The 279,007-nt window shown below is 45.0% G+C and overlaps 5 protein-coding genes and 1 long non-coding RNA gene across 14 annotated transcripts; 3 read left to right on the top strand and 3 right to left on the bottom strand.

Moving 5' to 3' along the window:
- Positions 1 to 79,049: 79,049 nt before the first annotated feature.
- On the bottom strand, positions 79,050 to 215,347 carry LOC139777677 (uncharacterized). Its single transcript, XR_011719409.1, has 3 exons — positions 214,966 to 215,347; positions 214,612 to 214,826; positions 79,050 to 80,124 (listed from the first exon to the last, which is right to left on the bottom strand). It is a non-coding gene; the product is annotated as an uncharacterized lncRNA (long non-coding RNA).
- Positions 86,581 to 173,627, top strand: Bi (T-box transcription factor bifid). Of its 4 annotated transcripts, none has more exons than XM_071714918.1 (7): positions 86,581 to 88,752; positions 97,606 to 97,921; positions 118,693 to 118,806; positions 120,534 to 120,696; positions 160,944 to 161,090; positions 162,057 to 162,133; positions 167,420 to 173,627. In XM_071714918.1, exons 1-7 carry the CDS (start codon positions 88,014 to 88,016, stop codon positions 168,228 to 168,230), a joined length of 2,367 nt encoding a protein of 788 aa, XP_071571019.1. In that variant the 5' UTR covers positions 86,581 to 88,013; the 3' UTR covers positions 168,231 to 173,627. The 4 variants fall into 4 exon arrangements, with proteins under 4 accessions (XP_071571019.1, XP_071571034.1, XP_071571010.1 ...); XM_071714933.1 differs by lacking the exon at positions 118,693 to 118,806 and adding an exon at positions 118,188 to 118,301 and having other exon boundaries at positions 120,534 to 120,687; XM_071714909.1 differs by lacking the exon at positions 118,693 to 118,806 and adding an exon at positions 118,188 to 118,301 and having other exon boundaries at positions 86,582 to 88,752.
- A 122-nt stretch (positions 215,348 to 215,469) lies between the features above and the next one.
- Positions 215,470 to 261,451, top strand: LOC139777440 (Fanconi anemia group J protein homolog). Of its 6 annotated transcripts, none has more exons than XM_071714898.1 (15): positions 215,470 to 215,821; positions 216,045 to 216,615; positions 216,709 to 216,820; positions 249,939 to 249,974; positions 256,640 to 256,742; positions 256,830 to 256,928; positions 256,990 to 257,083; positions 257,158 to 257,370; positions 257,552 to 257,782; positions 257,948 to 258,259; positions 258,341 to 258,649; positions 258,745 to 259,077; positions 259,174 to 259,370; positions 261,112 to 261,173; positions 261,254 to 261,451. In XM_071714898.1, the coding sequence occupies exons 1-14, from the start codon at positions 215,730 to 215,732 to the stop codon at positions 261,140 to 261,142; spliced, it is 2,733 nt and encodes a 910-aa protein (XP_071570999.1). In that variant the 5' UTR covers positions 215,470 to 215,729; the 3' UTR covers positions 261,143 to 261,173; positions 261,254 to 261,451. The 6 variants fall into 6 exon arrangements, with proteins under 6 accessions (XP_071570999.1, XP_071570991.1, XP_071570968.1 ...); XM_071714867.1 differs by lacking the exons at positions 261,112 to 261,173; positions 261,254 to 261,451 and adding exons at positions 259,438 to 259,483; positions 259,558 to 259,950 and having other exon boundaries at positions 215,471 to 215,719; XM_071714876.1 differs by lacking the exons at positions 261,112 to 261,173; positions 261,254 to 261,451 and adding exons at positions 259,438 to 259,483; positions 259,558 to 259,950 and having other exon boundaries at positions 215,471 to 215,726.
- LOC139777663 (coiled-coil domain-containing protein 86) lies at positions 259,690 to 260,799 on the bottom strand. The gene is made up of 3 exons (XM_071715226.1): positions 260,588 to 260,799; positions 259,958 to 260,162; positions 259,690 to 259,870 (listed from the first exon to the last, which is right to left on the bottom strand). Exons 1-3 carry the CDS (start codon positions 260,749 to 260,751, stop codon positions 259,790 to 259,792), a joined length of 450 nt encoding a protein of 149 aa, XP_071571327.1. The 5' UTR covers positions 260,752 to 260,799; the 3' UTR covers positions 259,690 to 259,789.
- A 217-nt stretch (positions 261,452 to 261,668) lies between the features above and the next one.
- On the top strand, positions 261,669 to 263,867 carry LOC139777603 (protein HGH1 homolog). The gene is made up of 8 exons (XM_071715160.1): positions 261,669 to 261,867; positions 261,929 to 262,046; positions 262,160 to 262,339; positions 262,614 to 262,662; positions 262,735 to 262,968; positions 263,041 to 263,325; positions 263,407 to 263,568; positions 263,650 to 263,867. The coding sequence occupies exons 2-8, from the start codon at positions 261,959 to 261,961 to the stop codon at positions 263,753 to 263,755; spliced, it is 1,104 nt and encodes a 367-aa protein (XP_071571261.1). The 5' UTR covers positions 261,669 to 261,867; positions 261,929 to 261,958; the 3' UTR covers positions 263,756 to 263,867.
- Positions 263,722 to 274,455, bottom strand: LOC139777418 (uncharacterized). The gene is made up of 8 exons (XM_071714840.1): positions 274,153 to 274,455; positions 270,942 to 271,141; positions 270,511 to 270,700; positions 267,798 to 268,114; positions 265,896 to 267,418; positions 265,267 to 265,665; positions 264,695 to 265,077; positions 263,722 to 264,607 (listed from the first exon to the last, which is right to left on the bottom strand). Exons 2-8 carry the CDS (start codon positions 271,052 to 271,054, stop codon positions 264,251 to 264,253), a joined length of 3,282 nt encoding a protein of 1,093 aa, XP_071570941.1. The 5' UTR covers positions 271,055 to 271,141; positions 274,153 to 274,455; the 3' UTR covers positions 263,722 to 264,250.
- Between the last annotated feature and the right edge of the window lie 4,552 nt (positions 274,456 to 279,007).

The raw sequence follows: 279,007 nt of genomic DNA, 5'->3' as shown, positions 1-279,007 counted from the left end.
AGAGAAATATTAATAAAGATTTTATTTTTAAAATATGTACCGCGCTGATGAAACAAGATAGGATTTTGACAGGGCGCGCGCAGGTCGACTTCGTCTCAAAACAAACGTTTTCACTTGAATTGCTGGTCACGAAGAGGAGCGAGCGCTCCTCCGCGCCGCGACATAAATATGCCGGGATTAATACGCGGCGCACAAATCCCAACTACAGCCGTAGTTTATTGTCCGATATGCGTCTGCGGGCCACCGCGTAATAAAACGAGGAGGAGATCGCGTCTCGTTGTTTGGGGTGCTTGCGTGCGCTCGCTCGCTCGCTCGCTCGCGCGCCTATCGCTATCGCCCGACCGGATCGAATGCGTGACAGACTGCGGGCAATATTGCATTCCTATCCGCCTATGAATTTGCTAGGAATCATCCTGTACTCTTCTCTGTACGGTACACCGCCGAGAGGGGACGAGTACCAATTTTCGCGCCGTAGATTATCGGCGCGACCGTGACGAATATCTATCGGCGTGATTTCACGTTTGACGTGCAATTTAGGAAAACGGCTGGTTTTCGGGGCAATTTCTCTCAATATATGTCACTGTCTCTTCGGTAGTTAAATGATGAATCACGGTGAATTACCGAGATAATATATGATATCGTTGTTGTTTATCTGCGTCGTTGCGTACTTCGACAGAGTTTACTTTACAAACGTGAGAAAAAGTTTATCTTTTATTTTTAAAGATAAACTTTTATATATCCCTTGATGGAAATTTTTCCTGTCCACGTGCCTATCCGATTATCCCTCAGTTTGGAGAATACAGCCTAACGTAGCGCCGCGTTACGCTCCGAGATGCTGGTTTCCGTTCTCGAGGCTGTCATCGCGCGAATGGACCTTGATTTACTGCCGGGCCGCACTCACCCACCGTACGTCTGTTCTAATTGCAGGTCCGCGAGCTCGTAAGAAGAATATGCCCCGATCCACACCCCCTGACCTTCCCACCTGCCGTCATCCCACGCGAGGCTCCCGTGAGATATCGAGCACGTACCGCGATGCATCACCCGATCAGGTGTAACGCCTCTTACGTGGACCGTGCTCGCGTAACAAAGACATTTGCCTGCGGAGTAATCGAGGTCGCAGGATCATCGTCGACGCGATAAATCATCGGTATGGAATTGTTGCCGGCTCGAGATTCTCGTGGCAGAAGAAGGTAAGCGAAGAATCTTTTCTATCGCATGTAACGGACAATTAACTGATACTTCGAATAGCGCTCGTATACAGCGGCGAGAAATTATTAAATTGCCGTAATTTTGGGTCGTTTCGCGGCGATCGGAAGCGCCAAGTAGTTTATCGCGTCCGTCTCCCACGCCATCGAAGATATAAAAAAAATAAAGGAGAAACCCTCGCGCGAAACGTGCCCCCATTCGAAACTCCTCGTGCACGCGAGGAGATCGTCCCGTCCCTGGAACCCGGTAGCCCGAGGGCCGCGAGAGGACCCGTCTTGTTCAGTCGCGTTGGCGTGGATATTTGCACGGGGCAAATCTTGGCGCTGACCCGACGATTATGCTGTCGACACTGTTTTCTTCGTCCCTCCCGTCGACTCTTGTCCTTTCTCGTAACCCGTTTCGGCCTCGCGGAGGAAGGACGCGTGCACGAGAGTCTGGGAGTAATCCGAGGACTACCATTGCGCCGCGTGTCCTCCTGGATCCACCACCTTCCGCCTCTCGGTACGTTCGAATCGTTTACACGTACGAGACCGGGGCCAGGTATGGGGTACATGAGTGTATGTGCACGTGTGTGTGTGTACGTGCACGCGAACGAGCATGTATGCGTGCGAGAGATCGCGTAGGTAAGCACGGTCCGCTGGGGGCGTGGCGGCTCCCTGGTGGTCCCTCACTGGCGTGGGTTCTGTGCCTTCCGAAGGGCCCTCGTGCAGGCCCCGATGGCGAGTCTCCTCCGTTAGTGGAACCAACGAGCGCGGACATATTTCGACGTGGATCTGATGCCTCAAGCTTGTAGAAATATCGTCTAGGATTCGCCTAACAATTAAAAGGTGTAAATTTAAATTGGGAAACAATTAATCGAAATTCTAAATTGATAAAAAATTTATCGTGTGAATATTTTTCATCTTTTCTGTATTCATCGCGCACATCAAGTCTCTAATTGTCACATGAAAATAGCTCGAATTATTTGGCATTTCTGGGGTAGATTTTGAATAGTGCGGAATAAGCGAGAGGGAGAATAAGGTCCGGTGCATGTAGATCCATAGAAATTTATATGAAACGGCGGTCTAATAGCTGCCATTACGCTCAATTAGGCGAGCCGGCTCTATTCACGTGGACGAGCGAAATGCGCGTTATTAATACCCCATCGTGATCCGCGGCTCGTAAGTAATCACAGCTCCGGATGGACGCGAAAGGAGATCTCAATCTCCTTCAGAGCATCGCGCCGGGCATGTTGGCTGCGCATGAAACGGTTTCGTTCAGCTTCTGGCATCGTGACTACGCGAAGTCTGAGATATGGTATACAATTACAAAGAGAGAATCGTGGCTTTCCCTGACGTGGAATTGCGCGGCGAGGCATCCGCGACGGTTGCAACGGGTTTTGTAGGTGGATGGAACTTTGATTAGGCTTTCGCGCGCAAGCATTTTAATCCACCAGAGTTCACAGCGACGTATATAATAATAACCTACATTTTATTATCTTACTATTATTTATTATATTACTTATTTATTTTATGCTACATTGCCATTTCGTTTTAAATGAGATTATTTAACATAGACACAAGCAAAGTCAGCTGATATCATGCCAAAACTGACTTAAAAAAATATTTTAATTAGCATAATTTAGTTCGAAATCTTGCATCTCTCTGTGTCTACCAAATTGAGATCTTAGAATTGTAAAACATATACATATCATGATATACCGTGACTTGGCATACGTTACAATAATATTAAATCGTCGATATGGCATAAAAAATCGGATGTATTGGGAAACATAAATTTTCAAAGATTTCTGAAAATGTTGACACAGCGAATGAATACGCCAATGGGCAGGTAACAACCGCGTAACAAGGCTGACTCGCGCTCTCAGCTCTCTCCTCTTCTTCCATCCGTTTCTGCGTCCTTCGTCCTAGCGCGCTCGTAGTGAGGCGCCCGACTCGTCTGGTCACGAACGCCGGACCTCACATCGTCACGGAAAAGACGTTCTCCTTGTTCCGACGGCGTTATTAACCGGGCCGCGATGTTAGGCCAGACAGTAACCGTCACCCGATTGCAGGCAGGATCGACGAGAATGCGCTTATCTCGCTTCGAATGCTCCGCTATTACAGCAAACCGTTATTGTATCGTACTCCGCATCGCGCCATTATCGGTTTCGCATCCTCGCGACAAATCGCGTCCCTATAGCATTCGGCGAAGATCTTTTTAGCATACTGCGAGGATATGAAATATAATAATTCCACGCGATTCTTTCGTTTACATCTTTAATATTGCGCCCATAAATTCCTTTGCGTAAATTACAGAGTTTTATTCAAAATGGGCACACGTGACATGAGATAGAAAAGATTTATTTTTAAATTTTTAGTGATGAATATGACCGTTTGGCTCTCCTGTAACGTTAACTTTGAACTCTCATGTTAGACACGTGAAATGCAGTCAGCATCAAATTTTGTGACAAACACAGAGGTCTTTGTCATGTGTGCGCGCTCTCTTCGCTTTTTATCTCGAGGTTGCGCCTCCGGCGACTCGTTCCGTCGCTTCCGGAGATACGGAAAGTAGACGGGCGCGTTCATAGAAATTAATTTTCGATCGGTCATCCGGCACGTCGCCCGAAGACAGCCGTTTTCGACGGTTTCGACAATTCCGTCGAACGAGCTAATGCCCCGGGGGCGTCGCCGCTCTCTCTATTTTTTCCTTCTTTTTCCTTTTTTTCCCTCCCCGACGAACGTTTCGCTTCCGCGAACGAATCGCCGAGGAACTCGTGGTTAAGCGTTTTACGACGATGGGTCACTGCTCGTGGTCGTGGTTAACAGTCCGATTATCTTGTTTCCGCGGAATTATCGGGAATGCTACCTTAGAAAACGAGGAGGTGGGCCCCCATGGTCGAAGGTATCCCTAAAAATTGCCCCGAATTGCCAGTTGCCAATCGGTGATCTCTCGCTCCTCGCCCGCAATTCGTCGCTCATGGTGCCTTGATTAGGGTTTATTTTCTATTGCATCGCGCGCTGACGCGTCCCACGACTGACGAGGATATATCGTTAGTGATTCGGTTTCCTACGTAACGCGTTTCTTGTCCGCGATTATTATCATTACATCAGCATTTCGCGGTAATGTGCTCTCTCCTTTCTCCTCTATATGGATAAAATTGAAATCGTCTCCAAAGGTGGTCTTATCATTACTTTATGAAAATACTTAATTATCGTCCGGTGCAGAAAAAGGTCTTTTACGTTTTCTTAATTATTAACCGTCGTCACGATCGATCGATCGATCGACCGACAGGCGATTCTGCATCAATTTCCACGCTTCTCGATATTTCGCAAGGACGGCAACCGCGTCGTCGGTTTTCTAGGTCGGTGGGCTGTGCCGCGGGGACCGGCCCAGAAGCCGGCCGGCACGAAACGAGAAGATCCGCGCGACCTGGACGCAAGAGAGAGAGAGAGAGAGAGAGAGAGAGAGAGAGAGAGAGAGAGAGAGAGAGAGAGAGAGAAAGAGAGAAAGATATCGTGTATAAAGGGACGTCGTGGTGGGGAGCGGAAGGCGCCGTGTTAATTTCACTTCGAAAAATCGTAAAATGCAAATGAACGATCCGTGGGCCCGGGGCCCGATTGGCAAATTGCGAGAGAAGGCTACGCTGCGCGCGCGACGGTCGCGCTGGCGCCCAAGGTGGTCGAGTAATTTCGCGTGGCCTCCCCCTTTCCCTGTCCAGAGAGTGAAAAAAAGGAGAAAAGGGAAGTGGGAGAGACGGCGAGAAGAACGAGGAAGAGAAAGAGACAGGAGGCAGGAAGAAAAAAAGGCGCAGAAAAACGAGCAGCTAGAGCTGTAAAGGGGAGGGAGGAAGGGCGCGCGCTTCACCACCGGGCGTGCAGACCATTCAGAAGAGGAGTTTGGCTGCGGGACATAAAAATGTGTTGATTATACGTTGCTGAGCATCCTCGGGCCCATGGTGTCGTTAAGGAAACACACTGGAGACGAGACAGACAGAGAGCGAGAGAAAGAGAGAGAGAGAATGACTTATCCGTGGAATCATTAAACGGCGCAGACACGATCGTCACATCCGAGTGTCATCACCGCGATGACACGACGACAAGCGCGATGTCAAATGATTACGGCGACTACGATTACTATCCTGACGTCAAACATAAAGAGACTTCGAACATTATCTTTTTGATTAATAATGAAGATCGCGAAAGTATGAAAATATCGAAGATTCTATTAGTGATGTTTTCATCTACCCACGCAATTCTCTAAAGGCTTTAGTCACTGATGTCTTTATGAGAAAATTATTATTTAAGTCTTTATTAACGGATTGTTTTATAAAAAAAATAAAGCTATATGATAAAGCTTCAGAATGTTTATTAAATTAGTAATTAAAAGTCAATATTCAATAGCTCTTCTTCGCTGACTGACCCGATGAGATAATTATCGTCGAATTAAGGAGTCAAAGAGTTAATAAGTCGCGAGAAAGAACGGCCATCGATCCATTCACATGAAGAAAGCGACGAATGAAGTAGTCCTGACCGAAGAGTGGCTCGTAAATCGGCCAGAATCGCACAGATCGGCCGTTAATCGGTCGCGGGCTCCAATAAGACTAATGAATCGCGGCGAAGGCAGCCCGCGCGGTGGGCCCTTGGGCCCGGATGTGCCCTCCTGCGATTCGTCTGTCCGCCTGTCCGTCCATCCGTTCACGTACGCATCTCTGTGTGGTGTACGGGAGATTAAAAATAAATAAAAGGCAATAAGTGCGGGGCCCCGTGCGAAACCCGTCATTACGCGAGGCGGGCCCACCTTGTTAGCCCAGTGGGCCCCCATGACCATATCCAGCCACTCTCATTCAGGATCTCTCTCTTCTCTCCCGGAGGAGTCCTGGCGCCTACGCCGTTAAAATTGCCCGAAATTCCCGGAATTCTTACCTCTCGATGTAGTATATGCCCACAACTACTATTACTGTCGTCACTCCCCCGTACCTGCGATCTTCTCTCCGGTGTCTACCATCTCGCTTCTACAAAATAATGGCGCGATCGTAAAAATAGCGTTTGTAGACTTAAGAAAATTAGGGTCGCTTGTTCGCTGATTGACAAAGTTATTTCCTCGAGCGATTATGTCAGAACTTCGCGCGCGAAGCCGTTTTCGCGACATAAGCGTGAACTTATGTCACGCGATTACGCTTTATACTTATTTCCCGTTTGTTATGTTCGTGTTATTCTGAATAGAAATTTCAGTCTTCAGAGTTTATTGCTATTTATTCACTGTACGATTAAAGTTTCACACGTGGCTAACGGAGATATCCTATTTCCGTCTATAAATATACGACGATCTAATCCGTGCCAATAGTCGTCAGTCGTGACGCGAACGGCGCCTTCGATAAGATAATTATTTCGATCATTAATATTCATTAGCGTTCATAAAGGCAATACGGGAGCGAGCCAAAATGTATATCCGGGGTGATTATTTGATTCGGCCGATTCGCATCGAGCTGGCGTGGCGCGCGTTCGTGTTTGTGCATGCGATACGGCGATATCGGCGTGCCAAGTGCCAACTTTCTCGTTTGCCGAGGGAACTTCGCCTCTCTTTCCAAACTCGTGGAAAGCGACGTGTAAGACCCAACCGCATGCCACGAAACAACCGGTATTACGCGTTTGGTATTCTCGGGATCCGAGAGCCAGAATACGAGGTGGACGAGGGGACGGATTATCAGGAGGGGGGGGGGGGGGACGGATGATTCGGTCGTCGACGAGGAACGGTGGTTAGCCGACAGGGAAGTGGCGTAGGAGTCTTGCGCCAGCGCTCGGTAATGCCTAATGGCGGATAATTGGACAAAGCTAGCCGCAAATTGGACCACCGACCGTGGGGTCGCCGGGTCGCCGGGACGCCAATCGTCATCGCCGTTATTTGCATCTGCCAATGCGTCCATAACGTACGTGAGCGGCTCGTCGCGACGTATCCTCCTCTCCGATCTTCGATTCGGTTCGTTATATTGCGCGCGTGATGTAACCACGAGAGACGCGCGATCTCGAGGACCATCGGTGTCGCGGCGCCTAGAAATAGAATTGACCGACTCTCGTTTATTCGGAGTCCGCGTGAGTCCCCGAACGACGGAGTCATGCACGTCGAACGAGCGGTAATTTACGCGTGGATAATATTTTGTTACGATAAGTGACCGTATTAAAAATCTAATACTATATACGCGCAGCATCGAGCGAGGCATGATCTAAGAATAATTTACAGGAATATATTAATTATGAATATGTTCCTCTTCTCGCAGCAGGAAGTAAAAGCTCTCTCTGTCTCTCTCTCTCTCTCTCTCTCTCTCTCTTTCTCCGTTTATTAAACGGGAGATATATACCTACCGCGAATGATACCTATATCATTATTCCTTGCCATATTGATATCAATTTTTTGCCCGTTTCAGCATTCGTATACTGAATCGTATTTATATCTCTCGCGTGCGTGCTCGCACATTTACATCGCGCATTTATCGATCCACTTGTATATTAATTATCCCCCTGAGAACTTTTATCCTACTTTTTACCGTTTTTCATGAAATGATGAAGATGCAGTCGCTAATACGCTCGACTGCTACCGATCCGATCGTAAAATAAGCACGTCAGAATCGGCGCGTCATATATTAATTACCATCGCGATTTCTCCCCGCCAACTCGAAATTTATTAGCGCGGCATTCGTTATTCGCTATCGGAGTTGTTGCCCTGTGCTCGTCGAAGTTTCAATCGGTCGTAAAACCTTCGCAATGTAATTATCAGGAACTCATTTGTCAGTAACAGCTTACGTCCGCATTATTGCATGTTAATGGACTTCGTCGGTGTTCCCTAAAATCAGCGTATCTGAGTAGATAGACTAGCAGTTTTTATTGCCCCTGATCGTGTTTGCCTTTCCATAAGTATCCATTCCCCAAGCGATTCTTTCAGACGCCATTAATTACACGGATTACATCGTATTGCGATCTCAGCCCCGCTTCTTCTTCTATACGATTTCAGGAAGACAGATATTTGGCTTGATTACAAATAATTAAGTGCATCGCGAAAACAAAAAGAAAAAGACGTTTATCCTTCACTTTGTATAGTTCAAATATATCTTTACGATGCGATGCTTCCAAATGAATATATTCTTTTCAATTTATAAAAGATTGATTACTTGTGAAATTTATTCTTGGCTCTTCTGATTGTCGGAGAATGTATATATACAAGGTATTCCACAATTATTGCCCAATATTTTAATAACATATTCTAATGAGTAAATAAAATCGAAAATTATAATAGGAAAATAACAAAGTCGCAATTATTCCTGAATTCTTAATATTCTTTTTCAAATGAAAATTTGAATAATTGATCGATTATTCCATTTAAAAAGAATTATTAAATATAAAAATTAAGTTTACTTTTGTTTTGAAGTTAGAAAATGGAAATTATATAAATTATTATTATCTTGTTACAAATTTTTACATCTCGAAAGAAATAAAAAAGTTATGTTATTTTAATAAATAAATTGTCATATTTTTATAAAGATTTGATTTAATTCTCTCTGTTTATTAAAAAGTAACAAGAAAAATTCTTAATTTAATAAAATAACCACTTGATTCTTTTCGGGATATATAAATTTGGTAAAAGTAATAATTAATTAATTTACGTAAAATATTTTAATTAAGGTAACATGTAATTTCATACTTCAAACAGGCTTTTACATTAAACTTACCGTTACGATAAGTTTATTATCACTCATATCATTCGATCCAGCGACTCGTATATTACTTTGCGTTTTGAAATAGAGGATGGTGGATAAATTATATTTAAAATCGGTGAAAAATGTAAACGCGACGCGAGATAATTTGGAATTTAGCATCGCAATCTAGCAGCGGAAAGCCGAAATATCGATCGTACGTTAATAATTAAATCGAGATGCAAGGAACCGGATATTCAGCGTGAATTTATTTTATTGTGCGTGTTAAATATTTCGTGACGGCAACGAATTAAACAGATATACGGTGCTCGGCTGTTCGTTTTTGCGGCGTACGGCACGCTGTTATATACACGCGGTCACCTTGTTGTCATTCGCGCGACGAGACCCGTACAGGCAGGCAGCGCGCAGCGGCGCGCGAGCCGTTCTATGTTATTATCTCTCGAAACACGATAGCGGCAGGTACTAAGAGACGCAAAACGCAATCGTTCGCTGCGAATACTTAATGATTATTAGCCTGGATATTTGATTAATTCCCTCGACTCTCGTAAACGTTATCAAGCCGACTGGTTATTTAGCGCGGATATTTCGCGTGATTTATTCGCTCGTAGCGGCACTCGAAGCGTCAGAGAAATTGTAATCTTTCGTTTTGTTACAGAATTTGACGAGGCGTTATGGATCTTTGGTGACGCTTGGATTCGAGTGTATCTCGTGTCGCGCTTTAAATTTCCCAGCAATTAAAAAATAATTTGTTAAAACCCTCCGCGTGTGTGAGATCTTCAATCATCGCACTAATTTGCGAGCTGTTGCGAGTAGTTTGTAGCTTCTGCGATTACGTTTTCTCGCGTTATTTGTCTGTCACGATGTGAGAAAATGCGCATCGTGTACGATTAACGTCGGGAGTGCCGCACAAAGTACCGCGCGTTTATCGTATTCTAGCGATTAGCGCGCGCACGATCGTAATTAACGCGAGTGAATGCCGTGAAGGAGAAACGGAAGAACACGAGAGGAGGAGGAGGCCCGGGGAGGCATCAGGCGTCGACGGAGCAACTGTGGGGTGAGTAAATGATTATTGATTATTTATATTTTTATTAATTTTACTTGCTAAACGAATTATTCATATAATTATTTTAAACGTGTAACAATTATTTGTTGAAATATTAATTAATTTGGGATTACTACAATTTGAATATACTTGTGTTTTACAGATCAACGTAGTCTCGACGTCATCACAACTCCGTTACTGCGCATCGTATCGGTGAGTGACAAGTTTTATCTTAATTTGAGGTAATGGATTTTTGTGAAAAGAGAGTACATAAAATATATGAAGATGTGCACATGTATCAAGTTAATACCATGAGATTATTTTAGTTAAATGTAACATTTCACAGATTCATTGCCTTAATGGATGAACTATACCAGATTAGTATTAATATATTTGATTTTATAAATATATATAAAATGTTGAAATATGTAATATTATTTGTCGAAATAATGTATACACATGCGAAGCTCGTAGAATGATAGATAGAGCTCGTTACGTACATCGATGTTCTATCGACATATATATTTTGATATCTCATTATACAATAGAATTCTAATTACGATATACGCTAATCCTTTGAAATTTATATGAGATATTGGCAGGTGTAAATTATAACGAAATACATGTTTAGCAGGTAGAGTGATAACATCATTATTTTTGTAAAGGAGAAATTATTTCTAAATTTGATAAAAATATTAGTATCCTTTATTCAGCTTGCTTTCTACCAAGCACTCTACAGATTATCAGAAAAAAACCACTAAGAGAATATTAATAATGTTACTTGAGGAACTTTCGGTATCAAGTATATTATAATTGATTTTATAATTTTCGAGTTTATTTTATTCAGCTAAATCAGAAAAATAAGGAAAAAATAAAGAATATAACAAGTAAAATTCTAATGACTTTAATATGCAAAGCTTTTATTTATTTTTTCATAGTGCTCGTATTTTAAAAATGATGAAGAAAAAGATATACTTACGTGAAATAAAAATAAATTATAGTATGCATAAAACAATAGAAAAAAATTTTAGTAATAATATTGAAATGTGTTATTTTACTTTCTCTTTTTTCTTTATTTTTCATACTTTTTAAATAATATTTGAAGTTGGCGTTTAGCTTTTATATATTTTCGTACAGGATTAAATATTACCTACATTATATATGTATATATTACTAAAGAATCGTATATTTCTAAGATGCTGTTGTATAAACTGGTACTTGATTTATAATTAAATTTCCAAAAAGAGAGAAATTTTCTGATAAAAACGGGTGGGCCTGTAGATACAACTTAAACTTAAAATAGAATATCACTGATTAAAAAGTATTCCGCGGGGTACTTGCAGTCATTTAATTATTACGCGTTACCTTAAGCGACATCAAACGGATCAAGTGGGTTTGCGAAAAACGTAGTCACTGGCAAGTCGGAGAACATCTTTCAACTGCAAACGGAGTCGGTGCGCGTAGCGGCGATAAGTCTTATAAATAAAAGCGCCGGTAGGTGGCCAAGTGTTTTTCTGGGTTAGCGCGCGTTTCTTCCCTCGACCATGCTTCTTTTTGGTCTTCCTCCTTCTCCTGCTCTTTCGGACACGCGACTTCACTCTTCCCGCGTCCTTCTTCGGTTTTCTCTCCTGAGTGTCCGCGCTGCCACTCGCGCACGGAGATGCTAGGTCGAGATCACCGGCGAGAGTTCCGGGGCTAATTACGATAATGAGGCGGGCTAGAAGATCAGCCGTTCTCGCGGCGAATGCGACGAAGACGCGAGATAAGCGAGGAGATATTCTAGAGAGGGAAAGAGGCGGAGGTTATCGGATAGGCTACGCCAGTGGAAAAAGAGAGTGAAGGAAAGAGAGAGAGAGAGAGAGAGAGAAAGTTGTGTCGGTCGGCTGGCTTAGCACTTTGAGCTCGCCTCGGAAGCCGCCCTCGATCTGATAAGATAAAGCTTCGTGGCTCCACGCTCACCACCTCCCGGTTGCTCTTCGTAGGATGAATGCGCTATCGCGCCTTTTCATTCTTACGCATCCGCGAAGCGAGCAGCGCGACAACGTTAGCTCTGTTTCGTCGGCGACGTGGCCGTCGTACCGATCGCTCGGATAGATACGATGATCTATGTCGCGCGGCTTGCTCGGACGCCTTGCCAGCGAAATCGTCGTCGTCGTATCGTTGCGCTGTTCCGAAATCAGTCTTGGGAGACACGTGCGTTCGTTTTCGCGCGAGCGTCGTCGCTTCCTGGCGTCCGATTATAGCAGCTTCGAAACACCGTTGTCGCGCTAATTATCTTCGTGCCGATCGCGTCGCATTTTCTGGCCCGAAGCGCCGATGGTGGTCGCTATCGCGATTACGATCGACCCGCGACTCTTCTATCTAATAGTAAATTGGTAATCTATTGGTAGAGCGGAGCGCGCGAGCCTACGGTTCTGGTCCGATTTCGACAATGCGCCGAGTTTCATCACGACGAAAGTCGCGATTTCGTAACGCGTCGGTATTATTCAACGAGCGATTGCGGTCGCGCTATTTCACGTCATTAAAAGTTCGTCTCCTTTTCTGGCTGTCTTCCCCCTTAATTGTATCGAGGAGTCGGCGGTATCTCTCGCTACCTTTCGCGGTGATATGTGTCGCAGGTGTCATTGCCGGACGGGACTTTTGTCGGGGGATCGATTGTACAGCAGATTAATGTTCTTGCGTAACCGATCCAAGTATCACGATGCATCCTACCGAGAGGTATTAGGTCAAGTAAAGTAATCTCTTAGCAGTCACGCCAGCAGGAGCTAGGGGGAGTCCCACGCACATACGATGGATATATATCCTGATTGGTTTTCGCTTCTACGATCACTACCCTCCGTCCTCGGAGGAGCTTTCCTGCTGCGCACCCGGGCCTAGCCCATTACCGATATTAACGCTAATTGGAGCTGCTATTGTCGCCAGATTGGTCGAAGTATTTTCCTTTAACGTCTCTCGTGAGCTACATTGATGAGAATCGGGACGATATCCAGCTTTTATTAATGAAGATAGGACTCTTACGTAGGAGTTTATAAGAGGAATGTTTGCCTGTTACATTACAAAGCACCAATAATTATTGATTACTTGAAAATATTATTTATATAATATTATTTTCTCGCGTGGAGATCTGTTCTCTTCTCTTTGTAACTCTGCTTTCGGAGAATCAGAAGTAGGATTTGAGCGAAAACGTGTCATCGGCCAACCGCCAACAGTCGCGAGAGCCAGCAGCGTTGCTGACCCGGGCGCGGGCGTTTCGACATCGTTCGGCCATCTCGGGATGTCAGTCACGATCGAATGACATCCACGATCGAGCTGGTTCTCGTCACCTCTCCTCTGTTCCGTCGATCGGCCGTCGTAGTGTATTCCCGTGGCGTTCGACGAGGGACAAACATTCCCGGTAACGACCTTTCCGAGCTGAAATTCGGGCGGCGTGACGCGTAAACTCGTAAACGAGCGTGTTTAATACCGGTCTCTACGAGACCGCGCGGTCAGTCAGTTGGTGCACGCGCGCGCAGGTAGGTCGGCGCCGGATCAAAGGATCACATCTCTCCTACGCACATCGCGTCGTACGCTGCCACATCGGGCTGCGCCCGGCTTCGTGATGGGCATGGGAACCGATTGCATTACGCCCGGGAACCCGTACCGGAAAAGCGGCGCGCCTCGCGAGATATCGTTTAGCCGCTTTTCGAAAGCTGCTGCGCGGCGATACGGCGATACCCTCGAACGTACGCGTCAAAAGAGCTACTGATTTATGAAGCACCCATCGATCGCGGTTTTCTCCGTCGATCCACGAGTCGCGATTACTTTAGTCTTGAACATTCATTTAAGGATTTGTTAGGGTGTAGTAGACGTAAACGATTTATCGTGTTACAGGGGAACCGATCTTGATCGAGAAAATTATTGCGATGCGTACTATTGTGCAGAGTTATTTTTATGCATCTCTCTATAAGCATCAAGTAGCGTCGAGTAATAACGTAATTCGAGATTGCCGTAATTTTTCTCCGCGCCGTGTATGGTTCGCGTTCGCTCGAACTTGACGATTCCATGACTATTCATGAAACGCTGACGGGGTGGTTGATCCGAGGGATTGATGGACGAGTAGGGGACAATTTCATGTTTGTACGAGGCCGTACATCCGGCGGGTGATCTTGGCAGATCCGGTAGGACAATGCCGGCTCCTTTACTCTGCACCGTCCGCCTCTTCACCTCTTCACCAGGCTCGCAATCCGTAAGCAGCCGCGGTCCGAATGGACCCTGGGGGACAAACAGAAGTATGATCCAACATAAAAGAGTGCCGCCACGTTGTCCTGTCGGGATTTGTCCTCGGTGTGCTCAAATTTGGATTTATGCATGGCAAAGCCTGCTCGTTTGCCACGCATGCAAATTGCTCGATGTGCCGCCATGAACATCATTCCTCGTACGCAAAGAGAATCCTACAGATTGCACATAAGACAAAAAAAAGATGAAATCGAGACAGTAAAGAACGCATCAGACCAAAAATAAAAATTTTGCGAAGGATGATTTTTCTAGCTAGTCGTAAACCTTAGAAAATTATATATATATCCCGATATCCGGCGTCTTTTTAAAAATAAAATGGCTAGCAATGGTTTAGTTTAGAAAAAGAAAAGATTTTGCAGATATTTAATGAAATTTGCACCGAGAGCGAATTTTTTCACGAAAGTATAATAGGATTCTATCGTATCTCTGTATTCACGAGTTTATCCGAATTTTCGGGTTTGCATCTCTTTCAGAGGGAATCGTAGATAGTTTATTGTCAGCTCGATATTCTTTCTTAGCGGTAGCATTCACGTGATCGTGGTACCGATGCGGCGCGGGCTTCCGATATGCCGGGAGGTAAGTGTTTGCACTGGTTAGGGTTGCGTCCGAGGTACGTTTGACGTAGAGATTGGTCAGTTTGGCGGCGCAAAACTAGGTTCGTTAGCTGATTGAGTTAGCCCGCTCTCTCGCGGTCAGCACTGATTAGAACAAACTGACCGGCCTACGCAGCTTGATTGCGGAACAAGGATGGATGGATGGACGTAGCGTTCATTCGCGTACGGTATGTAGAGAGAAAGGTAGAGAGACGAAAGATGACGAGGAGAGAGAGAGAGAGCGAGAGAGAAATGGCGATAGAGGGACGAGAGGAAGAGAGAATCAATGGGATTTGTCGGGTAGTCGTGACCACGACCGGTTGTTTTCGGATTTCGTTCCGCCTATCGCGGTAGCGGAGCGGAGCGGAGCACGAACGATACGATACTCTGCTATCTACGTGAGCGGACTGCCAACGGCGACGCCGTTCGCAATACCGGACTATCGGAGATGGCCGACTTGACTAATTGGCAATACTTCCTCCCGAATGACCATAAACGACGCTCGCCACCGAGCTGTGCCACCGAGGATTAACCGCGAAGATGTAACCCCACTAGAGAGTCGTTATTTCATCGAGGAGCATGATTTGCGGCGAGTATCCGCGGTCTAGTCTGCAGGTGATGTTAGGTAGACAAAACATTGCCAAAGATTCGTCAAAGGCTAATTAAAAGGAAGTTTTTGATATATTTTACTGATTCATTCCATTTCGAATGTGAGCACACGAAAAAAAGACCATTTATTTCGACATATAATGGAAAAAGTTTACGCGATTCTTAAGTTTGAAATATCCAAAACGTGTTAATTAACTATACTTAATGTCTATTAATCAACAATGTCAATCATCTTTTTCTTGCACTAACAATAAGTAAGGAGAATAGATTGTGTTCAGGGTGCGTGTTTCTCGAATTTAACAATTAGCTAGAGGCAAAAGACACGTATAAAGTAAGCATCTTTGTTTTGTAAAAATAGTAAAGAGAGAATGGAATGAGACAGGTCTTTGGCGACCATGTTCCTCGAGAGACAGCCTGGTAGAGGCGAAATAAGAGCTAAAGAGAGAGGAAGAGAGAGTAAGCAAAAGAAAGAGAAAGAGAGAGAGAGAGAGAGAGAGAGAGAGAGAGAATGTCAGAGTAGAGTGCACCCCTCGTTAGGAGACGAGGTGGAAGCTGAGAGGTTCGCCAAAGAGCGATGCACTCGAGACCTGCATCCCCCAACTCGCGATGAAAAAACATGGCCGACAACTCGAGTCAGCCGAAAGGTCTTCCATCGTATCCGTTACCTATCGACTATCTGTCACCGCGCAAGCTCAGCAAAGCTTTGAAAAAATATATAATATATTATAATAATATTCAACTTAATTTTTAAGTTAATGTAGTAGGGTAAATTAATATGTACCAACGTAGTGAAATGATAATATAAAAAAATGCGATAACTTGGTACAAATAATTATTTGATATATGTAGTATGACCGAATTGGAACTCTTCAACGTATTTATTATTACCACAAATCTGTTTGTATTTAATCTTAAATAATTAATCACGAGAGATACGCGCTTATTTGTTAACAATTCGCATATTCGATCTTGCGTCGGCTCTCACAGCCCATTATCTCTTAACTTGTTCTTATTTGTTAAGTATATTAGCAAGCATAATGATCTGGCACTTTTGACTCCCCCTATTATCGAGCAAGAAGCCTCATTGTCGCCGAATTAGCGTTCTCGTCCGCGCCTTTTCTTTTTACGCAGGCGTTTACGAGCGGTCAGTCCCATTATCGTGAGGCCCCATTCAGCTTCGCCTCTGCCACTATTTTCTTTCTCTCTCTTGCGGCGCGCGGGCCTAGTTTTCATTCATCTCCAGTCTGCTGATGGCCTCGCTGACCTCGACGTGGACCCGAGATGAATATTACGTTCGCCGCAATACGCCCTTCATTCGCCCTCCGTCTCGCTCCTTCTCTCACGCGGGGGACCGCTCGCCTTTCATCTCCTTCTCCTTTTTCTCGTCCGCGACCACGAATCTTTTTCTGATTTTTTCTAGGCGCGACAGAAAGAAACGTTCCCAAGAAGATCCGTATCTAAGGGATACGTGCCACGAGGCTAAATCGTTTGACAGCGTCTCGTGTTGCATGTTGCTGCATTTTATTTCCATTCTCGTCGGCCGATGCCCTCTTAAGACATCTTCCGCAGAATTCTTCAAAAGTTCAGCGCGACGCGTAAAATATAGTCCTCTATTGAGAATTACGCGCGCGGCGCATAACTAAAACTCGTTCGTGAAAAATTTAAGAATGCCATTAAGCGAACATGTTTAGACATTACAACTCTATTCGTAGAGTCTCACAATCAGATTAAGAGGCTAAATACTAAGAGGCCAGAGATGGTCGAAATTTCTCCTCACAAGAAAAGAAAAAAGTTTAATGGCAACGCAAATTACTCTTCGCGAATGAGAGTCTCAATTCAATTTGAGGGTATGTCCACATTTCGACGTTCTTTTTGAGTGCAATGCGCGGCGCACAATTTGTTCGCTAAATTCTAAGAAAGGAGCGTCATTCAAACGCGGCAGGAACCGTGGCGCATCTGGAGTACGTGATGCGCTTCTGTAACGTTCGAATCATCGAGAGGAAGGGACAATCGACCGCGACTAAGGAAGCAAAGCGAAACTCCGAATCAGGAGCAAAAAGAAGTACACGATCGTTACGATGCATGGCGTGGAAAATCGCTGTAGCCTGGTGCAGGCGAACGCTGATTAGGGCCGATTATGTTACTACATCATCTTTAATTACGAATAGGAAAAAAATCGAAATGTCTAAGGTATATCTATGAAGCGATGCACTCGATATTATCTCTCCTGCCGATTGCATTCCGACAATTATATCGTAGCGTAATATCTTTATAACCGCGGCGCATGTGTACGTGTGTTTAACAGACGCAATACGTTTCCGCTGTCAGCATCAGATTAGTCATAAACGAGGTTTAGACACCTGAATCGAAAAGAGAGAGTGGCCTGTAGCGAAGTCTGTTGCGAAGGAAGAAGTAAGGAGGAGAAAATGAGGAGGAGGAGGTGGTGGTGGTGGTGGCGGTGGAGAAAGAAGATGAGGAGAACGATGAAAAGAAGAAGAGAGAGAGGAGGAGGTGGGCCCCCGGAGGCGGGGGGGGGGGCAAGAGTATAAACAAGAGACGGTCCCCGGCCACCCAGCTAGCAGCCTCCTCTCGCTCTTCGTCGTTCTTCTGGCCCGACTTCTTCGTTCTCCTCTTCCTCTTTCTTGACCTCCTCTCCCCTCGCCCTCCTTTCCATCTCGCCTCCAAGTACTCCTCCTCCCGCTGGCTGCGCTCGATATTCAAACTAATAAATTAGGAGGCCCTCCGGGGCCGGGCCCGCGTATGAATCATCTAAAACAATGGAATGCAGACTAAGATGGCGCCTCCGAGTCGTCGCTCTCGCTCTCTCCTCCTCTCGTCTCGGATCTCCTCTCGGATCGTCGCTCTCCCTTTCTCTCTTCCTCTTCTCCCGGGGCTCGTGGGATATACAAAACGGCGGTGCAGACTCTCACTGACAGCGCGACGACAGACAGTCCGTCCGTACTTGGTATCGGGAGGTCCTTTTGTCTCCGCCATGACAGTGGTTCTCATCGGCCGGTGGCGGGGCCCGTCCTGTCCCGTCCGCCGCGAGGCCCATAAATCACGCGATCGAGCGTCGCGCCGTGAACCCTTTACAAGGTCCCTCTACGAAGCAGCAGCGTCTTTACCGAGATGCAGACTCCTCTTTTTCCGACATTCGCGACTGGAAGGATAGATAGGAGATTTACTTCGAGCACCGGGGGGACAAGTTCTCCCAGAGGTTTACACGCGAGTGTCTGTCAACCCCGCGAGCAGTTACACGGCGAAACGTAATAGCGTTCCTACCAATTGAGCCGGTGAGATCACAAAAGGACACGACTCGCGTATTTGAAATCTTATAGGTAATAATGTAAAGAGAGATAAATACTTGAAATATTAGCTGAGAGAGAGGGAGAGAGCTAAAAAGTAATTGCTTTAAAAATAAAATACACTCAATGATAATGATAAAAATATTATATTAAATGACGTAACTTTTACAAGTAATCAGAAAGATAAAATTATTTTAGTGGGTCAGCGTGTATTTCGCAAATAGTTTGTATATTATGCAATGTCACATAACATTGCATCGAATACCGAGTACTTGCTTCGAGACAGTTTCTCCCAGGTTAAAATTAATAGATTAATAGGTAGATCGTCCCGTTATTGATGTTATTTCGCAATTATCTAATTAAACACGTAATAGTCATATATGATGATCGACACCGCCTGTTACGGATGAGATCATTCTCGCTGCGATCCATGATTTCGATTACATGCGAAAATGTGTATGTTGATCAAGCCGGCGAAGTAGAACCCGTGTCCTCGTTGCTAACATCGTAGAAAGTGATACGTGGGATGTTGACTGGCGCGCCGCGGCCAGCGGAGAGATAAATCAAACGCAAAAACTATATCGCAGATCGCGGATAACGCGAACCTTTTATGACGGGGCATAATTTATAGTCTTATCCATCGCCAGATGCGTGCAGTGAGATTCTATTTAAAAAAGGGCGAACAAAGAATCGGCAGAATCCTCTATTCCTTTTTTTTTTCTTTAAATTCTATTTTTCAGTTACTTGAAGAAATTCTATTTCACGTAAGACATAGTAACGGCAGTTATTTAATATTTCAATGTTACGTAACATGTAATTGCTGTTTGTGTTACACGACAGATCGGTCGAAGTCGAAGAGCATTAAAGCCGTCCGTCACGTAGACACTCGATTTTCGGTAACGACTGTTAGTCCATCGAGGCAGAACGTGGGTCGATTGTGTTTAGCGCCGATGGTGCGCGGGTGGCGCGCGCGCGCGCGCGCTAAGAGCGGACCAAAAATAAATCATGCCACCCGCGCGGCCGCCGGCGATCATCCCCCTGCGAAGCGTGACCGTGTTGGCCAACAATGACCATTGTCCGGCCGATACGCGGCCACTCGAAATCATCTCCGGTCACAAGTCATTACCTTTTCATTTTAAAGCACCCCCTACCACGTCGGCCGGCTGCTAGCTTTCACGGGAAACGGGAAACGCACGAGGGGAGGGAGGGACGTAACGCACGCCGAAGCGCGCGCGGGGGTGATTTCGCTCGGAATCCGCCGCCGCGTTCGTGCGGCTGACGCCGTTAAATGAACAGACATGCGGATGTATTTTTGTCACGTGCGAGGGAGTAATTAACGCGCCGTTAATCGCGTTCGACGTAAATGCATCGTGCGCGAGCGCGATCATCGTCTCATGATCATAACTCACCAGAGAGAGAGAGAGAGAGAGAGAGGATCGCTATCGTTTAATGAAGCGTCCTAGAAGCCTCCTGGCTGTCGTTTTGATAATTCGCCCTCGTTCGGATCGATCAATTAATTGCGAATCGGTTCTAGTTCGATTCGCGTCACGAAACGTCGCAGTCGCGTCGCATCAGGCTTCTCGCCATCTTAGAATTCGTATTGTGAGGATCTCTAAATAAAATACACAGAAGGTAATAGTTAAAATACAGTTATAAGACAGATTACACTGACATTGCTTTTGCCGAGAGAGGGATACTTTCTAATTACTTCTACGTCCGTTAGAACACTGAAGTCCATTACAAAATTTTCAATTAGTCGTACGTTATTATCGTCATTACGTTCTTTTAATCTACCTGGGGACAATGTTCCGCGTGACGCGGAATTAAAACGCAGAAATCCGCGCCGGCGAAACCGCAGACACCCCGAGATCGAGGAGCGGCGAAAGACGACGACGACGGTTTCACGACGGACGGACGAACAACAGATAACCATAGAAATTATGCGCGGACGCTGCTTAACCGTAACTGCGGTCGATCCGCAACGGCCTTCGTCGCGGCAACATAGTGACCAATTTCACCCGAACCACTGTCATCGCCGCGCACCGGACCATGGCGAATAGTCGCTTCTTTTGCCGCGCGGATGTCGTGAAAATAACTATGCGTGGCCGTACGCCGATTCGAAAGAGCCTGGTGCTTATACGCGATGGCCTCCGCTCCTCGTTGCCCGGTCGCCGGTTGTCGGGACATCGGCAGATACCGACCGTGAAATTCTGGTCTGCGCGATTCTTAACGAACGTCTCCCCATTTCATTTCCCCCGTTCGCCCTTCCTGCCTTCACCTTTCCCTTCGCGTCCTTTTCGTTCGCGGTTCGAGAATTCAATTAGTCCGAGAATTACGTTTAATCGAGGGCATCCGATACGCCTCGCATTATTGAGCTGAAAATCAGTAGGTCTTGAAGCGATGTCCCTCTTTTAATTTTTTTCGTTTTTTATGCGAGCGTTGATGAAATTAGTCGCGTCGAATTTTAGTGAACGCTTGAACGCAGCACGACGTCGTATTTCGCGTTTTATGTTATTTTCTCAGACGGCAAAGAATCGCAAGTTGGATTTCTACGTAACGGATGCAAACACCTCGGCGCGGACGACGCGACGCGAGGCGACGCGACGTTTCCGCAAATCGCGAATCCGCGAAACGATTTCGCTCGTGTCCGCGGCACTTCCTGGCAGCGTCGTCGGCGTCTCCATCCTGTCGCATAATGGGATAGCGGCAGCGGTTGTTTCACGAGTTGTTCACATGCGGAAAACCGTGGAGGAAGGGGCGTGACGGCGCGTCGCGTCGCGTCGCGTCGCATCGCCTCGCCTCGCCTCGCCTCGCGTCGTCCACAAATGACATTATAATCGCCGGGAAGATTTTTCGTCGCGTAGTCGCCAAATGACCGTCGTATACACGCGTATGGATGACGCACACACGTGTAAGCGCATGCACATATATATAGTTGTATAACGAGCGAGGTATAACCTGGCCACGGCCCGTTTAATTCGATATTCCAAGGGGGTGGAGCCACGAAAAAGGCAGCGCGCAGAGAGGAGCTTTTTTTCGAGCCCCGCTAATGAATCGACAATTTACGAGAGTTTCACGGCTCGCTGGAGCTTGTGTGCTTTGGCATGGTCAGGACTATCTCCTTCTTTATCTCTCCCTCCCTCTCTCTCTTTCTCTCCGTGATCTCCGTTTCTCTTTTCCCGCCAACCAGGGCTTTTTTTTTCATCGTAGCCGTTTTCTCCGTTCTCGAGAGAAAGGGGCCAAGGATCTTGGGAAGAAACCCAAAAGAAATTGTCAGTGATCGATGGCCGCGAGGAGGTCACCGAAAAAGAGCGTGATTCTGCGACGAGGAAAAATGCCTGGGAGTCGAAAATTTTCGCTGAAGAGATTTCCACCACGGGGTACACGAGAGACTTCCATTTCACGAGACGCGAGGATGATCGATACGAGAGTGTCAGTGGCACCGGCTAGACGCCTCCATCGTTTTGCGCAGATTGCTCCGGAACTGTCGTCACTCTTCGCGTGGCTTAGGTTCATACTTCATTGCGCTCGTATTTCCTCTTTCCAGCTGTTCTAAATAAAACAATTCGAAGTATCTTTCTGGCGAACAATTGCGGCTGCGTGACGCTTCTTCCGGGTTCGGTATTTTTTTTTCCCTCGAGTGAAGCCATTTGGCTCTCGAATCCGGAAGGCGATGATTTTGGTGCGAAAAATTGTTCGACGATCGCCTCCGGTGGATACCTGAAAGGTGCGTACAATGTCTCGCCATCTGCGACTTCCTCGTCAATAAAAACGGCACCGCAGCGCAACACGCTCGCGTGACGTAATAATAATGGTTCTAGTTTCGTTGCGCAGACAGCCGCGGCACGACAAAAGGCCAGCATGTCGTTTCTGCGGTTTTGCGGGCGCCGAGCAGTCCGTAGACGCGCGCCACGAAATTTTGAGGTTCTCGTGGACGGGGGTGGGGGGGGGGGTAGGGGGGGGAAGAAACGGGCCCTAACTGCGGACCCGTCACTTTAAGCTGTCTCTCACAACATCTGACCTGTTTCGTCGTAAAAGCAAATTAAATGCATCATGAAAATTTTCACGAAAATTATATGGTTGATATTTTGATACTGAGTAAGTAACTATGTTGAAGATTAATTTTACATTAAAAGAACATAATATACGGCACAGATGTGCTCGATTCAATATTGTAAATTACGACACTAATCAAATCGTGTTCTATATGTGAAGGAAGCTGAAATCCAGTATGTAGCGCGTGCATTGAGCATTAAACTACCGTTGCTTCCGGTGGATCCCGACGTTTTTGTCTTTAAATCGTGCACGCTCCAAACATCCGCGTTCGCGCAATTTGACGTCTGCTACACCGGTACCAGATCCGTTTCTCGCTTTTGGATCTTGAGTCATTGGTCGGACGGCCAATATACTCGGCCAGTAAGAATGAATGCCCACTCGATAAACCGGAAGGATACTGCGGTACTTCTTCCGGGAACGTGATTCTTGACGTTGCATATACTCGTAACTGTTGCAACTCGGTCAAATTTCCGGTAAAATGTCATCTCTTCTTTTGAGCATGTGAACCTTCGTGTTTTATCTTAAATTCACATGATCATAAAAATTCAAATCAATAAAACAAAAAACAGCCTCCTAATCATCGTGTCTGCGATCTCGTTAAAAATCGTGCCAAATAAGATTTAATAAAGTATAAAATTTGTTGCTAGAAAATGATACGTGATATTACTTTTTCTTCCCGAAGTATTAAGCGTGCGTAACGAACGGCGCGGGATGGCCGAAAAACACAAGGGTGGAAAGAAAGAATTAATATCTCGCGTCGGAGTGCAAGCCGTGTAATCTTGTCCCGTGACGACGACGGCCGGCTTTTTCGGGTTTTTCCTGTCGGTGAAAAACTTGGAGCCGTGAAATTAAAAATTCATCTACCCCGCGTGGTCTCGCTTAAGGGCGTGCCGCTGTCGTTCGTGAAAAATTGGCGGGCATTTATTTTCTCGTTAAGGACCCATGGAGAGGATTGGAGTCTCCTCGGTGTCCTGCTCGCGTCCCCGTGACCCGATACTATTAATTTCGTCCTGGTTTCGTCCCAACAGGAAGGGGAAAGCGCGGAAAAAAATGCTAATGAAAAGTTCTGTCGTCGCGCAATCTATTTTTGTCGGTCGATTTGAAACTTTCTTTAAACACCTAAAAAGAGCTTTTTTAATATTTATTTGAGAGATTTTATACATTTTGTAAAAGAGATTTGCAAATTTCTTTGCCTTTTTTTGAAATCTTTAATGTGCCTGAAATAAGCGATATAACTATTTAGTGTATATATATAAGAGGAAGTATGTGTGAATTATCTTGATACAAAAATTGTACATTTGTGCAGCAGCATGTCATATCCACTTCCTGTGAGGAAGGCGAGGGTCGGCCGAGACCTAGTTGGTTTCCAACCGATTTTCCAAATTGTAGTACGCAAAGTTAAAGAAGCCGTGCTACCCTGTAATTTTACGCATTTTCTTCGCAAAGGACGAGACTTCGCTCCTCGTCTCACGAACCATAATTATAATAACCGACTAGCGTCTTCCGATGGACACCTTCTCCAAGTATACTCCCGTGTCGGACCTCGTTTGGGTTTCCACCGTTCACGTGCAACGCCGCAGAGAGAACTGCCAAGCCATAATTATATTATCCAGATAATTCCGAAAAAAACGTGCTTTGTGACGCGCTACGCCGAGAAGACACACGATGGATGGACTGTTCGCAGCCTGTTTCTTCTCAGGCTATCGAGCAGAAATATATCGTGGTTCGTCGTATCCTCCTCCTTTTACACCCCGATCGAAGGGTCGCTAGAGGGTCGCGCGACAATTTGTCGCGTAAGCGCGACGCGTTTCTCATGAAGGAGAAGTTTGCGCGAAACCCTATTCACGTGTTCGAAGACAGCTCTCTGAGAAATGGATCTATAATAATGTAAAATACGTTTCTTAGAGAGAGTCCCAGAATTAAGAAAATACAACTCAAGAAACAATATCTAGGAAACTAAATCTATAGTAGCAATTCTTTCTTTTAAACATAAAATTTTGTCATATTTTATGCAGAGAAGAATTTTCCTCAAGACAAAAATAGAGAAAAATGTCTTTCCATCCATTCGCGTTTGAAACGTATTGTCATTCGACGAAAGTGGAATGATCCGTGGATGACATGCGAAAGTGTTTATCTTACACTTGTGCATAAATTTGTGCGTATGTCAATGTTCATATGCCGCGCAGGGTATATTCTAGCCTGCAGGAAGGACTCGCGGCGTCGAAAGGGAGACAGAAGGCGTGCAGGAAACGGGACACATAGCAAAAACATAGGCGCCGGCGCTATGCAGAAACCGTCACCGCCAAAGGGCCCGTTCTCGGTATTATTTTCGGCCATGAGAGAAAGACTCGCGTCCCCCCTGTCCCCCCCTTACTACTCCGAAATCCAAAAGGAATGAACTGAACCGCGTTGTTCGCGCGGGTCTAAGCGTCTTTAGGCGTGCTAGATCTCTGCGACGGCCAGAAATCGCGATCGTCGCGTCTTTGAAATGGCGCCGGTGACGTTACGAAAGAAATTTTCGTGGAAACAGCGCCTGTAGCAAGAAAACTGGTAGGAGCAAAACGCGATGTAACTGCAGCATTATTTTTTATCAGCGATTAAAATGATTTATACCGGCGACACTATCGTAACTGGTTAAAATCTGGTAAGGATTATAGCATGGTCAGGAAATAAGATTTCGTATTTTAGTCTTGTTTCTCACGGATAATAAATCTGAAAAGAGCGATAACATATTAATTTAACGCATCTCGTATACTTTAAATAGAAAATATGTTAAAGAGCTAATCAGAATTCCGTGATATTGTCTACTTTGTTCAATAATTAACACATATCGCAGAACATGGTGTTCTTTTAGGGCAAATTATAGAAAACTTACCGCAGAAGTCAGATTGTGTTGAGTATTTCGCGATACTAGTCCTTCTTCGTTATCCTTGAGAGTCTAATTCGAAATGTTATCAATTTCACCGCCAGGGAAATTAATTAATCTACAGACTACATACTAAGAATGTATTAACACGGAGCAAGTTTGACTAATTTTTCCATTTATATTCTTCCGCGCGCTACTGCATTTTATTATTTCACTTTGTACAGCACGTGCACATTTTAGTGAGCCACTGTTACGTATTTAGTAAGTAAATGAAGGGCATCGCCTTAAATTTATTCGGAAATGTTAGCTTGCAATTCCAGCGGGTTTGTAAACGTCTTTTGCCTCTATTACCATCCGTTTAAATTTAAATTCAATTTAGAAGAGCCTGAGGAAATTGAGTTATAATAATATTTTTTCATGGATGGATTTGGAGTTTAATAATAGTAATTAATTGCTTTATCAATTTTTACAGTTAATTAGGTAATTGTACATATGTACTTATAAGAAGCTGAATATATATTCATGAAACATTAATTTGTGAATATGGTAATAGTAGAAAGCTTTATTTCTATTATAAGGTTTAAACGTAATTTAAATATAAAATAAAACATTGTCCAGTTTCTATGAAAAAATCACGTATCTCTCTCTGCAAATTTATATCCGACTCAGATCCAAGTCTTTCCGTGATTGAAGGATGCAGCGGCAAATCGCGTCACAGCGACAGTGACAATCTCGCGAAAGACAAAGGACGCGAAAGACGCTTGGACCAGCCGAGATGAAAACATAAAATGATTTTCGCCCGGTGATCATTAATTGTCGCGGTTGTCGCGACCTAGAGACACTTTAGTGGACCCGATCGGGCGCTTTTTGTCGATTTCCTGCGCCGCCGCCTGCGAGCCTTCGCGGGCCGCGCGGCGAAGTTAATGCCGGCCATCTTGGCGAACGCGGAGCACAATGGACGATACACGATCCGCGCTCATCTCGTTGTATACGTGCGTGCGTGCATGCGTGCGTCCGTCCGGCTTGCGAGCGCACGTGTGCACGTGCACACACTTTAGATGCCGTCTAATTGATGCCGGGAGAGCGGCCCACACGCACCGAGTCAATCTTCGTTCGGTCGAACGTTTTGCCGCCTCTTCGTACTGCTCCTTTTTTCGGGCCGTCCCCCATCTTTCGTCATCTCATACCTCCGTTCGCGCTCTCGACGGCTCGCACGACTCGCCTCGGTTCGCACGGTATCGGTCGCCTCCTTCCTTCCTGCGTTTTGACCATTCGTTTCCTCTGCGGATTAACGTTATTAATTGCCTTCGCCCTTCGATCGAGATATCGAATGTCGATACGCGGCGGAACGATCGACGACAATCACCTTACCCGGCGAACGTAGATAGAACGGAGCTTTATGCGGTCTCGGCGCGTCCGGAAAAACGCGAATCCGCGGAAAAAGGACGCGCGTTAAAGACGGGGCGAGAAATGCGGTCCTCTGCAGTCGACGTCGATTTTTTCCACCTCCGGAGATATCAGGAGATCTCGGGAGGGTTGATCGTAAATTTGTCCAATTCTTAAAGGAGCAGATCGATGTTTGCGGTGCAACGAAAGTGAGTCCGTAACGTCGTCCTTTTCTTCCTCGTAAGCGCGCTCTTAAATCAACTGTTAATCACGATCGTCTGCCGACGACAGTACGCGGAAAAAGCTCTAGGATCGATACGTCGCATTTCTCGAAGAGGCATGCTCTATTTCCACAAAAATCACACAAGTGTTAAGTTATTAATAATGATAGTATTATTGCGTGAATTATGCGCGTTTCATAAATAATAGAACGTAAATATATTTTCAACGCGTACATGCATCGTGCTTTCTCGAATGCTTCATTTAAATTGCAATTTTTCCGTCATTTTTATGCTCGTGGTAATATTTTCGAACGCGAGTGGTTGCCGTACGACATCGCCCTACGAAATGCGCCGTATATACAGGATTCAGCGGTGTTATCCCGGCGGGACGCGGCGTAGGCATCCTTAGAATTCGGCGGGCGCTGAAAAGCCGCCCGTAAATTCGGCGCGTCGCGGCGTATTCCCGGAAGTCGGAAGCGCGTAAATCCCGAAAACTTCCAATACTCGTCCGGAATTTTCCACGACCAGATCGTTACTTTTACCCTCTCATAAACCTGCCTGAGATCGAAGCACGAAGAAAGCTTTCCGACGCGGCGGTCCCCGGAAAGGACGTAATATTCACAGGCCATTTGCGGCACAATGCCGCACGTTAACGACGACAATGGATACGATAATGAGTGCCTCGGGCCAAGAAACTCCTACCTGCGCCTCCGTAGTTTGTTTCTTTTCGCGAACTGGCGTCGCGCATTTGCTGCGAATTTTCAATCGGTTTTTAAAACTCGTTAAATCCATCATAGCTAGCGGATTCGTGCAGAAAATATGAGAGAACATGTATAGGAATCCTTAAACGACGTTGCCAAAAAATTGAACTAATACTGTCCGATAGAATGTTACCATTACTTTCATATAGAGAGATTTGATGCTTTTGCACTAATCACTTTTAGTTTCAAGCTAATTTTCAGACCATAGTTAAGCATCTAGAAATGTTATTTGTTCGTATTATAAGAATATCCACTTGTGTAAATTTTCTTAATCGAGATATTGCGAGCTCTGTCTCCCAACGGATACGGTCGTCGTGCGCTCATCACCCTCTCCATTTTGCCCGATATCAGGGTTAATAACAGTATTCCGTGGCGAGAAACGGCGGCTAACAAAAGCAGGGAAATAGGCGCAGCGTGTGACGAAGGATATTGAACTCGACGAGCATTCTCCTCGAAGGAAAACCAGGAGGAGGAAGCTCATCGCGGCAGAAGTCGCGGGGGCGTTGTCGGAGGGGGTAAAGGGGACAGAGGCGGGGGACGGAGCGTAAAGAAAGAGGAAAAGCGACAAACGAGTATATGTGGAAGCGGCGAGCGTCACGGGGACAGGTAGAAATGACACGGAACGGCGGAGCGAGCGAGCGAGCGAGCGCGAGCGAGCCATGCGGCGTATGACGGGAAAACAAAAGAAGCCAATAATTTCGGGCAATTTAGGGGCAGCCGCGCGAGACCCGCGAAACAGAGAGAGAGAGAGAGAGAGAGAGGGGGGGGGGAAAGAGGGAGAGGGACAGAGAGACAGAGAGAGAGAGAGAGAGAAGAAGAGAGAGAGACGAGCTCGCGTGACCGAACGAATGAACGACCGGCCGAAGCATCGTTCTACAACAACGCGATGCGACGCATCGCGCGCGCGGTGCAACGCGGCGCGGCCGCCACGCCGCCGCCAACAACCGTGCGACTATCCATCGGCGAACATCCTGGCGGCTCACACCCCGACTCGCCCTCCGCGCGCCTCCTCGCTCTTTTCGCCGCTTCGTTCGGTCACCGACGCGACGTGCCGTCACGACCGCGAGCGCGCGATTACGCAGCCGGCCTATTATAACTATAACATATAACGAATACTCCACTCGATCAGGGGTGCCTGCGACTAACCACACTTTCTCCTAATGACGGACACGACAGCGGAAGCTAAGGGTCGATCACTCCTCTCTCTCTCTCTCTGCCCCGGTTAGTTCGATTTCCCTAATTCGATGGGAAGACGTTCTTTGTATTACAATCGGAGAATTATCGTTTTCCAATTGTCCTAAATTCATATTTAAAGAGAACTGATTGTGATTTTATTTACGGGATTATAAGCTTTCTGCACGTAATCTCCATTTTTTTCTAAATATAAATTTAGAACTGTTTGGAGATAAGCTTTTCAATTGCATAGCAGATTATGTAAGGTCTTATCTCGTCTTACGATCGGTGTTGCATGTATAATTTATTAGAAATCTAGTATACGGCGGTTCAGGTGACTTTTATTCTGGTAGCGTGAAAATGACGTTCTATAGGGGTTTCGCCTGCATGTTTCGCAACGTCTACGAAGGAGTGTACTTATACTTGGCTGCCACCGCGATTTACAGTCCTGTCTCCTTCGATCGCGCAGGCCGGTTCGCGTCGCGGCTACCGGACATTGTGACAACGCGACACTATAATATGCTCGCCGTATATGCCTCTCCCTTTTCCCTGCCTGCCCTCCTGCGAAACTCCTCTCCGTTTCTCGAGTCTCCTCGCATCGCGACTCGGTTTATTCGTTACACACGCTTGGCAATAAGACTACGGGGTACAATATAAACGTATGTAGACACACGCACGAGGTGGAGCGGCGCGAAGCTAATGGTCGACTCGGCCGTTCATGCAGCCACGCTCGGTTTCCGGTGCCGAGCCGGATCGGACACCGAACCGACAGTGTCGATCACGTCATCGCGTAAATTCTAATATTACGAAGACACGCCTGTGAAAACGCGTATAATTGACGTATCCTACGATTTATCTTAAAAATAAAAAATACCTTTAATTTTTTTCATTTTAAAACGTCATTTCGCGCGAAGTATATTATATCTTGTGCTGAATTTATCCTATATATCTTGGATTTGACGTAACTCAATTAAATTTAAAAATTTAATTAAATTTATCTTTCAAATGTAGTTTTTCAAATTCTCATCGCTACGATAAGTAATTGCAAATTTTTGCACAGTGCGTGATTTGGGACTTGCACACAAGACAGTTATTCTCGAGAATGTCGCTGATTGGTGCCTTCCACTGTTAAATATTAAAGGCTGAAATTAAACCAATACCTTGAGATTAAATAACATTTTGTTATTTTTAACTACCATGTGTGTCAAAATTTATTATTTTAACACAAAATTTATTATTTTAATTGCTTTAGTTGAATTAACGACATGTTGAGTAAGAGCAGTGGCGACCTATAAGAATGGTTAAAAATGACTTAAATTGAGTATAATTTGACACTATGAATTTAACAGTGCTCATTCCCCTTCGAGTTACACGCGAGTTATGAAGTTCTCGCTTCGAAGGCAAGCCGCCTTCGTACGTGCTCGATTAACGCATCGGTTAGTAACTTGCGCGCACATACGTAATTTACGCTTATTGCTTCTTATGGCCGTTTTGAAATACGGAGTCCGACTCGTCGTCCGTCCGAATTCGGTGCTAAGGCACTAAGTAAAGTCGATTCGCTCGATCGGGTATCGCTGCACGTCTCGGGGAGAGCACCGTCCGCGACTCCAGATGCCCCAGGGCAATAACTTTAACTCACGTCCGTGCCGAGATGTTAATATCTGAAACCCTACGCTTCGCGCAGCTGACATGCGCGGGTCATGGTGCATTATTATCGGCATTTGCTGCATCCGTATGAAACGGATCTCACATGCCGAGAATCTGTCGAACCTATCTTTAAAATATATTACCATGAGGGAAATTGAATCAAATCAGAAATTTTGCTTTGCCAGTAAACAATTAACAATAAAGATTTTTTACCCGACCCAACTGGCCACCTTTATTAATTATAATCGTCACGACGTTTTGACCATTGGTTTTGGTCCTTCTCAGGAAAACTGAGAAGAAGAAATTTTATTTCACAGCGCGTTACCGTTCAGTTGAACGTTGTACTTGCGTAATCATAGCGATCGAATTCTGTCTGTGACTGTCAATGTAATGTAAGCAAGATGAGCAATAATGTTCTACGGTATATAATTTCACCGTTTGCGTGCACGCACGTGCACGTGCGGCGACCAGCGTAATTATTAATGATCATTGATCGAGAAAAAGAATTTATTCGCTCTTTTTGCTTTATGCCGTCTTAGATCACTATTTTTCTCTACGTTTAAACAAAGAATTAGAGCAATGCTGCAATGTATTAAAATTCGAAGTTATTCATACTTTTGCTTTATAAAATTCATGGTAGGATTTATGCAATATACATCAAGATCCTGACTACCAGAAACTGAAATCAGTACACCCTCGCGTGTCGTGTGCCATACATGCTCGTGCGTGTGCAGGCGTAGGTGCACACGGAAAATCGCGAGGTGGGGGAAATATGCGGGGTGGTCGGTGGCGAAGAAAAAGTTGGAGCAGGCGATATTTGCCGTGCGCGCCATCCGACAGGGGGTAATAAATAATGTTTCATCCTGCGAAGCGCGGCGGGAACGAAGCGCGCACAAGCTCGCGCTTCCGCGTTCGCGTGACGGATCGATTCAATTTGCCGATAGTCAAACCGCTTTCCTATGATACCACGAAGTTAAAGCCCGTTTCGATCGCGGCGGTAAATGCGCCGTAAGCGCGTTAACCCTTTCTCGATCAAATCAATCTCGGCGATGCGATCCGTTCCGCGGAAAGCTGTAATTTTCTTACTCTACCGTGTGTTCTTTTCCGCGTCCCTATTTCTGTACCGCTACCGTTACTCGCAATTATCGTCATAAATCAGATATAGGGAAATGCATCGGATACGGGGTACATCAGACGTAGTCGTATAGTCGTCCTTTTTCTGGCAAATTTGTAGTCGATTTTTCCTCTACAATTCTCAACGGGGGAATATAATCGCGAATTTATTCAGCGTTGAAAATTAAGGGAATTAGGGAAACTAAGTGTACATAGGAGTGAAACGCATTCGCGTAGAAATAATAATCTGTCGCGAACGATCGCTTTTCACGAGGGTCTCTCAGTCGGACTGTGAATTTCCGACGGATCACTATAATTTCGCTTATGGTTAGACTGTCATCTCTGATGGGTGAGCTGTCAGTCTACGCGGAGAAACCCCGTGTACATCTGCGAAACGTATCCGCGTACGGTGTCGACGTTTAATAAATTTCAACGCATCTCGCGTCAAAACGGACGTAAGTAGCGAATGTGGGGCATTTCAAAGATAATTACCATGGCCGTTAACACTTGCAATCTTTCGCAACATGTAAGGTGTATAAGCGAATCGTGTTGATGTGACTTATTTTTAAATCAGCAATACCGTGATTGCAGGTATCGCGGAGTATATAAATAAATAAAACCGAATACATAAGTGAACAATAGTCATGAAAAAGATACAATACAATATTTAATAATACGCTGAGTTTTAATAGAATTAAACACCGAAGTGTTAAAATTAATATCACGAGATATATTTTAATGAGTAAATTTTATATATTTACTCACGACAAATATGAAATTATAATGTTTCGTTATTACCGTGATTTAATGAACCTGACAAAGTATTATATCGATTGTGTTTAAATTATGCGTTAAAATATTATCATATATGTATATCAGACACAATCTTTAAATATTATGAAAAATATCGGAATAAATTTTACAATACAAAGTTATTTTTATTTTTATTTTATACTATATTTAAAAAATGTCTCTTATGCTTACGCGTACATATATTTACTATTTACAACAGATTGTTATATTGCCGAAAAAATAATATCACTGATATATATTGCTATCTATCGGTATTATTTTCTCTTCCGATTACGTTCCACTTTATCGAAATTTCTCCTCGCACCCGGAATTCATCGCAAGGGCGGATATATCCGTTTGGCGTCGAAACCAGTCGCCAATTACGATTGCCATTCGAGAAGCGAGTCGACGGTAGGCAATCGTCGATACGGAAAAAACGCTTTCGGCTGCGTCGGAAATCCATTCCTGCCCGGCAATTAATCCGTGCTTTCCGTGCTTTCGCGACGATTCCGGCCGCGTTCTGTATATTCTTGCGAATCGATGAGCGAGCGCACGAGGGACGCGCACGGTAACCATAATCGGAGACGTGGGTGGCCGCTATGATTCCTTCGGGACTATCTGCCGATCTCAATAGTCGAGTAATTCCACGGTAACTCTCTTTCCTCGGGTCCCTTAACCCCCGCGTGTGGTCCCCTACCCGCCTTCCTTTCCCTCTTCCATCCTACCAACCCCTTCGACGTCTCTCGGCCGAGGCGAGCGAGGCGCATTCTGACACCTACGACTGGCCATGAGACGCGCCACGGCAAAAAGTACTGAAAGAAGCCCGGCGACCGAGCCCGGTTTCCAGTGTCGGTTAGGCCTCCCGTCGGCCTGGAGCCAACCAGAAACCAGAAGAACCACTCTGGTACGCTCACATAGCCACACCTCTGCAACCAGCCTGATTCCTCTTCTCCCTCGAGTGCCTGGTTCCCTCGCCTACCTCTCGCTGCTCCCGTCTCGCTCTCGTGCTCCGGCCGTGCTCCTCCGTCCTTTCTCTCTCGTCTACCGTACCGTGCCAGACTCCGCGAGATTTTTTTGGTGCTCTGCGACCGTCAGATGAGAGCTGGAGCCCTCTGCGGGCTCGTACGGCAAGTTGTCGCTAGCTTCAAAATTCAATTCGATTTCTTCCTCGCCCTTTGCTCCGGCAGAGTTTATTTTTTCGCGATCCGACTCTCCGATTTCGACAATGAAAGCACGTGGTTACGAATCGGATGAGTCTCGAGCATTCGCAAAGGATAGTCCGTAACGTCGACTATCATTTCCTTGTTTCTGGTGCTTAATTTTATGATGTACTTTTGGTATTTTTTTTTTATAGATTCGATTAAACTTAATCGGAACTGTATGAATTGATTCAAAGTAAGTTTGATAGTATTTTAATCTGGTTATTGTAAGACAGAAAATCGCTTTTTATCAGGACTAAGAGGAGTTTATCTTTCCGTCGGCAAACGCTTGAATGTAGATTCGCCATGGATTTCGCAGATCGCGTCTTAAACATATCCAGCATTAGACATTAATTAATGACATACAGCTATTACTTATCTATCTCGTTCGAATTAATTGATTACTACATAATTTTACGAATTTTATATATAATAAAATTCGCAAATATATAGATGCGCAAACTGAAGGTTCCTTTACGCTTTGCATAGGTACGCAAATATTTAATGTACGGCACAATCAGCGACTCAAGAGACTTCGTCTTCTTACGCGGTATACACATCGCAATATTCGACGTATTGAGGACGAATACTAAATTATAACTGAGATTTCGACCGGCGGCGTAGAATTCGCCGCGTCGCGGGCGATTGTCGTTCCTCGAGTACACGGTTTTGTATCAAAGCCCCATTATTGCACAGGTGGTCGTATAGCGGGAGTATTCTAATTAGCAAGCGTTCCAATTATCCACTTCGTGTTTCTCACCGATAATTGCGACTCGTGCCGCGCGCCCGAGAAGCTCGTCACGAATTTCCATTTGCGATTGCGTAACGCGGGGAGGAACGGGATAGGGAAGGGAAGGAGGGACCGTGGGGCCTCGTGAAATCGCGACTATGTGTGATATCAGATGTATGCATTTGTGCCGCGCCATGCTGTACGATACGTAAAGTTGGCCCGGTGCAGAGAGACTATACGTTGCTCGTAACTCTAAGCGCGCGCGCGGTCACGCCGATAAGAGGCGCCGCATGTTTGGCTCGTTCGTACGATTTCTTTGATTCGCGCTCGCAATTAGTTTCGAGTTACTTTAATTGCGAGACCCACCGCGTGCACGTAACGAAGTTACGTCGTGCGAAAAATGAGATACAAACTCGTAAACTATCATTTTTCGTTGTAACGCGATAAGAAATCGCGCGGCTGTTTGCGCGGCGTTACGTGCTTGCTCATTTGTATCTTTAGTAGAATCAAAATGTGCCATTTATATGCATATGTGGCGTGTAGAACATTAACTTTAGTACATTAGTTATCTTTTACGGCGTTGAGATTAAGTAGTACCTGAAAGATAATGAAAGTTACACTTATATCGAGGTATTTTATTTCTTTGCGAAATGAATTTGCAAACTCTTTTTCACCTCTTCTTTACATCCAAAATATGCTTTCGTTTCATCTGTATTTACTGGTCGCATCCCTCTCTTTTTGTTCCCGCCCCTTTTCATCTATACACTTCCAGAAAAATAAATAGCACAGAGGGAGTAGGCGATGCGGTGGTGGAGTCGTATCGCGATGAGGGATGGGGACGGGGGATTGAAGAGAGAGAAATTAATTAGCTCTTGCGTTACCGAAAAAAAAAGAGTTCAAAGGAAATGGCGCAGACTGCGGAGATCTGACTTCCGACAATGCTTTCAAGGGTGTGTGTAATCCCTCCTCCGTTCCTCTCTCTTACTTCGTGTATTATCGTATAACCAACGTATGATCAAAAATAAAATCTACAAAATCGACACTATAATTCAAAATGCAAGAGAAGGAGATTTCCTTTTTATCTATTTCTTTCTCTCTTTACGATATTGGATAGAAATGAGCTCGTGGCTTTTCCGTAAACGTTTGCCAAGTTATTTTACGCTTAAAAAAGTTACCGGTCTCAACTGACATAAATCGTTATCCGCGTAATGATATTTTTCGCTAATATCAAACAAAATAGCGCAAGAGATAATGTACGATAATTAACGCAGCGTAATCAAGTATCTTCACTACTTTACGAGGAGAGTGATGGAAAGAGCAACCGCGCGCGCGCGCGCAAATAAAATACTCCTGCAAACAGCTGCAAATAAAATAGCCCTGCGATCAAACGTTATTGCCGTTGCTGAGGAAAAGCGTTTTCGAGGTAGAGGGATACGTTATCGGCGTTTGTCGCGAGCGTTTACATCGGGGCGGAGTGACTTAACTGACGACAAACGTCCGTTCGTTCTGTGAGTCCATCCGGGGCAGAGACCCGTTGCGTTTACCCTCGGTGGAAGTCGGGACCCGAATATATACCCGATAACTTTTCGCTTCTGAGGGTGGGGTGTGTCTGCGCGCGCGGGTCGAAAGGGGCAAACAAATTGAAATCTGTATCTCTAATCCGATCCACTTTGTCTCCAAATAAGACCAACCAACCCCCTCGCTTTGAGCCGACGACTCGGTGGTGGAGGCTTTAGGCGCGTCTCCCACATTGTCGCGCGTATATGTGTTTTCGTTTGTGTGCGTAGTGTGTGCGCGCGCGTGCATGCTAAGGTACACACAAGCATTCACGAACGCACACATATACCCCTGAGCGCGCGCCCATACACATATACGCACGCGATGTATAAAGGAGAATGGAGGAGTGTACGGGCAAAGTAAACCCTGCAACTAGCTCGGTTGCCGAGGCCAGCTCGAGTTATACGCAGCCAGTTTCATCCCCTTTCGCGTTCCGCGGTGTCATCGTCAGAGGGCGCTGTGGTTGACACAGAATGACACCCTCCCCCAACCAACGGCGCGGCGACGGCGGTATACACAGCCGAGCTACCCCGTAGCGGAATAGTCGTCACCGCCAGGGGCGGACATGTAGAGGAACGAGACGCATCCTAGATGAGAATCTTTCGATCGATCGGACACTCCAAACGACGAGCGCGACTAATTGATTCGCTTGCTTCGCGTCGGGCGAACTTAGGAAACGTATCGTGTTTCGCTTCTCTCCCTTCCGTTGCGGGAGGAAAATTGCTTGGAGAACGTAAAACGCGAATTGCTTAACACGTGAGCACGGAAACGATGTAATTAAGAGTAATAACACTTTCAGCGATTGTAAAGAAAGCAACACTTTTTTTTAAAATATGTGTTTTTTAGACAATATAACATTGAGTAAAATGTTAATTTCAAATATTTGGTCAGGCATATTTATCAAACTTGAAGCCTGACAGATGTAAGAAAACTCTAATCAATTCTGATCAATTTTAATAGTCTTTTACTAATTCTAGTAGTTCCTTTATTTATATATTGTATAACAATTATTTCACGAACATTTTTATATGACTTTTCTATTATTTATTTTTTATTTAAAAAATGTATTTTTTTTATAAAAAATAAATAATAAGAGAAGAATCATAGGCAGTTAATACAAATAAGCTTTGTATGAATTTAAACGCAAAAAGTAATTTAATTTTCACCGTAAAAACTTCAGAAGACGATTTGATTAGAATCATTACCGATTAAACGTTCAGAGAGTCTCAAGAGCCCCCGTAAAGATCGATGAGCGATGAGTTACAGCGTCAGTGTAAAACGCATCTATCTCTTCCGCCCCTTTTTCATCCGAGGCTGTCGCGCCGCGGAGCTACGGCGGCGTCGGCCGAACAAACAAAACAATGTTCTCAATCAGCCACCCTTTCTCGCGCATCGCCGTTTTCTCGACTCTCGCGGATCAACCCCCGCGGTTTGACCCGTTAAATCTCGGCTCGAATTCAGGGGGTGGTCCCCGTAGGGGAGAAGACCGGCGAGAAAGAGAAAAGGAGGAATACGGATGCGGTGTGGCAGCCACTAAATTTTGCGTGGATCAGAGAGAAAGAGAGAAAGAGAGAAAGAGAAGGAGATGTATACGTATCCAACGCGTGCAGCACCGCGCGCGCGGGCAAAGAGGATTTAAATTTTAGATTTTATTTGATTATATTTGAATTTAATTTCGTTACTTGTCCGGAGGGTGGTTCCCGGCCTCGGCAGCAATCTTGGCGATACTCTCGTGCATGCATACGCGCGCACCGGTATATCACTCACGCGCATTGCATCGGTGTATATTTCGTCGCTGAGCGCGCAGTGGGTGGTTTCTTTTTATTACACCCCGCGGAGGAAGACGTCAGGGAGACTTCGGTCGGGTTGCTCGCTACGAACCTGGTAAAGGCGGCTACGTGAGTTCGCGGCGAAGGAACAGCAGTCGCTGCGAGAAGAGGAACACGAAAGAAAGAGAGAGAGAGAGAGAGAGAGAAAGCGAAAGGGAGACAGAGAAAGAGAGAGGAACGGTGAGAGAGGCAGGAAAGTAATTGGAACGGCCAGGCGCACCGTCCCGGAAATTCGGGGTTGATCATAGCGCGTGACACTGCCTTCGGAACTTTTAATCTTCCGACGGAGGACCGGCGACGTATTACTGCCCTCGGAAGGACGATTCGCGTAAAATGAATCCCGTGCTCTCTTCATTCGCCTCGTTTCTGCATCTGTGGACGCTACGCGTGCGTTCGTCTGGATAATTTATCCCCGGCGATGCAAGAACTCTAAAGACCTATTTCGCGGTAATACGCCAAGTCATTTTCTGTCATCTTCCTCCATAGCTTTTTGCATTACGGTTTTCCCCGGTGGTAACGAAGTTTGCGCGTTGCGCCATCGCGACAATTCCGCAAAGATATTATCCGTTACAAGTCGAGCTCTCTTGCGTGGCGCTATCTGAGACTATCAAAAAATAATTGTGAGGAGTTGAAGTCGCGAAATGCAACCGCGAGCCACGCTTTAATAAGTTACAGAACAAGCCCGCGGAGATTTTTGCGTCACGCAGCGTACGCGCGTGTTATTTATTATTTCGACGGCGAGTCGCAACGTTGAGCGATCGTCGTGAATTAAGGACGCGCTTCTTGGTACCACATACCAAGAGCGGCGAGGTATAGTAGCCAGGAGTGGATCCCGCGTCCCGTGTCCCTCCTCTCGCCGCGCGGCGCGATAAGAATGGCGGTACGCAGAGAAAGGATATATAATATAAACTCGGTGAGCGATGCCGCAATTAGCCGAGATGTCTCTCCGCGGTGGCTTCGTGCCCGCCGAGCGCGATGGCTCGAGAATACGCGTCGGCGTGACACCTGGCGAGATGAGCTAAGCGTCTTCTTACGCATCTCGCCGCGAAATCTATTGCATGGAGATTGCGATAACGCGTTATCATTTAGTTCTGGAGTAGATGTCGATTTGTTTATGATGTCTGAGAATGGAGAAGGTTTAAGTTTTTTATTTCGTCGAGTACTCCCGTTCATTCTCATTCTGTAGATTGTTGATTAAAGAAAGGAACTCTGGCGTTCCCTATAATATAGAAAGGCGTTATAGATTGGACGTTAAGGTGGCATATTGTGACAAAATGAAGAATAGCTTTTGATATCAAAGTGGAACACAATTATTTTCCAAAATGCCGCGCGTGCCTTTGATAGTGAATATTTAAGTTACCCCGCCGAACTACTTTCGTAATAAATATCGTGCACAGATCCATAACACCTTAAGTGCACGTAGCGGTCCTTAATTATGATGACAAGGCTGCTGCTAGTGGAAATGCACGCAAAAGGAGATGTAGATGACACGTTAGGATTACAGTCGGCTTGATTAATATACGAGGAACACGTAGGTGCTGCGAGATTATACTCTCAACAATCTACGGAGCACTTTCGAATTAATCACCGTCAAGGCAAATTTGCTACTATAAGTTGCAAACATTGACGTGCCATTTTTATCTCTAATTATCAATTTACAAATTTAAAAGAGGGCGAAATAATATATTGCTTTCGATGAGTTCCAAGAAAATTGAACTTATTTTGCGTGACGTCGAACTTATCACTAATCTGAGCGTTGTGTTAATTAAAATTGAATATGCGGTTGGTACCGTAAGTCGTTTTAGACGGAAAAATAATGACGTTTCAATTGCCATTCTTGCTATTTGTATACAAAGAGATGCACCCGAAGAACAAAGCGTTCGTTGTAGGCGAATAACGTCGACTATCTCGTAGACCGGTTCTATCTCCGGTACCGACCGTCAAACGCCATAAAATTAAATAGACGTAAATCCTCTCGACGAACCTGGCCGGGCGCCAAAATTCGCTGCCAACCTCGCCCGCAATGCCACTTCGCTGTACCACTTGGACACAGTGTAAAGGCGGAATTGGAATTGGCTACGAATTTTCGAACGTTGTTTGTGCTTTTACAACGAAAAGCGTGTTCCGCTGCTTTTAAAATTTTTTTTATAAATCAAGAGACGCATCTAAAAAAAGAAAGAGAACTTCTGTGGTGGAATCAAATAAAATTTAGAGAACTGCAAGGAATGTGCATAATTCCTCCATTCGTGATTTTGCAATTCTGATTTAGAAGCTTTCCGAATAAATCGCCCAATTCCAATCAATTCATAAAAGATTATGACGAAACTATTCGGATTCCTTCCACTCGCAGCAGTTTGTATTCAGCAGATCTCGTCTCTCCCTCCCCCCTTCATCCGCGATGTCTTTCCTAGTGCCTTACCTCGTAAAGGTGGAGGAGACTCGTGGATCGACTCGATTTTTATCTAACCCAATCTTCTTCCTCTACCTCCGCTCCGCTCTTCTCATCCGGCTCGTAGACGCTCGCGGTCTCGCTTCGCAGAGCGTATGCGCGACTTTAATCTATGCTAAATCGAGCTGTGGGGTCTCATCCCGATGCTGATGGCGGTGGTGGGTTCCAAGTCCGGACATGGAAATCCCGTGGCTGGCTTGGAATCAGCGATAATGCAGAGTCATCCTGATCCCGGGCGAATTTAAGCGGTATCCCTGTTAAACGCGTCTCAGCTAAGCGATTCCGTGCGAACCGAACGTTGAAAGTTCGTTGTTCGATATCTTAGCGTTGAACTAATCACAATTAAAAAATTAGCTGACGCCTGATTGGTCGCAGAAAGTTTTTTCCCCGATAACGATTCGTAAAGAAATAGAATATAAGAACTATAGACACTTGAAAGTTGAAAGTGTTGGCCGCAGATTCGGATACTCGAAAGATACGGTAGCGGTTTGAAGTGGATAAAAAGGAGAAAGGGGTGGTAGGTGGGAAAAATAAATGGAAAGAAAAAAGGAAAAGGAGGCACCTTGAGAGTTCTCGTGGAGTATCGAGCTCGGGTGGTAGTAGGCTGGAGGAAGAATCATTCTCGCGGAATCGGGAAGAATTCTCTTCCTTCTCACGACCGGAGATGCTACGAGGTCTTTCTTACGTCGAACGCGGCCTTCGAGTTGCTTCTCACCTACGGCGATGAGATAATTCCGTTTTAATTGAGATTTACGTGGATGACGGAGAAGAATTAAAACGTAAGATAGTCGTCACGAGGATAATCGATCGCTTGTACGGTTGCAGCCGGTGGAATTGAGTTTACGTTAATCTTATCGAACGAAATTTGAGTGTCAACGTTATCGATTTCCTTTTGAATCGATAATTGAACGAATTGTTGTCGTGGCGGGGATCGTAAAAAAAAAAAAACGAAATGGAAACGCGATAACAAATATTATTTTTGCGTGACAATTGCCGCTTTTAATTATTAAAGCGAAAGCCATTGCGTCGACACGTTTCACGATGGGACCACGTAAACCTCATAAAATTTTTTGCTCCATTCCTGCCTCTCTACCTTGCCGAACACGATTTGCGCCCATCAACCTTTTCGAAGGATGACGATCAGATTTTCTGCCTTCGTGATCTGATCGTGGGAAACTCGAGTTTGATTATGAGTCTGAGAGACGACAAGATTAGCGGAAACCAGGATAAGACTTCGCGCGACTAATAAACTGTGAGTATTGCCACTTTACTTCTAACATAACGTTACAAATCTGTATGATAGAAGGAAAAAGGGAAAAAATTGCAGTCTGAGAAAGAGCAACGATTGATGTTATGGTGTCGACAACGTCACGCGACTCGAAAATTGATCGTTGCTATGGTAATCGCTCGAAAGATCATTACTTCGCGTTTCGAGGATAATCTCTGAGATTAGCGATTAGACGCTTAATAATCACCGTGAGTAGCTCGTGAGCCCAACCGAGCACCTGCCGTGCAGGTGCAATCGCGACGAATGACGCCACCTTCCATCCGGATTGAAACCTGTTTTTCTATATGGCAAAAACCCACGGCGAGGAACTCACGAATTGCGCCTATCAACGGATTCCCGGAACACCGTCGTCGTTCCGAAAGTACGCGCGATCGAGATGTTAATGCCGTCGATAGCGTCCCACGTTTTTTCCTCGCGGGATCCACCACGTCGAGATAAGTTGCGACGGATCGAACATTCAGATTTCGAGATGGTCGCGTTTTTGCCGCGATGAGAATTATCGCTTCATTAGTTGCCTGTCGTTCATTAATCTCGAGCAACTGCGGCCGCAGTTGACTGCCAGACGCTACAATAAAACATTTAGGACGAGAATGCACCTCTGGGGCATCTTTAGCGCGAATGCTCGCGCGACTTTCTCAAATTAAGTCAATCGAGCATCGTCGCCGGCTGCTTCTTTCTGATCTTGTTTGATATTGGAACGCGGCCGCATTCGCAAACAAGCAGGACCCCAATCTCTCGCATACGAATCTCTTCATCGTTTCCAAATAAGTCGATTTGTATAGAACGGTGTGCAATTCTCGGATTTTATTCATAACCGATACGACATTTTTCACGGCGAGAATTCCGTGGGACCGACCGGTCTCTACGATGTCGTCGGGTCAGCAGCCATCTTCTGTGGCAGCGAGGATCTAACGGTCGGGGCACACAAGCTAAGCCAGCGTGCAGCAGCGTGCAATGTGCAGCCGCATCGGTCGATCGCACAGGGTGGCGAGCGGCCGCGCCAGGGAACTGACATTTCCCCGCAATAAATTCCACCTGGTTAGGGGGCAAATAACCGATGTAATGCGTATGGTAGGTGCTGTAGGGAATTACGGTGTTTGCGGTTATTGGCGGTCCGGGGCCCTCGAAGGGCAAGAAAAGCCACCACGCGGGATAGAAGCGGGCGCGCGATGGAGAGACGAGGCGAGAGAGGGAATGGGATAGAGGGAAGCACGAGAGAAGAAGGATGAGGAGGAGCTGCCGGCCGGGAGTACTCCCTTCTTTCACGGTGGTCCGCAGCTCCGAGTGGCTCTCCTCGTCTTTATCTCCCGAGAGGGCCCCTCACGGGAGAGAGAGGGGCCCCCGCGGCTAATATCCGACGTAACCCATCCTATTCGGTTTTCGAGCGAGGGCCCCGACGCGTTGCGCGGCTGGCTCACTCCCTTTCTCTCTCTCTTTCTCCCTCTCCCTCCCCCCTCTCTTTCTCTCTTTCTCGCTTTCTCTCCCTCTCTATCCATTTAGCCGCGGTATAATAATATAGACGTCTCGTTAGCCCTCGCACACGAAGAGCGGAGAGAACTAGAATTGGTTTTAGGCGCATGCATGGCTAATGAGGAGGTCCTCCCGTTCCATCGTGGGGGCCAGCTGCCCGCCGCCGACCTTCGGGGCATCTTTTACGCGCGCGCACAGCGCACTCACACACGACTCTCTTTTCATCGATCTTCCGGATTTTCAAAATGCATATCGTTACGGGTCGTTAGAGATGCTGCGCACCACCGACTGATACCGAGGTGCCCCGGAGCGCGGCAGATGGTCGAATATCCTGATAGGGATAATGGGTGAATGGTTGATGCGCTACGACCGAGCGTTTAGATAGCAATTCCGATTGTATAAGCTAATTTCCAGCCAAATAATCCACTTGTAAATTGAAATGATTATTAGCTTAACCACTGGAGGGCCTACGACACGCTGCTGCAGGCCTCGTGGACCTGCAGTGACGCCGATGCCGGGCGCGCGCTTCGCCGGTCTAGGACCGCAATATTTAATTCGTGCTTCATAAATCGAGGGTATTCGTGCGGGACCCGACGTTCGTAAGTCAGAGCCCGTGGACCACCTTGTCGCGGCGCGACAGAGCGTGTGGACCCCGGACGCTCCGTGCGCCACGTTACCCGGTACAATCTACTGCCTCTCTTGTTCTTGCTCTTGTTCTCGCTCATGACCATCACCCATACTGCCCTCCCACCCCCTCCTCGCCTTTCTCCCGTACCCTCCATCTCTTCACGCTCGCGGCGGACCTCGGTGATCTCGCAGCGGGGCTCGACGCCGCGCGGCGCCCCGACGTCTCGTTCCTTCGCGTTCGCATCGGCTTTGACCACGTTTGCTCGCCGCGAAACAGCGCCGAACCTCGCGTAGGCATTCAGACCTTTCCTCGTTACCTGGTCACGGGCACGATTATGATTTGTTGACCTGGACCACCGTGTCGGAGTCGGGCCACCGCGGGGTACGACGCTGGATCTCAGCATTCTCGAGATCTCAGATCGAGGGAATGGAAGCCGCGAACTCTTCCTCTCGTCGGTCTTCGCGGCCGGCGGCAATGCGGAGGGAATGCCTTTTCTCACTCGCAATCGCGGAAACGCGGCACGCGCATGGGAATTAAAATATTCCCTATTTTCGCGTTATGTCGCAGCAAGTGCCTGATCTCATTAACTTTTGAAATAATTCTTTGATTTTAACCTTTAATTCAATTTGTTTAAAACTTGTACGTGATTGATAAAAGTTTGACACTCCTTTCATCTATTTTTATCCCGTTTTTATTTCAGCTAGGAATAAAAAGGTCGTAGAATGCAAATTGCATAAGTGTGCAAAAATTATGTCATCGAATAACTTGTTGCCATAATTTGTATGTAATTGTAGATTTCTTTAAGTAACTTTTTTATATCAAACGACGCTTGCGATTTGAAGCAATATATTAGTATGAATATTTATACTCGGTGAGCATTTGAAATATATGAAGCAAAATTGGTACAAGCGTTACACCTGCGGTAGTCATTTCTATAAGGAATGGGATACAGTAATTATTAATGGACAAACTGCTTTGAAAAATGGATTCGTTATAATTAAAGTGTGTCGCGTGATTTTTTATTTAATCACGCTAGCAGAGTAATCGTCGCACATTCTCAGTCTTCGCAGTAATGTATCGGCGCGTAATAAGCGACGCACAAAGATAATAACCCTAATTAGTAATACGCATTTAATTATAATTGTATACCACACTGAGATTGAGTTTCGCGAATACCTTCGCCGCTGCTGCGAGTCATTCTTATTGCGCGGATATGCCTACGCTATCTCTCGACCTGCGGTAAGAATGATGCTCATCATATGCGTAATTTAATAGTATATCATTTGTACGCTATCATCTTACTTCAGCATAATGTTTCCGATACTCTTCGATATATAGATCCGCTCACTATAGGCAACGCCTACGCAAAATAAGATATAATTAGAGAGAATAGAACAGGCGCTCTCTATCGCGTATCTATCGCGGTGGTATTCGTTAGTTAGACCTATCCGGGACGTTTTATGATTCCCATGACGCGAGAGAGCGGATCTTTCTCCCCCTTACGGCCGTCTCTCGCGCGCCGTCTTCGTTCCCGCCCCGGTTCAGACCGTCGGTTTTAGTGGTCACAGTGGCTACACACCCCGACGATAAACCCGAGAATTCGCCACGCTGGTGCTGGCGACCCGGAGCGGGCTCCCCCAACGTGCGCCAATGGAAAACCGAAGCAGAACCGTCGCGGCATTAACATGAGAACACCGTGACCAATCGATTCGGCACACCATACTCCCTCGGATCTCTTTATTACGCGAAAGTCCTTTTTTGCTCGCCTACGTACGCTCGGCCGTGTGCTGAAAAGGCACGCGGCTCTCGCACCATTGTTGAAGTTACGGACAATGGTCGAAGTAACCGACAATCTATGGGAATTTTATATTGGAAGATGATATAATCTCGGAGGATCTGATATTCCAATTAGTGATTGTAGATTATATAATTTTCCCCGTTTATATTTCATTCTTTGTATCTTTATACCTAACCGTACGCGTTTCGTGAGACCGTAGATTACAGTCGAAGTTTGTAAATGTCACGTTTGAATCGCCGTGGATCTGACACGCGATGATCATTGTCACCGATCGCATCGTCAACGCCGGGAGGGAAAGAAGCAGAACCCCGGGGGGAAGGGGGAGGAGAATGGCGAATCGACCAGGGGAGACGTGCGCGCGCGAGGACATCATGAAGCGGAACCCAAGCGTCGGCCGGAAGTTGCCGGTCACGTGGCTTAGGCAACACGCAATTGTGTCCGGCATAATAAAGCACATCGGCTCTATCTGTCCGTGGAAACGCAACACGCTCTCTCCCAGGGCAATCCAGGAGCCGTCCATTGATTTATGCCCTCCTGACAGATCTGTCGGTCGTTCCCCCCCCTCTCTCTCATCTTCGTATGCGTGTATCGAAACGTGGCTCCCATCGGACGTGGACCAACCCTCTCCCAACTGTCTCGATAGGGGTAGCATCGCGTTAAGAGATCGAACCGGCCGAGAGCGGCTTCTTCCGGATGATAGGAATTATTGGCTTTAGCAGCCGCAACCGGTCTGTGGAAGTGAAGGGGGAATTAAACGTTGCCGGGGGTCAAATACGATGATACACGATGCTAAATGATAACGCCGAACGTGTAAGACATATTTGCATGGAAGAGTAAAATTGTACAGTAGATATATGTTAAGAATAATTCGTGTTCACTCAGGCGAGAGCAATGATGATCAATGATTGGATATCTAATTGGATAAGTTATTATCTAAATTATTATTTTAGGATAATATAATATAAATAGATTAGCAATGAAGGATTTTTAGAGTTAGACTCTAAATCTTACTGCGCTATCGGAAGCCAAATGTCAGAGAGTAAGATTCCAGGTTACATTAAGCGCGAAACTGTCGGCTCTCGTTTTAACGAAAAGGAGCTGTCGCTGAGAAGATTAGTTGCCGGTGTGACGGTGTTTAAATCCGCGGTAGGTTTAGCTCGGGGCGGTAATAAAGCGCGGCCGAGTGTTGCGCGAGCTCTGGAAACGCCGCGCCGCGGCTCTCGTACACCGCGTTGCAGAATTACGAGAAACTTCCTGAGAGATGCTGGTGGTAACGATGTTGCAAATTACCCACGCGAGACGCACGGGAACGCGCGAGCTCAAGGCCGTGCATTAGGCGCTCGATTACGATGGAACTGTTGTAATTGTAACTGTTGTAAATGTTGTAAATGTTGTAATTGAAAAGCTGAAGCATAATGGTATGATTTGACATCGTGTAATGAATATCTACTCTTGGCGAAAAATTGGTAATTTTTATTGTTAACGCTCAATTGATCTCGCCTGACTGAAGTAAACCTATCCAAGCGAATTAAAAAATCACATTACAGCAGTTCTTTATAGATCTACATGGATATAACGCTCCAAATGCACGCTTGATTGAGGTATCTCGAGTTGCAAGTATCCTAAAATGCAAAATCGTTTCTCTTTCAATGTTGCACATTGCTCGTCGACCGCGCGCAAAAGCTGCTCGCGATATTGACAGTTACGCGTTATTTGGACACGCCGGCGTGCGCACACACGTACACGCACGCATCCGGCATTTGCATACCTGATTATACGTCCAGAGTGGATCGAATTGCAGTTCGCACGGCTGGAAGTGAGCCGAGCTGCACTTATATCTTTATACATATACCTGTCGTACACCGTTCGTATTTATGTCGGCCGATATGTCGCGGATAATTCCTCGATGTTTTAACGAGCGAAATTATGAAGCGAGACATTCGCGCACTACCTCCCCTCCTCCCACGGCCGCTCTTCGATCGAACTTTGGTGTAATTATTTCAACGTGCATATAGGGTGTATTATTTATCGACAATGCGAGAGACATTTACACATCGAGTTTTATCGCTCACGCATCACGCGACATAATTTCCACCGCAATATGTACTTTACAAATTGGTTTGACGGCAATAAATTGCAAAGTCGCGTCGCATGATTATCTATCGTTATAAGAATATTTAAATATATAATGTCGTTTTATTGAAGCCTACGCTTTCTCATCTCGCGTATTTTTCGCGCGTACCATGATGTAATGATTGTGCTGTTTCCGAACCGAACGCGGCGAGCGTCCCAAGCAGAATCGGCCGGAATCTCACGGGTGATTGTGCGCAAAAAGGACGAGCGATCTGGCCGTAGGGTCGGAGACAACGACACCCCGTATCGTTATCCCCGGCAGTATTATTTGTTAGCAATTTTCCGAGCTGTCGGCCGGCGCGACGCGCCGACGTGTGCGTATGCTCTCACCCCACGTGTCGGCCCCGCATCTCTCGCGTCTCTTCCGATCTCGACGCGATCGTTATTGCGGTCATTGTCATTGTAATGCCGACGGGAATAATGGATAATGCGAAAGTGGTGCGCGTGCCGGTATAACGCATCCCCAACTCGCAACTCGCCGCCGACTCGTCATAGGCGCCGGCGAGCATTTGATATTACGTCGGAATAAATATCTGACCCGCTGACTTCCAATCCAGCGCGAAATCCTCTGTCTCAATTCTATTTATCAAGTATCCTACATTCGTCGACGAAAGATCTTGTCGAGATTTACTTCTTATCTCTATTCGTTCCTTACTCGATTATGATACGTAATTAAATTCATTTAAATCAGTTGATCCTGGAAACAAGACAGTTGCAAGATTCGTCAGAAACATAGTGATCTTAGAATTACCGACTAATAAAAGATTTCTCGACGAGTACAGAATCAATTTTCTTAGCGCGAAGTACATGATCGGATTACATCATTCGAGAGCAGGATCGGACAATACTATTCCGGAGAATAAGGGAAACAGCGCTGGCGACGGACGGCGAGGAGGAATCAATGTCGCGGGATCAAAGAAAGAAAAGACTGTAAAATTCAGGAAGGAACATTAGGGAGAAAGGGTGGTGTCGGTTCGCCGATCCCCTTGGGTGCTGGCTCGAATTAGGGGTGAGCCAACGGGAAGAGCTGTGTTTATTGACACAGGAAGTGATTGCTGCGCCCATGACGCGAGCGGGTCGAGGGGTAAGGGAATCGCGCAACGGCGCGGCGCCGTGCCCTACGACACGAGGGGCGAAGGGAGCGCCTCGGAAGGTTCGACCCTTGGTTGACGTATTTGCACCGTAATCCCATGATAAATTGCCAAAAGGCCGCGCCGGCACGAGCGGCACGGGATAAGCTCTATTAATTTTGCGTTATAAACTCGACTATCGCGACGACGGTCGCTTGCTCGCTCGCTCGTTCACTCGCGTCCGCTCCCCGCGTTTAACGTGCGTTCGAGCTCGCATTATGGAGACGTAAAGCTTCTTCATCGCGCCGATGCATCCATTTATTGCACGTCCGTCATGAGTCAAGTCGTACGATTTTGTTTAGTCAGCAACGAAAAAGATCCAGAAAAAGGGAATAGGATATAAATGAGAACATAATGCGAGATATTAATTTCGTTATTATTGTATATTTCCTCGATAACATATAGGTACACAGTATTTTGAAATTAATTCGCTAAATTCGTCAACGCATCGATGACAGTTGCGTATATTTTAAGTTCGCGTGTAGTTCCGTCGTAATATTTTATATTTTACGTTTCTAAGTATTTCCCGTGACGGCAACTAGATTGCGAGAGCGATGTTTACGGCGCCGTTAAAATTTTCCTCGCTGCGATCAGCGAAACGTCTCGCGTCCCGCGAGAATATATAAGCGTCTCGACGCTTCGCCTCTCTCGAAGCGCGGTAAATCATCGCGCGAGTTGTAAACCGCGTAGAGGGCACGGAATTAATTGCGCTTGCGCTACTTTCGCTGGGATCCGTACCGCCGCGAGATTTATGCCCTTTCGCGAGAGCCACGGAAAACTGTTAGGAGGAAGTAAAATTTTAGTGCCGACGTAACAGTGCCGATTCTCCGGATTTACGAGCAAGAGCGAGCTCGCCGAGCAACGCGTGTCGCGTCGTTGATCGGAGTACACATGTTGCGAGTGCGTTATCGTTTTGCGCTAATTAAATCCGTCGCCGAGACTTCTGCGAACTCGGTCCCTCGAGTGACGTATCATCTGTCGAGGGAGGGAAGATTAACCGATATTCCAGCACCGCGCGGCGCCGGTATGCGCAGATGAACGAATAGATACGGTATTGATGATCTCACGGTCCCCGAGACGATCTACACCGCGGCAACCGAGCACCGGGTCCACCCGCGTGACGTCGCCCGACGCGCTCTAGCCGACGACCGAGACCGTTTTTAGGCCTGATACATCGACACAATTCCGACGTATCAGATGGCGCAGCGCCTCCTCCCTTATCTGCCTTAATGCCGATTAATTTATCAAGCCCTAGTCGAGATAAGCGAATTGGCTTCGTCCGTTTCAGGTCGTGCGATACCGTCGCGAGACACTCGAAACGATGGTGTTTGCACGGTCAAGAAAAAAAAGAGGGAAAAAGGAGAAAAACGATCGGAGGAACGGAGTGAAATGATTTCGTGTTCGGACACGAAGAAGACATTCGCCAACGCTGTGCTTTGCATTTTGATCGAATAACGACGACCGTGGCACAAGACACGCCGGACATTTGTCATTCGCACCACCGTGATCGCTGATAAGCCCGGGCGAGACGAGATTTAAAAGCCAGACGAGTGGTATTCGGTACACGTTTTAAATTGAGAAACATATGTTAGTCCGTTGCATATAACATATTAACGCGATTTTACATGTAGTGGTATTATAACTTTCTAAGTATATCTTAGCAATTTGTATGCTATGCCTGAATTTAATAATTCTTTTTTTCGGCTCATATACATATATCTGCCATTAATAACACAGTGGTAATAAGATATAAAAACATGTAGTGGTTATAACTTTCGAAGTATATCTTAGCGATTTGTAGACTATGTCTGAACTTAATAATTAATTTTTCGGCTCATATATACACGTATATCTGTCATTAATAGCACTATGATAATGAACAAAAAACGTAAGAGTTTCAAAAAACGGTAACGAACCATCAATTTTTACGTGAATTTTATGACAGTTCTCGTAATTTTACTCACTTCTTGTAACGAATATTGGCGGTTAATATTAAAATGCATTTTCAAGAAAGGGCGTGAGTGTAAAGTGATTTTTATCGTTATCCAAAGCGATTTTTTTCCATTATCCACTCAATATACGTTGCTGAGCGTTTAAATGTTATTGCTACTATTAACGAGACATTGTTCAGTTGTGGCTTTTAAAAGCGAGCGCAGCAATGCACCGTGAACATTGCGGCCGCGTTTCGAGGCGATTTTTGCGTGCCGCTCCGTGGAAATACTGGATAATTATAATTGGCGCGAAAGCACGTAACGTTCGTGTTGTGCCGTCGCGCCGTCATGAATTGGAAGTCGTTGCACGCTACTGTGCGTCCGTGATCGACGACAAAAAGGAATCTTCCCCCTCGCTCGCTTTTACTCCGAACTCCGACCGATTTGTATTAATGAAACCGGAAAAAGTGCATTACGAAAAAATATAAGCGCGAAGGGATCGCTCAAATTAAATTGTATCTCGGAGGAATCAACGATACCTGACGGAAGTTTGTTTGTGGTCGGTGATTTCTCATGTCTCGAGAGCCAATTATCTCACTTTGTAATTAACAAGCCATTCATTTTACATTTTTCGTGCTATTAAAAATGGAAATTTTACAAATGTTAAAATACGTGTACTGTCTCACGTATGCTAAATATTTCTTCAGCTGCGATTTCTTTGATGGACTTGTAATTAAATCGCGAAATTCAATAACATCACGGAGTATTATATTTGTTCCGTCAGATTCAAATTTATTCCCCGGTCGATTACTATTTTTCTTCCTCACTGACTAATACTTCATAATTAACAGGTTTATCGCGATTAACCGCCCTAACGCGATCCCGTTACGTTCCGTGCCGTTTTCGCGTGCATGTCTTTTCACCCGGCATGGCAGATAAGCGATCGCGGGGTTAATAGTGCACGCGCGCGAAACCTATTCCTTTCTCCGCGCGCACAAAAATGCGTCCTTACGACCTCGAGGACACGTCGATTATATATCCCCGGGAGATAATATCCCTGTCGGAGCGTGCTGGATCGAAGGCAGGAATGTAGCAGGCTCGGGGACTTACATCTTTTTCCGCGGTTCGACGCATAAATAAACGCCGTCGGACAGTTTCGGGGCCCGTTTCCAGGGGCCCCCGCCTAGGCGCCGCTCTTTTGTCTTAGCTAATAGAACACGCGTTCCTGCGCGTCCCTTTCGTAAAAATGCCCGAAATGTCCAGTCGTATAATGCTCGCTCGATCGGTCTTTCCTTCTGGATCCCGTTTCCCTTTCTTGTCCGCCCGCCTCTTTCTCTCTCTGTCTCTCTCTCTCTCTCTCTCTCTCTCTCTCTCTCTCTCTCTCTCTCTCTCTCTCTCTCTCTCTCTCTCTCTCTCTCTCTCTCTCTCTCTCTCCCTCTTTCTCTCTTTCTTCCCGCGATATATTGTCTATCTCTTTCCGCTTCGCTGTAACATCCTTCTTCTTTTTTCATCGTTGTCTCTCCTCAGCTTCGTTCCGCCTGCCGATTTCCGCGGTGAGTCGAAGAAATCGTCCGTGATCGCCGGTCGGCTATTAATTGGTCCAAGGCCATTCGAAAAGTGTTTGCGAAAGCGGGACGTTAATTAATTTATGAAAAAGAGACGAGGAGGCGTTGAAAAAAAAATACCCTTTGACTCCCAATGCGCATCCGCGCGATTTTGCAAATTCATCGTCCGTCGCCGAGCGCGAATTCAGATCAACCGCGTCACGCCGGATATGTAAAGAGGATTCATAAACGCGGCGCTATAAACGGGGGGGGGGGAGGGACTTTAAATTGATGAAAAAAATTCGACGCTGCCTCTCTAAAAAGCGAGAACGGTGCCATCGATATTCCATCGATGCCCGGCGAAACGCCGCTCGAAGGTCCAATCGTTAAAAGTCCCCTTTACGACGAATCCTCTTTAATTAGTCACTCTTGAAAGGAACTGACGCCGGCTACATAAGAATCGGAATCCACGGCGGCGTTCACGCGGATTCCCGTCCTTAACGAGAGGAATGCAGCCAGTTAGAGGAGTGTACCTCTTCGTCGAGATTATTAATTTCTGTTCCCGTGGTCGAAACGGCTCTCCCAAGAGGCTACGGAGAGAATTGGATCGACGGCTCTTCTCCCCGAGAGTGCGACGACGAGGAAGATAGCGTTAGGCCGTTACCACAGGATAATGGACGAAAGGCGGAGAGACGGAGAAAGAGAAGGAGAGAGAAGGAGAGACTAGGCTAGGAGGAGAGACAGAGAGGTCGAATAGGGAAAAGAAGAGAGGGCAGAAGTCCGGGGAAAGAGGCGAGGAGAAATCCTGGCGCCACTCTCGGCATACCGTTCACTCGCTTCGTTCGCTTCGGCATGGGCTCGGGACGATCTCTTCTCCCTCGTTCCCTCGCGCGCGCGCGCTCGTTCTCGTCCTGCATTTCGATCCCACACTGATACCGCCGGTCTCATCCGAGTGCGCCTAACTTATTGTCTTATTATTGGACCACCTAGAGAACGAAGCCAACTCGATCGCCGTGCCACGCCGCGACCACTTTTCCCGCCGCCTCGGAATCGACCGTGATTGGCGAGAAAGCCGCGCACGTAGAGCACGTGGAGGTAGGAATGGTGTGTACGTCTTGTCAATCACATCGCCGGCAAGCAAATGAAATGGAACAGTAATATTTAAAATTCTTGTCCACTCGACTCAATCGACGTTGGTAATTCCCCCAACGTAGAGAAAATAAAGTAATGTTACGCGACATTGTCGGACATCTTCGTTTGTGCAATAAACAACGGTCCGGTTCGGTCGACGACGTCCACACCGCGACACCATGTTTTGCGAGTCGGCCGATCGATTCCGGATTCGTCATTCGGCGACCGAACACGGCATGCCGAGGCCAGAATCCTTCACTTTTCGGAGACAGGCCGCGCGCCACGCCGCCGCGACGGTATCGAATCGAAGTCGCGGCGGAGATTCCTCCGAATGCCGGCGTACAACCCGAACGGCCGGGGAATAGTACGGATTCCACGATGTCCTGCCGGAGAGAGAGAGGAGATTCGGTGATTTGCCGGTACGACACGATGGACAAGCACCGGCGCTTGTAACATGGACTTGTAGCCGGAACCCCGACCGCTCGTCGTGCCGATAAACACTTCAGCCAGTGGGACGTCCCGGCTGACAATCGAAGTTACGCTGATGAACCTCGGAGAGGATAGAGGAGGCGATGAGAGAGCACCGACTTGCTCGTCGGCGAAAGAAATGTTCGCGTAACGACGCTGTTTCTCCTCGAAAACTCGCGTAGTGGATCGCAAATATCTTCTGTGGATATCATGGAAGCAGAGTCGAGTACCGACTGGACGTAAGAATGTTAGGGCGACGGACTTGATAACGAGGACTTGAGACAGTGATGCTCGATCAGCGGTGCTCGGCAATAGTTTATTGATGCTTTATTCAGCGAATTAGAGTATGGTACAAGATATTGAAATTTTCTTTCGCGAAGATTTGAAGGGATATAAAAAACGATATATACATATAAAATGTTTTATGTGTGTTTACATTTTTCATATTATTAACAAAATATTAAATATATTAATTCCATCTATACACATATACATGTGGAATTAATAGATTTAATATTTTGTCAAAAATAGAAAAAATATAAACACACAAAACATTTTATATGTATATGAAATTATTCTCAGTGTGGATTTTATATTTCGTGAATAATATGAAAAATATAAACGCATTTGCTACAACAAAATATTGATGTATGACTCATGTTTTGATAAAAGGAATGCGATGTCGTTTACGTAATGTATGATAATAGTGCCATTAGATGTGCTAAGATGTTACACAAAGCACAATCCACAGCTCTATTGTCGACCGGGCGTGCCAATGGTTCGTGTTTATTGGAAATACAAACACCCAAACGGAACAACCAGGCAACAATAGCAGAGGGTCTGACTTGGCCAGGCCAATCATTGACGGCAGGCAACGTCCCCGAGCAGTTGGAGGAAGGTTTGGCGACACGTTAATGAGATTGAAACAAAAGAATCCCTCGGTTCGAAGATAAGCCCCCCGTGGAGCGAAGAAACTCCAGGGGGTTGGTGGCGCCATAAGCTGTCATCACGTGTCAAATGCTTAGCTATGATATCCAGGTAGAATCGGAATTCATCCCCGGTCGACTTCGATCCCAGCTACTCTTTCCCTCGGGATGCATCTCGGCATATCGAAAATTCTTCTCGGCTTTCGACTGTTGCCTTTTCCGAGATTACGTGTTAGATAAATCCTAATGTTTACATACCGTTAAAACTCGTGGTCCCAACCCTTGCCCACAGGGTTATTCCGAATATTAGTTACTTCAACACGAATAATATTATACCGGCAAATGTCATCATGGCATTCGATTTACAATTTCAACAAATTTTCTCTACGAGAACAATCAAATTTCTATATCGAGATTTATTGTTCCAGTAAAACATTTTGTGATAAAAGAAACTCATCACCGATGTCTTGTCCATATGCTTTTATCTACCTAGCATTTCGCCCCGAGAAACAAATGAGATTCGTCAATGAGTCGAGGAGAGAATGGAGTAAATCGACCTCAATAACCGTCGTCCATGAGGTTGATACGCTGGAGGGTGACCAACGGAACGAGCACCGTTAGCGCCAGGGAGAACAAAGATAACAACGCTAACCGCACTACACGAAGGCAACAGAGACGGGCTTTAACGCGGGGTAGGCAGGCGAAGGGGAAATGAAACACGCGTGGCGGCTACGTGTGGTTACGCCTACCCTGAAATCTACGAAAATTACCAAGTCTCCATGGTGGTATCGTGCGTAAGAGCCATCGGACGAACGCATGCGCCGCTTAGGCGATCTGGTTAAGACATCTACTGGGCGTCCCGCGTCTACGGCCCAACTATTGTCCGCCGATCGGCTGTACATGGACCGGTCCGATCGGGACTATAGTTGCCCGGCCATATGGTATGCGCCGGACCACACACGCCGGCGCCGTACCCACACCGAAAGAAAGGGTGAACATACGAGCGGCGGCCGGTGTAAACGTATCTCAAACACCAGCCTACGTGGAAACGATAAATAAACTATAACTAACCGCCCTCCGCGAGCCGGTGACAGGTGAATGGTGAATCCTCTTGTTAGCTCCGAAGAGAAAGAGAAAGACAGAGAGAGAAAGACGGCGGATGGGTAAAGCGTCTATCTCTCTCTTTCTTTCCCGATGGAGCTCTCGGACGCCGTGTTTAGTGGCTGCGCCGTCGTTGCTGTGCCAGCGAGAGAAGTCGCTGGCTTCCTCCTCTTATAACCGCCCTCCGCGTAGTCGGGATATTGCGCTCGAGCGTCAGGATTATCGATGTAAGTAACGGAGAACAAAGCGAGCAGCCTCCTCGCGATCGGCACCGGCGCGATCAATCGGCGCGATCGATCATCGTAGGTTTCACCGTTACGCGGCGGGATGACGGCGTACGTACACGTCCGGCGAGAGAATCGCATCTTCCGACGTCGTGGTATTTTTATTGGACCACCGTGGGGGTCCGTCGTAACATGTTACATCCTACGTTTATTCCAATCTCTATCTCTGTGGAATAATAAATACCATTTATTAAGTGGATAGATGCAGTATTATTCGTAAACGGGACTGTGTCTGTCTATTGTTAAGTAACACGTTATTATTTCGTGAACTCAGCTCCACTTTTGCGTCATGATATGAAGCAGAGCAGGAGTCCGAGCTAAGGAGGGGCTCAAGCATCCCTAGGAAGGCCTAATTTTAAGCAAATTTAGGAACCATTCTTCACGAAATTGGTTAAGCGTGTCGGTCTACCTGGGCCGAACGAACCCCCGCCACGCCTATCCAATATTTCTCGACATTGTCGCGATACCACTCAGGTACGATCAGGTCATTGTCGAGAGGGTCTCTCTGGCCCTCCGTACCAATTGGATTAAATGTATCCATTACTATTGTCGGTTCAAATAGTCCTCCTACGATTCTTATTCGATGCCCGGGGCTTGTTATTCAGATTTCATCAGATGTCACTCATTTTTTTTCTCTGTTGAGCACAATGCCCTTTCCTCAGCCAGATTATCCGCATAACTTTCTAGAGTGGAATTAGGCAATCTCGAACAATCCAGTTCGAATCGTCCGTTTGATTTTCGCCGCTAGGAGAAGACATATAAGCGAAATGCCGAAACGAAGGACATCTTCTTTCTTTTCCGGCCTCTGTTTTCGAACTCGTCCAATTTCCGGCTCGTTGGAGCGCTGCGTTGGACGTTTTCGGTACGTCGAAACAAAACGACGAACCTTCTCTATCTGACCCGGCGCGGCGCTCCGAAATTATTCGGCCTGCCGTCCCCGAAAAGTTCACTGCATGGCCGACGATGGCGAAATAAGGTCTTTGTTAAGGATTGAGAGAAAGTCTGGTGAAAATTCATGCATAGACTCGCAAAGAATGAGAATGATGGGGGGAGGGAAAAGCCTCGCTTTTCCGATTTGCAAAAAATTTGCACTATCGTATTTAATAATTAAATTACACTTTATTGTACGATTAAAATCCTACTAATTTTTATGACTAATTACATTAGTCATGAATTTTATATGATTTTCTTGTGAACAACTTTCACTGTTTAAACTCATCGTTAAAGATAACCGATAGTCTGCGATGCGGTGAATGCTTCTACCGCTTCTCAAGCACATACTTTATCGCGAGGTGCCCTTTGCGCAATATATGTCGGCCGTCAGGCCGATCAGCCATAAAGAAGCACACACGCGTGCGGACGCGGTGGTGCAGCGTAATCATTACGAGCAATGAGAGCGAGCGTGGAGGAGTAAAAGAGAATGAGAGAAAAAGGATGGGAGAGAAAGTCGGAAGAGACGAACGAAGAAAAGAGAAACGGACGAGAGACATCAAAGGGGAATTGCTGCTCGCCGACATCTAGACGACTCGTGGAGAGTAACGTGCGCGTGTGCACGCGGCCGGAGAGGGAAACGTCGCAACATCAGAGAGCGATATTTCGGAGCGGAGGCCACGCGATTACGCGGGTCGAAGATTCGTCTAGTCGGAAAAGCGGCACGACGCTTGGCGTATAATAAAAATAGAAACGCGTAAACCGGCCTTAGGCCGAGGCAGGCGTATTCCGGGGAGTGGGCCCCTTTGTACGTGAGAAATTAGGCCTGAAATGCCGAACAGAAATACTCCGCAACCGAGAGAGGGTATGTATAAATGTCTTTCTTTTCCGCTCGGATCATCCGGTTAAACAGATCCCTTCTCTTAGTCGTGCACGTCGCCTGCTCGCCCGCTCCTCGGAACGTCTCCTTTTCTTCCGTGTTTTTTGTTATCAACCGTCCGCAAAATGGTTTCTAGGACTGTTAGGATCGGGCGCATGCTCCTTGTGTTCTCGCATTAGGTATCCTCCGGCGTACCTCTCCGGTGTAGCGAGGCGTATGAGGATCAGCCGCCTGATCTGGGACCTCGTCGAAAGGATACGACGGTTGGTTGCGAGTCCAGTTACGCGAGTTATCCTTTAATTTGCCTCGGTTGGAATACGTCGGGACGAAGCGCTGCTTCGATAGACGACATTTGATCTTGTAAACTATAAATGTTTACATATGTTTATGTTAAGAACTTTGCAATTCTGTATTTTGCATAAGGTTGCAAACTCACTGAGAAACTTGCAACTTATCTCTCGAAACAATGGATGAAAATGTATATAATATCAAGTTACATAAACAATTATAAATTAAATAATATAAGGGCAAGAAGAGGACGACCTATTTTTCTTTATATATTATAGTACTTTTCTATTGCATAAAGACATACATAGGGAAGAAAAATATGAATGCTCACTCACATAAAAATTGTATCGCCTTCAATATTGAAACTTATAATCCACAACCAGGATTTTTCCAGATTTCTGATAAAATTTCCAATAAAAGATTCCTGCAATAGTATAATGACAACATAACTATTTTATCTCTCGAATTTTTGTGGAATCTCACTTCGAGCTGAATCAAAATAGACGTACATCGCAAACGTACCCCATCATCGCGCAATAGCGATGATTGAAAGAACTATTTGAGAGAGCTAGAGATAGAGATAGAAAAGGAGAGTAATAGGGAAGAGAGAGATAGATAGATATCGCTATTTATTATGCGCTCCAGGATAAATCCTCTTAAGCGCAAAAGCCATAACATACAGAAGTATTACAATTAATTACTAGAAAACTTAATTACATGTGTGTGCGTGCTATGTACACGCGCAGAGAGAGAGAGAGAGAGAGAGAGAGAGAGAGAGAGAGAGAGAGAGAGAGAGAGAGAGAGAGAGAGAGAGAGAGAGAGAGAGAGAGAGAGAGAGAGAGAGAAAGAGAGAGAGAGAGAGAGAGAGAGAGACAGATCCAGAAAGGGTTGCCGATCGGAATCGGCGGGACATAAAGGGGAACTGGGACTCAACACGGGCAGCGAATGAAATGCACGTCTTGTGCTTTTTACGTGGAGCCCGGCCGACGACATCTTCGGCGGGGACCCGAAAAACGAAAGAAGAAAAGAGACAGACGCGACCCAGAAGGACCCAGATAGCGACGGAGGTGGGAGAAGGAGGGCGATACTTTCGAGGGCTGGAACACCCCGAGAGATCCCAGATCGAGTTAAGATAATTGCTCGTTTGTTTAAACATTTGACCGACCGCCCGAGAACAGCCCGCAGCTTTTTGCTCCCTTTTCGCCGCGCTCCGCGACTTGCGCGCGTGTGCACGTAAGTGTGGCACCCACACGCGCGCAACCGACCGTTTCTTCTTTCGCGTTTTGCCTTCTTCCACACTGTTCGCCATGCCTGCGAATTCAGGCCTACAACGCTTATTAGGGAATCAAAAGATGCTAATCTTTTCACTGACACTTTGACTCGCGCGAACAGAGAGATAATAAATATAATTTTTTCATGTCACGTCGCGAGTTTCTTTTTCGCGATGTGTCGTTTTCTTTTTGAAAAGTGTATATTAGCCGTATCTAATGCGATACCATAAAACTTTTCAACGTACTTTCAACGAGATGCAAACACTTTCCGAACGAACCCGTCTCGCTGTTTAAAAGTTGCCGCTGTAGGGGATTACGATGCGATCCAAAATTGTTCGAGTTACGAGTCTTTCACTACGGAAAACGCGTTCGTATATACGAATCCGTAATGAAACGGCTGAGAGTGACAGAAACGTTGATGGGGGGTTGTTTTCGTGCGTCGGAATAAAGTCGGTTGGATGCTTCCGGCGAGCTTTGTGGGTGACACCGTACGTAGCGACTATTCGCGAACTCTCGACGTTGTTACACACCCCGCGTCTTATAATCGATAACAGTAGTTCGTGAAATTAAATGTTATTTTTAAACATTTATTTAACTCATTATTTTTTAAATTAATTAAAATAATTATCAAGCTCTGCAAATTTATCATGTTTCTGGATTTTTTTTAAGATAAAATGGTGCGGAATAATTTTGCTTTGTGCAATTCGTTTTGCTACATAAATCTCAAAGATGCAAAAGACATCTAATTGTCGCTGCCATTTCCCGACGCGGAAATATCGCAATCGGCAAACGAGATAGAAATTGAATGCGATAGCGAATCGGTCGGTCGGCCTTGTGTACCGCTATTTGTCTTTCAATTCTCCGCGAGCGAGCACCGAACGTCGATATTTACCCGCGATACAATGACTTTGGGGTAAGCAGCTATCGACCGACGAAGCGAAGTCGGAGCCGATATTATGTTCCGCGGGATGATATTTCAGGAAAACCGTTGAAACCGTCACGCGATATATTTCAAACGGTATTTATAAACGAAGGAAAATAGATGGTGTGCTTTATCCTCCTAGAAACGTGTCGCGATTGATAGTCGTTATCTCATTGTCGTCAGACGTAGATGCCACTTCGCTCATTAGCACCGGCAAAACGTGACATAGTTAAAGGTCAAGATCGCACCGAGTCGCGTAAGAGCACCGGCGGTCTCCATCAATCCTCGCGATCCTGCGACCTTTTTCGCGCGGAAAAATATCCGGCGTATAAAAAGCGTAGCATGCCGAATTATTACTCCTTCCACGATGTCTCCCTGCCGCGAAAGCCGAGTATCCTCCACGCTCTGATAAGTCCCCCTCTCGACTTACGATCCCGAGTTGTGGTCGCCGCCGGATTCCTCCCTCGCTTCGCCCGCCCGCCCCATGTAACTGCGGCCTCGTTCGCGACATTAAGGGGGTGGGCCCAGGGGGTGATAGATGACGGGAAAGGCGCCTCGGAGGGACGCCTAGCATCTTCCATTCCGAGGATCGGAGAGTGCCACGGTCTGCTCCGACACATATAAACACGAGGGAAAACGCGATGTTTCCACCCCTCAAAGGGAACGTCTTTCTTCATAGACACGCACATGGGCACGCATCGATCTCCAAGCGCGAGGAAAATAGTCTGTACGATCGGGCGAGAGGACGGAGGAGGGAAAAGGAGAAGGAATGGTGGAAAGAGACTAAAGTTCTACCCGACCAATTGCTTAGCAAATATCGCGGACGGTCGTAAATCGGTAGCGCTGCGTGGGTTGACTTTCTCTCCGTGATAATGTCGCCGAGCATTACGTGCTATGAACTATGTTTTTTACATGTTTGCGCAATATTCTGTTTTAATTCCGGGGATAGGTATACCGTCTCCGATGCGAGTCTGGAAGAAGTCTCGATCGCGTCATCGGCGGCAATGCGATTATTTCGAGCTGAGTGATGTCGAGCATCCTAATTTTTCATCGCATACGCACGCGGGGCACGAGAGTTAGACGGGGAACGAGCGATGCGGCGCATAGTTACACGCGCGACCGGTAGTAACACGGTTATGCTCGCGTGTGTATTTTATGCGCCGACCGCGGCGTCGTCACATGCGCGCGAACACAGAGCACAGGCCGGTAGGCGAGCCGCGCGCTTGCCGCGGGATCCCGGGAATGAGAGAGAGACGATCTCTCACATAACTCGACGGCCGATTCAATAACGGCCGTGTCGCCCACAGGACAATGCGCTCGCATCGGTTAGGTGCGCATGGTCTGCTTCTAATGGTGAAGCTAGGCTAGACCCGGCCATGTAACGTATAGCGACGTAACTTCGTACACATTAGAGTACACTCGGCGCACATATTGTATCCGACGTTGTTTCGCCACGCGCGCTATGCCCGCGAGATAGACGCCAGGCGGGCGCGTGTTGATCTAACATCGTATCGGTTACAAGCGCTTTTAAGCTTTAGCTTTCTGCAGAGAGTTTCTCTCCTTTAGATCACTTAAACGTTTGATTGGCAAGCCATCCCGATCGCGGTAAAATATTTCTTTCAAGACACTTTCAAGAAGATCAGAAATTTTTCTCTGGCTCTATTTTCTCGGTGAATCAATGGCATTCTGAATAAATATTTGATTCAATCATTTTACTCCTGAGTGTCATACGTCGATCTTTATCCACATATCCGCGGCAAAATCGACGCGTCACTCGACGTGTGGTATAGCCAACAAAAAAAAAACTTCGTACAAGTTGAAATCTATAGAAGCTATTAAGCTCGGGAGGATGTTAACCTGCGCCCCTCGCAGCGTGCGTACGCGCAAAGGATCTATAACCGCGATCTATAACCGCTCGCGCGACTGCAAAAAAACAAAAAGGGAAAGTACAACTTTACACCGGGAATCTTGAATTTTAAACTTTCCAAATCCACGGAGGAGCTCGTAGTTTCGCGTGTACACAGAGAAACGGTCTATAAAAAGCCCTCCATGCCGCGCACTCGTTCCTTCCAAGGGGAAACTTTTGCCTTCCACGAACCACTGCAACTGGCGGGATTATTAGACAGCTATTTCGAACGCTTTGTAAACAAAATAGCGCGCGCCACCACCGTATCGATTCGCGGTGATGACGACGAACCTATCGTTCGCGGTTTTACGGCATGGGCGCGCTTTCCGCCGCGCGCGCATACTTACTTTAAACGACTATTACGTTTCGACGTTAAAACAAATGTACGGGCGCACCGTAATCGATACTCAACGGCTACTTAAATCCGAACACGAAACCTCGGTCTCCACGGCTCTACCCATGTAAATACGACTACGCGGGTTCGGGATAGCTTTTCACTCGAATGCTATCAAGCGCAGTCACGACAACCCGTATCACGAATGGTTCACCGCAGACAGCCGAGCCATTTACCCGCGAGTATGCCGTCCAGGGATGCTTACCCAAGTATCGTTACTTTATTTTTCGCAGGTAGTTTAACTCGTATTCAGAACGCCTTAACAAAGTTGCGGATTTCCGAAGGACTCGCACTCGAAGCTTTACTTGTCTCATAAATTATAGAAAATAAATTAACGCTGTAATTTATTCTTTTTTATACGACTAATATATCTAGTATCAAACGTGTACGGTGTTGGTTTCTAAGAAAGGGAAGATAGTCTGATAGTATCGGAGGGTATCTCGCTTGCATGCTTGCTGCCGGTTCATTATTACCGTGTCTCACGACGCGGCTAATCGGCCGCGATCGCGAACGTGTCCGCGCGGATTAACGGGGTGCTCGCCTGTCGTTGCGCCCGTTATTGTTTAATACGGCGAGAACGGGAGTGGTATCATAAAGAACTCGAGAGACAGCGCGCCATTACTCGCGTATGAGCGCGGAATGCTCGCCCGTACACGGCTGTAATGCGCCGAGATTGCATTACACAATGTGCTACGGTTACTACGGTCGTATGGCGCGATCCGCGATTCGCGCGCTCCTGCTCGTGCGAGACTATCGCGGATGCAAATTCTTGGTCGATGAAAGTCGAGCACGCGGGAGCCGAGAGATACTTCAACTATCGCTTCCAGCTGTGCCCCGACGGAGGCATTTCAAAGAGACACTCGTTAACGGTCACGCTACTATTGTTTCGCCGATGCAAAGTCAAAGATATTTGTCCAGCGGCGATAGATTCATAAATGGTGGCGCTGATTCATATTGCGATAATTTAATCGTACGCGACAGGAGATGCCTGTGCGAATAATAATATGAAATTATTGAATCTCATGCCGGACTGTATAATACTTGATACTCGTTTGATATAATCGTTTTCTGACATTATCAAAATTTATATCTTAAAATAATTTTTGTGATCGGCAACATGTTGGTAACGACACACGCATCGCCGAACGATTAATCGGTTAAGGCGGCTCGTAAACGCGTGCTATAAAAATTCCGTCTCGCCGTGATAGAGGCAGTTGATGTTTTTGCTTTCGTCTCCCCGTCCCCTATCATCCTCCCGTCCCTCATCCTTGACCGGCAAAGACGGTTCCCGGAAGTCGTACTTCGAAATCGCTTCCACGGAAGATTCTTTCGATCTTGAGGACGAATCCCGCCGAGCGAATCGGGAATTATTCGAAACGACTGGCAGCACGGCACGTAGAAATCACTATGGCGGGGCGATGCAATTTCGCAAGCACGTTGAACGTAGTCGGGGGTTCGTTTTACAATGCGAAGTCTACGGGTTTCAGGATTTCGTCGAATAAATGTCCACCCCCGGACTCCGATACCCGCGAAGAGCGAACATGTCATTTTAATAAATGCAAGTCGAGTGCAAAAGAGAAATGCAGAGAAATAACGTCGGGGAAGTCTCTCGTTGGAATATGCTTAGTATATTTTATCTATGTGCAGCGAATAGGTAGATAGTTCCATGTGTACAAAGCGTACTATTTTTTCTCTCTTTCTTTCTACCATTTTAGTATCTGTATTTTGCAAGACGCAGATTCCGCACGTCGAATTGTTCATCTATCTGCGAAAAATGGATGATAGAATTCGGAACACGGTTCATTTAGCGATCGAAATCGTGTATGAAAATTTCATATTCGGTAGCCACTCCAGCCGGCCACCTTCCGGACGATCACCTTCGCTCAATATCCAGTGTCCAATAAAGCTTTCGTACGTGCCAGGACGCACACCAGCACGTAGAACACTCACACGGGGAAAGGCCTTCTCGAGGTACACGTCGAAATCGCACGAGCCACCCCCGGGATGACCATCCTCCCTTGGGCGCAGCATTTTGGGGCGTCTTTTGGCTGCCGAGCTCTCTCTCGTCTCATGTGCGCGCACACACACGCACGCGCGCGCGCGCGCACCCACACATACACACATACACATATATATTCTTACGTACATAAGGCGGGGTGGAGGTGGGGGTCTGCGAGATGGTGCGACGGTTAGGGGTTGCTGGTGTGTCCAGTCCACTCCAGTGGAGCCCAGGGCAGACCGTTCGATCAATAGAGGGTAGAGGCTACACGCTTCTAGGAGGTGGACACCCTGCTCTCTACCGCCCCTCGCATATGCCATCGACGACGATCGCGCCGTGCCACCTTCCATGCGATACCGCCGCCTTTCGTCGCTCTTGTCTCGCAATTTCCTACCGATACTCTCCTCAAGCGTTCGCGGAGCATCGTTATCTGAAAATTTCGCGCTCGACGATTTCTCAAGAATATCACGGTAGCATATTTTTTTTAAGCGGCGTCTTTTTTGCATCTTGTTAGTAACGTTGTTTGTAGCCTCTCGAAAACCGGGGCAAGACTCGTTATCGTTCCCGGACTTCCCGGACATCGTGTCCAATGTGACGACGACGAAACGCTGCACTTTCGCGGGCGACGTAAATGACAACGGCGACGCGAAGAATCCGCGTTGGCGTATCGGTGCGGAGTCAAGGTCGTTGACCCGCGGCCAATCGAAAATTACGAGGCGCTCCGCTCGCGCGGCTCGTACTCGCCGGGTCTTGATCCAATTATCTCGTGTCCCTTGTCGGGATCAGCGTGCTACGCCATTGGTCTGCGTGGTCCGGACCGCCGGGCCGTTTGTTTTGTAAGTCTAATCGCAGAACGGCTCTCCGGTGGTCCTCCTCGGCTCCATCTACCGCCGCAGCGGTCTCCCTTCACGTCTCCCTTCGTCCCTCCTCCCACTCGGACCCCGGGGCCCCTCGCGTCTCTCTCGCTTCTTCGTCCCTGTGCGACGTCGGTCGGCGCGGCCGCCATTTTATTTTTAAAAAACGACCGCCAAGCGCACTTTCGTTCGTTCGTTCATTCTCGGTGCAACCGAGGGGTTCGATTCTCTTCTGCGTATAGTGGCGCCATGGCCAACGCTCCTAACCGCGCGCGAGGGAGAAAAAAGAAATGGAGAAGGTAGAAGGAGAGAAAGAGAAGAAGGAGAGAAGCCAAGAGCCTCGTAGCTATGCTAGAGAGCCATAAGAATACTATGCTGCAACAAGCCCCGGGAAACTCTATTCACCCTCGCAACAGCACTATCTTCGCCGTAGGAGAGATCTGATGATTCGGCTGATGATTCGTCGGCTGATTGCGCGGAATTAGCGCGCTATCAGACGCCGATGAATACTCGAAAAACCAGAGAGCGACCACATCACTTCCATGACGTTCCATCTGAAATCGATTATCTCTCGCTTCTTATAACACATCGAACATTAAACATTCTTCTATAATATTCCCATTGCTCGCGCAATCGTGGGAACGATATATCTCTTTCATCGAGATGCGCGAGCGATTGCTATAATAACGCGAAAGCCGTAGCCGTAGTAGCGCGAACGTAATCGCCCCGCTGAATTATTCCGGAGCCTTCATTATTTTAGGGAGTATAGTCCGTGTTCCCAAGGTAGAAGCAACCCTGCTAAGGTCGAGACAATTTGCTTTTTTTCTACACCCTCGAAGCGGTCATATACGTGCCTCTAATGACATGGATTACCGTAGGATGATTAGATAATGGACGGATAAAGGTGAAATAATATTTCACTTTCGATTGTTAAGTAGTATTATTCCGAATTTAGCTATCATCGATTTTGTACGTTTAGTCGTCGTAATGTTTTTTGATATTAATTATAAGTAAATTGTTATCTTATCACGATGGCTTTATTAATGACCGGTTATCAATTTTATCGTTGGAAATTAGCAAGGCATCCCTGTTCGCTTCACCGCCACAATTATCCCGATTGACCCTGCTTTTCTCTCTTCCCCCGTACATGAGCAATGGCTCTAATAATTCCGAGAGAACAGTAACTCAGGAAAAGTACGAGCTATCGTGACTGCGTCTCGTAAGAGATAGCACGGAGATTCCTCGGAGTGAAACTTCGCTCGTCCTGTACACCACCTTCTCGCCGCGGTGCTTTTCTCTTCGTATCTTTTCTCGAAGTGTCTGACGAGGTCCCGACCTTTGACCTCGCATTGGCTTCCTCCATCTTCTCGAGGGACGGCACTGAGGTAAAGAACAAGAGATGAAAGTTTCAAGAAGACGCGCGCGCGACGCTAACAAAAGCTGCGAGAATTTTACAGTGGTTCGGCAATCGCTAGGAGAGTAGAAATCGAAAATCGCCATTAATCTTCACGCGGAAGAAGCAACAAAATGAATCGTGTTTTATACATTTGCGACCCGAAGAGCATGAGCGTTTCCATCGTGGAAATTTCCAATCTCAAGGAATACGCGAAGGAAACGGAAAAACGAGACGTGAATGCGCAAGAGAAACGCGAAAGAATATCAGCCACGAACGGCCGTCTTTTCCACAGGGCTGAAGTTCTCCCGAGGGAGTTTCACAGGGCTGAGCCCTCCTATCCTGGCGCCAGGGCCAGGCAGGGCCTGGTAAAAGGGATAAATAAAGCAGCGCGCGCGTGTTCGTGAGGGCGAGTGTGCGTGCGCAGCTGTGGTCAGCGAGTATTAGAGGATTGACCGTAGGTGGCCTAGGGAGAGAGAGAGTGAGAGATAGAAAGAGAGAGAGAGCCAGAGAGAGGGAGGGCCACGAGAGCCATAATGATATTGGTTCTGGATCCGTAATCACTGTTATACGGGAATTAATAATCTCTGCGGTTTTAGTTTCGCGGACAAAGTCACGTGACCACGACCAAACTCATTTCCTCAAAGATGATTGAGACATCCGAATTCTACTAGAGTGAGAGCCTGCGACGGGAACGTTAATGGTGTTTTACGCGAAATATAATACAATACATAACCGTGAGAAACGCACTGTCTTTTAAATCTGTCGTCTACAGTAGTATCAATTTTTTGTTTTAGGAATTCGTAATTAAAAAAACAACGCGACAGCGTCGAGAAACTCCAAGTATTGAATGGCTCACGTCAGTGATATTCGAATTTCTCAAAGTTTCTTAAATATTTTCCACTAGTTCGCATCCGTTTTACATCTTGCAACGTTATCGCGGATAGTTTCCGAGAATCAAATTTCTTTAATATCTCTTTCTTGCGAAATTGTCTAAATAATTTATGCGCATCGCGCTTTTATGTTTTGTGCTTTGTTCGCAAAACAACTTAAAATCGAAGAGCAAGAAAGAATTCCGGGCGTCGAGCGACGAAAAGGGCGCGCTTACCAGAATTCGTAGACCGGCATGAGAACCTGCGGAATGCTTTCACATAAAGACGCAACCCCCATAAGACTTCATCCCCCTTTATACAGAACGTTCTCGCCCCCGAAGGAGCGTTCGTGACGCGCACCCGTGCGCCCGCGTGTGTGCGTATAGGTATAGGTATACGCGGTGGCGTATGGGTTACCCCGGGATCGATGTTTCCTCCTTCATCCCCGGTATCGGGATGTAGTTCGTGCGTAAAAACCAACCCCAAAGATCTTGTCCCCTAGCTCTCCATTCCACTCCGCGTTTTGTCCGCGTTGCTTTTTTCTCTTGGATTCCGTCGCGCGAAAATTTAGAGTCCACGAAATTCGACGGAGAATTCTCGGATATTTTTTATCTCCCCCTGACCTCTCCGCGGTTTCCACAAACTTGCGCCTGACGTTGCGCTTTTTCGAGTTTTACAAGCGGAAGTAGAGAAATAGTGACCTAATTCTCCTTTCTCGTGAACGTGCTAGTACCCTGAGACAAAATTTCCCTGAGACAAAGTGGAAAACGTGATCTCAACTTGTAGCGTAATTTCGATAAACAGCGATAATATTTTTTTTTTAGCGGCCATCAATCATTATCTTGAGGTCCAAGAAGTAAGTAGCCGATTTCGATTGAATCCTCTTCTATTTTAATTTCTATTGCATTTTTATGCGCAGCGTAAAACCGGGACGCGATGTAAAATTAGATCGCGCGATTACTTTTATCCTCTCTCGACTTGATGTTTTGTACATATGGTATTATTCAATGCCGAGATCTCATTGGACCAAGAACTCGGACGGGCGGACGCTCGTCGTCGTTTTGCCGGCCACGAATTCCGCGGAAAACCCTCGGGCGAAACCTCAACAAAAGTTTCACAGTCGAGGAGCCAGCGACAATAGGAAGAGCAGAACACGGGAACGATTTAGCGCTGAATGCGGATGTGACTAATTTTCTGGGTTGTCCACACAACCTACCGTTTAAATCTTCCCCCATCGGCGGCGTCGAGAAAACGTTAGTCGACGCTCCAAGCAGCTCGGTTGCCGTTGCCAAATTAACGGAACTTCTCGTTCTCGTTTATCAGACAAAATGTATAGTAATTTGTGCGAGGTAATCCAATCGTATGTTTGAAAAGAGACAAAAAAAAAAGAAAGAAGCGGGCTTCAACGTAAAATTGGTCAAAGATCGTGTAATTTACACGAATGACGGTAATCCAGGGAGAATATCCGCGTAGAGAGATTAAATCGTGAAGAGAAGTGCATCTGGTTGAATACTTTTTTTTTTGTAACATCTGCTGTTTAATATCAGTGTCAGAGGAAAAATGCCTCGCCGGATGTTGAATGCGAGCGCGAATCTCGCGCTGCACGCCAATTAATGCGGATCTGGTCTAAGGTTAATGAAATTCCCGGTGCCGATTTCCCGTGCTCTTTCCGACATTCTGAATTGCCAGTTCCGTGCTTCTTCCTGCTCTGAGAGTATGCGCGCGGTATAATGATACGGAGGTACACGTCAACGGAGTAAAGCTGAATTAATGACAGACGTCGAAGAAGAGCCGTGGAAACACAGGCTACGGTTTCACAATGGCCGAGGTGCAGGTTATAATGCGAATGGCAGTTATGTATCGCGGTAGGAGTGCCCGGGATAATAAGGGGTTGTTGCCAGTAGCGGTGTTGCATGTGCGGAAAAGGGGGAGAGATTCTACGCGACACTACGCACACGGCCCAGATATGTATTTGCTGCATGAACGTTACTTTCGAAATTTTAAATTACTTTTTGTCGTGATTAATATAACACTTAACAATCTGAAACACAAATGGAGTTTGTTGCAACGATGATAGAAAATATTCTATAAATACGTCTGTCATATAAAAAAATTAATTCTAGTGAGTATTTTAGAAGAAAAACTGATAAATTTTTATTTATATTTATTTTGTTAGTTTTGTCTTTTACATGTCGTAAGTATTCTTTTACAAAAGAGGGAGAAAAAATAAAGGAAATATAAAAAAAAATATGTAAAAGGAAATATAAAGCCACATTTTTTGAAGAATTTGGTAAACTGATATACATGTGCTAAGTTAATTAATTCAGAGCGTGAAAAATTTGCGTTGCGTGCGTGCTCGTGTATTTTAAAAGTAATTACCCCACGAAAATTAAAATGTATTCCAGATTAATCCGACGAAAGCGTGGCGTTGCAGGGGTTTGGAAGTAATCCCGAAGGCGCGTCTGTTTACATTCGGCGAGCGTACTACGTTTGAAGCGGGTAACAAGGGAAATCCTCGGACGTCGGAAAAGTATGTATACGCATATATGCATATACGCGAAATACTCGAAATAAAAGATCACGTGCGTGCACGGTCAAACTATTTTGCCGCGCTGACGTCACGCATTTATTACGCGAAAGTAACAAAAACAGAGAATGAAAATTCTCCAACAATTCGTATTAGTATATCGATCATTGACGGCAATTAACGACAATTTTATTGCGCGAATTCACGGTGTCCCGAGCGTCGAAAACGGATCGCGAATAATTATTTGAATGCGATTGAAATTTCGCGTTTTCCGCGGTGGCGATCGCGAGGAAATGTCGACTGACATCGATTGTACGTCAGAAATTTGATGCGATCCGCGGCGGCTCGCTCCCATCCGGGCATTCCGCGCGTGCCGGGTAATTTATAATTTCCATGAAATATTCACGCGTCGCTCGCGAATACCGGCAAAACCGCGGTACTCGCGGAACTTTGCGAATCTCGCGACTCTGCGAGCGCTGCCGAAAAAAATCGCTCATTCCCGTTGTATCGCGCCGGGAGTTTTCGGCATTAATTAAACGCGAGCGCGTAACACAAATCTCACCTCTCTCGGCTCACAATACGCGGCTCGGCTTGAATCCGTTCGATGGTACCGATGAAATGATAGATGGATTTTCATGGATTCCATTTTCTAACTAAGCATACTTTTGATGATGAAATATTCTTCACGAATGTCTTACAGAAATATTATTGCTATTATTCGCGATTTATAACGTGATGTGATTAAATAACATTAATTTGTAAAAATTTATGAGACATGAAAACATCTATATTCAAGCGCAGTGAAATACGCGAGTAAATCGATAAAGAAATAGAAATTAACGAGTGATGATTGAATAATAATAAATTCCACAAACTGTGGTGCCGCGATGATCGTTAATGATTGTCTCTCTTGCATCATATATATACATATACGTGAACGACGTTTTTTCTAGTGACAAACGATGGCGATTAATGTCTATATGAGAGTTACATGCGGGGAAATCGCGCAATACAAGAGGCACTTTTAAAATTCTAAAAAAATGGAATTTTCAAAATAATCTACTCTACTGAATATAATATTAAATAAAATTTAATTATATGTAGGTGAAACGATAATTTTTAAGGACCTCGATATAACGACTCATGAACCGCTAATTCAAGTGTAAAATATTGCCAGCGTGATAATCGTTCGCATCTATTAATTAAATATTTACGATATCGATCGCGTTCATCAGCGCAGCTCGCCGGCGCGCTTTCATGGCGCGACATGAATCGAGAGGTCGAGTTTCCGACCGATTCCGGGGATATCGGGCTCGGGGAGGCGGTCGGCCGAATTTCGATTGGTGCTCACCTCAGGGGTGGTTTTTGGCCGAGCTGCCCCGAAGAAAGGGCCCCTTCGCACACGACGGCACAAAACGCTTCGCGCTAATACACGTACGGTTGGGCACGACGCTAGAAAACCCACCCCTCGGGGAAAAAAAACGCGTCGCTCATAATGGAAGCGGAGCCACCCCTCCTGCCTCCTCTATCCGCCCTTCCGCGACCCCCTTTTATACTGACGGTGGTGCACGCGTGTGCCATTGGGAATTTCCGAAATATATATCCCCGTGCGTCCTATTGTCGGGCGAAGAATGGCCGGAATTTCATAGTTTCCTCCATCTTTTCCTACGTTTTCACAAGCGGCGCGAGGGAGATCGTATTTCGGGCTCTCTCTTTACGACGCGGTGTGTGTGTGGTGTGTGCCCCTACTCCACGTCCGGGCTTTTTCCTTCGCGATTTTCCTCTCGCTTTACCAATCCGCTTTTCGCAGGCGTATCGAGGTAAAACGTATATGTAATGATATAAAAATCGTGGTACACTTTTGTAATAAAGAAAATGTAAGTGAAGTTTCCCTCACGAATGCTCCGAGCAAATTCGAGTGCAGTTTGAGTGGCCATTGTGGTGTGACTCGTCGCACGTCTTGGGTCTGGATATTTTTTTCGACGCAGCTCTCGATTCTTATTATACGCAGCAGGTGCGGAAGGGATTTTGTAAAACTCATTTTGTCAAGGTATTTATCTTTGTTCAACCAGGAATGGAAATAATGAGTAGCGAAAAATATTTATAATCTTAGCTACCGCGAATGATTAAACGGTTCGAAGGAGACGTAGCGCTCGCTGCAGTGACTTCAACCACTGGCATTTTCTCTCACGGTATGTATATAGGGACGGAATTCCTTGCAGTGACAGTGCGCGCCGGTTCGATTGGCGGAGAGCACTGCGAATGGAGAGACTCTTTAATTTATTTAGATGCCGAGAGCGCACGTTCGCGTCGTTCTCCGTACGCGTACAGAGGCTATAGATAAGGTTTCCACCCGTATAAGTGGAAAGGGTTTAAACGGGTGCATCGCAACCTGCAAATGGACGGCAATCTTCGCTGTGGAAACGGCCAACAGTAAACCGGCGAAACTTTGGCAAACTTACAAACACGTCATTTAAAATACAGCTCGCCGCGGAACGACGAAACGCCCCCTTGTCTCTCCCACGTGTTGGATTTAGCGCGGATTGATTATCTGACGACAGTAAGTACAAAAGTCTGTCGAAATACAGGACATAGAACGGGCAAAAACTTTGTCCCCTTGATAGTTGATATCATGTATTACAATTTTGCGCTTTGGAGTACCTGCGGTAAAAGTTAGCAAGTCTGTGTACAGCGAACAAATCTCTACAGCGAACAAAACTACTAAGCAAAACTTTTGTGGAAATAATATTTAAATTACTATCTTTATAGCTATCTCATATATGCGCGCACAGATAAATGCGTCGATAAAAAATCGCAAAGAAGCATCAGCGCAACGAACGCACGAAGATTTCGCCAGAAAATACTACATTTGTACCTATTCGAAATATTCCAGATTTTTGAATAATTGAATAAATACTCCCGCAGTGCTGCGGTTGTTATCGCGATCGGAATCAGGAATGCGCAACTATGCGCACTTTCGCGATGCGCGGAACTCCGCGCCAGAATTCTGCTCCATATTCGGACGACCCGTGGAGCAAATCGTCCGTCGATTCCGCCGGCTCGCAAAGTTCCAGTCGCTAAACCACGGTGGCTGGAGTCCGCCGCAGTCCGACGTGTCCTCGTTCGTTTGTGCGAATTCCGTGACTTAAACTAGAGCACGTCTATAGCTGAACGACGTTTGCTCCGCAAACTGTTGGCCACACGAGGTAATCAACTTCGGTAGGTCGCTATACCGAGTGACGTTTTTTTCACGTATTTTCGATCGCCGAGATCGTCCTCTCCTTCTACCCCATCGAAACGTTGCAAGGTACATTATCCGTCAACAAAAAACGTCGCGTTGCGTGGGTCGTAAAGTCGTGTGTCTACACTCTTCTGAAATTCTCATTTCTTTTCCCTTCGCACGTGTGCACACCTATAACAAGATTGTACCTGGCCCACCCGAAGAAATCTCGCGTGGGGTACGTCGCGAATATTTAAATATCATTTTATCATCGTCACAATTTATATGAATAACCTGTCGTGTTATGTAAATTTGGTCTATAGTGCCATTTTTAGTTTTCCTCTTCACGGCTTCCTTATCACGGACAAAATTTATTTGTATGAGCAATTAAAATTGTATTATTGTAAATGTAAATTGTGAATATTAACATATTCATTGTGCATATGGCATACAGAAATAGAATAAAATTTCATTAACGCTATTCCTCTGTTCGTCTATTCTGTGTTAATAAATTACATATGTTAATGAATTTCATATATTAATATTGAACTGTTCCCTATTCCCTGTTTTCTGTTCCCTATTCCTTTCATTGTGCGCAGCCCTTAAATGTCTTAAGTGCGTGGAGGGAAATGATAGACGCGCTTAGACTTCCGGTATCCGTGGGGGCCCATATTAGTGTAGCGTACACACGTCCTTCGTGGATGTGGGAAGGTCTTGGCAGATCAATTAAATTTTCACGACGGAGGAGAGACGCGTCATTACGGCGCGACATACCACGACAAAAGAGGCCGTGGCGGGCTAGGCCGCTGCTACGAACGTGCGATATTGAATTATCGATGAGTGTCGTGCGTTTGGATATTCATGTGTTAGCGGCAAACGGCAACATTATGTCCGATGAACGACCGAACGAGTTCCCTCGTATTGCTCTGTCACGTTCAGCGCCGCCCAATGGCCATTTTTCACGAGGCAGGCCTGGGTAAATATTTTGCGGGATCCACCGCGCAGTTTCATTCGTTGTGACATTCTCAGGTAATATCCTGTTCGAAGCGAGGCATATAGGGTATCGAAGCGCTAATCTGTAGTGAATAAATTTCAATTCTATTTTGCAATTTTTTTTACGCCACGAGATGTATTACTTTTTTTATTTTTCTTATTAATATGCACTTAATATATATTATATACAATCTCTTATTATGTCACGAGGAATAATCGCATCATCGAAATCCTCGTAGGGTTTTATGCCCCACCGAACGTTTCGTCCGACGAATCTTGAGAACGCTCTTAGGCGTTAAATCGTAGCGGTGGCGATCCAAGAGACCGCGGCGTAATCCGATCTGAGAAATCTATGTCGATAGGGCAATAATTAGGCTGCTTAAAGACGGGGAGGCAGAAGCAGGCAAGAGGGAGTTCTCGTGTACAGAAAGCGCCGCCGCCTCTGTCTCTCGAGCCTCTTCCTTTCTTTCCACGCGCGCTGCCAAATGGAGGGTCCGAAGGGACGACGAGAGGACAGTCGCCGTGGGTACCGCGTTACCCTTTCATCCCTTTCGAAGGCGCGCACCGCCGTGAATAGCCCAACTAGAGATCCGGGAGAGCACGGGATTCTAGCGTGCCCTCTTCTTCTTCCTTCATCTTCTCCTACTCTTTCTGCTTAACGCATGAAGCGCACATATCCTCTTTCTTGAAAAAAAAAGAAGATGCAGAAAAACAATCCCAGAAGCGCTGCACTCGTACACGCGTGTCGCCGCCACCGCCGCCGTCGTCGTCATCGTCATAGTCGTCGTCGTCGTCGTTGTCGGTTGCAGCCTGACGTCCCTGTGAACCATACTTCGGGCCCGTACTTTGGAACGGAGGAAGAGGACCGACGGAATCGAGGGGAGGACTTCTCTCTCTCCGGTATAATGGCGGCTTCGACACAAGGCCCCAAAAGAAACCCATAGATATCGCATTGCGCGCCCGGGACTGACGGGACAAAACAGCTTGGACCACGAGACAACGAGCGGGGCCGGGCGGTCGCGGGGATGAAGGGGCTCCGGAGGTCTCTCGCGAGTTTCGTAAACCAACGAGCGAGAAGAGGGACGCGGCATCGAAACGGAAACGGACAGAAGAGAGTAGGACGATAGATCGGACGATAGTCTGCGTATGAGAGCGGCTGAGATGAAGGTGGAGAAGATGGAACGACGATGGTTGCGAGCGGTGTTTTCGTGTCACGGGGCATCGCTCGCCGATATCGGCAGCGGGCAGACGCGAGAGAACTCGCAGGGCCCTCCTCGCGTGCCGATTCATTAGTTAACCATTAACGTTTCCTCTGACACTTTGGGCTTAATGCCACGAAAGGGGGCCAGTGCCGTTTTTCCGGGGATACTTGGAGAATTAAATTTTTATGATCGTAACGATTCGTTGGCATCAAATCGCGATCGATCGCTTCAAATTGCCTCGACAGTACCATTCGTCTGATATATTTTTCTCTTTCCGATGTCAATTACGTTGTTTGTGAAGCACTAATGTAATCAAGGGCCGTTACTAAACAATAGAAAATTTTATTTGTCATCACATGGGAAAGCAACCCTATGTGTCACACACGCAGTCACGATCGATGTCGGAAAGGATCGCGCGTGTCGCGATGTTACCACCGTAAACATCGGCCGACGTTATTATTTTCTTTAATTATGAATCAGCTTTTCTATGCCGGATCTCTCTGCAATAAAATTATCCTACTGTTTTCCCTGCCGTGTATACCACGCACCGGACGAAACCCGACGGTGACAGTACCGAGATAGTACCGAAGGGTGAATAGCAAAGTTGTCGTCGGTAAACTATAGCTTACTTGCATAGGTAATCAGTTTCTAAATAAAAGTCAAGTCGATAAAATGGCGATCGTGCATACGTATTCCCCATACGTGTTGCGCAGCGTTGACATCTCTACGAACTTGAATTACGACACGTAATTCTCTACGGCCGAGGATATCGCGTATGTATGTATATCGGACTGTTTTTTATACATATACATATATGCGATGGACGAATTATTTTAATTGGCGAAATATCCAATATTATATTTTCGTAAGTTATAATAATAATTTTTTTGAAAAATGTGAGATTTTAATGAAGAAAAATTTTAGAATAAAGCGCCGTTTATTATTTAATTATAAAAAATTACATAAAAGTATTGAAAATCGTATCAGACACAAAATTTACAACTCCTTGATGTAATCTTCTAGATTTTGTGCAAAGTAGCAACATGCCACCGCTTTCAGCATGTTACAGGTTTCGTTACGAGTATCGTTTCATGCTCAATCGATTTGTCATATTTCTAGATATATACTATACTGATACGCTAAAGCTCACATCTATTTTAAGATTAGCTAGTAATAGTTAACGAGATATTCTACATATGATTCGTCATACATGTAGGCATCGCCACTTTTATTGTTAACCCGAAGCCCTCGAATGTCTGCAGTCGTGGCTTTTATGCAGGTCGGACAGGTCTGTGGCCTCGTGCTTTTTTTCCACGTTATGTGTACAATTGGAAATATATTTAGAAATTTCGTGATCTTATAATTTTTTACAATTTAATGCGTCATCGTTTATGGCCTATCAATGTCAATTTTAGACGATAAATTATGTAAAAGTGTATTAAATAGATGTTTTAAAGTAATTTTACGAAAAGAGAACCTCTCAAAACTTTTTTTATACAATTTTCCTGTATGGCTGTATTTATTTTTTATTTATTATTATACTACAATTAATTCCATGTCACAGTATAAATCAGAGTGATGTTAGATGTAAATATAAATTTGTCACATTATAGAATACGCGCGCTTAGATGACTTCCAAATTTACTTAAGAAACGCGAATTATTTTAAATTTTACGTGCGATAACATAAATGGACGAAGAGTTTCATGTGCGAGTTCTAATCAGAATAGAAGACATATCTAGTCGGTTGGTTTAAACAGTTACTTGGACGATGAGTTAAATGGGTTCTCCACGCGGCGGTACACCTACGGCGAATTCAATCAACTGCATGCCCGATAATTCAATCAATGGCGCGAAGTTGACTCCCGGAAACACAATCGAGTCTCCGCGTTATCGGAAGTGAATTTCGAGTAGAACAATCGTCGCTCGCAGCTACATGGGCGGCGAATCGATAATTCGTTGCCGAGATCCGGCGACGGTTAAGCAACATATGCTGTGTTAATTTCGCTGCAATCTATTGGACATATACCTTGAGCCGCACGAAGTGAGTATTAATTATCTAATTAATAGCGAGGCTTCGGGGTACACGCGATTAGCAGATAGTCGCGGTTGTTTGTTCGTCACGCTTTCGCGTTTCCAACCAAAAAGTAATAACGATTTCATCACCTGTCTCCCACTACACCACGTAAGATATTGTGTTTGATTATTCTTATATATATGATTAACTATAACTAACTAAATTAATACATAGCTACTAAAATAACTTATGGCTAATTATATTTTTTATGACCAGGTTTGGCCAAATCATACCATTCAAATTTTTATAAATCTTTATTAGATCGTTTGGATAATAAAAATCAAGTAGATATCATTTAAAATCTTGATTTACCTCGTATTCGTCGAATCGCAGAGTTGCAAGGTTTCAAAATCGCATTACAGAGAAAACGAATGTACTTGAACGAAGACGCCAAGCCTTCTTGCAAAGCAGTACGAGGCCTATTGTGGAGAGATCCTCGTTTACCAAAACTATCAATTGATGTCAGGGCACAAACAGGGTAACGCGCGGTATAACACACACTCGCAGCTGCACCCTCGGAACACCGAAATCCAAACAGAACGTATATATCTCCTCGCCCGTCCATCTGTCGTTGTGTAACGGAACACCGGCTAATAGTATTAGAAATATATATATATCTCGGACTAAACTACCCCTGTCAAACCACTCGATCGAGAATCACCCTCCCGCTTCTGGCTTTCCCGCTCTTCTACAGAGTACAGATCGCTACGGTCGCTACGGATTACGTCGGTAAACGTCGGGGTTCGCCGAACGAATCCTGATCTCTCTAGCTTCTTCCACCCCAAAATCTGCTAAACACATCGATGGATCGGCGATATCCCATCGAGGGCCCGACACTCGCCGACCCCGATTTATTATCCAGATCCATCGTATTTGTCGCCGCGTGTTAACAGAACGACTGTATTATCCGTATATATCTTACGAGTATCGCATTAATTTAATTTACATATGTTTTTGCAATTGCGTGTTATTAACCCTGATAAAAATGTGGATAGAAAGTTCATTCCTATTTTTATTGCGTCAATTATATATGCATTTAATACATAAATGTGCTGCCCTTATAAAACGTTACTAAATCGAAATACCAATTTTACATCAACTATATGTAGCAACGTTTATTCGAATATCTGTTCGCGTTGCACGTGAAGTCGATCGTCCGATCTCGGGTTAAGAAGCATAACGTGTAATTGACATCCACGCATTCTTTTTGCTTCTCGCCACTGCATCCCACGTAGCGGCGGAGTCTCGGACAGGCCGGAGAATTCGAAAATCGTGACGCCGAGCGCGCCTCGCGCGGGCAGGCGCCGTGGAGACGGCGGATGCCGGTTTTTGTTTGCTTGTTTGTTGTTTGTTCCGGGCGTTTCGTTGCCGCGTCGGTTAGGTACTTGACTCTCCTCTCGCGCGCTCCCGCGTTTTCCATGAACCGGCGATGATCTCCCCTCTCGCTCGCTCGCTCGCTCGCTCGTTCTCTCTCTCCCTCTCTGTCTCTCCTTCCTCCCTCGTTTCTCCTGTCCGGAATCGATCCGCGCAAATTTACACGCCCGCGGCGCGCTGGAGTGACGTCGGGAATTTTCACTGTCTTTCCACACTTCTAAACCATCACCGACACCGCCGCAACCTCTCGTCATCTCTCCTCCGGCCCCCCTGTTCCTCTCGTCCTCGTCGACAACGATCACCCCGAGGCAATCCGGCTTTACCACCGCTCTCGGCGGGGATGGATCGGCATGCCCTCCGATTGTTTTATCCGATTGTTACAGAGCCGCGGGTAACCCTGTCCCATTAAAATACTTAATTGGTTTGTTCCGTGCTCGCGCACAGTTTTCTCTCGTCCATCCGAGCGATGCATCGCTAAGCCTCTATCACTCGCCGTGTGTCTTTTTGTCGAATTTTGTCTAAGGAAAAGCCGCATGTCCAAAGGTGGCGACAAGTACGCGTCGTTTACGCTCCAATTTCAATGCAACTGACGATCAACTGGTATCACGCAACCTTCATTAGTGTCTGCTTCGATTCCCCGACGCGAACAAGTCACTCAAAGCAAGATCCGTAACTGCACGTTCCAGCCTCTCGTGCTAAAAAAAAAGTGCGTTTCTCTTCACGTTAAAGGGTTTTTGGAGCATAATAATATTACATTTGTACAGTGTTTAGCGTATGATTTTATATACACTGGTGGAAAAAATTTGTACTTTTGTGAAAAAATCTGCTGGTTAAAATTTTTGGGTAAAGTAATCAACACGTGTGCATACATGTGTAGATTTAACATATGCCTGGTATGTTAATTGAACTTAACAAATATAAAATGTAAAATTATTAAATAAAATAATTTAAAAAATATGTTAAAGTAACACAATTTGAATTATTTATTAAATGTGTTGAAATATACAGAAAAAGAGTATTGCTTTTACTCTATAACAGAAGTGGGAATGATTGAACGTAAAAGTTATGTTAATTGTACACAATTAACTTTAAATTACGATCAAAATTACATTTTTTTCTGTTGAAATATTAACATAGAGTATCGGTGTTACCATTTAACCATCTATATTATGTTAAATTAACACGAAAATTTGAGTGGACCGTTTGGAATATGTGATTTATGTCATATTTAACACAAATTTTCCAACTGTGTACATGTATATTTTGTATACGTTATATACAAATATTTATGTGTATATAAAGGTAATTTCTATATTATATGAATAGTACTATGAATAGTGCTTCATGGGTAGTCTACACCGCATACTGGCTCGTGTTTATAACGTCGTCGAAATCTCGAGGAACTCAAGGGATACATATGCTAAGATACGGCGAACGAGAAGACGAAGCTGCTAAGAGCACAAAATTGGCCGCGATACTCCTTCTCGCGAGGAAGCAAGCTGCGACTTGATGAGTTTGGCGTTAAATTCAGCCGTCAGAGCTTTCAGCCCCGTTCCACCCCGCCTCTGGTCTTGCCACCCTCGCACGAGTTACTCCTCCTATTCTCTTGTCTCTCTCGCGAGTTACTCGCGGAGCGAGCGAAGCGACGGTCGTCACGCACATGCTGCAACGACCTTTCGCGTTCAAAAGCTTTGTTTATGGGCCGAGAAAATTTATAGGCTGCGCGCCGATATACATATAGCGAGGTCGGTGTGTTCTATCTGCCTGGAATCTTCGTTCGAAACGTTGGCGAGGGGAAATTCATCTTGCGTATCCAGCTCGCCGAGTTGCTGTTTAGTGAAATAAAAGGCGTCGCGGAACACGATATCCGGTTGTGGGAGATAACTTGAGGATGAGATAGGAAGTCAAGATTGCTGATTTTGCGGACCAAGTTTTAAACCATTGAGTGTCTAAAGAAATATCTAATAGGGGGTAATTAAATATAAAATTTACATCTATTATACAATTAGATAAATACGGATATCACCGTAGTGATTATATTGAATAAACAAGTATGAGTGAATATGGATATATAATCGTTAACACTCATTACTGTTTGTTTCTCGCATTTGCGGATTTATCACGCATTATATATCAACCTTACAATCACGAGAGTCAACATATTTTTTTCTCGCACATATAAATTCTACTGGCTCGCGAAATTCCCCGTCTCCTATACGCAGTTCGTCGGTTTCCAGAATTTCGCAGCCACTGTGGTTAACTAATGCGACTACGCGTATGCGATGGTTCACCGCATCGGGGGAGGAACAAATGGTCTATATCGTGGTGGCGCACTCGCGAACAGTGGTTGGTAGGCATCATTAATTATATGCGAGTTATTGGCACTATCAACGTAGCGTTTCAAAGACCGGATGCACTACATACGCGTACTGTCCACTTCCTGCGGGCGGAATAGCAACGCAATCGAAGACATAATTTGATAGTAATATTATTGCCCAAAGTGAAAAGTTTATATCATTTTGATGAAACAATCTGTGCGCAATAGACACAATTGTGGTTGGAGAAATTTGTTACGTAACATTTTTCGCTACCCTTTTTTTTTTTTTATAAATGTATGCGTTAGCTCTATAGGTATATATGATAGTTTCTCATTTTAACAAGCATCTATATATACCCACGTCGATATGTCTTACGTCTACATAACTTTATCGTAAATATGTTTGTTAGTATACTTTTCCTAACTATATTTTTCCAAGAATCTTGAAGAATCTTTTTAGAATTATTATTTTATGAAGTTTGTGCAATCTCTTAAAGAAAAGTGTGTATTATACGTATATGGGCTGCAAAATTGTTCCTGATTATTCATAAAACTACTTGCTTTCCATTGCATACTTCACTATACGTGTTACATGATAGCTTTTTATTTAATCGAGACAAATGTTAGTTATTCTTTCTGCGCATTTTGACTATTATTTTAGTTCACAATTGAAATAATATAATGTTAAATAATTGCTTTTAATATTCCTACATTAGAAACAAAATTCAATTTGAACAAATAGAAAAGTTCTGTATTTATATGACAATATTTCAGTTTTACTTAAGTTGAACCAGTATACACCAGTATACACCAGTATACACCAGTATACACCATTCTTTAGGCCAGGAATCTCATGTTTTTTCGCATATTAGCCCCTCTATCCTCAAGCCTAGTTTTACAATTTAACTGTTTCGTGGGCGCAATTATCTAACGGAGTCTAAATCGCGTTATTTGACTTGGTGTAATTGTCCAACAAAATCTGCGGTCTTGTGGGACGTTCATCGACTGCACACCGAGCGATACGGACACGGCATACGGGACGCTGTACCAAGTTTCTTCGTGCAAAACTTCAGCCGATCTCCGCACTGACCAACCAACAAGACCACCGCGCGCAAAAAAATCTCACCGTGTATGCTGGACAAAGTGTGTGCGCGCGCGCTCGTGTAGAGCGGCATTGCTGTGTATGTGTCCTGTCTTTCGTCCTACTCTCATCGTGGTCACGGGATGAATGCCACGCGAGTCTCCGTCCTCGTCTCGCGGACCCCCCACTTCCTCGCATCGTCGCTCAGCGATTCCGCGCGTCGCGTAAAGTTAGTCCCCCCACCCACGTGTCGGTGGACGATAGTGGGGAGAACTCAGGCACGTGGGCGGCGTCAAGCCGAACCACGCCCAATCGCGTTGCCCCTTTACCAGCCCGGCGCGCTCGTCAAATGTTTTTCGTCGCGGATTATGACGCGGTCTGCGCGATTATGACCACCTCTCTCTTTCTCTCGCCCGCGCCATCGCTCTCGTTCCATCTTACGTTGCTTCCCCTGACTCCGCGTATCACGGCGCTCGGTGGCTGGATTTTTTTTCTCTCTCTTTCTGTCCTCTCTTTTTCTGTCTCGTATACCTCTATCTTCTCCCTGCCGACGAGGACAAACTTTGCTCTTGCCTCAGCCGTTCGTTACCACGTCGTCTCGGACACGCGAAAAGGCGACTAAACTCCTTCTCTTTCTCACTGTAGGGTTTTTTTTCGCAATATATGTGTACCCGTAGGATCTTTAGACGCTCTTTCTCTCGCCTTCCGCTTTATGTTTTTTTTTCTTTATTTCGTTTCCTTTATGTTCCACTGCCTCTATCCGATAGCTAACATATAGTGGCATCGATCGCCGCCGGTACATTTTCCTCAGATCGGCAAAAAAAGAAAGAAAACGAAAAGTCTAGAATGAGCTGTTCACGACGGAGTGTCTAGCAATCTAGTAGGTTGGAGTCAAATGAGAACTGGCATGAGGTGAAGTCATGAGAAATAGCCTATCAAATTTACATGCTATATTGATAATTGTTACATGAATAACTCAACTAGTGTAATCTTCTATTTCAAAGATATTAATAAAATAAGGAAATTTAAGTTTCAATGTGAACAAATTTAAACTCGCGCAAGCATAAAGTTAAAAATTAACTTGGGAAATGTCTTACATATAGACATAAGTCAATTAAATCAATCAAATATTAAAAAGATCCGCATATCTTGGTACTACACTAATATCAACACTATGAATACTATTTGTATTGTAATATATAAATTACATGATAAAACTATTGTGTATGTATATGTTATATATGCGTATTAATTGAATATAATATAGTTGTATAAAATTCGACATCCCGAGACGTGTGCACACCTATATTAAAATTTAAAATATAATTGGAGATGAAAGTTTTTAAGCACTAATAATTATTATTTTCTCTTGTGACGTAAATCAGAAGAATTGAGTTTATAAGAAGTGCAACGGAAAGGTGCACGTTGCCAATAATTCACTGCAGAAGCAATAAATAATGAAACAACATGTGATCCCCGCCCCTTTGTTCCAAACGTTTAATCCTCCCGCGTCTCTCTCTCTCTCGCCATATAATTACGATTAAACCGGATCATGGCCCGGCCCCAGACTAAATTTTGCTCTGGGCCAACAAAAGAACGACTTCCGATCGACGGTTTCAGCGTGACGGTCACTCTTTACGACGCTCCCGAATAATGCGATTCTGGATATGTAATTCCAGTTCGCGCGGGTAGAAAAGCTCTCGCGGATTTGGCAACACTGTGATGCTCTGGGCGTCTCAGCAACACTCTGCGGCGCGAAGGACGAGCGTCGAGCGTTTCACGATAGAGAAAAAGCGGGAGAGGTTTCGCTGGAAGGAAAGGGTGAAGGGCGGCACCCGCGAGAGACGAGACGGGGGAGGCAGTGGAGGCACAGCGGACGACAGAGACGGTGGAGCGCGAGAGGGGAACGGATTGAGTCACGTGACATCGTGGCGGGGATGTTTGCGGCAACGGTAGGGGCATAGGGGGTGTGGCTATAGGTCTCCTCTCTGTCGCCGCTCCGCTGCCGCTAAAACGGGCGAGGAGCGACCGAGTGCGAGCGAGAAGGACGGAATGAGACAGGGTGAGATTCGTGACGCTGTACCGTGCGAATTTTGGCACGGCTCTCGAAAACTTCTCACTCGCGGTATTTCGCGGAAAACTCGGTGAATTCCTGGCGTAGCCAATTGTATTGCATTACGGTGATGATAAAGTATATTCGCCACGCGGGCGCGCGCGCGCGCGCGATGGAAAGATATATTTACACATACATTTTTTCGGATAAAACGTCGTCAAACTTGGTTTTACACAGATGAGTTATGTGATTTCGTGCATTCTGATTCGCTCGAATAGGAATCTCCGCAATTTCCCGGTTTAGAATTGAAAATACCACAAGTAATCACATGATGTGATATTATTGGCTAAAATATGTCTGTGACATGTACGTTATGCTATTATTAATTGGAGATATACACCTCTTATCATTGAATTAAAACTTTATTTAATGATAGTTGAAGTTAGAGCGTTAATGATATCTGGATACCCGGATACTTGTTCAAATTACTCAAAATGTGCTAATAATATATAGGTACCCGCTACATATTGCCCGCATTGCTCAAATAATTGAGATTCGCTTATCTACAATACATAAATTTTAATACTTTTATCATAATAGAGTTATAACTCGAACTATATGCTAAGATTTAATGAAAAATGAATGGATATACAGATATAAGCTTGTTGATAATATAGTACATACGTATATATGATAAATATTTTTATATTAAGTAAACCTCTCGATTATTTGAGCAATTTGGATAATTAGTCAAAATTAATAAGTATAATAAAGTAATATGTGGATCGTGTATTTGGGCAGTCGGGTAATTTCTTAGTCCAAATCAAATTTTTGTGTTTTTTTTTAATGAGAAATTGTTTTCTCAACTCGTATTCTTTTTACCGGACAAAAAGTATACAATATTTTATACTGATCATGTCTCGAAAAGCTTTTCAATTGTCGCAGTTAATTGAAATACGAAATAATATCTGAGAGCAATAACGTTATTCTTTGATTTACCAAAGGGAGGTGTCGACCAACGTGGCAACTGAGACGCGAAAATTCTCTCGCGTCAAATGCGAGAGCGTTAACGTTCAGTCGGCGAAGATTCGAGCGAGCTCCACTAACGACACCTCGCGACGTCGGCCGTGCGCCCCCTCCTCCGTGTCCCATGCCCCCGCCCTCGTTGGAAGGCAGTGACGCAGGGTGGTGTTAATGGGCGTACTCGCGGTTAACACCCTTAGAACCGTCGTGGTGGGGGCGCACGTCAAGTTCACCGACGACGAGCGAAGAGCGTCGCGAGCGTGTGTAGGTGACGCGTAGCGGTGGGGATAAGTCCGACAGGAGAGGAGACAGGGAGAGCGCGCGAGGGTGCGAGCGAGAGCGCCGCTGGCTCGAGTAGCGTCGGAAAAGGCGTCGAGTCCAACGCCGCTCGGATTGGCGCCGGAACGCCAATCCGGACTACGAGCGCTCATTATCGCCCGACCGGCTGGTAGGGAGAAGGTGCCGCGAAATTCACCCTCCCCCCACCCTCGCCCGTCGCCGCCGCTACGTTTCGTCAGTCCGCGTCTCCGTCTTCGTCACTCTCGCGGCCCGCTTGCGGCCGCTGGTGCCGAGACTGCCGAGTGTGTCGACAGTTGGGGAAGGCCGGGGCCCCCCCACTCCCGGTGATCCGACGGTCCTAGGGGAAGGGAGGAGGAGCCCCCGCACGGTCTCAGTCTTCGCGTCGCTGCCCTCCAGCATTCACGCCTCCCGCGTCCGTTCCGCGGCGCAGGCACACCGCGGTCTATATACACGCGTGTAACGCACGCATACGGACTCGCGGACCACCCATATACACGCGACCGCCGCGTACACACCGCCCTGAATCCGGACGGGGACTTTAGCACACCAACACCTCCGCGGGAGGTGTGGGGGTGAGCCCCCAGAGTAGGTGTCAATCCTAGCGCTGCTCAGTGACCATCGCGGCGCCACCCAAGTAACACCTTTCGTCCGCTCTTCAGCCCTCGACCGAGAACGTCGTCACCGCCGAGAGAAGTCGTCGAGAGAGAGGAGATAAACTTGCTTCTTTTTATCTGTCCATTTTATCGAGTCGTCCTCGCGTCGTCCTCGACGTCGTCATCGTCGACTCGCGTCCTTCGCGTCGGATACGCGTGTCGACCGGCGCGTCAAGCAACGAACTGAACTATCTTCTCGCGAGGACTCGTGGTCTTTAAACCTGTCTCGGACGATCAACGGGTGTCCAAACCTATTTATCGCGAGGGACAGTGTCGTGTTTCGGAGCGTCCGAGAGGAACGAAGAGAAAAAAAAGAGAGAGAGAGAGAGAGAGAGACGAGGAACGACGCAGGAAATCGGCGACAGAAGGGGGCCTGCGAACGGGTCGGTGACAAGTGAGTGATTAGTGAACGACGGATTTGCACTATGGCCTAGAGTGACTCGCGGCTAGTGTCTCGACATGGGAGTGACTCTTATACTGAAGATCTATCACGCGGCGTCGGCGTAGACGTCCGCTCGCGAGTGCTCCAGCTCCTCGAGAATTCCGAGTGCCAGTGTACCCGCTTCGTCTCGGTTCAGATCAGGTGTTCCGAAGACGGACGACTCGCTCGTTTCACATCTCGTACATCCTCGCGAGTGAATACTCCATTGAATACACCTCGCGCTATGGTGAAAGGTCGCTGAAGAGAAAAAAACGTCGGACAGTCCTGCCGGCAGGATCGAGTTGTCCACGTCGTAAGATGTCGACTAGGCAATATCTGGCAACGCTCAATGAGATGATCGTCGGCGCTTTTCCGCGGCTGGAAATTCGCGCGAAAGAAGAACGCGGGCACTCCGAGGATCGCGATCCACAGTCTTGAAGCGCGAACGCGTGCTCCCCTCGAGAACGCGCGTTCTTGGATATGTGGAGGAACGAGCGCGATCGTTGACCAGGCCGGACAGGCGTACACTCGCGAGGAAGAGCAGCGTCCATCCGTCCGACGGCTCGTGAACGGCTCCCGCGAGCGATCGCGCGCGCGCAAATTCGTGGAGTAAGACGTGGCGAGCGAGAGGCGAGAGGCGGAGGATCGCGAGGATCGCGCGAAGCAACACCCGGGGGAGCAGGTTTGAGTCACTCGAAGAGGAATCTCGCGCGACTCGGCACACCCGCCCGTCTCGATGAGATTCGAACAAGACACAGCGTGCAGGGGTACCCACTGCGCCAGCACTCCGCAACCCTCCGCGCTGCAGCAGCGATCACGGCCCGAGGAGGTGGTGCAGGAGGAGGAGGAGGACTCCTCCGCGAAGGACGTCGACGGTCAACGGCGTAGACTTGGCATAGGAGAATTGGAGGCTAACGTGGTCGAGGGTGCAAATACGGGGCCGCGGGCCGAGGCGGGGGGGCCTGGGATGGCGTACCCCGCGTCAGCGACGGCTCTGAATCGGCACTCGCCCTTCGCAAGCTCGATCGCCGGCGGCACGCCGCCCGCCAGCAACCCGAACGGCCACATCACCGGACCCCTGCCGGCACCGGCGGCACCGCGACCGACGGACTTTAGCGTATCCTCGCTGCTGACCGCGGCGAGCACCCATCCGCCCGGTATTCTGGGCGGCTCGTCGTCGCAGAGCAGCGCTTCCCCGCCACCCGGCGGACCCGGTAGCCCAGCCGCGGCACCGGAGACCCCGCCGCCCTTAGCCGCGAGCGGCCAACGCGACCTGTCGCATCCGTCCTCGGCGGTGGCGGCCGCGAGTTACTTCAGCGCTGCCGCCCTGGCGGCGGCGGGTTTCTATAATCCGGCAGCGCATCTGCCGCCCACCAGCTCGCCAGGACCAACGGCGGTGCATCATCTTCAGACCAAGGCGATACTCGCCGGCGCGCACCATCATCCGCACCTCAACCCCCACGGGATCACGCCAGGTGAGCAGACTGACAATGAGCGTTATGTTCCTTAGCAAAAGTGACCTACGTGTGTGTGTGAATACTCGTCTCGTTAAATTCGTCGTCTTCGTCGATCGGCAATCGTGCTCGCGAGATCTGTCGGATTAGTTAGCGCGGTTAATCCTCCGGTTGCGTCCGGTCTCCGTCTCGTGCCGTCACGAGAGAATTCGCACGACCTAAGCTGTTCTGGTGGCCATCTCGCGTAAAGAGTGTGTTTTCGTCGAGGAAAGTGCTCTCGCATTTAATTAATACGTCAGTACGACGAAAGGAAAAGAGAGAGAAAGAGGCGAAAAGAGCTAGCAAGTTTTATGAACCGAATAATCGTATGAGCTAAACTGCAAACAAACTTGTTGCGTGCCAACAGTAATGCCGACGGTGCTTATTTCGGCTGCGGCCCGCGGGAGACGGTAGACTACTGGCGCGAGTATTAGGCAGGTTGCCGGCTCGTTTTTATGGACACGTTTACTTTCCCCGGTTTTCACGTAGCCGGCGTATCACTTTCTGCTTTTTACCTTCGACTAGCGCTTGGACCTTTTGTCTCTACTTCTGCCGTTTCATCCATAAAATGAAATCCAAATCGCGCATAGATTTATAAATATTCTTCGTATGTTCGTATCCCAAGTTTGACTTCCTGTGTATCTTTTCGGTGAGATGTTCGAGCCGCGGGACATCGCGGACAAGCTGAACGGCAAGGTCGGCAAGAGCCGCCGGTTTCGAGTTCTCTCGTCAGCCGGAAATCGACGTAATAATCGCTCGGCATTTCGAGACGCTCGCGAACGCACACGAGCGCATCTTGTTGTTCTGGCGCGGTGCCCATTGTCGCCGCCGGAAACGCGCACGTTTTTCGGAAGGACACGTTTGTGACAGGCTGGAAGTCTCTCGTTTGTCACTCATGTCGTTTCGTTTCGTCTCGCGGGCCTTACGCAACATCCTGATCGCGCGCCACGGCCTGGCGTGCGATGTCAAAGCGCGCGACGGCGACGGCTGCACGGAAGAAGAACGGCGTATGAAATATTGCGGGCGTTTCTGTCCGCCGCGGCGGCCGCTCCGAGGAGAAACGCCGCGTTTTCTCGAGAGATCTCGTTCACGCGCCTCTCTTTCTCCCCCTCGCGCGCGATACTGCGCAATAATTAGATCTCGCATCTCGCGAACGGCGGCCATTGTTAATTCGCGCGACGATAAAGCCGACGTGGCCCGCCGCTATTGATATTAAATGCCACTAATTAAAGACAGTTTATTACCTTGTTTGCCGAGTCGTTCGATGCCATTATAAAGATTGGCACTAATGTCACGACATTTGATTCTGCGCGCGACCAATCGGCCGCTAATTGTTTTCTCAGTAATATTTATTCCACGCAATCCACGCCCGAGAGAAAGAGAGAGAAATGTCGCCGAAAGTGTCGCCAATGGCCCGACGTCGGCTTATCTGTTGTTTTTCAATGGAGAATCTCGCGTGAAAGTCATCGGAGTCGCGGCTACGATAGCCCGACTCGTCACAAATCGCGTCAAAATGAGGGGATTATCCTCGGGGAATGTTCTGAGAATAGTTCGCAAATATTTTTTTGCGTGAATGAACGCTTGTCAAATATCTCGAGATTGTGTTTCTCCTCTCGTGCATTTCTAGTCGAAAGATTAATTACAATTTATCGAGTCATGAAACATCTTTCTACTAAACATTTTTCGTGATTAACTCGGCTTGTGATGTGGATAGACACTTCAACTTCTTTTTGCGAACACTTAAGGCGAAAATATAATGAATTTCGTTTCCCCCGAAGTGAGAACACTAGCGTGGTTTCTTTAGCGTTCGGAAAAAAGCTGCCAATCATCACGGGAACGTGATTCATGTCGATATCCGCGAACTGACGTGAGAAGTATTCGAATCGCACCCGATCAGCGATCACAATAACATCGCCGAGAAAAGGCAGCGCGACTCTAACGCGGTGGAAAGAAAAATGCGATTGGCGTACATGGCCGGCAATACATTACTACTTAGACAGCGATAATGTAATCGATCTGGCATATCTCCGGTGTTAAATGAGCAGGACGATGCGAACGTGGAACGCGACTCGGTACCTCGACATTACTTTCAAAATGTATTGCCTTTCGTATGCGTTTTCCACCGACGAATGACACAACATGCGGATATGCAAAAATGTAAGTCATTTTGCAGAAAAGTGTGTCGAAAAAAAAGTCGATGACGCAATACGCGAGCGAAACGAGTCCAAGTCCAACATATATGCGTAATTTTGTAAAATTTTAAGAGTTTTGGAATTGTTTCCGTAAATTAAAAAAAAAGTTATGAGCTTTCTATTAGCGTACGAAGAGCGGATTAGAAAAAGGAAACGCGACACGAAAGCGCTCTTTACTTTTTACGTTCGCTTTTACTTTGTGGCAGTAATAACAGCGGGGTGCGACGTCCGCGTCGTCTGCAAATGTCGTGCCAGGTGCGTGAAAAAAAAAAAACAATCGGAAGGACGATTTCCAGAGCCGACAACGTGCTCATCGCTCGTCCTCGTCTTATCTGACATCGCATTATTACGCGCGTCCACCTCATCCGCTACAACTAGTTATTCCCTTCGTTAGGCTAAATGATGAATTAATTCCCGACGCCGGTATAGGCACGCGTTACCACGTTGCTGGCTAGACAATTTAGCTTCTGCGGACGCGTACAGCTCTTTCACTTGCTTATAATAACGTTTCACGATCGAATTTATTGGACGAAAAATTTTCCGAGAAAAATTAAACAATACAACAACGTTTAAATCGACAAATATTCTTTGTCTGACAAAAGTATTTTAATGTGTTTCCTTCCAATTAAAGCGAAACGACGTTTAAAATTAAAACGCAGTTAATTTAATAAAAACTGAAAGCGGAGCTGTGCTTTGTTTTCATCTTCATTTGTAGTCGCGACGCGCAGCGCGGCGACGCGACGATCCCCTCGAGTGACGCGAAGCCGTTGGCGTCGGCGACGTCCTCGCGGTTCATCGCAATGCCCGATCGTCGGGCCAGGATACAACGGCGATCTGTCATCTGTTATTGTGCCTCTTTCCCGTCATTTTTCGAAACGGTACGGCGCGGCGCGGCGCGGCGCGGCGCGACGTCGGCGCTCGTCCTCTCTTCCTCTTTTCTAGTCGGGCTCGCGGCCAACTGACCATAAGGTAGTGGCGATTAATCTTTCCAAGGGCATGCCCGACGTTCCTTGCATTCGAAATTCGGGACGCGTGTACGTGCGCGCGTAACCCGTGTACCCCGAGCGAGGAGAAAACGACCGCGTCGGCGACGGGAGGGAGTGGAGGGTGAGAGACAGAGAGACAGAGGAAAAAAAGAAGTTAGATATGCAAAAAGGAAAGTGAGATGTACGTTTTATTTTTGTCGGATGTACCGACGCGTCGACAGCTTGGACGAGAAACGGAAACACCTTGTAAACGCGCCCGATCAGATCTACATCGGATTCTAAAGGTCGAAATAAAACGTATTAGTCTCTATCGTTAAATTAATTCCAGTTCCACTTTGCGGAGATGGATAATAATCCCATTCGTAGGCGACTGATCGCATTAATCTGTCGCCACATTTCAGTTAGGTGTACGCGTAAAAAAAGGCCAGGCGCGAGGCAGCGGCAAAACCGCCGCGCTGGCACCGCTCGTGAAACGATAGAAAATTCGAATGTGATCGTGGCGCGATTAAATGTAACGGGCATTGTTGTGTCTTGCTGTTGGCAATTGTATTAAAGTATTGTGCGCGACGCAGAAATCGCGTTCGGTAAATCGAAAATCCGCATACTGCACTTGTTTATAATTTTCAATAATGTATTACTTGGTGCAGAGAATAGGCTGCGCGCGGCCGTTGATAAATTGGCGGCAATGAAGCAATGTATTTTCCCTGCTTGATAGCGGTCCTTCCAATCGTGAGAGAGAGAGTTATTAAATTCGCCGTATATTTGTGACGCGTAACAAAAGCGCTTTGCGAATCAAAGTTCGAAGTCGCGCGTAATTAATAAGCGAAAAATCGCAACCGCAAATGCGAAAGGTCGCGAATTTGTCCCGACGAATGATTCGGGTACACCCTAAGCCTCTTTTCAAGAAGCTCCCAATATTGTCCTCAATCTATTTTATCAAGCACAATAAAGTGATTCGTGTGTGTCGCAAGAAGTAGATATGTATCTCAAGGTTGCACACTTTGCACTAATTAATGTTTCCGTTTTCATTAAAATAGAAATAGGGTTTGGCGAAAAGCCGGCAGGAAGAATGTTTCCTACGTAGGAGCCAACGGCAATATAATGAATATCTAACGGCAATCCGACGCGGTCGAGGAGCGACACGAAAATTAGTAAAAGAAAAGAAAAAGGAAATATTAAATGAAGAGCGGCTTAATCCGCGCCGCCATCTCGACAGGAACCTCGCACTTGCGTCATACTCGGAGTTTCATTTATTTTGATAAGAAATAATGGCGCGGCATTACATAAATGCCGCGTTGCGGACGGTTAACGGCCGGTGGATGCTTTTTTTTCTCTCCCTCTCTCTCTCTCTCTCTCTCTCCTCCCTCGACTCGCGATACCGCAATCATTGTAAACAATCGTCTCATTCCGCTCGGTCTGAACATTTTTAGCGGTACTCATCGCGCGTGGATCCACGTGAAAAATATAACGCGGCGCCCGTTAAAAAGCGCCGCGGTTAAATAACGTCGAGCCGTCGCGTCGCGCCGGAGCGAGCACATTTCCGTTACTGGTCCGCGAATAAAAATCAAAATACATGGAGCGCGCGGGGGTAAGTGTTGGATAAAATTCGATTCGGCCGCGTCGGATGGATCTGGGATGTGCGTTTGATAAACGAACAGAATACCAAACGGTCACAGTTCACTAGCGCTTTCGTTCGGTTAATATGCTACGAATTTCGGCCGAATCTGAGCCATTTCCTGAATGCATTAACGCGGCAAAAATATCACCCGTTTCGCGCGAATCGATCCTCTCTCGCCCGTTGGCGAAAGTCCGCGCGATACGACACCCGTGATATGTTTATAATCGTGGTCACATGCGCAGAGTATGGGTTACATTACGTATTGCGGTTACATTGCGTATTGCATCTCGAGACAACGAGCAAAATGTTGCGCGGCGCGTTTCCAATATTTTAAATAACGACGAAAAAGAGACGGCAAGAAACCGTGTCTGATGGAATAAGCGGTCTCGCAAATCTGTTATAAGAGCACGGGGTATATTATTATCGACTTAGTGCCCATAGCTTTACTCTAGTATTATATCCACATCACTTGTCTTTACACAGACGTAAATACATATTACGTTTAACGCGCCAACAACAAATACGGTCGCAAACAAATTCCTCCGCCCGTGCGTCGCCTAATTATTCATCTTCTGCACGCCATGCATCTTACGATTGCGAAATATAATTTAAGTTACAGGCGCGTGTGGATATAGTTTCGTATATGAAAGCCATCCTGATATTTATCGACGCGAGAAGTTACAATAAAAACAGATGTACATGCACAAAACCGCGTAGATATCGTTATATTTTAGAGTTTTATTGCATCACAAAAGGTAACATACATTTAACGCACGCGTATAAATTATTATTACGACTGTAATTTGAGATATATGTACATTGCCGTCGTGAGAGTGATTCGTAAAAATGTTATATAATACGTTTATTTTCACAGTTTCGTCCGTTGTGATCGTCGGCTAAAATTTAATTGCGACCGCAATACTTCATATAAAGAGATGTGAAAAAATGTAATCATTTTTCATTACAAATAATAATTCCTTTACATTACATATATTGTTTAGATAATTGTATAGGAATTATTACATGTGGACTAATTCCTTCAGAAATAATAATTTCTTTACATTACATATAATTATGGACTGTCGTATTAACAAAGTAGAATATGTGAAGAAAGTAAAAGTGTATTTCTCTTTGAAATTACATTACATTTATCTTTATAATATACGTTACAATAAATCAGACCAATTTGTTATAAGAAAGAGTACACTGCTTAGAGTACTTTTTAAAACGGTGCTAATAAACAAGTCGAATGACTAACCAAAGATAGATTGAGCATGCAGATAGATCTTTTTCTCACGTTCACACCAATAAATATTATCTGTTAACGCAAAACAATTTTAGACGAAAAGAATGAACGTTAATCACACGCATAGACTTTCATAGAATTTCATCAAATTATTATAATTATCATTATTCGTTTCGAGAAGAAAACATCGCGTGACAAATACATTTGATGTGTTAATTTCGAAATCTTGTGAACGAAAGTAAATCACATTGCTGGTTATATGTAAATGATTAGTTTAATCGACATGATGTCTCGTCAAGAAAGATTATACGATAGAAAAACTTACAGTATACATATAATACAGTAGCGGTTATATTTTCTTTCATGTGTTTAGTAAGATTACTGAAGATAATAGTTATCGAGCTAAGGATTTACAGAGATCTGCCGCGGTAACAATCATGAAGTCATTATGCGGTAACAGGTTTTCCGCATTTTTTCCGTTTGCAGATGGTAATTGATTGAAAAGGAAAGGAAATACCGGGAGCCGCCGTATCTACGTCGTTAACTATTAACTGCATCATTACTCATAACATTTATGGACGGTGATTTACATTAATCATTCTCGCTAACTTGACATTATAGTAAACCGCGGTGTTATCTAGATGTACTAATGTAATTTTGTTCTCATGAAATGACCCGTGTTGTTCTCTTTGACGCACAACGCGCAAAATAAGACTCTTGATTTTTGTACGTCTGCGATAATTTCCCGGAAATCGTCGCAGTTTTGCAACTTTGCTCGATAATGCACGTCTAATGCTGAATTGTTTAAAAATGTTTTGCCGCATTAATACTCTTGCGATTTGGTTTTAAGTAAGCTAACAGGATTCGCGTCACACAGTTTCATATTTGTGTCGTTTGTATAGAGTTGAATTCTCTTGGAGGAAATGTAGCTGTATTCCTTCGTTCTATCAATTCGCTATACTGTCGCTATATTTGAAATTGTAATATGCAATAATCGATTACTAAAGTAGATAGCATATGTAGATCGCTCTATTGATATTCACGGACGCGCCAGGTCTATTCTTAAAGATGCATCTCTGCGGTTCGAGAATAAAGTCTATATACACTGAGAAAAAAATTTACTAAAATAAAAAAAATTTAGCTTAATTTTAGTAAATCGCGTGTTTGCATGCAACTGTGAACGCGTTTTTTTAAAATAAGAAACTGTATGTATTTATTTGAACAACATAATTCTTTTATAAAGGAAATAATTAATTAATTATAACAAGTATTTACTACAATGCAGTTAATAATTATTGAAATATAATTTTTATTTTTTACTAATTAGTAATTTTCTAATTATATTTATTACTTTCAACAAAATGCATTTTTTCATTAAATAAAGAATTCATAAACTTTAAGAAGTATTTTGTATACAATATAGTCAATATTTATAGAGATATGAATCTTATGTTTTATAAGTTAACAATTTTCTAATAATATTTATTTAATTTAAAAAAATAATTTTTCTATAAATTATTTTTACCTATAAGTAAAAACTTTAAAAATTTTTTCTAAAACATATATAAATTGGCGTCCAAGCGCCAAGAGATATCCTTGTAGAGAGAGAGAAAAGGGATTCTTCCACTTATATATATACGAGTCTTACGACAGTGGACTCTGTGGTTTTCGCCTCGCAGGGAGTCTGCTTATATATTATGGTTGGATATATTTTAAATTTGAGAAACGTTTCCCATCATACGCCACCTAGCAGCGTCGCGCGTCGTTGCGAACTTATAGGATTCCGTCGAGTTAAAAATGCTTACAAATAAAATATTCTTTCCTTTTTTTGTCGAATATATTAACTTTATTTCAGTATGCGTTTCCTTAAATGTAATAAATTGCACTAAAGAAAATATTTATTTCTTATAAGTACTCCATTTATTATTTTTATAACTTTGGAAACGTGAAATTAAGTAAATATTTATTAAAGTGCCATTTCTAAAATTAAAAGATTCGGATTTAGTATTTTAAAAATTCATTTACTATATTTCAATAACTATTACACTGTAATATAGTAAACCTGAATTTGATTCAAGTAAACGTTTCAAGAAGAAAACATTTTCTGATTTTAATGCTTTAGTTTACTATAGTCAAATTAATAAGTTTTACATTTTAACATTATTTATTTAAATTAAGTAAATCTAATTTTAGTAAATATATTTACTAAAAGTAAGCAAATTTTTTTTTCAGTGTAGCTATTCGCGTACTCTCGCAATTTCCGCAAGACGTCCTTTTTAAGTCGCTATAATGGGAGGGGAAGGGGGGAGGGAAAAGAGGAAGACGATGAAATTCCGAACCCGGAGCAGGGTCAGGTAAAAGGAAAAGGTGGCCATCGAGGGGAGGCGTAGAGAAGAATCCGCAACTTTCCTCCCGGGGGTTGCTATCGTGAACTGCCAGGTGATTCACCCTCGCGAAACTTTGAGCAGCTGTCTTTTACTTGTTATCCCGTCGCTGATCTTCGGCCCGCTCCCGGGATCGGCGGTTCATTACGGCTCGCATCTTGCATTTACGTGGAATAGCGAGACCAGATGTTGCCCATCGTACGTGCACTGATACCGATTTTCGATTACCAATCGTGATTATAGCCCCCCCCCTCTCGATGGATTAAATTAATCCTACCGAAAAATAGCTGTTCTACCTCCATTAATTTTTTGACCGTACTCTTTCACGTAGTAATAATTTATATATTAAAAAAACAGATTTTGATATTTTCTTCAAACTAAATCGCCGAACATTTCTACGAAATTTCAGGTCTTGGTCTGGGCCCGCACACGCCGGAAGAGGTCTTGGCGGCGGCCGCGGCGGCGTTACATCACCATCACCAAGGCCCTGGCGGTCCTACGATGAGGCCCCTGAGGCCGCCGCTACCACCGGGGATGCTTCACGCGTCACCGCATCCCCTGGCCACGCATCATCCCCTCACGGCGCCGCATCATCCCCTGGTGCCGCCTCATCATCCGGAGGAGGACGGCGTCGTCGATGACCCCAAGGTTACACTCGAGGGGAAGGAGCTCTGGGAGAAATTCCACAAGCTCGGGACGGAAATGGTCATCACGAAGAGTGGCCGGTAAGTGTCAATATCGTTTTCGACATCGTTATCATTACGATCCTTTGTCGTTAATTGAACGATCGTTGGCTCTCCCAAGAGCAGAGCAATCTAGGATGCCGTCTACCAAGTTTCATCGCACGCGCGCGTCCACGTAAATTCGTTATGTTTAACAGACATCAAATAGTCGAAGCTATTGGACTTCAGTCCATTTATTTATAGCATCTTGCTGATTGCGTGGCACGTTATCGAAAATTGCGGTTTCGTTCGGCACGCTTTGACATGAATATAATCGACGTATGAGTCGCTCGTGTTTATGTTAAACGGCGATTACTAACTTGTGATACTTCGCACCATTTTCCTCCTGCGATATGAAAAAAAAAAAACTTATTTTTACTATCATCTTTTACTACCGCCGGAGATATTAAAAAGTAAGCTAGAATGCGCGTATTTTTCATATTAGTTACATTGATATAGTTAATCTTCTTTTGATTACTTTAAAACTTTTTTCACGCTTAAGAATGATTGGTTACCCGCGCGAAAATTTTTAGTGAAATTGATACATTTCTATGGACCTCACACTAGAGGTAGTACAGTAGACCCCCGTATAACATGGATTCATATAACGTGGCGGAAAATTTTTAATATTTGTTTGTTTTAAAGTGAAATAAGAAATATTTAATTGTTACATCTTTAATATTTATTTTACATTTTTTACAATAAACTCTTACATATTTTATAAATATATGTTTCCATATACATACATAATCCATATAATGTATGTATAATCTATGTGACTCGTACAACACGGAATGTATCTCCCGTATTATACGGAGGTCTACTAATAATATCTATTATACAAATAAAAAGTTTTTTACATCAAAAGCTAGAATCACAATTTTGCATGCAAAGTTTCTACGTATATATACATATAGAACTTGACAACTTTATTGTCGAAACACGTAGCCGCGAATAAGTACTCTTGAACGAACCTGAGACCTCAAATGAACATGAGAAAAAGATCTCATGCGGGTTGTCTCAACTTGCTCATTGATGTGTTTGCGAGCATACAATGCGGAGTTTTATAATCCCCTCGGTAAATTAAATTAAATACAGACGTTCTAAATTTCTTTATTGAAATAAATTTTTATTAACCTCATATACGCGACAAAGGTACTGAAAAAGATGTCGACATCTCGATTAAAGATTCGATTCTTCTATCCCATATGAGGAAAAATCGTAAACGCGTAATAGGCGACATATCGATTTCATCATCTCTAGGTACCGCGAGAAGAAAGTGTCACCGGCGAGCAGTTTTATTACACGCGAATCTGCGCGTGTGCTCTCGACGAGCTTTTACTTTTCGTTATTGCGAACCGCGCTCGTATCGCGCACGCAACGCACACGTGTCTGCGTACCCTCCCGCGATCCTCGCGCACGTGTACGGGGGTGGTTTGCATCACGCGGCACTTCCCCGATGACGTATAGCAGCGCAGTAGTAAAAAGATATCACTACACGAAGTTGTTGGATCCCTTCGTCATCAAGCAATTGAAACTTCTCACTCCCACCGCTCTCCATCACTCTTTTGTGCCCTCTCTTTTCCCCTCTCTCTCTCTCTCTCTCTCATTTTCTTGTTCTTTAGTTTTTCCCTTCTTCTTTTCTCGAAGCGTGAATCTATCTACTCTATTCCACGCGTTCGATGGTAGTATTGTCGTGCTAGCAAAGAAAATAGCGCTTGATATGGAAGGCGGCGAAGCAAGCTAAGAAAAGGCAGAGGGATAGAGAGAAAGAAACGATGAGAAGTGAGGTCTTCCGCGATGATAGGCCGCGCTGCCAGCGGGCAGGTATATCGAGTCTGAATGAAGACGACGGCAAGCTATAATAGCCGAGACTAGAGCGCGACCAAAGGGTGAGCATACACGCTTACATATTTCATGTGCGATATATACAGGTGCTAAAGCGCACGCGTGTACGTGGATTACGGCCACACATCGATGTGAAAACGTCAAACGTCCTTCGCGAATGCGTGTATCGGCCGGATTAAATCTTCCTCGCTCTTTGCCTTCGATCTTCGGTTAACGCGCTTTGTCCGTGTCTCGCAAACGCGCGCGTTTGCTCTTCTAATTTGCGTCATTAGAGTCGCGACGAGGGGAGACGTGTGGGGATCGCTTTAGAGGATTGCGCCGCGCGAGAATCGTGGTTTAGACTAAACATTTATCAGCGCTAATTAGCAACGTAATATCCTTGCAGAAAGAACAATTAACTTAATTTCTTAAATTTCTACTGAGAAAAAATCCATAAAGATAAAAGGTAGAAAAAGTGTGTTAAAATGTTTTAAAATTTGAAAATCGAGCTCTCTTTGATATTAAGTATTATTCATTATTCTACATTCACGCGTGGTATTGTCAATCAAGCTATCAGCAATTTTATTAATGTAACAAGACAGCCTACAATAGTTTTAACGCGTACGCGTATCACACACGAACTTCCAATCTCAGCTGCGTCTTTGATCAATACAAGCTGTCGCTTAATATGACAAATAATCGATCGTGATGTTTAGTAACTCAATTTGCAACATCGAAGAGCGAGTTAAACATACGAAGTAACGACTGATTTGAAAGTACTGGCAATATGATTAATTCATACGTATGTAATGACATACGTCGTAATGCTTCGTTATCAAACTGTAATAATTATCCCTCTTTCGTTATGTGACAGCTGTTCTACATCTGAAATTTATTCAACGTTTCAGATCTTAAATGCCACAATAAACTGCGCTATGATGCCGTGGACGCTCATACGAGAGAAATTAGCATTTATGGCGACAATGTTAATTTATTACAGTACATATACATTTATCTTTTGAAAGTTTCGAATTGACATCGCAATTCGAGTATTGTTTTTACGAATTTCAAAGACAAACATACTTGCATCTCTTTAACGAGACACGTGAATAACTGGGCCGACAACGAAAAGAATTGAGATAATTCCTTGTTGAAATGAGCAGATTTGGCTTAGTGTTCTTATCAGAACCGGACGACCGGTCCCTCCGATTGATCGAAAATCGCTCGGCGCTCGCGATTCGAACGGTGCCGATCGATCGCAATCTCCGAGGACTGGCAGCGCTCTAAATCAATCTCCATCGATAAATAATAACCGTCAGAGAGGCCCAATCTGCCTCCTCTCCTTCCTCGTCTCTCCCGCCACCGTCCGGTCGTAGTATCCGCCCGTTCACGATCGGGTTTCAGCGAAACACCGAGCGAAAGCCGCATCGCGCCGCGCCGCGCCGCGCCGGGCCCCCGTAACGGCCGATCATCGATAATTATACGCGTGGAAATTATGCCGGGGCCCCGTTCGCCGGACCCCGCGCTCGAACCCCGTCCGGTGGTCTACGTCTCAATACGGCGTACGCGCTTGACACGTTTCGCCACCACACGCAAAGCGTATTTACACTTGGAGCGTGCGTGATCCACAAGATGTTCCCCGCCCTCTCCTTCTCACCCTCTTCGTCTCTCGCCCGCAGCATCACCGCGGTGCATGTATATTTGTAATTTTGTACGGGGTGTTTCGGGAAAAAAGCAGCAAGAAGTTTCACGCTGTTTAGCGAATTTTTCACGGTTGATCGTTAGTCGACGTTAGTAACTTTTTTATCTTTGCGTGTTAAGTAAATATTACGGCAATAGAAAAATTTGCATTAAGGATGAAGATAACTGAGAAACAACATTATGTTGACTCGAAGCTCAATTTGTCGCATAATAAGTCCGTAATGCTTTGAATTTTTCTGGGAATATATGCCTGCTACTGTTCTCGACGGTTTCCGTGACACCCTATGCGCACACATACACGGGCAAGTATAATGAGACGCAGCAGTATCGTAGATGCACATAATAGCGAGCATGTAATGCCAGAGGGGGTACATGGGGTGGGGCCGGAAACGGGTGGGGAGGTCTTAAGTATAGGGCTGCCTTAACGATGTTTGTTTTATACATTGGCAGCCTCTTCTCGAACCTATAATCTTTCTAAACGAGATATTACCCGGACCCGTTGCGATACACAAACTCTTGCCCGAATGGGTCGTGTGGTGAGGCGCCCGAGGAGCAGTTCGTCTCGCTCGAGCAAGGAGGACGACAAAGAGCGAGTGAGAATAAGAGAAAGAGGGACAATGACGAGACGAAGGGGAGACGAGGTTCGGGCGAAAATTTTGCGCTGTGCTCGTGTTCGCGCTGCCCCAAACAAGGAGTCAGCGCCACGACGAGGAGGCAGGGGGGCAGTAGGGCTTCGGGGCCCCAAAATTATCTCCCCTCCTCCTTCGCGACTGCCCTCAAATTGCTCACCATTCACGAGTTTCACGTACGAGCGTTTTATACACGCACACGCGTGCATGCACGCACGCATGCACGGGGATGCACGCGTGTGCGCGTGCTCGCCACGGCGCGGAATTAAGAGAACGCCGGTTAAGAGACTGGTACGAAATTCATCAATGCCCAGCGCTGCCAAAATCCACTTTCAGGCCGCGAGGCCTGACGGATTGACTTAACGATGAGACGTGTAAGCGCTTTAATTCTTCTGATTTCTAAATCAAATAGGCGCGCGCGCGCGGAGCGACCGCGGGTAAACAAAGCGCGAGCCATCAAAGGGACGCAGACCCGTGAAATCTTATGTAATCGGCTTAACAGGATTCATCTTCGTCACTTTCAGTTTCTTGGCCAACGCCGGCACGAGCCGGTCGCGTCTCGTGCCATTTTCGACGTCTTGTGAAACACGAATATACTCAACTCGCACGGTATATCGTTTATTTCGCGAATCGTTGAATCTGAAGAGGAATCGCGCGCGCGTCTTTAAAGTCAAGTTTGCGTGAATTGCAAAACGTTGCTTCGGGGTATCGTAATATCCCGTGTTTAATCTAAAATACCAATGCGACATGTGAAAAATAACGTATAAGTGAACAGTGTGTCGATGGTATCTCGACAATATTCTTGAAACACACTTATAAGGACGCAGCATCTTTTTTTTTTCTCCGTATTGCTCCATCTTTGATGCGGCGTCTGTTTCCCTCTCGCCTCTCTCTCCCTCTCTCTTTCTTCCCCTCTCTCCCTTTCGTTCGTCTCTCTTTTTCCCGGGTCAACAGCTGGAGTTCACCCCATCTCTATCGCACGCGCGCATGCGTGACAGGTTCGCACGTAGTTTCTCCGTTCTGCGTTCAACGCAAATGCGCACCCTTACTGACAAAGTTTTTTTTTCCCCTCTTCCCCTCTTGTGCCTCTTCTACGCGCAGGGTCGCGCGTGCTTGTCGCGGGGTAACGAGCTCGATATAATTAGCCGTATAGCGGGCTCACACGCGCGTGCGAACCTGAAAATGCATGCCGCGATTGTGTTGGAAGTGTCGGTATATCCTCCGTCATGTATCGACGTTTCCTTCGGGGTTGCGGTTCAATGACGGTCCCCGCGAACGAGATGAGGGTGTTTGAAAGCCGTCGGTGAAAATACCGTCCCTCCCCTGTCGAGCCATTGCTAGAAGCTTCTCCTTGTCACGTGCCTCGACCTTTCGCACCTAATTTTTTTTTTTACTCTGAAGTGCAGCAACGTTGCGTCGTTGCTTGAATGTAACGAAGAGATTCATGAAGCAAGTTGGATAATTTTGTTCATAAAATCGATTAAATATCTATACATTGAAACTGAGTCTACAAATTAAATTCTTTTTAAACATTAAAATATAATTTTCAGTATTTTATGCCATAAAAATAATTTACGTAATTATATACACAAACGAACAATGTAAATTACCGACATTATAGCATAATAACGCGAGCCGTAATCTGCTTTTTAAAAAATTGATCGTTGGATTAAAAATACAATTGTGTGAGATTAGACTGTTAATATTAGATATATGTAACGTATATATTGCCGCTTGTTTTTCGGTGCGAAAGCAGCTTGCGTCATTGCGATCGACTCGTTTCGCGAACTTCGCGTGACGCTAATAAGGAAGTCTCTCGTGTCGGGATATTGAAACCGACAGTTCGTAACGGCGAGTCGACGTTTCGGTTTCATCGTATTTCGGAGCGAGATGTGCAAAGAATTGAGCGCGAATAGTCGAGCTCTTTTTTAAAGTGCCTCGCTTTCGCACTCCCTCGGCGCGCCCTCCGCTCTCTGGGTCACACTCTTTAAGAGCGATCATATCTGCACTGGACGACTTTAAGCCTTCTCACGTTCCGCTAGTTTTTCCGCCTGCGAAGTATCGCGTTTTACGCTTTACGCTTCGACGAGAGTCAGCCGCGACCCTCGAAGATCACAATCCGCGAGCGAGACATTTCACGAAGCAAAAAAAAAAAAAAATAAGAGAAAACCGAAATGGACGCGAGAATTGCATGAGCGTTGATTTAAGAGACCACCGTTTTGGCGACTCGAGATGGTGTCCGTGTGTCGAAAATGCACACGCGATAAAGAAAGAAAAATGTGAGCGACGCCCCCGTTCGCGGAGCATTAGCGCAACGTATTCGCATTCGAGGCCTATAATCTTTCCGTGCCAGTAAAACGATAGTTGTCCCGTGCATTCCACGCGCCCGGTAATTACACAAATCGAGGGAGGAGAGGAGGGGGGGGGGGGTATAATCGCCGCATTCTTGCATCACCGCTCATAAATATTAGCCAAAGCGTCAATTCATTACCGCGCTCGTACGTGCCGCGGGCACTTTGTCTCCAACGGCTCCACACGTTATATCGGCTACACCTTTCCCTCACGCGGCCTTGCTCGCCGTGCGAATTGTCGTCACGCAGACTGTCTCGCGTTATGAAAAAAAAATAAACGATGCGAGAGAGAGAAGAGACACGACTGCGTAATTTCAATTCGTTTCATTCGCGATCCCGACGTAACGACAGGTTGTCCCGCGGCTGCCCCCGATCCCTTTCGAAATGATCTGCTCCCCCAGCGGCTCTTATCGTATTATTTGTTCGTCGGTCGACAGGCTTTTCGTGTCTTCAACCACCTTGTCTCATCTTATTTTTGCCTCTCCGCTGCACCTCGTTATACTTTATTCTTTCCGTTGCATTCGCAATTAATTTTCTCTTTGATATTTCGTTATACATTATCAAATTAAGTTATTATCGCGCGCGAATCCGTTTCAGCCTCAAATCATCCATTCGTTCCATTTGTTTTAATGTCTTTCAACGCCGCTTTTTATCCGCGTTTCTTCCCTTCTTTTCCTCTCTTTGCTCCTCACACACTCTCCACCGATTTCGTTCCTGTTTTTTTTTTTACTTTGAACTCAACGCGAATGTCCTTATCTTCGACGGCACTTCGCGGCGTCGTTTCAAGGCTACAAAAGCCTGTACACGCGATTACAAAATAGTGCATCGTATTCGCCTCGCACGCGAAGCTGTTTTGCGCGCGCCGCGCGGCGTGACGCTCGAGAGAGTGCTGAACCCGCGCTTTTAAAATGATTTTTCTTGCTCGTGAGCTTCCAACTATCCGTGGAAACCCGCACTTTTCACACCGCGAGCGGCGTTTAACGATCGGCGCGAAACACGGCGCGTGTCGGTTGCATGCAAGTCACGCATCCATATTGATTGAATTTCCATCGTCGAGCTTTACCATCCGATAGCTCAATTTTTTTCAGCAACATTAAAGTTATTCCGCGATGGAAAAAAACACGGGCTTTTGTGGAAATAAAAGTGGAGGAGATAAAGAAATTTTATTTACGCCTGCTTTTTTTTGCCTGACGATTGAAATCGTTCGTATATTTCTCGACTGCTTTTTGTCCATCTTTTCCCCGTCACGTTTATTACTGAATATTGCTGGACTATTCACGTTTATTATAATATAGTTGCAAGTATTTAAATTATACCTTAAAATTCGCTGTCAAATGAAAATTTCCAAACAGGTGATGAATGCATAGAAATTACTACTTACAATTGCTAGTCAATGCCACGTACCGGAAGGTTATTGCGAATATATTAGCATGCGACGCGGTAATGAGGCGTTAAATACGCTGCATTGTCACGGCGATACACTTGCGCCGTGACATTTTCTTGCCGTTTGTCGCGGACCATCCATCATGAATACGGGGATAATCGTGCTCGCGATTTGCTTATGCGCGACGGTTTTCCAGGGCAATAAAAATGCAGGTGAAGTTCGAGGATACCGATGCGCAGGCCATAAATTCCCGTTCTTTGTAGGACACGTTGCATCAAATTACCGCCGGACAGTTATTTATTGTGTCGAGCGGTATTGTACCGTCTACGGATGCGTCGTCTTTAAGACCGCGCTTTAAGTACGCGCGATAAATGCAAATGGAACGAAATCACGAGATATCATACGCGTACGCGGAAACGTCGATCGCGATAAATCGGTGTCGCGAGGAGAACAGTCGTCTGGAGCCATTTTGCTCGCACTTGGTGGAAAATTCCGCAAACGTAGAAAATTTGTTAACGCACGGAAAGGGGGGGGGAGAGGATCGCCGGGAGCAATTTACATCCCGGTGTGATGAACAATCGGTGAAATGATATCGAAGCATTTACGCGCGAATTCGATACGTTGCCAATGGTAACGATTCATAAATCCGTAGCGTGTGATGTAACTTTAGCCCTTCCTCGCATTACGCCACGTAATAATCCGTAAAAGCGCACGTCGGCTTTCACGGCAGCGCTCGGTTGTGTGCCGGTTGCACAGTGCCGGATCTTGATCGATCGGCCGCGATCCATCGATCGGCGCTGCCGCGTGTACAGGAAAGCGCGCGTACACACACCGATGGCTCTCGGCTCGTTATCGGGCCGCGGGGGGAAAAAGGCGATCGGATGGACGTTATCGGATCGAATTCCGCGGGAATATATTAATTTAAAATTGCCGCCGCGCGCTGCTCGGGCGGGATTAAACGGCGATTGCGATCTGACGTGCGTCTCAAACAGGTGCGAGAGCTTTATTATCCGTCAGTAGAGTGCACGATACCTATTATATCCTCTCGCGATACGTCGAGATCATCTTTTTCGACGCGCTTCAAACTCGACGGGGCACGTTGAAAGCGGGCCCGCTCGAACTTAGCACGGCATCGACGTCGGGATGAGCGACGTCGGTTTTCTCGGTTAATGTCGAGGGTAAAGTAATATACCGATGTCCCGAATGCACATTGTCAATACGGAATGCAAAGCGCTGTTACCTGAAGGAGCGTCTGAAAAGGAAAAAAAACGCGTACGGCCGAAATCGTGGTCGGCGATGGCTACGTTCGATAACGAAATAGAGAATCGCCGATGACGCGCAGATCAGCTCAAGTTCGCGATAAAAACGTTGTAACGTTATCGGTCCTTGAACACGATAGGTGCGTCCATGAAGTGTCTAATTAAGCGCCTCACGACACATTTCCTCTGTGCATCGCGCATCGCATTCGCCTCGACTCGCGCGGCGCGCTCGCTCGTATCGCACGAATGTATAACAACGCGGCGCGTTAATGGCCGGATTTTTACCGGCATCGTATTACGTGCATTACAGCTGGGTTAAATCTTGATGGACACAGCAGCGCGTTCATTTTTATAATTACGAAATATAAACTGTCGGGACTGATACGCGCGCGGAAGGGGGATAATTATAGTTTCTTGCGTCCGACGGAATCCTCCTCTCGGCTCCCCTCCTCCCCCCGTTACAGTTGCTACGTCAAAATTAAATTTGTGGATATATCGTAGAAGAATATTCTCAAATTCGGACGTAGGAAAGAAAAAGGATCGACGTACTGAATGTGTTAAAGCGATTAGAAAATTACAAAACTCAACGTTATTCGCATAAATACATTTACATGAGTTACAAACGTTAAAAAAAAAGAGCTATAATAGGCCGAACAATCCAATATCGTGAGTTGGTAGATTGTAAATTTAATTCAAACAGATACATATCTAGACACGTTGTATCTTTTTAGACACACAACTTAGAGATGCTAATATATATTTCATAAATATATTTATAATAATAAATATAATATATATGTATGTTGACGGATAAAATTTTAATTTATGTTTATACGAAGCCTATAAAATGCTGTTTAAAGAGTCAAAAGCGAGGTCAAACGCGTGTTGGTGAATTAATTAATACTCTTGTTACTTTCACGTTTAAAATAATTAAAAGTGACATTGTTCTCACCGTGAAGTAAATGGATCTCGGCCGAGCTGGTGGCTCATTCAAAATTTCCGAAGGCAAAGACAACGAAGGGAGAGAACGCGATACGTGGCGTGGCAGGCAAGGCGGGCAAGCGGGCAGGAAGGAAGGAAGGAAGGAGATCGCCGCGCGGCGGTCGACGGCCAATTTCTGAATGCAAATAACGGTGGTGTTGAAAGGGGGGGCCTCGCGGATGAAAACGCGGGGAGGCGGTGGTATGCAAATAGAAAGCTGTTACGGGCGTCTTCTTCGCCTTCGGCCTAACCTACGCCACTTGAATATGACGCGCGAGCCAACCCCTTTCTCACGGCGTGGAAAGTGTGAATTCAATGTGAAACGCCAGGCGAGAGGTGGGGTGCAATAAAAAGATCTTGAATTCGTAGATTCCGCGCTCACGCGTTCGTCACTTTTTCAGCGGCTCATTTTCGACCGTCTTGAAATTCTCAGAAATTCTATCACGGAGATAAACGTAGCCTAGAAATTATTAATTAAGTTGATTTAATTTCTTCGAAAATGACCAAGCTTTTATTCGTCATTTCACACATCAGTATAGAAGGAAATTTAATTGAATCGATCGCGATTGAATTCGATCGATCGTGTTTATCTGCGTTTCGGTGAACGGATAAATAACTGAGTATTGATCAACTCGAGCGTGAAGCGAGTTCCGAGCGTCGCGAGATCGTTCTTCGCGCGATCGTTATTCTATACGCGTATATCACAGGCGCGATATTAAGCCAGCAGCGACAAGCTGGATCTGATTAATTAGCGATCGTATGCGGGTAAGTTAATCTCGCGCTTTATCTGGAGGACTTTAATAGGTACCTCGCCATTCACCAGCTGCCGCTACACGCTGCACGGGACGTGGTTACCCCACTTCCAGCAGTCTCTATTAATTCGAAAGTCAGAGGAAGAGAGAGAGAGAGAGAGAGAGAGAGAGAGAGAGAGGGGGGGGAGAGGGAGGGAGGGGGGATAAACATTGCTACCATTATAACATTAATCACGTTATTTTCTTCTTTCTCTTTTAATATTTAATGATGTCAAATTAACGCTACAAATCGCCGTCGATTGTTATTTCGTGCGCTGTGCACAAAAATATAGAACCGATGAAAAATCAGTGGGAGTGAAAGCGAGTGTTAATTTTAATAACAGATTTTTTTTCTTGTACGCCACGCTGATCCTTTCCGTCATATTTTATAGCGGCTGTAAATTTACGACACCCGGTACGTAATCGATCGTGCGTCATTACGATCGAGCCGAGTTCTCCGAGTTTCTCACACCTGAGTTGAAGAGGACTAATAAGAAATCCTATAGGGACGGCCGCATGGCGAGATCACGACGTGGAGAGCCTCCGCGCTCACACACGCACACGTAGGCACGCGGATGTGTGGCGCGCACGCACGGAGCGAAGACGAGAGATATAATGATGGCCATGGCGTGCCCTATAGCGTGTAAACCATAAGAGATAATGTAACAGTGGAAGTTCGGCTGGCGCCACTCGTTATTTATACAGTGTGGTCGGCGAGAAAGGGGTTTCGTCCGCGGGGGGAGGGGGGGATTTCTCCGAGCAGGGGGTGAAGGCCGGAGACGCCCACTAAATTATTATTTGTTCTTGGCAAGTCATAAACGCCCGGAATTATACCGGAGCTACCACGGAGTCTCCTCGGCCACGAAACTTTTTGCCCGTTGTCCTTCGGAGCAACAGGAAGTGATGAAAGTGCATTTGACACTCGGGGGACGTATCCTTGATTAGTGATTCATTTCCTTCTAAGTTCTTTCTTAATTTCGCGCTGTATAACGTTACGTCACAGTCTCTTTTTTCTCTCAAGTCGCACGTGCAATCGAAAGCGAAGTATTGAAAAGATGATCGTTATTTAAAGAATTATTATGAAGTATAAAGACGAAGCTGGAAAACTGTATCTAATTTAAGTTGAAAAACCACGAAAACTGAGATATATATGAAATAGTTCTTTTGAGTCTCTCTCCCCGAGTTCAAAGCTGAAACAAAGACACGCGTCGCTTTTCCGTCTCGTCCGAATCGCGCCAGTAATAAAAAGGGACGAAAGGTTCGGAGAAACTTTCGGTGGAGACGCGACTACGGTATGTTCCGTCGATCCTCCTCTCTCGGATCCGGTTAAAAAAGTTCCTCGCTGCGGGGGTCCCGTGAAGGGGAGATGCAGCCAGAAGGATGAACGGAGAAGAAGCTCTCTCGAAACCCCGGCGGTGCCCCGAGAGCGGCGACTATCGCTTTCCCTATCGCGCCCGCTCATCTCTCTTCGGGGCCCTCTACGCGGGGCCCTGCGGTAGAAAGGCGTATATAAACTCGGCCTTAACTGCTTTACGACGATCGTTTGTACCGATTTGTTCGACAAGACTCTCGCGCAGTCGAGAGGATTGAACAGGGTGGCGAGAAGGAGGTGGGGAGGAAGGTGGCGGAGAAGGTGACTCTCCTCTCCTCGCTCCTCGTGCTTCTCTTTTTCACTGTCAATTCGCGAATAGATTTGTGTCCTGCCCTTCGTCGTCCCATAAAGTCTCCTCTCCTCGCCTCCTTCTGTTCTCGCTACGCTCTTCCCCGCTCTTTTCCGGCGTGTTTTGCTTCTTTCCGACATCGAAGCGTCGAGGAGAACGCCGGTGCGCGTATAGTTACGAGAGGCGCGTCGATAAATTTGCGTAACGGCGTAAGCAGGATTAAAATAACGACGCCGGAGGTGCACGCGATAATTTTGTAATATACGACGCGATTGATTCATCGGGATTCGAGACGAAGAGGAGCATGTTCGCGATGTGGTCGATTTACGGTGTAGTTTCAAGGGGATTTTTTAATTTCCTCTGCACGGCGGCTCTTTTACGCAGAGAGTACCTACGTCGTGCGATTCCTTAAACCCATACTTTATGCTTCTTAGCTTGGAGAGCGTGAAGAATACGATTAACGGTGTCCTTGCAACCGGTGTTTCCGGAATGGAGGGTCGAGGAAGATTGGTCGCTCGTGTGATCTTCGAAAGAAAATTTCTATTAAAATTTGCGGCTATTTGTCATATTGATGAAACATGTATAATTCATATCAGAATTGACAAATTTTAATTACACACGCGAACTCTTGCTTTAAACTTTAAACAAAACTCGGCCAGCAATGTTAAAAGGAAAATTACTCAATCGATTAACAATCTCTTAATAAAGGTAAAACTCGCGGAGGGCTTTTATGTGCCGTGCACGATTCGCGTGTCACCCGTTACGTGGCCTGAGATCGGCGGGAGGTTGAAGAAGGAGAGGAAGGCGATAAGGAGCGGTGGAGATTGGCGGGCACAGAGAAATAAATGGGCATGCGAAAGGGACGCGAGAGCAAATCATCGGTGGCCGCGCAGAGCGCGCTCTTAGCGATAAAATAAATTAACTTAAAGCTACCGGGTTGCGCGGGATTCTTTCGGTGGCGCGTCCCCGTCGCGTGTAATGACGCGCCGTAAATAACGATTTCCCCCTTCGATTTATCGACGAAGGGAACGTGACGGCGAGGGCGGGGAGGATCGGTCCAGACCCTCTTGGGCGCGCTGCATAAAAGTGATGCGGCGGTATGCGCGTTACAGTTGCCGGACGACGAGCATTATCCGTCCGCCGCGCCGCCGCGTCGTTACGCCTTACCAGGGAGCTCGTTCTCGTCGGGGCTAATAACGAGGCTTCTTTTTCTACGCCCGCCGGCCACGACCCGGGAGAAATCGTAACGATTAGTCGCGCAAAGTCGTAACGTTCCATCGGCACGTCGCCGCGTCGTTTGAATTTCTCGGCGCCGCGAAAAAAAAGTACGCACGTGAAGAGCTCGAGGGCCTTTCTTAATTGTAGCGTGAAGAGATGAAGGGAATCCTCCTTGAAAGGAAATGATCTTTGAAAATTTAAAAATTAGTAAAAGTTGTGATAAAAGTTGTATTTATATACAATCACGGTAAAGAAAAACATAGATTTTTATTTTCTCAGATAAAAATATAAAAGTTCGACGTGTTTTTAAAAATGTATTATTTAGATCGTTCATTCATTCTCGCGCCTATAACCCGTTCGTCCTCATTCTTCCGGGATCCTTCTTGCATCCTTAATAAATGCGTTCGCGCTTTGGAGAAATATCACCTTTCGGAAGTGCGAAACCAGCGTGCGTAATCAGCTGTCGTAAATAAGGCGCGATTCACACGACGATACATCTATCGCGCGTCTGTCCGCGTCGTAAATCCGCGGTTGGTTTCATCGAACCGACGGCCGCGGCGGGTGTATCTCCATCGAGATATCGGCGCGACTCCGACTCTCGTAACGACGAAGAGAAGGCAACAGCAGCAACAACGTGCACCTGTGTGCTTGCGCCGTCCCTTTTCTCCCCTATTTGTCGTCATTACTCATCGACAATATCGTAAGAGATATTTCGCGAGGAGCGAGCTGCTCCTTATTTATGTTCGAGTAAGACTCTTGGATTTACGTAACTGCGATACTCACGAACGAAATTGTTTCGTAGGATCACTTTCGCTTAAAGAACTTTATTATTCTTCTTATTTTTTCCTCTATTATGTAAGTAATAAATGAATGACCGATAGAGAAAGAGAGACAGGCAATTATAAATGATTGAATATTATTAATATCAACAATTAAAAGTTCGATGGTTTTTTAAGGAGTTTAATGTATTTGGAAAAAATTAATATCCATGACCTCCCCCCCTAACGAAATACACATTTTTTTCTTTTTCTTATTTTTGCCGAACGTTTGTGTGATCAATTATTTGATAAGATGTTATCATGTTTTGCTGTATTAAGAATCGGCGATCATCGCGACTATAGAAATAGAAACTCGATGCTTCGTCGAGCAAAACAGAGTACGCGTGTGTGAGGTATACGCGTATTCGATCGGCGTGCAACCGCTTCTACGGCGTTTCTCCGTCTCTCGTTAACGAGGCAGAAGCCACAGGGCCGGCACGAAACGCTGAAAAAACGCCCGAGGCCGCATCTAGATCGGGCTGCGCCGATAGAGCCGTAACGCCGAAAATTAGCGCCGTCCGAGAAACAAATACGTGAGAAGAGAGAAGGAGAAGGACAAGCGGTGGTTTCGTGGGACGGACGAGGAAAGCTCGCGCGTCGTCGTCACGAGAGAGAGAAGGAGAGACACGCGTATGTGTGCACGCTGTGTCGGCGGGAAGAGGATGAATGCACGCGCTCCGCTCGTCGTCGTCTCCTGATCGCGTCGTCGTCGTGCTCTTGCACATCACCGCGGGCTCCTGAGGTTTCGTGGAAGCGATCTCTCTTCCACCTGCCATACACCGCGGAAAGCGCAGTACCGGGGATGGATGTACTGGGTGTCCCGGAAGTGCATCTCTGTGGTTAAACCCGAAACTGGCAGACCACTTCCGTGTGTACGAGGCAAAACGCGGCGAGAGATGAGAGAGAGAGAGAGAGAGGGAGAGATAAATAGATATAGCGAGAGAGGGGGAGGGAGAGAAAGGAAGAAAGGGAGGAGAAATAGTTTCGGTGATGTTAAGTTGAAATGATCGAAATGAAGATGATAAAAATACTGAGTTCGGTGTCACGTGTTTCTGTGCATATATAATTAATACCTACATGTATAATTAATATTTATATAACGTGCAATTAATTAAACGTATTTGCATATGCTAATTATAGTTATATTATGAGGCACAGAGAGTTAAAGTTACAATTAATCTGACAGGATTATACGCTGTTATAAAAAGAATGGGTCCATCCGATCGATCGTTAATTGCGATCATCGTGATCATCGCGATCATCGTGATCGGAGAGAAGAGCATAAATTATATATATATATATCGATTAAAAAGATTAGCATCTCCCAACTTATTAGCGATGGCATCCGCGATACAGGTTCGCGCAGTGGATCGATCGAGAGTCTCGAAAACGGGAGTATACCATATGCCATATGGGAATATAAAGTGACGCGGGACGCTCGAGAGGGAGAGAGAGAGAAAGAGATGGAGATTGCTATGTGTAAAGCCCTTTGAACATTGTAGCGGGACGAAGAATTACAAACGAGGAAGGAAACGGCGGATGATCGAATGTCGGACGGAGCAGGTGCCTCGACAAAGTTACCCGTTTTACGTTGCCGCTTTATTTTGTATTCTATTCCGTTTCATCGCGCGATACCTCCGCGAATCAATCATAACGCGATATCGTCACGGCTGCCGTTATCGTTTTCCCGATGTAATTGTGTCGTCGCACACGCTACATATTTAATAGCAATAATCGCGGGACATAGGCGTAGCATATGCACCGTGCATATATGTATAAGTGAGAAAGTGAACACCGTTGACTCCTCGTTTCGCGATCATTATCTTAACTTTTTACCACGACTTCGATGTCGGGATTATTGCATCGTATTTATTTTCATTTTTTCTCGCGGAGAATTAAGCTTAAGAATAATAGGATTACGTGTAATTTAAAACTGCTCTTTGGGAAATTTACGTAAACGAATTTCATCGACACTGAAAGATTACACAATTTTTATTATCATACTCGGCGATCTCGAAGTAGAAATCATAGAAAAGAATGCCATCGTCGGCCGGGCCGTATCCCGTGGTTCCGTTTAATTTTCTCGAATACGATTTATCGTGCGCGCGATCGCTTTTTTTACGATCTAATTTTTAGTATTATTGCCGGGATAGACATTGACGCGGCGTCGACAACAGCAACGCGGCTCGATCCTGACACCTAATTTCTCGTTCTTCCCGACATCAACATAAACTGTAATGAGGATAGGGATCGCCGATAAATACTTCTGATGACTCGGCCGCTGCCGTAAGGCCCTGATCCGTAGACTTCGAAAGCCCCTTTCCCGTAATCTGGGAGGAGGATGGCCATTAAAGCCGAGCGGCGCCTCCTCGGCTTTCTGAGGAATGTCACGCCCTTTCTTCTAGAGGAAACTATGTCCCCGGTTGAGTTTTCAAAATAAATAACGCTGTGAAAAAGTCATTAACCTTCACATTCATTTTTCATCACTCGTTAGTTCAAAGCAGTTTAAAACAACGGTACAAATATAAATGAAACACGCATATTGTGTCTTCACAAAATTGATTTCACTTTCGTATCTACATAGGTCATAGGTAAATAAAACAGATAAAGGGGAAACCACCACTATTTTGAAAAAAGATTACATATAGATAAAGCTGTATAAATGAACATACTTTGGGTTGCTTTGACCTTTGATCTATTACAAGATTAACGAGCGATTGTCTCGATTGACAGTGTGTCCCCAAAGTTGGGTCTGAAAAACATGGTAGTCACTTGGACGAGAACAGACAGCTGCTTTCGATCGGTGGCAAGCGTCTTATCGAATCGTTTCGTGCGGCGATACGTCGTCAAGTGTGGCGGCTAAGAAAAGAAAGAGCCGGCGACGGAGACGAGAGCGGGATCTCTCAAAGGCGCCTTTATCGGACGATTTACAGCTTTCAGCAACCTTGTGGCGACAACGGCCGCTTCATAATTTGTTTATTCGTATTGTCGCTCATTAGCTATACCAGCTGAGAGTTGTGTACGACGGAGGAGAAGGTCGCGCCGCGTCTATGATACATAAGACAACCGGATAAATCTTAACCCTGCGTGTGATTTCAGAGTGATAACGTACGTCCGGTTTTTTTTTTAAACGTCTTGTCTGTGATCATCAAATAATATAGCGCCACACTTCGCATCGCGAACACAGTGTTTTGGAGATCTGCGTCCAGATTCTGTGAGAGTGTCGCATTTTTTTGGCTTTATGTATGTCCTTGCGGCATTTAATTTCGTAGGTATATTGAATATGTATTAGAGACAAAACGGCTGTTTATACACGTCTCCGACTCATTTCTTAATCGATCGAAAACAGACCAATGACACTCTTGTGTCATTGATTAATTTGATGTGAATTAATTAAATTTCGTATAATGCTCGCGTTAAACATTTACTTAAGAAGTCTGCAGCGCGTGACGTAACAAAACATTTTTCGCGCGGCGAAAATAAAATATCTTACAATTAGCGTTACGCAATATTCACGTGGCCGTCGAATGGAGGACATCCGCGCCCTGTAGCATTTGCTTAGCGATGCAGCGTCGACAGCACTCATCGCCAGGACTCTCGCGCGCGCGTCTCCTCCCGCGGGATATTTTGGCTCACATAGCGCGGATAATCCGGCTTAATGTCCTCCTCGACGTGAATGAGAACGGCGTCTCGTTTATCGCGACCGAATGCGCCGCCGAGCCGAGATCCTGTCTCGTCGTCGCTCGCGCCGAAATTCGACGGGGAACGTCTCAACGGACAGACAGTAGGCAGATGCTACCAGAAATCCCCATGATACCTTTGACGTCGCGAGACGAACGATCGGCCCTTCTCGGTAACCGCCCTCGATCGATATTCAGCAGATCTTTATTCGCGAGATCTTTTTGGAATCGCTGATTAACTTAATTTCGTCTGATTCACGATAAATCTTGAGTGAACCTTATATAAAATAATTTTTACTTGACATTTTCTTATAATTTTATTGTTCAAAAACTTCTGTAGTTAATATCTATTTTTTATTTGCTTATTTATTGGGAAAGCGATTTGTTAAAAGCTGACTGGACAGTACAGTTTCGTGAACAGAGACAAAAAATCGGGAAAGTTGCAAATATTCTTTGTTTGCTGCCATTAACGACTCTTTATTGCTGGGTACAGGTCTAGACGTACTGAAACGTCTTGCCTTGTACACCGTCGCCTATAATTACATCATAATGTCTTGGCCTGCTAATCTATTTTCTTAAACTTGGCGAGTTATAACGCCTAATTATGGTAATTGAGTTTTTCGTAGTAAGAAACTCTTTACGTTGAAGTGTGCCCATAAGTTCGAGGGTATAATGGCGTTTCTTAAATATCTTTATAAAATTCTGGAATATTTTATAGTGCGATGGAACTTGGAAAGCATATTACAAAGGAGTTAGTATAGTATATTGAACATTTTCGTGGTAGATATAAATATTTTATTATGATAGCAAATATATTATGTGTCAGATATAAATGTATTATGATAGTGATGATAATGTAAATGTGATGAATATAAATGTACGTATAATTTACTGATTACGTCTACTATAGGTACTCTAATTGAGTATTGTTGAATTATATTAATTTTTTATTTAAAAATTCTTGAATCGCAATAATGTTACGAGTGCGATACATTTTATCATCAGTGACAATAGCAAGTGACAATACTATAGTTAATCAAAGTGCACGTATTTTCAAACGTGTTTATTTTTCCGATTTTACGAGGGAACATTTTACGATGTAGAAAAACAGTGTAGCTACTACGTTTATTTTTTTACGTGATTAGCACGTGCAGGACGATACAGCTCCGATGTAATCCCTCGTGCGGAATCTCGAAGCGCGAGAAAAACACGTCGCGCATAACTTTCATTATGGAACCGGCTAGCTGCACGGACGGCGGATCTCCGCGTCCGAAAAACGTGATTCCGAGCGACGATTTTCCAGATCTCTCGTGTCGGGCGAATATAATTCCTCGACGCGCACCTCGGCCGAACGAACGCACCTTGACGGCCGCTACCGGGATCCGCGGCGCAGCACGGCCGTGGTCGTCGGTTTCTGGCCCGGGGAACGGGGTCCGGTTTTTATTCCAGAGAACGCGCGCCTCGGAAGCCAACGGCGCGTCCGCCGTCTGACAGCCGGCCGGGATTGACTCGTGCACGTTTCTATTCCGACCTTTCAGGATTCTACCAGGTGTCGCCGACGTGACTCGCGGCCGCGCGACGTTCCTCGCGCGCGAGTACGCGCGTTTCATCCCATTTCAGCTCGTTTCAGGAGTGAGAATCCTCCGAGCCGAAGCTGCTTCTCGCGAGAGACGAGTTTTTCGCGAATTCTTGAATAAATGCGTTCTAGACTGAAATTTAACGTTTTTATCGGAAATATCGCGCATTATCCTTGTGTCTCGCTGAGATAACAAACGACATGTTGCTTTCAGCAACATGTACGCGGGGATAATGTATTTTTGTCAATTATACAAGGATCGAACGAGTTTAAGGACGATACGAGTTAAGATAAGGTGCGATAACTGCGAGTTGCATGATAGTCTAATTTAAGTTAGCTCGTTTAATCGAACAAGCGATCTAATCGAACTGTACGTGTTGATCGGGGGTCTAGGCAGATGTTTCCTCAGATGAAGTTCCGAGTTTCCGGTCTGGACGCCAAGGCCAAGTACATCCTTCTACTGGACATTGTCGCCGCCGATGACTACAGATACAAGTTCCACAACAGGTAGAGGTTTTGCGTGGCGTAGGGGGAAGCGAGGGCGCTCACAAAAATATAACTGTCGCGGACAACTCGTGTGAACGATCTCAAGCGTTTTCTGAACCATGTTGTATACGAGATCTTTCAATACCGATCTTGATATCTGTATTTTATTTTTATTTCTTTTACTTTTAATGGTTGAAAGTGGAAAGTCATTAAGTACAAACGGATTTGTAAAATAGAATTTGCGTCGAGATCGTTGAAATCGGTTGTCCGACCAAAAGCGTCGTATCCGAAGATGATGATTTTAAGCACGGTCCCCCGTTTTCATGGGGAATAATAACGAAAAGTCAGCAGTGAACGGTAGAACTAATGTATGGTGTGTGTCTTTTTTTTGCGATTGCAAAATTGTTCGCAGACGCATGTTTCCCGCGTATAAAGTGAGGGTGTTCGGGTTAGACAAGCAGGCTAGCTACATACTTCTAATGGACATCGTGGCATCGGACGAATGCCGATATAAATTTCACAACAGGTGATACCATTGACCCTGCGCGATCGCAGCGATCCTGGATCATTGTTTTTAATTACGAATTAAAAGTATTACATTAATACTTGGAAAATTTTCTGGGGGGTACGCTTAATTAAATATTTTTCTGGCGTAGAAAGTATTCCAAATAAATTTTTGGAATTATATTTTGAAATAATGATCCTGGATCGGTCCCGATCGCGAATTACACTATCTGTACCAGGAGACTCTCCTGAAATAAGTGTGGAGCGTGCGCTGCGAACAATTCCTCATACTCGTCGAAGATAATTTATTTGTAATCCTGTGCAACCTTATATCGCGATCTTAATTTATGATTAATCCATCCCGCCGTGCGTAACAAATCCACGCTCAATTTTTGCATTTTTCGTGCGAAAAATCGGTTACGGACGGTACTTCGAAAAGTCACTTGCAAATGTTTAACCAGTAAATATTTGTGTACTTTTGTGAAGCAATATTTATTTAAAAAAAAAAAATAATGAATGTTTGATTCTCTCGCAGAAGTGCCACATAAGGGAGGGTCCCATGGGAAATTATTTCGACTTGTATGGGGATCGCAAGCCTTCACATTAGTTAACCGAGATGCTTCGTGAAACTCGCGTACCTCTGTGTTTCTCAAAATTTCGCTCGTATTCCAAATGAATATTATAATTCTCTAAAAATCCCGTTAAGCAATCGCGTGCTGATGATCATTAATATTTCGGCATATCGCGGCTCGTGATTTAAGAATGACTCTCGCGACTGTTTGCTCGTTGTCGTTTAAAGTTTCTCTCGAATTTGGCCCAGCGCAAATATTTGCTTAGCTGCAAAAGTGAACAACCGTGTATTTCTTTCACGTACTTTCGCGCACTTCTCTCGGCCGGCCGCGCGACACGGGAACTTTTTCGCAACAGACAGATCCCGGATCCCGAACTCGTTCCTCCGACAGAGGGAACTCGATTAGCGCTCTCCACGTCGAGAAAACTCTTCGCGAGGCATCTCGGGACACCGACACATTCGGACGATCGAAACGCAGACCACAATGAACGATTACATCACATCGGCGACCGCAGCCACTTTGGAACTCGTCGAACGAGTTCTTCCTTCGGTCCTTCGCGCTCGAGTTTGACCCACCTGCGACGACGGGAAAGAGTACGAACGGTGGACACGCCTCCCTTAAAAGACAACAATCGCGTCTGGTTGATGCTCGCGGCGGGTCGAAGCTATTCGAGCCAACGAGGAACACCGGTCATCTCGAGCCTTCTTTCGGCTCGTTATAGATCATTGGTTTCGTCGTCTGCGTTGAGAGATGCATAGGCATGTTACCGTTGCCCTGCGAGGAAACCGTTGGTATCCGCTTGATTATCGGAAGCGCGATTAGCACATTCTCGTTCCAAATTACAGTCGAGTCTAGCCAGATATATCGAATAAAAATCTCAACCGACGAATTATAATCTAGTTATAGATAATTCTGGCGTGGAGGATGTAAATTAAATATTCCCCGTAGACAGTTTCATTTGAGATACAAGGGAAATAAATCAGATAGTAATTGATGTTGAAACAAAGTATAGTCTAGTCGGGCATTTTCTTATGGTCTGCATTTCGATCCGAGCGATTTGTCCTAGATAACGATGAGGAGCGTTTCTCGGTATCTTCATCGTCGTCGAGGCATGTTACACACGGCTAACCGGCACCCGGTAACTTTCTAATACATTCTTACGCGTGTTGCGAGGCAGTAGGTGGATGGTAGCGGGTAAGGCGGATCCGGAAATGCCGAAGAGGATGTACATACATCCGGACTCGCCCAGCAGCGGCGAGCAGTGGATGCAGAAGGTCGTGAGCTTCCACAAACTCAAGCTCACCAACAACATCAGCGACAAGCACGGCTTTGTAAGTACTGTACGTAACGCCAACCAAACAATTACTTACTTACTTACTAGTTACTCTAAGCTTTGCTCCTTTAGTTTGCAATTAATCGCTAACTTGAACCTGCCTGAAACGTGCGTGACAGGCCGATTCAAAATTGCGAAACGGCCGTGATCGATGTGCATGCATGCAGCACTCTCCGCGATAAATTAATTTACGCGACGATGACGATCGGTGGAATACAAGTAGAATTGGATCTATTTAGTTCAGCCAATAGAGTTCTCCTAAAATCTGGAGAGACGTATAATTCATCGAGTGATATTTTTTGTACGAAGCGTTAACACGGGGGAGAAAATCGATAAAGAAAGACGCTAATTATGCCTAATTAACAATCTAACTTTGCGATACGCCGGTTTTTTGCGTCCGAATAATAATCCTCACGTTAATCGCGTATACACCAGCGAAGAGGCCGAGATTCGTGAAATCAATCGAGAAACCGGAAACGGAGCAGTCGCGTTCCTTCACAACGGCCCTGACGGACCCCGTCAGGCGCGCGCGATCGGATTTCCGCGCGGATACCTAACCGCAGCGTAATCCTGGGATTAAGTTATCGCGATGGATTTCGCCGTCAAGTAGTTTCGCTCTTCCCCCCTCTCCCCTCCCGCGTTTCTCGCCCGCTTCGCGCTCCTCTTATTCGTCTTCTTCCTCTCTATTAGCCTCGGCCGCCTGCCCCCTTGGTCTCGCCCCCTTCAATCTCTCGTCTTTTCTTTCTCTTCAACACGGGGTGCGCGGAAGCCAGCGTTAACTAAAGAAGAAGCCTGTCCCCTTTCTGCGGCCATGGTGGTTCTGTCTCTTTTTCCCTACCTCGTCCTTTTTTTGCGAATCCTTTTTGCGGCAGCCCGTCGGCGCCCTTTGAAGGATCTTGCATCGCTGGCTCGTGAAATCTAGTCCTCCTTACCCAGAGCCCACCCGATGTCAATGGCTGGCTGTCGTGCAGTGCGTGGCAGATCGACCTTTGTTAAGACCACTCTTCTGCCTCCTTCTCCTTCTCTTTTTCTTCTTTCTAATCTCCTTTTTCTTTCAACATCTCTCTTTCTCTTTCACGTAAATACTCTCATAAACACGTCGACGCGAAGAGAGAAAAGTGAATGACTACTTATAAGAGAGAGAGATGAATATAAGGGATGGATGAAGAAATAGGGATAGAGAAAGAGAAAAGAGAAGTTAGATAGGAAAAGCGAGAGGGAGAGATAGGGAGCAGCGGGCAGATTGTCGTCGAAAGGTAATGTGGCCACGACATTATGCATGGTTCACCTACATCGTGTGACGGGGCAGCGGGCGTGCGTCTTCCGCCCTTAAGGGCTCTCTCTCTCTCTCTCGCTCGCTCGCTCGCTCTCTCTTTTTTTCTCTTCACTTCGATAGAGAGACAGGATCCAGTTTGTGCACGAGCCCAGAAAATGCCTCTCGAAAATATCTCTCAAACCCCTTTCTTGCCACGGCTAATAGATGACAGCCCTTTTCACCTGGCCTAACCCTTTCCAGGTTTACGAAAGATTTGGTTCGGAAGTCTTTTGAAGGATTATGTGTTTTTTCACGCTGTATCTCAAAAGCGTGTCTATAAGAGCGATCCGTATGAATACGGATGGAAACAAACTTGTTAAGAAAAGAAGCATTTGTTATTTATCGGTATACAATAAAAGATGCGTGACTTATTTTTCCCTAAACATGAAATTTGGAAAAATAAGTGTGGATGACGCATCGTCTTGGAATGATGAGTGGTTTTGTGTGAGAGTAGTCGGTAAATTTCGGATTCTCATTCTATGTATGCTTCGATTTTTCAAAGGATTACACAAGGCGAGAAAAGGTTTACTAGGAAACCATTTTTTCTGATTATTTCCCAGGAGATTATTGTAGAAAGAAACCTCAAAATTTGCACTTTATGGTCAAATATCCTAATTCTTTGAAATAGTGTTATACCGATAGGTAAAAAGGCTCCTAGGTGGTCCTCTGATGGGCAAACAAAAACGTATATTCACAATTACATTCTTTCTAAATGATCGCTAACGTCAGGGAGTCTTAACGTGGCACATTGAAGAAGAAACGTAGGTGTAAGTTGAATGTAAGACAAAAATTACTGCTGGTTTCCAAATTTAATGTATTTTATTAAATAATGTATCTTTGTTATAATGTCTAAATTTATAAAATATTTAAATTCAGTTATTGCCTTATAACAACGCGTTAACAATTATTAAAATCGTTTTAAAGAGTTTTAAATACAGTTTTAACAGTTAAAATATTTTATGTCGCGTTGCGGGATCCAGAAATTCGCTGCTACTTCTTTTCCTATGTACATAAATCTACTAAGACAATAGAAAGTGGAAGTTGGACTAACAAGAAGTTTAAGGAATCATCATGAGGCTTGACTTTGGTTGGGCCTGAATTTTTGTTTGAGATTTAAACCCTCTTCATAGGGCAGGCGGTTGTAGGAATCTCGAAGGAAAAGCAGAAGCGAAAAATTAACACGAACAACTTGGAATCCTTTTGACTCTAATCCTAGTGTTAAGGGACTGGGGGAAGGGATGACGATGCACCGGGCCTTTTGTCGGGAAATCCTGGCGTGGCAAACAAAAACGAGACACCGCCGAGTCCTGGTCCTTCCGAGATGTCTTCGAGAGCAATCACAAGGGAGGACCTAGGCCCGCGAGTAAATATCGGTGAAAGGCTGTCGAGGACCGCAAACAGGAAACTGACGGTGCGTTACCAGAACGGTTGGAGGCCATCCTGGTGACAACAGCGGTTGAAAGGACCTCGTTACTCCCGTTTTAAAGCGACACCGCGTGCGCTTCTTCAGGCGCTAGTAAGCATTAGGCGTGGGAATATTTGACAGGATGAAAGCCGTAGGGGCGGATCTGTTTTTTAAATAGAAGCTGTAATATGGTGGTCCCATGTGTGATATGTCCTATAGTTCATCAATAACCGGTTAAAATGCAGCGATACATATATAAGAAACGAAATGAAAAATAATTAGCTTTTGAATCGGCACGTGATTCGAAAGACGAAATGTATAAGATTCACAAAAACTATAATTAGGCATAAGATTCCGGCCGATGACCGAAAAATGTCAATATTTATTTATTCTGTATTATACATACGTCGATCGGCATTTTACTTAATAAAATAAATTTTGTTCATGTAAAGACGGGTGCACAATGCAAGATTTTTTACATTGGCGATAATTTATGCACATAATTTTATACGCTGCTGTTTTATAGGCTTATACTTCTGAGCCACATCGTTCGAAATATATTTATTTTCGTTGTTTGAACTAGCCTCGAGCACAATCCGGTGGCAGGTTCACGGATACCGTGGCTATTTATTAATTGTCGGCGATCGTCTTTTTCTTCGCGGTCGAGGCGCGTTATCGTCATTACGGCTCTTTGCTAATGAAGTAGTTTGATTCGGCGAGCGAGCCGCCTCGCCGCGGGACACCCGAAATACTGGAAATACTGGAATCGCGAGCGACCTTCCTCCACATCGCTGGAGATCGTCTTTTAGACGCATTCTCTCGCTTCGGTTGCAGCTTCTCGGTAAAATGCTTTCAACTGGTACTCAGATATGTCGCTCTTACTCCGTGCTCCAACGATTTTATTGCTCTCTGACGTTGTTCGCCACCTTGTTAGTCATATTTTTTCAAAACTGTCGTTGTCATTTGCATGCAAGTCCGTCGGGGCGATATTTGTAAAGCGTCCATGGAGAATGAATACTTACGTTTCAAAATCTGATGTCATTATCGAATAGCGTATCGAAAAGCGGACGCTTATCGACATGTCCTATATATACATAATTCTTCCGGGAATATAACGGATACTAAGCTCCCATTTATAAAGTGAATCTTGCTCGATTCAGATGTTAGCGGAATAACGAGTCGCAACAATCTTTTTTCCGTTTTTCTTCCGCATCTAAATCCATCGTGACCCACATCCAGCGAATGACATTCTGATGAATCGTCCGGCGAAGGTACAGCCGAGAAACTATTTCAAAGGCGCGAAATTTCGGTATTGTTCGATACGTGCTCGACATATCGCTCGGAATTCCGCTCGAAATCAATTTCCAATTTTCGCCCGGCTGTAGCGCGTGCACAGGCAGCATACCCATACCCGCGTGCGCGCGCGCGCGAGCGAGCGCAAAAAAAATAAAAATATCGAGAAAACGGGGGAGAATTCCTTTTTCAATTTTCCGAAAAAAATTAAAATGGGGAACAATCGGTCTGTCGGACGGAGAGAGCGACCGAAACTCGATCAAATGTGCCTCGCAGCTTTAATTATCCCGCGCCCAGCGGCAGAGCTTACAGAAGCACGGTCGAACGGCGCTCGTGATTTGTTTAGTAATGGATACGTGGCTGTAGTAGTGTTCGTTAGTTGACATTCAGCGATAGACCGATATGGAACGCGGCTTATCCGAGAGATAGCGTTTCCCATCTGCCTGCCTCACCCCGCGCCGCGCCGCGCCGCGCCGCGCCGCGCCGCGCCGCGCCGCGCTCGGTCTATCCACGATTTTTCTCCCGCGGCACTTGCGCATTTCCACATCAGAATGGAGACCACGTTCTAAGATAATATTTAATACAATCTGCGTCTACGACGTAGACTTCAGATTGTTTGTCGGGGGTACGAGGATAGCCGCGAACGCGATTGGCAACCGCAGCTCTCATGACAGCTTACACGTGTATTCGCGCCGCGTGCAAATAGGACACGCGGTTATCCGCAAGCCGTGCACGCTCTCGCGATAGACGCGACGCGAGAAGACGCAAGAATCGGTATATCTCGGGTACACGGTAGATCAGCGGTCTCGGTTCGCGCGGGGCTCGTTTGCGTGCGTCGCGTGCACGCACACGCACGCTCGTTTTCATTACGACGGCTTCGCGTGTCCCGAGGCGTCGTGCCTTCGTGCGTGCGTGCGTGCGTGAGCTTCGATTCTCGGCGGTGGCTCGGGGGCCATTTTGCTGTCCGCTGTGCGAGAGGAACACCGATTCGATACGTGTCGCGTCGCGGACATTAAAGCACGGCCGCGCGCGCGCTGGATGCCGCGGCCCCGTTTTCATGGGGATTAGTCACGAAAATCGCGACGAGATTGCGCGCGATTTACATCGGCGACTCGTCCGCACGCGGAAGTCGCACGCGCGGTTGCGGTACCAAATGTACCAATATGAAACGCCAAGAGATGCTTACCTTGTCGACTCAGCAGCGCACGATGATTGACTTTAATATTACGGGACTCATACGTCATCTCATGTTTGATTGAACGCAAATTTCTTATCGACTACAAATTGTGAAAGCGAGTCGTTCGAAAGGGTTGATAGTCACGCTGTGTAGGAGTCCTTACGCACCCGCGAAGATCACCGTCAATGGGACTGTGCTTATATTCGCGCTCGCGCGCCGTTGACGATTACGATCGTCGCGATTTTTGCAATTTGCGTAAGTTATCGCGGCCTGAAGAGATCGTTCCGGTTTTATAGGTACGCATTTTGTCATTATTTACTGCGCATAAATTGTCGTTTAATATTCTCCGCGTGGTTCCGATAACGCCGGGCATCCTTTTGCCGCGCGCACGTCGAGAATCCGTGTCGCTTTGTTCTCTCTCGGCACCGCTCGTATTTACCTAATTATCGACGAAGTGTATCCTTTATGTTCTACCCACACACACGCACTTTGTGCCCCGGGTTTTTCAAGTTCATTAATATGACTCGCGCGGCTCGTCCATGCTTTTACTGCCAACAGTTGTGCGTCCTTTGCCTTCAATTTTATCGCTCTTCTTATTTACATAGCGATAAGCTTTCGTTCGATCGGCGAAATGCGCTAGAAAATGTCGCACGATGAACGATAAATAACAAATAACATCAATTCAGCGAGATACTTTTTCCGCCTGTCCACACATCGTTATTTCAATTTAAATCTCGACAGCAAAAGAACATAAAGAACTCGTATTGTAGGAACCTCTTTCCATCTTTCTATTCTCGTTTAATCGCGGTATCGAAAGAGCAATTATTTCGTGCTGCATTCTTTTACATAATTTTCAATTTTCATGTTTAACTACATCGAGTAGCGTTAAACTAAACTGCATTGCTTTGTGCGTCACGCCCGTTTCCAGACTCTGTGGCAAAAAAAAACCCGCTCGCTTCGCACGCAGGCATTACTAAATCATTTGCCCGCGGCTGCGTTTCGCACGCACTCCGCAAATTTCCCTGGGGGTTCGCCCTCCGGTAACAGTCGAGCGCGAATTCTACTACGAATTCTAGTTCTCGACACGAGAGAAGAAAAGAGACCCCCACCCCGCGCATGATCGTCCAACGGGGTTGATATTTCGGTATGGTCGAAAGAAAACTTCTGCATCGTTTCTTTATCCAGCGGTGCTTACTCTTTTCTTTCTCTCTTTCTCGCGTTATATATCTTGGATCGATTTTCGCAGCTAGCGTAAGCATGCCGGCGTGTAAATTCCTGAATCCTTAATGAACGTGCTAACAACGGGCACCCGTAATAACTAAGTTAAATCTTAGCGTGATCGAAGAATGTATATCGAAAATATACACCGCCCCGCTATCCCCCCCCTCTCTCTCTCTCTCTTTCTATTTCTCTCTACCCTATACTTTCGACGTCTCGCATACCGCTCGTTTGCTCGGCCTCAACGTTTACTTAAGACACTCCGAATTAACGAGCGCGCGCTCATTTGCAGCTTCACGGCGGGCTGATTTCCAACGTGACCTGTCTCTTAAAATTTTACGAGATTCTCGAGAAACCGAGAGGCGACCGTCGGTCGTCCGCCGCGGCGCGCCGCGCGACATGACGCGCGCGCACGCACCGCATGTCCGTCCGTGTTTTCGCGAGAGGGGCTCCGAGAGAGGAGCGACTCTCGGATTAAACGGCGATTAACGATCGTGCATTCCGTATCAAGACATCATCGTGTATCATCCGCGACGGCGCGGCCGGTGCACGAAGACCGCGCGCTGCGGTGCCGGGCAATTTGCGTCCGTCGAGCGAGAAACGGGCGTGGAATCCGGTCGAGCCGCCACGGTGGCTCCTGATCGTTATAATAAATGGGATAATGACATAACGGGCACGCCAGGATCGAGAGCGCGCCCGGGTCCTAACGTCGTAATTATTACTTTCGGCTCGTTCCCTTACTCGACGTTCTCGCCCTCCCTCCCTCCCACCCTCGTATCCTTTCCTTTCGTGTTTCCCCCGCGACTACGCGAACGCTTTCCTCTAGCGCGAGAGGACGCGTCACCGAAATTTGCGCGCTCGTAAAAGAAGAGACCGATATTTTGGGCGGCTACGGAATGGGCAATGACAGTGTACACCTACGTTGCAGGACACGCGAGCTGTTTCCTCGCGCGTGACTCGTGTAGGCAAGACATAACGTATGCGGACGAAACTTGCAAGTCTCGCTTGCGAGGTAGGTCGTACGGTTCGCCTCTCGCTTTCGAAGTTAAGTCTTCGTTCGATGAAACTAAACTTTACCCGTGATGCGTGGACGTAAACGTTTATTGGTCCGTCGGGGCGAAAACTCAAAGAAGGAAGTAGACAACTATGATAACTGTTGCAACATTTACACGTAAGTAAGCAAGTTGATGAGTGAAGAGGCGTCCGCCAACTATCGGCTACTTCCTGCTTTATTCATCAACTTTCGTATGCAGTATTTCTACGCGTCCTCTTCGGGAATAACGTAGGTTCAATAAACTCTACAACGCGAGAAGATCAATGAAGAAATGACTGAGTATAAAATATAAGTAAATCGAAGATTTTCTGAACACGAGTGGTGCAGAAAAAAAAATTGGATATTGGTCATGTATAAACATGTAGATTCTTATAAGAAACAAACTTCAAATATATCACAAACAGAAATTCAAATAGAAAATGCACGATGGTTACATCACGTTGAACGAAGATTAAGGTCGCAGTTAATTCTACTGACGGTTGTAATCCATTCGGAGCTCCGTTATCTTCTTTTTCGCGCCAACTCTACGCCCGCGCTGACTAACAACCCTCTTTTCCGCCGTTCGTTAATCAACGGCCGCGCACACTTGTCTGCCGAACGACTAACCGACCACTTTTTATTTTTCCGTCTTGATGTCACGGCACGGCGCGGCATTCTCGTAGGTGGCACTCGGTGGGCAATTTAGCGAGCGACGAGAAATCCGCGACGCGGATTTTACCGTCGCTAAATTGGAGTCGCGAGCGTCGTTTCTCGTCAGTGAAACGGAGTGAATGGGCTCGGTATTTGGGACGGATCGACAAAGGAACGCACGTTGTTTCATCTGAGATGTTGGCTTGTTTACGGAGCTAACAATCTTGAAACTTAAGAAACATATATCGATCAATCTCTCCTCTGATAAATTTTGAAAGTCGAATACTTGAGGCTCTAGACTAATCGTTACTTTACATATTTTCTTAAAGAGTACATGCATACAATGCATATTAGATAGACTAATCGCAAAGATATATGCTCAGCTTACAACGTCGTAGGACGTCAATAATAAACAGCTTTATTCTTAATACCCGTGAGGAAGATAAATCTCTCGGAGGAGTCTGATATCTCCAGTCGTCTCCTCTAATATTTCTGCTCTCATTTCCCGCATGTAAGCGCCGCTTTTCCGCGCTTTAATATTCAATTTGTAGGTCGTTACATGGATACGTCACCTGTCGCGTTTCCGACTGAAAATTTCACGAGCGAGCGCGCGCGGCTGCTTTCGGATTCACCTAGTTCCGCAGCTGTCGGCGTCATTGTTCTTCAGCCGGCGATTTTTCGCGAAGCCGCAGTCTGCGATATCTTGGCAAACGCCGGAGAACGCTAAGTCCGCTGAGTACGCCCCAAGCGTGACAGCTGTCACTCAGCGGGCATGCATCATCCATGAGGTTGGCATATTATTCCAACTAGCAGCATTCATTTCGCAAGGTCGATTATTTCATGCGTATGTGTGTGTGTATACGCGCGCGTTAGTATATACTTACTGGCTGTCTGTCTTGACAGCAAAACCAGCCATTCTACTTCCAGCAATCTAATCGAATCGATGAATTTTCCACAAGCGTTCGCGTTACTGGCGACATTGAATAATCGAGTGTTTTATGGAATCCCAAATGCGTAATCACGCATCTGAGGACAGAGGTATCTGCTTCTCGTATCTGCTTCTGATTTAGTTTCGCGCCTATCACTGATCGCGCCCTTATTGTAAATCGTCATTTATCCGTAGCTAGTCTCGTTAATACGGTTACTCGTGCTCTTCATATATTTTTTTGGTCGCATCTTTATTTTCCATCTCCCAAAACGAGAGTGAATAATTCATAAGATGAGGCTATTATCAATCATCATCATCGTTACGTAATCTGACGTGGGATGAAATTAGCGATTAAATTAAAGCGAAACGGAAGAGCGTAACAATCAAGCCTCGCGGCATTTACTTGCCGATTTCGCCAATGGAGACGCGGTCGAGGTGAGAGGAAGCCATAAATTGATCTTAACGAAAAGAGACGAGAGTTCCGGGCGGAGTTGAAACGAGATAGGAATGAGTTTCGTTGGGGTCACCACCGATGGATTTCCACGGTAAGCTCTTCTCTCTCTCTCTCTTTCAGTGTGTACGTGTGATAGGGCGCCGAGGGGCGCGCAAGGGAAGATAGAGTAGGTCGGTTTAATAGAATCGAACAGGCGGTAAGGCGATCCCGGACGATCTGTCTTTTGCCACTGAACGGCCCAATCGAAACCCTCCCGGCGACGTCTGACGCGACATTTCCTCACCCCGCTCACCCATACCTCTTAACATCGGCAAACAACCCCTCGTACAACGTCCCTAACGTCCGCGCGCTGTTTCGTGGGGTAAGACGCGCCCTCGCGATCCGTAAGTGATGGATTTCTCGGGATACTCCTTGTAGCAGGGCGAAAAATGGCGACGATAGACGTTGTTTTATCCAAGGAACAAAATGCTTCAATTTCTCCGAATACAAAATAAAAAGGAATGATTAAAACATTCAAGGAAATGAAAAAACGGTAAAGTATAAAAATACGTGAGTTTTCAGAACGTAGAAAATACCCCAAAAGTCTATTTGCAGACATGACATCGGCTTTGTTTAAATCTTTTTAGATTTAATTATCAACGAGATTGTATGATTAATGTCACCTTATTATCGGAGCATCTCCGTGCCTTTGACACTTTCTTCAAATCTTTTTTCCTTGCCGAACCGAGTACTCTCGCACGACTCGAGAAGAGAAAATTCGGAAGATAAAGGGATGTTAATGAGACACACACAGAAAAAGAAACAGGAAGGGAACGCGGTATTCTTATTCTTGGTAGGTAGTTTCACGATGTTACCGTTTGCTCACTTTTTTTCCCGCGGTTAGACGACGTCGTCGCACGCGCGGTGGAAACGGAGCGAGGAAAGTAAAATTAAAAGGTACATTGCGCAGGGCGGGAAGGGTCGGCTGGCAGAGTTAAATAAAAAGCACAATTCTTTTCTTGCCGACCTGCTCCCGACGACGAGGAACGAGCGTTCTTCCGTTTCCGCAGCCGCGAAACTCGCGACGGAGAGGAAACGAGAACACGCGCGGTTATCATTCGCACGGATAGCAGTTTTCTAATTTTCCTCGACGTGGCTACGTGCACTTTTAAACACGCGGTTCTAAGCCCGAAAATAGCGAGCTCGAGTCGTAAGCGCACCCACGTTTCTTTTTAAACTGCAACGCACGCAAGTTTCATTCCTATTTCAATATTAGTTAGTCTTTACGTCTTGATGCGTAAAATATCGAAATGTGTGTCCACGAATACATAAAACGCGCTCCGGAATATTTAACGCTAGAAACGAAATTAGAAAAAAAAAGGAGATAGGTTATTCCGTGCACGTCGGTGATATCCAACCGGATAATTGCGCGCGGTGAATCAGATTGTTCGCCGTATTCTCTTTGTCGAAAATTCGCATTTCCGCCCGTTTCGCGGAGCGGCGGGTAAATGAATCGCCGCGCGATTTTCGGGCAGGCGAATTTTCCGCGCGGTACCCCGTGAAATTTTCGACGCCGCGCCGGCCACGGGATATCATTTCCACGACCTTACCGGAGGCGAGGTAAATTTCGTCGGCATTTACTCCGAGGGCAACAACCAGGGGAGGGGGCGGGTGTGTGTTTTTTTTTCTCGTTTTGTTTTTTGTTTTGGATTTTTCCATCCCCGTTCGCAACGCGAGCGCAACGGAGTGTCCCCTCCGTTACTCACATGTACGCGTGAGCGCGCGTTATACCGGGGTGTGTCGAATCCGGACGCCCTGAGTTTCGTGGCAAATTGAAAAAAAAATTGGATACCGCCCGGCTGTTGAGCTCTCTATTGCCATTCTATTAAAAAATACCGGCGGCGGCGGTGGCGGCGGTCGGTGCGTCAGCGTTACGTCGCGTTGCGTTCCTCGTGTTGCGTTGCGTTGCATTCCCGGGGTTCACACGACGCATTAAATGCATCTAGCGCGATTTTCTATCGTGTACGTAAAGCCGGCCGCCGACGATACGCATATTTACGCATCGTCAGGCATTTGACAGCTCGTGACAAGTGTCCCGGGGAACATGATGCGTGCCGATGCGATAAAATGCAGCATAATGTAAAGCAGAATTAATTATTATGCATTATTCCATTCCCGTACAGTAAGATACATCGACGTGACATTGTACTTATTCGTCGCTGCACGTAAACACGAGTCGATTGAAAAAATAGAAAAGCTTATCAATGAAAAATGATTCGTGTTAGTGTATACCTAAAATCGTTAGTCAAATCTCAGGTAGCAGAGTGATGTCAAATGACGTATTAATAACGTCTGAATGACGTCTCTAATACGCCATTAAGATATCTTTAGACGTCATCCTACTACCTGGAATATTATTTGATTTTTAACAATAGGTACTTTCGTCGAAAATTAATGTCACATAGATGCACTGTAAGTTATTATTATAGTTATAATGAAATAGTCGAATTCCGTACGCCTACGTTTATCGCCGCGGGAAATTTATCATATATAACTAACTCGAATTGCGCGCTTTTCGGATAAGAAATCTCCACGTGTACTATTTTCCACTTTGTTACAATATTTGCTCATTGAGAAATGTCCTGTAAGAGGATTCGTCGATCCGTTCAGCCTCGAATACAGGCAACTTAACAGCGATACTCTCTCCTGGTCTCACCTCGTATAAATCTCATATAAATCCCACTGAAGCGCGATGAAAACGCGACGATTCTTTTGTATTTCCGTATTACCGTGAAAAAACGATATCTGTAATCCGTACGTAACATGGTCGTTTTAATTCGCGAGTAACCGTGTACGTGTTTCCGGGAGCCTCCGTCGTAAGGAGGCGTGCGTGCGTGCGTGTCACGTTCGAACGATATCGAGGGATGACCGGTTTTTAGCTTCCCTTCGTCCCTTCCTTTTCCCGACGCCGGGAACAGACGACTGCGGAAGACCGTGAACGTTCTCCGCCATGCAGTTTGCCCTACATACGCGCGCCCTGCGTATGTGCACGCACACGCAGGGCCAGGTGTGGGCGCGTGTGAGTGCGCATCGGCAGAAGCGCACACGTACTCACGGGAACGTATGTACCTGCATACGTGCGTACATTGCGAGTATATTGCACAGGGCTGCTGCCGTCGTCTTCGTCGTCGTCGTCGTTCGTCGTGGAGCATACGCGCGTCGGGTGAAGCAAGTCGAAGGGCGTTTCTAGAGGCGGTCGTCGTCCCCACCAGGACGGGGAGTATTACGACGGGGTCGCGGGGAAGGGACACGGAGGGGACATATAGCATATCGTATATCCTGGTGGAAGGGCCGCGTCCCTCCCCGACGACGAAAATGCCCAGAACAGGCTTTTATGTGCGCGCGCGGCCGATGCATCACGAACGAGAAAGAGAGAGAGAGAGAGAGAGAGAGAGAGAGAGGTGGGCTACAGGGATACGTAGATATGGTCGATTAATCCACTAATGGATGAACGAGATGACTTATGTCTAATGTCTCTGAAATCGATGACGGTTCCGCGACTTTTCTAAGCATCTTGAACCCTTTGAAAATTTGAGCTTCGCGGAGAGAAACATTCCTAAATTTTTATTTGATTTTATGAACTTGTATAGGATTCTCAAGTTAAAGCGAAACCTTGAAAAGTGATAGTAATCGATTAGTTTATATTTTTTATTCTTTTTTTATTTATAAGAGAAAGGAATCAGTTTTTTTTAGTACAGAGAAATGAGATAAAATTATCCTCTTAGGCTAAATAAATTTTTTCGTTTCTTCTTCCTGGATAGTGTCGCACAGTTTCGAAAGGGAGACACACTCCCGGGGGTGTTCAGTGCGTCACGGTAGTGCGATGTTGTCGGAGGGTAAATATTAATTAGCGTTACTCCACGTTCATCTCGCTCTACGCGCGGCGCAGCGTTAACCCGAATAAACACATTTTCGCCCGGCAGCAATCGCACCTTTCGGGATTTCGGCTGTCGCGAATAATTAAACGACGGGCTCAAATTTGGAAATTGGATACCTGATTGCTGCAAATTATAGCTTTGCATTTTCCTGGAAACATACAGCGCGGAGGTGAGAAAGTGTACAGAGAACAAAAGGCACGATCGAAGTGACTTGTGTTTTTTTTTTAATTTTCATATCATGCTTTGCGTAATAATTTAGTTCCTCGTAGCTCTTATTGGGAAATCGAAACCATTCATTGAGACAAAATAAAATGACAAATGCGCTTTAACGCTGTCTCGTCGCCGATCGGCTTTTCTATCGACTATCGTTATTATCGACACGTGTTTGTGCACCTTTGGTCTGTCGCGCTACTTTGCGCCGCGCCAATAAATGTCATATTTATCGGACAATTTATCTAATCATTTCATAACGCATCGACTCCAGACATTTCTCCTTGGATTGGCTGTCATTAGAGCTTAACGATACTGTAATTATACAGCAACAGCCGTGCTGGAGCGAACAAAAGCGACAGCGGTGAGCGATATAAAAATCGCGTTCGATTTCACGATGTCAATTAGAAAGCTCAATGAACGCGCGGAATAAAAATATCCTCGGCGCGCGAGAATGGATGACGATTTTATCCGTCCGATGAAAACATTTGCAGTTTTCGATAGGACCGAACGAAATATTATCACGCGATATATTTGAATTGTTCCCCGATTCGCAATCGATCTCTCGATAACCGTAGGCCGTGCGTGCGGCACTCCCCCCGTTCTGTATTTACATTTAAAATTACAGCGGCGAAATTGGTCGCTGCAGAGGAAAAGGCAACCCCAAAAAATTGATGCGATAAAAACCCGTGGATGCACTTTTTTCGCAGAAAATTGTGCGGTCGACAAAAATAGAAGGATAGGGACCGCGCGCTTCGAAAAAAAAAAACGGGGAAAAAGGTATGACGGTAATGCAAGAATAGAAAACCCCGGCAATCCACGACGCTGCATAGATTGCCGATATATTTACCTTTTCTCTCCATGACGCGTAGATAGAGAGGAATAATATTTGTTTTAGCGCTTGAAATGAATGGTCTTCCTAAATTATGTTTGTTCTTAAAGATCCGAAGAGATTATTCTATACCGCTAAGAAACTTTCTACGATACTCTTACAGAGGAATGCGAGGACGCTGTTCCAGAACTAAAGCTTTATTCTATTGTCTACGATACTAATAAAAAAAAAGAAATGTTTTTGATTTTTTTAGAGTTAACAATATTGGTATTAGATAAGAAAAAAAGATGACGGATGCGGCAAACATTGTCAGCAACGCAGTAACACTGTTTGCCGTAGAATAGAAAGAGAGAGAGAGAGAGAGCCGAGAAAGAGAGAGAGAGAGATAACGAAGAGAAGCAGCCCTCTACGGTTCACCGCTGCCGTCGAAGCGTAAGACCGACAAGGCTCTCTTCCGTTCCCGTTTGACGCCGACTAAGTCGGAGCGACACCGCGAAAACCGTGACACGGCCTTTCGCTTTTTATTTATTTTTTTTCATGGCGCTAGATTGCCGCCGTCGCGAGCGTGTTGCACAATGTCGGCCTTGATTAATGATCACTGTCCCGCACAAATAATTAGCACCTCGGTCAAAAGCCTCGCGGCTTAACAATAAAGCCAGCTTCCCGCTTTTGCAATCGGTAATCACGGCGCAACCGTGCATCTGGAAGAGCTAACGTCGTTTTTTAGGATTGCAAAGAATTATCTTTTTCGTATGTTTGTAAAAATGTATAGTTCTAGTATTGTCAAAAATTTAGGGTGCAAGAAAAAAAGGGACGTTTCCGAAGAGACGATTCGTTTCGGATGATTATTGAGTCGAAATAGCTTTTGTCCTACAGTAGCTAGCGATAATCATCAGAGATAAATGAAGTCGGAGGGTCATTCTTTGGCGACTGAAAGGCCACATGGGCACGCGTGGAAAATTGGAAGGGAAGAAAGGCGACCGCATATTTTAAAGGGGCCGATTGATGGCAATTTCCAGGGAAACTCGGAAAAGCTCGTAATGGTTTGATTACTGTTACCGCGCGCGGACGAATACCGAAAGCAGTTGAACATTCCTGAATGTTGAGAGTCGCTCCATGAAAAAAAAAAAAAATTCTCGGAGATCCTGCGATTATATGGTAAACCGCTTTCTGTCACGAAACATTTCTGAGCGCCGCGCCGTTCCGTTTCTCCCATTGCGAATTTCTATTTCTCGCTCGCTCGTTGGCCGATTTTTTGCTGATTTACGCCGCGCGGCGCGAAGATCGACCGCATCCTGGCTGCGAACTCCCGGGATACACCCGTTGTCCCTGTCGTCCCGGCGAGAGAGATCGTTACGCGAAGTAACCAGCGGTAATAATCGTTAGGCGATCCTCAACGATCTCGAAATTACTGGCCGTGCCACTTTTCTATCGCCGCCGTGGGCGACGCCTTCGCGGTTTCTCGCAGCTCGTTCCCATTTTCCCCATTAATCTCTCTGGTCCCTCGACTGATATTTTACGAGCCTCGAAGAGATTGTTCACACTTTTTGCCGCGCGCCGCGCGCCGCGCTTGCCCGCCGCGACCGGTCAGGAAGTTGTAATTACCCGATACGGACGGGCCTCGCGGGCGATCGGCGTAATCAGGGACCACCCTGTGAAACGGCTTCGAGAGATCTTTCGGATCTCTGCTAGTTACGTCGGCTTAAACATTGGTCCGTGATCCGCTAACAAAAACTAGCTTGTTGATGATAGAAGCAGTTATGATTTTGATATGATTACGAACGACATATCGATCTTACGTGTACTACAGAATAACACGTTTATGGAATATTTGACTAAAATGTATTTTGATTTATTATTTAGCTATTATTTTATGAACATTATACATTATATAATAATCTATAAAAAATTTATAATTTTTTTTTGAAACGTTAACGTTGTTCTCCTCATACAAAGAACACGTTTCTAGAAATGTTGCTATATAGCTATATAGAGCGTTCTGTTCGCTCACGTTTTGCGAGCCTTACACCTCGAGTTATCGCCGTAGTAGCCGTGCTTGCGAAGGGAAGGGGAAGTGCGCGTTACATCGAGCCCCGATAATGCACAAAAAGAGGGAATTGCGGAGTATCGAAGTACCCAAAGTATACGGTTATACGTGGCGCAAATGCGGCCCGCGGTAGCAGACAATTCGCCGTGCCGGCACTGCAAACGCGTAGGTACACACCAGGTATACCCTTGATGCGGCGACTGTAATTTTCCTGACAAAGGGAAGCACTCGAAAAGGTGAAACACCGACGCGTTTCCCCCAACAGGGGATTTAAAGAGAGCCAAATACGCGTCGCAATAATGCGTCTGTAATTAACTGTCATGGTCGTGAATTTTCGAATCCAAAGGCGATAAAGAGCGTTTGAATTTGAAATCAGTGGTAATTAGTATTCTAGAGATAAATTCAGATGTAAGTGAATTAATTAGGATATTTTTCTTTTGATAATCAATTAACGATGACGATCATCTTCTCAATATATTAATAAAATAAAGCGCTTGACTTCTCAAATTTGCCCAAACGCTGAGAACAAAAGATTCGTTTGATGAAACTCGAACGAAATGAGGCTCGCTCTTTCACTCTCTCCCATTGCCACAGACCACTTTCGATGTACCTGCCCGAAACAATCCAGGAAACGGTGGTCCATTCATAACCCATAGACGCCTGTGGCTAATCTTGGGTTCGTGGCGCCGGCCACGATGGTCATCAATTTCATGGGAAATCGTCCGTCAATTTTGTATTTTGACGTGGGTCTGGCCCAACGGCATGCCTCCTCACGAAAGTTCATTGATGACACTCTCCGGTTTCGTCGACTTCTGCATATTTTACACGCGCGCTCGGAAAGTTTCACTCGGTTCCCCCTTGTTCTCACAGCGTCTCGAAAAATGCATATAACTTGAGAACTCATAACTATTATGATTACCGCATTAGAACACAGTTTCAGATGATGCTCTGGGCTTTAACATATTTTACGAGTGGATATAATGGAGATGGTCCTTTGAAACTTTTAGGCACCTTTTTCTCGTCGGCTTTTTCATAATTCATTCGTAAAAGTTTCGACGAAATTTTCGAATCTTATTTAAAAGTACGTTTGATGACATAACTGAATTTTTTCGGCAAAGACAACAAGGCGATTGTCATTAAGTACGCAAATTGTTGTCAATTCAAGAGCAACCGTACACTTGTATTTGTAGTTACATATATTGCTTGCTCGCAATTTACTCTGTCCATCCTTATCTGCTTTTTTCTCCCGAAACTTTAACGAATTTCACGGTGGAGCGATTCGCGCACGCGTTAGGCGGACGAAAATTGGAGGCAATTTTCGGCAATTCCGTATAATTCACGGGGCGTGGAGCGATCCGCGATGTGTTTTGGATGCGGGGAGGCACGCGAATAAATAATATCAAAGTAAAGGGAAAGAGAGGAGAGCGACATATGGCTCGTGTACCGATCGGGAAACGCGATAAAGATCCACCGAGTTCTATCGTATTACGGGGAACTATCTCTTACGGGGCTTTTTTATATATAGAGGGGTTTCGGGATTACGGGTCCACCGCAGGAGAACCTCCAGGGGGATCATAGATCCGCGATACGATATATCAAGAGGGTATAACTGCCGTATCTCTGTGATCCCTCCGCGATTTGACCGCTTTATCCCGAAACAAATCGATCTCCTTTCCGTTCTTTTCCTATGGCCGATTTCGCGTGAAAAGGAACACACTGGAGCGTTTGTCCACGGTGTTTCATTACCTCCTGTGAAAGATTTCAATCCTTTATATCATTACTACTGACGATGTATATATGTATATTAACCGTCCGTCTATATACGTTTTGCCCCTTCGGAGCGTATACGTGGGTCTGTCATATTTGACGCTATTTTTCCTTACTTAAAATATTTTAAAAAATCGGAAAAAATTCACAAAACGTCTGTTTACATTTTAGTTGACGATTTTAGTCATTTTGATAAACATTGTTTATTCAATATTTTCTAGCAGGCTTGCAAGTTTTACAGTTACGAGCAGATATTACAATATTTTGGCTTGGACGTAGACCCACGTATACAGACGGAGGGCTAAAATGTTTTTTAATCGAATAAGTAGACCAAACATTTGTATTAAATTGAAAAATACTACTCTATGTCGAAGAACAGATTTTCCGAGATCTTTCCCGGCAACCATCGGAGTATCACTTCGTGTTCTTTAACGTCTTGAACGATTTGTATCCCGCTGCTTTAGCTACCGCTCGTGGAACTAACGAAGGCAAGAGCGGATCGTCGTCGTAAGGCGGATACCAGGCGTTAGGCATCCTCAGTCGCGCTGCATTAAACGGCCGCGCCGCGCCGATCATCGAGGTGCATCGACACCGAGGTGCTCGAGGAAAAAAAGAAAGAAAAATCCTTTACCGTCGGAATAACGCCGAGAATATCCCACGATACGCGCGCGCAGTGGCCGGGTGCGGTGGTGAGTCACAGCGCGGGTATTCCGCCTGGTGTGTAATCGCGCCGAGAGTACCGGTGCACGGTGCTCGGCCGCCGCATTAACAGCCCGGGTATTTAACGTGCCGGTCGCGTTCGGCGGGCTAAATACCGGTACTTAGGAAAGAGCTTACTATCCGCGCGCGGATTTCTGCGTAGAGGAAAAGGGGGGAGGGAGAGAGAGAGAGAGAGAGAGAGAGAGAGAGTGTGTGTGTGTAACGTTTTTCAAAGTCGCTCGGATCGGATCGGACTCGTTCTCGTTTCCAGGCGCGGAATTCGAGGTGCATCGCGAGCGGGTAGGTAGGTGAGACGGTAGGTAAGCATCATCCCTATTATACCCCCTCCGGATCATTATGCTTCGATGTATTTCCATAACGACTCGTTAGATACGACGGATACCGTGAAAGTGCACATGCTTCAGGCACATACAGATATCTACCTGGGCGAGCACCCCGCCGTGGGTGGTGCCCCCGTGGGAAAAAGTAATTCTCTCGCCGCCGGAGAGAGAGGGTTACCATTGCGTCCCGTTCCCTCCTCACGAGCTTGCCGGTATCTTCGTCCTTTTTCCGATTTCGCCGCCGTGCGTTTCCCAACCACGGCAATCGTTGCCAATTTGCGCTTGTTGCTCCGAGAGATTTTAATTAAGAAGGAACGGACGAGGTCGAATGGGGGGGGGGGGGGTTTCGGATCGTGCGTTGCCCGCGCGGCGCAACGTGTACCCGATATAACGCGCTCCGAGCCTCGCCGAAGCGCGCGATTGGCTCTCGCAGTGAGAAATTGATGCGTTTTAATTAATCTCGATATCGGTTAATTTAGATTCTCGTTTATGTCAGCATTGAAAATAATCGCATAGCTATTGGGGGGAAAGGTGGGGGAAGGAATTGAGGTTGCTGAGGGCATAATAAGAGTGAATTCCAGCGTAACGGATCATGGATTATCGGAATTTTAATCCGCGGCCGAGAGTGTAACGTAAATTACTTTTATAAGAACATAATAGAGATCGACTCGAGCACCCTGCAAAAATTCAACAACGATCAATGCTTCGCAAGCGTTCGCCACCTTGGACATTGTCTGTTTGCACGCCGCATACGTAAAACCGGTAGGCCACAATTTTTTGACACACGATTTTACGATGTTATCTTAATTTCTACGACGTAGCATCAGCATCACTTTACATAACATCGTAGGCATTTCATCTATTCGCGTAAGTGTACGGAGACGCGTATCGCACTTTCTGATATCGCGACGATTCCATAGACGATCTATCGAAGGAAAGCCGCGCGGTAACGCAGTATCGCAATAATTCGCAATAATCATTCCTCGTGGCATGTCGCCACTGTAATCTCGCGTAAATTTTTCCTCTCCCGACTTTCAGCTTCTAGCTATCAGCGACGGTCGCTGTAATGCACGGCGGACCACCGCCGGAGGGAAAAATAAAGGGAGGGGAAATTTAGGGGGCGTCGCAAGGTAGTTTCCGACACACCGTTATTGCGACAACGAGCGTACTGCTCATCCGAGGCGAGAAGAGCCGACATGCGGTAGCTGGTAGTAGACGGTTTACCGTGCGAGATTTAAGGAACGTCAGGTCACGGAGACGACGTTTTATCGCCGGGCTTGGCGGCGCGATGAAAGGCCGCGTCTTATCTACGGGGTGTCCCGGCCTCTATCTCTACGCGGTAAAGGATTCCCGTGTTCCTCCCGAGATAGATCTTATTTATGTGGGCCCTTTCTCGGCTACCGATTAAATCGATGTGCGTTCCCGCCGCTGTTGTTGCTGCTGCTGCTGCTGCTGCCGCCGTTGCCGCTGCTGTGTGCGTCTGTCCCTCAGGCATCCCAAATCCCGTTTCCGCCTTCCAGGAAAACCGGCGCGCTGCGCGAATAGCCCAATCCGGAGAATCCTGGAATCGAGTCTACGAATTCTTCGCTGCGAGTGAAGGTGCCGCCCTCGTGATATTGCGAGAACGCGAGCACCGGGTTCGACCGATCGCATTTTGTAGTCCCTTTGCAGGCCGTATCCGTATCCTCAGTATAGCCGCGATATGAATTATGGCATATACGGAAATGAAAAAGAAAGCTCATAAAGCACGGCGGACGACGCGCGGTGACAAAAATAAGCGCGAAATTGACTTTATAGACCGACGTGGGTTAGAACGCAAATATACCTAATCGCACGAAGAAAGAAGGCAGAAAAAAAATACATGTAGACTAGTCGAGTGTCTCGAAGAGTCGAATATCGATTTCCTATATGGAAGGAAAGCTCGTGTTTCGTACGGTCTCCATTGAAAAGTGCACTGTGGCTTTACTTTCGTCACGTTTATAGAGCGATGTTGTGTTGTCAGCGACGTCATTTGCAAGCAACGACAACGCGATGCATTTAAACGCCTTCGACACATTGTGGCATTGTATGTAAACGTCTTCGTTGATACTACGCGTGTACCAGACGTGTTATAAAGTTTTTTCAATGAGCGATACCTAGATCAAGAAATAAACGACACTGTAACGCCTACACAGTTTTTAGCACCTCATTATCAGCATAAAAGTTTCCTCTAATATCTCATAACATATTCGGATTTCTGTTTCTTGTATTTCATCTATAGTTACTGAAATTTCCGCGATGTGCGATCCGTTTTACTTTTGTTTTATCTTCTCTTTTGCCGATAAATATATAAAGATGTAATTTATATTACACAACGTTCGCTAAACTTGTGCCTGCACATACTTACTTAAGCGGGAAACACAGACTTTTGCATGACGCATAATGCATAAGCATAAGAAAATTGATTGGTCTATTTCCTTATGCATATGTATATGGACCAATCAATTTTCTTATGCTTACGCATTATGCGTTGTGCAGAAGTGTGTGCTCCCCGCTTTAAAGTAATCTTAAACAAACGCATAACGTCAGACTGAAGTAAAATAATATATTCTCGTGATATGTGTATCTTGATAACAAGTAAATATGATATGTCTATTTTTATTCCCATTAGTAATACTTTCGTCGAAAGAAATACCAAGAGTTATATGATTGATTAATATGTTATGTCAAATTATATATTATTTTATGTCGTTAAACGAAAATTGAAAGATTGCTCTAATGGAAACGTCGAGTTGGAATTTTAGATACGAGATGACCGACGTTGAAATTTTCACGAAATAACGCAGACGCGGAGCGAAACCTTTCCCCCAAGGTCCTGGAACCCCCAACGCGATTCGTTCTATCGCGCGGCTTCTCCTCGTCCTTCTGGCGCGTCTGCCTCCGCTTCTCCATCTTCGTAGGTCGTTGCATACCTGGCCGCGGCTAGTTAAGGGCCGCCCGAAACTTGGAACAGTTAAAACAAAGCCTCGTGACTGAGACACAGCCTCGAAAGGGAGAGAAAGAGAAAGAAACTTGGAGAGAGAAAAGGGAGAGAAGACTAGAATCGGAGGCTGGTCGCCCAGAGCCGAGCCTGTGAGCTCATCTAAATCACAAATCTCAGCCTCCATCAGCACACCTCCAGCGATAGGAGTCCACGGTTAATAACCATCCCGGCGTGTCGGTGTGCGAGTCGTCCTAAGTTTGGCTCGAGTGTTGGTAAGCACCGCAGTTTCATCGTTCGCCTCCTGGACTCGCCAGAAAATAAGAGAAAGAGAGAGAAAGAGAGAGAGAGAGAGAGAGAGAGAAGGCAGTGGCGCGCGCGCGAGCGTAAACGCGCTGGTGAGCGGTCACGGATATAAGCCGGTTAGTGCCGTGGCTTCCCTCACGGATACGCTCGTCGGTCCTTCCACGTATTGGTAACCACGGACCCCCCGCGACATGGCGCCAGGGTGCTCCGCCTTCCTCCGAGGCGCTCACGATCGCGCGCTCATAACCCCTGGTCGTAGTCGTCGTGTAAGTCCCTCGGTCACCTGAAACGCCGGTCCGCGCCGCGCCGGGCCTCGTCTTGCACACCACCGCACCGTGTCGATGGAAATTTACATGGGCTTTTTTACAAAGTGCTGGTAGATTTAATCAGCTCCGTCGCTAGGGCCCCCCGTCTCAATTAGTTGTCTTTTTATATGCGTTTGCTTTGATGGAAACCAACCTACGACGGTGTTTTTTGACAGGGAGGGGAAATTTGCTGCGCGAGATAGGGTAACGCCAAATTTTTGCAGGCCGCAACTAAAATCTCTCCGCAACTGTTTATCGCTGTAAGACAGGATCTTTCGTCAGGAATAGATATGCTTTTGAATTTAAGACACTTTAATGAACAGAGCATCTTTTTCTTTTAAATAATAAGAGTAATAGCGAAATCACTGGAACTCTAACCATGGTATTCCGATATATTATTTAAACCTAAGCCTATCTTAAGATTTGCCTGATATTGTCCATAGATTTTCCGAATATAATCGGCCGAATTCTTCGCTACGTCACGCGATACCGTGCCAATTTTAACGGCCGGGATCCGTCGTTTGCATACAAAATACCGGTATAGATGCGAAGTAAGGGAGGCAAGGGTAAGACGTACGTTATCGTGTTCGCGAAGGTTACAGGTTGAAACACTTCGTCCGTCATACTTATTCAAAGTGGAAGATTCCCTAGCCTCCGGACGACTTCCTACGTCGGTCGCACCTGAAGGCTCCTCATAGGTGCGAGTGCCATATAGCCGGCTATAATAACGAGCACGGTGGTTTCTGCACGAACGAAGCCTCCCTAGAACCTCCCCCTTTTGCCCTACGCTGCCCCCGACTCAGTGCTCTATATATGCCCACCGCTCGGATTGGCAATAACACGCGGGGCTCATCTTGTATGCACTTGCAAATTCGTCGTGGATACTTATGACTACATTATACCGGTTGCACGCCGCGGATCAAGCTCTCAACCTGCTATTCCAAAGGAATAGCGTTTTATCGTGCACCCACGGCGGCTACGCATACGTATTATCGAGTATCGATCTTGTCTTACGGATCCTTGCTCCTTACGTTTCAATTGGATGCTGCGGCAAAATGGGATTCTGAAACAAAAACGACGCGAGGTTTGCGAGAGATAATTACGCGGATTCCCAGGATTTTGAGATCTTTATTCAATATTCTAGCGGCGGAGGGTCCTCGTGGAAGAGATAGAGGGATATCCCGGCAGGACGAGTTGCGCGTCGTCGGTCGCGATGCGTAAAATAAAAATAAAAAAAAACGCGCGCGTAATCCCCACGTGCGAAGTCCGTATCTCATTAAATATACGCACCGTGGACCGAGGTCATTCGTCACTGGCGCCCCTCGTCTCCGGTCCCACAAGTCGGTCCACCTCGGTAAGAGAGAGAGAGAGGAAGAGGGAAAGAGAGCAGAGAACGGATCCGCCGTCACGGAGGAGCAAAAGAGAGAAAGAAGACACGACATCTTTGTTTGGTAGAGGCTCGGGGTGGCCCAGGCCCCGTCGGGCCGTTAGGGTGGTCGAGGGGGAGACCCTGTAGATGAGGGGTTTTGGAGGTTAAACAAACATGTGATTACCGACTCTGCCTACAGCTGGCTACATTATATCTGCCTACCAAGGTAACCATCTATCGTTTCTTTCTCCTTCTATCTCTCTCGTCCCTCCGAATCCATCATCCGGTGTTCTCTGCCAAGTCTCTTTCTCTTTCTCTCTTTCTTTCCTCGCTTTTTCTCCTCTCCCCGTCTTTCTCGAACATCGTCGTTCATACCCGGGCAGTCTGGAGAAAAAGAGAAAGAGAGGGAAATAGAGGAGGCAGCGAACTGTGGCTGGAGGCTATATAGCACGCCATCATCTTCCGTAGAAGATGAGGGAGAAGGAGGTGGAGAAAGAGGAGGAACCGGAGGTGCTTGGAGCCTCGAGAGAAACAGGGAGAGACGTATCTGTCTTTTTGAGTAGCCACCTAAGAACTATCTCGACCTGTGGCCAACGATCGAGCCATCTTCAACCTGTGCCCCACGTTGTCCCTTTCTGATTAATTTCCTGTTTCCACAAATCGAGTGTCCTCCGCGCGTCGTTCTCGTTATAATGCATAATATCTCAAGCATAATCTCTCAATCACGCAACAACCACGTGATTTTAAACTAAAATCTTTAATTCAGCGACATTCTGTATATAATTTAAGAAATATCTGAGTCAATGTTTTTACATCATCTTACATTTTTCAATTTGATTGTCGTAAATTGTTATCCAGAGCTTTCGCACGAGAGAGGAAACTTAAATGGTGCATTGGAGAGTCAGCCGACCAGATTGAGCGAAAGGGGACGAATAGAAGTAAAATCATTACGCTACACATAAGCCGTACATATCCCCGAGGCATTTATTTTCCACGCACCGTAGGAATCTCCGCGTATTCTACGGAGAAATCACGCTTATCGTGCTCGATCGCATTTAACGCTAATTACAGCAAAATCTGTCATTCCTTCGCGCGTGTCTCATTAAGAACCACCGGCAGCCCTGCGGGCAGAGTAAAACTCGTCATTATGTCTTGTGTTTTCTTGACGAAACTACGATGTTCTTCGGGACGAAGCGCGAAGTGGCTGCGGCTCGAGCAGCGGACGTTTAATTACTTTGTGGCACGTACACATATCGCACAGCGCATACGGAGTCTCCCGCTCTCGCACACACGCCCACGCGACAGTATATGTACGGTTGCATCTCGTAGCCGGCATTGCAAAAGTGCGGCCTTTGACGCACATGACGGTGAGCGCTTACACGTGTCCGTTCTCTTTACTGAAGCTCCGTTCTTCAAGAAAGCTTCTCACGCGAAACCGTCTCTGACTGTTTTCTCTCCTCTGCAGCTCTTCGAAACGACAATATCCGTCTTGCGGCATTATCGCATTTCATAAAAGTTCTTTAAAATGTTAGTTCTTTTAAGCTGATGCAAGATATGTATTATTTTCAATTAAATCAGATTCAATTCAGATATTATAACAGCTCTTGTATCAGTTAATAACTATTAGAAATTTAAAATACTTATTTTTTTCTTTTTCTTTTTATACTATCTACTGGATATATAAATTAGATTAGTAACTTTTCCAGTACGTAAATGAGGTAAATGTATGCGATTTATATTAACTTTAATAATTCTAGACTCGATTAAATATGGGAATTCCCACGGCTAATCGTCGACGAATCGTCGCCGTCATCCCGACGAAGCCGGCCATATTGAAAAATGAGTTGAAATGATAAAACGTAATCTGAAGGGCCAGTGGCCAGCAACGAGAAAGAGAGGGCCCGAGGTAGGGGGCCGTAGGACGCGCTTAATGGGTCCGCTTCGTCGGGACGGCTTCCTGCTTAACGCCGAGCCACTCGCCCACGTCCGCTCATTCCACACAATTCCAGGTCGTCCCTTCTTTCCCTGTCTCTCTGTCCTCTCTCTCCTCACATTCGGCGCGGCCGCATCAATCCGCCAATCATAATTTCTATCAGAGCCACCTCCGGGTGACGATAGCCGACAATCGCTAGATTGCCCGGACGCCTTTTGTCTCCCCTCCGGGCTTCGGCAATAATGCACTCGAGCAATTTTGCCACGCGCACCACGGCAACCATCATCGCCGTTGCCGTTAGGCCTCCTCCATTTTTGCTTCATCCGCGTTGATAATATTACGCCATGCACGGTGCTGAACGTCGCGGGATTAAACTCTAGCCGTTGTGTATAGTCGTATGTACATCATAAGTTGTTGCATTATTGAAATCTACAGTATATTTACCACATTTACTTCATATTTACTTCATCGTTCATTCGTATAGGAGGAAAGAAAACTTAAAAGAAAAATAGAGGATAAAAATCCGGATGTATCTGTTCAGAAAAAAGAAAACTCGACCGATGGAAAGAAGGCGCGTGGTAATTCAAGGTGAGACACGTATTCTCGGTGTTCTGTAAACTTCACACGAGCTCTCCTCGCGAAACCCGAGCCGTAGAAAAACATCTCGGCGCTTCAACCCTCAACGAAGAAAACGTGTACACCTCTCTCTCTCTCTCTCTCTCTCTCTCTCTCTCTCTCTCTCTCTCTCTCTCTCTCTCTCTCTCTCTCTCTCTCTCTCTCTCTCTCTCTCTCTCTCCTCTCTCTTTCTCTCTCTCGGCCGACCCGGTTAACTCGTGTGATGCGCGCGTAGATTGCACGCGCGCTCGCGCCCGGTTTTTCTTCTTTCGCGCGAATCATGTTCCCTCATCCCGTCCTTCCCTCTCTTCTCTTTTTCTTCTTCTTACCCACTTCTCGCGATTCTCTCTTCCTCCCGGCGTCTTTTTCGGCGCTTACGCCCACGCAAGAGAGAGAGAAGAGAGAGAGAGAGAGAGCGGGCCGACGGCGCACAAGCGGCGCCTTTGAGCAAATTGAAAACACCCGTCGGATTCGGCTAATTACCGAAACATAATGAGCGCCCTCTCCCCGCTCGTCTTCCGCCGTTCGTCTTCCCTCATTCTTCCTACGACGTCGTCCGGGCAGCCACGGTCGATTCCTTCACCCTTTTAGCAGCTTGGCGCCACCAGACCGCCGAATGCATGGAACGTCATCAGAATTCGCGGATTCTCGTCCTTCCGTTTTCGTTCACGGCGAATAGGAAAGCCTTCTTTGATTCCCAAGCATTCTGGTCTATCGTGCAGCTTGGCTTTTAACACGACCGTTCATGATACTCTACCTTACCACTGTGCGTGCGTGTGTATATATCAAGTTTTTACTCTGAATATAATTTATGATTTAATACGTCAAAATGACATTCGGTTAATGCGCAGATGAATGCTTCTCGTTCTTCTGTCTTGTCTTCGTTTCAGAATACATGACGCCAAGCCGCACGTGATTAGAACGCACGTTGTTGCGTATGAGTGGTTGGTACAATATAACTTCGGTGTTGCGGATAGGGAGTAAATCAGTTTAACGACCGTACTTGGATCCATTCCGTTCCTAGTCATTTTATTGTGATACCTAACGAGCTGACAAGCGGGACAGATGTTTCGCGGCTATCGCGAGCGCTCCTAAAATCGTTCTCTAAAGGGGACCACCTTCGTCGGCGGCGAATCATGTCGCGTCGCGACGACGTCGTTGGTGGTGCATCTGTTGCAAATTAGGGCGGCCTATAAAAAGGCGCTACTTTTCGCCGAAAGCATCGCGAGTCCTTGAGCGACAAGTAGAGCAAGTTACGAATGTAACGCGGATTTGGTGCGAGTCCCAGAGAAACGTTTCTTATTTTGTAACGACGAGACATCGGATCTCCCGATTATCTGCTCACCTTAATTCAACAATAATTAATGTAAATTTGTACAGAGTATGAACAATGAGCCAGGCATGTTTTCTAAAGCATTGGAGACAAAAAAGATCGATAAATGTCAAAGTAAGTCCGTACCGAGAAATCGCGCGCGAGATTTGTCAGCCGGCCTCGTTACCTCCGTCGTTTTCGGTTCCCTCACGGGAGCGGGATTTGCGCGAGAGGTTTCTTCCGCGACGACTCCGAAGTGGCCGCAGACAGGGTAGAAATTTGTGTTACGGTCGAACATGTCGCGCGCGCGCACGATCGGGGCCCCGAGACATCAGAGGCGCCGCCGCGCAAACTCTACTAATGGACGCTCGACGACGGCGAACCGAGCGCCTGGGAATCGGCCGAGGGGGGGAGACGCGGACGGAAGAAAGGGGGCTCCTTACTGTTTGTCGTTTGAATGTTTTAGGACCTCTGCTTAACCAACTTACTTACTGCCTCTGTGGGAGACAGCCGCTGCCGTGTTTGCACGGAACATTTCTTCTTTCCTTTCCTCCGTCCCCCCTTTCCCTGGCGACGGTCACGGTGGTGTACCGTCCGTCCGTCCGTCTGTCCGCTCTCGTCCCGTTTCGTTGTCGTCATCCTCCTCCTTTTTCACTCTTCCTGAAACTGCGGACACCTTCTGTGTCGCTATACATCTACACAGCAGACGTTTTCTCTATGACGGATGCTTCTGCAAACACGCGTATCTGTTTGCGCTTTCTGGCGGCCGCGCGCGGACACCACCGTATTTTTTGGTGTGTGCAACGGGCGGCAGTTAAAAATCGACGCGCCACTATCGCCTACTATTTTTCTACCGATTTTCGTGTTCAAATTTGCTTCCGGGTACGCCGCGCCGCCGCGCCGGTTTGCTCAGTCGGCGTTATATTAACGGTGTACCGAGGACAGGGATTTGCCTCGGATGGCGGATTGTCCCTGCAATCTTTTTTTTTGTTTTTTTTTTTACATTGTCATGGAGACTCACACGCGGTAAGCTTTACACAAATTCCTCCACGTGTTTAATACGCGACGTATCAAGATATAGGAAAGCAGAGTTAGTCATACCGTTAACTAAACGCGCAAAGAATACATTATGCTTGGGGGGGGGGGGGAATCTCGTAAAATAAGAAACGGCCAGGCGTTCCAGTGTTAATTATTGCGCGGTATTGAAGTTAATCGCGCGAATGGAACAACCGATCGAAGCTCGAAAGAACCAACGTTATCGGCACTCATCCGCGACGGATCCCACGCACTTTGCGCGCCGTCATTACTCCGAATTATTGAGACAGATTGTGATAAAGTGTCCTGAACCCCGGGGTTATCCGAACGCCTCCGCGGCCGGGTCACGGTTAGCGGGGACCGATAATTCGAGGCGAGCACTCGACCGGAGATCGGTCGAGGTTGAACGGAAAGGAAAAAAATAGGGGGGAAAAGATCGGCCCGGGAAGAAAAAAAAGTCCAGCGTTGACGGGTTCCGAGAGGCTTAATGCACGCGTTAATTCTCGATTATTGCACTCCCCCGGTCATTTATCTCTTTTATGACCGACAAGCTATCCATATTTACGATTTTCGAACGGTCCTTCTTGAAAGTCAGTTGTGGCTCGTCTTCCTTTCGGCGGGCTGTTAACGTTTTTCTCACGACGATCGTTTTTTAATCGATAATGGCTCATTTAGGATGTCAACGTTATCGATATCGATACAATTCCGTGTCATTAGATAGCAGTGGCGAACAATAAAATATGATACTTGTTCGAACGAAGTTTAACAACGGTGTAAGCGAAGAAAAGATGTATCGGGCAACAAAAAATATTTCTTTGTCCACGCGCAACAACACTAGGACATATTTGTAACTCGTTTGTTTAGGAGGGCCAGCTTAATGCTAATAGATTAGGTTTATTTAAGGGCAACGGAGTAACGCTAGCGGTGAAAAGGGTTGGTGCGTCCCAGGGGTAAAATACTTCATGCGTGTTGTCGACATATGTTTCTCTCACGTGACACGACCAATTTAATTCCATTTCTTCGGTAAAATCAGGAGAGCGAGCGTGACGTGAACGAATGGTTGGAGGATTGCATCGTCTCGTTTCACGCGAGATGTCAGATGCTCGGCACAGCTTTTATGGCGTTAATCAATCGCGCTCAATCTTTTTCTACGCTATCTGCCAGTTACGTGCTGGTTGAAGAAATAAATCATCAGCGAGGAGCATTCGAGTTAATAAATCCGATCGATACTCAGACTAATTAACGTGTAAGAAATTTTTCAAATTTTGCACGTATATCGGAAAGGGAATTTTAACCGTCCATTTTACCATTTTTTTCATCTAATTGTAAGTACACGAGGAAGATTGAGAGATCGCAGATTAACAGTAAGACACGTTAATACGCTTTGGAATCGCTGCATCTAAAAGGGGAAGACCACCTAATGCGCTTCTTTAGATACGTTCGCAATATCTCCAAGCTGCGGTTCGATATAATCGATGTGCATTCCGTATTCCGCGCGAGCACGGCTTCTAAACCGCAGTGCTCTCGACGGGGGAAAAAAATAGCGGCGGCGGTCAGTATCCCTTCGCGCAAGAGTGCCACGCGAGCCCTCATTAGTATTCCGAAAAACGAAGGGACCGCGCGATTATCAGATAGGGTGGCCGGCGCGATCGCGGCGACTCGTATTCTTCGGGACAATAAAGCCGGCACTGAAAACGAAGGGGGTGGCTGTCGCTGCCAGCCAGAATTCCAGGAGGGGGGAAGGGGGAAGTTCGCTGAGCTTTCAGCCTTCCGTTTCCTCCTTTTTCTTCTCTTTTTCGATTCTCTCCTCGTTTTCTGGCATTTCTCTTTTCTCTTTTTCCCTTTCTTTTTTTTTTTTTACGTTTGATTCTACGACGATGAAATCACAGGGTCGTAACACCTCGACTGGAAACGAATCCGACGGCTGTCGCTGCGGCGGGGTCGAAGTAAAAAAAAAAGGAGAAGATGAGAGGAGGAGAGTCCGATAATCGGTTTCAATCAGCACCATTGTCGGTCAGCGTAATCCGCCAGGCTGAGGCATCGAAAAAAAAAAAGGAAGGAAGAGCATCGGACGACCGAAGGCAAGAGGGAGCTTCGCTGGTTTAGCGGGAAAAGCCCGTTCCCGGTGAACACACGTGTATAGCCTCGTCTAGTCTTTAGCCAATATTTAATGTTCTATATTTAACGGATCGTCTAGATTCTCTACGTCCGACGCGGTGAGTGAGATCGATAAATACGCGATACCACGCTCGTTGCCAATGCGTCGAACCATTATTCTAACAGGGAAGTTAGAAGAACTCTGATGTACATAGGTCGTGATATTCCCGTGCTTGCCATTGTTAATACATCGATACGCTTTTAGCTCGCTATTCTCCTATCGGATGATTTTTCTATAATCCGTGTGGAGAGATAAAAATATAATGGAGTTATATAATCTCCAACAATGGGAAGCGGCGAAACGTTTATCGATGATGGCGATACAGAAGTTAATTTCGGAACTGAATTCACCGCGTTGCGTCATTTAAACGAATGGCAAAAGGGAAAAGAGCAGCCCGGCGGAATTTATCTTGTTCGTATCGCGTGCAGCGATAAGAGGCGAGCTTCTGCGACACCGTCGGATCCGCAGAGCGTTTCAAATCACCCGTGTATCCCGTGTTCGAGGGCCTCAAAGGGTTGAGGCGCCGCTCGTAAAATTTCTCGAGCACCGTGCAATTAGCGCGATATGCAAACAGCCGCGAAAAAGAACAGGGACGACAACGGCGATTGGAAACGATATGGCGCATCATCGAAGGAGATGTCGCCTCCCGCGTATCTCTCGAATGTTCAGGAACAATTTTTCCCGCCATTAAAGGAAAAATTCGAGGTTTCCACTTTTATGTATTTCACGGCGCATCGAGCATCGCCGGCAATTTCACACTTGCGACCCGCGCAAACACCCCTCGCGGCGCTCCTTTTTCCATCTTTTCCGTGTATTTCAGTGTGAGAGATACCGCGCTCGCTCCTCGTCAAAGAGCCTTTTTTCCCTTCGAGCGAGAAAGAGGCAGAGTGAAAAAAAAAGAGAAGAGAGAAACAGAGTGACGCTTCTTTATACACGCCCGTCTGTAAGCAGCCTGATTTCCGTTTAACGTTTCCCTCTGTTGCTTTTTTTCCGTATCAACCGCCGAGGAAATCAAGGGAAAGGACGATTTTCACGTGTACCCCTCTAAACCTTGACAATTCTTGCTTAAATAACCTCTCTCGTGCATGTTTCCATGTAAATATGTATGTGGCTACATCAAACGCATTTATCCTGGATCTTTTCGCGACTCATAATATAAATCCGCACGAGCATTTTGCTGGAGTTTATTATGTATGTGTATTTATAAAAAAAGAAGCTTTATTGTTGTGTACGTTGAACAGTAATCTGCGCAACTTGAGACTAATACTTTTAATTTAATCGCGTGTAAATATTCCTGAGATTTTTTCGTGACAAAGTAATAAAGACTTAGAGTGTGGAATAGCGATTGAATTTCCGTTCTCTCTCCAATGAGCTGGACTTGGCCCGCGAAGTTTATCAGAAATTACCATGAAGGCGTGGTGGCACTGATGGTTGGCGACAGTACCTATTTGCTTTCATTCAGTGATCAAAGAACGGCGTTAAGTCGATAATCTTTATTTCTTCGCGTGCACAGTGAGTCCATTCAATCGGGATTTGCTCAGGCCATAGAGCTTGTGCGCAATTTGGCTTGACAACGGAATTAAATATTAGCTGCGATGCCGGTTCTCTCTAATCGCGCTATAAATTTAAATCTACTACTATTTTTCCCCATTATCTTTTAGTCCAATAATGGACGTAATAGTATAACGCGCAAATTAAATGTTTAAATTGCTATGATAATGCAAGATGACAATAAAAAAATAAACCTGTTAAGTTTGTTCTAATAAAATTCCAAGTTCTATTGATGCGTTTATGATTGTCGAAAAGGCCAGTATGGAGATCGTATCGTTATTCACAAGAAACATTTCCCGCCGCCCTTTAGCGTGTCAATCGAACGCAGCGCATCGTGACACCTGTCATATTTCACCGAGCAGCACCGTTTACAAAGTAGCCTCGGAAATTGGTACGAATTCGCGTGGAAGGGAAAAAAGAGCACGGAGGAAAGGAGTTCCTCGTGCTCGCTCGACCATCCAGACGGCCTGCTATTGGCTTGTCGGCTTACGTGCAAGTCGGCCATAATGCCCGAACCGGATGATGGAAAAGCCACCCTCGATTCGGGCCAATTAGCTTCCGGGCGAGTAAGTGGCAGAGAAACCCCCCAAGGATCCATTTCTCTCCCACATTCCCCCCTTTCCTCCCTCCTCCCCCTTTTCCTCGTCTTTCTCCTCTTCCTTCTCGTCGTCGTCGTCGTCGTCGTCGTCTTCTTTGCCGTCGTGCCACCACGAATTGACCTAACTTCGCTGGCCTCGCTTCGCCAACGACCGAGACCGTCGGCGTCGCGTCGCCGAGCCGTCTGTAAGCCCGAAGTTCATCGCTTAATTCGTTCTTAGAACTGGAAGACACTCCGTCACGCTCCCACGCGTCGCTTCCCGGAACTCAGATTGATTCAAGTTAATTGACTTGCTCGAAATTATGCGCCTAATCGCGAGCTCCGAGGTAACATCTGCGGTAGGATGGCGTGAACTAGAAACGCGATTAGATTCAACTGCTCAATCAGCGACGCGCTCCGGTTCTAAGGGTCTTTTACGACGCGACGCGGTCGGTCAGAAAATTAAACGGGATTACCTTCAATTAAGCCACGCGTATTTCATATTTATCTTTACGAACGTAAATGAAACACTTTTTTGTAATAGCTCACTCACGGCGTATGCGAGATCCAGTGCTTGCTTGTGCGTTTGCCTTCAGTTTTATATTGAAGTTTAACTTTAACTTTCATTTTCGATTTTTTATAATTTCGAAACACTTCGAAATCCAAAGTGAAATCCTTAATATTTTACGATATTTCAATTTTAATTTTCGATGGTTTTGATAAACCTATGTTTTTTAATTCTTGATCGATTAATACACGAAAGTAAAGAAATACATTTTTGTGCGACGTCTAACGATAAAATATCGCCGAGAAAAACCGCCCTTATTTTTATTCCACGTGACGAAGGTCCCGAGATGGGCCAGTCGCGTTCGTGTCCGGAACACGTCCTCCTACACGGCGGGTCCTCCGCCCAGGGGTAGAAAAATCCACCCCTTTTTCAGGCGGTCGATACCAGGACGACCAACCTTACCACCACCTTCCCTTTCCGCTCCCGTGCGTTTCACCCCCGTCGCCTCGTCGTTCTTACCTCGTCGCACCGCCGCGCGCCGCGCCGTGTTGGCGAGCGGGATCTCTCGCTCGCACCCTCGCCTTCGGCGAAAAGTTTCGCTCCTCCACCGCTTTCTGCCGAGGTGGCGCCATACTCGCTGTCAAGAACCACCCTTTCGTCTTCCTCCCGCCTGCCCTCGCGCCCCGTACACATACGCGAACCACCCCCTTTATCCCCTTTCCCATCCGATGGCTTTCTACCGGTATATCTTTCTTCTCGTTATTCTCTCGTATATTCGTTTTAAATGTATGTACTGTGTGGATTGTGTGTACACTTCTGTACGCGTGCAAGTGGATGAAAGTGCACGGGATTCGTGTGCTCGCGAACACTGCAAACTAAACTGCACGTGGTTACTTGATGTACCGATGGCTAAGTAATCCTCGGACCATCGGCCAACTTCTTGATTCTCAAAGTGAAAAGCCCCGGCTTTTTTCTTCTTTGTCTCTTTTTTCCTGCAGTTTTTTTCCTTAATTTTTTGGTTTCTTAACTTCACGATGTGTCCAAGCACGTCGTTACTCTTCGCCTTTTCTTCCTCGCTGCGACGAAAAAATTTCACAGTACCGTCAGCTGACGCTTTGACGCTAGATTCCTTATTTTTTTAGTCTTTCACTGAAGTAGTCCCTTTTAAGCCTAAGTGATTTGTTTGCTTTTCTGTACGATCAGTTGGTCAAACACCCAGGACAGTAATGGCGAGATTTTGTTACGCTCTTCGTCTTCTCGGCTTGACCAACGCGAATTTTTCGAAGGATAAATTATACTACGTCTATTTTTCGATCTTCCTGGTGTTATTTTTTACATTTACAATTTAAAATTAAATATTACCACTATTTGTGTGGATATTTAAAATCAGATAATAAATCGATCTGTAAGTCGCTATGCGCGCTTAAACTTTTTTATTGATTCATATATTTTAAAGATATACATATCGCATTCTCAAAAAAGCGGCACGCCTAAAGAGATCTCCGGATTCCGTGATCCTGATGGCGCAAGGACAAGCGGATGGCAAAGGGGGGAAAGGAGAGATGCGAGAAAGAGAGACGCGGCGGCAGCAGCGTGTGCAGGTTCGTGATTCGAAGTAGGTGGGCCCCAGGTAGCCAGGACAGATAACACCCGGAGATTACCGCGGACAGAGTCATTAGCAGCGTCGGCTTCTGTGTCGGCCAAGATATTCTCTCACTTTCCTCCCCTGCCGTCCCGCTGCTACTCTCTCCCTCCGCTCGCCCCACCGTCCATTCGTCCACCGTGCGGTTTTATCTGGCCGGTCAATTCACGCGGCACGATATATACACCGGATCGCTTCAGATCCTACCACTTACTTTCCATCCTCTCCTTCCTTCCTCCCCTTCTCCCTTTCCCTTTCCCTTTCTCTTTCTCTCTCTTTCTCTTTCTCCTTTTTGAGCTAGGCGCGTCTCGCGATACTAGCCTCCTCCCCTTTCTTCTCTCGCGAACCGTGTCCTTCTATCCCTTCGCTTCTCTCCTTTTTATCCCTCTTTCGCCGACATGTTCTACGGGCAGAATGCACCGCGAAAGACGCGCATTCGCCGCGCTCGAGCGAGCCCAGATTAGAGTCCGGAGAAATACTAATTGCTCCGATCGGCGTTCGCACATATTTTCCACGGCGCCAGAGGCGTGTCGAGGCCGAAGGTCCACGAGAAACGAGATAGAGACAAGGGGACCGCCGGGGCGTCGCGCGAGGGACCGGAAGGGGGGCCAACGATGGTAGTGGCGGTGGAAAGAGGGAAAGAGAGAAAAAGAAGAGAAACATTCTGCTTTGATAGGCTAATGACAAACGCCTAGATTGCCAGCTTATCACCCGGCCAGCGCTAATTATTTCCCCTTTGTACCGCGCCGCGCATAATGGCGTCCGTGCGGGAACGAGCGAAGGTTTTCTCTCTCTCTCTCTCTCTCTCTCTCTCTCTCTCTCTCTCTCTCTCTCTCTCTCTCTCTCTCTCTCTCTCTCTCTCTCTCTCTCTCTCTGTCTCTCTCTCTCTGTCTCTCCTCTCTTTCCGCTTCATGTGTGCCATGCCGATTTACACGCACGAGCGGCGCGTCGACGAATTTTATTTGTTACCGCGTGCGGTGGCGGCAAACGTGTGTTTCTCGCCGCGGATTGACGGATTGACGGAATGACGTTGTGTGCGTTACGATCGGTCCCTTCACTTAAGCCTCTACGCACTCCAGTGATTATCGACTCTGTTCAACGACACGGTGGACCTTTGGCCCCTACGTTCCTTCTCCCGCTCCCTCCAGATGTCTGTTGACAATTTCTGTTTTTTCCTCTACTGTGGCCAACATGTGGACCAACGCAATTAAAAGCGGATTTTAGTCTGCACGAGTAATTGCAGTTATTCCCGGATATTTGGTCCTCCCAAACCTTTTAATTTTTCTGTTTTTATCATTGCGAAGATCGAATTCAGTTTAGAGATCAGATTCAAAAGAATGGCATCATATTTCAATATAAAAACATACAAATTATACATACAATACATACAAATCATATAATATTAAACATTAGAACTTTGATTACGAAATAATATAAAATTTTTTATCTCTCAGTTAATTTTAGTTTCAGCAGACTTTAGTATAAAAGCTTGTTGTGAGAGTATACTTTTATATAAAATCTTTACTAATATGTGAAATCAATTTTTGAAAAATATATTTCTTTGGGATTTTCTTGCTTACATATTAATGCTGTTGCGACGCATTGCTAAGAAGCGGTTTCGAGAATTTCAAGTTGGCGCTATTAAGAACTTTTCTCAGCATTGAAAACTTTTCTGGAATAATTTGCCCCTCCCTCTTCTCCGCTTTAAAGAATCATGATCTTTTAGCTGCGCTCGTTCTCCTCCGCATTTATCGACGGCAGTTTGCGATTCGTTAAAAGACACATTACACTCGTATCCGCTTTTCAAACGTTTTCCAACTGCGAAAGTTCTCTCTTTGAGCGCATGATAATTATCCGGATTCCATAAGTATAAGTGAAGCATTTGATGCATAAATTTATCAGCCAACACCAAGGATGCTGTGTCCATTTGTTCGTTTTTCGTTATCGTCGTTGATAAAATGTTCTCGACAATCTTGTTCCCGCGACAAAGCGAGATGCTCTGAACGGTATCTGCATAAAACGGAAGGATGGCAGCCGGTGCGGAGAAACACGCGACGGAATCGTAAAAGAACACGGGGGGAAAAAGTGAAAACAGAGAATCGATGTCAACCCGTCGAAATCGGGATCATAGATGTATTATTTTTAATCGCGCTTCCCAATCGTTTTCTTCCCTCGTCGAAAACGTTTCGCTCATTTTATCGACATAACATTCCGTAGTGTAGAGGTAGACAATAATGTGTTAAATGTTGAACGCAAATCAAATATTTCTCTAGAATGCATTTTATTCTTTTAGAATGGTCTATATAATGTCTACCTAACCACATTTATTTTAATTGATAGATTTTTCTATGAATCTGTGACAATGTTTCTCAATCAATAAACATTTTCTTTTTATAAAATTTAGACAAGATTAAAATATACTAGTATATTCCACGAGAGCGATACCTATACATTTCGCATCATTATATAATGATTTGGCCTTCGCAGTTAATTAAGGAATACTGCAAAAATTGTAAGGCTTCCGCGAACGATTCTCGGGGCATGTCTCTAGTCTAGGTTTCTAGACTAACTCGATATTATATATTAATACTTTAATGATATTGCTCACGATATCGGCGAAAAACTTGAAAGTACCAACTCGTCTCGTATCTTATTAAGAAGTTCATAAAAATAATATAAAATACTTTACTACGTACAATTTTAGCTTCCACAGCTGAAATTTCTCGCGAAACTTGTTTGATGCCCCGAGGCATCGGGTCCGATTTAAAGATGCGCGAGCCACAACAATCTCGGATAATAAATGTTTCCTTTGACGAACGCGAAGATTCTTCTCGGTTTAGCAGAAACATTACGATGTCGGCGCGGTGGCGGATGAACCGGTTTCGACGCCGCGCTGAAATTAATCTTGCTTCCTCGCTACATCGTACGATCGAGTCACGATCTACGGGTGATAAGCACGGCATCGATACGGTTTATTTAGCGAAGTGGTAGCGCGGGATTGCGGATTCCGGAGATTGAATTAATAAGTGAATTCGATTGAGTCTCGACGGAGCGGCCGATATCCAGAATACGGCCGGCCATGTTTCGGAACCTATCGATCACTATGTATGCGCCATATAAATTATGCCGATGACGATTGGGGCCGATGTCGCCTTCTCGATAGCGGGTGGACGGTCGGAACTGACCCGTCGCGAATCCGAGAATCCATCTTCGTGAATTCGATGGCGGAATCGAGCGATGACACACGCGGCTTCCGGTTATCGATCGCCCGCGTTTACGTCGCCCGGTAATTTGCTCGTTACCGCTCACGTATTAATCTCTCTCTTTCTCTCTCTCTCTCTCTCTCTCTCTCTCTCTCTCTCTCTCTCTCTCTCTCTCTCTCTCTCTCTCTCTCTCTCTCTCTCTCTCTCTCTCTCTCTCTCTCTCTCTCTCTCTCTCTCTCTCTCTCTCTCTCTCTCTCTCTCTCTCTCTCTCTCTCTCTCTCTCTCTCTCTCTCTCTCTCTCTCTCTCTCTCTCTCTCTCTCTCTCTCTCGTTCCCTTTACGCATGCGACGAACGCGTGCGCGAGTTCGCCCTTTTTCGTTTTGCGTGCCGGAATATTCTGAACAGCTTTTCGGATCGGATAATAAAAGCAACGCGTGCGCGGGCAAATTTGCTCCGGACGCGACGTGAGTCTCGCGAGCGACTCGCACGTGCATATTCGCGTCCGTTTAACAAGATCGATGGGCGTCCGCCAGTGTAACGCAAGCTTTTTAATCGTAGGACGAGGTCAATAAATTATCGCGATCGGGAAGTTCGTTACTTCGATAATTTGACAAATTTATATGAACAGTGCCAATTTGGCGATAGGCGCAACGAAATGTACATACATGCTGTAGGTAAATACGCACTATTTTATCATAGCTATTTCTATTAATTAGCGAATCAGCCAAGTGCTAATAAGAGAAATATTAGGAATGTCTTTGACAAATAATTATGTTTCCAATGTAAATACGTAACCGCACAATCGTCATCGTCAGCGGCGCGATAAAATCCGAGCGCGGAGCTCGCTCGGAAAGCTCGATTGCGTTTGTAGACTTTGGTATCGATCAGCTCGGCATGATGCATCAGTGTAATAGCCGCTTTGCCAAGCTCATGCCTTCTTGGCCCGCACGGAACTTTATGAAATACTTGCACGAAGATTAATTAACCGGGAGAAAGAGTAACGTGCCGAGGCACACGCTCTCTGATTGTGTGATTAACGGCAACACCTTCTTGACACTTTTTTAATCTGACGTATCTCTATATTTTTCTTCGTGCAAAATCGCTCTCTCGTGTCTCGCGCCGCTTTTGTTTCTTAATTTTGCGCCGTAGATCACTTTCAGACCACGCTCGCGAGGGCTAATCACGAGACTTCTGAACCCCGCGATTTGCTCTAATTGGAACGCTCCGAACATTGTTCATTAGAATGAAAAAGAAATCCACTTTATACGAAGTTCGAGTACTTATATTCGAAAAAGTCTAGAGAAAAAAAAATTTGATTTGTGTGTTGTTTGATTTTCTTTTGACTCGATTCTAAAATGATTTCGATGTGGAATTGATCGCATCATCGAGCAATTGGTCTAAAAGTGCAAACGAAGCGAAATTAATTGCAAACATTCTTTGCCAAAGCTAGCCTAAAACAATCTGTCCCAATGTATGATCCCTTTCTTATTACAGACGATACTGAACTCGATGCACAAGTATCAGCCGAGGTTTCACCTCGTGCGAGCCAACGACATCCTCAAACTTCCGTATTCGACGTTCAGGAGTTACGTTTTCAAGGAGACGGAATTCATCGCCGTGACGGCCTATCAAAACGAGAAGGTAAGCGACCTCTGGTTTGCTTAAACACACGTATCGTCCACACGCGAAAGAGATCTTCCGTCAGATCAATTTCGGAACGTCAAAGTGCAATCTTTCGGAAAATCGAAGAACGACTTTGTATTTTGTAACGCCCGGGAACTCTTGTAGGAGGCCATAAAATTTATTTATTTATTTATTTTAAATGACAGTGATTTTTTTAAAGAATGCTTATTAACACCATAAAGTTAAATCGAATATATAGATTCAACTATGTGAATTTACTGTTTCAATGAAAACTGTGTTTCAAGACTGACAAATAATTGGCACGCAGTTTGGAAAAAAGTATATAAATTCACACAAAATATTATTAGGCTACAAAGATTCAACTCGACCGAAGGTGGCGTTCTCTCTATTTAATTGTAAAATTTATTTAGCCCTTTTCTTTTTATCTCGTAAAATTATCGATGCAGAAATATGGCTCCTGCTTTTTGTACGTCAAAAATCATCACCTTATCGCAGAAGAAATGTGAAGCTCATCCACAGCGGCGAGAATTCGTTAGAAAGAAACAATCTCGCGTTACGATCTGAGAGAGCGGGTCGTTTTGGTTACTGGCCTTCCGTTAATTAATATTTCTTCCCGTTCCTGTGTCTTGATAAGTCATGGACGCGAGCATCATTTCGTGGAACAGCGTCTTCTCGGTACGCATTATTTTCAGTAGTGAATGAGTTGCTCACACGCACGCACGTGGCCATAAGAAGAAACCGGGCCTTATATAGATTTTTGGTAGGTCGGTTATATATGCGGCTCTAATCCTATCTTTATTATCGCGCCTTCTCGGTATATCAACCGCGCGAAGCAAAGCGAGAAAGCATATTAGAGTCGAGCGAGTCGAGAGTCTACAGCCCTGTTAAATCCGACGTAACGAAAGATTGTTTAATTCGCAATTTTTTTTTATCCATGCTCAAATATATTTATTTTGCTTGCAGATCACTCAACTGAAGATCGATAACAACCCCTTTGCGAAAGGATTTCGGGATACCGGTGCGGGGAAGCGCGAGAAAAAGTGAGTATCGCTTTCAAAACTGCATTTTAAAGCGATTACATATGCGGTACATTTTTTGACACTTTCCTGAAATTAAAAAATTTATGCCAAATATACAAATCTTTTGTCATATGTATATCCGTGTTCCTGAAAGACCTATTTAATTCGTTCCATTACAGTCACAAGGTTTATTTACAAAAATTTGTGAAAATCATATAATATCAATAATCAGGAAAGAGTTAAAAAAATCAGTAGGCTAAGTATCTTTCGAACGTCCCATAACGAAAGTCGTACGACTCGGAATCTGCGTTAGTATAAGATTAAAAAACTACCCTAAATGCAAAGGAGACATGCCCTCTCTTCGAATCGCGTTTTGTGACGAGCAAAGAGCGCGAATCTGTCTTCGGGGTCGACCTAATTGATCGTAGACCTTTCGAGCTTCCCCTCGATCGGCGCTATTATGCCGACCTTAGGGTTACCCCCCGAGCTAAGGGTTGGTTTCACAGGGCTCATTTGCACTCCGCATCGCCGGCAGTGCCGTCCATTTATATTCAATATTGCGGGTTTATGAGCTTATGTCAGCGAGCGATCCCTCGGAGGGGATGCTGGCCCGCCGTTGCCGTGGACCAGGCCGCTATGGAAACCCATTTCGATCCCATTGGTCGCAGGGTGAAAGCTCGAGTGGATTTTGATGAAATTAAGTCGCTATGCATAACAATTTAAGCTGTACCTAATCCTTCTAACATCATTAAGGAACTCTTGAAATTTCATTAATAAAAGAGAATATTCTGTCTGCGGTGCCAGCGTGTATCTCGTATCAAGAAGTGCATTATGTTACATGGAAGGACAAAAAAAAGGACGATGCAAGCCGCGGGTCAGAAAATTTTCGGAAAATTGCGGCGGTCTGCGACGTCGAGCGGATAAAGAAAGGGCGAGGTTAATCGAGAAAATATGCAAAGCAGGGGGCGCGTCGCCGCGGCACCGCCTAATTAGAATAAGGGTTAGTTTTGGCTTATGGTTTCGGTTAAGGGTGGTTGGATGCCATCAGGAAGCCACAGGGAAACCGGAAAGAGAGAAAGAGAGAGGGCACGGGCAGGGAAACACCGGCAAGAAAGAGACCGCGAGAGAAAGAGAGTGGCACAGCGAGAGAGGGATCGGGGTTGGAACATAGCCAATCATCGGATTAGCATACTGATGCTCAGGGGCGGCGCTATCGTTAACGTGGAGGGTGCCACTCTCGGCGGCTTTGAATTTTATATTAGCCCTACAGAGATCGTTTTGCGGCTGCACAAAGACTGCGCTTCGAGAGCCTCGGTCGATCTTTCCAACGAAAGCGCGAAATCTCTTTCCCCGATCCCACGTGTTATTTTTTATACGTTATCTCTTCGGCTGCGTAGATTTCTTTACGATACACTGAACCGCTAATAATCGAGAACCGAGACGAAGCAAGTAGGCTAGAAAAGCAGAGAAGTAAGATGTGAATGTATAACAAAATCAGTCGGAATTTTGTAGTTACACGATAATTTAGATGAGAGATCCCTCATGATTTAAGGAAATTTAGAGTAATTACGTGACTACATCCGAATAAAATCGCTACACCCGATACGCGACAGGATTAAACGACACTGACAGCCGGCGCATTGTTTCGTTAATTTTTTAACAACGCGCGACGCGGCGGTTCGTCACGAGATGTAACGCCACTCGAGCGTGACGAGTTGATTCGCCACGCCGCTTAAAAAAGAAAAGGAAGAGAGAGAGAGAGAGAGGGAGAAAAAGAAAGAAGGAACCGCTCTGGTGTGGCGAGTTGTCACGTCATTTATCATCATACACACCGCGGAAAGATCGTATTGCGATACACGCGGCGGATTAACCCGTTCGCTCGTGAAACTCCCACGACCGCGCGTTAATATACGTATAGCGCGAACAGCGTGTATTTTCTAGCGCGCTTCATTAGCACAGGTGTTCAATTAATATTCGTGACGCTGACCATTGTCCCCGGGGTTAATTTTCGCGATCGGTACTCGCTTATATACCACGAATGTCTTCTGATTAATGAGCGAAGCAAGAGCACGCCGAGAGAAATCTGTCCGAAGCCGGCGAGTTTTACTTAACTTTTGCAGTTAATTATCCGCAAAGCGGAAATCGTTGGGATTCCTATGCGTTTCCCGATGCATTGCAAAGCATTCCTACGAGATGTAATTACGGCCCGACTAGTCTTAGGCTGCATCCCTGATTTTTGTAAAAAAAAAAATATCTGTTTCACCTCGTTCGGTAATCTCATGTTACATCTGGGCAATATCGAAAACACTAATAAGGATAACACGTAACTGACGGTTTGAATCTTCTCATTTGCGATATAGACCTGTCAATATTCATTATATCATTATACTTCTTGCCGCACGATTTCGGCCTTTTACTTTCGTTAATGTCAAATGTCATTTGGTTCGTTCGAAATCGCGATGATGATATATTTGCGAAGATATTTTGGCGAAATGAAAGGCTTATCTTTCTCAATTCCCACACGAAGTCTTTTAGACAACGATATGAGCTTTCGGAGAGCTCCGCAATTCCTCCCATAATTGCGCCAAGCCCAAATACTCGATTCCGCAACCTAATACAGAATTAATTGGCGCACGCGGACCCTTTCGTCGGGCTCGAACAAAATTTCCTGGAACGCTCCTAATCACGCAAAGGAAACTCGATGGTACGTTACCGTCGACAATCGAGCCGAATGACGGGCCGGGGTTACGAGGGCGCGACGCGGCGTGGCGCGGAAAAGCAAGGGGGGGCCAGGGCAAATCTAATGCATCGTCTCGTGCAGGCAGAACAAACCTAAACCTCGTGTAAGTCTCGGCTATAGCCGTTCGCACAACGAGAGGCTTACCGGTGTCTTAATGCCATGTAATGCGATCAGTTCCAACCAACACAGAGACGCGCGCTTTCGCTCGATCGCTCGCCCGAGGTGCATCCGCCTCGCGCACGCTCCTCCTCGTGGATGCACTCCGTGACATGAACTCGTTGCAGCCCCCCCCCCCCCGAGAAAGGGTATACAGGCTCTCTGGTTTTCGTAAGTGCGAGAGCGCGCGCCAAATCAATAGTCCGCCGTGCGCTCGGTATAGGACTTTCGAGTAAGGTACGTCCCTCTTCGTCCTGGGCTTCACGACGTAGGCTGGAGACGTTCAATTTTACTCGCGCTCACTGAGATCGGTCGCGCCAAATGTCGTTTAGCGCGAGACAGCTGGTTGACTTTTTTCGTTCTCTGCTTCGGTGCTTTAATTAGTTGCAGGGACAAATCAAAGTCTAGAAACGGATAAAGGAATTCATTAACGCAGATTAATCAGAAATCATTAAATCCACACGGCGCGCTCGATTTCTCTTATGTAAAAGGCTATCCGTGTATAACGCAACTCGATAAATCGCGTCGAGATTACGCGACTCTTCGCGAAGATCGGGCGAGAGAAACACGTTGCCCTGGGGAATCGGCGAATAGATCAGTGTGTCGTGAATCGATACGATATCGCCGCGGCATCGATGAAAAATGATCGAGACTCCGACTCGCGAGAGTGCAGGCGGACATCAGGGGCGATAAATCACTCTCGATTCCGTACATCTAGCTCGCGATTCGCGGAAAAAAAAAGTTTCCCGGCGTCGTACCGCGTCGTCGCGGAGCGCAATGTAATCGTGCCGCGCGTATATCTTGAGGGTTCTATCGACACGCCGCTCGTTTATGCGAGCCGCCTGTACACACGCACGCATACAGAGGCGCGAATTGCACCACACGGGCCCTCGCGCTCGTCTGTTTATAAGTGCAAATAGCTGCGAGTGGCATAAAGTTAAGCGCACGTGAAGGCAACGCACGCGCGAGCGAGCGAGCGAGCGAGAACGCTAGACACTTGCCGCATAGGAAAGGCGTTGAAGGCGCAATTAAGATAATTAATCTAATACCACGGCCTCGCCTCGAGGCAGTACAGCTACCGGCGCTCGCATAAATCCCGAGGCCTCGTTTATTGCATTGCGCCGACGCGGACGCCGAGATCCGCTCCGCGTGAATTATCACCGCGGACGAGCGAAGCGCGGCTCCGAGAGTCGCCGCGCCGCGTTTAACGTCGGGGGCCTTTTGATTTTCTTCGACACAATACCTCTCTGTCTCTCAGAATCACGATCGCATTGATCGCGCCTTCTGTTCGCCTCGCACGCGCGACGATATACGACCCGATACGACGCACGTCGCTAACGAGCGACGATATTTCACTCGCGTGAATATCGGCGCTGTAAGATTTTCATAGATTCTCATTCAGTGGGTTACGCGTAATCGAAATAACGCTTTACGCAATGTCCGCGTGAAAGTTTCGAAGAAATCGAACACTAAGATTTGTAAATAGACTGCGTGTTCATCTTGTGATGAGATATGTACATCTGCCGGCCATTTAATGCTTCATATTACAAGTTGAAGTTAGTTTGGCGAATTATTAATATACAATCAATTATTATTCTGACTTTGTTATATTTCCTTACACGATTGCAATAGCTTCCGTATAATGTTTATCAGAATTAACGTTAATGCGAACTCGGTCTACTTGCAATCTCAGTTCTTCATTATGCCGCATGTCGATTCACCAATGAATCAATTAGCACACAGAGCGAGGACGTCGTCGCGATATTGCGCTAGTATAGATAGAAATCGCCGATTGGTTCTCGCAATCTTCCGGATGGGGATATCCTCTTACCGCACGCTCGTCTTCGTCGCAATTTTTCGATTGAGACATACGCGTACGGTATGCTAACAAAACCGCAACGAGATCGAGCGTGAACGATTTAGCGTCGAAATTGCCGCTGCCAAAGAGGGAGGTAACTTTATCACCGACCCTCTCGTTATACTCTCGGAACCAATTATAGTGTGCCGTAATCAATGGGCATTCGCGCGTCTCAAAAGATTGTCAGCTTGCGAATGCCGATAAATCATATCGAAATAGGCGGAACCCATTTACCCGGTGGCCGCGCAGCTCCGCTAACGTTCCCTAACGATTGATAACTCACTAACCACGCCTTTCCATAAATCAATAATCAATCTAGAAACACCGAGGCAACGGGTTCCTTTATAATTCGTCTTGCGACGATGTCGAGTTTGCTTGTCTAACGTACGACTTATTATTCGCGAGACAAAGATCAGCACGGTATAATTTAATTAATTTTTAAACGCGGTATAAATGCGAAAAAAGATTTCGTAGGATAAGAAGTAATTAAGAGCGCAAAATAAGCGTCGCACGCGAACCTCGCAAGATTGCTAACTCTGCGTCGTTGTTGCAGAAGGCAGGCGCTGCTGACAGTATCGGGCGGCGGTTCCCGTTTGACAGCGAGTGGACCAGCGTCGCCGGACAAGCGGCGCTCGTCGAACTCCGCCACCGACCTCATGGACGACGATGACAAGCTGCTGGACGTGGTCGGACCCGATACGCCGCACCCGGCCCACCACCATCGGGAGCGGGAGCACTCCCGAGAGAGGGACGATCGAACGAGCGAGCGGGGCGAGGGCAGCGAGTCGTCCGGGTCCGAGAGCGGTGGCGGGCCAGGTCCAACGGGGTCCGAGGGTCCACGGCCGGACGTCTCGGTCGGCCCACCGCTTCACCCGCCCCTCTTGCCGTATCTGTACCCGCCGGTGCCCGGACTTTATCCCGGTCCCGGTCCCCTGATACCACCCTCTCCCCTCGGACTCCACGGCGGGGTCACGCCCGGTATGCTGTTTAACGCCCAGCTGGCCTTGGCGGCCCAGCATCCGGCGCTCTTCGCGCACTATCCCCATCCCCTGGCCAGTCCCCTGCACCAGCTCAAGGGGCACAGATTCGCGCCCTATACGCTCCCGGCGCCCTCGCATGGCTCGGCCTTCGAGACCGTGACCCCCGGTAGTAGGACCCTAAGTCCGAGATCACCGCCGCCGAGGCCGCCGACCGACTCGCCGACACCCACCGGCGGCGGTGCTCTCACCTCGACGACACCCAGCTCCGCCGGTGAGCTCAAGTCCATCGAGAACATGGTGAACGGACTGCAGGAGAAGAGAAGGAGAAGTCCGAGTCTGACGCCCGGGCATCGGGGCGATGACGCTGGCGGAGGGAGTCCGTGACAGGAGAACGAGCCTGTGAGCAGCACGAAGGACGACGACCCTGACGAGGACGAGGACTGCGCCGACGAGTCCGGCGGCGACCCGGAGGACCTCTCCGCCGACGAGAGGGAGCCGGACTCCACGTCGGAGCCGTCGTAGCGGCGGGAACGTTGGCTGGTCGGCATTCGGTTCTCCCTGTCTTCTCCTCATCCTATTCGGGGGTCCTGGCCGCACCGGACGGGAGCGAGGAAGGCCGGACTCTCATACTACAAAGTGCAATTTTATTTCCGGAGCGGCGCCGCGCTCGAGAAGTCGTTCTCGCGAGCGGGAGCGGCGCCCTTCGTGCTTTCGGGACGGAACGAGGAGTCCCCCGCGTGTTTCCTGTATCTGTAAATAGACCTACGCGGTTCGCGCGAGCTAGAGAGCACGATATCGCGCGCGTTAGGAGTGTGCGTCTCTGTTAAAGGACCGCGAAGCGGGGTGCGTTGGGCTCTGAACGGACGCTGCACCGATCGCGCGTTTGCTGTAAATTAGATGAGACGCGAGAGTGAATGCGATTAGAGGAAAATGAATGTGAGAGAGGGAGAGAAAGAGAGAAAAAAGGGAGAGAGTCTACGAGCGCGTACCTGTGTCACGTGTGAGTCTACGTTCTACCTGTGTACGTTAGGTCTTAAGGGAAGAAAACAGAGAACGATATTGCAATATAAAAGCACCTCCTACTATTTGCAGCCCCTGTACATATGTACCCTAGTGATATTATATATATATTATATTATATTATATATATATATAAATATTATATTATAAATATAAATAACATCTACTCTCTCTGTACTAATTATTAAATATATTATTATATTATAACGACTAGAGAGACGTAAACGCATAAACGCACGCTGCCCGATTTATGCCTCGAAAACGCAAAGCAAAAAGCGCAAGGAATCCCAAATCCGAAGAATCTCGGGATCCGAGTTGACGATCCATAGAAAAAGCAACGCGACGCGGTATAAACCGCGGATTGGTTCACCGGGAAGCAGTGCCGCTCTCGAATCCTCTCGTTCTCGAAATTCCACGTCGCCCGGAGAGACTCGCGTCCTTTGAACGTGCGTCGAAGGTAAAGCCGTCGGTCAAAACAACACGTGGTGGGCGACCAGCTTTTCATTTGTTTACTCGGATGTCACTATCGACGAATACTTTTTTTTTAGAACCTCTTTGTTACCCCTTTGAAATACGTCGGGCTTGTGATCGTCATTTATGTTTTTAATTTTACAATTATAGAGAAACGATTTATCAAAAATATTTTATTTTTACATTGTTCTCAAACGTTGCAAAGTTAGAAGTTCAATTTATTTCTTTAATCTTTTTTTTTATGTAAAAGAGGCAAATCGAGATTTTATTTTACAATAATTGCTCAAGACTCGATTGCTGAATTAGCTGAATGTAGCAAAGGACTGGAATCCTACGCGCCGATTAAAACTCCGAGTCGGCCTGTAATTTGTATAAATAGTGGCGGTCGGTGTAAATAATTATTGAACGCGTGTGATAAGAACGTCGAGTAAATTTGCAATCAACTCGCGCGAGTCACTTTAGGGAGCAGAGGGTTTCGCTATCGCGAATACTGCACGTACGTATAACACAATAGAAGCGGTCTAAAGAGAAAAACCTGACGTCTGGGATGGAAGATAACGGTGATTTAAGGCGAAATCGCGCGATGCCCGCGGGAGAACGTAGCGCGGCGGTGTTTTTTTCCTTTCCTTTTTTTTTTAAGGGAACGTCTCCGAGAATGGGATTCTCTCGTGATGTCCGAGAATGGGAGGCCGTTATCGTTTGCACGCACTGTGACAATGCGAATGCGCCGCACGTCCGCGCGCTGCACATTTGCAGCGACGATCGAAAGATCGACTCGATACCCCCAGCGCAATGCACCTTGGCGTTCAACGTCTATCATCTCGTTGTGCAATCGACGATCGGCCTCTCATTCGTATTCTAAGCCACTCTGTCGTAATTCGACTAATCGCTGTCACGTCTCCTACGCGTTTTCGATCCTGCAGTAACGTCGAGTAGGTATCGTAAAATGAGAAAGACACGAGTGGATCTTCTAAGTCGATCTCTCGTTTTTTTAAATAATTTGTTGCCGTTGTTCACTAATTGCAAGAAGGTAAGTCAGCAGCGACTGGACGAAGTAAATCAATTAAATACAACGTTAATAAATACAGTGCTCGAATTATAATATCATTTACACGAATATATAAAAATAATCAATTTCATGCTGATATTCACTCGATATTTACCAAGCCGAGATATTTCAAAATTCTTAGAGCATATTAAATTTTAATATATCTTAGATTGACAATTAACATTAATTTTGGTTTTATAGAAACATTATGCAAAAACACGAATAGAACGTGATATGACGCGTTGATTATTAAACATGTATAATATCTGAACATATTGACTAAAACGAGAGATATATCGATTGTTGGAAGTCTTAATCAGCTTAGCTCTATTTTGCGATACCCGTTAAGCGGGCTTGCATCGTCGTTGTAATATGTCTGTACATCCGAATCGATTACAAGGGAGCGAAGTGTTCTGAAATCCGAAAGCAATAATCGAGCAGAGCTGTGAGTGCAACTATCGCGGATGAAACTAATCGGTTCGGCTGTTCTAATAAACTGCTGCGGTCGGCCAAGATTTCCATAAGCAAAAATCGCCATTGGCAGGCACTTTGATCCAGTGCAAAATTCGTGAAACGAAGATTTTCGAGCGATTCGAAACGAATAGTTCGAAAATCGGAGGTCGATTTAGAATCGTGTCGTCGAGTAAAGGGCCCGACGATTATTGTTCATCATACTTTAAGCGATAACCAGAAGCCTATTCTACAATCTGGTAGACGGAACTGCAGGTAGATTTTTTTATTTTATTAATGTGTTGATCGAAGAACTGTTATCACAATGATGAAAAAAAATCGCCTCCAAAAATGGCGAGATAAATATTTTCCACAAATCTTTATTACTTTATTTACTTGTTACTGATTACGCAGAACCCTTAATTCGTTTACGCGTGTTGATTTTAATGAATCCTGTTCAGATATGTCCGATAAACGTTGTACATATATTTACTTTATTCCAATTTGTTTATATTCAGCGCTAAATACGGCTCTCCCCTGAATTTTCTCTCCGGTCCTGAATTTTAATTATATAAAAAAAAACCTCGATGCAAATGTAAGATGGGAATTGCCGTATTCAACGCTAAATGTACAGTATGAAAATGAGCCAATGTTCCGGTGCAGAAGTAGAAACTGATCGATATGTACAGATATGCAATTGAACAGGCAAGTGGATGAAGAAGGCTTGTCACATTCTTACGCGCGTTAAGTTATTTGTATGGATAAACATTATTCCCTACTGTACCATACGTATCAGTACGTAAAGTGTATTATCAATTTAGTGCTGTGATGGTTCTTAGTGAAAGTTTAGCCTGTGGATACGAAGAGTCCATTGTACAATATTAAGTCACATTAATGCGAACGTATTAATTTAAACGCTAAAAACCTGTAATCACGAGGCGTCATTATATCAAATATTTTCTTCGTCCATCTGCTCCTTCAATTTAACGATTCGATCGTGTACGATTGACAAGTCCGTCGTCCATCCGGAATTTTAAGCTACGGTCGAAGCTACTTTCGTCCGATCGAAATCGCGTCTCAGTTCCCTCGAATCTTCGGGAATTTGCTCAATCCCTCGCATAATTTTCGTGGCTTCCTTCGGGGCGTACGCACGGTCTTGTACTCGAAGCGACGCGAGCATCACCGTCGACGAGAAAATAGGAAAAGCAATAAAAAATGATTAAAGAGAAAAGATAAGGAAACGAAGGGAAGAACGAGCGGTTCAGACGTGGGCCGCGCGCGTCAAAAGCGGATCTAACTTCTTAACACGAGAATCGTGATATTCCGTGACTTGTATTGTATATTGTACACTCCTTAGATTCTTTGTCCTCCGCCCTCCCGACTCCGTTCCCAATCTTGCCCCGTCATCAAAAGTCCCTCCGCAAAAAATCCACGTGATTAAGAATTCTATATATATATATATATAATAATTTAAAAATACAACACTGTGTATACAACTCATTTCTCACGCTCCGATTAATAAATAAACTTAATTGCACGATGAACTTATCGTTGCATAGTTATATCGCGCGCGCGCGCGCGGATATCTGCGCAAAATAGCGAACGTCGCGCCATTCGCGATTGGTCAGTGTGCTTATCAACTTCCGTGCAATTTTCTCCTTTTACACTCCGCGCGAAAAGCCACGGTTGCGCCAGCTCTATTGGATAAAACGTGTCGTAACGTTAATTTTTAATATCTTTGTACATTGCCCGTTAATAACTTTGACACTAAATCTAGCAATAGGCCAAGTAAATCGGGAATAGTAATCTCGCTTCGCCACCGTTACAGAAAATCGGTCACCGTTCAGCTACTACGCGAAGCGAACGATGATGATTAGCATTAAACAGATGTTGTTTGCGTACGAATGTAACCAGTCGGCCGATACGCGTTTTATACGCGTTTTAACGAAGAAGCTTTTGATTCCGCCGCCTCTTTAATGAAAGAAATCGTTTTTCGTTTTTGCCCAGAAGATAAGCGCGCAAGAACGCGCTTCGGTGGCGCAGGAATTTTAATCTTTCGGCCGATCGGTCGGACGATTGTAATAATTACGGTTTGCTCGTGTGAAGATACGGCGATGCGCTCTTTCCCGGCCGCAAAATAAAGTAATGAAAACGTGAGGGACAGCGAACGTTTTGAAATACGTACAAGGAAGCATATAGATTTAATAAATAAAAAAAATCAGTATATTTATCTGCTTTGGATTATTGTAAATTCATACTTTATGATTTCGCGAGAATTTGCAAAATTTACATAACACTTTAATTTAAATACTCTTAATATTTCGGAAGAGAGTTATAGTTATATCAGACTCACTACGATATGTTACATGGGAACATCGTGTTCCAGGAACGGTGCAAATTGATGAGATATCGACGTAATTAGCGGCATATGCGTCTTTTTTTTTTTAATGAAAGGTTTCCCCGATGAATTCGCATTTCCGTGCCATGGCGCAAAGGTAAATTCCGATGATTACGTAGATAAAAAGTTAATGAATACGGCCTTGTTTGAAGCAAGCAGACTAACGATTCCTTGCAGCGAGACAATTAGGGGTATTACATAGGTAATTAGGCGGCCGTGCATAAGTTTCGTCACATTATAACTCAAACTGTTGTCACTTTCACGTATACCATGCGACGTAACTCCTAAGTGCGAATAATTATAATATTTTGCAACGACGGAAAGCTACGACTGTCAAATAAAAATAAAACGACGTGGAGTGTCGATAACGGAATAAAATTGTTGGAGAATGTTATTGCGTTCTAAATTTGATTTTTTTTAAATATATTTGACACACAGTGCTGGCACGTGAAAAAGTTAATTTTGAGGTTTTCTATTATGACTCTCGAATTACGTGGTTGTGTCTTTCTCGGACACAGGGCTCCTTCACAGAAAATAAATTGTGGCGAGGAAGAATTCTCCTTTTGTTAACCACGTGTCTATTCCGACATCGTTGCCAGAAACGGAGCAATCGCGATATCTCGATTATCCCGGTAATTTGAAACGCTTGCATTTTGCGGCGACTTTCGTGTCACGTAAGCGCTTTCGCCGAACGATGAGTAAATTAATATGAAAGGAGCAAGATTAGGAAGGGCGGAGACGAAAAGGGCGATCGGAGCGGCGGCGATTTTATTTCACGACGAAAATCGAAGAGACTTTCGTGTCGCAGTACGCTAAACCGCGTCAGCGAGGAGAGTCACCCGGCAGCGAGTTGAACACGAATGCGAATGACTGTATTACAATAATAAGTTGATTCACGATGCTGAATATTGCGTTTTATAGAGCCATAACGCACGTTTGTCGCGATAGTAAAAGTCACGCACGATAAGACGGATGGATTTATGGGAGAATTAAGAGTCAAACAATTAATTCCCGCGAACAATTAAGGATCTCTCAGTAATTTCCCGCGTGCTACAACGTGCTAGGATACTTCGTTATATCGTGGAATCATTTCCGTTCAATCTAATAATCTAATTCATTGATTCGGATTGATTCATCAAAACATCGAAGTTATGCTCGTAAAACTGTCATGGTTGATGCACTGTACGTCGCACTGCGTCCTGCAGACTGGCAGCGACAGGGTTAACGACCATCTGAAGGAAGGGAAAAGGCGGAAGGCCACTATCGCACATCGTCTGATTTTTATAAGATCTTGCTTCTCGATTTCATCAGAACGCCGTTAATGAGCTCGTGAGTAATCGACGCGATTATGAAGGTGATGCGTCTTACGCCGCGATCGGATCTTTAACGTAACGTAATAAGGAACCCTAGGCAATTATTAACGTTTACCGTGATATTCCTTGCGCGCACTAAATAATTTATATCCTCGTAACGTGCACGACCCGAAAGGATTTCGATCAAACTCATTTTGCTCTTGTATCGCGAAATCGATTGCTTATTGCTTTCCAATGGAGGGAGGCATTTAAATTTGCATAGTAGCAATTTTCGTAGCTACGCTGTCGCTGCAACCATGACAGATTGCATTGCTGGAGTACAAGTTTTAAAGGTCTTACCGCATGTCGATGCGGTTTACGATTGAGCCAATGGTAAGGGACGAGGGTGGCAGCGAAGGGAGAAAGAAGAATTAGTCGGTACCAAGCAACGTAGCGTGTTCCGCTAAAAGAGCTCGGTTTAATATCGTTTATAAATTATTCTCCGCGGAGATAGCCATCAGCATACAAATTGGTTCGCCCAGGACCTCGAGGCTTCCTGTAGAGAGGACCCGCTATCTCGTCTAGATTCTCACCCGAGCCATTTTTCTACGAAAGCCATGCCGGGAAGTGCTCCGAGAAAGTTTTACAAATGCGCAATTTCGCAGTCGTTTCAACCGGAACATGTCAAAGAATTTGTCGGTCGCGCGCTCTCGCGATCATAATTCCCTCTGTTGATATCTATTCGTTCTCTATCTATGCTAAAACGCTTAAGAGGTATTTCACAGCTACCGAATATCATTTTTAAAAGGAAAAACTCAATGTGACCCATTATGACAATCGTTACGTTATCTATGATAATAATGCGTGCCATCTCCGTGCATCTTTCGCTTTTTGCGGAAAAACTTAATGAGAAACTTCTCTCTAAAAGGCATCAATTAAAAGCCAAATGTCGTGCGAGTAGAGACGAAGAGGCGCAGAGAAAACGACCACGCGGACTCCGATTCTCGAAGAGAAGCCCCCGACTTCCTCGGGAACGAGAGAGAGATTAGGAAGCAATCGGAATGCACGGTGGCCGTCTTTGATCGGCGAACAGACACGATCCGGCATTGTCGGTCCAGTCCTCGCGAGGTTCGTGTCCTCGAGGGAATTAGAATCCTCCAAGTTTCGAAGAACCGCGCCGCGCGGTCCACTTGGCAGCCCGATAGCGACGAGGATTTAATTGACACCGGGAGGTGTCGCCGCACTAAACTATGCAAAGTAGTCGGCTTTCGTCTTCTGAAGCCTTCGACGAGCTGCGCGAAACGCCGAATTCTATCGAGATAGCCGACCTGTCGAAGATGATTATCGATCGTAGGGACTGACGGTGTGCCCTTTAATAAAACTCGACAGATTTTTTTTATTAAAGAAAGACTGTAGATTATTTTTGACGGTGTAGAAACATTTTTCAGAAAAAAAAAACTGACGCGCGAAGGCTGAATAAAATTAAGAAGTTTATATTTTGATGAGATTTTTTATTATTAGTATTCCGTTAAATCGAATTATAGAGACTCTGTTTTCGGATATCTGTAGACAACGCCCGACAACGCCGTAACGAATTTAATTAGTTCCAATCGTATCTCCATCCGGTTCAGCAACACCGAAATATTACGTGTTGTATGATTTAGAAGACGGGAGACCCGTTGAAGATGATCACCAATTTGTGTAAATTAGAAAACGCAATAATCGATCTCTACAAGATTCCTAATCAAGCAGCGGTTAATGGCGTAATCAACGCGTACGAATGCTAATAATATTCATACGTAAGCATCGATATATTTAATATTAAAATTGATATATCACAACATCGATATATCATATATCAGAAAGTTTTTTTTAACGTGAGCAATCTCTCACACTAATGTACTAAAATTTATGACTTCGACAGAATTTTGCGCAATTATATTAAACAAAAATTGCAACTATTAAAGCTGTTGACCTTGCGACAATCGATATTTGAATAGCGGAGCAGCATCTTTAGGATACTCGAGAAATTTCCACCGTCTTATTCCCGATGAAGGACATTGTCTGCACTTTCAATGGCCGCGCTTAATTGACACTGGTAGGTGTCACGACTCTAAACTATGCAAAGTGACCGGCTCGTCGGCGGCTTCGGGCCTCTGATGTCGGCCACGTGTGCGCGGCCTCTCGAGAGCCGACTCGAGCCATCGCTAGGTACACGTCGCGTCGGCACGTCTGACGTCCGCGAAGACGATCGAGGATGATCATCGATCCGAGAAATTGAGGCTCCGCCATTCGATCGGACCGAACGAACGAACGATCCGTTCGGCGGAAACTCATATTGAAACGTATTAATTATTGACGCTGTCGGTATCACGTTTCTTCTACATCGCTCACCGCTCTATGCGTCGTCTCTCCGCGCTAACGGGAGGCTCGAATTCCTCCTCGCGAACCAGTTTATACCGAAGCTCTTCGTGGCGCGATGACAAAGATCGGCCGCCTCTAAAAGTCGAGGCCGCTCTTCGTTTTTCTCGTGAATGTTAAATCACGTTTCAACATTATCTGCAGCATCTACAGCATTCTTTTGTGAAAAAGAATGTAAAAATAAAAATTACACATACGCCGTTAACGTGAGGATCTCTTTCGCAATTTTCAGTTCTCTTTTTCGCGCGTACGATAAAATTTCATCCTCAACTTGTTTACGTCGTTTATTTCATCGGAATAGAAATCGTGGAAGTTAATCCTCGTATAGGTTCAGCTCTTCGCGTCTTCAAGAGACGGTCATCGCGACCATCTGTTTTGCGACTTCCTTCGCACGAGCAGCACTCGCGCAGAACTTACTCGACCAGGCGTAAAATACTCCGAGAGTCCGACGGTGCCGTTCTTCTCTTCCCCTCTGTTTCTTCCTTCTCTCTTCGTCTTTTCTGTGCCGGCGACGTGCCGCAGAGGGCGGATATGTATAGCCACGGCGAAGAGGTACACGACTAGAGGACGGCTCCCGGTCTCGGTGGATGGACACGGACAGGTCCGCATTGTATTCTGCGGCCAGTAAATCCTCCCGCTCGTAGTGTAAATGAGAGCCAAGCGGGAGAGAACGCGGCTGCCCAAGTCAGAAGGGAGTTCGACTCGATCCCGGCTGCGGAGGAACACCCAGAGGAGATCCGGAGAGAGCGGACGAACGAGCGAGCGAGCAAGAAGGAGGAAGAGGAAGACGGGGATGGAGGGACAGAGAAACAGAGACGGAGAGATTTATCTTCCGCGGCGACTGTGCAGCAGCCCTTTGTCGCCGGCCGAACGGTGAGAAGTTCGCATTTTTCGTCATTTTTTTCCTACCGGCACCCCTCCACGCCCATTTCCACGTCGTTCCACGGATTTATTCTCGTTCCTTCTGCATTTCGACAGCGACACCCGGCCGTCGCGTCGTGAGCAACGCTACCAGGCTACTGGAATTGAGAACTTTGATATATGCGTTTGTTTCAACAGTGAAACAATTTCAATCAAGAGTTTCTATATCGCATAAAGCTCGTATTATCACGATGGTATAGCAAACGGTTTCTATACCAAGAGAAATTCGAATCCGTCGTTCAAATCAAGAGGACAGAGCGGCTGTCACGAATAACCTCCTTCCAACGATCCTGATTAGCACCCGGTCGTCGCGAATGGGGATCATTCGAAAATCCAAACTCCGCGTACACACGTCGGAGGATCTTCACACGAGCTCGGCGAACAGGCCGTATACGCGATCGCGTATACGTGTATGTCAAAGAGGACGGGGGGGGGGGGCAAGGTTGTGACGCGGTAGTGGCCGGTGGTAGGAGAAGTTTCTAGTGAGACAGCGTTTGTCGGCGCGTTTGTGGGCACCGATGCCGCCGCTTTAAGGTGCAGTCTTCTAAAGAGGCCCACGGTGCGCTATAATGCCCACCGGCTGCAACGACTCCGGCGAGCGGCGAAACTGCGTGTCTCGCGTGCGTTAATTCGACATTCGTGACGTACGCTGGACCCAATCTGGGCGTAAATTGGTATTTCATACTGGGCTGACATAACTTTTAAAAGGAAAAGAGGATCGCAGTATAAAGCGCGTTATATATATATATTTTTTTAAATTAGATTTTATGAATCGAGATAAAGATACAGAATTCCTTACTGTGGCTAATATGTAGAATTTACAAGATTTGCGACGCAAGGCTCATTTACGCGCAACTTGTACTAGTCCGAGAAGAACAGCGCTCTTTTCATTCTCGGTCGAATCGCGTGGGAGGGACTCTCCGCGTCCCGTCACTGATTTGCGATCAATTTGCCCTGATTTACAATCGGTGTCGCGAGTGAGAACGCTTTAGGCTTTAGGCTTGTTGCCGACCTCGAGAAGCATTCCGATTGTGCCCCAAGCTTCTTCGAAGAACTTCAACATCCTTTATATAACTAACTATAGTTCAAGCAAAAATTAAGCAAATGATTCATAACGAGACTAGAAACTCTAAATTATTAAAGTTACCACATTAGAATAAAAGATGGATAAATACATTAATGAAAAACACTAATATATCAAAGATAATGATGTATTAATGATATAATAATATTAATGATAAATATATTAATGAAAAACATTAATATGCTACACGATCGAAATATATAGATAAAATTTCTGAAAACTTGGAATTAAAAGCTATTGAACTGTACGAGAAATTCGTATTTCAATTTCCGCATCTATGTATCACGAATTCAAATGAGAGAGGATGATATTAATCACGCGCGTTGAAAGGGACGTAATTCTCGCTCACATTCCCAGGGATCAAATGAATCGAAGATTAAATTCGGTGTTTCATCGAAAATACCTGCCGTAGTAATTAGTAAGATCTGCGGTTGGTTGTGTGCGCGAGATAGACGTCGGAGACAAACGGCGAGAGAAAAGGAAAAGGCGAGACGCGGAGAGGAAAGAGGCTGACTCGTCAAACATGTCGACCGGCGTGGTATTTCACCATGGCGCGTCCGCCACGGGGCCCGACGCTCCTACGACGTAGCGTCATACATAACGCTGAGACCTCTCACAAAGGACTCGTGGTGAGATGGTAGCCTACAAGATCGGATAATATGGGTAGTTATTTGTCGGCGCCGATGTTGGTTTTTCAGTCGAGTGTGTTGCCGCGTACGTGTGAGACCCCCTGCGGCGAAGGACCCGACGGGCACCGCTCACGGGCCCCTTGGGCTCTACTATTTCTCCCTTCTCCTATGCGCCTCTCCGCGCCAGCCACAGACGGACGGTATTTTTTATTTTGTCGTATTTCGCCGTCGCGCTGGGTCTTGCCATCCCTCTCATTGTATCCGGATACTTCTCTCGTCACTTTCCATATTCAATCTCTTCTCGCATATCTCAAGGCCCGGTATAGCGGCGTTGTAGAAGGGGGAAAGGATAATGCGAATATGGAAACATATGTGGGAATTCTACGCGAACAATTTTTTATAGCTATTTAAAAACCTGTATCAAATTTGTAACTTGAGATTAAAATTGTGATCGTTAATGTATCTCTATCAGGTATATAAAATACCAGTACTAAATTTTATTCAAATCTCTAGCTGCGTGCCCCGATCTTGCTCGTAACTTCCTCGGGAAATAGATTTTTCGCAACGATAAAATACGGATACGGGTAATCTTCCACACCGGCGCGCGCACCGCGAAGCACGTAGCAAATTATGCTAAGAACGACCTAGATCACGTCCAAGAGGATCAGTTTCCCCCCGTACTGTGCCATTCGCGCGACGGGAAAAAAGCGAGAATATGGGATCTCTCGCAGCGAACGAACGGAGGTGAATTCCAGCGCGCAATCGTAATCGGCGCGCACCGGTCAGCTCCGATGCCGCTAATTACAACCAGCTCGGGCCGACCAGCAGGCACGGTGGAGCAGCGGAATATGAAAAGTGTCTCCCCTCTCGGTATTTAAAACGGCGACGCTGATCCGGGCGTTTACCGGTCTCGCCGATGGCCCCTTTTTACGACGTAGACCAGCAGCGGCGAGGCCGGCAATCACGCGCGCCGATATGATCCACGGAACCGTGGGAGCCGGAGCGGGAGCGCGCGGGGAATATTCCGCGAGCAAGTCCGCCGCGCGTTAATTCGCTCGTTGACTTTCCGCGAACGAGGTGAACGCATAACCCGCGATCCCGGGGAAATAAACATAACCGCGAGCGCGGCGCTCGCTGGTGTGCTCGCTGCCGACTTAATTGGGGCGTAATTGAAATTAGGGATTGTAAATCGTAATTATACGACGGCGAAAAAAATTGGCTTAATTAATTTCATCGAGTCGACCCTCGTCGCGTCGTCGCGCAGCTCTCGCCGGCAGCCGCCGCCGCGCTCTTTCACGTCGCGGCGTCGTGCGCTGCTCTCGATATTTTAATTTCATATGGCGCGCATCGGCACGTTCGACCGCTCAATGGCGATGTGACACGTTGCGATATAGATATTTTTTGCGAATATAATTAAACGCGGGTAGAAGGAGCGAGGAAGAGAGAGGATAATTTCTTTCCATGTCTCCGTACCATTAACGTTAACGTTTGGATTATGAAAAATGATTCTTTAAGAATCGTGATTAACAATCTGTCTCGCTTAAACCTATAAGTTTTTTTTTATGATTACGCAATTCCAGAACGGTTCTCGATGATTCCGAAAACTCAGGCGTATTCCCGCGGAATGTTCAATCGTAGCAGAGTTACGACCGAGAACACGTCCGAGACGAGCTATATTTTTTCCTCGATTTCCGGTCGCCGATCTCGACGATTTCTCGCGTTAATTTCTTCTCCCGGGTCGCAAGTCTGCTCACCATGGTCACCTCCCTTTCTCCTCTCCCCTCTCTCTCTTTCTCTCTCGTTCCTTCTTTCTCTCTCTCTCTCTTTTTTTTCATCGTCTAATAGCAATAAACTGAGAAAGGCGAGAGCCGTTAAGCACGAAAATATACGAAGGGGGAGGTAGAATCCCGCCACCACACACATGCTGCGCCGAGGCGTCCGTAACGTCTTTTAATCACGAAATGAGCCGGCTCTCTTCAAACGCCGAGGGGCCCACGGTCCTCTTTGGCCGAATTAAGTAAATCAATAAATAACGAGGATACCTCGGCAACACCTGCGCCGCTCTCCTCGCCTCGTCGGCACGATGTAACAGGATTTACGGCGCTCTGCGCAAAGCGCCGCTCCGCGCCGCGCCGCGCCGCGCCGCGGCCGCTCCGCTCCGTGTCGGCGTCGCGTCGCGGCTGATTCCTCCTTGGGTTCGTTCCTCTCTTTCTCTCTCTCTCTTTCGCTCCCTCCCTCCCTCCCTCCTCGCCCCGTTCTTTTATCTTTCCGTCGGGCTAAGCGCCAAAAAATTCGCCGAGACTTTCTCTGGGCGGAAGACAGGAAACAGGTATCCACTCAGCGAGACGTCGTTTTTGCGCTACGAGCTATATAACCGCCATGTTGCATCTCCGCGCGCGACGCGTACGTCTTAAAAGACATGTACTTTAGCAAATTTAATATTGAAAATATTATCAAGTTATCATATAAGAATATACATTGCAAACTATTTCTTATCTTTATGTGTTATATTATTTTAATGAACAGATGATAAAATATGTAATATGCAATTTTTGTTCTTTGGCGTGTGCGAGTTTTCTGCCATCTTCGCACTTACAATTAGACCATATTTCAGACGTAGAGGAATGGGGAAAAGCTGATCGTAATTCAATATGGTGATTAAGGTTTATAGCTGATAGTACCTGCATGGTGCACAGCACAGTCGTTTCATACACGTGCGGGCTAATGTGAATAATAAAGCTTTTTGCCGCGTCGGCTGTCACGCGATATTTCCATTTAATCTTCTTAATATTCAATTTTTTAAAGAAGTTTTTGTTCTTATTTTGCAAAATGACATTGTGAGGACGCAAACAATAATTCGCAATTAGCAGGGTTTAAGCTCTCGAGTAATGAGCCTTCCAACGTAAGTTCTGAGCCACAATATACCTACAATAACTTATGTTAGCCCTTTCATTGGTCAAGATACTTTCCAGCATGCTTATGTTCTTATGCAGATTTGTGTGTGCAAAGGCCTTAACTCGCTCGTGGCAGCGGCGACGGCGGCGGCAATGGCGAACGCAGCACCATTTCGCAAATTGAAATGGTACCGGGTGCGCCTTTTTTTCGCGGCGTTTAACCGTAATACGCGGAGCGTTTATCCGCGTGTACGGAGCCCCCTCGACAAAAAGAGGAACTGGCGCGTACAAACGGCAAGGAAATATTGCTCGGTGTCGGCGCGCGAAAATTTATTGCTCTGGTCGGCGACGCGAGGCGGTGAGAGCGAGCCGGCGAAACAGAGAAAGCCGCGATGTAGAAGGAGGAAGAGAGAAAATAGGAGCGCGGACGATGGAGAGTGAGAGAAAGAGAGAGAGATCCGTCCGGCACTAGCTGGAATATAGAGACGCGTTAATAAGAGAGCGGACAGGGTGCGTCGCGTTTCGGCTAATCGAAAATGTAAAATGGGACGCGAATGGCTCGAGCCGCGGACGAGAGAGCCGACGTTGCGTTAAATTATCGGGCAAATAGAAGGCGACGCCGGGAATGCTTTGCTCGCGTTAGCCGTTCAACCGGAGTACAGAACGGTGTGTTTCAGTCAGCCACGCGAGGTACCACATGGTCCCCCCCAATGCGATGATAGTTTGTTGCAAACGGAGACAGCACAAAGGTGTCCAGGAACCACACAGATCCCTTTACGATGACGTGTTATTTACGGCTTAATTCGCGGAAACGTTTAAATTTTCATTCCCTAATGACCCGACAGCTAACGCAGCTTCGACGTTTGTAGTGTTAAACGAAAGAATTCCGTATAATAATCGCTGCAAGAAAAAAATATGTAGATTGAGAATGATGATGCCTTTAATAATTATAATTTTTTTCCCCGCGATAATTAAAATCGAAGTAAGGAGATATCTTGGGAACGAAGAAAATCCTGGAGACACGAACGGCATGAGCTCTTGCATTGTTGAACCAGGTTGAAGTCACGCGTGGGCCTAATAAGACCAGTCCGCCGTGAGCTGTCATCAGCGGGCCCACGCCGATGAGGGGGCCCCGCGCTCCGAACCCCACACGACGGCGCAGCGCGGCGCGGCGCGGCGCCGGCGCGGCGATGCGACGCGGCGTGTCCCCGCAATAAATTCGCCGTCGGAGTAATTTTTGCCAAACGCCGCGATCGAAACAACTTATTCGCTGAGTATGGCAGCATCGATTATCGACAGTACTGTCTTGCGCCTCCTCTCCTTCTCTTTCTCTCTATCGTTTGAATAATGGATCCTTTGTGCGGTCGATTATTATTCTGGCAAGCACTTTATTATCGGCGACGCGCGTGCTGCTCGTGGAAGCGGACTGATCTTTAGAAGCGGGGCAATTAAGGAGTCGACTGAAGAAGGATACTAACCGCGAAAGGCGACGCTGGTTTTTCAGCGGACCGGCTATTGGCAGGCAGAGATGAGGTCATCTGTCGTCGTTAGAGAAATAGATCGTCAATTGACTTGCAGCATCGACGATGTTTTCTCCCGCGGCAAGTTTGTAATGTTTGTATCGATCGCACATCAGGAACGGTCGAATTCTCATCTTTTTGGATGATCGTCGAAAAATTGCGAGTGTTCATGTAAATTCCTGCGGCGATGAGGTTTCGCGCTTTATCTAGAAAATTACCTCGCGACGCGAGGTAGTTTCAAGCAGAGACTTACAAGCTGGTCGTTCGGGCCTACGTGGAAACGATTTCACATATAAAACACCCACGTGCGTTTTCCTGCGGCGAGACCGCGCCACGGCCGCGTCGCGCCGTGCGAAAGATGTTATCGACCGTTGACGGGATGCATTACAAAATTATGCAAAGCACCGACATGCACGATTAATATCTTTAAGAGCTCCACGCTCGCAAGTACGCACGCGGTACGGGTACGTATTTATTCAGGTAGTACGCGCGCGCGACATCGGTCTCGCGCGGCGCGCGAACGATTAGCTCTTATCCTTTATTTCTGCTGAAGGATATGCGGGTGCGACAGCCTTGAAAACGCGCGGCGCGAGGTCGAGGAGAGTTTGTCCGACGGTCACACCGACCGACCGACCGACCGTCTGCATTATCGAACAGCTAACAGATATCTCGGCACTTATTCGATAACATCGACAACAACGACGAGGCCGGTGCATGTCCTCTCTCTCTCTCGTCTTCCCTTATCGTCAGCCCGTGTAATGAAACCGCTCGTTAGCTTCGCCGCGAGAAAAACCGATAAGCGGTGAGTTATGAACTCGACCGTTTAACTCGAGTCCCCCCTTCCGTCGTAATTATGCGCGTTCGTGCGACCGCGTGATGGATTGCGAATAAAATGGATGAAAAGGTTGGACGACGGACACCTTGATATCGATATGTCGCCGTAATCTCCTATCGCAGTTATGTATAACAATTTAATATATCAACGATACACGTACGCAAAAAAAGAAAAACTTACGATATATTATTGGATTTATAACTTAATTGAAAAAAAAAAGAACTTGCAGGATTGCGTCGTATTCAGACTTAGAATATCTCCATCTTCTTCAGAGAATATTTTTTTCTTTTAATGCCAGAAAGGTTTTTGCAGTGTGCCTTTACGTAATTGATACGCGTAAGAAACGCGGGTTCCGAGTTATAACGACGAATCGATGCTCGAATACATTATCTGTAAGCAGTCGCATTTATTAGCGCACGTGTTGCAAAGTGTGTCATTACCAATGCGTCAGCAGATAATAGAAGCGGAGATAAAGAGTTTTAGGAATATAATTAGAATCGCTGCACTTTGATGATACGTTATTCGCTAAGCGATGTGTGTAAAGATCGGTTACGGATAAGATGCCTACCGCATCGTTTTCTCGGTACGAAAGTGAGATACTAATCGATGGATGAGCTACAATGTTGCTCGCCGACACGAGGCTCTACATCACACTTGGACTCGATGGACATTTTATTCCCTCCTTGTTTTTGTCGATCGCGTATACATAATAAAGCGCTACCTTTAACGTTTTCACGTGGAAAAAAAAAGATAAGCAATGAATTATCCACCGTCACTACTGAATTTTAATGCGCAGATAATCACGTAATATCCGTCTTAAGACAGTCGTTAATGACACATTGCACCTTGCAAAACTCTTGGATCTGTAATTGGAACTGGAAATATAAGAAATGTCACGCGGATCGAAGCGCATATAAATCGGCCAAAATAAATGCCGAATCGATAGTCGATCATAAAGTACGGATTTTACAGACATAAAATTATTAAATGTGTTGTATAAAATTGGCCCAATGCGTTAATTGTACGAATTGGCATAGCATCAGATATGCATGACGAATTAAGATATTACTTAATTTCAAGAAATTCTTCGGAATGTTGATTAGAAAAAAAAAGGATTCATTAAAATGCATAGAAAATAGCATGGCGACGAAAGACGGAAGGTGCTAACGATGTTGAGGGAGTGTCTCTTTAGTCCCGGCTAATTTCTTGTGTGGTCCCGCGAAAAGGGCTAAACGAGTCGATAAATCTTGTCCATCAACGGTACGCGCGCACTCCATTACGAGTGTATGAGTATACGTGTATCTATACATATATCGTCACTTTATAGCCAGGTACCAGGCCATAATTAGGGTGAGAAACAACAGGTGAGACTGACACAGCTGCTCCGCGCCTTCTCTTCTACCCTAACGTCCAGGCATCGACTACCTTTGGACTGATCGTATCTCTCAACAAGATCGTCCCAAGTCGAATGTCAAAAGCGAGGAAAATTTTTGCTCGCGAGCTATAAAATGCTCGATCTCGCGTCGCGTCATCGCTTCGAAAAGATTTTTTACTCTCATATTAAGCCAACTAGAGGGATTTCAATCTTGAATACATGATTATATGTTTCGAAATTAAACTGAATTATATAGGCTGCGGTCCATTTGACGCTACAAATGCTTCGAAGCGTTCTTCTTCTCCTTCTTTCTTCATTGAAAGAAAGGAGAAAAGGAATGCTTCGAAGCATTTGTAGCGTCAAGTGGACCGCAGCCATAGTCGTATATTCGCATTAAGATAAAATCTAGACCAGATTAGTCGACTAATAAGGATAATATTTAGACTTTCAAATAAAAGTAGAACTCATTAATGTAAATAAAGACTTGTAGAATGATTTCGATGATTTTTAGGTGTTGATTTTATTAGTTGGATTTGTCCGGCAACTCTTTCGTCGCTACTACTCCCTATCGAGAGAGTAAGAAATTTCCGCGTAAATCGATTATAGTTCGATTTCACCGTGAGAGTTAATGATTTTGTTACATCTTGCGCAAATCGCGGTTTCGTTACGAGCGCGATTCTGCACTTATTTAATTGCATCGAATCGGGAAAAGAGTAACGCTGTCGAAACACTTAATGCGAGTAGTTAAGAAACGGTGTTTACAACGTGGATGTTCCCCGTCGATGAGCCGAGATAACGGGGGATAATGAATTTCGTCGTTGGCGATCGCGACCTGCGAAATCGATCCGCAATTAAAACAAATCGCGGTGGCTCGGATCTCGTCTTGCGACTATCGACGATGCCTTGAGCCAAAGATGGCATCTTATCAAACTTGCTTTACGTGATCTGTGATGCTAAACATTTTTAGTATAATCAAATAGTGTCTGAATGTTGTAATACATAATTTTAGATAATAGAATATCTTTAAGCATCGTAATATTTTCTATATGACTAATAAGTAATAATTAGATAAAAGAAAAGATTAGAAATAAAACGATTAAAATTAAATTCTTATAAGTTTCAATTAATGATGATAAAAAATTGAAAAAAAAGCAGCATTTCCGAGACCATGCGAATATGAATGGACGCACATGCTAGTGCTCGGTGTTTTCTGAAAGAGAAGATAACGCACAGTCGAGTGAAACATCCTACGAGTAGTTGCCTGACCGGAAGCAAAAACGCGTGTAATCGTTAGCTCCTGTATAGCTTGGCTGGTTCTGCTCGGTCCGAGTGTATGAGGAAATGCATGCGGGGCAAAAACGTCGCGCGGTTTTGGACGCTCGACTGAAAATTCTGCGGTATAAGTGAAATTTTCTTTGCGCAACAGTAAAAGATTCCATAAATGCTTATCGTTAATGTCATTTCGGCAGTCGATGTGAAGGTGATAAATAAATTCTAATGTTAATATGTAATTTGACATGTTATTTTCCAGATTTGGTGTTTTCTTTAAAATTTTGTGTAAAATAAAATTATGTAATAAAATATTGCAAATATAAATAAAGATTAACGTTTGTTGTTAATTCTGACAGTTTATGTATATAAAAGTAATAAATTACAAAACATTATTATAGGTGATTGTTTCAATTCTATAGTGAAACTTAAGTATTTGTCGAACGATTTCTGGATACGATGTAAGAATCGCTTCAAGGGATTCACCAGAGTGCCAGAGCGACCGACCAGTTTCTCTCGCGTATAAAGTTATCTATAGTTGTTCTCTGTATAATGCAGAAGCTGGAAAGCCCGTTACGGCTGAGAGACACTTGGTCGGCGTCGGTTACGTCGGGCCGCGCCCCGCATGGTCGATTCGACGATCTAAACTGCGGGGATCATCTGATTGCGAGCAGCCGAGTGAAAGATCCAATTCTACCAATTAAGCTTTCGCACTTTTTGACGGCACGCTCGACGGCATCTAAGAGCAAGAGCGAGAACGAAGAGAACGTTGAAGAGAAAGAGAACCGAGCCCGACAAAATCCGGCATTAAGGTCGTCGCCGGTCGATTGGATTAAGCCACGGCTCGCGTGACAATTGACTCACGTCATCAGCACGATCGCCGATCTCAACGGGGACGACATCGGTCCGTGAAATTTGCGAAGACCTCCACACAGGAAAAAAAAAGATCCCCGACTCTCCGACGGAACGTCCCTTTCATCGGGAGCTCGACGCCGATACAGTTTTAATGAATTTATTGAAATCATGATTTGAGTAGTTAAAAAAAAGAACATATTTGAAGTTAAATTTGTAAATATAAACAAAATTCCATATTAAAATTATTATTGCGTCAATTTTTTGATAAGATTATGAACATTTTCGACAATTCTTTTTAAAATAAAATATTTTTTAAAAATAAAACAGAACGCGTGATAAAATATAATACGTTGTAAGCAATTTTCGACCAATTGAGGACCAATTACGATTATCGATTATATGAGACGAGGAATCGTTTCTTGTGGCCAAGATTGTCCAAGAAGCGGAAGGAACCCTTCTCGCCGGCGCGGCGTGGCGGTCAACCTAAACATGACAAAACCAGCACTAATTTCACAAACGAATAAACGCGACACGGTCACCCCGCTGAATAGCGGGGTGGGTAGAGAATACGCATTACTCGCCCTCGACAAGCTGAACGGAAAGGCGAGGGAAGGAGGACGAACGAAATTTTGCGTGCTTCTGCTGGATGCTACAGACATACGGTGGGGTCGCTGCGGAAGGAGAGAGGGTGAGACTGTGGGGTGGCCGGGGTGGCTGAGACGCGATAACGCATGGGGTGATACCGATACAGCTCCGAGTATACGAGACGGAGATGAGTCAGCTGTGCTGCCGGTGCACTGAGAAGAGCCACCCTCGAACAATTCACCCCTAAAAGCGGCTGGAGACGCCCTATCGAGCGAGTCTGTCGACTAGCCGGCTCGATCAGAACGCGATCCTCGTGACGAATGCGATGACATCGTCAAGTCAATGGAAAGATCCTCCAAATCTGATTGCCAATAAAATCTCTTTCTCTTTCTTTTAATTTGCGAACTGATATTATCGATTTTTCTATGTTAATTGCTTCTCTTTTCTAAATAATGGTAAAAGATGAATAATTTGAAAATAAATAATACGATATACATATCTCGTTAGTCTCGTTGTTTCTGGATAAATTTAAGCCATACGAAATTTACTCTTAGACCTCGTCTATCCGATATCCACTGCTATCTCTTTCGTGATAAAGCTGGTAATCCAGACGGATCGCATCCTCGCGGCGGTGTTAGTCCCAAATTAATTGTGTCACTCTTTTGAACAGACTGGTGCTATAACGGTCGTAGGTAGGCATCGTTCCGAGCGTGTCGTCCGTTCCGGTATCATACGAGCGCATCTGCCCCCGGCCATTCGCCCTTGCCCCCGGAGCCCTATCGTAGTGTAGGTAGAGAGGGCCATAAGAGGAGCTCGCGCGCGTATTCGATTTATTCCTCATACTCGTGTGGCTTGGTGTGGTTGGGTGTCGAAACAGCTCGACCAATTATCGAGAAACTGGAATCTCTGGCCACCCAGAGGCCACCCAGAGCCCGCTCCCCGCTCTCCCGATTCCCAGCCCGTCTTCTCCTCGTCTCCGTCTTCGTGCTTGTCCTCGTCATCGACCAAGTCGCCGTCTTCGTGGATCGCCGGCAATCGGCGCTCGCAAACGAGCTCTCCTCCTCGTCGACTTGGAGTTAATTAAGGCCGATCTCCGTACCAGCTAAGGACCTTCCCCTGGTTTACGCCTTTTCCTCAAGTTTTGTCTCCTTCTCTCTCTCTCTCTCTCTCTCCCCCTCTCTCTCTCACCTTCTCTCTTTCTCTGTCGTCCGACTTTCTCTTCTTTTCTTTTGTTCTTCTTCTTCTTCTTCTTGCTTGTCTTCCCTCCTCGACAATCTCGTCTCGCTCGCGAATGTCCGCTCCTTTGAACATCGCCGCGCCGTTGCATGTCCGCGCGTCGATCTCTGCTATTAAACGCGCGCAAGAGGACCAACTTGGTGGTATTTTACGCGCCGCGTTTCCTGTTCCTGCGCGCGAAACCGGGCGCCGACTTAATGGCAGCGGTTTTGCTGACGTGAATACATATGTATATAACGCGGTTTCTCCGCATTATTCATAAACAATGTATGGTCGAAACGTCGTTATAACCGTCGCGGAACTCCGTTAAATACTACGTTTAAATCTTTACGCTTCATGCACATTCTTTTTCGATTCTCTTATTTTTACGATTCCTCGGAATATAACACTCTTGTCCTTGCTAGATTTCTAAGTATATCACAGGTATATCGAACTGTCGACGGTAGATTTACACGAGGATTGGCCTTTCGAAATTGTTCCTTTTTTCGTGTGGTTTGACCCAAAATCGTCCGATTCTTTTGTTCGTGCCGACTGCTAACGGATCTAATTGCGTCTATGCAGAACGATACCGAAGGGACAGCGCAAAAGGTATCCGCAACAATCTTCGATCAACTGGTAAACGATCTGTATTGCTGGTAAGATGTTATCTCTCCCGGTGGCGGTGATCTCGCATTGGTTACCGTATTCCCTGGCGATGTCTATCTTCTCGACACCCTTGCCGATAAAACCGACGTTCACCGCTGACCACCAGAACCGATCTCTTTATTCTTCTCTATCTCCGCGTCCCGCAGGGAATTGGCGTTTGCGAACGTTATTTATGAACTGTGGTGTAATTCTTCCCTCAAGCATTTGAAAGCAATATAATGTGCGCGCATTAAAGAGCATATTCGATCAATACTATCGTCAAATTGCAAGTATTTTAAATTATAAATTCTATATATCATTACGTTTGCGTTTGTAATTCATATCAGAGAGTATCACGCGCAGTTTCAAATTTAGAATAATGTCGTAATGGCAAACTTCAATTTCTGACAAGCTAGTCACACCTTTGTCTTCTAGAAAACCGGCCGGAGCAGTTCTCGTGACCCCGACCTGTCCGCCATGAAGAGAGGAGATGAGAGACATACGCGTGTACGTGCAAGATGCGCGCACATTTTGGTGGATACGTCTCGTGCAAGTGCCATGGAGAACAAGGCGCGGGTGTCAGATGCATTCGAGATAAAACTCCGTGGTCCGTGCAGGGTTTCCGGTGCACGTCCCGACGACGGTCCCCGAGAGAAGGAGACGAATAGAGGACCGGCCGCATAAGGATCCCCTTTCCTTTTGCTTTCAACCGCACGAAAACCGAAAACGTGGTAAAACTACGAAATATCTCTCTCTCTCCCTCAACTCCTTCGCCGATAACATCGCTGTGCCGTCTCGGCTTCTTTAAGGAGCAGATGCGCTGATGGGACTGAGCGCGTTGTCCCTTTCGAAGAGACTCGAAAGATCTTCTGGTAGCAGCTAACATTTTCACACCGTCGCAAACATAAGTTCATAGATATAGACGGAGCATGATTGGTGTGCGAAATCCGATACGAATGCAGACAAGATACCGAGGCGCGATTGAAAATAAATTAATTTGAGTAACTACAGATTAGGAGAATCGCGGATCGAGGAAAGAGACGTGAAATGTAATAAAAGAAAAGGGAGGCGCGAAGGAGGGAAGGTAAAATTTGTAGCGAGAAAGGATCGAGAAAGAAGTTAATGGTGATAAAAGGGTGGGAGAGGGGATGCGAAGGGAAGAGAAAACGCGGCAGGAAATTTGTGAGGCTTTTTTGTTAGATTCATTAGAAACGTACGATTAGTTTGTATATGCGGCCGGGGCAGTCGCCTCGTAAAAGTAATCTATAATTGGGTCGTAAAACAATAAACTCTATTAAGCTTTGACGAAGGCGCAAAAGGCGGCCCGATTGGACTGTATAGCGAGACTTTCGGTGCAGAGGCTTCCTGGAAGCCGCCGGCCATAACGCTCGCCATACGCTTTAATAACTAATAACCGACAATCGTAACGTAATCATAATCTGAAGCGTTGCCATCTTAATGCTCGCTGGCGCTGATGAGACCGTCCGCTGGTTCATTGGTGGGGCGAGCGGGGTATTTCATGATTTCGAATTAATGACTGTGTTTTCGTGTCCATAAGATTAGACTGGTACTACGCTCGACTCGGTATCATTGGGCGTCCTTGTGGGGAATAGAAGTATGAGATGCGCATATCACCGAGAGTCATTCTCGTCCAGCCTGGAAGCACGTCAACAGTCAGAAGATCCCTTTGGCGCAGGTAGCACTCGTGAATGTGGTTTTCGCGAGGGGAGGCAATGGTGTCGGGCGACACTTGTCTCATCGTGAAAAACTGGACGTTCCTACCCGCGCGTCATTGGCGGCGATGTCGGTGGTTCAAACGATTCCGTCGATCGCGGACGAGCAGCCCGCGACGAAGGATGTTGTCGTTGTAACGAGGACAAAAGCGCGTCGACGGATATCGACGCCATTGGGGATGTACGGTTCCATCCATCAACGGAGAACGGTCGTCTCGTCTTCTGGCATTCTCTACCGGTGCCCCGCTTACCTCTCGTCCTTCCAAGTTGGACCATTCCTATCCTCATTCTCCTTCATCCTTCATTCCTGCTGAGCCTTAATTCCAGGCGAGCGACCGCGCGCACATTCCCCGTTACGTTCTCTCTCTCGTCAACTTCCCTGGACTCTTCCCTCCCTCTCTTCCCGTGGTTGTTCGTGTCGCTTCTTCGTGATCTTCTTCCTACGCTTCTTCTTCGATCGCGGAGATCCGAAACTGCATCGGGGGACACACTTGTGACACGCTCTCTTTCCTTCGTACGAAGATAATTTGTTTTCGATCCACAGAACTCAATTTCCGAAATCGTGTTTCTTTAAGTGCGTGATAAATGTGCAAGTTTATTAGTGAAAGATAACATGTATAAAGCTCTGTTGTCTCTTCTTTTTATTCTTTACAAAAATGAAACCATCACTTTCTAATATATTTTAATCTGGCCTTCATCAATGTTATTCTTCCATAAAGATTTCTTTGTGGGATTATCGTTGTTTCTTTGCAAATGTTACTTATCTGTATCAGATAATATTTATATAAATGTGCAAGTTTATTACTGAAAGATAATATGTGTAAAGCTGCCTCTGTTATCTCTTTCTTTTATTCACTAAAATGAAACCATCACTTTCTATTATAATATTTTAATCTGGCTTTTATCAGTGTTATTCTTTCCTAAAGATTTCCTTATAATATTTAATATGGCCTTCATCAAAGTTATTCTTTCTTAAAGATTTCTTTGTGGGATCATTATTGTTTCTTTGTGAATGTTACTCATCCGTATGGCGGTATCAGATAATGATGTCCTTTCGTGGTGGGATTGCTCAATGAAATCATGTGCTATGTGTGCGATTAACGCCAGACATTGAGTGATTTGTGATCGTCCAAAGAACAAAGCAGTTTCCAAGGTAGTTCTTGCGTAGTTTCTTGCATTTTAATTCTTTCACAATTTTCTTCCAGAATGATCGCGTGGCTTACGTTAGTTGCGGTATCGCCGCGGTAATCGTCGATTCGCATTATCGATTACAAACGTTACATATTTATAAATTGTCGCAAGCCATCTCTTCAATATTTTTAAAGTTCTATCGACACGAACACAGTGGGAGAGATCTCAAATATGTTTTTTTTTTAAATAAATATTTTAATATGACCGCCTTTTATACAGTGAAGTCGGGGTCACTCGTCTTTCTATATTTTTCATAGTACAACGCAATTTAAAATTTTGTAGGCGCAGAACGATATGGAGTTAGACACGCACGTTAAATCCGACATCATTATAATTCCTCGGTCGTGCGAAGAAGTAACTGTACAGAAACCCTCTAAATAACGTCGTCGATCTTATCTCACGCATCAGAGACACCCCTTGCCTTATAAAATACAATGTGCCCTGTCGAGATCCACGAATGCCATTGGTCGTCGTTATACCGCGTTTTTCTCTCTCTCCATAAAAACGAACGTTAGGACGGCGCAGTTAAAGCTAAATTAAAAGACACTCTGTACAAAGCTGATTGTGAGAGAATTAATAAAAGTTGCTATCTCGCGCTGCAGATCGCGATAAAAATTGAAGAGTTCTGGTGAAAAGGAAGGTAATCGAGCGCGCCAGGACGCAGTTTTTACAGCGACAGCTGTAACAGCCCGAGTGACTTATAATCCTAGTCACACGCCACGCGTTAATTGCCTTTTACAACCCTTTACAGCCCTTCTTAGCCGGTTTAATTGTATCGGTTTACAACCCGCGTGGAAATCTTTAATTCGTTTACGATTGCACTCGCGAGGCAACAACCTAAAAGTAAGGGAGGTGTGTTAATAGAAGAGTTCGTTTTAGTGCGCTCCATTAAATTGTGTCTTCGCACTTGCAAACGATGCGATGGAATTTCGTCGCAAGAGCAGCAAATTATACAATATAATCCAGAGTTCTCAAATAAATAATGCTACATGCAAAAGAGAGTGAACGCAGAGAGTGGCGCGTGTACATGAAGATATGTCATCGATCTCCAAAGATATATAACTGGCTACGCATTCGTATGATCGATTGCATGTTCGATTTCTTAGATTTCAGGACGAGGAAGCGATAAACTACCGACGTTGACTTCAGCTGACAGTTTCATCGAAACTGGCAATCGAAACTTCTCACTCGACCTCGTTCCTGTAACCGACTAACCGATAACTGGTTAACGAGGGAACGGGAGGAAAACGTGTATTTCGAGATAGCACCGTTGTCCGTTGTTTCCGTATATCCGCGGCGGCGATCGTCGCATCGTTGACACGCAAATAGTTTTAAGGGGCTTCCCGTGTGTCATTGAACTAGGCATCGGCGAAGTTGCCACCGCACGGCCGGTTACAGCTGAAAATGCGCGCGGGAGACAGGAACTCGCGAGCAATTTCTCGCTCGTACGTGAAGCTTACTCAGCGAAGCGTCGCACCTTCTAACGCGAAATGCACTTCCATCGTGCGCAATTCACAATCACTTTGCATTGCAAATGGAAGCGGAACGTTATCTATGCCGACGAATAGAAGAAAGCACTTTCTTTCTTTCTTTCTTTTTTACAGACAGACGAACGGATAGTTTGCGTCCGGGCAATTACACCTCGCGGTGAGGTGCGCAACTGCGGGGTCTCGCCGGTGTTCGTTAACGTCGATCGCGTTTGGGTCGGGTCTCGTGATATTAATCGAGATCAGGCGCACACTCACCTGCGGTGCGCGCTGTCAATTTCTCGGATGGACTATGCGTGTCGGATGTAGCGACGAGTAACGACGCTCCGCACATCCCGTAGCAATCATTATGCGGCCTTTAACGGCGGTTATTTAGTATGCTTTTTAGCTGCGGGTTAACAGCTGTACATTTCACGGCACTTGGCCGGTCTGCGTATACGCACTCGGGCGCGAGAACGCACGCAACCGACACGTATCACGCGTATAGAGGCAGCGCGACGTGCCAGCTCTGACTAAACATACAAAGAAGCTCAAACGTTGTAATATAAGAGCGTATGAAGTCAAGAGTTCGCGACTATTATAATCATCAGCTTTCAATGGCTAATGATCTCTCGAGATGTGTTGATATTTCATAGAAATTTAATTGGTAGAAGAAACATAAGATTTTCTCGTTAAAAATGATTGTCATTTGTAATAATGATTTTGCTTTTTTTCCATTATTAGATATTATAATTAAAATAAAAAAATTTTTTTAAACTTGGCCCGAAAGAGAGAGAGAGCTGTTGATGACATAAACTTTTTTCAAGCCATTGACAAAAAGAGTTAAGAACGAATTTATAACTGTCTGATGCCATATGAACAAACAACATTCGCAAAATAAATTAATTTTTAATGAAAATGCGCCCCTGAAAAAATGTCGATGCAATTTAGGCATTGTAATTTTAAAATCATATGCTTGAAGAAAAGTCTTCTGACTGTCTAAAAAAATATTAAGAGTATAGGGACATATATAATGCACTATATGTTATCTTTATCGCACGATTGAAGTTTTAGCGAACACAGCAAGAAAGTTAAAAGCAATCAACATCCTATATATATGATTATACCTGCGTTAGGTTGAGAAACTTGTTAGGATATAAGACTGTCATGGTCACTTACTTCTGATAGTAATACGGGTAACTTACTCTCTGTCTTTTATTATTGGCAGCGACTCAATGATAATTACATGTTGGTATAAGCATTATACAAGAAGGAAACTACGATAAACTATGCGTGACTGTCATAAAATTATAACAATATGCGATAAATTTGCATAATTTGCATCGTAAGCTTCTTGCAATTAATGTAAACCCGCTTGCGAAATTATATATTTCGTAAAAAAAGGTGTATCATATTTATAAGGTGTTAATTATTGTCTCAATTATCTGGGGAGAGAATACCCAAATGACGAGTCCCCGCAAAACCCCTCGGTTCATCTTTATAGAGACGCGGCGAAAATATTTGACTTCGTGTATGGGCGGAGATCCGTCTACACTTTAAGTTGAAGTAGAACCGGTCTGAAGTAACCTGTCAGAACCCGTAGAACCTCAACGAGTTTGGAGAAGCCTTTCGATGTTCCGCGTGGCAGAAAAACAAAGATATTGAAAACAGAGTGAGATCGATATCGGGTGGATGAACACGAGTGAAAGAACTCGCACGTCTACTTCTTCTTCGTGAAGTATATACGGGCCGCAAGAAATCGGTGAGAAAAACGCTTCTTACGCGTTCGATCGTAAATCGCGGCCTTACCGTACGCGTGTCTCTTTTTTTCGCGTTTTGTGTCCCCGCGGAAAGGCAGCCGAGCGAAAATGGCCCGAGCAATTTTAATGGTTCAAATTCTCACATATAGATAGCTCGTTGAAGAAAAGCGCGGTATACAGAAAAACTGGGCGTCCGCTCGGTTTCACTTCAATTAAGATTGGAGTCTGACGTTAAAGGGGACGTACAAATCCGTCAATGTCTTCGTTCGATGCGGAACAGGTATGAGCGACTTCAGAGAACCACAAACAGCCCTCTCTATGCCGTTTCAAAGCAGAACTCTTGAATTTGATTAAGAAGCTCGAAGCTTTTCCCGTCGTGAGGTCATTCGATAGCAAAAAGTGCTCGTACACAACTTCCTATTTTTAATGACATAGCTATCGATATAACGGTATCATTAAAAAAAAAATTGCATATAACGTTCATGGCAGATTGATCGAAATATTGAGATAAAATTGGTAGGAACTTAAATCGCAAATTAAAAGTGATGATGTTTAAACTCAATTTTTGTTTCATTTGACTTGGTGATAATGACCGTGATTTGTGATTTAAACGAAGATCTATAGATCTAAAAGAGAGAGGTGAAGAGCGAAAGTATCGACGAATCTTCGATAATTACGATCGAAGACAACCGCGTGTATCCATTAAGAGCTTAACTCGCGGCAAAACCGGTCGGTGGTCCGAAGGTTGGCGTGATCATTTCGGTCTTCAATAGGAAGGAAGAACGATCAAGTTCTCGAAGACGAAACTAAAAAAAACAAGCCGTAGAAAAACTTGCGGCCATATTTACGTTGATTGTGAAATTGCTTAATTAAGCATAGCGGCAAAAGGACAGGGATTGCACGCAAACAGGAAAAATTGGCGCAAATATATAGCAGAATGCGTGCGATGAAGAAACTTATACTGAAACGTTTCTTGTGCCAAATACACATAAATTAACTGCAATATAGTTATCACGATTGCCGGATACTACGAATAATAAAAGTTGCGTGAATTTAAATCAATTGGAGTATTGTTAATCATTTCATATTACGATAGTTTATCAATTCAATCAATATTTTTGTAACTATTAGGCTCTTTATAAAACATATAGGACTATTATACCTATTCATAAAGTTAATCTAACGGGCTTGGAATAACAATATATAAAGTTACTTAATAACAATATATAGCAACAGCTTTGTATCTATAACTTTTTTTGATATTTATTTTACACGTAGGTGTTCCCACTTATGAATTTAACTTTCATACGAAATGATCGATCCCTCGTGAAATTGGATCCCTTCACATCTCGAATGGATATGGTCGAAGAGAAGCGTCGAGGACAAGTACTGCTCAAAGTCGATCCTCGAATGCGGGAGACCGGTCCCGCGATGTCGGCTGAGACGCGAGTAGGATCGTGCCGGGAGCTTTTGCGCCGATCCCGAAGAACATTTTATTAAGCGCAGTAGCGGTGGAGAAGAGTGTAGGAAGCCGCGGTCGGTCGGCAGCCGGTGCTGCCACAGAAACGACAGAAAAACCAAAAGAGAGCCGCGAACAAGACTCGGTGTGAATCTCATCTTTTATTCAGCCGTCCGATCGTGGTGTGCGTCTACCGCCGCGTTCGGAGCTGGGCCCACGGCCGGGCCCCAGAAGCGGCCGGATGTGTGAGTGTCGTCGGGCAGAGGCACCGCGCCACTTAGGGTGTGAAACCGGCGACATGCCATGGAAAAATCCGATGGACCTTCTTCTCATCCTCCTCCTCCGCCTCCTCCACCTCGTCCGCCTCTTCCTCGCCCTGCTTTGCGCCACCCGCTCCTCTCTCGCTCGCCCTTCTCACGGATCGGAAGAATTCACCTCGAATCCCGGACTTTAAGGCCCGGGCCATAAAGTCGTCGTCGTCCTGGTATGCGACTCGCGTATGCAAGCCGCGCAAAAGCCGACTGCAGGTGCGTCACGGAGACGTAACAATCTCAACTGCGGCAATCTGGACTACCTGCATTAAGTGCCAAATTCCGAGGCAGCGGGCTCTCGAGGTATTTTTTTCGTCGAGCTAGTACACCCTGAGCCTTTGGATAGGATAAGAATGCGATTTAGTAGAAACGTGGCAATCTGACTGATATCTACCAACAGTTCAGCTCCACGAAAAGCTAAATACAATATGATCAAAACGTAAGCGTAATAATAAAATATATCACACACAACGGAATATATTAAACAGAATTAATTATTAGTGCGGTTGATGTAAACCTTATTTGCAACTGTTACGAAGACTACACTAGTGCATAATGATAATAATTCATGGTGCACGTATAAAATCGCATTTAGCTTGCCAATAACACCAGTTAGTATTTTAAAGCTGATTATACATTAACATAGAGTTAATTATATAAATAATTAATGTCGAATCTCTCTCTTTAGTTACAGTATACGTCCTCTATTTCATTAAAATAAGTAAATGTCAAAAATTGAAAAGTCGTGTTTTAACGCGGCTTTTAACATCGTTAACATCGGCATTTTGTATCGTTAAAAGTAGCTCGCATGATCGATCGCGATTTAATCGATACCAGGCACATGATACCTCACAGGTTGACACGTAATCGATCCATCGTCTTTGTAACCAATTCGCTATGGTGATAGCAGACGCCATCGATCAGCGGAGAAAATTAAAGGTTTATCCGACCAATTACAAGCGGCCGTCCTTCGAAACCTTCAGCGACGAAATATATCATCCCCTAACGCGTTCGGGTATAACGTAGGAAATTATTGCCGCGTTTAGGATCTAATTGGGCCGTCAGCGTCTTGTTATCCTGTCGTCCACTCCGTTCGTACCTTCCGCGCTCTTTTCACGCGCGGCCCATTCGTTTTTTACTTCGTCCCATCCCGAGGACCGTGACAGCCGGTACCGCGAGCTATCCGCACGAAAGAACGATCTCGTGTCGAGAAAATTTGTTAATGGCCAAGAAACCTTTTTCTCGAGAAAACACTATCTGCACTGTAAGAGCTGCAAAAATATTGCAAAATTTTAGCAACTTAATCTGAAGCGAATTACTAACAATTGTAAGTAAAATCTGTATTGTAGGTAGCGTAAATTAAGAATAATTTTTTTTCTTTACAAGGATAATTATAAATCATCTAATGGAAAAAATCTCTGAAAATACTACATGTTCGATGAATGAATAAAAGTATCTAAAAGTTGAATTTGTCGAAAAATAGTTCGACGCTGCAAAATCAATTTGTGTAATCCTTTCCAGTGTTTTATTTCCAGTGCTCCACAAAGAAACGTCGCGAAAACAAAATAATAAATCATTATCATCATCATCTCGCGAGCAGACAATAGCAAACGCGTTGTATTTAGGATCTAATTGTTCTGTCGACGTCTCGCGTTGTCCTCAAGACTTCTCTCCCTGCTTCTCCCCGCTCACCGGTCTTCTCTCGTGACAGTTGGTACCAGACTTCCCTCGTCGTCGTCGTCATCGTCTTCGAGGCGTCTTTTCAGCCCGTCGTTAACCCACCCGCGATCTTGTCGCAAATTAAACGTCCCACGGAAGGCCCACCATTCTCGTCCTGGCTTATTGATTCGTAATGGTCGGTTCCGAACGTCCTGGTACACCCCGTGGCTGGCGTGCCTCATGCAATTCCCGATATTGCGAAAGCGCGACGACGACGACGACAAAGAAGGTTTGAGCAAATTCGCTGTCCCCGAAGGAGGAGGCGTCGTCGTACGTGCTCGAACCGGTTCCTCCATCATCGAATGCCTCCCCCCGATCAACGAGGAGAGAACGAGCATCTCTCGATTTGACTTTCGAGTCGACGGGGTGTCTTTCACCGATTGAAAGATCGCGGCTCGTTTTATCCACATTCGCATGCCATGGAAGCGAGTTGCGCTCGATGGAAGGAGTGGTTTGCGGCCCAATCTAACCCTATCTCAAGAACTATTTTTATCATATTATTTTTAGTACATGTGATGTACAAAAACTGTACCGAGCACGATAATAATGTACTACGCTTATTTGCCGCGCAATGTCTGTAATTAGGGGATTAGATAAATGTCAAAATAGCAAGACGCATCGATGGGGACGGTATCGAACCGTCGAGTAGACCTGTCGCTTAAGAGGAGAACGTTTCTTGCTTGCGCATGGCATTAATGTCGCAAATACACCCGAGGGATTAATCGTTCCGGATCCTGGCAGCTTTATGACGAGGTACGGCGATTAGGTGAATTAAGCGCGCGAAGAGGAAATGCGGCAGGTGAGCGTTTCGGTGAGGACTTCTCGCTGGCCAAGTATTTTCGTTCGTTTGAACTACCGACGTTATACTAATGGCCGAATTAAGCGGCGTTTCTATACGGAATTACGGAAGCCGGCGCGCCGATATTTCAAGTATTCGCCGCCGTTAAAACGAAGTAACGAAGCGAGATAAGGCTTCCCACCGCACTTAAGTCGCTCTGGGGCCCCGTTTAAGGCCCACACAGGAGCGACCGTGGCGTGTCTCTTTCTCTCTCTCTCTCTCTCTTTTCTACCATCTCTACCTGACGCTTCTCCTCTCTCGCTCTTGCACCCGTTTTCTCCACCTCTCTGTGTTTCTATCACGCTTTCTCCCTCTTTCCGCGTGTGTGGGGCCACGCATTTATTTGACGGTGTTTTGCGTTCTCCACGAAGAAATTATCACAAGGTATGCTCGCTCGTTGTGACCGACCACGCGAGTAGCTACCGAGTTCCTCTCGAACGCGTATAATAGAAGAAATAAAAAAAAACACCTTGGAAGCCAAGGCTCGAATTAAGTAAATAGCAAAAGAAAAATAATTAACGCTACAGAAGCTAAGTTAAAATTATAACACTGATATATAAATTAATATTAATTTATGTGAATATATTGCAGCAATTGTAGATGTTATATTTTATTTTTTAATCTCATCTATTATTCAATTTATCATTAAAAGAATTATCAGTATAATCGCTTTAATATTAAGACATAAAGAACTTGTTATTATGTTATTTTTACTACATACATACAAAATTTCAAATTATCAGGAAACAAAAGGCAAGCGCGAATCGTTCAAACGTGTTAACGTGAAAACGCGCAGTCTGTCGCTTTCCCAACCGAGATTAAGCCTCGATACCGTGAATTCGGTGGTAGGCGCGTAATCGCTCGGACTCATCGCTAGTCGCATTCGTAATGGGACGAATTATCGCTAGAGTTGGCATTTAAATAATTGGAGTCAGCCCGAACAGATGGGATAGCGAAGGGAGCAGTTCGGGAGCGTGTTAGTGAGCGCCGAACATTTTTTTCTTCCCTCGACTCGCGTGCCTGTTTGTCTTTCAGATACCAATCTTCTTTGTTACTTGCACCTTTTTTGTAAAACGAGCCATGTCGATTTCGATCACGCGATCGCCCGTGAACGCTCGTGCTCATTTATAGAAATTTGAGTAAAGGTATCACCGCTTTAAAACGTTTTTCGAAAAGATCTTAACTTGCGTACTTTTTTTTTACGTCGAGAGATTTCACAAGATGATCGAAGGAGCGCTCTCTCGGGAATCGCGAAATGCATTTCGTCACACCGAGCTGCTCGCTCTTTTCCGGCCAATCTAGGATGATTACGCGCAGCATAATGTCGACCGCCAATTTAGCTTGTCTACTCGCCCCCGCTACCTCGCTTTTCGAAGCTGCAGCTTGATTACAGTATGCAGCCGAGGAATATACTCTGTACCCAGAACTCGTTCATTTGCCGCGAGTGCCGACGGCATAATCATTTCGAGTGTCAACCTCGCTGAGAGTTTAATAGCCATCATTTCCGTACTTTGTGCGCAACATGCTCTTCTGACGTTTTTCAAACACGCGTTGTATCGTTAAGAACGTGAAGGTTAATTGCCAAGCGTAAAAAGACAAATTACGTTAATTTCCAATGTGTCCGAGAAAATTGGTATCGCTCGAGCAATACTCGGAAACTCGCGTACTATCCACCAAGAAGAAAAAGAAAAACTAGAGAAAAGGGGAAAATCAATTATTAACCGCGTGTAGTTATCATCGATCTTTTCATTACCATAAACACCGGTCTGAGAACGAAAAGAGCAGGTCGCACACGACACACCGACGGACGCGCGAGAGATTAAATTTCACACCCGCCTTCCTACCGATGACCTGACGAATTGGTCGATCGAATCGATTATAACCAGTCGCGAGACCACTCGAAATAAAGAAGCGGCGCGGCGCAACACGATCACTCTTCCTTTTTCTCCAGTGCGGTCGTAAACAGGAAACAGCTGTATCACTCGTCGGGACTATTTTTTTTTACCTCATGCCGATTAAGCTCACGTCTCGACCGTTTTTCTGGCCAATTTGCCGTCATTAACGCTCGTTCGAGTCCCGATCTTTTCCACACACGTTCATGTACCGTTTCCCCGATGTCCTCTCTCATCTCCTTTCGTGGCATTATGAACGGTAGACGACGAGGTCCCGTCGTTTGTATTAAGCGACGGCGGCTACGACGACGCCGGGCAACGTCGACAGAGAGAGAACGAGTGGGCGATCGTTCGGGCGTCACAGACAATTTAACACCTGGCCTAAATGGTTTGTTAGCGCATAATATCAGCCGGTACCCGGGCGACAGGATACGGGACATTACAATATGGAAATGACGGGGGCCCCACCACGGCCGTCCGTCCATTGGGCAGCGCACACCTCAGGCGCGGCCAATTTCTGTCACTTTAATGCGCCGGATCGGTTACACAGACCGTTCTTTCGTATCGCACCCGGAGGTGCGTCGTCATCCTGCCTGAGGTCTCGATTTCAGCGTGGAACGATAACCATGTTCGTAATGCGCGATGTTGTTAACCCTGTCATTCCGACAGGCGTAAACATATGGCTGCGTATTAAATACTCAAGTAAAGGAATTACATAAATTTCTCGTTAAAGTTGCTCACTGATTAAATTAGCTTTCCTGAACATATACATTGACATGGAATTTTTTCCAAGTTCTAATATAGATCGACAATTTTTGAAATAATTTTACAAACGAGATTAAAACATGTCAAGTTAAGTTTATTAACTTGAGTATTAATGACAATCTGTTAAAGAGAGAGAGGCAATTCTTCACAGCCTATTATACCTTCGGTATAATAGCTAGTCGTCCCGTTTCCTGAGTTCTCCGAAGGAGTGCCGCTGGCACGCGCGATTCCGCGGCGAAAATTTCTCACCGTGGCCTGCACCAGCCAGCAGCGGCAGGAAGAGACACCTGGAAAACAGCGAGTGCCGCTTCGCCGACGAGGTACGCGGTACGCCGCCGCGGAGGAAGTGACTTCCTGCGAATCGCGAAGCCGAGCGGCAGAAATTTCGCCTGTTATTATCCCCCGATCGTAGCGTGACGCGGCCTTCGGAAAATACGCGGGCTCACACACGTGAGAGAGGTGGGAGAGGCCCGAAGACGAACCGCAGGCTGGCCTTGCGGAAAGAAACAAAGTGGAAAGAGGCTGAAAGGCGTCGTCTCTCGTCCCGCCGTTCGCTCGTCTGATTGCACGTTACGAGCGTACCGAGACGCTACGCCTTTTTATTGTCGCGTTTCATATTTCTCACACACACCGAGTCTAGTTACACCTTCCACCGTCTTTCCGTTGCTCAGCGAGATTCCGCGAATGACGGGGTTGTCACTTGTCAGCGAGGATTTACATTATCACGCGTCTAGTTATTGGAATATCGATCGTATAATCGTAAATAATAAAACGCAACATTTTTTTCTAACGCTGAAATCGAGTATTATTTGAAAAGCAGTTATTATTCGTTAAAAATACAGTATCCGCGTGAACCAATACCGGAGTTTCTACAATGTACATGCGCTTTTAAGTCTTATCACTTCCGCTCCGAAACCAATTTCTAAATGAACGTTCTACACGGGAATGTTTATTCTGATCCCGAGTCGTACTCCCAGGATGGTTCGTTGCAATATCCAGGAAATCCTTTGCGCGCTCATCCATCGGATGGATCCCTCCCTGCTTCCGGCGAGCCGCTGACAAATGGATCGGCTATTTCCTCGAAGGGAGAGACCCACGATTAGCAGCGAGCGTCGACAGAAAATTAAATGATGCCAATAACCATTGAAATAGCCAGCGAGTCCCGATATCAATCTATTCCCATGAAGGAGTTGAACGACAGTTGCTCGTCATACTGGACCGAGAGATTTAAGTGCTGCGGAAATTAACGAGAAGCAAGGAAAATTGAATCATTAAAGTATAACAAAATTATGTAATATGATCCCAACGGAAGTATTTCACAGAATGCCTCGATTTATTTCCTAACAATTCAAAGTGTAACTTAAAAAAAAAACGGACCTCCTATATAAGTGCACAAAAATAGAATACGTATTTTTATGCATTCACATAGGCTATTTCTTTCCCACGTGACGTATTAATGCTTTCGGTAAAATTCATCTGGCAGCAACCCTTCCCATTCTTCTGTCCACGTCCGACCGCACCCCGTCGAAAACTTATCGCGGCCGGTGTCCACGATTCGCACGGTCGCGGCCATACTCCTATCTTTCTCTCTCTCTTTCTCATTTTCTTTTTCTCTCCCCCACCCCCCCCCCTGTTTTTATTTAATGCATAAAAGCAGGAAATTTCTTGCCCGTGCTCCTTTCCGGCCGAGTGAGTGCGGCCATGCCCGGACCGATAAATCACCGAAAAACGGCGATTTCCGCGAAAGGGGAAAATACGTCGCCAACGGTGCCATCGGCAACAGCAACAGCGTTGCTAGTGACGAGAACATATTATGGGCCGACGAGAGGTGTGCAGGGTGTGCTGTGTGTTTGACCAGTGGTCCCGCAGGATCGTTTGTCCGCGTACGGTGTGGAAAAGCGTCCGCGTACGCATACTGGCACTCACATTCCTATTGACGGGCACACGTGCGCGCGTGTCGGTGTGTCTCGTGGGTGGTAGAAGGGGACGAGGGTGGTTGGAGGGCCTTTATAGATTTGTAGACGAGACCATGGTCATTCGACACTGCGTTTGACCACACCCTCGATTGTGCCAAGATTTATGGGTGCCCCCCGCTGCCTCCCGCCCCCGCTCGCGCGAGCTTCCCTTCGCCCCTTCGCTCATCGGTCGCCTTGTTACCAATTCCGATCGGCAGTTTGGCTTGTAACTACCGGATCAGTCGTTGCTGCAATGTCGGTGCAACGTTCGGTTCCGTTCAACGACGGGATTAGCGACTTAGGCACGGACAGCGTGCGTATATGCAATTTATGATAGAGAAACAGTCAGTTAGAATATAGAACCAGAAACACATAAGATTTAATACGCTTGACTTCATTGTATTCGAAAAAAAAAAAAAAAAATAGATTTAAATGTAAGTTAATTTAACATACGTATCTACAAAATTGCGTAAATTTCTATTTAAAAAAAAATTCTGTTTATGCCTTAGCTTTCAAAATCACGTTTATTCTATCACATCTGTGTAACGCTCGATGAAGTGTACCGGATCTTGTCGCTTCTTGTATGATGCGCGATAGAGTTTCTAGGCTGCTCTACGAAGGGAGGAAATGTCACATATGTCAAACGTGGAGCCAATACAAAGGCGCTTCCACTATTACGAAATACCGATGCCATCGGGCACAATAAAAACTGGCGCGACAGCTCGACCAATGTTCCGTTATCCGTGTCGTCGATGCGTGTCGCTGAAAGTGCATATCTATCATTCTGCACCTTATGCACTCTCGGCCTCGCTCCTCCCTTCCGATCCATCCGCTGCGGTTCGATCGCGGGCCGTGCACGCATAACATGTGCCGTCGCGTAGCGTGAATAATAAGACGGCTATGCGCGAGTTATTACGCCTTTCCGGTGCTTATAGGTGTCCATTACGCGACGACAAAGGTGAACGAGTTTGCGGTCTTTTGTTGCCGTGTCTACGTACTCGGCTCCGCTTCCCACAAGGCGGAATCGCTGAAATTTAGCGTTTCCGTTGGCACAATGTTCTCCGCGGTCGGAGAACATCTGCAAGGATCGTTCGTATGGATATTACTCGCGCTTTACAAAATTTCGAATTCGGTGGCCCCCTGTTTGCTTCAGATTTTGAAAATCCCTCTTCTCAGAGCGAGACCGACGTTTTCAACTTTCACACTGCTTGTTTTCCATATACTAGTATTACGGTCTCGATCGCATGGCGACCTTTAATCTACAAGACCCTACGTATCATGAAGTATGTATGTGTGTGTTGCGTCCAAGGGCGTAGACGACTTGTGACATTTTTTCCCCCGCTATATTCATTACGGTCCACCATACGCAACGTCATTTGGCTCCCTCGCTTGGCCGCCGCGTGGAAGTCGACCGAGATGTCGATTACGGTAATTAAGCTTATCTATTTTATTGGATGACTAATCGACTCGTCCAATACTCGTCCAATATTGAGCACATATGCCAGTCGGTAATTGCAAATATATAACTTTCTTCCAAAAATCTTTTACAATTATCTTATCATCAAAACGAAACTTTTTTTCCAGAACTATATGTACAAATTCTTCGAGTTTTTAACGTATTATAAAAGCCATGATGAAAATTATTCTTCCAACTAACGAAGTTTTTTAAAAACCCAGAGAAGTATAGCGCGTAGAAAACATTGTTGCACGCAAAAAGAAGAAAATTGGATTACGCGCGCGCTTCATTAGGTATCCAAATTATTGTAGTAGCATGACGCATCAACTTTTTCCCGTCGTTGCAGCATTCTCCCGCGTTTATGTCTTTTTTTTCGCCCGCCATTCCCTCGTTCAACTTCTCTCGTCGGTCCTTATCGACCCTTGACCTCCCGCTCGATCCTGCAATTAATCTGGAATTGGATAGGACACCCGCTCGCGCACCCCGTAGTCTTTTTGCCACTCCGTTTGAGTGTAACATTCGATGCTCTAAGTAAAGCATATCAAGGGACAAGAACGTAGCGACTTTAGGAAGTGGAAGATGGACCGAGAGGATAGAATTGCTCCAATTTTCTCACAGAAACATAGAGAGAAAAGTAGAATTTTCTCGAGCGAGATTATGTTTGCTGTGTGAAGCCAATACGTTGTTCTTATTGTAGTAAAAAAAATGAAAAAGACGAGCGCTTATGCTGCTCTTTAAAGCTTTGATGTTGTATGGATGACGCGTTAGATTAGCGCTTCTGCGAAAAGTACGAAGTGAGTCAGAACGGGGAATTTGAAAGTTCATGGTATATTCCTCTAGTCTTTCATCGTACTCACTTAAATTTAAAGGCGGCAGTAGTCGAGAACAGAATACTTTTCAAACGACGTGGGCAACCCTAACTTAGCCAAACTATGGTAGCACGCGGCATCCTAAACGAGGCACGTCGAAAGGACAAAGTCACGGAAAGAAAGGAGGAGACAGATCGACAGGAAGAGAGACGAGAAATGAGAGAGAGAGAGGGAGAGAAGAAAAAGAAGGGAGGAAAGGGCACAGAAATAGTCCCAATTCTCTCATGGAAGCAGGGGGTGCCGAAGTTCATTCGAGTGAGAACACGGTGATCACACAGGACATTGAGCAACGCGACGCCGACTGCGCCAAATTATAACTTATTTTATGACTTTTTTGCATCGGCCATTTAACCTGCCGGCGAGGGAAGGACGCAGGGGAAGTCGAGGGTAAGTCGGCAACAATCCCCGGCGAGAAATACGGAAATGAAATCACACCCTAATAACTTCCACTTCTGGAAGTCTCACTGTACGCAAGCCCCCCCGTCGGGGGATGGGTCAGTTCGCGGCAGTTTGTATTTGCATCGCAAAGTTTTCGTGTTGCATATTTCGATAGACAAATTATTGCTATCCAATTGAAAGGATTCTGCATATAATGAAAGTTGAATGTATAGAAATATAAAAGAAAATGTCAACACTTGTTAATTATTGGCATCTCGATTTAAAACGAAATAAATATCAATAAAATGATAAGTAAGAAAGCCCGTACGATCAAGTACGTTTCTCTTGCGAATAAATTCAAGAATCGAGCCCCTGATATATTTCACGATTGTTGAACTTGCGTTAACTATCAACGAGCGGCTAATGATAGCGTCGCGAATTTCAGTAAAGGCAAAAAGAGAAAGTGTAAAAAATTAACAGCGGCCGGCACGTGAACGGGCGAGCGACGATCGCGTGTTGATATGACACACGAAGCGAGCGAGAAAGTGTGCCTTTTCGTCGCGCTTTTATTTCTCGTTAGTGTTGGCACACGCATATACGCTGTACGTTCGCGACAGCGCGAACGTATATCAGAGAGGAGGATACCGTAACGACCGGAATGGGATATATTGCCAGCGACCGACAAAAAAGTCCGCAAGTTCGCCTGACTTTACGTAAGAGGCGACAGGGCATCGTATTCTCTGTTTTCAGTTACAGTCCTTAATATATTTTAGTTCTTAGTTGTAGCCGCAGTAAGGAACATTAATTTAGTTATTGCCTACGATTCTTGAGGAAAAGATATTCCGTTGCTCCACTTAACCGCGACATTTTATTGCCTCGCGATAAGTCGCAACATCCATGAACGCATGTTTTGACATCCTCACCCCGCGCCGCGAAGTGATACCACTGCGAGTTCATGTTTCTTGCTGATCTCTGAAATTCGAGTGTCGCGAAACAAGGCCCCACGCTGCGTGGCGCGCCGCGTTTTATGGCCTTTTCGTCGTAGAAACTAAACTTATTACGCCGCGGGGGTCGCGCCGTATCGCCGCGTCCGCATCATTCACTCCCTGCGTGCGCGAGGGGGCGGCTTTTTTATTAAATCACACATCTCGCGTGCTCGTCGTCGCCCGATTAATTTGCCGTGACGCTTTCTTTTGTGGCGCCGAGCCAAGCCGCGAGACAGAGAAGGAGAAAGAAGGAGAGAGACGCCCGCACGGGCTATCCATATTTCATGCCGACGGAGACGCATCCCCGCACGACGGGACCCTTTCTATTTTCACGTTCGCCCCGCGAGTGACGGATGTTACACGCGTTCGACGTAGACGGAAGCATCTGAGACCGGAGACGTGTGTTTGAACCTGAACGTCGAGTGTCTGAGAATTTGTTACCTCAAAGTGACAGTCGGAAAATATTTATATTAACCGCGAATGTGCCGAACTGGGACAACGAGTATTCTATTTTCGCCTATAAAAGATACCTCGATACGTTATCAGATAGAGAGACAGACGTTTGTTACCGACTCTCGAAAATACTGTTAGACAGATCTCAAAACAACATTGAGTGTAAATAAGATACCAATTTAATTGAACGAGATATTTTTGTTCGAAATTGATTTACACAAAAGAATAACAAGGAATAATTTATATATACAGAGCGGAGCAGATAACAGCAAATTGCGTCGAAGAGATTAAGAGAAATGATTCCGTGGCAGTAAAGAAAAGTACGAACAAAACGACAATTTCAATTTATTACGGAAATTGAAATGTGTCTTTTGTGTGGCGTATAAATCCGCGCCAGAAATAATACTATTTGCTGATTCTGTTAAGTAATTATTTTTCTTTGCCCCGTCTATCGTTTATTGTATATCTGACAGTAACAGGGTGATTGTTGATCGTCTCGAACGTCTCGGCAAAGGGATAGAAGCGAGGGATGGGAGGAGGGGAGGGGTGGCTCGGCGACGATAGCACAGAAGCGGAAGAGGGCGAAGGAATTCTAGAATCCTGCAAGGGACGGCTAATTCCACCGTGATCACATCTGATCGATGTCCCTCGCTTGCCCTCGTCGAAAAATTATTGTCCTTTGCGGTTCGTCAAACCTAACTTTTATGCGATGGCTTCTGACAATATCACATATAACCCCTAATTTTTCAAAAGAAATTTTCGTTCGTAATTAAATATCGTTCATTGGCTTTGTTCGAGAAAATATTTCTTCACATGTATAATAGAAGCGAAAACGTATCATGCTTATTATTACAATTATAATTAAAGGATAAAAGCTTCGTCGTATTAGTAAATTAAATTAAATATTTTAGGGTATAGTAGGTTACGCGGGCAATAAAAAAAATGTCAGAACTTTTGAAGCCACCTTTGGATGATTCGAGTCTGCGGAATCGCCGTCCCCGGCGCTTCGGACAAAATATCCTCGCCGTTCCCGCGCGAGCGGACAGTTTCGTCGTCGCCGTGCCCCAGCCAGCATGATTCTTTTATTTTAGTTTCGGTCTTGTTCCTGGACACGGGCGTACTCAATTTGACCCTCCATCTCCGCCGCTCTCCTAGCGTCTATTTTCACCCGTTTCATACGGTGGACGAGGCAAGAAGACGAGGAAGGAGAAATAGCGAAAGAGAGTGCTCTCGGCGGAGGGTCTCGGCGGGGCCAGACAGAGGGTGGACAGAGAAACGGCTAGAGCACGAGCGAAGTAGGGAAAGTGGAAGAGTTACTACTCTAGGAGTGGACGAGGCGGTCGCATATGGCTAGCGATGGGCACGATACCCTCGCGCAAGATACAAAAAAAAACACTGCTATATTATCCACATTATACCATGATATCTCAAGAAAAGTCTTGCCGATAAGCAAATCTCGAATCATGATGTAATACATTTCTGTCATTCGATTATGTTAAAGAAAAATATTTAAATACGGTCAAAGATACTATTTATAGGGACAAGATTATGAATTATGGAAATGCAACGGATCAACCCTCGTAACAATGGTACAAAAGTATACAAGTTCTGATCGGATGAGGGATATCGGTTTCTCCCCATCGCTACACGTGATTCGTCCACCCCCGCGCGGAAAACGAGGGATTGCAGAAGTTTGGTGTTCGTCCAAGAGATGACTATCCTAACTCCCTTCGGGCAGCTCCTTCTTATCTTATCGCGCCGCTGATAGATAAGCGCACGCCGATAAAGCTCGGCGAAGAAATGACGGCGCGATTCGCGTGGCTGCACCAGCCACTCCTTTAATTAAGTTCGGACAGCCGTTTATTCGGTTTATTGTCTTGTTTGCCGTACCCTCAGGACGTTCGCTCCGCGATTACACGCGTCCGTGTCAGCGGATGCAGCGTCATCGCGACAGAAGACGCGTTGTCGACGCTCGCGCACTTCGACAACACGCTTCTCAAAACGCGGATTTATTTTCGTGACTCTTAACCGAGAGATTCAAGATACTTGAAGAAGCTGATTTTAACAAGAAGGACGAAAACAATACTAAACCTAAAGCTGAGAAATTATCTTTCATAAAAAAAAGTAAATACGCTGAAAACGCGGAATTTTCAGATCTCATATATTCGTTATTGATCAATGCAATAATTTCTCAGACAGTTCCTTCCCGAATAAAGAGTGTATCTTTTGTATATATAAACGGATGTCGTAAATAAACATTAGTTTAACGTTAAAAATTAGAGTTTACAGACTCTCTTGATATTACGGCAGTTCTGTCGTCCGCGCCGACTGTGACGGATTTCTTTCACAAATTTGAGCTGGCGCTATAGCGAGGACAAATTATGCGCATTACGAAAAGTGTCCCCGAAAGAACGACGCGGAGGGCGCGGCGGCGGGCACGGGGGATGAAACGTCGGCACGGGAGCCGCGCCGCGGATGAGAGATGGGCCCATTGTGCCATCGTAAATACAGGGAAGCGGCCCGTCCCGAAATAAGGGCATATTTCAGCTTCTGTCCGGCAATCACCGCTGCTCCGCGGCTTCACGGTCGTGCAGCTACGAATATGGGCGCGGTAGCGAGAACGGCGCGGCGGAAGGGAAGCAGGCAAGGGGGGGAGAACGATAGAAAGGACGAAGGAGAGACGACGGGAAAGGACGGGTCCGAGCGAAAAGGAGCGAGCGGGTGAACGAGCGGGGGATTCCGGGGAGGAAAGAGATCCCATTTCGTATTCCTCGGGCATCCCTCTTGATCTCCCCGCATTTTTATTGCACTTGCCGCCGGTAAGAATATGTTTTATTTATATTTCATATTTTCCCTTTCTTTCTCTTTCTCTCTCTCTTTCTTTTTTTTTTCTCTATGCTGTGCTTCGTAATCCGCGGTCAGAGACGGACGCGATCCACCGTCGTGGATTCTCACACAGGAGGGTGACCACGAAATATGAAGTCGAGATACGGGATTCCCCGCGCGGAGAAGAAACCCGGACACTGTGCGTATACTCGCCGTATATAGTTTCCCCTAACACCCCTATTTTCGAGGGGACCGGGAGTCGCCTTTAGCCGGGTGAAAATATTTTGGCAATGTTTCCGCGAAGAGTATTTATGTTCGTCTCGGTTCCATTCCTTCGCGTGGCTTTATTGAAATGCCGCATTAATGAAATTGCGTGCGTTGTCCTTACAATGTATGTAAATAAGCTGTGATTTTTTTTTTAGATATACATATCTTATTCTTTATAAATTTCGAGAATCGTGGATAAATTATGGAAAAAAGAAAAGAGTACGTGCAACAAATAAAAAGATACAATTAACAATCCATTTTTTCAAATTCATAATCCAATACGAGGGGAACAAAATTGAGACGGACGCGAGGAAGGTATTCAAGAGAGAATCGAACGACCTCGCTTTTAGCGCCCAAATTTAATTCAGCGTCGTCTGATTGAGACGAAGGGTGTTACACGCAATTTGCCGCGTTTCGCCATAATAACTCGGCGAACCCTTCGTCGTGTTTTATGGGTATCACCCTGAGTATGCATAACTCACGGTCCAGCGAGTAAACTTCCGCGAGCGGCGCGAACCTTTCTCGACTACGAATTCGTTAGGATAACAAAACGCGATATTCCGGGTGTAATAACGTTGTTGACGATTTACATATATCGCGCTGTTACCGAGTTACGTTTACTTCGTTCACGTGCACGCGTTTGCGGAACGTGAGAAAAGTGTCTCGAGGCATCTCGCACACCGTCGTTAATGGCGGAGAAAACTCCGCCGAGGAGATGCAGCATCCTCGGCGAATGTCCGTCATCCTACGCCGGCCCGACCGTTAAGATCTCCATCGTAACCGTGTGAAAGTGCAAGAAGCCGGTGGAACTGTTTGGTACGGCACGTGAGCTGAAAGTGAGGTACGAGCGAGCAATTTCATGTCTGGCGCGCATATACGTGACGGGGCCCCCCTTTGATACCCGGTTCACGCTCCCGATACGCGCGCGCTCGCCCGCGCCAGCACGCCGCGCCGCGCACAAGCCCGCGTGTGCGTGAGCGGCGCGCGTGGGAATTTTGGATTACGATTTGATAAGGATTCACGGCGGCGAAGTCGGAGCTACTCCGAGGGCATGGCAGCGAGAGCTTTCTGTATTCCGCGCGCGCGGCGGCCTGCCGTGAGTTTTGATTCCGGTCGACGTCGCCGGCTTTGACTAGGCGCCGGCTCTCGAAACTCGAGAGACATGTAAATCGGAAGTTTAATGCTTCTGAAGACAAATCCCGCCTCGAATTGTCTCCTCGGATTTTCGAACGAATAATTATCTGGAAGAACTCGGCTTTCCCCTGTTATTCTCGAAATGTGACATTTCTCGCGCGATATTATACATATTTATGATAATATAGAGTAATATATATATGACATATAGGATATATATATAGGACAAAAGTTAATAATATACATACATATAGAGCACAAGTTCGAAGTCAAAGCACGTTTAGATATACAGTTTAAACGTACCATGCATACGGCGTACGTATAGAGCCTGCTTGAGTATGATATGTCTCTTTCTTACAGTGATTGGCGATTGTACTCACCTCGCTGCACCCCGCCATTCCGCTCCCAGCTTTTCCGCGCAGCTTCCGCGACCGCACGCGTCCACTGATCCCGAGAACCAGATGCATAAGAAGATACTCGTGGGAGCACACAACACTTAGCGAACGCAAGCTCGATGAATTTCGAAAGGCGTAAATAAACAAATTCCGATCGTCCCGCTTCCACCGCGACCATCCGTTGCCGTCAATATCGCGGACTGAAAATATTTACGATAACATAGAATACAGCGTAACATAAACACGATTATAGAACGTATAATAGAGCCTGCGTGCATATGGTATGCCTCGTCTCTTTCTTACAATGATTGACGATTGTATATCAGTATATATTATAACCTCGCTGCACACCGCCATTCCGCTCTCGGCTTTTCCGCGCAGCTTCCGCGACCGTGCGTCCACTGATCCCGAGAACTTAAGATGCATAAAACAACCGCGACGCAAACGCGACGAATTCCGAGAGGCGTAAATAGACAAAATCCGATCGTCCCGCTTCACCGCGCGCGATCACCCGCTACAGCCATTATCGCGGAATGGAAGTATATTCGCAGCAGCGTCCGTGCCTTTTCAGTTTAGGACCCCGGAAAGTTCGGTCAGTTTTGCAACAGCGTCCGTGCTTTAACTGTTTAGGACCCCGGAAAGTTGGTCAGTTTTGAAAGCCGCGCGCGCGAATAGAACGAAAACTTTTCGACGAGGCGACACGTCGCACGCAACAAGCGCATCGTAAATATTATTAAAGCGTTGTCTGATGCTATTTAAACATTTTTGTACGACGTCGAGTAAATATTTATAAAATGACGCGCAACGGGAGCGCGCCTTACGCGCGTTTGAACGAATCACGTGACCCTGTCGTTCGCGCTGGGACCCGAGATTGTTTTGATCGTTTATTCGCGATGCGATTGCTTTGACAGGTCGAAACGTTCGCGCGATTAGTTACCGTACGGTGAGCAGGTAGATACGAATGGTAGTAAAACAAGATTCCATAGTCCATTTTGAAGAGGAAGAGGGGGTGAGCCAGTAAGAGGTTAGGACAGAGCAACCGGTGGGAAGGTGTCGCGTGTGTACATACAGCGAGGCTGTTTACATTGCACAGGTGTCGAGTAATGATCGCAATCTGCGTTATCTTTGCTGCGATAGGATTATTTGTATGCGCGCTGCTCAAAGCCAGACTCGACGAGTGGCTCGAAGATTCAAGGTACCAACGTGTCACGAGCGTTTTGTAGGTTAGCTTTGTGATCTAAGCGTGGCGACGTGAACCTGCCTTGACAGAGCAATGCCTACCTTAATTCTCCAAGCTATTCGTTGATCTCAGCTTTGAGTTCCGTCGCAGAGATTTAACGTTTCGAAAGCTTTCTGTATTGCTAGATATTATGCTTCAAAGTTTCGTGTGTTTATTCATTGTCTTTGTATTCTTTTAGCATGAGGAGGTTGTCTTTGAAGCGAAGCGGCTACTACAACCAGGCACAAGGCACGCTTAATGATCCAGTAGAAATATCAGATGATGACAGCTTTGATTCGCTGAATATAGAGGAAAATACAAAGGCGTGCATGAATGTAACAAGTCATGAAGCAGCTAACGTTTCAAATAGTGTGACAGATGCTTCCAAACATAATTCGAAGCATGATATATCAGATGATTTAGGTAGCGAGGAAGATGTTACGATGGTTAATGCTGTTTCTGAAAATATTCCTAAAAGCCAGTCAATGTTTAACTGGAATACTGATATACTGCATCAAAATGTATTTCCTGAAAGCAGTGGCACGAGAAACGCGATGCCTGTAGAGGTACCTAACAAGAGACAAAAACTAATGAAAGATTTGAAAAGCTCTGACGACTCAAGCTGTAGTGAAGATGAGTTCATATACTTGAGTCCTAAGAAAGATGAGTCACCCCCTCAAGTTAGAATACAGTATGAAAGAATGATAGCTGGAGTCAAAGTTAAGTTTCCTGTCAAGCCATATCCATGTCAGATGGCAGTAATGAATAGTGTAAGTATTATGATTGTGTGATTAAATCAATGTCATTGCTCTTTCATTATAGTTTTATTACTTTATTAATTATGTTGAAAATTATGTGTGCAGCTCATTCTAGGATGTACTAAGGAGCAGAATTGTCTCTTGGAAAGCCCTACTGGCAGTGGTAAGACTCTGGCGCTTCTCTGTGGAGCCCTGGCATGGCAAGAGCAGTTTAGTGGTGAGTTTATAACACGTTTATCGTTACGCATATTAAATGCGTAACAATTTAAGTTACAATACAAGTTAGTTAAATGTGTAACTAAGAAAAAAGCAGAATTTGACTTATCACGTTATCATAATTTTTGTCTTCAATCTAATATTTTTAACGATTATTGCGATTCATGATTAAACGATTATTAAATCCGGAATTCTCAATTAGTTCACGCATCAAATTATGTTAAAAATCCGCGTGTACGCTTAGAGAGTTGAATAATGCGTGCTCCCGCGCGATTCATCATACGATATTCATTAATTTCCTACCAATCGTGTTCGTGCAGCGTTTTTCGCAACCGCGATTATGTCTGTCCTTAAGATTTATTTAGTAGAGTTTCGCGAAAATCTCGTTTTGTCGTTGTGCGACGTCTCGTGATGGCTGGTCGTTAACGTCAACCGTTCTAGCGACTTTTGTCTCGCTATAACATACGCATACACGCCCGCGATTGCTCTCGTTGGATTTTTAACTGTCGTGCGAATTTTGGAAATTAGAGAGATCGAGCCGTCACCCATCGCGCTTGTCTCTCCTTCGTCTCGCGGTAGAGCCTCGTTCTTATTAAAGTTTTCCGAAGTTTCGTCGACGTTTTACTTATCTCGTCAGACTTTAAAAAGTTTTCCGGATAATTTCTCAACGCGTGTCACGCATTTCTCGACGCGACGTCATGCAATTTGTCGCTTTCGTCGGATCGTCAGCTCGTTAATCTTTATTTCATATTAATATAATTATTACATCTCTTTTTTAAAGAATGTATAAAGAATCGATTTGAAAAATTCTATGTACTTTATAAATAAATTTGCGTGCAGGCATGACATGTATCGAAAGAACATTCTTGCTTTAAACGGCAGATTTATCCATCGACATTTAACTCGTTAATACGGTCGAAATTAAATATTGCTTTGCAAACGTTAATTTATGTGATTTTTTTTTTTTTCAACGAAAGGACATAAAAATCAATCGCGGATCGTAAATATTGCGCGATCAATTCTCACGTATAAACGCCGCGTTGCGCCGAATGGGCGAGCATATTTAACTGCAGGTGGAAAGGAGACGCGGACTCTCGTTTCCTCGCCGAGAAAGCCATTCCGATCGTTAGCGGTTTCTTGGCTATGATATTAATTTAAATTACTCAACCGTTTATGTGCGCCGGCCGGTAATAAGCTTTACGATCACGGAGTCGCCGGTAATTTCGAACCCTGCACGCGTGCATGCAGCTAATTGTTCGCGATCCGTGCAATTTCTAAACAATTAGATTTGCCTTCGCCAATGCGCGGTGTCCCGTACCGTCCTCGGTCGTACCAGCCTACGAAAAACAGCGGGACGGCCGGGCCATAATCGCATTTCGTTATTATAATGCGACGAGAATGTAATTTCGTTCAATGTCGAGCGTCCAACCGCCGTTTTCATACATATTATTCAATCTGTAGCGATATAAGATACACAGTATTTTATCTGTAGCGATAAGATATTGGCTTCTATACGTTCTTAACAAATGCTGCCAATGATACGATCTGCATAGCATTGTACACGTAATTCTATAACATTATAATACGTACACATTAACGGTTTTGGAGCTTGAGTTTTTTTTGTAAAAAATTGTCTGACGTGGCGAAAGTGACATCGTAGTTTCATTCAAATTTTTATATTAATTATTATGTACGTTATTTGAGGTTGACAGTCCTCGTTTGACACAATTCAACGAAATCGTTTACTGTTTCGCTGAGGCGCTAGTTTTCTTGATCTTAAAATCGTCTTATCTATAGAGTCAATTGTTGTTCGCAATGCAAGATCTATTACCCATTAACGATCGATGACACTGGCTATCTCGTCGGAAAGTTTGACGACGAAGACACATTTCCGGGGCTATAGTTTATAGTCTTCGGAGTTTTCTCTGAGAAAGCAACTAAATTAACCAGAATCGTTCATAAACTCAATGGTTTATCGTACAACGCTTAATGTGACATATTGTTCCTCATGGCGAATGTCAACCGATCGAAGGACAATTGCGATTTGTGAAGTAAAATCTACTTTTCAAATTTAAATAACTTATTCGTTTATTTTTGGATTGAGATATTTTTCTGATTCGATTTTAACGAAATATTCTTTGTCTTCGTATTACGCGATTGGATTCTATGAAAGATATGTTAAATTTACCTATATTCTGATGCCGAACTATGTTTTGAGTAATTATAACATCGGCTGAAGTGCATATCGCGACAATGATGCTGGAACGTCGCGAAATATTCGACGATTGCGTGCCATTTCGAGCTGCACGAACGGCGGATTAAATGTTCCGCGATGTTAACGTCAAATTTGCGTGAGTAATGTCAGGTCCGCGAGAACGACATAAAGATGGACAGGACGTCTCCAGGAATACACCGGAAGGCCAGCACGAACCGTCGTCGCCTTCCGGAATTATGGACGCGTCCCCTCCCGAGTCTCATCCTCCGTGACATCGCGTCACAAATCGAAAATTACTAAGCACGCGAACGTTCTTTTTTTCCGTTCTTACGAAGAAACGAATCAAAGCAGTTCCAGTATTCAAGATTCCCTCGTTGAATATATCATCACTATTTAATGCCATTGAACAATGTTACGTATTATGCAGTGCAATAGCGACGTAGAATTGAAATTGACTTATTTTACTATGATAAGTAGCAAATAGATAAATATATATGATTTAATTGCCGACAGAAAGAATAAATTTTGTGCCCTTGTTATTTTTTACTTACTTTTTACAAGGTTATAAGAATTTAGATCCATAATTTCTATATTTTTAAAAGGCCACGTTTGAGCAAAAGAATCGCAGTTGTACACGTTACGCTAAATGAAATATGTTCTTGACGAAATATCAAGGCAATTATCTGTTATTTACGATCCGTTCTTCGATGCGCATCCCTAATTAGGCAAATCAGGATGGAACGACTCGATGGGAATTAGTCATGATACCCCCGATTTTCGTATGTGTGTAGCCAGGGATATACGTGCGTAGGTGTGCCGCTTTGCACGACATCCTGCTTTTCCCAGTTATAATTTGCTTTATGCTTTAAACCTGGCGCTGTCACGCTCTGCCGGAGGTCGAGTGGTACTGCTAGCCGCCAAACTGTAAACTTAGCTCGTTGGAGAGCCGCATAAATTAGGTCCTCGAAAGGGAATAGAGAATTTTCTAGCGTCGCGGTTTAATCGATACCGCCGTTGCCGTCGACTCACCGTCGAGACTTGTTACGACATTTAGCTCGCTTTCAAAAAATGCAATTAATCCACTTGACGTAAGCAAAATCGTATAAACCGCGGCGTGACAGTGAAATATTTCATTTCTAAGTTTGGAAAAAGGGACAATCGCGTACACGGATCTCAGATGTATTCCGCTGTAAGAGAGAGAGGTGTTGATAGAAGGAAAATGCGAAACTTGAGGAGTCGGCCCGCCGCAGCCACTTTGTTTGGTGAGCCGCATGCGACTCGTAAGCCGCATGTTTTACGTGCCAGCCATAGCGCCCGATTAGCTTGACGTAACATTTACCGGAGAATTCGAAAAACTTAAATCGTTCGTAGAACGGAGGGAGCGTGATGCGCCGCGTCGTTAGGGGGGAAGGGACATCGAGAGGGTTGGACGAATAAATTTCGAAAGTTTATCGCGGAATCGCATGCCGGTTAATGTCACTTTATTACCAGTAGAAGACGACGGCGACGTGGAGACAGGCTCGTCTCTGTCCGGGGGACGAGGTTCGGGGAGGAGGGGCCGCGCGCGGGAAGGATAAGTTCGAAATAACCGGCAGCGACGAGACTCATTGTGCGGCAGGAAACTTGGGAAGTTATAATAATTATCGGCGAACGCGGAATTATATATTGTGTCCCCGTGGCAGCCTGTCGTCGTCGTCGTCGTCATCGTGTCATCGCCGTCGTCGTCGCCGCGAATTGTCTTTGCGCCTGAGCATGCAACGGAATATGCAGCGCTACATGCCCTGTGACGTCCTGACATTAATAATGCGCCGGGGATCCGCCTTTTATGCCGAAGGTACCAACCGTGGTACCATCGCCGAGGACTCTTCCCAGAAGGAGCTCGCCGATCGTGCCGTTTCGCTCTTGCACGACCCGGGTTCTCGCGTTCTCTTCTGGGTGGCTTTTAAGGGGAGCAACTGTCGCGAGATTTCGTATCGGTTTGATATAAATTTTGCTTAATTACATAATCACCATAAATACTTAAATTATATATAAATTTTACCGTAATCAGCAATAACGATTAATGGCCGTAGAAGCAATTTTTATTGCGATATAAAATTATTTCTAATAAGTCCTTTGGGGTGTAAAATAGTGACGCCTCGTATGAGAAGGAAAATTTGAATTTGATTCTAAAATCGAGTGTCGAAACTCCTTACTGCTCCTTATCGTTCATTCTTTTATACGTTTTTTCTCGCGACTCGCGAGATATGCGAGAGAAGAAAAGGGGAATGGAAAGGGAAAGATAGAAACCTGGAACGGTAGTCCTGGAATGGTGCAGGGCTACCCGCAGAGCACGCTACTTGCTGTGGCAGCTTCGCGAGCGAAAGACAAAGGAGGGCCCACGCTTTCATCCGTGCCGACATTAAGGTACCTCTACTGTATATGCCCTTTCGGGACACAATAAGGTCCGCATGCGGGTCCAACGGATCTCACGTCTCCTGTGTACACGTATACCCTTCTCACAATGAGACTCTCTCACTCCCTCCCCTGCCCCCGCGCCTTTTTTCCCTCCCTTCGCTGGGAGTCCTTTTCCTTCGAACGGCGGCTATGCACTTCGGCCCCGAATTCCAGGGTAAAGGATTATCGAAGCGCCAACGCGCGCCGCTAAGATACTCGACAAGTCGTAAAACATTCGGCGCGTTATCCGCGAGCGATAATAAACCCGTGGCGTTCGGCGAAATTGATTCCGCGGCTAATGAGTCTCGGTTATTTACGAACCATCGCGATGACTGTTCGGTGGAGAAGAACTGGTACGAAAGGATACTGTGTTTTTGTCTTCTTTTTTCTGTGAGAAAAAAGTCTGTCGCGTCGTTTGATTTCTCGATCAGTGCTTGAAACTTTAAAACTTCAAACAAATTACGAAAAATCCCGACACGATGAAAGTGTTTCTCGTACGTGTGCACCTAGGATTGACCTCGGAAAAATGTAGCTGCCGAGCGATAATAGGATGTCGGGGAGCCCTCGCGAGAGCGAAAGGTTCGCGGACAGGTCTCGTCGGTTCGGACGGTCCCCGGGTAAGCGAATAAGATAAGGGACCCCCCGAACGAATACGGCGTGCGCCGCCGCGCCGGTTTCCAACCAGTCCTGAACCTCTCTCTCGGGTGGTCCGCGGCATCCCTCTACCCCTCCGCGCTCCTTCTTTTATATTGACCCCCTTTCTTCCTTCTCTTGCGCCGTCTCTTCTGTATCCCGCTTCTGCCGCGGTTCGTTCCGCGACGGCGTTCCCGGTTGCTTCCGGTTACATCTCACGATTCTGCGCAGCTGCCGATCGACTTTAGAAAATTGCGCGAATATCATTATCGATCCCAATGATAAAATAGTGTCGCAAAATACTTAAATTAGCTACAGAAAATTAATTTAGGAAAAAAGGGTATAATGTAGATGATATCATATAATATTTAAATAAATTAAAAAATTACGAAGAAGGTTTAAACAACTTTCGAGTTTAATTCGGTAGCGATGAGTTCGCGATCGAATAGCCGCGATTGCACGGTCGCTTGATCGGCGGTCGGTCGATAGAAGCCACGACGATCCACCTCCTTCCGAGAAAGGATCCGCGATTCAAAAAGCGCCGCCCTTGCGAATTCCAAACGACCCGCGATCTTACATAATTCCACATGCTCGGCAAGACCGCCCGACGTCCTGGAATCGTCCCTTTCAGAATTTCCAGGATTCCGCTAACTATTCCGGATATTCCAACTGCAGAATGGGACAATCTGAGTCTTCTCGGCTTTCAGAATTTCATCCGCTTATTCAATTTTCTGATGTGCAAATCGGACGGGCTGGGAAAAACATTTCTTAATTCGTCTCGTTGGTATATTGCCTTATATTTGTTTTTTTTTCTTTTTTCACGTATTTAATAATAACCTGATTTTTTTTTAATAGTTCTTGCGATCTATAATTTTCCATCCTTTGGACTCTTAAGGCCTCACTAGCATGTTACACTTTATTCGTGTATTATTGTTACAAATATTTAACGCAAACCGGAGATTTTTGAGACTTTTTTCCAATGTTAACAGATACCGAAAAAACGCGAAATTAACTACATTGGTCTCTTAACGCCGAGATAATTTAAAGCGAGCGTGAACTCGCGAAACACGTTCGTTCGACGAATTCGGCCGCGCATTCCCTAATGTAATTCACGTGGAATCGATCGTGTAGAACTTCGGTATGGGCGCTTTTCGTTCGGGCGGAAATGTTTCTCGCAGGTAAATCGCGGGCGCCGGGCGCCTCCGGGCGTGTCGGGAATCGTCCACTACCGTTTCGCCAATCGACGCCAACATACTTGTCGTCGTCTCTTAAAATAATGTCTGGTCGATTTGTTGATTTTTTTTTCGTTTGCAACACAAACACACGCATACATATACAACGATTTGAGTAAAATTAATAAAAATTAATAAAATACAACACAAAAATGATAATTGATCAACCGTGCATTTTGAGTCGAAATGAATTCCGTATAAATTTTATAACGTGTCTCTCTTTGTTATCAGGAAAGAAATTTACTATGTTCAGTATTGTATATCGGAATGCTCCATGTTTATTCTATCACTGTTTGAGCCTTGTATTAAATAAGAGCGGACCACTATCGGCAATATATACCTACAATTTCGATATCCGACAACATCCATCGGGTTCTTTCATTATCGATACTTCCCTCCCCTCGTCGCGTAAACACATATTCACGCGGAAAGAGAGAATGCGGCAGTAGAATGAAATGTAGGTGGACCATGGGAGGGGAAGGGGGATGAGACAGGGAAAGGAAAGTACACTCGCGAGCGCTTAGTTAAGTGCAGAAACTTCTCCCGCGCATTCTGCATCGCCGTGCACTTCTCTAGTCTGGGTATACAAATTTATAGCGTGCATACGCACAATATGCGCGCACACGGCGTTAAACAAAAGCCGCCTGTGTGAGCGCGCGCGCGCGCGCGTGCGTGTGCCGATCATGAATATGTATGGGTCTTTTTGCGGAAGATACGTGCGTGTCCTTTTTGCCCCCGCGCGAGACTCGTGTGTGCGTGCGAGATCAAAGGATGCCGCCCATCTCCCGTTCTCTCTTCATCCCCTTTTGTCGCACACACACATGCATTTTCCCTCCCTTTTTTCTTTCTCTCTCTCTCTCTCTCTCTTACTTCTCTTTATTCCTGCATACGTAGATTACGCGACCGTGTCCTCCGTCTCTCGCACTCCATCGCCTTCTTTCTTCTTTACGGCGACTGTGCGTAACGTTTATCAGCGAATGCGACAGTAATCTCCGCCGCTGTATTAAAACGTATTTTTCGGAATGTTACGCGCGATACGATTCTGCGGTGGAACACCACCGTGCAGTTCGTGAACGTAACGTTAGTAACAAATATACGTTCGTAGTAAATAAATACGGGGCAAAAAAAAACATTTTGTTAAGAAATTTTTTATCTACGTTTTCGGATCTGCTTTACGAGAGGACTGAACTTTTAATCTAAATAGAAATTTCCATGTCGAGTGCAAAGTTGCAAAATTATCGTTCGCGATGTATAGAAATGTTGCGTGCACTTTGTATAATTTTTGCTAAGCTAAATATGCGGAGAGTTACGAACTTCCAGCCGCGCAGGGAATATTTTCGTTCGGCGTTAACCAACATCCGCGCGCTACATGACTCTCGGAAAAATTAAATCAACTAACTCTCAACGTTAATTTCGCGGCAATTCCGGTTCGCACGGTCTTCGCTCGCGCGCCGCGCCGGGGCGATTTTTTTTTGTCAACGGCGCGCCAACCGACGCGTAAAATCGCATATAAACGAGGTGAGAGTATTCCCGGCCGAGCGTTTAGGCAAAAAGGTCGGATTTATTGAAGCCTGAAGCGGAAGTCCGAAGGCGGTGTTCGGATCGGCCGCCGCCGCGCCGCGGCTTAAACGAGAGTGCCGAGTACCGAGAAGGCATTCAGCCAATAACGCGCCCACAGCGCAAAGAATTCCTCGTTGCGCGCGCGTCAGCGGGCCGGGAAGGAAGTGAATGCTAATTAATGACTCTTAATTCTCTTAATTGGTCGTTACAAACGCCGCGCCGATCGCGGCGGTCGTCCGCGCGGCGTACAACACTGGGCCCGTAGCTACTTCTCGATTGTTGTTGTAGACTCCCTCGGAATAATCGAGCCTCTGTTTCCCACAGCGGGCGTCTTTGCGAGCATATATTTCTCTCTCTCTCTTTGCCAAGTAAACTCGGCCCATCCGGTATGCGATTAATTGCGAAAAAAAAGAGGCGACAATCTCCAATTGGTATCGGCGAGAAGAGCGATGGACTTCGTGGCTCCATCTGCGAACGAATGCCGGAAATGTCTGAGGCACGAGCTAGCTGAGACGCGAACCCGGCATACCGGGTGGGATGCGAAGAAAGGGGTAGAAAGAGTAACCATATAATAGAAAAAAAATAATTTTTTGTCATCGAAAATTTCTAGATGATATTTATTTATTAATGATTATTGTTGATTTGTTTGTTACACTTTTTATTTTCAGTAAATTACGAAAAAAAAAAAATGAGTAACACATTGACTGCCAAGCTATTTTTGGGAAAAGGGTTTCTGACATCAATTTGAGTTATGCATGGTAAATTACTCAAAACCCAAAATATAATATATAAAAATAATAAATATCAGTATTAGTAGGCGTGTTAATGAATGTGCAATAAGACAATAAATAAGTCCGATAATAAGACAATGGGCCAAATCGCAAGTTAATTGGCAGTCAACGTGTTAATGAAAAGTTTAAAACTCGCAGTTTGTTATTTCTTCTTATCTACAAATTATTATACAGGGTGTTTCATAAGTGAAAACTCCAGGAAGTGATTCTTTGGATGATTTAAAAAAAAAGTTTCTACGAACATGGGACCGGAAATGCTTTCCTACAGAGTTATAGGCATTCAAAATTGATGTCAAAAAATCCAGGAAATGATTCCTTGAATAATTTTAAAGAAAAAAGTTTCTATGAACAAGGGTCCGGAAATGCTTCCCTGCAGAGTTATAGGCCTTCAAAGTTAAAGAAAGATAAAACTTTGAAGGCCCATACTCTGCAGGGAAGCATGTCCAGACCCATGTTCATAGGAACTTTTTCTTTTTTTAAATTGTCCAGGGAATCATTTCCTGGAGTTTTCGACATTACTTAGGAAACACCCTGTATACTAAGAAACGCAGTGATGAAGCGAAATCTATTCGTAGTCTCCTTATTAGACAGCATAATGAATATCACTTATGCTTGAATGACAATGCCTCTCTGTCTTCTCTCTTGTATTTATTCTATCTTTACATTTTCTTCCACTTGTCGCAGAATTCATTAACGAACTGCCGCCGCGTCTTTAAAAACTTCTGTCGTTCTTCATTATTCATCGGTGATGATATTCATCATCAAAGAGACCTCTTACTCGTCAAAGAGTTTCATTCTGTAATTCTACATATCGAAGCTCAATTATTGCACGCATTTCCATATTGCATGAGGCAAACAGGAATATGTTTTCTTGATTACACTCATGTAAAATCCATTATGGATTAAGTCAGATATGAAGAAACATGAAACGCATGCATAATAATTACAGAATCTTCCTGTGAAATGATATATGTATAATTTAATAATCGCTTTTATTACATAAATTTAATTGTGAACAGTTTTTAGAAAAACAGATCGTACTTATAACGAACAGGGAAAACTTGTAAAGTTATTCTGAGCAGTTTAAAACATTTCAAATTAATTGCCCTTATATATATTTATATTCAAACCATATGATGATCAGAGAAATTTAAAAAAATAGAAAAGATGAAACATAGCGACGACAAGATCACATTGCGCGGAGCTCTGATACCAACGGTTCATTCGTTATACGACAGAAACGTTCATAATGTAACGCCGTGGATAGGAACGTAAGGATGAGACATGAGACAGGGGGCCGAAGTGACTTCTCATCGTGGGCGGGTGTAATGCGACCCTTGCTGAAGGAGATATCAGGACGATGACGATGACGACGACGTCGACAATGCGAAATTAAAAATGCGCCTGGAAGCGACCGGGTATACGAAAGGAGGTGAGAGTGGAATGAAGCGGGCTTGGATTTCCGTGCCCGAGCTTCCATTCGCGGGCCCGCGATATTCTCGACGATGCCGACGAGGAAAACAATGCCGGGAATCTCCGTCAATGTGCTCTTCAGCGGCATTTCATCGACAACGACGACGACGATGACAACGATGAGGACTTCCTTGTGACGCTTATGCTGTTCCCCCTTGTCTGTCGCTTCCCCCCCCCCCCCCATCAAATTGATACCGTTTACCGCGTTGGCGCATTCATCAAATTCTTATCGAGTCAAATTCTTATCAAATTTTTAATTATTAATTTTTTCATGAAGATGCAAAGGCTGATATGGATTTTAGAAGATTTGAAATAGTTTATTCGAAACATCGATGTCTGATCTATTGAAGGAAGTAATTAATTTAATTTGCTATATTTTCCGAATAGTTACAAATATCGCTATTAAAGAAAATATCGTAAGATGTTTTTAAATACCTAGAGAATTAAAAGTATATAAAATATACTCTTGAAAATGTGTGCGCGCGTGAAAAACAAGTTTATAATTTTAAGATTTTCGAGCGCGATGATGTTCGTGGATTAACGATTTCAACAAGTAATTACTAGTCAAGACAAGATATAACAAGAATATGATAAATACGATAAAAAACGACATTATTCCCAATTATGACAATTTTTTTAACGGTCGCTGCTCGGATTATCTTTCCGTCGACTTCGTCGCTTCTCGTCTCCCCTTTTCGCTCTTCGACGGTTCTTCGTTCTCTGACACTTTATGCGCGCATATTCCCTCTCCCCTGCCGCATGGAAATGTAAATCGGGTGTGTACGCATACGCATACGGTGATGCGATCCGTGTGTACCAGACGAAACCGCCCCGCGTCGCGGCTCTAATTAACCGATTCTCATTACGTAGTCGCGTTACACGAAGCTGCGTTTAATGAGACCACCAGTACGTCGTACGGCTTTCCTTCTTCCTCCCTTTCCCCTTCCCCCTTACCCTATTTTCATCCCTCTCTGCATCGGCGCATTGCTCTCTAGCCTCTCTCTCTCTCTCTCTCTCTCTCTCTCTTTCTATCTCTCTTTCTCGCGGTCCACATCTCGTCTGGCCGGCGCGCTATGTCAGATGAGACGATCGGTTTCCGTCGTGGGTGGTGATGGATTTTTTTCAACGAGAGAGGAAGCAGCGGACCAATGCAGGAGAAACGCGTGCCTCCGCGAGAAGAGAATTTATCGCGAGCACCCGGTATCGATCTCGCGAGGCTCGGAGCGAGTCTGCTCTATCGAGACGCCAGCCGTATTATGCGCCGTCAATCGTGCAGATCGTAAGTTTTTTACAGGCCGATTTCAACGAATGTTAATACGTGCCATGCGATTGCGATCTCTGAATACGAGGGTATGCCGCGATATACAGCGTAATCATGAGCGAGTCTTTCCATTTCGCGCTTAATTTACTGTGCTAAATAATTAACGATGGCTGAATGCAATCGTGAGAGTTCCCGGAACTTTCACTGTCACAACGCGCCGCGTCGTATTTCGCGAAACAGTTTTGCCGCTTTCCCTTTCCGCTTCGCGTTTTACTTCCTTCTTCAACTTTTATTCGATAGAGTGGAATCGTGAAGAACGATACGTAAAATTTGCAACCGTGTCTCGCGATGTAGGACACTAACAATCGATCTTGCAATTACCTCATATGACCGCACAGAGTAAAAGTCATTTATTTAATTTTATGTTTGAATGTTTAAAATAATACAAGAAATGATCTATACACTGTAATAAGATTTTAATAAAATTGTGATAAAATTTATGCGATTTTACCTCGAGTTTGAAATTGACAACTAAACATCCGGCGACTTTACTTCGAATTCGAAAATCGACAATGAAACGTCCGGCAGGAAGTAAAGTCACAATAAAAACATCGCGGTAAAGATCGAAATTAATATTTTGTAATTTTGAAGTATTTCGATAACGAGTAAATTATCTCTCTATCACGGTATATCGACTGTCCGAATGTCGTGCATTCGACGATCTCCGGAACGTATATCGAGCGACGTAACGCTGGATCGGCGCGCAATCGGCGATCCCGTTCACCGCCGCTCTCCGCCGACCTCCGATGGTGGAGGTCCAGGAAGAGGCTGCGCTCTCCTGACAATCGGTTTCTCGGGGACACGGCATTCGGATTCGACTTCGCGTTCTTTGTCGAGGAGGTAGACGGTCTCCATCGCACACAAAGTGCCCATGTACATTGTGCTCCTAGCCAGGAGGATTCTGAATTCCCATTGGGCGAAAACCGTCACAGGCACCACGCCCATCGGACCTTCTATAGAGGCTCACCTATACCCATGAGTCTTCGAAGAGATTCTCTCTCTCTCTCTCTACCTCTCTCTCTCGCTCTTTCTCTCTGCCTTTCTGCCTCTCTGTTTCTATCTCTCTCTTTCTCTCCCTCTTCCTATCTCCCTCCTCCATCTATCTCTCCCTTTCTCTCTCTTATTCGCTCTATGTCTCTCGTCGTCCCGAAGAGACGAAGCTTCTGTGCGCTTCCGTCGATGTATACACACGTGCGTGTCGACAGAGAGACGCGTCCGCGAGAGAGAATCCGCACGGATATACATGCACGATTCGCTGCACTTCGACTCTCTTTCTCCTTTCCTCTTTCTCCTCACCTTTCCGTGCAGTTCGCCCTCCTCATTCGGCTTACATACTTGCTCTTGCCGCTTCACTACGATCTCTTATTCGCTTCTGTTTTCTGAAGGAGAGAAACACAAAGATAGACGGAGAGATAGAGATGAAGAAAAAGAGAGAAAGAGAGAGAAGTAAAATATGAAGGAAGGGGATAGTCCTCGGAAAAGAGGGTGAGTTACCTCTAACAGAGGGTACTACTCGTGTTCGCGCTACCCCCCGAGAAAGACGAAGGGAAGAACAAGGAAGAGTCGACAGAGTAGAAAGCACTATTAGCGAGAGCTCCGATCTGCTTGTGCCCGGCAGATTTCTCGAAAACAATTTATTCCTTTGTCGTTTGTAATCCGGGATAAAGAATCTTCTTGAGATAACGAGGCCTCCCGCGCGCACGCGCCGTGTAAAACGTGAAATATGCGAGAAACTGAGTCATTAAGAATCGGCGCGGCTTTGAACTCGTTAGGCCGCGCCGATGAACGCAGATGGGGAGATCAATTGAAATGCTCCTCATCTGAATATTTCGAAAGAATATTCAAGAAAATTAACTTGGAGCTGGGAGAGTACTAATGAAGGATCATGCTGAGGCGACGAGAAGTTTGCGAATTAAAATGGAGTATAACAAAAATGTTGTATTTATTTAAAGGATGAAGAATTAATTGTTTATATAATGTAAAATCTTGTGTAGTAACGAAAAATATAATGCATAACGTGAATATATAAAATATTATCTTATAGCGAAGTATAAAAATTAAAGAAGAAATAATAAGATATATCGCAATGAATTTAATTTTTATAGTTTGCGTGAAAATTTGATTTTTTGAAAATGATTAAACGTAGTTTTTAATATTTCGTATCATCTATAATCTAAGAAATTGTACTAATTTAAAGGTACGTAACCTGTTTAAATTCTTCGCCCCTGATTTTATCATGGAGACAAAATAATTGTAAGAAATTTGACGAATTTTTCGAATAGCCAGGTCCTTTGAGTGTATAAAGCCGGTTCTACAATACGTCGCAAACGATGGCAATTGCTAGTTGAAAAGTGTTAATTCTGATTGCCGATTGCCCAGTTACTGTCGCCAAAAAAGTTAAAAGTTCGCCAACTCTCTTTTGACAACTGCAATTGACAAGCGCGACGTGGAAATAACACTTTTCAACTAGCAGTTGCTATCGTTTGCAACGTATTGTAGAACCGGCTTAAGAGAAAAAAGAATAAAACTACACGGAGAGAATTTTCTCTTAAAATTTACCCTGAAATCACGGTAGTTGTGGGATAACATGTACCACGAAGAATTTTATACGAGCTATTCTGATTAATATCCACCATAATAAAAAATATTTATATCTATTACATTAAAATATAAAATATGTTTGATTAATTTTACTAAAATATATCTAGGAAATTTAAATAATTTTTCAAAATTTACCAATTTGCTTGATAATTTTTACCACGTTGTTTGTAAAAGGTCTTTTGTATATTTTAAAAATTCCTTGGTTACCAAGTTGTCCCAAGTTTGTAGTGAATTTAAGGGTAAAATTTAACAAAAAATTCTCTCCGTGTACTACTACTTTCTTTTTGAGACTTTAAATAACCTATTTAATTATGCTTATCACAATTTGCACAGTGATCCGGTATTATTTTCTAAGAAAATTTGGTACGTATTTTCAAAGCTGCCGTAATTTGCCGTATCCTAGTCAGATCCAAGAGTTTGAATGGGAATTGGTCGCGAACTGGGAATTAAAAGTCACCGATTGATAGTTGAGAGTTCGAAAACTGGGATACGTCCTCATATTCAAAGTTATCGCATTTGGATGAGAGAATTTCATATATATACGTTAATATTCAACGCGCCGTTTCGTGCACAAGTCGCATCGCAGAGCTCTCTCAATTTACTCCCGCGGGAAAAGTCACGCGCGGATTCATTTCGCCGACTTATTTCCCCGCGGGAGTCGCCTCGGGAAGTAGTCGGTAGTCTACGATCTCGATGGGAAATCTGGGCGTGCAAAAAGCCTCGTGGGATAGATAGATACACGCGGATCCTACCGCGTACGTGGAGCGCGGCGGAAGGGGGACGGCGTAAATCCGTCGACCGAACCGCCGTGTAATATCGCTTCTAATTCCTTTAATTAAATATACGCGCTGGAGAGAGAGATAGAGAGTCCAGGCGATCCGGTAGGGCTACACTTCACGAGTCGTAAAATCGTAATGTGGAAACGTTGAGCTCCACGCGTCCCGGAAAGGAAATAATTCAGGCACGTTCGATCGCTCAAAAAGGTCATCAAAATACGACGCGCTGGTATTTGTCAATGTTCTGTCTCTAAAAGAAGTTTTGAAGCAAATCTCAGTTGCGACGTTTTCCCTATCGTTTGAGAAAGTAAAAAGAGGCATTATTAATTTAGAGTTCTTGAGAGAGTAAAGGTTACATTATTTTTAAAATTCCACCAAGGTTAAAAACTTTAACCAATACAATTTATTATTTTATTATTACAGCCTACGATACAAAGACCTTTTTATGAACTTCTACGGAAGCGGATATTCACAGTATATATTTTTCCGTTTTGTCCATAAAAAACTATCGCGATCTCTGGGACTTTCAAAAAGTGTGTCGTACATACAGATCGAAATCGATTCGATCGAAATCGGATCCCAAGAGAAACAAGCAAACCGGGTGGCCCCTCTCATTTCGGGGACGTTTCTCGCTACTTTTCTACGATTGAATTTCCGATTCACGTAAATCCTATCGCCGTCGTGAGATCTCTCCACCGCCGACAATACGTCGGAATAAAGAAGTCGGTAAGAGGAGCGCTCTCTCGCGGTTCGATTTATCCCCGGTGATCTGGAGCGGAGGATGCTGTGCTTCACGAATTTCACGTTTCGCCCCCTTCTCGCCCCGTAGCCTCCAACTATCTCGTACGCGAAGCAGCCCCCGGGTCAGGTCCTGTTCGAGTGTTTACGCAATAGACGCTTTTGTCCATCGAGCGATGAGCATCATTGTCTGTCCATCTGTCTGTCTGTTTACCGAATAGATATCCGCGAGTGGCAGGATAGAAGACCCTGTTCTCCTTTTCTCTCTTCGTCTTTGCCTCGCTCTCCCCCCCCCCTCTCTCTCTCTCTTCCCCGTCGGCGGCCTCTCCAAGCTCGAAGATGTACTTTTGTGCCTTTATGAGAGAAGCTCGCCCGAGCCTCGTTCCCTCTTTTGTTCTTTGTCCGTTGCGGAGGTTTTCGTTTCCACGGTAAGGAGGGCGCGAGGAGGGGACGGAGGATTCTGGCAGGATTCTGCAGGACCTTTTCATCTATCTTCCTGATTCTCTCTCCCGCCTCTCCCATTCTCGCTCTTACTCTCCTCCGAAGAGGGTTTTCGATTTCTCGGGATGCAACCTTCGCTCTTGGAGAACTACCGAGACAGGTTACTCTCTACTGGTTCTTTTTAGAAACGACGAGGACGCGTACAAGCGGACGCCAAAATCGATCTCGAGATCCTGAATGTTGTTGAAGCCGGATCTTGTTTCTAATTGGATGGACGCACGGCTCGTCGAAGGACCCCCGTTGATGATTGCGAGGACATCGCAAGGCGCGGTCCTCATAGAATCTGAGTTTGAAGTACACAAACGTAACGATGAGTGGCCGACTCAGATTCACTCATTACTTCAATTGTTTTTCTTCTCGTGGATATAAAAAGTCTGCTTTTATATTATTCAAGATGATCTGCATGAAATATTATTGATGCGTAAACGTTTTTGCAAGTGTCTAGACCATTATTGTTTGATATTAATATTAATCGTTTATTACTATGTACCTACAAAGAAAGATAATACCTAAAACATCTCCCAGCGTTTTATGCATATGTATATAATTTTACAACTATAATTTATCTTTGGTATTTTGCGGATTATTATTTGCAATCGGGGAAAATAGTTGAATTGTCGATCGCGAAAATGAAAACATTTCACACCGCGGTGTTAACAATGAAAATAAATCGCATGCAATGCCTGTTTGCGAAAACCCAGTTGCCACATTTATCCGTCAACAAATTGTATTTAAACTGTCGACCGCTCGTCACGCTCGCGTCTATATTGCATGCATTTTCAACGCAAAGACTAAAATTTGCCTCCATTTCGACAATGGACCGAACGGGGAACTCGGTTCATTTTTAAAAATATAATATCGCTATTATATGCATGTACATAGAATTCTTCAGAAATATTTACTCTCGCCTGTGGATTTTTTGCGTATAATGTACATGAAATCGGTATTAAGTCTCTAAAGAGCTGTTCAGGGATTTTCCTATTCTTGACCTAAAATGAAAAAGGATATGCAGTAGCAGCGCGTTTAACGCGTTCAAGAGTGAAATGTCGCTCGGGTGCCATTACGGTGGCCATATTTACCCTGATCGTCAGCCTCGCAGGGGGTCTGTATACTGGCTGTGTCCATACCCACCACGTAAGTGGCGTACAGACACTGTCAAAAGTACATAATGTACCGCCATTTCGGTGATAGATATCCGCAGTTAGAATATATTATAGTTAATGGATTTTGATAGCTGTCGAAATTCAAACGCTTTGCTTTATGCCAGTTTATGTATATTATTAATATCATACAACGTAACGGGATAATTTTATAAGGATTGTATTTTACCTGACGTATATACTCTTTCTAAACAGGGATAATTTAGCATTAAGTATATAGATAACTTGCCACAAGCCTAATTGGGAAATCTCAAATATTTCTTCAGACACAATTCCTCTCTCTCTCTATGTACCTATAAGGAATTTACTTGAAAAATGGATTTAGTGAAATTTTAACGTAGAAACATTTTCCTTTTAATTACATTTTATTTGCTAAATATATTTTATTTAATTTATTGGGTTGATTAATCGTTCAGAACGGCGAAAGAGATGTCACTCGAATAAAAATTCCTCTCTTGCCCTCATGACGTTTCCCCTCTTTCTCATCAATTTTGAATTTCTTCTTTTCTGAAATATATATATTTTCTTTTTTTATTTTTTATAAAGAGGATAAACCGAAGATGAAAGACCTTTTCTTCAGGCGACTTCCGCGCTTCGGGCATGCTGGGAAAAAGGGAGAAGATGCGAGAAGTCTTCTCCTAGTTCCTATTGGAGTGGCACACGCCTAACAAGTTACTACTAACAAGCCGCGCGTTTCTTTCGCTGCTCCTTTCTCTCCATGCTTTCTTTTTCTCGAGGGTAACACGAACGAGGAAAACAAGCGGCCGTTCTTATGCCATCGCGATAATAAGGCCGCGCATAACGCCACGGTACTTAGCGCAAACAGGCTGTTAGTGAATGACGAAAAAGTGAATAAAAATCGTCCGAAGTATGGGCACAATGGCGATACTGCCGGGCGCGAATAAATTGCGACAAAGGAAGTGGAACGTCGAGAGATACGTCAAAAGAGTGCATGTGCTTTAAAGCCTTTATACTCTTCTTTATATAATATTAAAGCTTATGGAGATAAAATAAAAATTATTGTAGCAAAAATAATTTATAAAAAGAAAGTGTTAACTGAGTGAATTTCGTTTGTATCGAAAAATTGAAGCCTCTTTTCCGCGATGCCGATTGGTTATCTCGATGCGTTGTGCGAGTTATTTGCAGCTGTCATTGTATATTTTGACAGTTGTGTGTATCAAGGGTTAATAGTGTAATAGTAATAGCATAATGTTAAAGCTAAATGGCGCGCGCGAAGCGCGCGCGTCTGTAATGTCTAGTAATTTATAAAAAGAAAGTGCTAAAAATCGAGGAAGTACATCAGCATAATCGCAAACCTTATACTCTCAAGCCTCAAGTTTCGTTGTCATATCGCGTTGACGATCTTTCGTAATTTAATTGTCCCGAGATTGTCCGGAAGAGAGAACTCGAGAAGCGAATTTTCCCCGAAAGCAAAACGAGTTTTTAAAAATCCGTATCATATCGACGTCGCTCGCTGTTGACAACCCTTTTTAAAACGATTAACATTTACAGGCTTACGTATAAACGTTTCGGCGCGTAAATTACTGGCGGAATTAATTACGTGACGCGCGCGCGCGCACGCGTTTCGTCGTAACGAATGCGTGTAATGGATTTAACGCGATGAGGCTATGGCCGAATTTGCCCCAGATGGACGCAGACCATGGTTTGAGATGGACTTCGCGTTAGGCGGGCGGACGGGCGAGCGGGGGAGAGAAAGAGAGAGAGCGAGAGAGAGAGAGAGAGAGAAAGAGAGAACACAGGATAGATAAACCCAAAGCCGGGAGAATTAGTAATGCAACCAGCTGTACCATACTGCTTTACGCGCGCGTGCACGTGCCGGCTGACCAATCAAAGCCTCGCGGCACTCTATGAAGCCTATCAGATCCCTTATGTTTCCTAGAGGCTCTCTCGTTACGTGCGAGGGCGTCCGATTATGCCTGTATACCCGCGCATGTACATGTGCACGAGCGCGTTTGTGTACGTTGCATGCCATACAGGGCGTCCCATTAACTTCGTCCCTTCCCACACTCAATTGAATTTTAATGCTGGCGATTAACTGCGCGACGCCGACGGTTTATAATTTAAATACGAACAACGCAGCGTCGCCGTCGCCGCGCAGTTTGTAAGAATTAATTATAAACGGGCGAAAGTGTGGGTGAGCACCGGCGGTAATCAATGCGCCGGTCATTTTAAACAAATTGTTACCCCGTGAAATATCGATGAGAGCCGGCCGAGCTTAAGCTTTCCCGCGGCTCGCGCGGCGATGTCCGGTCGGTGAACGACCTGTCCCCTTCTCTCCCCCCCCCCTCCCCCTCCCACGCTTCCGTGACCGATTAATATAATCCTTGTCTAATTGCAAACTGCATAATGATATCGTCATGAACCGGAGGAAGGTGCGATGTACGCGCGCAGGTTCTAGCTACCTGGCCGCGGGAGCGTTAGTGCTTACAACGTGTTTTATTCATTCTGTCTCGCCATGCGTGATTGAATTTTAATAGCCCCTATTAATTGTACAGCTTTTGCGGTCGGAATATAAATATGGCAATGTGGGTATATGCTTCACCGCCGGATAATAATTCATTCCGCGTGCGTGAAACAGTCAATTACCGGACGATAATCGTTATCATGATCGCGGTATAATTTGTCAGCGAGCGATGCGGCGGGTCTTCTCTGTTTTTAATTGTGTGCTATCGACATTAATATCGTATTTCGCCTATATGATGAAAAGCGATAGTTTCACATACATACTTTAAAAATTATAATTTCTAATCTAAAATACAAAACGCGTTTTTTTATTTTTTTGCGACTAACGCATTGTTCGTTAACGTAATTTATAAACTGTAAATAAATAAATAAAAATACGAGCAAATATATTTTGTTTTATTTATTATTACTTCTTCATTTGCTCGCATTAATATAGCGCTGATATATTCGCGGCATCCTCGAAAGAATCGGTCGGTCTAGACTGATCCCTTCTAAAGATCTATTTTTCATATGTTTTTATGAGTTTTATTGCCGCCCTGGGAGTGCGGGGGCGAAATGTGCGTTGAAAGCGGTTAGACGATTGAAACCGGAGAAGCCGACGAAACGCTTGCCCACTCGCCGCCGTTGATGAACAATGCGAATTTCAAAAGGCCAACTGTCACCCCCTACGCCTGACTTTGTTCCGCAAAGGAAATCCGCTCTCGTGAACGCGTGTGCTTTTAATTTCAGCAGTTTTTTCGTTAAATTTATCGATGATGCACCTATATTCGACCGTATTATTTCGCATCGCGTACCTCCACCGATGATTCCACATGTCATTCTTACGTTCTTACGTGCCACAACCAGATCTATCCAGCGAACGTTTTTTCAACGACGGGACGGGAACGAGACGCGTTCTCTTTTATTTTCAAAACCGGACACGCGTTAAACCGCTCACTTTTGTATCGCCGATACATCTCCGGTGGTTTCTATTTTGAGGCAGAGAAGAGGATGGGAATGGTAGTGCAAATAAAATTCTTCTCGCTCACGGCGACGCAAATACTGTTAGCCGGGCCGACGTTTAAAAACGCATTCGCCGTAACTGAAAATCGAAAGCTGCGCGCTTTCAGGCGATGTATCGACAGATCCATCTTACTTCTCATGGGCGTGCCTCGCCCTGAGGGGCGACGTGTCGTTTTGCGTTTTGAAAATCAACGGAATCGCCGTCGGGCGAAGGATTAAAATCCTGCGGTGCTGCGCCCAAGCTTTTGGCAACTTTAGCCGCGGGCTTGTTTGCACACCTGAACTCTTCCCTGATATAATTTAAGCGCGCCATTAATAATGGTTTTTTCCTGCGGTCGTCTATGTTTTTGTATGAGATCTTTAGCATTCTCATATCTATTTAGTGTCGCATATAGCGCTAAATACGAAGTATCTTCTATATATTATTTTTTGCCTAATATTAAGATTGTTATGAAGAAGTTTATTGTGTCGAGTTTATGCGACCGAATCGTGATTCGTAAATATTTGACAGCTCGGTGTCGAATTGTAGTATTAACTGGCCAAATGCGAACGACGAAATTTATCGAATATCGAAAAAATATATTTTCAATGCCTTGATATTTTATTGAGCAGAGATATGAGTCGCGGTGATTAAATAAGGATATATTGCAGAGGGAGATATATCGCACGAAAAATAAATTGGACGTTCGCCCGATAATTTACTGATGAATAAACATAACGCGGACATTAATACCGGCACCGGTCAATAATAAATAAATTGGATGCGAAACGCGGAAAATTGTAATGTATTTACGCGTCATACTTTCGCGTGGCAACCTGCGTTTATATTCGCGCTCCGAAAGTTTTTATTAACTTCCGCATGCCGCGTAATGTTCCCACGGTAATTAACCCGGGACAATAATTCTCGCGGCTGCGGGAATAACCCGGTGCGATCCAGTTTCTGCTTCGTGCGAAGCTATTTGAAATCAATTTGTTAAGTTTACGCGTACGCTGAGTGAGACTGTATTAAATTTCGAAATTAATTTTTAATACTTCTACGAGATTACCGCACAGATATTTCGCAATTAACTATCTTTGCAAGAGATTATTTATTATTGATGTGTGTGTATATTTTTTTCTTTTAGCCTTTTTATCCTGTACAACGGAGATCTCAGATTAGACCGTCTATATATATCGCTTTTGTGCATGTAAAATATTTTTATTGTAAATTTAAGTATGTACAAATTTCAAAGATACTGATTACATTTACGGCTCGTGATACTTTTATCATTCTTTTAGTAATATTAATTTTTTCTTCTTCCCAAGGGAACCAGAACTTTTCTGTTTGTTCGAAATGTTTTATAAAAACTTCTTGACGTTTCCATCGCAGTATATGACATCCATAAGATTGATCGGATTGCATTCAACGGCAAGTACGAACGGATGTGGAATCGGTTGTGTAAGATTGCCGTTCGCGAACACCCGAAAATGACCCGGGATAGAAACGTTGCGCATCATAACAAACAGCGTCAACGCTTTTCGAAAAGATGCGAGTAACAAGTAAACTCGTAATTCCGTTTGTGCGCGATGACATCAATTCGACGCAGCCGGCATCCCGAGCCGGCCCGGAGCGATCGGCGGACGGCCGGTTACCGGTTTGTTTTTATTGAGTAGTTACTCCCGCGGAAAAAGAGGAAGCGAATATAACTAAACGCTTCGCAAAAGTACACCCCGGGGGTTCTTTAGATCCCATCAATCGCGATCTGTCCGTTTTCATACGCCGATACGTTTATCTCCCTTCCAGCTTCCATCAATCGTCCGTTCATCGCGATCGACTTAATGCGGTAGCTCGAAATATCGTTTCACAAATTTTTATTTTCGTCTGTCCGCCGCTCTTGTACGCTCGCGACAAATCCAACAGCGAACCTCTCGATCCTAATCGTGCAGAATGCACGAGGAAAGAAATTCGCGAAAGGCAAGATGGCAGAACGTCATGCCATTGTTCTCGACTCTTACGCTGTCGTTTTGAGCAATTTCGGTCCTGCGCCATTGTAAAAAAAAATTCGCAATTAATATATCTCCGTCGTGTGTTGGGCTCCATTCCCCGAAATCGAGTGGAGCCGTCGCGACGCCATTCTCCGCGGCGGTGCCGCGTCTGTTGAAAAAAAAAGTGCTCGGCAGAATCGAGGGAAGGACGAAATTTCGTAAATCGAGTTGGCCTTCCCCTGGAGGGTGTCGGTGCGTCTGTCCACCATATTGATCGTGGAGGCGGTAGATACCCTGCTTGCCTATATGTACGCGCGTGTATGTGTGCATAGGAGCGTCCTGCGTGTATGTATATATATATATATATATATATATATATGAAAGAGAAAATATATATATCTCTTCTCTTTATATATATATGAGCGTATATATATCATATACATATACACGCGTATGTATATACATGTATATCTGTTACAGGACGGTTTTAGGGGTGGTTTTCACCCTCGAAGAGGGTAGAGAGAGAGAGAGAGCGGGGCGGAGGGAGACGAGTGAAGGGTGCTGACGCTGGCACGAGGGTGGGCGAGAGGCGGCTTTGCCGACGGAGGGAGGGTTAGGGGGCTATCGAGCGGCGCGGGGGGAGGGGAGGTAGTAGCACAGAGGGTGGCTGGGCAAGGAGGGAGATGAGGGATTCTGGTGGCGTTGGAGCCGACACTCGCGGGTGCCGCCGTTACCATGGCTACCACCACCCTCGCTGTGAACAAGCCCTCTACGTCATATTGGCATAGTATATTCCCCGCACCATAAAGCCAAATAATCTACCGAGTGATCCAATCTGAGAGACTCCCTGTCTAACTCGCGCCCGGCCAACTGCACTTTCGCAGATATTGAACATTCGCACGTTGGTCGTGACATGTTCCCCGCTTTTGCGCTATGTTCAATGGCTGTGATGATAATCTCAAACAGACATCTTTCCCTGAATTGGTACCGAAATTAATTATAATTGAAACGGTTGGAATTATGTTGAACAAATAATTCTCCGGGATTTTAGTTACAAGGGTATTAGGTGAAATTGTAAACTGATTTTTATGTGATGTATGCATCCACCATATTAAGCCAATTTTTAAAAAATAACAATATAGAAAATGTAATAAAATGTTTGTAAATCATAGAGGAATAACTGCCACATATTGAGAAGAATTTGTACAAAGTAAATCGCATATTTCGAGAATGCAATATCCTATAAAATATTGATACTTCGACCGAACCTTGCGGGAGATCCACAACGCAACTCACGTATCAACCAATATGCGATTAGCGCGTAGAAAAACACGTTGAAAAATGAAAGTTAAAAGTTTTGTGCACTGTACGGATCCGGCATTCGATGTGGTGCTTAGAACCGATCTTTTCGAAACTCGATCCACACCGATCTCGGGAATCAAACCGACCAATTATGCACCTTCGGTGCGCAGACACTTCATTAAATTTTCAGCGCGATGATCCATCGCGCGGACTTAACCGTTTGACGGCGCCATATTTGCACACGGCATTCCGCGCGTCATAAAGTCGAGCGGGCCACAGAGTGATTCATTCGGGAGGGGAGGGGAGGGGCGAGAAGGCTCTCCCGCGGCCTCCATTTTCCGAACGGGGCGAATTCGTACTCCGGGCCACTCTAATTGCTACTTGATCATCGACGATTACAAGTCGCTCGATGGCTGCCGGTTGCGCCCGGCGTTTCACGAGTGAGAAACAATAAATTGCATTCACAGCGTGAGATCTGCTCCGCAGGCCACGTACCGAAGTTACTTTGATCACTATCTCTCTGAAATCGGAATGCTTTGTTCGCGGTTGCACGTGTCTGCTCCAGGATATTGCTACTTGATAGTTGCGTTCGACGGCCGGTCGTGCATTTTGCAGGGCGAGAACCAGCGATTCGGAAGTCAAAATACAGTACGGGGAAAAAGTTTTGGCTAACACGTGAAACAAATAAAGATACATATCTCGCTCGATGTTGGGTCAACTCGCGATGAGAATTAGAAGATCGAGCACCTGCGATATATTTCTGTAAAATTAATATTTTAATTATACGCACATACACACACTTCGCAATTATATACAGGGTGTTTTGTCTCTATTTTCTTTCAGCAATTTCATATATCATCTTTACAGCGATGATGACGATTTGTGCTTTTAATGGGACGTTTTTAATTGAAGCACAGATACGGAACGTCCTGTGCATTCGTAATTACAAATAATAAAATTATCGCGCGTGTAATTATGCCATTTCGAGGCTGCAACGTTACGGCTAGGGCATATTACGTCAACCTTATGCATTATTGCATACAATTGCTTATGAATTATGAAATTAATTAATTTCACATTCTGCGTTGCGTCGCGTCGCGCTGATACAAAGCCACAATTGGATGCTACAATCTCGCGCACCGATCGTCCTGGAAAATGTCATTTTTAAATCATGGTTAAAATTGTTATTGTTATCGCGATGCACCTTGTAAAATGTAAGCGCGCAATAAATGAAATTTATCAAGTAACATCCAAACGTAATTAATTCAAAAAGGTTGAAAAGGTAACATATATAAAAGAGAAGTACTGTAACAATCTAACCAGGAATATAATCTATTTCTGCTAAATACTGCGTTGCGTATTTTTGTTGTAACGTATTTCGATATTCAATTGAATGTATCTATGGAAAAAGGGTATCGTTTTACTGGCGGATCTGCGAGCGGCGAAACGAAATTTCAATAACCCAGTTTCGATTTTCAAATAATCCTCCCCCGAATCTAAGCCGCGTTTCCTATCGCTCAAAAAAATCTATTTGCTCGATCGCGAAACTTGATAGGTTTGGCAATAAAATGATTTCTTTTAAGTCAACCGTAATTTTGAACTTTGAAAAGATTTCAATTTTACGGTTTACAACGGCGGCGAAATGTCTCCCCTAACTCCCCTAACTATATTTTCCGATCGTTTTGTTTAAGAATAATTTTTGAATTATTCATTCGAATGATTAAGGGAAGTAGTAGGGACATAACGTGAAAGGAAGAGTCGAGCGAAAAAAAAATATAAAAATTGCTCGGATTTAGAAAATAATCGGAGAAAACGTTCCAAAGCTCCAATACGGCCATTTCGTTCTCGAGGAAACGAGACAATGGCCCAGCCGGGACAATATGCCCTGTACGGTTCCGTGCAAAACTTCGTCGCTGGGATATCTAGCCGGTGGCGCGAATCGTTTTCTCGCTGCTTCACCCACGGCCGGAGGGGTTGGCGGCAGGATGGCGTACGGGGGTGCACGCGGGGATGGTCGGCTAAGCGAGGCTCATTTTGTCGGCGGCAGATATGGCGCGGCCCGCCGCCACCCCCAACACCCCGGCCGCCTTCCACAGCCGCACATCCGGTGATGTGGGGTGCGCGGAGGTGACAGGGAGGGATAGATAGTTGAGCCGGGGGTGGAACGGCTGGCTGGCGACATTATTAGACGCCCCCCGGTGAGTCAGTGAGCGGCGGTGAGGATGGGGACGAACGACGACGATGACGACGACAACGACAACGACGACGACGACGACGACGACGACGACGAAGAGTGGTAGTGCCACGGGGTTGGACGGAAAATAATGAGGAAAAAAGACGGTGCACGAGATGCTGCAGCGAGATATCGCACGGCTGTCGTCATTCCGCGCCGCGGAAAAGGCACCTACCTGCGCGAAGAAAGACGCAATTTTCGCGTGCGTCTATCTCCGCCGGAGTATTAGCTCAGCTTGTGGTGGAAAAAAGAGGAGTCGACGATGGCGAAGTACCGCGCCATCGTTGAGGGGGTTTAAACGTCGAAAAATGAATGGTCTTCAGAAAACACGATGTGACTAAAATTAGAAATAATAATTCAGATACATATGCGCGCGCGCTCACACATACACATATTTTTATTAAATTTTCCATGTTCTTTTATTTAAAAAAGAATTTGAATTCTGTGGTTTTGTTCTATGGTCAAATGCTTCCGTGATGTATTCACATCTAAAAATAATATGGATAGAAAGATATTTATAATATAATATAATATACTTGAATTAGAATTATTGTAAGAACTTTTCTATATGCGTACGAAGCTCTTTCAACAAATTTCGCAAAGTCCCCCTTTCCCTTTCTTGCCTAATAAGAAAATAAATCATCGGCTGGCAACAGCTAAATTTCGTCGATTAGTCGATAATGGTGCCTGCGGGAAGTGAGCAGCCCTCGAGCGCGCTGGCGGAGTTCTTATTCCCGAAATTAAACGACGGCGGTTCATCCCTGCAACCCCACAGCCAGAGCTTTTATTTGATTCGCTATGCGACAGCCAAGATAGCCGGCGCGGCGCCGAGCATGGTGCTCATCCGAACTCCCTCATGCTCGCGGATGCGGTCTGAAAGCTTTTTCGCCGCATAGGAGGAGGAGGGAAGAGGTGAAAGAGGAATGAGGCGGTGGCGGGGGTGGGCAGGCGGGTGATGTTCCATCATGGGGAATGAAAATCAGGGGCCCCCTCGGGGCTCGGAATTAAAATGGCTGTCACACGCAGCCGGGGGTTGTGCTCTTCCTGCGGAAAACCTCGGCGAGAGGAGGAGGAGGAGAAGGAGGAAGAGGAAGAGGAAGAGGATGAAAGGCACCCATCCCCGTTGCCGCTTGCCATCCTTTAACCATCCTCTTCCTACTTCTCCGACATTTTTTTGTTACCTTATTCTCTCTTTCCCGCTAGCTGCCTGTCTTCCTCTTTTTTAATCCGTTTCTGCTCCTATCGGGATCTCCTCTCTCGCGTTTTCAAGACGACCTGTCGTCCGCCGTTTGATCGACACCGATATTCGATCGCTCGCGATAGCTATCGGTTATGGATAGAGGATTTGTATCCGGACATTAATTAACGAGACACGAAGTCGTAGAAGTTAAGCATATAATTACGCTAAGAAAAAGAGAGTAACTCTTACAGTAAAATAGTATTGGTACTTCAACTGGTAATTTTTGTAAACTATGCAATTAAGAACAATGCTCCTGTGACGAACATTATTTTCTTATACATATAAAAAATATTAACTATGAATATAAAAAATATAATGGTGACTATATTAAAGAAGTCACATAATTTTTGGGAAAATAATCAAATTAACATATTTGTACTTTTCCACAGTAAATAATTAAATTAAATATAAATAAGCGAAATCTCTCGAGTTATAAATATCTGAAAAATTCTTTTACTATCTCTATACTTTAGGACACCCGGTATAATCTCATCGTGTTTCCGTTGTAACCAGTTTCTGCGTCGTCGAGCCAATCTTGCCAAGGGTGCGTAGCTCTTATAGCGTTCCCCCTGTTACGCCCCACCCTTCCGTTGGCCCCCAAGGGGATCGAAATTAAAATGACAATGAGGGCAGATCCGAAGGGTGGCTAAAAATGCGTACCCTTGCCATCGTCCAATCAGCAACGAATCCCACGACGCCATCGCGAACCTTTCCCCTTCTGCCTCTTTTTTTTCTTCCTACGGCCCTTCGCGTCCGGAGAAATGCCACGAAATGAAAATGTTTAAAACGCGATGATCCTTCAGCGAAATCTCCAACCCCTTTCGCCTCCATTGCTCGCAATCCCTTGGAAAAGTTTTCAAGTAATCGGTCGAAACCGAAGAGTGATTTCTGCTCGGTTCAACAGTGGCGATTGTTATCGTTGAAAATAATAAAAATAATATTCTTCCGATGTGCGAAATGAAACGCTTCCATAAAACCGATTAACGTTTATTATTTAATCTTCGCTCGCGGTCTATGTATTTGCACGGAATGGATTCCAATAACTACTATTACTTGTTTTCGTAATATGTTAAACTAAGTTTACTTATTCGTCACTCAAGGCATATTTGTTATTTCTAGTGGAATGCTTAACGCTTGATTTAGAAGAAGAGTTGATTTTATACGCAATATTTTTTAAGTTTTATTATTTGTTTTTTATTACAGATATACATATACGACGAAATGTATGTGAAATTTTAAAATCGCTAAAAATGTGCGAGAAAAGATGCGGCGAAAAAACGTGTAAGCGTGCTCGAAAATGTGCGCAAATATTTTTTTCAATCGTACAATGAAAGCACGAAGAAGGCGCAGCGACGCACGTAACCATTGGTTTCTCACCTAGCGTGTTTGGATATTTCCATGAATATAAAAACGCAATTCGTGTTTGCATGAAATACTGATTTCGGAACTGCATTTTTTCCCAGTTTTCTGCATTCTCGAATATTTCGACGGTATGATATTTCATGACTATAAAATTTCTCGGTTGCACGTTAGTCGCTCGACCGTTTTATTCGGATTTGTTTACGGATATATTGTCTCGAGATCAGGATGTATCCGCCACATTTATTAGATAATATTAATACTTCTTGAATTGTATACTTATTTATATAGCAAGCCAAGAATTATATCTTTTAGCTTGTGTTATCAAATTAATCGATGCTTGTATAAATGATTAAATAGACAATTTCTGATCTATTTAATTATTAGATGTCTATTAAATTAGATTAATTCCTCATCTATTTAATTACATGTTTACTAAATTAGACATATTATGACATATTATAGAGTATAGGCATAAGTAGATAATTTAGTAGATAGTATAATTTATGCTAAATTAGATTAAAAATCTACTGCGATATACGATGATTGTCATACTGCCGCCAGTTTCTTTTTCGTTTCTTTCTCTCTCTCTCTCTCTCTCCGCCATTACGCCGGTCGCAGAATCGCGGCACGGCGAAAGATGCAGGCGTAAGAAAAAAAGAAGCGAGTTGACGGAAGAGAGAGGGTGGGGAGGGCGATGCAGGACCAAGAACGAAAACGATATCCCGTCGGCACGTGCACGCGGTTAAAAAGGTTCACGAGGTTTCGCCGCGTCGGCCGCGGGCCTCGGCACGGTAAAAGCGGAACCGGCTGTCGTGATACGGATCTGACCAATCATAAAGGCCGCACATATACACGCGCATAATGGCCACTCATTCAACCATTCCAGTCGCGCAGCGGAACAAAGGCGGAAATTAGTCAGGTTCGTTATGCTTATTAATTGACTGACATTTCCGTCATATTATTGTACGGCGAATCGGAAACTGCTCTCTCGTGGGGCCCTCGAGAAACGGGGCCCCCGCTTCTGTACGCGCGCGGTGCTATTGCTACAGGACGTAGGTTTTGTTGAATGGACAAAGTCAACGATCTGAAGAAACGTGCCGACGCTTCTGTGGATAGCTTCCGCGGTCAGATTCAGAACTGAGATTATATTATAAGATTACTGTGCAATAAGAATGGACTACGTAACTGTAGACCAATATGTGATAAATATATTGAAAAAACTAATTTCATGGTAACCTGTCTCTCTCTAAAATCATTCGTTGTATTTCGATTTAAAGGCAACACGATTCCAATATGAAAGTGATGAAGATGAAGAAAAATTACCTTATCGTTCAGTAGGGGTAGAGAGTAACTCATCGCTGAAATTTCAACGGAAAAACGTTTGAATGGGCCAAATTTAATATTTCTGCATTCTGAAATATTTAATCAGAAATAAAATAACGAGATAGCGTTTGAAATTGAAGGCAAAAGAGTTTGATAGGAGAACTTTCAGGGAGAAAGCTTTGATGACGTTTCTCGAGAAAATTTTGAGGATAAGTTTAGCATAGGCGATTTATCATGCGATAATTACATACGTAGGTAGATATTAATTACTGATTAATGTAGCGCATCTATTAGCGATAACACGGTCGGAGGAAAATGATACGAGCGGAATAGATAAAAGAAAATGGAGCGCAGACGAAATGCAAGATGCGACTCGAGTGAATCGCAGAAAAATTGCACATAAATGAGAAGTTTTTCATATAACGTATGTTAACGTATAAAAGGCACAAAAAGATATGAACATTATGGCATCTCTGTGCGCTGTGCGCTCAAAGAGAACGCATTCGTGTACGAAAATCCCTTTTTCGTACGCGTGGTGAACCGTTATCGTGTTACGTCTAAATATCCTTTATTCATATTGTTAGCCAACGTGCAAAAAATATCTGAAATGTACAATTTTTTTCTTATTATTTTCAATAAGATATTATTTGGATGAAGGAAAGACGATTGCAAATTATTGTTTTCCTCGTTGCGTGTACGACATAACTTTCGTGCACAGCGCGCTGTCGTTTTTAAAAGCTACCATCTTTCGACACACGATATCTCGTTATCTGGTCCCTGCGAATATGGAGGAGAATCGAAAAATGCTGGTATGATACATGAGGGGATAAAGCAATTACGTGGATTCACTAATAACGATGCTCGTAGCATGCTGCTCTCTCTTTCTCTCTCTCTCTCTCTCTCTCCGACACAGCCCATCCTCGTTAAATATAAACTGGTCGAAACAATGATTTTCTGTTATGTTCTAACAACTATAAAACTGCCTCTTTCATGTTATAAGCGTATTAAAAAAATTTTCTATCACCTTTCTCTCCCTCCCGAAGGGTTTAAAGTCACACCCGCGATTACATCTTGCAATTATATCATATCTAATGAAAAAAAAAACGGAAAGTTTCTATTTTTATACGTCCAATAATTCGTACGTTTCAAACGTCAGAAAGCTCTCTGCAAACGCGCGATGTTCTATCGCGTATTCATTTTATGCACCCCTCGCGAGAAGTTGGTAGAAAATGGCGACCGGCCGATTCTGAAAAGGGTGAAGGGCTCGTGTAATGGAGCTTGGGGATTTCTTAATGATGCTGTCGTTGCTGACGCGAGCTATGCTATGTTTATCCTCCGCTAAGGGACGACACACGTGAAAAAAGGAGGGAGGGGGCGTATCGGTACCGACGTGCAGCTGTGCCCCATATCATGTACCTATATCCCTCGCGGAGGGTGGCGAGCTACATCGGTGAGGGAATAATGCCACGGGGGTGCCGGAACGGTTTCATTACACGGCTTCCCGAGGGATAATATCCCGGGATATCTCTCCGCGGTCGACCCCACGGGGGTGAAATTCCGTGCCATCAACCCACCTCGCATGAGAGATGAACCCTCTGTGCGGCGACCCCTTGGTGGAGGAGCGTCAGCCTGAGCAACCCCTTTGGAGGGCAGAGCGCGTTTCGGAGCGAGCGAGGGAGGAAATTGCAGCAGCCGACCACACTGGGGCAAGGGATCGCCGTGCGGCGACAGTAAAATGGCCGATGGCCTCGCGTGGCGATTGGAAATACGAAGGCGCTATTTTAATAACGGTACAGCGCGAGAGCGGGTTACACCGTTTTTAGCATGTCTATTCTCTCTCGAAGCTATAGAAAGAACGATACGCGGCGAACTCAGTAACACAAAACGGACGCTGTTATCCATTTCCAGCTTCATTCTCTTTTGTTCCTAGATATGAGTTTTTTAAAGTTGAAGGAATATATGATCTCAATAGGTTTATTTTTAGACGGATTATGGGATTATCTTTGTTTAATAAAAATGACGGAAGAAGTCTCACGAAGATGATCGCATATTGACGTCTTATGAAACGTATTTTTCTTCTTTTTTTTTTCAAGTCGGCACCCTTTGAAGCTGCCACACGTATATCGCCTACCTCGATGCCATTATATCGCGCTCGCGCTCGCGCGCGCGTTGCGATTAGTATTTAATGCACACAATGTATAGGAAAGGGTCCTTTTTCCCGTATCAGATGCGGGGCGGGCCTTAGACCAGTTATTAGGCCGCTGACAGGCCCGTATAATCCGACTGCTTCTCGTAATGTACAGAACGAAAAATATAATGCCTATTAGCGAGGATCTTTTCAACGCGGCTCGTGTTGCCCCCGGGATTTTTTCTTTGCCTTTATTTCTTTTTTCCTCGCATCGGCCGCGCGTTGGTTCGCGCATAGTAATTTTCATGTCTCCCTTTCCGCGCGTTTTACGTCTAAATCTCGTGTCGGCAGTCTGACTGTGATGGTAAAATATAGGTCAGAGAACAATTTTTTTTCTTCGTATAATGTCAAAACATCGAAAAATTTAAATAAGTTATTTTGTCAGAGAAGGACAAAAAAAGATATTGTAATTGATAATTTATTATATAGTTATACAAAGTATAACTTGTTTGTGTATTTTTTGCATTTTTATTTCGGCAGTACCAAATAATTTTTTTATCCAAATTTTATTCACCAAAGAAGTACATTTTTTGCCAAGAATTTCTACTATTTTTTGATAATATTTAATATTTTTCTGTTTCAGAGAAAATATTCCAAGGAGGCGATGGGATGGATACAGGTGAGTAACACAGAAAGATATTTTTCTTCTATTATTCCTCGTCAATACAATCCACCGATCGACCAAAAATGTCGCTCGCTCGAAATTCACCTGTGTTCACCTGTTACGTTTAAAACACGGTCGGATAGGATAACGCGTTTGTTAATGAAAATGCTGCCGAGTTGTTCGAAAGAGAGAGATTTCCGTCAGTTTTACGTGGTTTGGTGAATACATTGTATCCTCGGACACGAAACGTTGCGCGAGCGTTCCAGGTGTCTGCTCCTATTGTAGTTGGCGATACTCGAAAAGCACAAAGCGAATATGATGTAACATAATTCGAGCAGTTCAAGCGCGAAGACCCGCCGCAGTTATTATATTTAATACAGCATCCTGATCTGCTAGCATCTGCCCGCGGCGCGCTTCTTTATCGCGAACGAGAGGGATACTCTCAAGAATTTAAACGTGCAACGACGTGACGAATGTATTCGTGTAATCAATACATTTTTGCTGTTGAAAGATTCTGTGCTTCTGAAGAAATACTATTACTAACATTAATATTTTTATTTTGCGCAATTCTAATTTTTTTCTTATTTTAATCAATAAAAATTAACTATGCTCCGCGGGAAATCATTTTTTTCTTAATCATGGATTTAATTAACACCTCAAGAATTCGAGCAAAGTTTCTCTGTCCATTTAACGATGGCATGAATAAATAAAATGTAATAACATAAGAATGAAGGAAAGAGACACCTGATTCTTTAACTTTAATTAGTAATGGACAGTTGACGAATGTCGGCAGCATAATAGGTTGTAAAAATGAATTTAGCGGTACATATGCAATGCAGACTATAGTTTTCGGTTCGTTAGCAATCGCGGGACCGCATGCGGATTTGCGCCGGTGAAAATTACTGCGCATTCTGGCATAATCAAATCATATATTATTTGTAAATTACGGTTAATGATTATCATTATCTTCGATTCGAATGTAACTAATGTTACATTTGCAACACTAATACGCGCCGTCCATTATTCATGAGCTCTCGAAACAATATCAGCGTACCCGCACATCTCAACGTGATCGAGTGCATCGGACTGATATTATATAATTCAATAACGGAATCATTTACTCTTTCATTAGCGCGATTTTGCGCTAATGTTGTCGTCTTTTATTAGCGCGATTTTGCGCTAATGTTGTCGTCTTTCATTAGCGCGATTTTGCGCTAATGTTGTCATCTTTCATTAGCGCGATTTTGCGCTAATGTTGTCATCTTTCATTAGCGCGATTTTGCGCTAATGTTGTCGTCTTTCATTAGCGCGATTTTGCGCTAATGTTGTCGTCTTTCATTAGCGCGATTTTGCGCTAATGTTGTCGTCTTTCATTAGCGCGATTTTGCGCTAATATTGTCGTCTTTCATTAGCGCGATTTTGCGCTAATGTTGTCGCGCTCGATTTTTTTTTGTTACACGACGTGTTTTTCGAGGGAGCGAAAAATATGTACTGGGAAACGTATACTATTATCTCTCAGTCGCGAAGAAAGTTGGAGAGAAAATTTAATCCGATTTTACGCGGAAGGCATAAGGTATTTTCCCAGCGTTGACATTCGCAGTCGCGACGAATATCTTGATGGTGCGGAGCTTAATAGCTGGCGTTGAAGCGCGCGATGGAATATATATCCATCCCTCGATTCCCATCCATTACGCAACTCCGAAAAATCATCGACGCGACCTATCGGCGGTAACATTACCGACCAGCCATCGCCGCCGCCACCACCTCCGCCACCTCCGTCATCGTCGTCCTCGTCGTCCTCGTTGTTGTCGTTGTCGTTTGCGACCTCATATTCCGCCCCACGGGGGGACGTGTCGGGGGTTGCGCGGCAGCGCGGCAGTGCGGTAGGGTGGGTAATGTCGGGAAATGCAGCTAACGAAGTTTACGAAGACACTTAACGGAATTACGCCCTTGCTCGCAATGGTCCCCGACATCGTCCCTTCCTCCCCCCCCCTGTCCCCCTCGTCCACCCCCGCGCGCGCGCACCGTCCGAGCCATCCGCCGCAAGCGTCCCTTTACACTTTTCCGGCGGCAGGAAGGTCGCGTTAATTACCGACGGAGGCAAGAAGCCGGGGAAACGGTGGCAAGATATTTCGTCCTCGACGCTGAGCGTCGATGGTTAGGAAAGTCGGCTATGGGGGCGGGCGATGAAGGACGGCGAGAGGGGGTGAGGGGGTAGCCGGAAGTGGGAGCGGGTCGGGAAGGGGTCGGTTTGCGCTGAAGAAGGGTGTTATTGACATGGTGGGTGTCGCGTCGTCGGCCATCTTGGGCCGCCGCGCGGTCTCCCCGCCGCCGTCACCTCCACCTCCTCGTCCTCCTCCTCGTTTTCCTCTTCCTCCCAACCGCCGCCCGCCGCCCGCCGCCCACCCTCTCTTCGTCGCATTCGCTCTGCTCCCCATCGCATCCGAAGGACATCCTTGTGTTCCCTTGTACCGAGTGACATTCGGGCTGCGTGCCCAGCCTAACCTGCCCGGCGGACGCCCTGGGCCACCCTTTTCGACCAACCCCGGCAACGAGCTGCGAGGGTCCCGGGGGCTGCTTGTCGCCATGGCGACCGAACCCTCGCCCAACCCCCTCAACCAAACGCCGATTCCCTATCCCTCGGCACTTCGCTACCCTCTTCCGTCACCCTTCCTCCTCGTCGCGCGCGTCGTTCACGCTGCCGTCCTCGTCGCCAAAGAGAGAGTCTTTCGATATCCTGCGCCTCACTTTGACGGCCTTCTCCTTTTTCTCATCGTGCTCCTTTTGTCTGCTTTTTCTCGCTCCTCCTCCATTTCTTCATCCTCTTTGTTGGATAGCTAAATGCCAATCTTCGATTTTTGGAATTTGTATTGTTCTTTCTTTGTTTTCATCATAGTTCATTCTTGTTCATATCTTTTTCTTCTTGAGTAACTTTGAATTGTTATTTTTTTAGTGTCTGTAGTGTTCATCATGTTCAAACCAAATAATATTTTTTAATAATGAATCCTCCGTTCCTGCTGTTTTTTTTCTTCTTATCACTTGCAACTTTTGTTACTTTTAATATTTCTCAATCTTATATTTCACAATATCACATCTCTTACGATCACTCTCATTTTTTGTTTTTGATTAATAAATTGTTTTAATAACTTTAATATGTTCATATTTAAACGAAGAAAATTATAATTGTTTATTTTTGTTTTTGCTACTTGTAAAATTGTATTTTTAATAAGATACGAAATATAATTTCATTTATACGCATATTTTTCGAAGTGTTTTCTTCCGTGCAGCATCAATACCGATAAAAATTCGGCGTCCAATATTGATAGTCCGAATATAATTAATGGTTAACAACACTTCTCTATATTGATTAAAAAGGAACATCGGCGTTTTTGCTTAAAATGCGAGTTGCGGTTTCGGTGTTACGCGAATTTAATGGCCTGCGCCGTAAAAAAATGTCTGGCGGTATTTGGAATTGGTTAGCTGGTGGTGGCGTTAATTCCGCTAATTATATCGAAGAGCCGATCTCGGGGGGAAACTCCGCACAATCTTCCTTTTGTCTTCCTAACGGGGGGCGACCCTTTATCAGACATTCTCGAAGGCACAGTCGCCCGCCCTCCAACCCCCGCGGAATTGGCGGATATTAGGAAGGACTTCGTCGCGGCTTTTGTCTCGTTTGGCCACAAAGTTTCGCGAAGCACCACAATCCCGACCAATTAGCAATGATTTCCTAAAATCAAGCCATAACCGCGAGCTAATTGGCACTTGACATTCAACTCACTCCCTCGTCTGTCGCGAGAAACTCTTAAACCACAATCATCGATGATAAATGCTCCAATTAATTGTATGCCTCAATTAAAAGAGCCCTCAACCCTTGGAAAGATTTTATACTCTGGTGTATTGTGTACTGCATTCCAATTTTTTTTATTATCTTAGGAATGGAACAAGCACGTTCAGTTATATCTAGGGCTGCAATTATTACGAATATATATTGTTCGCGAATTTTTATTTATATCGAATATTTTATCTTTTTTTCTTTTATTTAAAAGGCAGCAATCAGTTGATACACCATTAGTCGATCTTTTTAACCAACTTCATGGCCGATCAGTTGTTTAAGAACATGACTACATTTACGTTATTATATATACGTTATTTGTTTTCAAATTATCACTAGATTTCTAATTGTTACACCGAGGAGAGTCTAAACCTTAAGACCAAAATGTTTGTAATTTATATACTATATGTTTATATTAAAGTTACTGTTTTGTAATTTATATTTTTCGCTTTGATCAGAATTTTTTGCTTTTATTTGCCTCGTGTTTCAAAGTTGATTGTATATCTAGAGAGCATTTTCTTGACTTTTATTTATATTGAAATATCTCTCTTAGAGAAATCAATGAGAAGATCACTAATAGCACAAAGAGTGTATTCAGAACCATTGTCTATGGGATAGAATTTTCAGCGTCCTATGCATTCGCGTAAAAACAAATACTCGATATATTGGGAGACAAGTATCGACGTTTCAATGGCGTTGAAATAGTTTAAAAGACTCGCGGGGTCCGAGAGACGTGACGGAACGTTGGAATAAACTCGACCGGACCGTGTTCGCCATACCAGCTGCGGGCAAAACAAGAAGACGCCTGTCATCGGGCACGACGATCCGTAGAAGACGCATCGGAATGCGATTCTGCAAATGCGCAACCGTGGCCTCCATTCACGGGGACCACGTCGCGTCGCCGCGGCCAGCTGCGGTTTTAAAATACGGGAACGAATGTGGGTGATCGTGGAATGACAACGCGATATACGATTAATTAATGCCGATGGAAGCGCCGAGTTCGTATTCGTGTCGAGTTCGTGGCGATAGGACCGGAAGCGCGCGCCGAGCGCGTAACAAAAAAAAAAAAGGAGAAGAATCGCAGCCTTTATGTACGCGAATCAACTGTTTATTCAGCGTATATAGCGAAAACGAGAGAAAGAGGAGAAAGAGATGGAACGAAAGCGTGGCGAGGGGGTGGACCGGGGGAGGAGAGGCTGCGCGGGGGAGGAGGGAATGCAACAGCAAGCGCGAGTGATCGACGTGAAACGAGTTCATTCATGCTTGGATGTTGTAATCCTGAATGGACGTAGAATGGATCGAAACTGTGCGATCAGCCTAGATTGGGCTGACTTGATATATATATATTTTTTTATTTGTAGGGTAATTTTTACGTGGAAGGTTGACGTAAATTGAACTTCCGACATGAGATTGTCTCTCTGTGTATCTAGTTAAACATAATCACGCAGTTTCCGGTTATTCAACGATGCTGAATATGATTTTTGCGTTAGATGTGTGCAATCCAAGATGAGAAAGAAACAATTATAAATTAAAACGTCGAATTTAATATCCTTTTGTGAATTAGAATTAATTTTCGGCGACCGAACGTCGTTTGACGATGATGCCGCGTTAAAATCCAAGCTCGTGGGCAAGGTTAAAAGGGCGCTTCTCTCTATCTCTCAAGGGTGCGATAACTTTCAGCGCCGACTGTATCGCTGGATGATGTATCCCCCGGGGGTTTTCTCCCCTTGGGTGTTGGGGTGTGTTTCGTTGCCTGGCAACGACACCCTCGAAGTCCGCGCTCTGATTGGCCCCGTCTCGCTTTTCCTGTCTTAGCCTCTCTTCTCACCCCGTCGCCAATCAGACCCCCCCCCCTCTCCCCTCGCCCGTGCTACCGTAGCCACCCGTTCCGTGCTCTCTCTCGCCGACGGAAACCGCCGTCGTCGGGGCGAAGTGCACACACGGGCGCGTGCAGAGGAGAAAAAAAGAAAAGAAAAAAAAACCGAGGTACACGCTGCAACGCGTCTACACGAACAGGAGGTAGTTAGGGGGGTAGTTCGGCGCAATGGCGCAACGTACGTGTATGTGCACATGGGAAAGCGACGTAATATTATCTCGGATAAATAACACGGATCTTTTGTTACTCCTCGTATTGTCGTGCGAGAGGAATATGCCGAAGAGAAAGTGCGACTAGACGTTTCTTTCATCGAACCTGACTCTTTACGAGCGTATAATTCTCCTCGCTAATAACGCATATCTTAGCCGTGCGTTTCTTTTAATACCGAGTAGAAAGGGGGGGGGGAGGTACCCCTAGATAACTCCGGCGAAACTTGAAACTAGTTTTCGCAGGATATACCGGAATCTTATTTGCCGTAGATTCATCCGTTCGAAATCCGATTACGCGAGTAAACCGCCGCGTTTCGTTTGGCTCTCGATGTCATTGAGAGTCATTTCTATTTTTACGGCTCCGTAAATTGTACGAAAGGATTAAGGGCGATTCCATTGGCTTCCTTTTCAATGCCTTCTTCGAGTAGCCGGCTTGTTGTCGGGACTGCACAGCGCTACGAGAGGATTAAACCTTCCTATTGATCCCCGTTCAATGGATTCGTGCCCTTTCACGTGCCAGCATTCGTAATGTTTTGACATCCTTTGCGCTCGTCTCTTCGCCTCTCTCGCTCGCTTCCTCAACGCTGGGAATATATCTCCGTGCCTCTCTAATTCGATATTCGATAATAAAATTTTCTTCCCTCGACGGAATATACACGGAGAAAATAATTTCTTTCAAAAATATCGGTTTTATTTTTGCCGGTAAGAACTTTTATAAATGTAGTAAATTAATAATTGTTAATATGTATTATCTATTTAATAGAGAGTTCATGCTGCAACGATGATTCTTTAAACGACAATTTTTTCCTTAACCCGTCGCAATACTTTGATGAAGAAATGGTCGATAAAATTTCGAGCAAGAACAAGTAAGTGCGTTATTAAATATAAGTAGTGTTTCAAATGTTTTATCTATACAGAGACTAAATATAAAATTGAATTCCCGTTTATTACAGAATACGGAGAGTGCCAAAAGTATATTACGGAACGCGAACTCACAAGCAAATCGAGCAGGTAGTCAGAGAATTCAAGAAGACCGTGTACAGGCACAAGAGGTAAAGAAACTCGCAAAATATCCGTTTATTAAATGAATGTATAACGAGTAAATTTCTTTAGGATGACCATATTGAGCAGCCGAAAGCAAACGTGCATTCAGGAAACCGAAAAGAATAAGAACGAGTTGTGTCACGAACTACTCGATCCACGAAAGGTTTCTATAAGCGTTATGTACTCACAGAAATTAAAAATTAAATAATTGTGTAACGACATTATTTCTGCACGTAGGGTGGAACATGTCCATATTACACTGAGCGCAGTAGGATAAGGGGGGATTCCGCATTTAAAACTATGAAAACGCCTTGGGATATCGAGGATTTGGTCTCAGTAGGCGAAAGCATCAATTCCTGCCCATATTTCGGCGCAAGATCTTTGATGGCCACCGCGGAAATCATCTTTTGTCCTTACAACTATATCCTGGATCCAGATATTCGCGAAAGCGTAAGCATAAATAGTTATTAATAAAGTATCTAAAACCAGGAAATGCTATGAATAATTGTAGCAAAAATACTTTATCAATAGAATTTTCAACAGTTTTAATCTTTTTATATTAAAATAGCCTTTACACTCTTTTCTATAGTATTAAATATCGAATAATAAAGTATATAATTAAAATATACAGATGCAAATCAATCTGAAAGGCGATATCGTGATTCTCGATGAGGCTCACAATATCGAGGATATGTGTCGGGATGCTGCCAGTGTGAATCTCAGAGATGACGAGATTACAAATGCCGCTAAAGACTGCAAACATCTTTTGTCTAAAGGCCGTGAACATGCCATTTATGATACTATACAGAACTATCTTATGGATATCGTAAATTTCCTTCAGAATATTGAAGTCAGAGATAATGTACTTATCAAATAATCAATTAAATATTAATTTTAGTTTTTACATTAATTTTGTATATTATTGTGATTTATTTAAATTTTTATTTCGTAATTCAGATATTTATTATCAATTTATAAATAGTTATAATCGTTATCTTTATTATAATAGAATATATATGCTTTATAGGGTTCTGATAGGGAAATGATCAGTAATACTTGGCTTGGTATGGAATTCCGGGTGTTGCTCGACGTGAATAACGTCGGATGTTCTAAATTTCCCAATTTTCTTGCCGCCAGTAGAGAGGCTATAGAAGATTTTAATAAAAATATGAAGGAGCCTAATCCTGAGAAAATGATACAACACACTATTTCGCGAGAAACTAAGAAAATTCTTGAGCACGTTTGCTTATCTATGCAAATGATTGTATCAGATATCTTAGTTGATGACTATAGGATGTGTGTCATAGAAACGATTGAACTTACTAAGAACGTTGCAACGGTAAGTCCGTATATCTGAGCAGTTCAATGTAATTACAATCTGTTTAATTGTATCAAACATCACACAATCATTTTTTATCAGCCCGAAGACACCTGGATCAAACCGAGTTTCAAACCGAAAGTTAAAGTGCGAACCATGAAACTGATATGTATGAATCCCGCTGTAGTTTTTGCGCCTTTGGCCCGTACTGTCCGCTCTATGATAGTCACTTCGGGTACTTTGACGCCGACTACGTCGTTTCAAAGCGAACTCGGCACGCAATTCCCGCATATAGTCAATCCTAATCATATTATACCGAAGGAGCAAGTGTATGTAAGATGCATACCACGAGGGCCAAAAGGAATAGCATTAAAGGCCGTCTATGGGAAAGTGGGCACCTATGATTTTCAGGTCAGGAGAAACGGATTGTTAATGATTTTATTTTAGACACATTACACATTATACGTATGCGAAAATCAGTTAGGTAATAATTTTTATCCTAACAGGACGAACTCGGGAATTTGATTCTTGAAGTATGTGACTCGGTACCATATGGTGTACTATGTTTCTTTTCGTCTTACACGACAATGAACAAAATACACGAGAGATGGGAGAAAGTCGGCATATTGAAGAAACTCTCCAGCATGAAGGAAATTTTTACGGAACCGCAAAAAAATGAAGATCTGCCCACAGTCATGAGAAATTATCGCAGAGTAATTGAGGAATCGTCGTCTAAATCGTTTCGAACAGTATGTGGAGCTATCTTGTTTGCAGTTTACAGAGGAAAAGTGGCGGAAGGAATTGATTTCAGCGATAATGAAGCTCGTTGCGTATTAGCAGTAAGTAACATTCTTAATTTTTATTTACACATTCACATGCATGTACACATGTATTTACATATGTAGTATACATTTATATATCTTTATGTCTATTAGATTGGCATACCGTATAAACCTTGTAAAAATAATGATATAAACATGAAGATGAAGTATAATGATTCGAAAGTATCCAAAGGTTTGCTATCTGGTAGCGAATGGTATGGTATCAATGCATTTAGAGCGGTAAATCAAGCAATAGGTCGTTGTGTCAGGCATATAGGCGATTGGGGGGCTGTGCTGCTAGTAGATGAAAGGTATGTGTAGATATAAATTTGGGAATAGATAAAAATATTCATTATGATGATTAAGTTCTACGATTAGATATCAGTCCAAATTGAGCTATCTACCAAAATGGATCAAAACAAACGTAAGTTTCAATTGTCAAAATAAATTATTGTAAACTATATTTACAATTTTACTAATAATTGATTTATATCGCAGATGAGATGTAACAATAATTACGATCTGGTAATAGAACTTCAAGATTTTGTAGCCATGCAAGCTGCACGTGAAAGAGGAGAAAAATGTATAGAGAATTAACACTTTCTTTAGAAGATATATAAAAGTCTATGCTCTGAATGAACTTTTTTTTTTATTAAAAATGATTATCTAACAAACAATTATAATGTTACGTATTTAATTAAGCGTCCTATTTATACGGATTTATTTAATGTTACATATTAGTTGTGTCCCTCTTTTCAATCATTCTTAATTGTTTTTTCTTCATCCTTTTTATTTTCGCAGTATTTTTAATCTGAAAATGACGATACAATGAGAGTTTTATAATATACCCAACAAATGTACGCTATATAATATACATGATATTAGCATTTACACTTACAACTTGCACGATTTCACTCTTTTTTCTATTCTCTTCTGCTCTCTTCAAGTTTTCTCTTCTTCGTTGCTTCTTGGCCTCCTTCTCCGCCTGCTTTCGTGCCTTGATTGCCCTTGACATCTCCTTAACGCGTTTCAGATCTTCTCTCAACTTTTGTTTCTTATCGAACGACAACCGAATTCCACGCGTTTTAATTATAGAAGAAAACCTGCAAACAACATTTGTATTTGCATCATTAATTCATATCTTCATGTTTCTTTTACTCATTTACTTATATAAAACGCTGGAATCTAATTAGATATTATTTGGAGGAAATTTGGAGAGCACATCAAATATTTTCATTTTATTAACTGAAATTATTATGACTAGAATTTTATTATGAACGGAACATAGGATGGTTCAATGCTAAAACAGTTTCTTATCAAGCAAAAGATCTTTGGAGAACAGAAAACCTTCAAACAATGATTAAAGTTAAAAAAAAAGCTCCAAAGTGGAGGTAATGGCAAACTTACAACCCCCTTCCATAAAAATTACAGTACTATTTATTTCTAGATAATTGCTTGGTCTGTAACGCTTAAAGAAGAATTGTTTTGAGAATAATTGTGTTATTATTTGTAACAAGCTGTAACTTACTTTGTTTTCTCTTCCTTCCATATCCTACCGGATTTCGGTTTGCCTCGCGGGATACGTTGTCTTTCACGTCTCTCAGCATTAGTCGACGACTCTGGCGTGTCTTTATTTTGTACCGGCGCCGCATTCAATATATCTTCCATACGCGTTACTTTTTCGCTCGTCATTATTCGGAAATATCGATGAAACGTGCGCTCTTGAAATACTTTAGCATATAAACAATCTTCTCGGAGGTTATAGTCCGTCACGTGGCGGAACTGGCGGAGAAGCGGACAATAAGCGAAGTGTAATCGCCACGAGCTGCATTACCAGCAACCGAAAATGTAACACGACAAAATAACGCAGAAAAAAAATCGAATTTTCTTTATTATAATCAACTTTTCTCATCTCTATTCCCTATTATTTGTTCTTCATCTTATATTATTATTACTATTATTTGTTCTTCATCTTATATTATTATTATTTTTATTTAGTAGCACGTTTGTTAGGGAGCTACTTTAATCGCAGTAGTTCAAAATTGATTTCAGTTGCCAAGTACGTTGGAACAAGATGCTGTAAAGAATGTATTCTTCTCAATGAGACGTCTCCTGTGATTTTACAAATAATTTATTTTTATCGAAAATAATCCTCATTCGTGCACTTTGTAATTTTCGATTTTTGTCTTTGCAGGTAAATTAAACTTCTCGACTCGAGCGTACCCTGTATATACCGACGGACGTGAACTTTATTCTTTACTGCTAGGTGGTATATGTACCATTATGATATTAGTTACAAGCTACACGCGCATACTATACAGAGGGCTACTGAATAGTCCGTCTGCTTCTTTTAGCTGGCTGAACTACCCCCCGTTCCGTTTCACGCATGATGCGCGCATTGTCTATAGTAAACGTAACGTTTACTATAGACAATGCGCGCATCATGCGTGAAACGGAACGGGGGGTAGTAGGACTGAACTGGTGCAATAAGTTGAAGTGAGACAAGTATATATTTTGTTTCACTCTAACTTAAGCCTTGTGTACACGATACTAGAAATCGGTCCGAGTTTCGGTTTAAGCCAATGAAACTGCTGCTTTTCTGTCAGAGCTGCAATTTGATTGGCTTAAACCGAAACTCGGCCGATTTCTAGTATCGTGTACACAAGGCTTTACGGCATCAGTGTGCATCAGTTCAGCCCCCCCAGTGCAGCTAAAAAAAACAGACCCACTGTATCCCTTCATTTTTCTTCATTCATTCTTCACTCATTGATGCACGTGCATTTGTGTTGATGGCACGCGTTGCTCTTCGTAAGTAAAAAACCACGATTTCCAAGGGTTCAGATTATCAGAACTTTTGATAAATTGGCAGCCACGGAGTTAAATACATCAGTTGAAAATCATGGAATTTCTGCAAAATTTTTCCACTGAATTCTTAAGCCCCAACAGCCGACTTGATCTGAGACTCTGTGCGTCGAACCACGTGCTCCGTACGTATTCTCACGTATTTTAATTACATACATATATGTATAAGTATCTCGTGTCCCACTACGTTTGTCTATTTCGCAAAAGTCTCGACTGATCACTTGTGAAATTCACGCAGACTTGTCGGCGACCGCTGCTGGCCGGGAACTCCTATTGCAGGCACCAGAAACATTGGTGCAGTTTGTTACTCTTGTACAAGATGATCGCGCTTCCATTAGCGGGTGTGCCGCACGAATATTAGTAAATATTACCGGAGATGAGGCAGGAGCCAATGCAATGCTGATTATTTCGGAATTAGGTAACTCGACAGAGAAAGATACGACTAGTGAGCAAGATGTTAACGGATTTGATCCGATTGCCGTCAATTATATTCACATTAGGATATTTCTGTTCTGTCAGTAGAACTTCCAATAATCTGACGACAGATTAGAGCAGCAAAAAAATGAGCAAAATCTGGTCACTTTATAAATAGAATATTTTGAATAGTTACAAAATGGCAGATTTTTTCATTTTTTGTTGGCATTCTGCGGACGAAATTGTAGCAGACACTTTATAAAGTTTGTTTTCAACAGATTTTTCTACCCAGGGACCTAGTCAGAATTTAATAAAAACTTGTCTGAGGTAATATATTATCGTATACTTATTGTTGTATCTTCTATTCCGTTTCGGATTTTACATGTTATTTTTTTGTAGGGCCATAATGGATAAATCCAGTACTGTAGCTGACGCCTGTTGCATGATACTTTCTAATATGACTAGATCGTTTCATCTGGTAAACAGAGTGATAACACTTATCGAACAAAGTAATTATTCTTGGGATGAAATAGTAGCTGCATTTACTGCAAACCAGTACAACACTACAGGCGAGAAATTGCATTATCTTGGATATGTCTTTAGCAATCTTAGTCAATCGCCACGTGTTAGAAGGTACCGCTGATAATTGATAATTTTTGTATTTTACTAAGTTATATCTCGTAGATACATGTGTTTTAATTACAGGTATTTGATGGATCGAAATCGTTGCGTTATTCAACGGCTCTTTCCGTTCGCGGAATATTCTAAAAGTCAGATTAGACGTGGCGGTGTTGTTGGTACTTTGAAAAATTGCACTTTTGACACGGAAAATCACGAGTGGTTGCTAAGCCCCGAGGTGGATTTGTTATCATACCTGTTGTTGCCACTTGCTGGTCCGGAAGAGTTTGACGACGAAGACAACGAAAAATTGCCAATTAATTTGCAATATCTTCCTGCAACAAAAACTCGAGAGGCTGATCCAGATATAAGGTAAAATACAGCTCGGCAGATAAATACTTAAAAAAATCTAATGTAAAGAAACATTAACAACATATTATTATGTTATTTCAGACTTATACTTTTGGAAGCATTAAATCAACTCTGTGCAACAAGCGCAGGTAGAAAAATATTGAGAGAGAAAAATACATATGTCATACTTAGAGAGCTTCATAAATGGGAAAAGGATAGAAGCTGCTTATTGGCATGTGAAAATGTCGTAGATATCTTGATAAAGTAAATGTTTGCGAATAAAATTCTACTTCTAATTAATTGTTTTTTTTTTATATAAAAGAAATCTGTATCTTTTTGTTACAGAACCGAAGAAGAAATTGGCTTAGATAACTTGAAAGAAGTAGAGGTGCCATCTGAGTACACAGAGACATTCCATAAGATGGATGAAGACTTTATTAGCGATACATAGTGCAAAAGTTTGTATTATAAATACGTATAATATTTGAAAAGTATTGCACATACAGTGTACATAATACTTATCTAACGAAGAAACGAGCATAAAAATGGTGATTTATAACACATTCGACTCTTTGTATTCGCGTTTATCATATTGCACTGTCCCGTTTTATCATTAATAATAAACTATCAGGTCCGACGTAGCAAAGAAATATCATAACTTGATTTTTATCGCTTACAAGTTGGATCGCTTTAAAGTTGAAATAAAATATATAAATAATTTTCACTTCCTGAAACTTATGCGCTAAAATCTTTCAACATGAAAACAGGTACAAATAAGTAGTTGCATGTTATTTATCGAGAAACGACTAATTGAATCACGATATGTTCGTGAACGATCCTTTATTGATCATAACGCGAATGGCAAGGTATTACACGAACACGTATATAATAATATTAAATACTAAATATGCGAAAGTACTGTTAAAGATAATTTTGGACACTTCCATCAAGGTAAGTAGCCCAATCCAGCTTCGAGACTGATCGAACTTCTTGTACTTGACGCGTTACTAGCCCTTCTCGAAATACGATTGTTCTCACCCGCGCCGAAAACCGCGGCGATCTCCGCGCTTTTTTTTATGGAGAGCGCTTCGTGATGCGCTCCGGATCTCCCGCTACCGCGGGAGGAATACTTCTTGTCCCGTTCCGCGCCACCGACGTAAACCAAACGGCCCTGAGTATCTCTGGCGCTAACCACGAGCACTTTCTCGCTGCCGGACGACTGCTGAGATCTTCTCCCTGGGCTGAAGAGATCGTAATCTAAGGCCAAGTTATCCGAACTGCCGCAAACTGGCGACGATCGAGCCTGCGGTAGAATTCGTACAAAACAGATTTTAATATGACTGTCAAAATTAAAATAAGATTAACAGTTAACATAAATTTTCTTGGCTACCTTGAGGAAATCGGTGTTGCGCGATGAACTGTGACTATTGGTGAGTCTCGAACCTCGGATCCTCTCAGGACTGTCTCCTCTGCTGAGAGTGCTCTCCGCCGGCACGATTCCCTTCTGCCTGAGTTGCTCCAGTATAGTCGGCTGTATCGGTTTCCTCGCGCAGTAACACTTGTTGCTCTCGGAGCAACTGTCCGTGTCGCAAGCGCAAACGACCGTGTTTCCTGAGACAGGCGTAGCCTGTACTCTCCTGGACAACGAGCAGTAACACTTATCCGCCGACACGCACGTACACGACTCGGAGTCGTAGCTGCATTCGCTGCAGCTCACGTATCCGCTGCTGCTCCTGTTCGCGGTGGCACCCATGCTGCGACTCAATCGTTTACCTGCGTAGTTTTATAATTATTACGCGTCAATAAGTACAAACTATACCGAAATTCAGATATTTTGTTATATTACTATATTATTATAATATATATTTTGTTTTACTTTATAACATTTTGAGAAATTGGAACGTACTAGAGGTGTAGACAAGTATGATTAATTTAGATTTTAATTGCAATATTTCTACAAACATGTATCGCTGTCTTCCGAAGTCGTGTGGCACATCCCGTTCTTGCTTGTCCTCCGCGAGGATTTTCTCCTACCGAGTCTACTCGCCAGCACTCGATTCCGATGATTATTCCTGACGTCGCATGACGAACTACTGCCGAAGCTATCGTTTAATCTTCTGGCCGGGAATATCACGGAGGTAAATTCCGTGGGACCACCTTTCAGTCTCGAGACCGACCTCTTTATAGCTCTGCCCAATAAACAAGATCGACGGCTCGATCTTCGTCTTTGTGGCCTCCGTCGTCTTCTCATGATACTGGCGGATCTTTGATACAATTCATCTTGCGTCAAGGTCGCGGCCAGTTTCAGTAAGAACTCCTTGTAGAGCGGCTTCAGGTCGTTAAATGACATACCCTCCGGATCTGGAAAATAATGAGATCTAAAATAATAATAGATCGCAGTTTGAAAAATTAAGAACAAAGGAGATAAAAGGGCAAGCTGGATGTGCTAAGAATGTATTATAAATTAGATAAACAACAATGTGACATACGTTTCGATCTAAAATAAGATCGTCTTCAGCGCGCTATAATAAATCCTGAATTAGATCTAAACTTTTTGTTCAATCATATTATTATTTGGCGTAGATTATTACCTATGATGGCTGCCAAAATGTCGTCCACGCTGGTCAGACCCTCCTGATTCCTGAACTCGTCAAACAGCTCCGTGAATCCGAGCGGAGTGCCCCCTTTGACGTTATTAGTTCTCCGAGTGCTTCTGGAAGTCAGGAAACTGCCTCTCCTAGGTAGCTCGACCCTCGTCATCAGGTCCCCTCTGTCCACGTCCACGTCGCTCTGCGATCTCTTCAGCGCGTTCTCCTGCAGGATCCTGTTCGCGTTCTCCGAATGGCTAACGGGCGGCTCGCTGCCCGCTCTGCTTCTTCTTCTCACCCGAGGATGACTGTACTCCGGCATGCTCAGCGAATAACCAGGATCCTCTTTCCTCAACGGTTTGTCCATGGTGACGACTCGGCTGACTCTTTTGCCGGAGTACGCTCTCTCCGGGTCCCTCGAGCGTCTCTGCTGGTTTATCGTGCCGTCCGAATGTTCGTGATGTGACTGATAGTGTCCATTATTTTTTAAGTTCTTCGCGAAGAAGATGTCTTCTTGACATCTTCTCGTCTGACTGTTTCTGTTGTTCTTGCCCGCGTAAATGTCCTCCTTCCCGAGGCTGTAGATTTTATCAGCGTCTTCGATACGCGAACTGTAGACATTTTCCTTCTTCCTGCCGGGTTGCTCGTAAATGGAGCTCATCTCGTTTCTCCCGGTCTTATTGACCTTCTCGTATATCAGAACGCTGTCAGTTCCGGAGGAGTATAATTCGCAATTCCCAGCGCAATTCGCTCGATTCAAATCGTACGAGCCGTAATTTCTTTCGTAAATGTCATCTTTCATGTCCCTTCTCGTATTGTTCCGTTTATACAGTTTTTCGTACTTGTTCGACTGCCTCTCGTAAATTCCGTCCGTATCGTTATCACGAGCGTGGTAAATTTTATCGGTCTTATTCGACTCTATTTCGATCCTCAAAGAATTCTGGTCCTTAGCGGAAAACATCTTGTTCTTCGAATTTTGCAGCTCCTCGTTTCTGGACAACACGATGTCTCGATTGTTCTGTCCCAGGTTGCACTTTTCGACTTTGACATTGTCGCGTCTCTTGCCGCGCGCCTCGAGAATGTCCTCCGCTTTCACGTCGGAATTCTTCTTCTTCCTACGTGGTACCTTCTGCTGGCTAGGCTTTCCGCCTTCGTCCTCGGTGACGGAGCTACTCACGGAAGTCTTCTTGGTTCTTGGCGGTCTGACAGGATGCGGCGCGGTCGGTCTCGGTGGCGGAGGCAGCAGGCAACTGATCCTGCTGCTGTGACTGGGCTCGCGGACGCTGGAGGCAACGGAGGCCAGACTGATGCAGCCGACGCCGTTCGTGTGACGAGGTCGTCGCCGATTCGCGTCCAGATCGGCGAGAAGAGCGCGATACAACGTGGCCGCGGCCGCTATTGCGTCTTCTTCGGATTCGCAAGCGAATGCGTGACACTCCAGGAGCCTGGCCGCCCCAGGCCGTCGCATCACCACGGCGAAGATCGGGGGATAGAATTCCGCTTCGCTTTTTAAACCGCGCATTGTCCTAAAATTAAAAGCAAAATTAAACATCTGTTCGTGGAATTTAATCTTTAAATGTATGAATATGCGCTCTACACTGTTAAATTTGTAGTGCCAAATTATACTCAATTTGAGATATTTTTAATTATTTCTATAGGTCGTCACTGCTCCTGCTCAATATATCGTTAATTTAATTAAACTAATGAAATTTAAATAATACTGTTTTATGTTAAAATAATAAATTTCGACACACATGGTAATTAAAAATAACAAAATAATATTTTAATATTAAATTAAATTTCATCCTTTAATATTTAACAGGGTAAACATATAATATAATAGGTAATGGTAGATCTTTGTATCCCAAAAAACTAATTATAATTATAATTATACGTAGCGTCCACCTGTAGAGATCGGCGTGCTTGTCTTCCATCGTCTGTCCCTCGTCCTGATCGCCGACCAGAGGCAAGAAGGCGTGGTGCACATCGCCCGACGGTGTTCTCTTGCATCGCAGCCGCAGGGCACTCCATACCGCTATTCTGCGGAAAGGATTATTCTTCTCGCAGACCTCGCTCGTGCGGAACGTCAGTCCGCGCCTGGAGACCTCCAGCTCGGCCCTCACGCATCCCTCCATGCGTTCCAATAGCTGACGGAGAGGTTCCTGAAGACCCCGCACGCTCGCCACGCGTCCGCCGACTGGAGCAGCTCCCATGTATTTTACCTACATGAAAGTGCAAAATATTCAAATCATCCCGAAGAATATATTTTTAATAGAGAAAGAAGACGGAGAAGATAATTTAAAGTACGTAAAGCCGACGTATCTTAAGCTATTTATTGTTTGGAATGTGATTTATTTCAGTAGTATGATCAGAGATCGGAGCGGGAATGAGAAATCTACAGGGGAGTTTCAAATAATTAACATAAAAACTTTTTTTTTTACTTCGGACGACATTACGAGAGACCGACGCATCCATGTAAAAATAGCGCTTGACAATAGATGCATTCTTTTTGCGTGTCTGAAAGCGGTGGGAACCTGTTTCGCGCGATGGGCAATGTCGAAGATAAACAGGGGTCGTTAAACGGGAACTTTATTGCACATTTTGAACGCGATAAAGTTCTAACTAGTCTCTCTGAAAAATTTTTATTGCGTTGCCGCTTATTTATTCGCTACCGCATCAATATCTATCCCCTGCGGAATGTAATAAACATTATGATATATATTGCAATGTATAAAACTCGAATCGTGGGCATCGGATTTCTTACCTCGGATGAAAAATAACGGTGCTCACTTTTATCATATAATTATCCGCGAAATCCAACGATTCGAATTATATAGAGAGAGGCGTGACTTCGGCCATCAAAGAAGACAGGGGGGAGTCAATGCTCTCGACTGTAACAAACAGCTGCCGTGCCATTATGATTGACTGCCACGCCTAAGCGGGTTTCCTCGTCAGGTTCTCTGACGTAATTCTATCGATTGATCGGCATCTTCTTTCGTGAGCCCCAATCGAAGTGCGCGAAGCGAGGCGAAACAATGCGGCGGGGCCCATAAAACAGGATACCGTGTCGGCGGCGGTAAAGAATCCGCATACCGGCGTAACACAACTAACAACTGAAGGAGAATTTTTCAGCGCTCCGAATAGTTTATGGAAGTCCGTCACGCTTCGCGGATCGTGAGCGGAATGAAAGTGACGATTAAAAATTCCGGATCGACGCCCCGAGGAAAGTCGAAGGACTTTTCGCGACCCTTTTTCGCGAATCGGGGCACGTCCGCAGGAATGGCGATTGCAATATTGTAACGCGTGCTACGTATACCGAATGTAGAGCTCGTGTTCGTCGAATTTTTATGTATCAAAATACCCAAGTCAATCCCTTGAAAAATACACTAATTAAATTTTAATTACAAGATTTTGATAATTTATTTCATATGAATTGTAACATCATATTATTTATACTATTATTTATACTATTACGGTTTAGAAATATAAGCCTTATTGCAACTCTGTTTATAATTAATTTATGTAAACGCGTTATCAAAGCGTTTTCTTCGCTTATTAAAAGTTTTTTTGTACCGCACATTGCAATCTATTATAATCTCAATTAAAGCGATACCATCAAATAAATGTACGTATCTACTAATATACGAACTAATTAACACGTAAAAAATTAATTTTGCTGTGTAAGACCGATTAAACTCCAAAGGGTTTGATACCATCTCAAGTTAGATATATAGAGATCTCAGATATATGATTTGCTTTCTCTTCGGATTTTTACAATTCTGTATATACTATAAGTACATTACTCCTTAAAAGATCACTGAGCAATTCTTTCCTTTCTAATGAGCAACCAGCTCGCGAGTAATTATACGTCGATCTCAATTTTATTTCTGACACGGAATCATCACGATCGTCAGGGTGATCTACGCGAGATTTCTGAGGCGGAAAATGGATACCACCCAACGTGCTTCTTTTCACGAAGCTTTTCACCGATCTCATATTTCAGATCTCAAAAACAAAACATATAAGATTAACGGCTTATTGTTAGATTGAGACGAAATGAGAAAGGTGAATTAATCGAATTTGAAAATGAACGAATCTGATTAATTGTGGTCGCGAGGAAAAGATATATACATATTAAATTATATTTCTGCTCAAAGGAGAAGCTAGGTCATCCAGACACAACTATTTTTCGCGCGTAACGATTTCCGCAATTTTACGTCGCATTAATTTCTCATTAGGTGCCTCGACATTCACTCGCGGGATTTCGCAGTTGTTTCAATTTTGACACTGAGATAGACGAATTAAACGCGCCCGTGAAGTCACGTTCGCTGGCGAAGTAGGTGAGCCTTTCGTCGCGGTGCCCGAACCTTCGTCTCCCTTGGAGAACGGAATGATCACGTTCGGCCACGTCGAGATTTGCGAGATTTTTCAAGCGAGGACGTGTGCGGATGCACAATGGAATTAACATAAGTGAAAATGCAGCCGCGCGCGTTCTCGCTACGTACGGTTGAACCGCCGCGAGATCCCCGAATCTGAATCCTCCGACGGCGACTCGAGCAAAAGTGGCGTGCGGGCAATCTCGCGAGTGCTCCACGTGCGTAATTATTTGTGTCATTACCGGCAGAATTGCGGCGGCACATTCACCGGGCGTCCCACTTTCGGCCTCCACCGAGGCGAACATCGCCTCGATGCGCGCCTGAACGGCGCTGTTCACCCTCTTCTGCTCCTCGTTCGCGTCGTTGGGGTTGCTCGGGATGACGACCGACAGTCCGGCGTACCACCCTCCCAACGTCGAGCTGCAGATCGATCTGAGGTGATCAAGACTCGTCAGTGCGAAGATAATAAGAATAAAGTAGTAATAAAAAAAATAGTAGATAATAAAAAATAAAGTAGCGCAAGATCAATATTAATTCCCTACGCTCTAATTGGTAAAACGTAATTAAAGAATTTAATGAAAGATAAACAAGAAGTAGTATAAGATCAACGTTAATTCTCTATGCTCTCTAACTGGTCGAATGTAATTAAAACAATTTAATAAATTCGATTCACCTGGAGTCTTCGAACAGCGCGTCGATCTGCGCCTTGCTCCTGAGGGAGCATTCCGACGGTGGCCCGCCCAATCGAAAGCCATCTCCGTAGTGGGATATTCCTAAGGTCGACATGCTTCGTACGAATGTTACGCAACCCGTTCGAGATGCGTGTGTTTGCAAATTGTTTTTCTATTGTGTTGCCCGCTGACGTCATTCGTTCTGGAAAAAAAAATAATAATAATAATGCACATTATTACGGTGTAATCAAGCGGTGGCCTCAATTGGAAAAGAATTATTATAGCTGATGAGATATAATTGACGCTAGTTTGTTCATCGATCATATCTAAACAGAACTCGTATATGGTAATTACTCGCGCCTACTTGTTCTAACAACCTTGTGGAAGTTAGTCAAGGTTTCCCCGAATGACCCGAATACGATATCAGTGGAAAAGTTCTTAGGACCGCGCGTACGCACAATCGGGTCCTTCGGCTTTCATCTGGTGTTTCGCGTGGTGCTCATTACCGACGTCGCGGTGCGTTAAATTTATGCGGGCGCCAGACGGTGCGTGAATAATTAAAATCGCGTCAGACAGGACCGGGTCAGCCTCGGTACTTTTACATACGAGGCGAGATAGACGCGGGCAACGGTAAAAGTGATCGGGACAAAAGGAAAATGCGAACAATGAGCTCGCGATCGTCGATGTGTGACAGATAAAACGGTTGACCGCGGCAGCGGCGATTTGAATTTTCTTGCACGTGATGTCTCGCGATTATGCAAACGGCTTGAGACTGGCGTATCGGTCAACGTATTAAATGATGAAAGTTGTTAGCACGCGTTTAAGCGTAAATTAATATAAAGCGAACTGATATAAAGAGTGCTTTACTCCTTTGCCTTGAATCAATATCAAGGTCGTTGTCCTGCAAACTAGAAATCGTAAAAACTGTTATTCATGGGAATACATAATATATATATAGAAAAATTGCGTGTTTATCCGCTGTTACGGATTTCACCGGCAATTGAAACTTTACGCATTTCTTCATTAAGGTGGTATACGCGCGCCGCTTTTTAATAACTCTTTAAAAAAATGGTGCCGTTGTCCAAGTGCAAAACCGGTTTCAACGGAGATCCGCAGTAAATTTATATTAATAATATATTATAATTTAAAAAGTGATGCGACTTTCTCCTTAATCAAAAGACAGAACGATTATCTTGCCACATGTTATAATTAAAGGTACATTTTTTTTAATTGAAAACTTTATAAATGTAGTTAAAATTAAATAATTAATATTCGATGCAGTTATACAAACATTTCCAATTACAAATTTCGTAATATTAGAAAGATGTATTCTTGCAATAAAGAGTCAACGTCAGCCTCACGTCCGGTACGAGCTAGCGCTTTAAGATATCTATATACGACTGCTCACAGTTAGGCTTTACAGTTACGGGCCAGCTGGATGAGGCGGCAGCCTGGCCGGTAGCCGAAAGGTGTCAATGTCGAGTTTGGAGTCGGGTTATTACGCACGCAATCTTTTTTTTTTTTAATTTAAAGTATAAGAAGTGGCGCTGAGTACTAAACTCTTATCGTCTATCACTTGCAATATGTCAACAATAATTTTTAAACTCTTAAACGAATTATTTAATTTAGATAATCCATATGGACCCTTAACTTCCTATTAAACAGGGAATCTACCTTTTAAACGAGGTATACACAGGATGAAGACTGGGCCGGAATCGAAGTACGGACTTTTGAGTTACTAATCACTCGCGCAGCCACGGAGCCACGCGTCATCCCCGCACGCAATCTGAAATAACTGTCAGTACGTGTCCCTTTCGCGAACGCGTACTGACCTTACGTGCCGATCGTGTGCGCGATCGTTACACGACGAAATCGACTGCCAAAACAGCACTATAATTACGATTCGGCTGATTGGACCACCGACGATTTCGAAAACGAGCGAAGGCTGCGTCACGATAATTATCGGTGGCGCAGGGTAATTAACAGGGGCGGCTACCTTCGGCCACGCGCGCGCTTTTAATCGAAACGGAAGTTTTCTCTCCGCGCGCTCTACTCATCGTAAACAGCTCCTGACACTCAAATTTTCCTTTATACGGCACAAAATGTGTGATGCCACTCATTATGTCGTGAGATCGCTCGCGAGAAGACTGCCTCCTTGCTCATCGCCTGAAGCCGGCCCTGAATAATCACCGCCGGTGAGCTTCTTGATGCCGGTGACCCAGTTTCGGCTCTGCACGCTACCGTAATCACTGCAGCAGCACGAACCTGATCGATGTTATTATTAACAGTCTGTGACTACGCGCCGAATTAGCGATGACGTTTGAAAAATTAACGCGAGCGCCGCGCGAGGATGCGCGAGATTCGCGAGCGGAACGTCGCGTCGGAGGAATCCGTGGCGTGGACGGGAAAATCGCGGGGAAACGGAGATGATTTCGCGGGCGATCGCTCGATCCGCATCCCGCACTGTCCGTCGCGTTTCTCTCGAGAGCATCTCTCCCTGTTTTCATAACTGTCGAAGCGTCCGCGGCGTGTTTGAGGCAACGGTATTAAGGTCGGCGAACAGATTACGGCATCACGTGTCGGCGCGTCGTAGACGAGAGCTGGTCGATATAAGCGCCTCGACTTTGATGCGTGTGCGTCGTTCAGCTTACAATTACCAGGTTCACGGCTCGTTTCCCGCCTGCATCTGCTTTAATGGATTTCGAACCGACCGATAATCACACGCGCGAGACATACATCGTCGGTGCGTCATCGCCTCGATCGCACCGATGGATCATTTTCTTAGCGGTTTTCAAAGGCACGTCGTCGGTTCCGGGAATTTTAGAAACTCGGTAATTATCGTGCGCGGTCGGAGGATTTCATTTATTTGAGACGCGCACATAACGGTTGTCGATGCCGACAGAATATTGATCAATAATTTTTCACTTACATTTTTCACTTACTTATTGTTAGTATTGATCGAATTTGTATGAAGAACGAGCTCCATAGTCGTGTCCCGTCACGTGGACAACGTGATGATTTGATTGTCGCAATGTTTATTGTCAAATCAAAATATACGAGGCTAATGTAATTAAGATTTACATATCCCCGAGATTACGTCATATAGCGCACTATTTAGATATTTAGAGCGGCAGGAACATCTACTTTCCTTTCTGTGAAAAATTTGGCATATTTACGTCACGACTCGAATAAGACTATAATTGTCCGAGATACCTGTTTGCTTCTTAAATATCGCCACGTGTGCTCCAAGATGAAACTCAACCATCCGATTTCGGCGCTGCCACCCCTGACACAGTCTCAATCGTTCGATCAACTCGCACTGTCATATCACTGTCAGGTACAGAGAACCTATCACGAGAATTGGCGAACCGGGGCGTCATTCGCGAGAGGATGCCGCACCACGACGAGGAGCCTCACTCACGATCGTTCGCCAATTCATCTCTTTGGCCGACCTTCGACGGGGATCCTCCTCCTTGCGTCCGCCGACCTTGGCCGCGGCGAGTCGATCTGGATGGCCGTCGACGTGAAACTGCCGGGGATGTTCCGCAGGAGAGGTCCGAGTTCCTTTAGCTAGCGAGTCGGCGCCTCCGCGCCGCGGAACGAGCAGGAGGAGAGGGATGAAGATCGGCAGAGTGAGAAAGAGAGAAAGAGAGAGAGAGGCGAGATGCCTTCTCCCGATGCGCTCTCGGCCGTCGCGAAAACACGCCGGGTACTCTCTCGTTGGACGTCCGGAAATCTCGCGCTAATGATACCGCGCTGATAAACCCAACTGACACGCCCACGATATTGCACTTTTGCCGGATAAGACGCTTTCTTCCCTCGCTATTACATCCGCTATTATCCAAAGAGGTGATGCTTCACGGAGAAATTTTTGCCCGCCGTTTCAAAGAGGCATCTGATTCATCTAGGTACCTTAATTTATATTTTGGAGTAATCAACGAAATTGGCTAATGAGGATATAATACGATCTTGTCTGGAAGATATTTCCCTTTTCCATCAGCATTCTCTCTTTGCAGTACTTATTTCAAACATTTCTAATATCAAAATTCTGTTCTAATCGACATATTTTGCGATAAATTTTATTTCATTTTATTTGCATTTACATATGTAGATGCAGCCAGTTTTTAAACGCTCTTGCGCGTGCATTTTCTCTTTCTCGTGAAACAAGTAATAAATCAATAACTTTTGCGTATTATGTTACACATGACGCGTGTACTTCGTCTGACCGATATCCGACTGGTTTCGAGGTGGGTTAAGTCGAATGGTGCCAAGAGGGACGCGCGCACCGGTGAGGCGAGGAGCAAACGCGGGAGAGGATTTCGCCGAGAGCGGAAGAGCGAGGGAAAAAGATAGTTGCAACTGAATCGATGGGCAATCGGGTGGACCGTATGGCGCGTCGTCCCGATCCTCTGATTACCGCCGGCATTGGAAGCCGGTGCGCTCGCCGCGGTAACGTCGTAAGCGGTAACGGTACCGGGCTTCGACGGTGCTCACCGGATGGCCGCACCAATGTGAGAGTACTGTTATTCCAACTATGCGGGCTCCCTGTTCTCCCTCTCCGTCTATTCCATCAGCGGCTGTGCCCCGTCGCTCCCGCGTTTCCGTCTCGCTCTTTCTTATACCCGTTCCGCGACACGTCCGGCTCGGTGTTACCGTTCACGTCTATCGATCCGGTTTCTTTCCTTTTCTGGCGAAAGATTTGGAATTCCCATGTCCCGAGTCCCTGGTGAAAAAAATTGCTCGTATTTTCTCAGAAATTTTCTAACAATTGAGACTTATGAAAAATTCTGGAAAAATATATAAATTTCTCAGATACTTTTGAAAATAATTGGATGGAGATTTTCGGAATATTTCAGTAGGTATCCGTATGAAAATGTCTGATAAATTGCAGATTTTCTCATATTTATTTAGATTTCTACAAAGACATGTTGGCGGGAAGAATCTGAAATATTTTATTATTTTGTTTGAATTTTTCTGAGAAACATTCCAATTCGTAATAAAGAATCTGAAAAATTCTGAGAAAATCTGAAGATTTTTATAGAAATTCTGATTAATAATGTGAAAAATTCTGAGACAGTTTCCACCAGGGGTGAACAAGTGAATATGTACTTAATGATGATAAAACTGAGAAAGTCACGATTCCTCCTGTAGCGAAATTCATTGCACGTCACAATCTGATTTACGTTATTTTCAAAATTAGCCAGCCATGTCAACACGTAACGGTACTGAGTGCCGAAATATTAATACAAAAACGGCAAGTCGGTAGTAGCAAACTTCCGTGGAGAAAAATAATTGTTACAATCGCTCGGGTCGGGTAAAGTGACCATGTCTCGCTATGCGTAATTTCTGTCGCAATCGCAATTTACTTTCATTTGCGTATTGTTAGCCGCCGCAACGCTCGTGGATGAGCACATTGCTGACATTAACTTTTAGCTTAGCTAATGGCGAGAAAGTCGAATTTTAAAGATACCGCATACGATTAACATTATCTTTTATTACTTGCATTACAAAATTGCAGGCTAAAGCACTCGCGCGATGATGATTGCGACGCTTTTTAATTCAAGGCGTATTTTTCTGTGTAAAGTATTAATCATTGCAGAAATTTCAGCTTAGTGGGTTAATTGTATGAATACTATTAATAAAACATAGAAATAACTGTTAATGCTGTTATATATTTAATAATTATATGTGATTGTTTGCGCGTTAGTCTAAAGAAAACTTATATATAAAATAAACCGCGCGATGTTTCCGTCAGGATCGATAGAGACCCGTTATAGATCAAGTTCGCATAATAACCGTTGGTTTTATGCATCGCGCGATTACGGCTAACGTCTCATAGGTATCGTTCAGTCAACAGCAGGTGGCACATATGCCTCGTAGCCACGGAACATTTTGCTTTAGCGAGAGGCTACGGCGACTGCCAATTTCTCACGAAGGCAATCCCGCATCTGTTGTGTTCATCCTTTTGAAAATCACGCGAATGCACCTAAGCCGGATACCTCCGATTAGGCGGCATGCCACCGCTGCAGTGTCGTTGCACCGCTATTTCGCAGGGTTCATCGAGTTGTTGATTCGTGTTCCATATCTGTCTGTCGAATGCGCCTTATTTCTCGTTACACATATGCATACCGTGAACCGGCACGTTGAATCGGTTAAACATTTAATGAGAAGCGTTTGTTAAGAGAGAGTTTTGATTCCTGAACCGTTAAAGAACGAGATATTAATTATCTATAATTTTTATAATCAACGTGCAACTAGACATTTCCTCGGGTAAATGTTACTAATTAATAAATTGCGCTCGATTGTCACGATATCGTGATATCCTTTAATTTTTAATTTCGACGTGTACAAAACCGGCGGAAGTCTCCGCGGTATGTGATTACGTAAAGCTTTTAAAATCACTTAGAGGGATTCAGGCGGAAGTATTGGCGACTATCGATTTGTCACGCAGGCACAGGCTTCGCAGCTGTTACCTCGTCTCTTCTAAATGCAGAGTTCCGCGTTTAAATGCCGTTTCTCCATTAGCTAATTGCGGAACCTCCCATCATTCACAATTACTCGTTACTACTTCATAATACATCGAAACTGCATTTAAAAAGCACTTATAGCAGGAAATGACTCTTTCCATCTGTTGGAAATTAGATGAAAATATGTAGGTATGTTTTGAAAGCGTTAACTTACGAAGCATTGTTTTAATAAAATAGTTCCGTGTAATAAAATATATAATACAAATTTCATACAAATTTCAAGTATGAAAAATAAATATAAAAGATTTGTTTTTAATCAAAAAGTATAAAAAAATTAAATAAAATATTTTTAGTATTTATTTTCGAAGTTCGATAAAGAGTAATAAAATTGTGTCCGTCAAGATGGCCGGCCACGGTCGATCGTGCTCATATAGCACCGCTCATTAAAATCACCAAATATACCATCTCTGAGCGGTATAGCCGCCGACATCTACCGGCGAGTGTAACGAGGCATCTCTTCTTCATAGAAAGTAAATCAGGTCTCGAGCTGCTCGAACAGAGCCACCAGACATTACTTCAAACGCGGCTGGTATATTATTTCATTCGCCGTGTCATCAACCCGCAACCGCCCCGATGATCGACCCCCCCCCCCCCGTATTTTTTTCTCCCCTTTGACCACGTGTATTCTTCCTGTACTTACAGATCTCTTCCCCCTACCATGTCTTCCTCGCCGATGCATCCCGACGTGACCCTGTTCGCACGTTGCTTATACTCCAGATTCGTGGCCACAGTCGCCGTAATGTGCGCGATGCAATTACACAGTCTGCTTCCTTCGAAAAGGAACGTTCGATGGACCCATTGTCGTCGTCCGAGACAAGGAGAAACCGAGAAGAGTGATTCCGCGAAGATAACTGTAGACGGTTGAATAGCAAGTGGACTTTACGCGAATTCTAGGTGAATGCGATAAAAAAAATTACATTTATGTCAATGTTGTTTTTTTTTTAGCGATAGACTTTACAGAGCTGTCCGATTGAGGATACATTATTACGCGCGCGATAACATCTCTCACGTCATTTAAAGTAAAGAAAACCGTACAAGAGGCAGGAATATTAAGCGGCAGGTGGTATTAGAAATAGTAATCTGTTGTTGTAATTGACGTGCATATGCAAGTATTACGCCGACCGCTTTGCCCGGCAAACGATCGTCCGTTAATCCGTTATATCGCCACCGGCACCGTTAGGAATTAAATTTGCACGAGATATTAGAGTGCAATAATCGTCCGGCGGGGGTTGGATGAATCGCGCCGACGACGCGGCCTGGACGGATTATTAAAAACTAATTTCGCCTCTGACCCGATTTCTTTACGCCCGTACGCCCGTATACGAGCGTGTATACGTGGCTAACTGTAAATCGCAGAACCACCATCTAACTGTAATTCGAGCTTTTAGCTCGCGCGGCTGCGTTACGTTATCGCAGGAATTTGAGAATGTTAAGGTCGCTACGTCGACTCTCCGCTAATCAACGATCCGTGAAGGCCACCTGGCGCAGCGCTCGATATTAAAATTCGTAAGAGATACTTATACTGAATCGCGAAATTCCGT

This window comes from Temnothorax nylanderi, unplaced genomic scaffold, assembly GCF_030848795.1.
Source record: "Temnothorax nylanderi isolate EJ_2023f unplaced genomic scaffold, tnyl_v1.0 TNYL_tig0006_pilon, whole genome shotgun sequence".
In the NCBI taxonomy this organism is placed as follows: Eukaryota; Metazoa; Arthropoda; class Insecta; order Hymenoptera; family Formicidae; genus Temnothorax; species Temnothorax nylanderi.
This window is presented reverse-complemented; position numbering and strand designations above follow the sequence as displayed.

What these genes read in the sequence shown, in the direction of transcription:
- Bi (XM_071714918.1), top strand. Translation starts at nt 88,014, where the DNA reads ATGAGATTCGAACAAGACACAGCGTGCAGGGGTACCCACTGCGCCAGC. An exon ending in CCCCCACGGGATCACGCCAG is followed by an intron (nt 88,753 to 97,605) that starts GTGAGCAGACTG and finishes ACGAAATTTCAG; the next exon opens with GTCTTGGTCTGGGCCCGCAC. An exon ending in GTCATCACGAAGAGTGGCCG is followed by an intron (nt 97,922 to 118,692) that starts GTAAGTGTCAAT and finishes AATTGTTCGCAG; the next exon opens with ACGCATGTTTCCCGCGTATA.
- LOC139777440 (XM_071714860.1), top strand. Translation starts at nt 215,730, where the DNA reads ATGATCGCAATCTGCGTTATCTTTGCTGCGATAGGATTATTTGTATGC. An exon ending in ATGGCAAGAGCAGTTTAGTG is followed by an intron (nt 216,821 to 249,938) that starts GTGAGTTTATAA and finishes TTTCTGTTTCAG; the next exon opens with AGAAAATATTCCAAGGAGGC. An exon ending in ATATTGAAGTCAGAGATAAT is followed by an intron (nt 257,783 to 257,947) that starts GTACTTATCAAA and finishes TATGCTTTATAG; the next exon opens with GGTTCTGATAGGGAAATGAT.
- LOC139777663 (XM_071715226.1), bottom strand. Translation starts at nt 260,751, where the DNA reads ATGACGAGCGAAAAAGTAACGCGTATGGAAGATATATTGAATGCGGCG. An exon ending in TGGAAGGAAGAGAAAACAAA is followed by an intron (nt 260,163 to 260,587) that starts GTAAGTTACAGC and finishes TGTTGTTTGCAG; the next exon opens with GTTTTCTTCTATAATTAAAA. An exon ending in AGAGTGAAATCGTGCAAGTT is followed by an intron (nt 259,871 to 259,957) that starts GTAAGTGTAAAT and finishes CGTCATTTTCAG; the next exon opens with ATTAAAAATACTGCGAAAAT.
- LOC139777603 (XM_071715160.1), top strand. Translation starts at nt 261,959, where the DNA reads ATGGAATTTCTGCAAAATTTTTCCACTGAATTCTTAAGCCCCAACAGC. An exon ending in GAGGCTGATCCAGATATAAG is followed by an intron (nt 263,326 to 263,406) that starts GTAAAATACAGC and finishes ATGTTATTTCAG; the next exon opens with ACTTATACTTTTGGAAGCAT. An exon ending in GTCGTAGATATCTTGATAAA is followed by an intron (nt 263,569 to 263,649) that starts GTAAATGTTTGC and finishes TTTTTGTTACAG; the next exon opens with AACCGAAGAAGAAATTGGCT.
- LOC139777418 (XM_071714840.1), bottom strand. Translation starts at nt 271,054, where the DNA reads ATGTCGACCTTAGGAATATCCCACTACGGAGATGGCTTTCGATTGGGC. An exon ending in GTGCCGCCGCAATTCTGCCG is followed by an intron (nt 268,115 to 270,510) that starts GTAATGACACAA and finishes ACTTTCATGTAG; the next exon opens with GTAAAATACATGGGAGCTGC. An exon ending in CATTTTGGCAGCCATCATAG is followed by an intron (nt 265,666 to 265,895) that starts GTAATAATCTAC and finishes ATTATTTTCCAG; the next exon opens with ATCCGGAGGGTATGTCATTT.